Source organism: Pristiophorus japonicus, chromosome 10, assembly GCF_044704955.1.
Source record: "Pristiophorus japonicus isolate sPriJap1 chromosome 10, sPriJap1.hap1, whole genome shotgun sequence".
In the NCBI taxonomy this organism is placed as follows: domain Eukaryota; kingdom Metazoa; phylum Chordata; class Chondrichthyes; family Pristiophoridae; genus Pristiophorus; species Pristiophorus japonicus.
In genome coordinates, this window is record NC_091986.1 from 65444439 (window position 1) to 65732796 (window position 288358).

The window sequence follows — 288358 nt, forward strand, 5'->3', positions numbered from 1 at the left end:
GCTTGCCATCCCACTCACATCAGTGCTATGTCCCTGGCCTTGGCTCACACTCTGCCTCTCATCTGCAAGCATAAATGGCACAAGGGCTGCTATGAAGAGGAGGTAGGACATTGATGCATGCAGGCTGCAAGTTGCGCACTATTATAAGCAAACACACGGTAAGCACCAGCACTTTCAGGGAGAGATAACATTAAAGGAAGGCCTTCACTTACCCATGCTGCCCACAGCGGGATCGGCATGACCGGCGCCTACAGGGAAGGCAACATGTGGGCCCACTAGCATCTGGACCCTTTCTTCCAGTGGAGTGAGCTGCTGTATGTCAGCCTTACCACCACCTGTCCTCTGTCGCTCCACTTGGTTGTGAGCAACCTTCGCCTTCAAAACAAAGAAGGCTTGCTGAGTAGCAGTGTCATGAGACCTCAGCAATGAGTGCACAACTGTGTGTCCCTGACATGCAGCTGTAACTGTGACATGAAAGGGAACCTCCATGGTGAGAATGCACACACATATATATACGGACCTCAACAATCAAATGCTGTTTCAGTGACTATATATGAAGGTGGGAAATAAGAGAAGGATAAAGGAGAGGCTCGCAGATGGAAGTTCAGGAGTTGGGGGAACATGATATAGTTCAGCCATTTGCGGCATTGGTGGCGGTCATGAATGGAGGTCCCCGAGACTTCCTCAGCAATCTCTTTCCAGGCATCCGTGAAAGTCTTGCGAGTCAGTCTGCCTGTATCGGGGTACAGGGCATGCTTCCTTCCCTCCACAGCCTCCATGAGAGTCTCCAGTTCAGTGTCAGAAAACCTGGTTGCCCTCCTTGCTACTGGTGCATTAGCCAAGGACTCCACTCAAATGGCATCCCTGCTCAGGGCCTAACTGCAAACTCTGCCTTTTAAGAAGGCCAGGAGCAGCTGGTTCATTCGCAGCAAATCAGCAGTAGGTGAATTTTGCAGTTCAAACGCCACTCCGCACACACACCACTGCAAACTGCCAATTCCCGCCAGCCAATACCGCTGGGCACCATTTTTTCAGCAAAAATGCTGAATTTTGATCCAATGGCCGCCTCAACCATTGCAGCGGCAATGACCGGCAAAAAGCGATAGGTGTGCCACGTTTCGGGCGGAGGTGAATTTCTATCCCATGGTGTCACCAATCAGGGTCCATGGCTTTGCAGTGACTCAGACGTTTCAATGTATCATCTAATGTTTAGTATTGGTGTTGGTTATTACTGAATCCTATGCACTGAATGTATCTTTAACAGTGAAACTGGAGGCAGAAAGATTTATCTCCTTCTTTTCAGCTTATAATGACTTGGTATTACCAAAGCACCCCTTATAAATCTGACTGTCCTAAAACTATGGGATCAGTGCAGGTCAGACAAGAAATGGAGACTCTCTCCTTAACACTGGAGCTTGACAAGTCCACTATCACAAAATAATGATATCTCTTTGACCTCTGTAACACTCATATGACACAACAGGGGTTGGTGCGAAGAGAGTGCAGCATAAAAACATAGAAAATAGGAGCAGTAGTAGGCCATTAGGCCTTCGAGTCTGCACCGCCATTCAATATGATCATGGCTGATCCTCTATATCAACACCATATTCCAGCTTTTTCCCCATACCCCTTGATGCCTTTTGTTTCTAGAAATCTATCTCCCTCTTAAATGTATTCAGTGACTTGGCCTCCACAGCCTTCTGTGGGAGAGAATTCCATAGGTTCACCACCTGCTGAGTGAAAAAATTTCTCCTCATCTCGGTCCTAAATTTCCTACCCCGTATCCTGAGACTGTGACCCATTGTTCTAGACTTCCCAGCCAGGGGAAACATCCTCCTTGCATCCAGTCTATCCAACCTAGTCAGAAATGTATATGTTTCAATGAGATCCCCTCTCATTCTTCTAAACTCTAGTGAATACAGGCCTAGTCGACCCAATCTCTCCTCATACGACAGTCCTGCCATCCCAGGAATCAGTCTGGTGAACCTTAGCTGCACTCCCTCTATGGCAAGTATATCCTTTCTTAGGTAAGGAGATCAAAACTGCACACAATACTCCAGGTGTGGTCTCGCCAAGGCTCTGTATAACTGTAGTAAGACATCCTTGCTCTTGTACTCAAATCCTCTTGCAATGAAGGCCAACATACCATTTGCCTTCACAACTGCTTGCTGCACCTGCATGTTTGCTTTCAATGACTGGTGTACAAGGACACCCAGGTCCCTCTGTACATCGACACTTCCCAAGCTATCACCATTTAAATAATACTTTGTCCTTATGTTTTTCTTGCCAAAATGGATAACTTCGCATTTATCCACGTTATACTGCATCTGCCATGTGTTTGCCCACTCACTCAACCTATCTAAATCGCCTTGCAGTGTCTTTGCATCCTCCTCACAACTCACAATCCCACCTAGTTTTGTGTCGAGAGCAAACTTGGAGATATTACATTTGGTTCCCTCCAAATCATTTATATATATTGTGAATAGCTGGGGCCCAAACACTGATCCATGTGGTACTCCACTAGTCACTGCCCGCCACCCCGAAAAAGACCCGTTTATTCCTACTCTCTGTTTCCTGTCAGTTAACCAGTTTTCAATCCATGCCAGTACATTACTCCCAATCCTATGTGCTTTAATTTTGCAAAGTAGAGAGGAGGGAGAGATTGCGGAGACGGGAAGAAATCCTGTGGGGTCGGGGGGTGAGGCAGGGTGGCGTTCTGCCAATCACGGGGAGGGAGGCAGATCATAGCAGCTTTGCTTGAGGAGCTGGGAGGAAGCACTGCTGCTCCTCCTGGCCCACAAGCAATGCCGAAAAAGCACTTACTTGCCGGGTTTGGCACCTGGTATCCGAAACTCGTGCTGGAAGTGTTAAATCCAAATCACTGACAAGATCTGAGTCACGAAGTTTCATTTAAATATTAGAATTATTCACCCACCTCTCAAGAGCTGGTATTGGCCAATGCCAAACCAGAAGTAGGCGTGTTTGCAGCAGGTTGGGGGTCAGGTATCGTATTTTTAACAATTTAACATTCCACCCCCTCACTGTCCCACCTATCCTATGAGGATAAAATGAACTCCAATGTTAGTTTCCATTGGTAGCTCATCCCTTGCAAAAGCAAAACATTCATCCACTTGCTGGGTTAGCTGTACATTGTTTTTGACGGTACCTCTTTTCAACCTTTACCATGTAGAATGTCCTTCAGTGTGCTCCCTGTAACGTAAAAGGGTTATTCATCTCTCCCAGGCCCCCTTTCTCAAACAGGTGTCTGCACAAGCACTTGACTACCGACAGCATCTTTCTCACAAACTTGGCTCATTTTCTTCCTTCAATAAAAGCCTTATAACCCGAAACATTTCGAGCACTGCGGTACAGATATCTTCTCATCCACTTTCTAAACTGGCAGCATCGTCAGGGATTACCATGTATTCCGACATAAATAGTAAAAGGAGATCTTCTAGTGGAGGTGAGCATACTAACTCATGTATTAATGAGTACTTTGCATCTGTCTTCACTAAAGTAGATGCTGCCAATATAGCAGTAAAGGACGACGCAGTAGTGATATTAGATAGGATACAAAGAGCTAAGAAGGATGTAATAAAAAGATTGATAATCCTCAAAGCAGAAAAGTCACCCGGTTTCGCTGGGATGCATCCTAGGTTACTGAGGGAAGTCAGGGTGGAATTTGCAGAGACTCTGGCCACAATCATAAGAACATATTAAGAACATAAGAATTAGGAACAGGAGAAGGCCATCTAGCCCCTCGAGCCTGCTCCGCCATTCAACAAGATCATGGCTGATCTGGCCGTGGACTCAGCTCCACTTACCCTCCCGCTCCTCATAACCCTTAATTCCCTTGTTGGTTAAAAATCTATCTATCTGTGACTTGAAAACATTCAATGAGCTAGCCTCAAATGCTTCCTTGGGCAGAGAATTCCACAGATTCACAATCCTCGGGAGAAGAAATTCCTTCCCAACTGGTTTTAAATTGGCTCCCCCGTATTTTGAGGCTGTGCCCCCTAGTTCTAGTCTCCCCGACCAGTGTAAACAACCTCTCTGCCTCTATCTTGTCTATCCCTTTCATTATTTTAAATGTTTTTATAAGATCACCCCTCATCCTTCTGAACTCCAAGGAGTAAAGACCCAGTCTACTCAATCTATCATCATAAAGTAACCCCCTCATCTCCGGAATCTGCCTAGTGAATCGTCTCTGTACCCCCTTGAAAGCTAGTATATCCTTCCTTCAGTAAGGTGACCAAAACTGCACGCAGTACTCCAGGTGCGGCCTCATCAATACCCTATACAGTTGCAGCAGGACCTCCCTGCTTTTGTACTCCATCCCTCTCGCAATGAAGGCCAACATTCCACTCACCTTCCTGATTACCTGCTGCACCTGCAAACTAACTTTTTGGGATTCATGCACAAGGTGGTACGCCATGGCGTGTCCGGACGGCCGGCGAGGATGGCAAAGTTGAGAGTGTGCAGGAGCAGCCCGTACAGGAAACCCCTCCGCGCGGCATCGGGAACTTGGCCTGGAGGGTGGTGCACGGAGCAGTGCCGTGCAACAAATTTTTAAGCCGGTTCACGGACTCCCAGGCCGCCTGCAATTTCTGCGGTCTGGAAGAGTCCGTGTTCCATGTTTTTATGGAATGCACAAGGTTGCAGCCCCTGTTTTATTATTTGAAGGGGCTGCTCCTGAAATTCTGGCTGCACTTCAGTCCCACTCTCCTGATCTTTGGGCACCCTGTGCGGAGGGGAGCGGGTAGGTCCGAAGGCCTCCTCGTAGGACTGCTCCTGGGCACAGCCAAGGGTGCCATCAGCCGGTCCAGGCAGCGGGCGGTCAGGGGGTCGTTCAACCTGACTGCCTGCCTCTCTTCCGCTCTTACATCCGGTCCAGGGTGTCCTTGGAGATGGAGCACGCGGTGTCCACCGGTACGCTCGCGGCCTTCCGCGAGAGGTGGGCACTGGAGGGACTGGAGTGCATCATCACGCCCGGCAACCAAATTTTAATTTGATTTTACATTTTAAAGTTTAATTTGTTTTAATTGCCGGTGTTTTTAGTGTCCCCTTCCCTTTTATAGGGGGCACCGGAAAAATTGTGATTTTAGTGCCCAAAAAAAAAAAAGAAAGAAAAACACAAAAAAAACCCAAAAAAAGTAAAAAAGGGCCTTGTAAATGTCTGGTCACCCAGGTCGGGTCGCACAGTTTAATGTTTATGTTTTGCAGGTAGACTCTAAAAGAGTTTCATGCACAAGGACCCCCAGGTCACTCTGCACCACAGCCTGTTGTAATTTCTCCCCATTCAAATAATATTCCCTTTTACTGTTTTTTTTCCTAAGGCGGATGACCTCACACTTTCCGACATTGTATTCCATCTGCCAAACCTTAGCCCATTCGCTTAACCTATCTAAATCTCTTTGCAGCCTCTCTGTGTCTGCTACACAACCCGCTTTCCCACTAATCTTTGTGTCATCTGCAAATTTTGTTACACTATACTCTGTCCCCTCTTCCAGGTCATCGATGTATATTGTAAACAGTTATGGTCCCAGCACCGATCCCTGTGGCACACCACTAACCACCGATTTCCAACCCGAAAAGGACCCATTTATCCCGACTCTCTGCTTTCTGTTAGCCAGCCAATTCTCGATCCATGCTAATACATTTCCTCTGACTCCGCGTACCTTTACCTTCTGCAGTAACCTTTTGTGTGGCACCTTATCGAATACCTTTTGGAAATCTAAATACACCACATCCATCGGTACACCTCTATCCACCATGCTCGTTATATCCTCAAAGAATTCCAGTAAGTTAGTTAAACATGATTTCCCCTTCATGAATCCATGTTGCGTCTGCTTGGTTGCACTATTCCTATCTAGATGTCCCGCTATTTCTTCCTTAAAGATAGCTTCAAGCATTTTCCCCACTACAGATGTTAAACTAACCGGCCTATAGTTACCTGCCTTTCTTCTGCCCCCTTTTTTAAACAGAGGCGTTACATTAGCTGCTTTCCAATCCGCTGATACCTCCACAGAGTCCAGAGAATTTTGGTAGTTTCTTTCGAAAATAAACAACAAGTTTAATCTTATCTGTGAAACAAAGTAGTGATTATTCTTCATAAGGACAATTTAACAGCAGCATAAACTGCAAATTATTTGAAAGAACAAGCACTCCATGCTCCATTACAAGTTATATATTTGATTTTAAAGGCACCGTGTGTAGTGGGAATAAATCATTAAAACATAAAGGAGTAATGTCATCACTGTACGCAGCGACCTATTTTTGCCCCGGAATGAAAATTGGGTCGCTCCCTGTGAAGCTATCGCGATAGTGTCCTGTGAGGCAGTAGGCCGCTCGTGGGGCAAAAATTAAAGGGGTGGTGCAGTGGTGAAAAATGTTTAAAATGGGCAACTTAGCGGTCACAGCCTTCTTCAATGCAGATCGCAGGGTCCGTGCCGTGATGTTGCTGTCACGGCACCCTGCTCTCTGATAGTGTAGCGATGGCCCCTTTAATGGAAGGGGAGGGTCCCGTCTTCTCGCACGCACCACGTGTCCTTACGCGTAGTGCTGAAAAATCCGGGTCCCGGTGCGCCCCAGTGCTGCCCCCGACAGAAACTGCAGCGCGAGATTTTGCATTGCAGTTCCTGTCGGGGGCGGTATGCCCAATATATATCGCGGGGCGGGACTTCTGCGCCTGCCGCAGGAATTCCTGTCTTGCGGCTGTTACCGCCCCAACTGAATTGTCAGCAAAATGAGTTTACTATTATTCAGAGGCTGCAAGGTTGGCCAATGTTTCAAGCACAGTGATATTGTTCAAATTCTGCAAAAATTTAGGACAAGAACTAATTCACTAGTCAGTCACCAGATCCAGTGTTTTGTCCCCCATAGTCAGCTGCATCAGTCACTGACTCTGGGTTGATGAGGTATTTTCATGTTGTAATCTGTGATAACACTGTCTAGGCAATGTCCACAATCCAATATCTGTGATATCACTGTCTGGGTAATGTCAAGAATCCAATATAAAGAACTAAGCTTTAAAACAGTCTGCTTGTATAGGCATTTCATCTTTGCGCCGCTGGGACAACTTTATCGCTTCCTGCATTTCCACTGGGACACTGGACCAGCTCCCGTGAAGCACACAGCTTTTGACTAGAGATAATAAGGGGTCCTGGCTTGTCCAGGTTTTGATCTGCCGGGCAGTGATGGGTGATTGCTCACTCTCAAATGCTTCCATAACCATGGTTAGATCAATGGCAGCCTACTGAGGGCATCGGCGCAGTTTTCTGTGCCTGGCCTGTTGGCAGATGGCGTAGTTGTATGCGGACAACATGAGCGCCCATCTCTGGATGCGGGCCGATGCGTTGGTATTTATCCCTTTACTCTCGCAAATCAGGGATATAAGTGGCTTATGGTCAGTTTCCAATTCGAATTTTAGCCCAAACAGATATTGATGCATTTTTTTTACCCCATAGACACACGCTAACGCTTCTTTCTCAATCATGCTGTCGGCTCTCTCAGCCTTAGACCGACTCCTGGATGCATAAGCAACCGGTTTGTTGCAATACACAACCAACGCCATATGACAATGCATCACATGCTAGTACCAAATGCTTACATGGATCATACAACACAAGCAATTTTTTTGAGCATAACAATTTTCTCACTTTTACAAAGACATTTTCTTGGCTTTTGCCCGAAACCTATTCATCCCCTTTTCGTAGTAAGATATGCAGTGGTTCTAACAGTGTGCTGAGACCCGGTAAGAAGTTACCAAAGAAGTTCAGGAGTCCCAGAAATTATCGCAGCTCCGTCACGTTCTATGGCATCCGTGTGTTCTCAATTTCCTCCGTCTTCGCGTTGGTGGGCCTGATGTCTTCCGCCACAATCCTCCTTCCCAAGAACTCCACTTCAGGCACCAGGAAAATGCACTTCGAGCGTTTCAACCTGAGCCCCACGCGGTTGAGTCGACTAAGAACCTCCTCCAGATGCTGCAGATGCTCGACTGTGTTCTGACCTGTGACCAAGATGTCGTCCTGGAAGACCACGATGTGTGGGATCAACTTTAGTAAGCTTTCCATGTTTCTCTGGAATTTCACCACCACTGATCAGATTCCAAACGGGCATCTGTTATAAACAAAAAGACCTTTGTATGTGTTGATCCAGGTGAGGCCCTTTGATGATTCCTCCAGTTCCTGCGTCATGTAGGCTGAAGTCAGATCCAGCTTCGTGAATGTCTTTCCTCCTGCCAGCATTGCAAAGAGGTCATCGGTCTTTGGTAGTGGGTATTGGTCCTGCAGGGAGAAATGATTGATAGTTACTTTGTAATTGCCACAGATTCTGACGGTGCCATCTCCCTTGAGGACTGGGACGATAGGACTGGCCCACTCGTTGAACTCGATCGGTGAAATGATGCCCTCTCGTTGCAGCCGGTCTAGCTCGATCTCTACCCTTTCTCTCACCATGTATGGTACTGCTCTCGCCTTGTGATAGATGGGTCACGCCCCCGGAATTAGGTGGATCTGCACTTTTGCTCCTTGGAATTTCCCGATACCTGGTTCGAATAGCGAAGGAAATTTGTTTAAGACCTGAGCACACGACATGTTGTCACCGGGCGATAGTGCTTGGATGTCGTCCCAGTTCCAGCATATTTTTTCCAGCCAGCTCCTGCCGAGCAGCGTGGGACCATCGCCCAGTATCACCCAGAGTGGTAGCTTGTGCACCGCTACACCACTTGTGTAGCGCTACCAATTACAGGAATCAGTTCATTTGCGTAAGTTCTTAGTTTCATGTGAACTGGAGTTAAGACTGGCCTTGAGGCACTGTTGTACCACAATCTTTCGAAAGTCTTTTTGCCCGTGATGGACTGGCTCACGCCTGTGTCCAGCTCCATTGACACCGGGAGTCCATTTAGTTCAACATTCAGCATTATCGGGGGACAATCCGTGATGAATCGGTCTGAGGCTCTGGTTCATCATGATCCTCCGTGGATCTGTTCTCCTCTGCAACATGGTGGTTTGCAAGTTTAACAAGCTTTGCAGCTCGCCTGCACACTCATTGCAGGTGTCTCTTTGTTCCATAGCCCTTGCAAACGTACCCTTTGAATCGGCATGAATGGAAACGATGATCACCCCCGCAGCGCCAACAAGGTGTTAATGGCATTGCTATCATCACCCTTGATGGTGGACTCTGAGACATCTGCGGACGTGCAGCTGCAGGTATGTGTGACCTGCCCTGTACGTTACAATTGGAAAACAACATCACTTTATTCACAGTATTTGTAGCAGCACTCGTGTGCTGAGAGATTTGCTTTGTATTGTCACTGGTGAGAATGAATGCCTGGGCTATCGCTATGGCCTTACTCAAGGTTGGGATCTCTACAGTCAAAAGTTTGCGAAGTATAGTTTCGTGGCCAATGCCAAGTACGAAAAAGTCTCTGAGCATGTGCTCCAAATGTCCTTCAAATTCGCAATGTCCTGCAAGGCATCTTAGCTCAGCGACATAACTCGCCACTTCCTGGCCTTCAGACCTTTTGTAGGTGTAGAATCGGTACCTTGCCATCAGAACGCTTTCCTTCGGGTTCAAATGCTCTCGGACCAGTGTGCACAAATTATTGTACAATTTCTCCGTGGTTTCGCTGGAGTGAGCAGATTCTTCATGAGGCCATACGTTGGTGCCCCACAGACGGTGAGGAGGATCGCCCTTCGTTTGGCAGTGCTCTCTTCCCCATCTAGCTCATTAGCCACGAAGTATTGGTCGAGTCGCTCCACAAAAATTTCCCAATCATCTCACTCCAAGAATTTGTCCAGGATGCCCACTGTTCTCTGCATCTTTGGGTTCAGCTATCTGTATCTCATTGCCAGTTGTTATGTATGGAGAAAGAGCCAGACTGAACACTGTGAGCTCAAAGTAACGTGTGACCTTATGCTTTTATTGCAGGTCTCCAGAGTGCTTCGCCAACCTTAAATGCCTGTGCTCCCAAGGGATTATAGGATCCCTTGGGACTCCAGGGGATGAGCCCTCTGGTGACTGTACAGAGTAATTACAAGTCCACATATATAATATCTACTGTATATAGTCCACGTCTCTGAGCCATACAGGAGGGCGGGTATCAAAACAGCCCTGTAGACCATGAGCTTGTTGGCAGATTTGAGGGCCTGATCTTTGAACGCTCTTTTCCTCAGGCGACCGAAGGCTGCGCTGGCACACTGGAGGCAATGTTGTATCTCATCGTCGATGTCTGCCCTTGCTGATTATAGGCTCCCGAGGTATGGAAAGTGATCCATGTTGTCCAGAGCCGCGCCGTGGATCTTGATGACTGCGGGGTAGTGCTGTGTGGCGGAGTCAGGTTTGTGGAGGACTTTGTCTTACGGATGTTTAGTGTAAGGCCCATGCTTTCGTATGCCTCGGTGAAGATGTTGACTATGACTTGGAGTTCAGACTCTAAATGTGCGCAGACGCAGGCGTTGTCCGAGTACTGCATTTCAACAACAGAGATTGGGACGGTCTTGGATCTGGCCTGGAGATGCCGAAGGTTGAACAGGTTCCCACTGGTTCTGTAGTTTAGTTCCACTCTAGCAGGAAGCTTGTTGAGTGTGAGATAGAGCATTGCAGCGAGGAAAATTGAGAAGAGGGTTGGCACGATGACAGCCCTGCTTGACCCTGGTCTGGACATGGATTGGGTCTGTAATGGATCCATTGACCTGAATCACGGCTGGCATGTCGTCGTGGAGCAAGCGGAGAATGTTGACGAACTGTCGAGGGCAGCCGAAACAGAGGAGGACGCTCCATAGTCCATCACGGTTTACAGAGTCAATGGCCTTTGTAAGGTCAAAGAAGGCCATGTACCAGGGTTAGTGCTGTTCCCTGCATTTATCTTGCAGCTATCACGCTGTAAAAAACATGTCCGTTGTGCCCCATAGAGGACGAAATCCGCACTGCGACTCCGGTAGGAGCTCTTCAGCCATGGGGAGAAGGCGGTTGAGGAGGATTCGAGCAACAACTTTCCCAGTGGCTGATAACGGGAAATTTCTCTGTATTTGCCGCAGTCGGACTTGTCCACTTTTTTAAAGATGGACACGATTACTGCTATTCTGAGATCTCCTAGCATGCTCTCCTCCTTCCAGATGAGAGAGATGTGGTGCCTCTCCTTCATACTTTAGTGCCTTAGTGGGTATTTCATATGTTCCCATTGCCTTGTTGTTCTTAAGCTGGTGGATGGTCTTTTCTACCTCGTGCAGGTTTGGTGTTTTGCTGAGATGGTGGTGGGTAGCATGCTGCGGGATGGATTCAAGGACACTCGAGTCAAAGGCAGAGTCTCAGTTAAGGAGATCTTCAAAGTGCTCCTTCCAGCAGGTCCTGACTGCCTCATTGTCCTTGATGTATGTCTCCCCATTCTTGTCCAGCAGTGGGATAGGGCCTTGAGTATTTGGGCCGTAGGTGGCCTTGACTGCGGTGAAGAATCCTCGCATATCATGGCTGTCGGCCAGTTGCTAAATCTCCTGTGCTTTCTCCACCCACCACCTGTTCTTTAGGTCGCGGGTTTGTTTTTGGACCTCAGCCTTAAGCCGTCTGTAATGCTGTTTTGCTGCTCCCAATTTGGGTTGTTGTTTTAGGCTCGGAAATGCCCAGCGCTTGCAATTTATTAGCTCTTGGATCTCCTGGTCGTTCTCATCAAACCAGTCCTCGTGTTTCCTGGTTGAATGACTGAGCGTCTCTTTGCAGGCACTGATTATAGAGGCCTGGAGGGCAGACCAAGCACTGTGGGCATTCTGTTTCTCAGGGTGATCAAGGGACACCAGGTTAGCAGTGAGCGCTGGCTGTATAGGGCTCTCTTCGCTGGGTCTTTGAGTGCCCCAGCATTTGACTTTTTTGTGGCGCTGCTTCTGCTGCCATCGCCGCTTTGGGGCTATGTTGATGTTAATGATGGAATGGATTAGGCGGTGGTCCGTCCACCAGTCGTCAGTTCCTGTCATGGTGTGGGTGATGCGCACATCCTTGTGATCCCTGGCTCGGACGATGACATAGTCGAGCAGCTGCCAGTGTTTGGAGTGAGGGTGTTGCCACGATGTCTTGTACTTGTCCCTCTGGCAGAACAAGGTGTTGGTGATGACAAGGTTGTGCTCTCGGCATTTTGTCAGGAGCAGGATACCACTGGAATTGGTTTTCCCTATCCCCTCTCTGCTGATCACGTCTCCCCAGAGAGCTGCGTCCTTGCCAACCCTGGCGTTGAAGTCGCTGAGGGGGATCAGTTTGTCGTAGTAAAAGCCCTCTTTGGTCTCATCTGTTGCATCGAGTGTTGGGGCATACGCACTGGTGACTATGGTGCATTGGTTCCAGGATAGGGTGAGTTGGAGAGTCATGAGACGTTTGTTAATCCCGCAGGGGGAGTCTCCGAAGCAGTCAACCAGCTCGTTCTTGATAGCGAAACCGACTCTGTGGAGGTGGAGTTCTTCCTCTGGTTTGCCTTTCCAGAAGAAGGTGTAACCTCCACCTTGTTCCTTGAGCTGGCCTTCCCTTGCCCACCGGGTCTCGCTTCGGACGGTGATGTCAACATCGAAGCATCTAAGTTCTTGGGTAACTACGGCGGTGCGGCATTTTGGCCTGTCGCTGTTAGAGTTGTCCATGAGGGTCCTGATGTTCCAGGTCCCAAACTTCATATTGAAGGGTGGAAGATGCCTGTGCTTCAGTTCTTTTACTGTAGGGTGGCTGTGGCACACTGGCTACCACATGGGCTTAGCTGAGCAGGTCTTGGTCCAATGGCAAGGGGGTCCAAGACGACTGGAGACTAGGCACTGCTGTATGAGCCGAATTGCCTATGGCGAGATGTTGGCCGTAAGCTCGGTGCTGAGTAGCGCCCTTCGGTGAGATGGTAGGTGATCCGAGGCTTGGCTGGGGGCAGGAATTGGGAAGGTCAGCGGTCCATTTTGTGGGGTGGAGGTCAGGGTGTTCAGAATGGAAGGAGGCGAGGTCAGCGCGGTCACAGCCATTGTGCTCACTGTGTGTTGGAGAAGAGGCCAGGTCGTCAGTGGAGGAGGAGAGGCCCAGCCTGGAGGAGGAGTGGCCCAGGCTGGAGGAGGAGAGGCCCAGGCTGGAGGAGGAGAAGCCCAGGCTGGAGGAGGAGAGGCCCAGGCGCTGCTGGAGGAGGAGAGGCCCAGGTTGGAGGAGGAGAGGCCCACTCACTGCTGGAGGGGAAGAGGCCTAGTTGCTGCTGGAGGAGGAGAGGCCCAGGCTGGAGGGGGAGAGGCCCAGGCTGGAGGGGGAGAGGCCCAGCCTGGAGGAGAAGAGGCCCACTCACTGCTGGAGGGGAAGAGGCCCAGTTGCTGCTGGAGGAGTAGAGGCCCAGGCTGGAGGAGGAGAGACCCAGTCACTGCTGGAGGAGGAGAGGCCCAGGCTGGAGTAGGAGAGGCCCAGGCTGGAGGAGGAGAGGCCCAGGTGCTGCTGGAGGAGGAGAGGCCCAGGCTGGAGGAGGAGAGGCCCAGTCACTGTTGGAGGGGAAGAGGCCCAGGCTGGAGGAGGAGAGGCCCAGTCTGGAGGAGGAGAGGCCCAGTCTGGAGGAGGAGAGGCCCAGTCACTGCTGGAGGAGGAGAGGCCCAGTGTGGAGGGGAAGAGGCCCAGGCTGGAGGAGGAGAGGCCCAGGCTGGAGCAGGAGAGGCCCAGGCTGGAGGAGGAGAGGCTCAGTCACAGCTGGAGGGGAAGAGGCCCAGGCTGGAGGAGGAGAGGCCCAGGCTGGAGGAGGAGAGGCCCAGTCACTGCTGGAGGGGAAGAGGCCCAGTCGCTGCTGGAGGAGGAGAGGCCCAGGCTGAAGGAGGAGAGGCCCAGGCTGGAGGAGGAGAGACCCAGGCTGGAGGAGGAGAGGCCCACTCACTGCTGGAGGGGAAGAGGCCTAGTTGCTGCTGGAGGAGGAGAGGCCCAGGCTGGAGGAGGAGAGGCCCAGTCACTGCTGGAGTGGAAGAGGCCCAGGCTGGAGGGGGAGAGGCCCAGGCTGGAGGGGGAGATGCCCAGCCTGGAGGAGAAGAGGCCCACTCACTGCTGGAGGGGAAGAGGCCCAGTTGCTGCTGGAGGAGTAGAGGCCCAGGCTGGAGGAGGAGAGACCCAGTCACTGCTGGAGGAGGAGAGGCCCAGGCTGAAGGAGGAGAGACCCAGTCACTGCTGGAGGAGGAGAGACCCAGGCTGGAGGAGGAGAGACCCAGTCACTGCTGGAGGAGGAGAGGCCCAGGCTGGAGGAGGAGAGACCCAGTCAATGCTGGAGGAGGAGAGACCCAGGCTGGAGGAGGAGAGGCCCAGTCACTGCTGGAGGAGAGGCCCAGGCTGGAGGGGAAGGGATTTGGCTGTAATGTAAAAACTAACTCTTTCTTGCCCAACTCTTTTTGCAGGCTGCAATGCAGTTCTGAGGTTTTATATTCAATAGTCCAATGTTTACCTTTGGGCAGAGGAGACGGATCCTACAATATCGACAGGCTAAGTGAGTGGGCAAAAATTTGGCAGTTGGAGTATAATGAGGCAAAATGTGAGGTTATCCACTTTGGTAGGAATTATAGAAAAGCAAATTATTATTTAAATGGGGAGAGATTACAAAATGCTGAGGTACAGAGGGATCTGGGAGGTCCTTGTACATGAAACACAAAAAGTTAGCGTGCAGGGAAAGCAAGTGATCAGGAAGGCAAATGGAATGTTGGCCTTTATTTCAAGGTGGATGGAGTATAAAAGCAGGGAAGTCCTGCTACAATTGTACAGGGTATTGGTGAGACCACATCTGGAGTATTGCGTGCGGCTTGGGTCTCCTTATTTAAGGAAGGATATACTTGCATTGGAGGCAGTTCAGAGAAGGTTCACGAGGTTGATTCCTGAGATGAAGGGGTGTCTTATGAAGAAAGGTTGAGCAGGTTGGGTCATTGGAGTTTGTAAGAATGAGAGGTGATACGATTGAAACATATAAGCTACTGAGGTGGCTTGACTGGGTAGATGCAGAGGATGTTTCGCCTCGTGGGGAATCTAGAACTAGGGCGCATAGTTTCAGAATAAGGGATCGCCCATTAAAAACGGAGATGAGGAGAAATTTCTTCTCTCAGAGTGTAGTGTATGTAGCAACAAATCACTGACTCCACACGGTCTGGTATTGATCTAACTGCTGTGACCTTGGTCCTTTATTGAACAACTCCAGAGTGACTCTCAGGTGTGGTGGTCAGCCTCTAACACTGCCTCTTGCAGGTACTTTCAGGTCTCCCACCACAGCGCCCTCTGTGGTGTACCATTGTGCTTATTATACATTTAAGGTACCAGGACAATACACACATCGATACATAACATCTCACTTCCCCCCCCCAGGACGCAGGACGATACACACATCGATACATAACATCTCACTTCCCCCCCCAGGACGCAGGACGATACACACATCGATACATAACATCTCACTTCCCCCCGCAGTCCCGAAGCTGTTGCCGAGGATCTCGACCTTGTTTGTCCAACGGAAGGCAGGTATGCATAGACAGTGCGTTTTTATGGTACATGTTATCTGGTACGGATTGCGGGTACACTGAGCAGTTACATTAAATAGTTATTAACTGGTAACGGATCCCTGATTTCCTTATTAGCTCTTATCATTAATTGTACTTCATATCCATTATTTTACACAAACACAGTGACCATTCAGCATTAAAATATTAATTCTTATTATAAATCTGTCATCTTACATTAACATAGCTCATTTTAGGCTCGCTCTTGCCTTACAGAAGTCACTTTGTGAGGACCACCACGTGGTAAGGCCCTTTTAAGACTCCCAGGTGCATTTCCTTTTTAAGGCGCCATCTTTGATGCAGCAGGATTCCACGAGGCTTCTCCTTGGGCGCCGCCATCTTTGATGCTCTGCTGCTCTGGACACGAGGCCGCCGCCATCTTGCTCTCCGCCGCTCCGGATGCCCTCCGCCGCCGCAGCCTCCGCTCCCCTCCGCTGCCACCTGACTTGCCGGCTCTCCTGCGGCCGTCGTCATTGCTTCTCCGGCGGCCACCATAGCCGCCTCTCCTGCGGCCGTCGTGGCCTTTCCAGCCGCCGCACTTGCCGCCTCCCCTGCGGCCTCCGTAGCGGCATTCTCTGCGGCCATCATGGCCGCCGACCTCCAGCTGCTGCCGCCGTCCGACTCTTGCTCTGCGTGGGCCCTTATGATCCGCCAGCCATCCTGGATCCCTCGCACACCGCCCGCAGCGCCCTGCCGGCTCACCCCGCTCCCCCACTAGGCCCACCTCTGCAGGGCTGCTTGCCTGTGGGGGACTAAGGCTGCAGGATCTCTGTGGCTTGAGGTCCGGGGCTGGGGCTTGCTCTGCTTGCCTGTGGGTGGATTGAGGCAGCAGCTCCAGCTCGGTCGGTGCTGCTCTCTGGGAACCCGGGGCATGGCAGCACCCGGGGAGCAGCAGCCTGTGGAGTGGTGAAGTCTTCCCAGCTCCCACGGACCGTCCCCAACTACCTCCGGCCGAGGAGCATCGGCCCATCGCCTGCAACAACCCACAAAGTTAAACCATGCGTCTCGTCCCCGTGGGATACCTGCACCTCCGCTCTGCCAAGAACAGGTATCAGTTCCATGGTGCAGGTACGCAGCATCGCCGTGACCGGGACCAGCTTGGGTCGTGCAGCTGGGTTAAATCACAGTTTATCAAAAGTTCTCTGACTCATCAACGACGGACCCGAACCTGTATCCACTTCCATACTCACAGGGACTCCGTTGATTTTTACTTCCATTATCATTGGGGGCGAATCGTCGGAGCACGTATACAGTCCCAACACCTCATCTTCTTCTACCTGCTCCTCGCTGAACAGTGGATCATCCCCCATCTCCTCAGCCACATGTTGAGTCCGATTTCTTTTACATATACGCTGAAGGTGGCCTTTCAGGTGGCAGGTATTACACGTTTACTCCGCAAACCTGCACCGGTGCGCCCCATGGCTTCCTCCGCAGCACCAGCATGGTGCTGCTTGATTGGCCCCCCTCAGCAGACTCTGAGTTCCAGGGCCCCAAGGTCCATGCCCTCTGCCCTGGGTAGAGCCACGTTCAGAAGCTTTGTCCATGGTGGGCGCTATCCTGTGGACAGTGCCTGCTGGGTTCGAGACTTTGTGGATCATTTGTTTGGTGCTGCAAGTCGAGGTCATATATGCCCAGCTGATGGTGATGGCCTTTGTCAGGGTGACTGTGGGTTCCGTAGCTAGCAGCTTGTGAACGAGACCCTCATGGCCGATCCCCATAACGAAAACGTCCCGCAGCGCCTCGTCAAGGAGTGTCCCAAAATCACACAGCGCCGCGAGTCATAAAAACATAGAAACATAGAAAATAGGTGCAGGAGTAGGCCATTCAGCCCTTCTAGCCTGCACCGCCATTCAATGAGTTCATGGCTGAACATTCAAGTTCAGTACCCCATTCCTGCTTTCTCGCCATACCCCTTGATCCCCCTAGTAGTAAGGACTTCATCGAACTCCCTTTTGAATATATTTAGTGAATTGGCCTCAACTATTTTCTGTGGTAGAGAATTCCACAGGTTCACCACTCTCTGGGTGAAGAAGTTTCTCCTCATCTCGGTCCTAAATGGCTTACCCCTTATCCTTAGACTGTGACCCCTGGTTCTGGACTTCCCCAACATTGGGAACATTCTTCCTGCATCTAACCTGTCTAAACCCATCAGAATTTTAAATGTTTCTATGAGGTCCCCTCTCATTCTTCTGAACTCCAGTGAATAAAGCCCAGTTGATCCAGTCTTTCTTGATAGGTCAGTCCCATCATCCCGGGAATCAGTCTGGTGAATCTTCGCTGCACTCCCTCAATAGCAAGAATGTCCTTCCTCAAGTTAGGAGACCAAAACTGTACACAATACTCCAGGTGTGGCCTCACTAAGGCCCTGTACAACTGTAGCAACACCTCCCTGCCCCTGTACTCAAATCCCATCGCTATGAAGGCCAACATGCCATTTGCTTTCTTAACCGTCTGCTGTACCTGCATGCCAACCTTCAATGACTGATGTACCATGACACCCAGGTCTCGTTGCACCTTCCCTTTTCATAATCTGTCACCATTCAGATAATAGTCTGTCTCTCTGTTTTTACCACCAAAGTGGATAACCTCACATTTATCCACATTATACTTCATCTGCAATGATTTGCCCACTCACCTAACCTATCCAAGTCATTCTGCAGCCTCATAGCATCCTCCTCCCAGCTCACACTGCCACCCAACTTAGTGTCATCCGCAAATTTGGAGATACTACATTTAATCCCCTCGTCTAAACCATTAATGTACAATGTAAACAGCTGGGGCCCCAGCACAGAACCCTGCGGTACCCCACTAGTCACTGCCTGCCATTCCGAAAAGTACCCATTTACTCCTACTCTTTGCTTCCTGTCTGACAACCAGTTCTCAATCCATGTCAGCACACTACCCCCAATCCCATGTGCTTTAACTTTGCACATTAATCTCTTGTGTGGGACCTTGTCGAAAGCCTTCTGAAAGTTCAAATATACCACATCAACTGGTTCTCCCTTGACCACTTTACTGGAAACATCCTCAAAAAATTCCAGAATATTTGTCAAGCATGATTTCCCTTTCACAAATCCATGCTGACTTGGACCTATCATGTCACCTCTTTCCAAATGCGCTGCTATGACATCCTTAATAATTGATTCCATCATTTTACCCACTACTGAGGTCAGGCTGACCGGTCTATAATTCCCTGTTTTCTCTCTGCCTCCTTTTTTAAAAAGTGGGGTTACATTGGCTACCCTCCACTCCATAGGAACTGATCCAGAGTCAATGGAATGTTGGAAAATGACTGTCAATGCATCCGCTATTTCCAAGGCCACCTCCTTAAGTACTCTGGGATGCAGTCCATCAGGCCTTGGGGATTTATCGGCCTTCAATCCCATCAATTTCCCCAGCACAATTTCCCGACTAATAAAGATTTCCCTCAGTTCCTCCTCCTCACTAGACTCTCTGACCCCTTTTATATCCGGAAGGTTGTTTGTGTCCTCCTTAGTGAATACCGAACCAAAGTACTTGTTCAATTGGTCTGCCATTTCTTTGTTCCCCGTTATGACTTCCCCTCATTCTGACTGCAGGGGACCTATGGTTGTCTTCACTAACCTTTCTCTCTTTACATATCTATAGAAACTTTTGCAATCCGCCTTAATGTTCCCTGCAAGCTTCTTCTCGTACTCCATTTTCCCTGCCCTAATCAAACCCTTTGTTCTCCTCTGCTGAGTTCCAATTTTCCCCCAGTCCCTGGGTTCGCTGCTATTTCTGGCCAATTTGTATGCCACTTCCTTAGCTTTAATACTATTCCTGATTTCCCTTGATAGCCACGGTTGAGCCACCTTCCCTTTTTTATTTTTACGCCAGACAGGAATGTACAATTGTTGTAATTCATCCATGCGGTCTCTAAATGTCTGCCATTGCCCATCCACAGTCAACCCCTTAAGTATCATTCGCCAATCTATCCTCGCCAATTCACGCCTCATACCTGCAAAGTTACCCTTCTTTAAGTTCTGGACCATGGTCTCTGAATTAACTGTTTCATTCTCCATCCTAATGCAGAATTCCACCATATTATGGTCACTCTTCCCCAAGGAGCCTCGCACAATGAGATTGCTAATTAATCCTCTCTCATTACACAACACCCAGTCTAAGATGGCCTCCCCCCTAGTTGGTTCCTCGACATATTGGTCGAGAAAACCATCCCTTATGCATTCCAGGAAATCCTCCTCCACCGTATTGCTTCCAGTTTGGCTAGCCCAATCTATGTGCATATTAAAGTCACCCATTATAACTGCTGCACCTTTATTGCATGCACCCCTAATTTCCTGTTTGATGCCCTCCCCAACATCATCACTACTGTTTGGAGGTCTGTACACAACTCCCACTAACGTTTTTTGCCCTTTGGTGTTCTGCAGCTCTACCCATATAGATTCCACATCATCCAAGCTAATGTTTTTCCTAACTATTGCATTAATCTTCTCTTTAACCAGCAATGCTACTCCACCTCCTTTTCCTTTTATTCTATCCTTCCTGAATGTTGAATACCCCTGGATGTTGAGTTCCCAGCCCTGATCATCCTGGAGCCACGTCTCCGTAATCCCAATCACATCATATTTGTTAACATCTATTTGCACAGTTAATTCATCCACCTTATTGCGGATACTCCTTACATTAAGACACAAAGCCTTCAGGCTTGTTTTTTTAACACCCTTTGTCCTTTTAGAATTTTGCTGTACAGTGGCCCTTTTTGTTCTTTGCCTTGGGTTTCTCTGCCCTCCACTTTTACTCCTGAGGTCCGCAGTATATTTCATGACATCCTGGCCCTCGGGTCTGCAGTGATGGTAAAGTTTGTATCTGGCCGTGAGGATGCTCTCCTTCGGTTTCAACTGGTCACGAATGAGTTCAGTCAGCTCCTCATATGACTTGTCCCTGGCTCTCCTGGGTGTCATCAAATCCCTGACGAGACAGTAAACCTCATCGCCACAACTGGAGAGCAATATCGCCTTACGCTTCTCTCTCAGTGCGTTCGTGTGCTCCGTCAGATCTTTTGCTGTGAAATAGTACTCGAGCCTTTCCGTAAAGGCCTCCCAATCATTGCCCACGGTAAAATCCTTTAGCGAGCCCAGAGTAGCCATGGTTACGTGGAATTCGTCCGCTTCCTTGTCACCAATGTAGTGTATGTAGCACACAAATCGCTGACTCCACACGGTCTGGTGTTCATCTAACTGCTGTGACCTTGGTCCTTTATTGAACAGCTCCAGAGTGACTCTCAGGTGTGGTGATCAGCCTTTTATACTGCCTCTTGCAGGTACTTTCAGGTCTCCCACCACAGCACCCTCTGTGGTGTACCATTGTGCTTAATATACATTTAAGGTACCAGGACGATACACACATCAATACAAAACATCTCACTTACCCTCCAGGACGCAGGACGATACACACATCGATACATAACATCTCACTTCCCCTCCAGGACGCAGGACGATACACACATCGATACATAACATCTCACTTCCCCTCCAAGACGCAGGATGATACACACATCGATACATAACATCTCACTTCCCCTCCAAGACGCAGGATGATACACACATCGATACATAACACAGAGGGTTATGAAACTTTGGAATTCTCTGCCCCAGAGAGCTGTGGAGGCTGGGTCATTGAATATATTTAAGGTGGAGATGGACAGATTTTTGAATGATAATGGAGTCAAGGGTTATGGGGAGAGGGAAGGGAAGTGAAGTTGAAGCCAAGATCAGGTCAGCCATGATCGTATTGAATAGTGGAGCAGGCTCGAGGGGCCAAATGGCCTACTCCTGCTCCTATTTCTTATTTTATCTTCAAATCCACTTTCAATATGGGGGTTGTGCCAGAAGACTGGAGGATTGTAAGTGTCACACCTCTGTTTAAAAAAGGAGAGAGGGATAAACCCGGCAACTACAGGCCAATCAGCCTAACGCTGGTGGTGGAGAAACTTTTAGTGACATTAATCCGGGACAAAATTAATTATCATTTGCAAAAGCATGGATTAATAAATGAAAGTCAGCATGGATTTGTTAAAGGTAAATCATGTTTGACTAACTTGATCGAGTTTTTTGATTAAGTACCGGAGAAGATTGATGAGGGTACGACAGTTGATGTTATGTATATGGACTTTCAAAAGGCAGTTGACAAAGTAGCACATAATAGACTTGTTCGCAAAATTAAAACCCAGGGGCCAGACTTTCGGCTTCATTGTCGGCGATTTTCTCGGCATTACAGCTGGTTTTTCACCTGGCGAGAGTTTCCAGGTAAGTTTTTGAATGTTAACGCCCACATCTGAAGTCGCCCGGCGGGACTAGCCCACCCACGTACAACGCCGATAACAACCGCCAGGGCGTAAGTTTGGGCTCAACCACCAACATCCAGATCGCCGAGAGACCCACCCTGTACAGGGCGGTAAGGGGGGAACCCTCAAAGAGAGGTAAGTTAAAGGTTATTTAATTATTTAAAACAATGTTTTACCACAGCAATTAGGGTTAAAACTGTCTTGGGAAGGATTTGTATGTGTTTATTTTTTTTAATGAACATTTTTTCTTTAAGTTTTCCCTCCTCCGTGGGTCCAACCGCTGCCTGGGCCTAAATTTTTCTACTTACTGTCCATTCTGGTAACCACCGCCCATTTGGCTAACTTTGCACTTACCTGCTGAGAAAACCGCCGAGAATAAGTGTGCAACGCCCATTTTCTCACTGGGTGATCAGTTCTACGTACTTTTACCTTTGTCATGTATCTTACATTATTATATATAACTGTATCATAACATGCTATACATGACTGTAAGATATGACCTGTAACCACCAGCATACTTTACCACCAGGGGTGCACTTGCAAGAGACAGGCATATAAGGACAGGTCTCAGGCAAGTCCAGCATTCCAGAGCTGTGAAATAAAGGTGCAGGTCCAGAGTGACCTTGACTTCACTACATGCCTCGTGTAAATCTGTACTGAGGGGACAGGACTTTACAGTGGCGACGAGTTACGGGATTACAGAATCCACAGAATGGCGAACAACGGATCAGATGAAAAGTACAATGCGGGAGACAATTGGGAGGACTTTATAGAAAGGCTCCAGTGAAGCTTTGTAACCAAAGACTGGTTAGGCGACAATAAGGCAGACAAGAGAAGAGACCATCTCTTGACCAGCTGTGGCTCGAAAACATACGCTTTAATGAAGGATCTGTTGGCACCCGAGAAACCAGCAAGCAAGTCGTTTGAAGAATTGAGCACACTGGTAAGAGACCACCTGAAGCCAGCGAGCAGCCGACACATGGCCAGACACAGGTTCGACAACTACAGACGCTGTGTGGGCCAGAGCATACCCAACTTCGTGGCGGAACTTCGGAGGTTGGCTAGTTTATGTGAGTTCTCCTATGAACTGAGGAGAGAAATGTGAAGAGACTTTTTCATTGAAGGAATAGGCCACACAGGCATATTCCAAAAGCTCATAGAGACCAAGAACCTGACCTTAGAGGCAGCAGCACTGGTTGCACAGACATTCTTGGTAGGGGAAGAAGAAGCAAGGTTGATTTACAATGCAGGTACGACAACTAACAAAATATCGGAACAAGAAGTTCACAGCACCAAACAAGCTGCTACCCCCACACACAGACAAAACCGGAAGAACAGGTTCTTGATAGCAGGCAGAAGCCATCAAGGGCCACAGGAACGTCCGTTCACACCTCATCAACCAACAATGTGAGCAATCAACTACAAACTGAGAGAAGCTCAAGAGAGATCAGCCAGACGCAGTTCATTCCTTGAGAACACTTTGAACAATGGAACAGGTCTGTGCTGGAGGTGTGGGGGTGGGCACTCGTCAAGGGGATGTCGATTTCACCAGGCTGTTTGCAGAAATTGTGAATATACAGGGCATTTGGCCCGCATGTGCAAAAAAACGGCAGCTCGGCTGATATACGAATCGGCTGGGTCGGAAAGCGGACCAGAAGATGGTGGGGACAGTACTCGTGACAACGATGTACAGCGGGTCAACACGATCAATGGCCGCTGCTCCTACAACAGGACGCCTCCGAAAATGATGAGGGTCCTACTCAACGGGATATCTGTCAACATGGAACTGGATATGGGAGCGAGTCAATCTTTCATGGGCGTTCAACAATTTTAACAACTGTGGCTGCATAAAAAGACAGACCAAAACTAACAAGGGTCGACACCAAACTAAGGACCTATTCTAAAGAAATCGTACCAGTCCTCGGCAGCGCCATGCTCTCTGTCACACACAAAGGGACAGTAAAGCGACTTCCCCTGTGGATTGTCCCCGGAGACCCCCCAGCACTGCTGGGGAGAAGCTGGCTGGCAAAACTAAACTGGAAATGGGATGATGTCCATGCCTTGTCATTAGAGGAACGGACTTCCTGCTCAACAGTTATAAAGTGATTTGAACATCTCTTTCAGCCAGGTGTGGGCACTTTCAAAGGGGCCAAAGTCAAAATCAACATCACACAGGATGCTAGACCGGTCCATCACAAGGCCAGAGCTGTACCCTATGTGATGAGGGAAAAGATTGAACACGAACTAGATAGGCTTCTGCGGGAAGGCATTACATCACCTGTGGAATTTAGCGAATGGGCAAGTCCCATTGTCCCAGTCATGAAGCCTGATGGATCCGTACGAATCTGTGGGGACTACAAATCTACTATAAACAGAGTCTCCCTACATAACCAGTACCCGCTACCCAGAGCGGAGGACTTATTTTCCACATTGGCTGGAGGTAAACTTTTCTCAAAATTAGATTTCACATCTGCGTATATGACGCAAGAATTGACCGAGGAATCCAAGCTACTCACCACCATCAACACACATCGAGGCCTTTTCATGTACAATCGATGCCCATTCGGCATCAGGTCGGCAGCTGCCATATTCCAGAGCAATATTAAGAGTCTGCTGAAGTCCATCCCGGGGACGGTTGTATTTCAAGATGATATACTTATCACGGGCAGGGACACCAACTCCCATCTTCGTAATTTGGAAGAAGTACGAAAGCGGTTGGATCGGGTAGGCCTCCGAGTCAAGAAATCCAAGTGCCTGTTTCTCGCAACCAAGGTTGAATTTTTGGGCAGAAGGATTGCCGCTGATGGAATCCACCCAACTGAGTCCAAAACAGAAGCAATTCACCTGGCACCCAGGCCCCGCAATGTCTCAGAACTGTGCGCCTTTCTCAGGCTACTCAATTACTTTGGGAACTTTATGCAGAACTTAAGCACGCTGCTGGAGCCTCTCCACATGCTACTCAGGAAGGGGTGCGATTGGTTTTGGGGGGACGCCCAGGAACGCGCCTTCAATAAGGCATGCAACCTTCTGTGTTCCATAGGGTACAGCTCTGGCCTTGTGATGGACCGGTCTAGCATCCTGTATGATGTAGATTTTGACTTTGGCCCCTTTGAAAGTGCCCACACCTAGCTGAAAGAGATGTTCAAATCGCTTTATAACTGTTGAGCAGGAAGTCCGTTCCTCTAATGACATGGCATGGACATCATCCCATTTCCAGTTTAGTTTTGACCCAGGTAAAAAGCTAGTTCTCACATGCGATGCGTCAGCGTATGGGGTTGGGTGCCTTTTGCAACATGTCAATAGTGCGGGCAAATTACAACCCATGGCTTATGCCTCCAGGTCACTTTCGCGGCCGGAGTGCGGGTACGGAATGGTAGAGAAGGAGGCGCTCGCGTGCGTGTACGGTGTCAAAAAGATGCACCAATAACTTTTCGGGGCTAAGTTCACGTTAGAAACCAACCAGAAGCCCCTCACGTCCCTCCTATTCGAGAGCAAGGCAATAAACGCCAACGCCTCGCCGCGAATTCAACAGTGGGCACTCATGTTGGTGTCCTACGACTATACCATAAGTCACAGACCAGGCACAGACAACTGTGCCAACTCACTCAGCAGGCTACCCCTGGCGACCACAGAAGGGTCTGACGAACAGGACTGTGAAATAGTCATGGCAATTAATGCATTTGAGTCCACAGGTTCGCCCATGACGGCTCGCCAAATCAGAGCCTGGACGGCCAGCGACCACACGTTATCCTAAGTAAAAAGATGTGTCCTAACTGGTGACTGGGCAGAGGCTCGTGATGCCTGCCCCAAGGAATTAAAACCCTTTCACAGGCACATGCATAAACTCGAGCACAACCTCTGTAGAGAGCCTCGCAACCATGTTTGCAATGCACGGAATCCCTGACATATTGGTCAGTGACAATGGTCCGTGCTTCACCTGCGCAGAATTCCAAGACTTTATAATTGACCACGGCATAAATCACATCAAGACGGCACTGTTCAAGCTGGCCTCCAACGGCCAGGTGGAGAGAGCAGTGCAAATCATTAAACAAGGCATGCTTAAAATCAAAGGTCCCACGCCGCAGGGTCGCCTGTCGCGACTGCTGCTGGCATACAGATCTCGTCCGCACTCACTGACTGGGATCCCCCCCCGCGCAACTGTTGATGAAAAGGACTTTAAAAACAAGGTTCTCATTAATCCTCCCAAACATGCACGAAATCGTTGAGGCAAAGCGCCGTAAGCTGACTGAGTACCATGACAGAAATTCGAGGGGGCGATGGAATGAGATAGGGGACAAAGTGTTTGTACTAAACTATGGCAGGGGTCCCAAATGGCTTGCAGGGACAGTAACGGGCAAGGAAGGAAACAAGCTACTGGTAGTACAAATGGACAATGGCAAAACCTGTCGGAGGCATGTAGACCAAGTCAAAAGCAGATTTACCAACAACACTGTGGAACCAGAGACAGACCACAATGTGGAACTCGCACCACACCTGGTGGACAGACAGAGGAAACAACCTGAGGAAAGAGCAATCCCAACAGACAGCCCGCGCGAGTCAACAACCATCACACCAATCGAAACAGACAGCCCAGGCGAGGTACCAGCAACCACACCCAAAGAAAAACAGACACCAAGGTAAACAAATGAACCACAACTCAGATGCTCCACGCGAGAGCGTAGACCACCTGAGAGACTGAACCTATAAAGAGAATAAGACCTTGGGGGAGGGTGATGTCATGTATCTTACATTATTATATATAACTGTATCCTAACATGCTATACATGACTGTAATAAGATATGACCTGTAACCAACAGCATACCTTACCACCAGGGGTGCACTTGCAAGAGACAGGTATTTCAGGACAGGTCTCAGGCAAGTGCAGCATTCCAGAGCTGTGAAATAAAGGTGCAGGTCCAGAGTGACCTTGACTTCACAACATGCCTCGTGTGAATCTGTACTGAGGGGACAGGACTTTACAACCTTCAAAATGGAAATTCTCGCCCGCTTCTTTCTCCGAGCGTCAGCAATCCTTCTCAGCGGGCAATCGAGCGTTGAGGGCCTTTATGGAAAGTCTGGCCCCAGGAGTTTAAAGGGGCACTGGCAGCAGAGATACAAAATTCGTTACGGAACAGAAATCACAGAGTAGTGGTGAAGGGTTGTTTTTCAAACTGGAGGGACGTATACAGTGGTGTCCCCCAGGACTCGGTATTAGGATCACTGTTCTTTTTGATATATCATCATCAGCATCATTGGCACGTTCTCGGAGTCGAGCATGACTTGCTTCCACACTGGAAATGAGTTCTCAGGTGATTGAAGAGTCCAATGCAGGACCTATAGTCTCAGTCATAGATGGGGCAAATGATAGTTAAAGGAACAGGTGGGTGGGGTGCTTGGGTTGCCACACGTTCCTTCCGCTCTCGATGCTTGGCTTCAGATTGCTCTCGAGGTGCTCAGCGCCCTCCGGGATGCATTTCCTCCACTTAGGGTGGTCTTGGGACAGGGATTCCCAGGTGTCGGTGGGGATGTTACATCTTTACAAGGAGGCTTTGAGAGTGTCCTTGAAGCATTTCCTCTGCCCACGGGGCTCACTTGCCGTGTCAAAGCTCCGAGTAGAGCAATTGTTTTCGGAGTCTTGTGTCAGGCATGCGGGCGATGTGGCCCATCCAGCAGAGCTGGTCGAGTGTGGTCAGTGCTTCAATGCTGGGGATATTGGCCTGAGTAAGGACATTGATGTTGCTGTGCCTATCCTGCCAATGAATTTGCAGGATCTTGTGGAGGCAGCGTTGGTGGTACTTCTCCAGTGTTTTGAAGTGCCTGCTGTACATAGTCCATGGGCTAGATTTTACACTTTTGTGCGGATCGCCTAAAATGGGCGATAAAAATGGGTTTTCAGATCGCTGGCTTGTTGCCCATTCTCAAAGCTCCTCGTCTCCATTTTTGAAATAGGGTGTTGCCATGAGCGATAAGAAATGGGCGTTAGTATTGAATCTCTCTGACCATCTACTGTAAAGTGTCGCCATCCTTCGCAACGGCATGGCAACGCTCAATTCCCGCGATTCAGGAGGCCAAGGGTCATTATGAAATGCGCATAAGAGGAGACAGAGAGAGAGAGAGCTGAGAGGGAGTGAAGGCATGTGTGGGTGTGGTGTTGCTGCTTTGGGAGGAAGGAGGGAGAGGTTAGAGCTTTATAGCAAATTGGGAAAAAAAATTAGCTGTTACCAGCCAGATATTTGCCCAAATTTTGTGCCTATAATGGAGGGAGAGGAGGAGGCGACACAGCATGCTGTGGAGACTGACGCTGGTGAGTGCAGTGAGCTCGGAGAGGAGCACATTGGAGGGCGCAAAAGAGCGAGGAGGTTCTCGGACGAGGCAAATGCCTCCTTTCTGCAGGAGGTCGAGTTACGCTGGGGTGATTTGACACAGGTAGGGCGAGGGAAGCCCATCCCAAAGGCCGACCGGAAGATATGGGCCGAGATAGCAGAGGTGGTCTCCTCGGCGACCAACGAGGTGCCTGAGGGCAACCAATGACGTGCGTGATGGAACAACCTTATTGGATCCGCAAGTGTAAGTATTACCTTTATTTACATGTACTTATATATTTATATAATTTGATTTGTAAGAGTCATGAGTGACTATCATCAGATGTGATGTCTTTCACTTTTACCGGGAATGTTGTACTCAAAGCCTGCGGTCACGGTGCACGTCTTTCGGTAAAGAATGATAATTATCATAATAATCATGATTATATCTGTCGGTTATGTGTTGTATCAGTCTCTGTGACAGTACCTAGCAATGATATCACGCATTGATCTCATGCCATGTCATCCTGTTACCTTTTACAGAAGAAGCTTTTGATGATTAGCTCCGTGCAGAGGCGAACGGGTGGGGGGCCACCAGTCATCAGCGACATCACTGACATTGAGGAGCGGGTGCTCACACTCGTGGGGAAGCACCCCCGGACGGCCACGCAAGCAGCTGCAGACCCTGAAGTGATGCCATGTGAGTACAGTATACACCACTGCATGATGTAAGGTCAATTGATGCCACACCCACTCATATCCGAACAATAATATATGATAGATTGGTTCTAAAATTGTTCTCGAAACAATGCTGGCCGAATGAAAATCATTGCAAGTCAGAATGTGTTTATGGTCATGAAATGTGATGTCTGTGATGATTTTGATAGCGGTGGTGCTTTTGTCGTGCATCTGCTGTGTGTAGCGCTGGACTCACCTTGTGACCGTAGCACCCAATTCTCCTCTAATAACCTCATTTGTGTTTTGCAGCTCAGCCAGCAGCGCGGCCCCAGGCAAGACCACAGAATCCAGAAGGTGGGGGCACAGGGCTGGACTCTCCGGACGATCCTACATCTGCTGCTGAGGAGCTCCGATTCTCGCCCGTCAATCTGCTGGGTCTGTTCTCTATGGATGAGAGCGCCGACTTCAAGGAACCTGCATCGCCAGGCTCCACAAGGCATTCCACAAGGCATTCCACCCCAAGGCCATCTAGTGCCCCTACGGCCATTCCTGCCTCCACTCTGGAGGTACCGGGCCCAAGCACCTCGCCACAGGGCACCTGCATTTGTCCCCAGGACGGCACCGACCTCGGGGAGGTTTCGTGGACGCAGCAGGTCTGGTCCACAAGCGCCAGATGAAAGTGGAGAGATGGTTAAGTTGTCCAGGAGGACTGTAGACATAGGTGACTAGATCCTCAATGCATTGGGGACATATCCCGACAGCTGGCCACCATCTCCGGCACCATGACTGAGTACATTCCACAGATGGCATTGGCCCTGGAGGCCATAGCCAGGAGCACTGCTGGCACAGGCTTCCCAGTGATACCAGAGCAAGGCACTCCACCCATAGGTTCCGCACCACCAGTGCGAACGACACATGAGAGGCAGGACCATGATCTGGATACGAGAATATTCCCACCTCAGCACCCCCACTCCCATACCCGTGCAACCACCGCCTCTGCCTTCATCCCCCCCAATGAGGCACCGCCTGAGGAGCTCTTCGGCCAGGCGGCATGGAGTGAGGAGGGAAAGGGGTAGACATGGGGAGAAGAAGGGGAGGGGGGAAGGAAAGTGAGGTGCATGTCTGCAGGTGATGGCTGTGTTATATCTCCATCTCACTGTGTGCAATTTGTTGTAATGTATGGGGGGAGGGGCCACCCTCCTGCTTTGCATTTGTATTCTGTTGCTGGACATGTTGACCATTTAGTTGATGTCAATGGTCAAAAAAGTAGGGTGGGGGTGTTTTTTTTCCTGTGATACTTATGATTTCAGACCAATGGTCTTATTAAATGTTTTTTATTCAACATAACCTTGTTGCGCAATGTCTCAGATAGCTGACCGTTGCACACTGGTGATTCCTTAACATGAAAGGGTAAATAAAACTTAACTGGAATCAATTTACACTTTAACTGGCACCAAGGTGATGCCCACCATTGATGTCTAAGCTGCACAGCAGTGTGTCAGCTTTGTCAATTATAGTGACGTCCTTTCAGGCAAATCACTCATTTATGAGCTCCTGACGTCATCATCATCGGCATTCCCTCGAAATCGAGGAAGACTTGCTTCTACTCCTTAAGTGAGTTATTTGGTGGCTGAAAAGTCCAACACGAGAGCCACAGACCCTGTCACAGGTGGGATAGATATTCGTCGGGGGAAGGGGGGATGGCACTGATTTACCTCACGTTCCTTCCGCTGCCTGCATTTGACCTCTTCACGCTCGCAGCGTTGAGATTCGAGGAGCTCAACGCCATCCCGAATGGACTTTCTCGACCTCGGGCGGTCTTTGGCCAGGGTCTCCCAGGTGTCAGTGGTGATGTCGCACTTCACCAGGGAGACTTTGAGGGTGTCCTTGTAACGTTTCCGCTGCCCACCTTTGGCTCGTTTGCCATGAAGGAGCTCCGCGTAGAGCAATTGCTTTGGGAGTCTCGTGCCTGGCATGTGAATTAAGTGGCCTGCCCAGCGAAGCTGATCGAGAGTGGTTAGTGCTTCAATGCTGGGAATGTTAACGTGGGAGAGGACACTGATGTTGGTGCGTCTGTCCTCCCAGGGGATTTGCAGGATCTTTTGGAGACATCGTTGGTGATATATCTCCAGCGACTTGATGTGTCTTCTATACATCGTCCATGCCTCTGATCCATACAGAAGGGCAGGTATTACTACAGCCCTGTAGACCATGAGCTTGGTGGTAGGTTTGAGGGCCTGGTCTTTGAACACTCTTTTCCTCAGGCGGCCAAAGGCTGCACTGGCACACTGGAGGCGATGTTGAATCTCCGCATCAATGTCTGCCTTTGTTGACAAGAGGCTCCTGAGGTATGGGAAGTGGTCCACGTTGTCGAGGGCCACGTTGTGATTCTTGATGACTGGGGGGCAGTGCTGTGCGGCGAGGACAGGCTGGTGGAGGACCGTTGACTTACGGGTGTTAAGCGTGAGGCCTATGCTTTTATATGCCTTGGTGAATACATCGACTATATCCTGCAGTTCAACGACAGAGGTTTGGGTGATCTTGGACCTGGCCTGGAGGCGGCGGAGCTTCCCACTGGTTCTGTAGTTTAGTTCCACTAAGAGTCTTGCAGCTATGTAGCCACCATGGGCCCTTTCCTGCGGTCTGGAGGGGGGCGTGGGCATGGTTGCATAGTCAGCCTGAATGTATGGCCCTAGGTCAGTGTCCAGCCCCTCGTCGTCCTCTTCCTCTCTCTCCTGAGGTGGACCATCAGTCCCTTCTGGCAATTCTTGTCCCCTCCTGATAGCCAGGTTGTGCAGCATGGAGCACACCACCACGAATTTAGCTACTCGCTCACGGTTGTATTGTAGCTCCCCTCCTGAGTGCTCCAGGCATCTAAAGCGCTGCTTAAGCACAGTTATTGTTTTCTGGACCACATTGCGTGTGTCTCTGCGGCTCTCATTGTATCGCTTCTCGGCTTCGGTCTGGGTGTCACGCAGGAGGGTCATCAGCCAAGTGACTAGGCCATGTCGATTGTCACCAAGCATCCAGCATTGTCCTTATGGTTGACTCTTAAATATGTCAGAGACAGCGCTCTCACGCAGGATGTGAGCCTAATCGAAGCTGCCCGGACATTTGGCATTCACTGCCATTATTATCTGGTTGTGGTTGACAACTAATTGGACCTTCAGGGAGTGAAATCTTTTTCTGTTACGTAAAAGCTCTGGGTCCTGAGAAGGTGCCCGCATGGCGATGTGAGTACACTGTATTGCTCCCTGCACCTTGGGGAACTTAGCAATGCGGTAGAATGCTTTAGTCCTGTCAGTCTGAGCCTCCCGTGTTCATGGGGAAGCTGATAAAGCCTATCCTACACGCTTACAGGGCCTCCGTGACCTGTCTAATGCAGCAATGTGTGGCATGGTGAGACAGAGTGGAAATCTCGACCGCGGAGGCCCTAAAGGAACTGGATGCATAGAACAACAGTGCCGTGATGACCTTGACCTCAATGAACAGTGATGTCCTGATGGCAGGCTGCAGATCTGCCTTAATGAACTCGCATAACCACCTTGTGGAAGCGTAGTCTCCGAAGGCAGGTGTTCTCGGATACGTTGAGGTAAGACCTCTTCTCCCTGTGAGTGCGGGGTGTGTATGGTATGGACCTCCTCCTGATTCTGGCACGTCTTAGATTGGGCACATAATGATGTGTATTAGACGTTGTGCCATTTGCACTCTGCAGCATCTGCGTATTAATCGATGCAGGCTGAGAAATGGCTGGCCCCATTCCAATGAAAGTATAATACCGATTGATCAGAAGCAATAATTTCAACACTAAAAGACACCTATAGTGAAACCCGATCATCCACAGTTGAAAAGCTGTCTGTTGAGATGGTCACTTCACCCGAGAAGAACTCCAGAGTCAATCCAAACTCCCCCGAAGTTGAAGCAGCATTTTCAATGAAGCGACCTGCGATTTGAAAAATGGTGCTCACACCACTGTAATTAGTTCAGAACAGTTCCACTTTTTCAGAGCGGTGTTTTGGGCGAGCGATATTGTGGCGTGGTGTGTGCAAGGTAGTGAAAGTGACGCTGGGCGATATACCGGGTGTTAGTTTTGGTAAATTTGATCTTTACGACAGAAAAAGGTGGGCTGTCGGTATTATTGAATCTTGGCGTTAATTACGTGCTGAAAGTAACGCTGGGTGATATTATGGGTGTTGGTTTTGCCAATTCTAATGATTCTGCCCAAAAAAAGTGGGCGGGCGATATTATTTTTTCCTGGCATTACGTACATGCTGAAAGTAACGCTCGGTGATAAGTCTGCAAAAAATGGGTGTCAGTTTCTATTTTGTGGCTGAATGGGTGATATCTGAGCATTACACCTCAGTTCAGCGGTAAAATGGATGTTAAGTGGCCGTAATGCATGCAAAAATAATGGAAAATCTCGTCCCATGTCTTTGAGCCATATTGGACGGTGGGTATCACCCACTGCACTGTAGACCATGAGCTTGGTGTCATGTTTGAGGTCCTAGTCTTTAAAAGCTCTCTTCCTCAGGCGACCGAAGGCTGCACTGGCACACTGAAGGTGATGTTGGACCTCATCGTCGATGTCTGCTCTTGTTGACAGTAGGCTCCCGAAATATGGAAAATGGTTCACGTAGTCCAAGGCCTCGTCGAGGATTTTGATAACCAGGGTGCAATGATGTGTGGTGGGGGCAGGTTGGTAGAGGCCCTGTGTCTTATGTTTGTTTAGTGTAAGGCCCATGCTCTCGTACACTTCGGTGAAGGTGTTGATGATGGCTTGGAGTTCAGCCTCCGAGGGTGCGATGACGGAGGATGGGATGACCTTGGATCTGACTTGGAGGCGGCGGAGGTTGAACAGATTCCCGTTTGATATATAATGACCTGAATTTGGGTATACAGGGAATAATTTCAAAGTTTGCAGATGAGAAGCAAAATAAGGCAAAAAGGGAAACATGTTTGATACCGAGAGCTAAATATTGTAGAAAGCCAAGTATAGAAAGTGCAAGGATGAAATTAAAAAGGAAATTAGGAAAGCAAAGAGGGCATGAAAAAATATTGGCAAGTAACATCAAGGAAAACCACAAATCTTATATAAATACATAAAGAGCAAGAGGATAACTAAAGAAAGAGTAGGGCCTATTAGAGACCAATATGGTAACATGTGAGTGGTGCCGGAAGACATGGGTATGGTTCTTAATGAATACTTTGTGCTTGTTTTCACAAAAGAGAGGGCCGATGCAGAAATTGTAGTAAAGAAGGAGTGTCAAATATTAGATGAGATAAACATAGTGAGAGAGGAAGCATTAAGGGATTTAGCATCTTTGAAAGTAGATAAATCACCAGGCCCGGATGAAATTTATTTAAGCTATTAAGAGAAGAGAGAGAATAGAGGAGGCTCTGACGTTGTACCGTTGTTTAAGCAGGGAGAAAGGGACAGGCCAGTCAGCCTAATATTGGTGGTGGACAAATTATTGGCAAAAATTCTGAGGGACAGTATTAATCAGGGGAGGGCAGCAGCAGCCAAGTTCATGGCACCATGGCTGGCTCTGCTGCACAGGAGGGCAGGAAAAAGAGTGGGAGAGCAATAGTGATTGGGGATTCAATGGTGAGGGGAATAGATAGGCGTTTCTGCGGCCGCAACCGAGACTCCAGGATGGTATGTTGCCTCCCTGGTGCAAGGGTCAAGGATGTCTCGGAGCGGGTGCAGGACATTCTAAAAAGGGAGGGAGAACAGCCAGTTGTCGTGGTGCACATTGGTACCAACGACATAGGTAAAAAGAAGGATGAGGTCCTACGAAACGAATTTAAGGAGCTAGGAGCTAAATTAAAAAGTAGGACCTCAAAAGTAGTAATCTCGGGATTGCTACCAGTGCCACGTGATAGTCAGAGTAGGAATCGCAGGATAGCGCAGATGAATACGTGGCTTGAGCAGTGGTGCAACAGGGAGGGATTCAAATTCCTGGGGCATTGGGACCGGTTTTGGGGGAGGTGGGACCAGTACAAACCGGACGGTCTGCACCTGGGCAGGACCGGAACCAATGTCCTAGGGGGAGTGTTTGCTAGTGCTGTTGGGGAGGATTTAAACTGATATGGCAGGGGGATGGGAACCAATGCAGGGAGACAGAGGGAAACAAAAAGGAGGCAAAAGCAAAAGACAGAAAGGAGATGAGAAAAAGTGGTGGGCAGAGAAACCCAAGGCAAAGAACAAAAAGGGCCACTGTACAGCAAAATTCTAAAAGGACAAAGGGTGTTAAAAGAACAAGCCTGAAGGCTTTGTGTCTTAATGCAAGGAGTATCCGCAATAAAGTGGATGAATTAACTGTGCAAATAGATGTTAACAAATATGATGTGATTGGGATTACGGAGACGTGGCTCCAGGATGATCAGGGCTGGGAACTCAACATTTTCCAACATTCCATTGACTCTGGATCAGTTCCTATGGAGTGGAGGGTAGCCAATGTAACCCCACTTTTTAAAAAAGGAGGGAGAGAGAAAACAGGGAATTACAGACCGGTCAGCCTGACATCGGTAGTGGGTAAAATGATGGAATCAATTATTAAGGATGTCATAGCAGTGCATTTGGAAAGAGGTAATATGTTAGGTCCAAGTCAGCATGGATTTGTGAAAGGGAAATCATGCTTGACAAATCTTCTGGAATTTTTTGAGGATGTTTCCAGTAGAGTGGACAAGGGAGAACCAGTTGATGTGGTATATTTGGACTTTCAGAAGGCTTTCGACAAGGTCCCACACAAGAGATTAATGTGCAAAGTTAAAGCACATGGGATTGGGGGTAGTGTGCTGACATGGATAGAGAACTGGTTGTCAGACAGGAAGCAAAGAGTAGGAGTAAATGGGGACTTTTCAGAATGGCAGGCAGTGACTAGTGGGGTACCGCAAGGTTCTGTGCTGGGGCCCCAGCTGTTTACACTGTACATTAATGATTTAGACGAGGGGATTAAATGTAGTATCTCCAAATTTGCGGATGACACTAAGTTAGGTGGCAGTGTGAGCTGCGAGGAGGATTCTATGAGGCTGCAGAGCGACTTGGATAGGTTAGGTGAGTGGGCAAATGCATGGCAGATGAAGTATAATGTGGATAAATGTGAGGTTATCCACTTTGGTGGTAAAAACAGAGAGACAGACTATTATCTGAATGGTGACAGATTAGGAAAAGGGGAGGTGCAAAGAGACCTGGGTGTCATGGTACATCAGTCATTGAAGGTTGGCATGCAGGTACAGCAGGCGGTTAAGAAAGCAAATGGCATGTTGGCCTTCATAGCGAGCGAATTTGAGTACAAGGGCAGGGAGGTGTTGCTACAATTGTACAGGGCCTTGGTGAGGCCACACCTGGAGTATTGTGCACAGTTTTGATCTCCTAACCTGAGGAAGGACATTTTTGCTATTGAGGGAGTGCAGCGAAGGTTCACCAGACTGATTCCCGGGATGGCGGGACTGACCTATCAAGAAAGACTGGATCAACTGGGCTTGTATTCAGTGGAGTTCAGAAGAAACGTTTAAAATTCTGACGGGGTTAGACAGGTTAGATGCAGGAAGAATGTTCCCAATGTTGGGGAAGTCCAGAACCAGGGGACACAGTCTAAGGATAAGGGGGAAGCCATTTAGGACCGAGATGAGGAGGAATTTCTTCACCCAGAGAGTGGTGAACCTGTGGAATTCTCTACCACAGAAAGTTGTTGAGGCCAATTCACTAAATATATTCAACAAGGAGTTAGATGAAGTCCTTACTACTAGGGGAATCAAGGGGTATGGTGAGAAAGCAGGAATGGGGTACTGAAGTTGCATGTTCAGCCATGAACTCATTGAATGGCGGTGCAGGCTAGAAGGGCTGAATGGCCTACTCCTGCACCTATTTTCTATGTTTCTATGTTTCTATGTTTCTATGTTTCTAATCCTCACATCGAAATGCACAGATTAATCAAGGACAGTCAACATGGAGTTGATAAGGGAAGGTCGTGTCTGTTGTGTATCTGTAAAGCATGTACTCCCATGTTCCGTCAGCAGGGAGCTCATCCCCTGAAGCCCCAAGGGATCCCAGCATCCCTTGGGAACACTGTATATAAGCCGGCCCCTAAGGCCTATTCCTCACTCTGGAGTATCTTATTAAAGATTGAGGTCACTGTTACTTTAACCTCCCTATGTGCAGTCTCACCTGTGTTAGGAAGACAATAACTGGCGACGAGGATACAAATCCAACGCAAAGATGCAGCAAACTGTGGGCATCCTGGAGAAGTTCTCGGAGGGTGAGGACTGAGAAGCCTATGTCGAACAGCTAGACCAGTACTTTGTAGCCAATGAGCTGGACGGAGAAGGAAGCGGCACAAAAAGGAGAGCGGTCTTCCTCACAGTCTGCGGGGCACCGACGTATAGCCTCATGAAGAATCTTCTGGCTCCGGTGAAACCCACAGATAAGTCATATGAGGAGCTATGTACGCTGGTTCAGGAGCATCTTAACCCGAGGGAGAGCGTGCTGATGGCGAGGTATCGGTTCTACACGTGTCAGTGATCTGAAGGTCAGGAAGTGCCGAGCTATGTCGCCAGGCTAAGACACTTGCAGGACAATGTGAGTTTTATGGCTACCTGGAGCAAATGCTCAGAGACATTTTTGCATTTGGCATTGACCACGAGACCATCCTACGAAAACTTTTGACTGTAGAGACACCGACCCTCAGTAAGGCCATTGAGATAGCACAGGCGTTTATGTCCACCAGTGATAACACCAAACAAATCTCTCAGCACACAAGTGCTAGCAATGTTCATAAATTAACTGGAACTGTGTTTGCGATGTTATAGGGCACTTTCAAAGGCACATGCACCTGCTGAATATATGTATGCATGTATGTATGTGTAAAATGGTAGCCAGATATAAAACGACTGCCAGGGATTCCGCAAAGCACGAGGGGGATTCAGCTAACAGTTAGCTTGACTACATTTTTGGGTAGCTGATGACACTGCAGTTCCGTGTACAGGAACACTGGAAAGGGTGAGCTCAGCAGAACGTCCTTAATCAACAAACTATAGACAAGATGTCCTAGCAGAATACTGAACAAAGAAATTCCTGTGACTGTGCAAGGATAAGGAGGTTAGGTGCAAGCAGAACCCAAGGACAGTAACGGAGATAAGGAGGTCTGGAGAACATCACACGGACGTGAATCGGCCCCAACTGTCACGAACTGATCATGCAGCCTCTTGATGTATCGGGGTTAATTCTATTGGCCCAAAGAAACCTATATGTAATCTATAATCATTATGATTGGATTGTGTCCAGCCGATGTAGGCTGAGTCACTGGAATGAACTGTTGTAAAACATATAAATATTGATGGATTTCTTTGTTCGCGGAGTGGAGTGCCTGGAGTTGGACCAGAGGCTCTCTCCCCGCCGGCGTATTAAAGGCCGTTTTGGCATTGGGACCGACCCAGAGTGTCGAGTGATTCTTCTGGGAAAACATTTGCGCTAATTGTGCATAGTCGGCATGATTTCCCGGAGTCGCTGGACGCCCTTGGAAAAACCCGGATAAGTATAAAAACATTTTTTAATTAGAAAGGGTGTGGAAGGTGGAAGCCGGTTGATCGACACGAGCAGATGGTCTAATATCTCAAACGCCTAGCCTGAGTCTGAATTAAGAGGACTTTTGTCCCACGTGACGGCCAGGAACTAAGTAGGTGTAGGGAACACACTTAGAAACATAGAAACATAGAAAATAGGTGCAGGAGTAGGCCATTCGGCCCTTCTAGCCTGCACCGCCATTCAATGAGTTCATGGCTGAACATTCAACTTCAGTACCCCATTCCTGCTTTCTCGCCATACCCCTTGATCCCCCTAGCAGTAAGGACCTCATCTAACTCCTTTTTGAATATATTTAGTGAATTGGCCTCAACAACTTTCTGTGGTAGAGAATTCCACAGGTTCACCACTCTCTGGGTGAAGAAGTTCCTCCGCATCTCGGTCCTAAATGGCTTACCCCTTATCCTTAGACTGTGACCCCTGGTTCTGGACTTCCCCAACATTGGGAACATTCTTCCTGCATCTAACCTGTCTAACCCCGTCAGAATTTTATATGTTTCTATGAGGTCCCCTCTCATTCTTCTGAACTCCAGTGAATACAAGCCCAGTTGATCCAGTCTTTCTTGATAGGTCAGTCCCGCCATCCCGGGAATCAGTCTGGTGAACCTTCGCTGCACTCCCTCAATAGCAAGAATGTCCTTCCTCAGGTTAGGAGACCAAAACTGTACACAATACTCCAGGTGTGGCCTCACCAATGCCCTGTACAACTGTAGCAACACCTCCCTGCCCCTGTACTCAAATCCCCTTGCTATGAAGGCCAACATGCCATTTGCTTTCTTAACCGCCTGCTGCACCTGCATGCCAACCTTCAATGACTGATGTACCATGACACCCAGGTCTCTTTGCACCTCCCCTTTTCCTAATCTGTCACCATTCAGATAATAGTCTGTCTCTCTGTTTTTACCACCAAAGTGGATAACCTCACATTTATCCACATTATACTTCATCTGCCATGCATTTGCCCATTCACCTAACCTATCCAAGTCGCTCTGCAGCCTCACAGCATCCTCCTCGCAGCTCACACCGCCACCCAACTTAGTGTCATCCGCAAACTTGGAGATACTACACTCAATCCCCTCATCTAAATCATTAATGTACAGTGTAAACAGCTGGGGCCCCAGCACAGAACCCTGTGGTACCCCACTAGTCACTGCCTGCCATTCTGAAAAGTACCCATTTACTCCTACTCTTTGCTTCCTGTCTGACAACCAGTTCTCAATCCATGTCAGTACACTACCCCCAATCCCATGTGCTCTAACTTTGCACATCAATCTCTTGTGTGGGACCTTGTCGAACGCCTTCTGAAAGTCCAAATATACCACATCAACTGGTTCTCCCTTATCCACTCTACTGGAAACATCCTCAAAAAATTCCAGAAGATTTGTCAAGCATGATTTCCCTTTCACAAATCCATGCTGACTTGGACCTATCATGTCACCTCTTTCCAAATGCACTGCTATGACATCCTTAATAATTGATTCCATCATTTTACCCACTACCGATGTCAGGCTGACCGGTCTATAATTCCCTGTTTTCTCTCTCCCTCCTTTTTTAAAAAGTGGGGTTACATTGGCTACCCTCCACTCCATAGGAACTGATCCAGAGTCAATGGAATGTTGGAAAATGACTGTCAACGCATCCACTATTTCCAAGGCCACCTCCTTAAGTACTCTGGGATGCAGTCCATCAGGCCCTGGGGATTTATCGGCCTTCAATCCCATCAATTTCCCCAACACAATTTCCCGGCTAATAAGGATTTCCCTCAGTTCCTCCTCCTTACTAGACCCCCCGACCCCTTTTATAACCGGAAGGTTGTTCGTGTCCTCCTTCGTGAATACCGAACCAAAGTACTTGTTCAATTGGTCCGCCATTTCTTTGTTCCCCGTTATGACTTCCCCTGATTCTGACTGCAGGGGACCTACGTTTGTCTTTACTAACCTTTTTCTCTTTACATATCTATAGAAACTTTTGCAATCCGTCTTAATGTTCCCTGCAAGCTTCTTCTCATACTCCATTTTCCCTGCCCTAATCAAACCCTTTGTCCTCCTCTGCCGAGTTCTAAATTTCTCCCAGTCCCCAGGTTCGCTGCTATTTCTGGCCAATTTGTATGCCACTTCCTTGGCTTTAATACTATCCCTGATTTCCCTTGATAGCCACGGTTGAGCCACCTTCCCTTTTTTATTTCTATGCCAGACAGGAATGTACAATTGTTGTAGTTCATCCATGCGGTCTCTAAATGTCTGCCATTGCCCATCCACAGTCAACCCCTTAAGTATCATTCGCCAATCCATCTCAGCCAATTCACGCCTCATACCTTCAAAGTTAGCCTTCTTTAAGTTCTGGACCATGGTCTCTGAATTAACTGTTTCATTCTCCATCCTAATGCAGAATTCCACCATATTATGGTCACTCTTCCCCAAGGGGCCTCGCACAACGAGATTGCTAATTAATCCTTTCTCATTACATAACACCCAGTCTAAGATGGCCTCCCCCCTAGTTGGTTCCTCGACATATTGGTCTAAAAAACGATACCGAGCGACACTTCCCAGACCCAGTAGTGTGATTTGAAAATATACCCCGGGGCCCAGGCGGTGCACAGCAACCAACGGAAACCAAACCTGTGAACAGGGTCAGACCAACAGACAAAACGGTAGTAGGTAGTCGTTAAGGAGGCGTAGGGCACTGCGGGAATTGCTTAAACATGTTTTAAGAATGGTATAAGTTTGTATAATAGCAGAACTTGTGACCTGACAGTAGCCAGGAAACGGTCTACTACAAGTTACTCTAGGTAGAAAGCTGATCTCTGAGAGTAGATTCCTAACGGTTCTAGTCCTACCCAGGAATGGCCAATAAAGCAAGTAACCTCGAGTGGGGACCAGAAGGGTCCCTTACCCGCCACCTGGCAGAAAAACAAAAGAAACTAATTAAGAAGATGATTAAGTCAGGATGGGATGCCCAGGACCCACCAGCAAATCAACGGGAATGGTGGGAGAAGGAAAAGAAAGATAAAGATGAGAAAGCCGTGGTCTTGATTCTTCGAGCCCACATCAAATTAACAGAGGAAGTTAATCAATATATAAGAAATTTTAAAAAACCTGACAGTGATTATCTTAAGTGAAGTGTGGATCAAGAATAGAGCCAGCTAAACAATAAACTTTGTTGAATGAAAGGAGACTTCTGTGAATGTCTGTCTAGGAATGAGATAAAGAATGGAGAAGGGAAGCTGTAATGCCTTTTAAAAAAAGAAGCCTGTGTGGGTCTCTCGAGGCTGCAGGCTGGGGGAATACGCTCCCATTTTTCCTTTGTGTAAAACCTTGACGCGAAAGCTTCTAGCTCAGTAAAGAGATTTTTAAATAACAGATTGGCAGTACAATATTTGAATTGCGATTTTGAGATATTTCAGGTGACTCTCACCTGATAAACGTTTTGGTTGTATTGGAAAATCTTGGGTTTGGAACCCTTTTTAATAAAAATACACATATTGTGTCAGAAGCTGAAGCTTAAAAAAGATGTAATTTATGAGATATAGTACCACAAAATTGAAGTTACAGAGCAAAAGATTAGAGTTTTTGTTCAGCTTCTAAAACAGAAGTTAGGCACAAAAAAACCCAGTATTACCATATTTGACATTTTGTAATTCAACAATAAATACAAATTCTACGAAAGGGGAGCAGAAATTAGGATGGGAACAGTGAAGAGTTAATTTTGTTGTGAAGGTTTCAAATACCACTGGTTAAGAAAAGGCAAAACAAAATGCAATACATTTAAAACAGAAAGTTAAATCTGATCTCTTAAAAAAAAAGGTGTTTGTGATGGAAAAAGACATAACTTACTAAATACTAGTTGATATTAGCTGTGAAAAAGATATTGGTTTAATTGGGGAAAAAAAAGATTTCCAGAATAGACATGTTTATCAAGAAAAGTCCCGAACAGTCTAAACAAGCAGCAGGGTTTTGAAAATAACGAAGAGAAAAGATCTAAGCTATGCGAACTCAGCACAGAAAGAAAAAACTGGGAATTAGAAAATCTTACTGAATTTTAAAATTCTTATAGAAAATGGAACTGGCACGGAAGTTTAGATTTTGTGCCAAGAGAGAAATAAAACACAAGATTTACCCAGTGAACGGGACAGTAAAAAAACCCGAAATGTTGGCATGTACACAGCTTGTGTGAAAATTGTATTTCAGTAAACAAAATAGCTATTAAAAATGTGTGGTCTCGTTTTAAATCAATTAAAAAAAATATTTGGCAAGTACTTGAATTAGAAGTTTAGAAAATGTGGAGTTTAATCTAAAATGCTGTCTTTCCCAATGAGAAGAGTGGAGTGCCTGGAGTTGGACCAGTGGCACTCTCCCCGCTGGCGTAATAAAGGCCGTTTTGGTGTTGGAACCGACCCAGAGTGTCGAGTGATTCTTCCGGGAATACATTCACGCTAACAGTGAGCAGAAATGTACAGGGCAGAACCCACGAGTCTGCAACTGCCAGCAGGCCTCAGGTGACCCAAATGACTCAGTCCCCAACAAGGCAAGGCAATTCACACCTTGTTGGCGTTGTGGAGGCTTCCATTCAGCCTATTCACGCTGCTTCAAAGGGTATGTTTGCAAGAGTTGTGGAACAATGGGGCACCTCCAATGAGCTTGCAAACGAGCTGCAAGCTCTGTAAAACCTGCTAACCACCACGTGGCAGAGGAAGATCGGTCCATTATGGATCAAAGTAATTTTGAGCCTCAGAAAGAGGAGGCAGATGCTGAAATACACAGGGTGCATACATTTTCGACGAAATGTCCACCTATAATGCTAAACGTAAAATTGAATGGCTTACCCGTAGCCATGGAACTGGACATTGGCGCTAGCCAATCCATCATGAGTAAAAAGATGTTTGAGAGACTGTGGTGCAATAAGGCATTCAGACCAGCCCTGAGCCCCATCCACACGAAGCTGAGAACGTACACCAAAGAGCTTATCACTGTCCTGGGCAGTGCCATGGTCAAGGTCACCTCGAGGGCACGGTGCACGAACTGCCACTCTGGATTGTCCCGGGCGATGGCCCCGCATTGCTTGGAAGGAGCTGGCTGGGCAAAATCCGCTGGAACTGGGATGACATCCGAGCGCTATCACATGTCGATGAGACCTCATGTACCCAGGTTCTTCACAAATTTCCTTCCCTTTTTGAGCCAGGCATTGGAAACTTTTCTGGGGCGAAGGTGCGGATCCACTTGGTCCAAGAGGCATGACCTATTCACCACAAGGCGCGAGCGATACCTCACATGATGAGGGAGAGAGTGGAAATCGAGTTGGACAGACTGCAACGCAAGGGCATCATCTCCCCAATGGAATTCAGCGAGTGGGCCAGCCCGATTGTTCCAGTACTCAAAAGTGATGGCACGGTCAGGATTTGCGACGATTATAAAGTAACTATTAATCGTTTCTCGTTACAGGACCAATACTCGCTACCGAAGGCAGACGACCTATTTGCTATGCTGGCAGGAGGCAAGACATTCACCAAGCTCGACCTGACTTCGGCCTACATGACGCAGGATTTGAAGGAGTCTTCAAAGGGCCTCACCTGCATCAACATGCACAAAGCACTGTTCATCTACAACAGATGCCCATTTGGAATTTTTGGGGAGAAAGATCGCGACTGACGGCATTCGGCCCACAGGTGCCAAGACAGAGACTATCAGGAACGTGCCCAGGCCACAAAACGTCACAGAGCTGCGGTCGTTCCTGGGACTCCTCAAATATTTTGGTAACTCCTACCGGGGTTATGCACCCTTTGAGAGCCCCGACATGTGTTATTGCGTTAAGGTGAAAACTGGGTATGGGGAAAAACCAAGTAATTGCTTTTGAGAAAGCCAGAAACATTTTATGCTCCAACAAGCCGCTTGTATTGTATAACCCGTGTAAAAGACTTGGGCTAGCATGTGACGCGTTGTCGTATGGAGTTGGGTGTGTATTACAACAAGCTAACGTTGTGGGGAAGTTGCAACCTGTCGCCTATGCTTCCAGGAGCTTGTCTAAGGCCGAGAGGGCCTACAGCATGATTGAGAACGAGGCATTAGCGCGTGTATTCGGGGTAAAGAAAATGCACCAGTACCTGTTTGGCCTCAAATTTATTGTGGAAACCGATCACAAGATGCTCACATCCCTGTTCGCTGAAAACAAGGGGATAACTACTAATGCCTCAGCCCGCATACAAAGGTGAGCACTCGTGCTACCATCCGCCACAGGCCAGGCATCGAGAACTGTGCAAATGCTCTCAGTCAGCTACCATTGCCCACCACGGGTGTGGAAATGGTGCAGCCTGCAAACTTGTTGATGGTGGTGCAGCCCGCAGACTTATTGATGGTCATGGAAGCATTTGAAAATTATAAATCACCTGTCACGGCCCACCAGATTAGGATTTGGACCAGGCAAGATCCTCTGCTCCCCCAGGTAAAAAACTGTGTATGACATGGGAGCTGGACCAGCATCTCTGTTGAAATGCAAGCGCCAATCAAGCCGTTCCAGCGGCGAAAGGACGAGCTGTCCATTCAGGCAGACTGCCTGTTGTGGAGTAACCGCATAGTGCTACCAAAAAAGGGTAGGGAGACATTCATCTCGGATCTCAACAGCACACACCCAGGTATAGTAATGATGAAAGCGATAGCCAGATTCCACGTGTGGCGGCTCGGTATCAACTCTGACTTAGAGTCCTGTGTATGGCAATGCAGCGTGTGTGTTAAGTTGAGCAACGCGCCCAGAGAGACACCACTAAGTTTGTGGTCCTGGCCCTCCAGACCATGGTCAAGGATCTATGCGGGCCCATTTCTTGGTAAAATGTTCCTGGTGGTGGTGGATGCTTTTTCAAAATGGATTGAATGTGACATAATGTCAGGAAGCACCGCCACTGCCACCATTGAAAGCCTAAGGGCCATGTTTGCCACCCACGGCCTGCCTGATATACTGGTCAGTGATAATGGGCCATGTTTCACCAGTGCCGAATTTAAAGAATTCATGACCCGCAATGGGATCAAACATGTCACCTCAGTCCCGTTTAAATCAGCCTCCAATGGGCAGGCAGAGCAGGCAGTACAACCCATCAAACAGAGCCTTCAACAAGTCACAGACTCCAAAGCCGCCTGTCCCGAGTACTGCTCAGCTACCGCACGAGACCCCACTCGCTCACAGGGGTGCCCCCGGCTGAGCTACTCATGAAAAAGACACTTAAAACCAGACTCTCGCTGGTTCACACCAACCTGCATGATCAGGTAGAGAGCAGGTGGCAGCAACAAAATGTAAATGATGGTCGCGCCACTGTGTCACAGGAAATTGATCTGAATGACCCTGTGTATGTGCTAAACTATGGACATGGTCCCAAGTGGATCATGAGCACAGTGATAGCTAAAGAAGGGAATAGGGTGTTTGTAGTCAAACAAGACAATGGACAAATTTGCAGAAAGCACCTGGACCAAACGAGTCTGCGGTTCACAGACTGCCCTGAACAACGCACAGCAGACACCACCTTTTTTGAGCCCACAACACACACCCAAAGGATCAACGACACCACACCGGACCAGGAAATCGAACCCATCACGCCCAGCAGCCCAGCAAGGCCAGGCTCACCTAGCAGCACTGCAGGGCCAACAACATGACAACCCAGCGAGGGTACAGCCAACACACCAGAACAGACATTTGTATCGAGGCGGTCCACCAGGGAAAGAAAGGCCCCCGACCGCCTCATCTTGTAAATAGTTTTCACTTTGACTTTGGGGGGAGTGATGTTGTGTATCTGTAAAGCATGCACTCCCATGTTCCGCCACCAGGGTGCTCATCCCCTGAAGTCTCAGGGATCCCAGCATCCCTTGGGAGCACTGTATATAAGCCTGTTCCTCACTCTGGAATGTCTTATTAAAGACTGAGGTCACTGTTACTTTAACCTCCCTGTGTGCAGCCTCATCTGTGTTAGGAACACAATAGTATCTGCCTAACTTGATTGACTTTTTAGGAGGTAACAAGTGGGGTCAATGAGGCTAGTGCATTTGACATAGTCTACATGAATTTTAGCAAGGCTTTTCACAAGGTCCCACATGGCAGGTTGGTCAGAAAAGTAAAAGCCCATGGGATCGAAGGGAAAGTGGTAAGCTGGATCCAAAATTGGCTCAGTGGCAGGAAGCAAAGGGCAATGGTCGATGGGTGATTCTGTGACAGCAGGGTTCAGTACTAGATCCCTTGCTATTTGTGGTATATATCAATGATTTAGACTTCAATGTAGAGGGCATGATTAAGAAGATTGCAGATAAAAATTGGTCGCATGGTTGATAGTGAGGAAGAAAGCTGTAGACTGCACGATATCAATGGACTGGTTAGGTGGGCAGCAAAGTGGTAAATGGAATTCAATCTGGTGAACTGTGAGGTAATGGATTTGGGTAGAGTTAACAAGGCAAGGAAATACACAATAAATGGTTGGATACAAAGAAGTGTAGCGGAACAGAGACCTTGAAGTGCACATTCACAGATTCCTGAAGGTAGCACGACAGATAGATAAGGTGGTTAAGAAGGTGGCGTAATACTTGCCTTTATTAGCCTAAGCTTAGAATATAAGAGCAGGGATGTTATGCTTGAACTTTATAAAACACTAGCTCGAACACTGCATACAGTTCTGGTCATATTACAGGAAAGATCCCTGGGGAGCGGGCAGGGAAGTGGACCTGAGTCCATCATCGGATGAGCCATGATAGTATTAAATGGCGGAGCAGACTCGAGAGGCCGTATGGCCTACTCCTGCTCCTATTTCTTATGTTCTTAAGATGTGATTGCAATAAAGAGGGTATACAGGAGATTTTCAAGGAGAATTTTAGCTATGAGAAAAGAACATAAGAAATAGGAGCAAGAGTAGGTCATTTGGCCCCTCGAGCTTGCTCCGCCATTTAATAAGATCATGGCTGATCTTATCTTGGGCTCAGCTCGACTTCCCTGCCCGCTCCCTATAACCCTTCACCCCCTTATCATTCAAAAATCTATCTATCTCCACCTTAAATATATTTAATGAACCAGCCTCCACAACTCTCTGGGGCAGAGAATTCCACAGATTTACAACCCTCTGAGAGAAGAAATTTCTCATCTCAGTTCTAAATGGGCGACCCCTTATTCTTAAGCTATGCCCCCAGTTCTAGATTCCCCCATGAGTGGAAACATCCTCTTTGCATCTACCTTGTCGAGCCTCCACAGTATCTTATATGTTTCAATAAGATCACCTCACATTCTTCTAAACAATGAGTTTAGGTCCAACCTGCTCAACCTTTCTTCATAAGTCAACTCCTTCATCTCAGGAATCAACCTCGTGAACCTTCACAGAACTGCCTCCAATGCAAGTATATCCCTCCTCATCCAGGCAGGTAAGTGATTGGCTGTTTGATTGGTGAGTATCTCTTTTTCTCTTTTATAATCAGTAATTAGAGGGATGGCAGGGCAGCTCAGTCCTGTGGAGTGCATGTCCTGCGGCATGTGGGAAGTCCTGGATGCTTCGCGCAGCCAATACAACCATGTGAGCAGGAGTTTCTCCAGCTTCAACCACTTGAGCTCCGCGTTTTGGAGCTTGAGCAGCGGCTGGAGTCACTACGGTGCATCCATGAGGTTGAGAGCTATATGGATAGCATGTTTCAGGAGGTGGTTACCCCGCAGCTTAAAAGCGTGCAGGCAGAGGGGCAGTGGATGACTACCAGATGGAGGAAGAATACTAGGAAGGTAGTGCAGGAGTCCCCTCCTGAGTCCATCTCGCTTTCCAACCGATATTCTCTTTTGAGCACCATTGAGGGCGATGGTGACTCTGGGGAGTGCAGCCAGAGCCAAGTCCAAGGTACCACGGGTGGCTCAGCTGCACAGTGGGGAGGGACAAAGAATAAAAGAGCTATAATGGTAAGGGATTCAATAATTAGGGGAATAGAGAGGTGTTTCTGCAGCCGTAGATGTGACTCCAGGATGGTATGGTGCCTCCCTGGTGCCAGGGTCAAGGCTGTCACAGAGCGGAATGCAGGGTATTCTGGGGGGAAGGTGAACAGCTAGAGGTTGTGGTCCATATTGTGACCAATGACATAAGTAGAAAGAGGGATGAGGTCCTGCAGGCAGAATTCAGGGAGCAAGGAGAAAAATTAAAGGGTTCAACCTCAAAGGTAGTAATCCTTGGGTTACTACCGGTGCCACGTGCTAATGATTACAAGAATAGAAGGATAGAGAGGATGATTGCGTGGCTGGAGAGTTGGTGCAGGAGGGAGGGCTTTAAATTCCGCAACAGCGCTGGGACCAAGATCCTTGCGGGGGGTTTTGCTCGTGCTGTTGGGGAGAGTTTAAACTAGCTTGGCAAGGGGATGGGAACTTGAGAACAAATTCAATAGGGAAGTAAAGCTGAAATTGCAAAGCAAGAATGTAGAAAGTGAATTTGTCAGACAGAGGAAACAAGGGTCAGTAAGTAGTAATCAAGGACATCTTCCTGTGCTAAATTGTATACACTTCAATGCAAGGAGTATAGCAAATAAGGCGGATGAGCTGAGAGCACAGGTAGACACTTTGGAGTATGACATGGCTGAAAGAGGGGCAGGTTTGGCAGCTCAATATTCCTAACTATGGGTTTTTAGACAGGAAAGACGGGGGAAAAGTGAGGGGCAGGGTGTCAAGCTATTGATTAAATAAACTATACAGCTGTGAGGAGGGATGATATGTTAGAGGGATCATCAAATGAGGTCATATGGGTCAAAATGAAAAATAAAAAAGGGGTAATCACACTGCTGGGCGTGTATTATAGACCCCCAAACAGTGGGAGGGAGATAGAAGAGCAAATATGTAGGCAAGTTTCTGTGAAGTTTAAAAACTATAGGGCTGTAATAGTAGGGAGCTATGGGAAAAATTAAAGGGTTCAACTATCCTAATATTGATTGGGACAAATAGAATGTGAAGGATATCATCATATCATCATAGGCAGTCCCTGGAAACGAGGATGACTTGCTTCCACGCTGAAAAGGGATGAATTCACAGATGTTTCAATGAAGGACCTAAGATTCCGGATCCCAAACTACATCTTGAAGGGTGGAAGATGCCTGTGTGTGGATTTTTTAATGTGTGGTGGCCGTTGCACCCCACGGGCTTGACAGATCTAGGTCTTGGTCCAGTGGCAAGGATTAACCAAGACGACTGGAGACCAGCTCTGCTGCACGGACCAAGTGCTCACACATATCGCATTGTCGGCTGGCCCGTGCTGTGCCTGGGCCCTCGCCTCTTCTAAGTCCCAAACTCACGCCTCTCCTGGGCCCCGATCTGCAGAATTCCTAAAATGCATTCAAGAAAACTTTCTTAGTCAGTATGTAACAAGCCCAACATGGGAGGGGGCATTTCTGGATTTAGTTTTGGGGAATGAAGCTGGGCAGGTGGAAGGAGTATCAGTGGGAGAACACTTGGATGCCAGTGACCATAATTCAGTCAGATTCAAGGTAGTTATGGATAAGGACAAGGATAGACCAGGAATAAAAGTCCCAAATTGGGGAAGAGCTAACTTTGCTGAGTTGAGCAATGATTTGGCCACAGTAGACTGGAAACAGCTACTTGAAGGTAAATCGGTGTCAGAACAGTGAGAGGCATTCAAGGAGAAGATCCTGAGGGCTCAGGCCAAACATGTGCCCTTAAACAAAAAGGGTGGGAATAACAATTCTAGAGCCCCCTGGATGTGTAGGGACTTACAGGGGAGGATAAAGAAAAAAAATGGAAGCTTGTGTCATATAATGATGGCTAAATACTGTAGAATCTCTGGAGGAATATAGGAATTTCAGAGGTGAAATAAAAAAAGATATTAGGAATGTGAAGAGAGCATGAAAAATTCTTGGCAAGTAAAATCAAGGAAAACCCAAAGATATTTTATCAATATATTAAGAGCAAGAGGATAACTAAAGAAAGAGTATGACCTATTGGAGACCATGAGGGTAATCTGTGTGTGCAGGCGGAAGATGTAGGTATGCTTCTTAATGAATACTTTGCTTCTGTTTTCACAAAGGAAAGGGGCAATGTAGATACTGCTATCGAGGAGGAGTGTAAAATTCTGGACGAAATAGACATAGTGAGAGAAGAGGTATTGAAGGGTTTGGCAGCTTTGAAAGTGGATGTCTCCAGGCCCGGATGAAATGTATCCCATGCTGTTGAGTGAAGCAAGAGAGGAAATAGCAGAGGTTTTGACCATCATTTTCCAGTCCTCTTTGGATTCAGGCATGCTGCTGAAGGACTGCTAATGTGGTACCCTTGTTTAAGAAGAGAGAAAGGGATAGGCTGAGTAATTACAGGCCTGTCAGCCCAACCTCAGTGGTGGGAACATAATTGGAAAAAATCCTGATGGACAGGATAAGTCTACATTTAGAAAGGCAAGAAATAATCAGGGACAGTCAGCACTGATTTGATAAGGCATGTCCCATAACTTGGGAGCCTCTTATCAACAAGGGCAGACATTGACGACAAGATTCAACACCGCCTCCAGTGCCTTCAGCTGCCTGAGGAAAAGAGTGTTCGAAGATCAGGCCCTCAAATCTGCCACCAAGCTCATGGTCTACAGGGCTGTAGTAATATCTGCCCTCCAGTATGGCTCAGAGACATGGACCATGTACAGTAGACCCCTCAAGTCTCTGGAGAAATATCACCAACGATGTCTCCGCAAGATCCTGCGAATCCCCTGGGAGAAATATCACCAACGTTAGCGTCCTCAACCAGGCCAACATCCCCAGCATTGAAGCACTGACCACACTTGATCAGCTCTGCTGGGCAGGCCACACTGCTTGCATGCCTGACTCGAGACTCCCAAAGCAAGCGCTCTACTCGGAACACCATCACGGCAAATGAGCCAAAGGTGGGCAGAGGAAATGGTTCAAGGACACCATCAAAGCCTCCTTGATAAAGTGCAACATCCCCACCGACAACTGGGAGTCCCTGGCCAAAGACCACCTAAGTAGAGGAACTGCATCCGGGAGGGCACTGAGTAGCTCGAGTCTCATCGTCAATAGCATGCAGAAACCAAGCGTAGGCAGTGGAAAGAGCGTGCGGCAAACCAGTCCCACCCACCCTTTCTCTCAATGACTGTCTGTCCCACCTGTGACAGGGAATGTGGTTCTCGTATTGGACTGTTCAGTCAGCTACAAACTAATTTTTCGAGTGGGAGCAAATTGTAAGGGGGTATAGTATTGTAAGAAGAAAAAATACTGTCACCAAAGTGGTAGTAGACATTCGCTTATATGCATATATAGCTCGCTTATAAAACTCACTTACAAGTGGGTTTTAAAATGGAGAACAGCTAAAAAGCAAAGCTTGCTGATAAATGCGTTGAACCCTAGCACAGACTGATGGAAAACTCAGCACAGGACAACACTTGCCAAGGACAGTAGAATAAACTATTTGGGAACATAGATTATAGTATTGACTGTAGTTTTGACTCGAGTTCTTGGGAGAGGGGTAAGGAGGCAGCATACTGGGAAACAAGGTTAATCAAAACGTCATGAGGAACTGAGTCAAAGTTGACACCACTGAACAAACACATCCCAGAAGACTGACAGGTGATGAAAGATATAAAGGATGGGGGAACCACTCAGAGCCAGTCTGATAAGGGTCAACAAATCAATGTAACTTTGCTGATAAGCAGTCGGCCAATCAGTGGTTTTGTAGGAGGGTCGCACATCTCAGAAAATGTATAATGGTCGATGTAGAAACCTCTATTCTTAGAAGGTTAATTCGGGAACGCTTCCCCTGCATGCTTGAATAAAGACCGGTTGAACTGAGGTTTCAGCTGAGTGATTCTGTGGTTGCATTAACAGGCGGGTGTCGATTCCTTATATCAGGATATCCACCTTAAATCAGAGCAGTCTTCTTTTTACCCCAACATTTGGCGCTGTGAGCAGGGTGCAGACACTCCGTCCCGGGTGATGTGGCAGCTATTGCAGTGACTATTCTTTTTTGTACCACCTGCAGAGCTGAATCACCTGAAGGAGGTAATCGGTATAAACAACTAAGTTATAGCGAACCACGGAAGGGCGAAGACCGAGGTAGGATAACATGACGGGTGACATAATAAAACAAGGAGAAGCCAGTATTGATCGTGTGCGGTGCAAACAAGAAGGAATACAACCTAAAGAGGCAGTGGGTGTTGACCCCAGCATCTTTAGGAAAAACTGGCCAGTGGGATGGAATGAAGACCAGGGGAGTCTCTGATATATGGACCAGAAGGGTCTCGGGTATAAATGCTAGCAGGAAAGATTGTGAAAATAATCAAATAAAAAACTTACAAGTTAAAACCGACACTTAAGTTGCCAAGGTACCAGATTAGGGAGGCAATCAGTATTGTTAGTCCAGCCAGACGTTAGAGGAGTTCAAGGACTTGGAAACAGTACATGGAATCTGGTAGAGGGGTAGATGTACCCAGATGAGAAATGGCATGCAAGGATAAGTTGCTGAAAAATAAAACTGACACAGAAGCTTCAGCTTTTGTGCTGAGGAAGAGAAAGATAAGCTGTGTTGAATGAAAAGTTAATGTGAATATCGGTTTTTAAATGAAAGTGGTTGTGTGGAAGTTTTCTTGACTGTGGAATATTTGAGATGGGAGTTAATGAATTTTTCATTTGTCTGAAAGCCGGTCTTTGAAAAGAGAAATAATTGTCTGTATGTCTGTTTTAGCTCCTCAACTTTTCCAACATGAAATGCACAAAGGATGGGTGTGTTTAACAAAAGATAAAACTTCAACCTTGAAATTACAGTTGCCAGAAGAAAAACAAATTGAACGGATTAATTAGAGTACAAAAAATGGCGATTGTCTTATGTAGTTTAAATTAACAATTTCTCAGAGCTACAAGCCTTCTGTGTAAAATGTTTGTTAAATACAAAAACTAATTCAGTATTTTTACAGTTCATTGGAAAGGCATCTGAAGAAAGGAGAAAATGAAAAAGATATTGGTTTAATTGGATTATTGAGGGTAATTAACCAATGAAAACCGGACTTTCATTGTGGCCACGGTGAAATTTCGGTTTCTTTTCAAAGTGTGAATATGAAACTTTCAACACGTTGGAAAAGAGATAAAAGATACTCTATGTTGATAATGATTTTTGCCAGGAAAAATAAAGGTGCCATTTGATTGTTTGGAAAATGATATTTTAAATTACAGGAAAGTTTCTACTTCTGTAAAGTAAATGTCCAGTTTGAAAACCTTTATAAAACCGAGGTGAATTGTCTCTCATATAGAAAAGGTTTTAAAAAAAGAATTATGCTTTCTTACAAGCCTGCAAAGGAGTTAACCCTTTCCACTGACAGCTGTTTTATTTAGTGCACCAAACAACTTTAGCATCGCTGCATGAAATTTAAAAATAATACTGGACATTATTAATTTGGGTTTCTTAATTGGAAGTGAATGTTTTCCCACGTGCCAGAAGGAAAATAAATAAATTATAACGGTTATAAAGACTATGGAAAGAGCGAAGTAAATATCTAGGATACATCGTAACACAAGGAAAAAGACAAATGCCCAACAACAGAAAGAAGGCTATTAAATCAATGCCAAGGACAGGGACCATGAAAGGGGTCAGGCAGGTTCAAGGGCTATTAAACTATTGCCACAATTTTATCACCGAATATGCCGAGATGGCCCAACCTATACAGGACCTGGTCAAAGGGGGAGAAACCCTCCCAAGAGTCAGTGGACTGGGGCCCTGATCAGGAAACGGCGTTTGTAAAGTTAAAACGAGCTCCCACCAAGTGTTCCAGCCCTGAGATTACCCGACCAGAATAGGCCTTTCCACATTGATACATACCACTGTAAAGATCATTTTAACGCTGTGGTGACTCAATTACATACCGAGCATACCTTAGTAGAATTGCTGAACACAGGAAGGCTAAAACCGATATCCGACACGCGAGGGGCTAGGTGGGAAGCAATGCTCTTACCACCCCCCACAACGGGACGGTAACAATAATAAAAGACAACTGTAACAACTCTGCAGGGTGGATCATTATGGAGGGAGATAGGAGAAGACGAGGGAAGTAGTCAGGCTAGTGAAACCCCGCTTGAGGAGGCAGACATGGACCTATACATAGATAGGTCCCGGCGCTATATCAACAGGATGTCACGAACGGGATGGGCAATGGTAGGTAGCATCAGACAGGTTGGAAGGGAAGGACGGCTAGAAGTGGGTCTATCGGCTCAAGTGGCTGAATTGGTGGCTCTCACCAAGGCTCTGAGGATGGCTGAGGGTAAAAGAGTAAACATCTATACAGACAGTCGGTATGCTTTTCGAGTAGTGCATGATTATATGATAGTCTGGCGTAGACGGGGATACATGACTTCAGGAGGAGGGCCAATACTTCAGGTACAGGGAGAAGCCACTCCATAGGAAAAGGAGAGGTGGAAGCTGGGAGGAACCCAACAAGGGACCGATGGGGTATGGAGGAAAGACGGGAATGTGGCGGTCCCAGAATGCATCCAGGGGAGCCTACTAAATTTACACACGGGCAAGTCCATACAGGTAGAACCAACGATAAACTCGATGTCCAGATGCTGGTGGTGAAAGGGAATGGGTAAAGATATAGAGAACCACCTTAGAAGGGGCGTGACATGCGCAAAATACAATCCAAGAGGGAAAGTAAAGGTCAGACGGGGACATCAGCTCCGATCGAAAGGACCCTGAGAAAACTTACAGATAGATTTTACTGGACCATTACCCAGTAACAAGGGGAAGACATACTGCTTAGTTATAATAGACCAGCTTACGAAGTGGGTAGAAGCTTTCGCCACTAGAAATGAAACAGGCCTGCGCTCTACTACCATCTGGAAACTTCCTTAAAAGAGGCACTAGCCAAGGCAATCGAAGAGACTGGAAAGGGATGGGTAGACATGTTACCCCGAGTACTGATGAAACTCAGGGCAACTCCGAGTTGGATGACAGGACTGACACCCTTTGAACTAATGACCGAAAGGGCTATGAGACTGCCAGAAGTCTTGTTACAGGCAGTGAGGACGTAGAACCTTATATAGACAGGATACGGAGGTTTGTGATGGAACTCTGGAAGCAGTTACATGACTTAAAAGCGCAAACTAGAGATCAACAAGTAATCAAGGACTTAGAGAATGACACTAAAGAACAGAAGGTCCAAATACCCCAAGTAGGCAGTCAGGTGATGGTGAGAACGGTAAGTGACATGTCCGCCTGCGTAGTTATAAGGGGTATTAGCAAGTGGAAACACTGGACCCAGTTGAAAAACATAGTCACGAACTAACTGGGAAATATTGTTTTTGCAGGTTTCTGGTGTTCGTGGGAACAACGTGGGGGAACTCACTTTCATATCAAGGACAATAGGCTGAGGGACAGCGAGGCCTGTATTACAGGGACTCAGCCGACATTAGTTGTGATAAAGAATCAAAAACGCTGACGGTGACGGACGGAGCAACAGTGGACTTAAATTGCAGCGTCGGAATAACGGGCATAAAACAACGAAATGAGGAAACGAAGTGACATTGGGGATGGGCCAGTAATACGGGACTAATAATTAGTGTGACTAAGACTGCGGTGTATTTAATAACCAGGAGGGGGGTACAAAGATACTGCACCTGCGGGAAGGGGTGCAGATAAGGTGCACGCCAAATTTCACGCAATTCTCCGGAGTACCCCAACAAGGGAAGGAATAGTAGAAGATATGCCCGCCCTCCCAATGTACAGACATCTATGAATGGTGTTGGAAACATAGAAACATAGAAAATAGGTGCAGGAATAGGCCATTCGGCCCTTCGAGCCTGCACCACCATTCAATATGATCATAGCTGATCACGCAACTTCAGTACCCCATTCCTGCTGCCTCTCCGTACTCCTTGATCCCTTTGGCTGCAAGGGCAACATCTAACTCCCTTTTGAATATATCTAATGAACTGGCCTCAACAACTTCCTGTGGTAGAGAATTCCACAGGTTCACAATTCTCTGAGTGAAGAAGTTTCTCCTCATCTCAGTCCTAAATGGCCTACCCCTTATCCTGAGGCTGTGATTCCTGGTTCTGGACTTCCCCAATATTGGGAACATTCTTCCTGCATCTAACCTGTCTAATCCCGTCAAAATTTTATATGTTTCAAAGAGATCCCCTCTTATTCTTCCAAATTCCAATGAGTATAAGCCTAGTCGACCAGTCTTTCTTCATATGTTAGTCCTGCCATCCCGGGAATCAGTCTGGTGAACCTTCGCTGCACTCCCTCAATAGCAAGAATGTCCTTCCTCAGATTAGGAGACAAAAACTGCACACAATACTCAATGTGTGATCTCACCAAGGCTCTGTGCAACTGCAGTAAGACCTCCCTGCTCCTATACTCAAATCCCTTTGCTATGAAGGCCAGCATGCCATTTGCTTTCTTTACTGCCTGCTGTACCTGCATGCCTACCTTCAATGACTGATGTATCATGACACCCAGGTCGTGTAGCGCCTCCCCTTTTACTTACTGTCACCATTCAGATAATAATCTGCCTTCCTGTTTTTGCCACCAAAGTGGATAACCTCACACTTATCCACATTATACTGCATCTGCCATGCATTTATCCATTCACCTAACCTGTCCAAGTCCCCCTGCAGCCTCCTAGCATCCTCTTCGCAGCTCGCACTGTCACCCAGCTTAGTGTCATCTGCAAACTTGGAGATATTACATTCAATTCCTGCGTCTAATTCATTAATGTATATTGTAAATAGCTGGGGTCCCAGCATTGAACCCTGCAGCACCCGACTAGTCACTGCCTGCCATTCTGAAAAGGACCCGTTTATTCCTACTTTTTGCTTCCTGTCTGCCAACCAGTACTCTATCCACGTCAATACATTACCCCCAATACCATGTGCCTTTAATTTTGCACACTAATCTCCTGTGTGGGACCTTGTCAAAAGCTTTTGAAAGTCCAAATACACCACATCCACTGGTTCTCCCTTATCCCCTCTACCAGTTACATCCTCAAAAAACTCTAGAAGATTTGTCAAGCATGATTTCCCTTTCATAAAGCCATGCTGACTTTGACCAATCCTGTCACTGCTTTCCAAATGCGCTGCTATTACATAATTGATTCCAGCATTTTCCCCACCATCGATGTCAGGCTAACCGGTCTATATTTCCCCGTTTTCTCTTTCCCTCCTTTTTTTAAAAGTGGGGTTACATGAGCTACCCTCCAATCTATAGGAACTGAACCAGAGTCCATGGAATGTTGGAAAGTGACCACCAATGCATCAACTATTTCTTGGGCCACTTCCTTAAGTACTCTGGGATGAAGACAATCAGGCCCTGGGGATTTATCGGCCTTCAGTCCCTTCAATTTCCCTAACACCATTTCCTGACTAATAAGGATTTCCCTCAGTTCACCTTTCTCGCTAAATTCTTGGTCCCCTAGTAATTTCGGGAGGTTATTCGTGTCTTCCTTAGTGAAGACAGAACCAAAGTATTTGCTCAATTGGTCTGCCATTTCCTTGTTCCCTATTATGAATTCACCTAATTCTGACTGCAAGACCTACATTAGTCTTCACTAATCTTTTTCTCTTCACATATATATAGCTTTTGCAGTCAATTTTTATGTTCCCTGCAAGCTTACTCTCATATTCTATTTTCCCCCTCCTAATTAAACCCTTTGTCCTCCTCTGCTGAATTCTAAATTTCTCCCAGTCCTCAGGTTTGCTGCTTTTTCTGGTTAATTTATATGCCTCTTCCTTGGACTTAACACTTTCCCTAATTTCCCTTGTTAGCCACGGTTGAGCCACCTTCCCTTTTTTATTCTTACGCCACACAGGGATGTACAATTGTTGTAGTTCATCCATGTGATATTTAAATGTCTGCCATTGCCCATCCACCGTTAACCCTTTAAGTATCATTCTCCAGTCTATCCTCGCCAATTCACGTCTCATACCGTCTAAGTTTCCTTTCTTTAAGTTCAGGACCCTAGTCTCTGAATTAAGTGTGTCACTCTCCATCTTAATGAAGAATTCTACCATATTATGGTCACTTTTCCCCAAGGGACCCCGTACGACCAGATTGCTAATTAATCCTCTCTCGTTACACAAGACCCAGTCTAGGATGGCCTGCTCTCTAGTTGGCTCCTCGACATATTGGTCTAGAAAACCATTCCTTATACACTCCAGGAAATCCTCCTCCACAATATTGCTACCAGTTTGTTAAGCCCATTCAATATGTAGATTAAACTCACCCATGATAACTGCTGTACCCTTATTGCATGTGTCCCTAATTTCCTGTTTGGTGGTCTGTACACAACTCCCACTAATGTTTTCTGCCCTTTGGTGTTTCGCAGCTCTACCCATATAGATGCCACATCATCCACGCTAATGTCCTTCTAACTATTGCATTAATCTCCTCTCTAACCAGTAATGCTATCCTCAATCCTTTTCCTTCCTGTCTGTCCTTCCTGAATATTGAATACCCCTAGATATTGAGTTCCCAGCCTTGGTTACCTTGGAGCCATGTCCCCGTAATCCCAATCACCTTATTATGAATGCTCCTCGCATTAAGACTCAGAGCCTTCAGGCTTGTTCTTTTAACACTCTTTGTCCTCTTAGAATTATGTAGTAATGTGGCCCTTTTTGATTTTTGCCCTTGATTTCTCTGCCCTCCACTCTTGCTTTTCTCCTTCCTACCTTTTGCTTCTGCCACCTTTTTACTTCCCTCTGCCTCCCTGCATAGATTCCCATTCCCCTGCCATTTTAGTTTAAACCCTCCCCAACAGCACTCCGCCTAGGACATCGGTTCCGGTCCTGCCCAGGCGCAGACCATCCGGTTTGTACTGGTCCCACCTTCCCCAGAACCAGTTCCAATGTCCCAGGAATTTGAATCCTTCCCCCTTGCACCATTTCTCAAGCCACATATTCATCTGAGCTATCCTACAATTCCTACTCTGAATGGCACTGGAGGGTTATTTCCTGAGATAGACCCACCACCACGGCCCCACCAACTACTTTAGTAACAGTGAGCACTACCAGGCCCCCGACCACCACACCCCCAATGCCACCAACGTGTTCAACTATGAACGCTGGGGCAAAAGGGGGATAAAAACCTGACCCTGCGAGCACTTGAAGGCCCTGAATCAAAAACCATGAGGTTTAAAGTGGAACGAGGGTCAGGTAAAAAGCGGGACCAGGGAAAAAGAGGGATACTAGAAATGGTAGGCGTGGGATACGCGGCGGGAGTTGCGACGGTAAACACTATAGACCTGCACACGATAGATGATCGGGATGAAGATAATGAAAGGGTACAAGCACAACTGGGTAGTGGTGTGGAGAGGGAATTGTTACAAGTAGCCCACGCATTGCGAGACCGTGCCAGAACTATTCGATGGGCAGAGCAGAAAGAAACTTGAGTAGAACCATACAGACAGAAATAGTTTGCGCAGGGTACGGAGCATCGTTACTCAGTGGTATACAACATAACCGAGAGCAACTTTAAAATGGAAAGATGCCAGATTGGATAACACTTGATGTATTTACCAACTGGACCTTGGACAAAAACATGACTCATGCATGTGAGGTGCGGAGAAACAGTCATGCTTGAGTCCCAAAGGTCAGATGTGTAACCGGACATTTATCTATAATCGGTTTTGTATTATCAATATCACAGTATTATGTGACAAAGAGAGATCCCCTATACAAAACAGACAATATAGGGGAAATAAGAAATCAAACTTGCGTGCGTTACCATGACCTACCTATCCAGATATGTAATTAAAGAGAACAACAGTACTAAGAGTCTCAGCATAGATGGTTGTTATAAAAATAACCAAGTTATTTTATGTCGAGATCCACTACGAATGACGACTGTGGATATGGCCAAATTGACGGATGCACCTTGACACTGGTACTGGTTGTAGTGCAAGGGATCATATTGGTCACCCCAACATGAGACTACCAAACTACCGCTGTTCCACGAGGAAATGGGGAATGATGTGTGAGCACCACGACAACTGAAATGACGGTCACAAATAAGGGAGATATCATGAATATTGACTTCTGCTTTACCCCGCTTGACAAGACATATTTAAATTATAAACTATATGAACTAAAGGAAGAAACCATCAATGGGGCAATGATAGACATTATCCGAGAAGGGTATGTGGAGGCCATCGGGCTGCAAGGAGAACCGATACCGAACTGAATGAGGAACAAACTCGACTGGAGCAGGATATTCAGAGGCAAAGACTGAAGTATATAGTCCTGATAGAAGACATAGACAAACTATGAAAGAACACTGAGGAAATGCTAGGTTCAATGTGCAAGTGCATCCATGGATATGGATAGTGTCACATGTACTGGTTGTAGTGCAAGGGATCATATTGGTCATCTTGCTATTGTTAGCCTGTAAAAAGTGTAACCGACGTAAGAGGCAGGCCATAGCATGAACTATAGTAAAAACACTGAATAAAGGGAAATTAGGCAGTCCTGCCAAAAGGACTTATCTTGTATTACCTTGATGGGAAAGCTGACAGATGGGTCCTGCAGTTCCGGAGGTAGCGCTACCCAAGCGAAAGGACAACCCTAGAGGCTCACCCATGAGGAATAGATTGGGAAATGGCCTATCTTGGGCATTTGTCAAGGGCCATAAGGGGGGATTGTAAGAGGGTAGAGTATTGTAAGGGGATAAAATACTGTCACAAAGTGGAAGTAGACATTCGCTTATATGCATGTATAGCTCGCTTATAAAACTCACTTACAAATGGGTTTTAAAATGGAGAACAGCTAAAAAGCAACGCTTGCTGGTAAATGCGTTGAACCCTAGCACAGGCTGATGGAAGATTCAGTACAAACAACACTTGCCAAGGACAGTAGAATAAGCTGTTTGGGAACATAGATTATAGTATTGACTGGTAGTTTTGACTCGAGTTCTTAGGAGAGGGATAAGGAGGCACCACACTGGGAAACAAGGTTAATCAAAACATCATGAGGAACTGAGGCAAAGTTGACACCACTGAACAAACATATCCCATAAGACTGACAGGTGATGGAAGATGGAAAGCATGAGGGAACCACTCACAGCCAGTCTGATAAGGGTCAACGAATCAATGTAACTTCGCTGATAAGCAGTAGGCCAATCGATGGTTTGGTAGGAGTGTCGTATACCTCATAAAATGTATAACTGTCCATGTAGAAACCTCTGTTGTTAGAAGGGTTCATCAGAACTCTTCCCCTGCATGCTTGAATAAAAACTGGTTGAACTGAGGTTTAGTCTGCGTGATTCCGTGGTCGCTTTACGGGTGGGTGTTGATTCCTTATATCAGGGAGTCCACCTTGAAGAAGATAAGTCTTCTTTTTACCCCAACACAAGTCTTCCTCAATTCGAGGTACTACCTATGATGGTTAAGGGAAAATCGTGTTTCGTGATCGTGACTAACCTGATTGAATTTTTCGAGGAGGTAAGCAGGAGGGTCGATGAGGGTAGTGCGTATGATGTAGTGTGTATGGACTTTAGCAAAGCTTTTGATAAGTTCCCACATGGTAGACTGGTCACGAAGGTTAAAGCCCATGGGATGCTGGGTAAAATGGCTAGTTGGATCCAAAATTGGCTGATAGGTAAGAAACAAAGGGTAATGATTGATGGATGTTTTTGTGACATGAAGGATGTTTCCAGTGGGGTTCCACAGTGCTCAGTATTGGGTCCCTTGCTTTTTGTGGTATACATCAATGATCTAGATTTGAATATAGGGTGTATGATTAAAAAGTTTGCAGATGACACTAAAATTAGCTGTGTGGTTAATAATGAAGAGGAAAGTCATGGACTGCAGAAGGATATCAATCTACTGATCAGGTGGGCAGAATAGTGGCAAATGGAATTTAATTCGGAGAAGTGTATGCTAATGCACTTGGGGAGGGCTAATAAGGAAATGGTATACACATTTAATGGTAGGCCATTTAGAAATGCAGATTAACAAAGGGACCTTGGGAGTGTTTGTGCACAGACCCCTGAAAGTAGCAGGCCAGGTGAATAAGGTGGTTAAGAAGGCATATGGAATGTTTGCCTTTATTGGCCGAAGCATAGAATACAAGAGCAGGAAAGTTATGCTTAAATTGTATAATATACTGGTTCGGCCACAGCTGGAATACTGCGTGCAGTTCTGGTCACCGTATTATAGGAAGGAAGTGATTGCACTGGAAAGGGTGCATAGATTTACAAGGATGCTGCCTGGAATGGAGAATCTTAGTTATGAGGACAGATTAGGTAGGCTGGGTTTGTTCTCCTTGGAACAGAGGAGGCTGAGGGGAGACTTCATTGAGGTGTAAAAAATGTTGAGGAGCCTGGATATAGTGGATAGCAAAGGCCTATTTCCTTGGTGGAGGGGTCAATTACGAGGGGCCATAGGTTTAAGCTGGTTGGTGGAAGGTTTAGAGGGGATTTGAGGGGAAGCTTCTTCATGCAGAGGGTTGTGGGGGTCTGGAACTCGCTCCCTTGAAGGGTAGTGGAGGCATAAACTCCCACCACATTTAAAAGGTGCTTGGATGTGCACTTGAAGTAACCTGCAGGGTTACGGACCTAGAGCTAGTAAGTGGGATTAGATTGGATAACCTCTTGTTGGCTGGTGCAGACATGATGGTAAGTACATCATGGAATCTAATATGGCCAGAGTGATCTCCTGGACTATTTTCGATCGGCAGGATGGGTCGGAGAGGAATTTTCCCAGATTTTTTCTACAATTGGTCTGGGTTTTTACTGCTTTGTTGTCTCTCCCAGGAGATCGCATGGCTCCGGGTGGGGTGGAGTGTAAAATGTTGTGATACATGGGGTATCACAGTTGTGTGGGGCAGACTGGTTGGGCCGGATGCTCTTTATCTATCCGTCATTATTCATTGGTTTAAATGTAACCTTAAGGACAGATGATCGAGGACCGTGTGTCTCTTTGTCGGCTGCGCGGACATGATGGCCGAAATGTCCTCCTTCTGCGCTGTAAATTTCTGTTTCTAAATAAGGAGACCAAAACTGTACACAGTACTCTAGGTGTGGTCACACCAATACCCTGTACAGTTGTAGCAGGACTTTCCTGCTTTTATACTCCATCCCCCTTGCAATAAAGGGCAACATTCCATTTGCATTCCTGATTACTTGTTGTACCTGTATACTAACATTTTGTGTTTCATGCACAAGGAACCCCAGGTTCATCTGTACTGCAGCATTTTGTAATCTCTCTCCATTTAAATAATAATTTTCTTTATTTTTCCTGCTAAAGTGGATAACCTCACACTTTCCCACATTATAGTCCATCTGCCAAATGTTTGCCGACTCACTTAGCCTGTCTATATCCCTTTGTAGATTCTTTGTGTCCTCCTCTCAACTTGCTTTCCCACCCATCTTTGTATCATCAGCAAACTTGGCTACATTACACTTGGTCCCTTCATCCAAGCCATAAATATAGATTGTAAATAGTTGAAGACCCAGCACTGATCCCTGTGGCACTTCACTAGTTACTGTTTGCCAGCCAGAAAATGACCCATTTATTCCGACTCTCTGTTTTCTGTTAGTTAGCCAATCCTCAATCCATGCTCATATATTACCCCCAACCCAGTGAGCTTTTACCTTGTGCAGTAACCTTTTATGTGGCACCTTTTTGAATGCCTTCTGGAAATCCAAATACATGACATCCACTGGTTTCCCCTTATCCACCCTGCTCATTACATCCTCAAAGAACTCCAGCAAACTTGTCAAACATGATTTCCCTTTCATAACACCGTGCTTACTCTGCTTGACTGTGCATTTCCAAATGTATTATGTTTTTCCAAATGTCCTGCTATTGTTTGCTTAATAATGGACTCCAGCATTTTGCCAAAGACAGATGTTAGGCTAACTGGTCTATAGTTTCCTGCTTTTTGTCTCACTTCTTTTTTAAACAGGGGCATTACATTTGAGGTTTTCCAATCCGCTGGGACCTCTGCAGAATCCAGGGAATTTTGTTAGATTGCAACCAATGCATCCACTATCTCTGCAGCCACTTCTTTTAATACCCTAAGATGCAGGCCATCAGCTGCAGGGGACTTGTCCATCTTTAGTCCCATTATTTTACCGAGTACTTTTTCTTTAGTGATAGTGATTGTTTTATGTTTCCACCTGCCTATAGCCCCTTGATTATGTATTATTGGGATGCTTTTAGTGTCTTGTACTGTGACGACTGATACAAAATATTTGTTCAGTCTCTGCCATTTCCCTGTTCCCCATTATTAATTCCCCAGTCTTATCCTCTAAGGGACCAAATGTTTACTTTAGCTAATCTCTTCCTTTTTATATACCTGTAGAAGCTCTTAATATGTTTTTATATTTCTTGCTAGTATACTCTCATAATCCATCTTCTCTCTCATCCTCTCTCTCATTATCTTTTTAGTTGTCCTTTGCTGGTTTTAAACATTTGCCAATCCTCTGGCATCCCACTAATCTTGGCAACATTGTATGCCATTGTTTACAATTTGGTATCATCCTTTACTTCCTTATTTAGCCACGGATGGTTATCCCTTCTCTTAAAGTCTTTCCTTCTCTCTGGAATATATTTTATTGAGAGTTATAAAATATCTCCTTAAATGTCTGCCACTGCTTATTAACCGTTGTACACTTTAATCTATTTTCCCAGTCCCCTTTATCTAACTGTCCCTTCATACCTTTGTAATCGTCATCATTTAAGATCAGGACAGAGTTTAGAGACCAAACTTTCTCACCAACTGAATTTGAAATTCAACCATGCTATAATCACTCTTTCCTCGAGGTTCCTTTGCTATGAGATCATTTATTAATCCTGTCTCATTACACAGTACCAGATCTAATATAGCCTGCTCCCTGGTTTCCACTCCGTACTGTTGAAGGAAACCATGCTGGATACACTATATGACCTCTTCCTCAAGGCTACCTTTGCCAATTTGATTTATCCCATCAATATGAAGATTAAAATCGCCCATGATTATTGCTGTGCCTTTCTTGCAAGCCTCCATTATTTCTTGATTTATACTCTGTCCAACAGCATGGCTACTGTTAGGGAGTTTATAGATTACACCCAGTAGTGACTTCTTCACATTATTTATTTCCACCCAAACTGATTCTACATCTTGAACTGCTGAGCCAATATCATTTCTCACTACTGCACTGATCTCATCCTTTATTAACAGAACTATCGCATCTCCTTTTCCTTTGACTATCCTTCTGAATTGTCAAATATCCCTGAATATTTAGTTCCCAGCCTTGGTCACCTTGCAACCATGTCCCTGTAATGGCTATAAGATCATACCCATTTATATCTATTTGTGCCATCAAATCATCTATCTTGTTACAAGTGCTGCTTGCATTCAGATAAAGAGCTTGTAATTGTCTTTTTACCATGTTTGCCTGCTTTGACCCCACTTTCTGATACACTCTTATTTTTATACATTCTGTCCCTTCCTGTCACTCTGGTTATCAACTCCCCGATCAGCGAAGGTTCACCAGACTGATTCCCGGGATGGCAGGACTGACATATAAGGAGAGACTGGATTGGCTGGGCCTGTATTCACTGGCGTTTAGAAGGATGAGAGGTAATCTTATAGAAACATATAAAATTCTGACGGGACTGGACAGGTTAGATGCAGGAAGAATGTTCCTGATGTTGGGGAAGTCCAGAACCAGGGGACATAATCTAAGGATAAGGGGTAAGCCTTTTAGGGCTGAGATGAGGAGAAACTTCTTCACTCAGAGAGTTGTTAACCTGTGGAATTCCCTGCCGCAGAGAGTTGTTGATGCCAGTTCATTGGATATATTCAAGAGGGAGTTAGATATGGCCCTTACGGCTAAAGGAATCAAGGGGTATGGAGAGAAAGCAGGAAAGGGGTACTGAGGAAATGATCAGCCATGATCTTATTGAATGGCGGTGCAGGCTCAAAGGGTTGAATGGACGACTCCCGCACCTAATGTCTATGTTTCTATGATCACCACCCTGCTCTATTGCCTTCGCCTTTCTCTTTGACCTTTTACATGTTCGCTCACCTGAACCCCCCCACCCACTAATTGGTTTAAAGCCCTCTCTACAGTCCTGGTTATTCAATTCGATATAAGATTCGATTCATTATAAGATACTAGGACCAGCATGGTTCAAGTGAAGACTGTCCCAACAGAACAGCTCCCTCTTAGCCCAGTACTGTTGCCAGTGCACCAGGAATCGAAACCCATTTCTCCCACACCAGTTTTCGAGCCATGCGTTCATCTCTCTGATCTTATTTACCCTATGCAAATTTGCTCGTGGCTCACATAGTAATCCAGATATTATTACCTTTGTGGTTCTGCTTTTTAATTTAGAAAGATTGGATAGGCTGGGTGGTTAAAATATGCAACCGAAAAGGCTGAGGAGAGACTTAATCGTGGTGTATAAAACTATGAGGGGCATGGGGCCCAAGTTTCGGGTGGAGTTGCTCCTATTTTTTTTGAGCAACTAGTTTAGTTTGGAGTATGTTAGAAATTGCAATTCTCGGCACTTAGTCTGCTCCAGTTCTAGTGAGTTAGTTTAGGTTGGTTTTAGTTCAGGTATTTCTTTTTCAAAAGGGGGTGTGTCCAGCCACTCAGGCCTGTTTTGCAAATTTCGGCAGCGAAAGCTTACTCCAAACTAACTTAGAATGGAGTAAGTGCCCACTTTTGTAAGTTCTGAACAACCTTACCTAGAGTTCAGCTCAGTGCAGGCACAGCCAGAGACGGAGGGTGGGAATTAAACACAAAAAGGACTGAAGCATTAAACACATCACTTAACATGGCCTAAACCTCTTTCGATGATATTTTGCCTGATATCTGCTGAATGAAGATAGTTGGTTCTCTTTTTATAAATAAACAAGTGTAGGCTTCCGGCTGAGGCAGGCACATTAACACCTAATTATGACTAATTTGATCCTTTGGAAATCATCATACCCCATTAAACCCATTACTTGAATGATTCACCTCATTTGTAAAACTAACTGTTTGGCATTGTGCCTCTGTCAGGGACTGGCTGTTAGAGTAACGTGTTGTAAACCACCCTAAAACCCACCATTGTCTCCCACACCCCCAGCAGCACTCTTCCCCCCCGCACCCGCCCCCACCCACCCACCTCCCAACCCTTCGCTCCATGTGTCCCTCCTCACTCCTGCACTCCCAACAGCACTCTTCCCCTCCCCGCCCCCAGCTCCCAACCCAACCCCTCGCAGCCAGCAGCAGGACCGACCTGTGTGTCTCAGATACTGTAGGGTAATTAGTCGCTGGCTTCCTCGGTCCACGGACACCATCCCACTGCAGCAGGAGAGATCTCCAAGCCACGACACGCCACACCAGCACGCCCCTCGGTCATGGCTAGATGCGGGAGGCAGGCATGACTGAAGGGGTGAGGGATGTTTATCTTTTGCAGGTGTTCCTAAATGTTGTGTTTGGTATGATAATGGACCATGAATCAGTTGTAATGTTAAATAATAAACTTTATTGAAACATTTACAATGTACTTTACTTTAGTGCAATAATAATAAAAGCATTCTTGTCATGATTCAGTTTCAATGTACAATATATTTCATTGAAATCTTTACAATGTACTTGACTTTAGTGCAATAAAATCATTCTTCTATCAAATTTGATATCACTCTTTCCAATCACTTCACAACCCCAAAAACTTATACAGTTTTAAAGTTAGAAAACTTAGTAAACAATTATAATTTGTGAACAAAATCACTGAAAAACCCTAAGATAACTTTTAACGCAGTAAATTTAAACAACTTATTAAGATCACTTAAAAACTCTAAGATCACTTATATACTTGTAAAGTTACAAAACTTAGTACACAATTTCAAATTGAAAACAGTTACAACAGTGGCATCAAATCTACTACATCAACACCAACAGCAAAGAAAGGCTGCACCCAGCTCTCATCCACATCTCGGTGCATGTGCACTGCCTCATGGGGGTGGGGGGTGTACGGGAAGAGAAGGGATGGTGGGGGAAGAGAAGGGGTGGTGGGGGGAGAGAGGAGGGTAGGGGAAGAGACAGGGTAGGGTGGGAGAGAGTGGGGGCCCCAGCTTGGATCTCGACAGAGGCTGATACTGGGATTGCAGTGGGAGGGGCATTTGATTGGCCGGGAGGTGTGCGGTTATTGCAGCAGCTAACTGCCTGATGGCCTCTTCCAGCATTTGCGCTGCCCCAGCAAATCCCACACTCAGTTCACGTGGCATAACTGCTATTGCCCACACAGCGCTGTCAACTCATCACCAACCCCTCTGATGGTGCCCTCCAGTGAACGGGTAAGGTCATTGCCCTCCACACCCAATGCAATAACGTCAAGCGCATTTGTTGAACGCTGCATCTCAGGAGAGTCTACTCGGGTTCTCCTTCCTCTCCCCCTGGCTCTGCCTCGTGGCACAACTCCAGTGCGAGGCTCAGGGTGGGACGGTGGGGCCCTGGGTGTTCCACACTGCATTCCACCACCACCACCACCACCACCACCGGGACCCGCTTCCTCTGACAGTGAGGCCCTGGGTGTTCCATACTACATTCTACCACCACCACCATGACTCTCTACCTCTGATAATGGGGCCTTGGGTGCTACAAGCTGCATTCTACAACCACCACTGTGCCCCTCTACCTCTGATAATGGGGCCCTGGGTGCTACAAGCTGCATTCTACCACCACCACTGTGCCGCTCTACCTCTGATAATGGAGCCCTGGGTGCTACAAGCTGCATTCTACCAACACTACTGTGACTCTCTACCTCTGATAATGGAGCCCTGCGTGCTGCAAGCTGCATTCTACCACCACCATTAGGACTCTCTACCTCTGATAATGGGGAACCGGATGTTCCAAGCTGCATTCCATCACCACCACTGTGACCCTCTACCTCGAAGAATGTGAAACCATGGAACGTCTTACCAGAATTTACATCACTAAGCGTGGATGGGTACGTGAGGAGAGGATGACATGCCGCATCAGAAGTTAAAGCACCACGCAAGGAGGGGGGGTGGATGAAGGAGTGGAATGTTGGAGGAGAATTCATGGTATTCTCTGGGATAGTGAGGCCCTGCACTATGGACTGATCCATACTATGATCGACATTCTTCCCTGATCCATTCCCCCCTCCTCCCCACCCCCAATGCTTTGCTCTTGATCGCATGCATCCGACTCTTCCTCTGAATCTTCGGATTGACATCATGTTCTGCAAAATATAACCGAACAGTCAAATGGTTAGCACCACAGGAGTGGGCAGGATGGGTGACATAGATAGTCTCGCACATAGCAGGCTAGGCAGCAGGATGATTTGAAGGGTCACGATGCATTTTCAGGACTTACCCTCTCCCAAGCGTGTGGGCCCAGCTTGTGCATCACTGATTGCCTTTCTCCAGGCATGACTCATCATGGCAGCGACCCTCTGTTCCAAGGGTATCAGTGGGTGCAGATTTGGCGGGCCTCCTCCTGATTGTGTTCTTTCCCTTGTGTTGTGAGCCAATTTCTTCTGCAATGTTGAAAATATAACTATTTAGAGAGGGTGCCTTTCTGCTGGGTGGGACATATACAGCTGGTCACATTTACAATTGCAATTCCATTGAGAAAAGGAAGATATTACTTGCACTAACGACTTGACCAAGGTCCTGCCAATTCTTTTTACACTGGGCTCCAGATCTCCTGGTATTCAGCACTGCGCAGTATTCATCTGCAACTAGGTCCCAGCGTTTCTTGATTTCTTTGTGTGCCACCTTTGTGCGGCCTCTGTTGCTGGTGTCCAGCTCCTGCCATCTCCCCTCAATGACATTAACTCGTTTCTCGACTTTGTCATGCAAGACGTTTTCGTTCTCGCTGCACGTTCTTGCATTGCTGTACAGGTACTGGATTTCCACTCTCTGATTTTTAAAAACACAGTCCTTTCCTTGCATGCACGTGTGCAGCACCCCTTTGCACTCCAAGAATCACTTAAGACTTTTCATTCCTTCCCTTCCTGCACCCAAAAATCACACAGCTCGCTGTAACAGAGTGCCACGTTTTCCCTTTAAATGTCCTTGCTTGCAACTATGCAGCACTTTTGCAGCACTCCTTTGCACAACAAGAATCAATAAAATCATTTTTACTCCTTTTCCTACCTTCAACCAAAGATCCAAGCGAGCTTTAAATGTGTGTCTGCCACATTCTTCCTTTAAATATCCTTGCTTGCACCTATGCAGCACCGTTGCAGCACTCCTTTGCACAAGAATCAGTAAAATAATGTTTACTCCTTTTCCTACCTGCAACCAAAAATCCCAGCTAGCTTTAAATGAGTGCTCCGGTCTCCCTTTAAATGGCCGATTGCCAAGGTCGAGGCCCCATTGCGCATGCGTGCATGTTGTTCCGCGCACGTGCAAGGGAGCCGGCTGAGAAAGACACGCAGGGGCTTAGCCCTGCCCCCCTGCAGACTGCGATAGGTTTGCTCCACCCCAGGGAGACACCATTGCACCACGCCACGCCACGCCAAGCTCCAGGAGGACTGGAGAATTGTTCGGGAAGATTCCGGCACGCTTTCGAGCCCAGGCAGGTCACGTAAGTCTCGGAGGTGCACCGTTTTCGCCAGAACCGGAAACTTGGGCCCTGAGAGTGGACAGGAAGGACCTATTTCCATTAGCAGAGAGATCAATAACCAGAGGACATAGATTTATAGTAATTGGTAGAAGGATTACAGGGGAGTTGAGGTGAACATTTTTCACCCAGAAGGTGGTCTGGAACCACTGCCTGAAAGGATGGTAGAGGCAGAAACCCTCAGCACATTTAAAAAGCACTTGGGTATACACTTGAACTGCCGTCACCTACAAGGCAATGGACCAAGAGTAGGAAAATGAGATTAGGCTGTGATTTATCCTTACTATACAGTATAAATGCACACGAGACCCATAGTTGAGAGAAGATCACTCTGTGACCAGTTACCTTTATTACCAAGACCTCAAGTGATGAAGGTGGGTGGAGCTTCCCCTTTTATACCTGAAAGTCCAGGTTAGGAGTGTCTCTCACAAGTTCACCCCCTTGTGGTCAATGTTCTCAAGGTGTACAACTTAGGTCAGCTTATACATGGGTTACAATGATAGTTGAATACATGACATCACCTCCCCCCTCAAAGTTTTATTGGGATCACATGTTAAGTCTCTCTGGTGGTTTATGCTCCCTTGTAGAGCGCCTGAGTTGGGGCTCCGGTTGTTGGGCACTGGCCTGAGTGTCTGCTGTTTACGGTGCCTCAGGCCTGTCTGGACTGCCCACAGTGATTGGGCTCGCCTCCACTTGGTTCTGGTGTTCGGTCAACTGTGGTGGAGTAAACTCTACATCATGTTCTTCCTCTGCTTCTTCTATGGGGTTGCTGAACCTCCTTTTAGTTTGATCCATGTGTTTGCGACAGATTTGTCCATTGGTAAGTTTAACTTCCAAAACCCTATTCCCCTCTTTGGCAATCACAGTGCCTGCAAGCCAGTTGGGCCCTGCAGCATAATTAAGGACAAAAACAGGGTCATTGACATCAATACATCGCGCATTCGCATTTCTGTCATGGTAGTCACATTGTGACTGACGCCTGCTCTCAACAATTTCTTTCATAGTAGGGTGTATAAGGGATAACCTGGTTTTGAGCGTCCTTTTCATTAGCATCTCTGCGGATGGAACCCCTGTAAGCAAGTGTGGTCGGGATCTATTGGCCAACATGAGACATGATAAGCGACTTTGTAGGGAATCCCCTTGGATTCTGAGCATCCCCTGTTTGATTATCTGCACTGCTTGTTCCACCTGGCCGTTTGAGGCCGGCTTGAAAGGTGCGTTCTGACATGGTTGATTCCATTGCCTGCCATGAAGTCCTGGAATTCAGTGCTTGTGAAGCACGGGCCATTGTCACTGACCAAGACATCCGGTAGACCATGGGTGGCGAACATTGCCCGTAGACTTTCTACCGTGGCAGAGGATGTGCTTGAATTTAAAATGGCATAGTCAATCCATTTGGAGTAGGCGTCTACTGCAACCAAAAACATTTTTCCCATGAAAAGACCTGCGTAGTCCACATGGATGCGTGACCATGGCTTGGCGGGCCAGGACCAGAGGCAAAGGGGGGCTTCCCTGGGTGCATTGCCCAGCTGAGCACATGTGTTGCACCTGCAAACACAAAGTTCCAGGTCTGCGTCTGTCCCTGGCCACCAAACGTGTGACCTGGCAATTGCTTTCATCATGACAATGTCCGGGTGCTCATTGTGAAGTTCTCTGATGAACACCTCTCTGCCCATCTGGGGCATGACTACTCGGTTTCCCCACACTAGGCAATCGGCCTGAATCGAGAGTTCATCCTTGCGCCTATGAAACGGTTTAAATTCCTCAGGGCATCCCCCGTACGTGGCTGCCCAGTTTCCATTCAGGACACATTTCTTAATTAAAGAGAGTAGCGGATCTTTATTTGTTCAGACTTTAATCTGACGGGCTGTCACAGATGAGCCTTCGCTTTCGAAAGCTTCAACAGCCATGATCATCTGTTGTAGGCATTAGGCACCTGCTGAATATATCAAAACTCATATAGGTTTAAAGTGGCCACATATAAAATGGCTGCCCAAGCATTTAGGGAACTCAGCTAGTCAAGTAATGAACTGGGGCTGACCGAGCAATGACCCTGTGAGGCCCACTACCAGGAATGCCTTGGCTCACTCACTTGAGACAAGATAACTATAACGAACCATTATAGTACCTGATGTGGAATGTCCTTTGATTAAGGACTTCACACAGCAGAGCCCGAGGAACAGAGATAAAGGGGGGGGGGGGTGGGCCCACCTCACATAACGAGCTCATTAATCAGCCCGAGCTGATAAAAACCGAACATACAGCCCCTGAGGTATCAGGGGAATTCTATTGGGTTAAAGAAACCTATATGTAATCTATAATCATTATGATTGGATTGTGTCCAGCCAAAGTGGGCTGAGTAACTGTAAAGAACTATTGTAAAACATATAAATATCGATGAATTTCTTTGTTCGTTGGAGAGAAGTGCCTGGATCCAGACCTGAGGCTTCCTCCCCGCTGGGGAAAATAAAGGCCGCTTTGGCGTTGGAACCGACTCTGAGTGTTGAGTGATTCTTCCAAGAAAACATTCACGCTAACATCATCTCAGCATCATTCTCAGTTGCCCCCTCAGTGGTGGCTAGTGGGAGCCTGCTGAGTGCATCGGCGCAGTTTTCAGTGCCCGGTATGTGCCGAATTGTGTAGTAATAGGCGGCTAACGTAAGTGCCCACCTCTGTATGCGGGAAGATGCATTCGCATTTATGGCCTTGTTGTCGGCCAAAAGGGACATTAGGGGTTTGTGACCTGTCTCCAGCTCAAACTTCCTGCCAAACAGGTACTGGTGCATTTTTTTTTACTGCATATACACATGCTAGCACTTCCTTTTCTACCATCCTGTTGCCCCTTTCTGCCTGGGACAGACTTCTGGAGGCAGAAGCTACCGGCTATAACTGACCAGTGGCATTCACATGCTGCAACACACACCCGATCACATAGGACGATGCATCGTACGCTAAAATAAGTTTCTTACATGGGTCATATTACGTTAACAGTTTGTTGGAGCATAACAAATTGCGTGCTCTATCAAAAGCCCTTTCCTGGCTGTCCCCCCAGACCCAATCGCGACCTTTGCCGAGGAGCACGTGCAGCGGCTCTAACAGCGTGCTCAATTTGGGAAGAGAGTTACCAAAATAGTTCGGGAGCCCCAGGAACAAACGCAGCTCCGTCGTGTTATAGGGTCTGGGTGCTCTCTGGATCGCTTCCGTTATGGACACAATAGGTCTGATCCCGTCTGCTGCTACCCTCCTCCCCAGGAATTCTACCTCGGAGCTAAGAAGACACACTTCGCCTTTTTCAATCGCAGCCCTACTCGGTCCAGTCTGCATAGCACCTCTTCCAGTTGTGGAGCTGTTCTTCAGTATCACGACCCGTGATGAGGATGTCGTCTTGAAAAACCACCATCCTTGGAATCAACTTGAGGAGGCTTTCCATATTTCGCTGAAAGATCGCGGCGGCCGAACGAATCCCGAACGGATATCTGTTAAACTCAAACAACCCCTTGTGTGTCGTGATGGTGGTCAGCTTCTTCGACTCACTCGCCAGCTCCTGCATCATGTAAGCTGAGGTCAGGTCCAATTTTGAAAAAAGTTTGCCACCGGATAGCGTCGCAAAGAGATCTTCCGCTCTTGGTCGTGGATACTGGTCTTGGAGTGACACCCGATTGATGGTGGCCTTGTAATCGGCACATATCCTGACCGACGCATCCGCCTTGAGCACCGGCACGATTGGGCTCGCCCAGTCACTGAATTCGACTGGCAAGATGATGTCTTCCCTCAGCAGGCGGTCCAATTCACATTCTATCTTTTCCCACATCATGTACGGCACTGCTCTGGTCTTGTGGTGTACTGGCCTGGCGTCCGGGTTTATGTGAATCACTACCTTGGCCCCCATGAAAGTGCCGATGCCGGGTTGCAATAAGGAGTCAACTTTGTCCAGGACCTGCGAGCATGATACATGCTCCACAGAAGAAATTGCATTGACATTGACTCTGGATCAGTTCCTATGGAGTGGAGGGTAGCCAATGTAACCCCACTTTTTAAAAAAGGAGGGAGAGAGAAAACAGGGAATTATAGACCGGTCAGCCTGACATCGGTAGTGGGTAAAATGATGGAATCAATTATTAAGGAAGTCATAGCAGTGCATTTGGAAAGAGGTAATATGATAGGTCCAAGTCAGCATGGATTTGTGAAAGGGAAATCATGCTTCACAAATCTTCTGGAATTTTTTGAGGATGTTTCCAGTAGAGTGGACAAGGGAGAACCAGTTGATGTGGTATATTTGGACTTTCAGAAGGCTTTCGACAAGGTCCCACACAAGAGATTAATGTGCAAAGTTAAAGCACATGGGATTGGGGGTAGTGTGCTGACATGGATTGAGAACTGGTTGTCAGACAGGAAGCAAAGAGTAGGAGTAAATGGAGACTTTTCAGAATGGCAGGCAGTGACTAGTGGGGTACCGCAAGGTTCTGTGCTGGGGCCCCAGCTGTTTACATTGTACATTAATGATTTAGACGAGGGGATTAAATGTAGTATCTCCAAATTTGCGGATGACACTAAGTTGGGTGGCAGTGTGAGCTGCGAGGAGGATGCTATGAGGCTGCAGAGTGACTTGGATAGGTTAGGTGAGTGGGCAAATGCATGGCAGATGAAGTATAATGTAGATAAATGTGAGGTTATCCACTTTGGTGGTAAAAACAGAGAGACAGACTATTATCTGAATGGTGACAGATTAGGAAAAGGGGAGGTGCAAAGAGACCTGGGTGTCATGGTACATCAGTCATTGAAGGTTGGCATGTAGGTACAGCAGGCGGTTAAGAAAGCAAATGGCATGTTGGCCTTCATAGCGAGGGGATTTGAGTACAGGGGCAGGGAGGTGTTGCTACAATTGTACAGGGCCTTGGTGAGGCCACACCTGGAGTATTGTGTACAGTTTTGGTCTCCTAACCTGAGGAAGGACATTCTTGCTATTGAGGGAGTGCAGCGAAGGTTCACCAGACTGATTCCCGGGATGGCGGGACTGACCTATCAAGAAAGACTGGATTAACTGGGCTTGTATTCACTGGAGTTCAGAAGAATGAGAGGGCACCTCATAGAAACGTTTAAAATTCTGACGGGGTTAGACAGGTTAGATGCAGGAAGAATGTTCCCAATGTTGGGGAAGTCCAGAACCAGGGGACACAGTCTAAGGATAAGGGGGAAGCCATTTAGGACCGAGATGAGGAGGAATTTCTTCACCCAGAGAGTGGTGAACCTGTGGAATTCTCTACCACAGAAAGTTGTTGAGGTTAATTCACTAAATATATTCAAAAAGGAGTTAGATGAAGTCCTTACTACTAGGGGAATCAAGGGGTATGGTGAGAAAGCAGGAATGGGGTACTGAAGTTGCATGTTCAGCCATGAACTCATTGAATGGCGGTGCAGGCTAGAAGGGCCGAATGGCCGAATGGCCTACTCCTGCACCTATTATCTATGTTTCTATGTTTCTATTGCCCCATTTCCAGTTCATGGCAGCACGCCAACTCCTTCCAAAGTAGTGCGGGACCGTCCTCCGGGCAATCCAGGGAGACAACCTGTTCTCCGAATCTTTGTGGGTCACGACTACCATGGTGCTGCCGAGCACCGGAATTATCTCCTTTGTATATGTCCGTAGCTGTGCGTCAATCGGAAATTATTTTGGCCTCCTGGCCTTGGACACTCACAACCTTTCGAACTGTTTGATACTCATCAGGGACTGGCTGGCCCCTGTATCTAGCTCCATTAATACTGGGATGCCATTGAGGAGCACTTGCATCGTTATCGGTGGCGTCCTAGTATATGAACTGTATATGTGCTCCACATGATCTCGCTGAACTTCAGCTTCCAGCGATTTCCCCCAGTATTCATTTGGCCTCGTAGGACTTACTTCGGGCCCGTCTTCCTCGTACATCAACCTGGCTGCAAGCTTCCTGCACATACGCGCCAAGTGACCGCTGACGTTGCAGTTTCTGCAGGTATAGTGCTGATACCTGCAAGCTCTGGCTGGGTGTTTGCCTCCACACCGCCAGAAAGAGCTGGAGGCCCCGTTGTTGGAAACAAAAGGTCCATTAGCAGTCAATCGTCTCTGACTGTCTCTGTAACTGTCCTTAAGCGCACCATTAACAGGTGTTGAAGGCCCCATTACTGGTCGCACTGTCCATTGCAATGGCATGAATCGTTCAGCTAGCCATTGTCTCTGTTGAATTCCCCCTTTGGGTTCGACTACATGCTGGGGAATGTCTAATTGCCCTTGTCTGCCTAGAGAACTGTGTGTCACATTAACAATGTTGACTCCCTGGTCGTTTGCCGCATTTGATCCAAGATTTTTGTTATATATCATTCTGGTCTCTTCCTCCCGAGATAAATGTCTGGGCTATCAGAACCTCCGCTTCCAAAATCAAGTCTTTGGTCTCAATCAGTTTCCTGAAATCCCCAGCGTGCCCGATGCCCTCAATAAAAAATTCTCGCAGCATCTCCACTCTGCATGCATCTGGGAACTTACATAGGCTCGCCAGTTGCCGGAGATCTGCCATGAAGTCTGGAACGCTCTGCCTTTCTCGCCGCCGGTGGGTGTAAATCCGGTGTCTCGCCATGTGCATGCTGCTCGCTGGTTTAAGGTGTTCCCTGATAAACTTACTGAGCTCTTTGAACGTCTTGTCCGCTGGCTTCTCTGGCGCTAGAAGGTCCTTCATCAGGGAGTACGTTCTGGATCCACAAACCATCAGGAGATGAGCCCTGCGTTTGTCGACCGAATCCTGTCCCAACCATTCCTTATTGACAAAACTTTGCTGTAGTCTCTCAATAAAGTCATCCCAATCATCACCAACACAGTACCTCTCTTCTGTGCTGCTAATGGCCATGCTCGCGTGGTTTAAATCCCAGTTTCTCGTCGCCAATGATATGTCCTTACGATACAGTATAAATGCACACGAGGCCCATACTTGAGAGAAGGTCACTCTGTGACCAGTCACCTTTATTACCAAGACCTCAAGTGATGAAGGTGGGTGGAGCTTCCCCTTTTATACCTGAAAGTCCAGGTTAGGAGTGTCTCCCACAAGTTCACCCCCTTGTGGTCAATGTTCTCAAGGTGTATAACTTAGGTCAGCTTATACATGATAGTTACAATGATAGATGAATGTATGACAGGCTGAATAGTTCTATTTTGGCCGGCACAGACACGATGGGCCAAACAGCCTCCTTCTGTGCTGTAAACTTCTATTATTCTATGAAACTCAGAAATATAATAAACAATGAGGTTAGCAACAAACTATAGGAGGACACAGAGAATCTGGCAAAATGGGCAGACACATGGCAGATGAAATTTCACACAAAGAAGTGTGAAGTGATATATTTTGGTGGGAAGAATGAAGAAAGACAATATGAATTAAATTGCAGAATTTTTAAGGAGGTACAGGAAGAGAGACCAGGGGATGCATGTACACAAACTTTGAAGGTGTCAGGTCAAGTTGAGAAGGCTGTTAAAAAAGCATATGGGATCCTTGGTTTTATTAACAGAGGAATAGATTACAAAAGCAAGGAAGTAATGCTAAACCTTTATAAAACACTGGTTAGGCCTTGGCTGCAGTACTGTGTTCGGTTCAGGGCACCACACTTCTCGAAGTATGTCAGGCCTTGGAAAGGGTGCAGAAGACATTTACTAGAATGGTACCAGAGATGAAAGACTTCAGTTATGTGGAAAGACTGGGGTTATTTTCTTTAGAGCAGAGAAGGTTAAGAGAAAATTTGGCAGAGGTGTTGAAAATCATGAATGTTTTTGATAAAGTAAATAAAGAGAAACTGTTTCCAATGACAGATAGATCGGTAACCGGAAGACACATATTTAAGGTAATTGGCAAAAGAATCAGAAGCAACATGAGGAAATGTTTTTTTTAAACACAGTGAGTTGTTGTGATCTGGAATGCACTGCCTGTAAGGGTGGTGGAAGCAGATTCAATGGTAACATTCAAAGGAGAATTGGATAAATACTTGAAGGAGAAAATTTACATGGCAATGTGGAAAGAGCAGGGGAGTGGGATTAATTGGCTAGATCTACCAAAGAGCTGCACAGGCACAATGGGCCAAATGGCCTCCTTCTCTGCTGTATCATTCTATGATTTGTTTGCTTTTCCACATTGGTTCAACACCAAAGGTCGACCATAACTTCTCGGTCATTTTCAAAGGTTTAGGCCCAGATTTTCTCCTCCCCCGCTCCCCCCCCCCCACTCCACCCTACCTATTTTGACATATTATGGTGAATGAAAGTTTGTGATGAGCTGTTCCACTGCTTTCCTAATGTTACCATTACTGAGATTTTCTGCACACAGCAATGGTAGATCTTGACTATGCCCACCCATGTCAGCTGATGTATTTCCAATCATTAACATCTTAGCAATGCTGCCAGGAGTGCAGCAGTGTTAAGGAGGCAAAAGCAAGGGTTTGCAAATAAAAGGATTATCTGCGACAATCCATTAGAGAGATGATTTGCACTAGGCAATGTGGGAGATTTAAAATAATGTAAAAAAATAAATTCCTTTGCCCATGCAAGGTGATCTAGTGGCCTCTAATACATCACCAAATTCAAATTCGCAATAAGCTTGATATTGGAAGAACCGCTGAGGTCAGGTGGGTGCACACCAATGCACAGATATCCTACACTAACGAACTCCCACCTGGAATCCCACTGCAAGGGAAAATCTAGGTCTATTCATTTCACAAAGTGGGATGTTTCCTCCTTTCTAAAAAATCCAGTTTCATATCCAGCTGCACGTCACCCTTGGGCGATGGAGTTTAGTTCTTTTGTTGTCTCTCGTGACAGAACTTGTCAGAATTTTCAGGATGCTCAAACAAACCATACTATAAGGAGTTCCACTTCAAAGAAGTTTAGAGTTTGTCTCTAAATCCTGCACCTTCCCTTTGGACCACCGCCAAGGCAAGTAACATTCAAGGAGCTACTTACTTGTGCAAAATAAACTGTATTTATCTATTATATATATTTTTTTAAGGCAGCCGGCCCCCTCCCCTTTAAATTTTGCCCCAGTAGCTACTAGCCGCCCGGCGCGCGACCCTGAAGCAGTCGCTGTTATTGCCCCTCGCTGCTTCAGGGGCCAAACCCAATTTAGGGATCAGGGCACGAATGGGGCAATGTGCACGGTGATGATGGCATGATCTCTGGGTGCAGGAGATCGGGGCGCAATGCTGTATCGCCGTTAAACTCCCGCTGAATTTAGCAGGATTCGTTAGTGACGCCGTACCCAGTCGCAGTCATTTGTGCCCTGTTAGCGCCCCCCCCTCCCCGGATGGCTGGCGCAAATGCACCCAATTTCTCCCCCTAAAATATAAAACACAAAAACAGGCCACTTGGCCCAATTGATCCATGCTGATGTTTATGCTCTGCAGGAACATCCTCCCACTCTACTTCATCTAACCCTATCAGCATATCCTTCTATTCGTGTTGTGTCCTGGCCAATATCTATCCCTCAACCAATACCACCAGATTATTTTATTTTTCTAATTTCTGTTTATGTGACCTTCCTTGTTGCTTGCAAAGTGGCTGCCATGTTGGCCAACATTGCAGCATTGATTACATTTCAGTTGTACTTTATTGGCTGTGAAGTGTTTTCGGATGCCCAGAGGATGTTAAAGGTACTTTATAAATGCAAGTTATTTATTTCAATCAAATTGACACTGGTCATTTTCCGCATCAAGCCGCACTAGTAAAATTGAAGTCAATGGGAATCAGGGGACTAACTGTCCACTGGCTTGAGTCATACCTAGCACAAAGGTTGTGGTCATTGCAGGCCAATCATCTCAGCCCCAGGACATCGCTGCAGGAGTTCCTCAGGTAAGTATCCTAGGCCCAACCATCATCAGCTGCTTCATCTCCATCATAATGTCAGAAGTGGGGATGTTCGCTGATTACAGTATTCAGTTCCACTTGCAGCTCCTCAGATAATGAAGCAGTCTGGTCAACATGCAGGAAGAGCTGGGCGACATTCAGGCATGGACTGATAAGTGGCAAGTAACATTTACATCACATAAGTGCCCGCTTATTACATAGGATATACAGCACAAACAGGCCATTTGGCCCAACCAGTCCATGCCAGCTCTTATTGACATTCAATGGAATTACCATCGCCAAATCTCCCACTATAAATATTCTGGGGGAGAGGGTCATTATTGACCAAAAAATTAACTGGACCAGACACATAAATACTGTGGCTACAAGAGCAGGTCAGAGACCATGTATTCTGCGGCGAGTGTCTCAACTCCTGAGTTCCCAAAGCCTTTCCACCATCTACAAGGCACAAGTCAGGATTGTGATGGAATACTCTCCACATGCCTGGATGAGTATAGCTCCAGCAACACTCAAGAAGCTCAATACCATCCAAGACAAAGCAGCTTGCTTGATTGCCACCTCATCGACCACCTTCAACATTCACTCCCTCCACCACCGCGCACCGTGGCTGCAATGTGTACCATCTACAAGATGTACTGCAGCAACTCACCAAAGCTTCTTCGGCAGCACCTTCCAAACCTGTGACCTCTACCACCTAGAAGGCTAAGGACAGCAGGCACATGGGAACACTATCACATCCAAGTTCCCCTCCAAGTCACACAAATTCCTGACTTGGAATATCGTTCCTTCATCGTTGCTGGGTCAAAATCCTGGAATTTCCTCCCTAACATCACTGTGGGAGTACCTTCAACACACGGAGTGCAGCGGTTCAAGAAAGTAGTTCACCGCCACCTTCTCAAGGGCAGTTAGGGATGGGCAATAAATGCTGACCTTGCCATTGATGTCCACATCCCATGAACGTATTAAAAAAATGTTCATAACACCATGTCTTATCTCAGGAATAACCCCAGAGAAAATGGTGCCTGTTCAAAAAAGAAGAAACTGTTGATCCTCAGATAAGAGACTTATCATTGAAAAACTCATTGATGGTAGCAATAAAACTGGGTGCAACTTTTTTAAACAACTGGCTCAAAGCATGCTGAAGACCTGGGTATCAGTAGAAAACAAACATGAAAATGAAGAAAAAGTCAAGAAATTACTGAAATACACTTACCATTACATAATTGATCCTTTAAATGAACTTCACTATGGTTATTATTGCTTCGTTAAAATGAACTTAATGAACAGATATTCTGCATTCCACAATGTTTGGAAACAGCGTGTAGAAAGTTCCCACTCTGAAATTAATACCTCCAATTTTAACCCCTCGAACCCAGGAGCATGGTATATGCAAATGGTAAACATTTTTGCAGCGACCTATTCACCCGATCTTTACTGACCTCATACGGAATGCCATTTTAACAGGCTCAGTCAGGCTATTGCACCAGGTAAGCCTAATTGAAATTCAAGTCATTTAGACCTTGACAATATTTTAACACTAAAAGGAGCCTGCTGTAGAAGAGAGCCAAAGTTTGTTAATCAATACCTAAGCTATACAAAAGCTCAATATTTGATTTGTGCAGATTCTGATATTACGCAGGAGCCCGTTACCCAGTTTCTGTATATTCAGGCATTATACAGAAGCCCATTACTCTGTCTGAATATATTTCGCATTATTCGGGAGATGCCAGCGGGAGGTCGATGAGGCGTCGAGGAGGCGGAGCAGCAGAGTTGGGGCCTACAGGAGACCCGTCAGTCGGATGGCACCAGCGGGAGGTGGAGGAGGTGGAGCAGCAGAGTTGGGGCCTACAGGAGACCCGTCAGTCGGATGGCACCAGCGGGAGGTGGAGGAGGTGGAGCAGCAGAGTTGGGGCCTACAGGAGACCCGTCAGTCGGGAGGCACCAGTGGGAGGTGGAGGAGGTGGCGCAGCAGAGTTGGGACCTACAGGAGACCCGTCAGTCGGGAGGCACCAGCGGGAGGTGGAGGAGGTGGAGCAGCAGAGTTGGGGCCTACAGGAGACCAGTCGGTGCAGCTGCAGCAGGGAGGCAAAAAAGAAGTAGAAAGAACTCGAAAAGTGATTTCACAGCCAAGGGAGTAAGTGATTGGTGAGTAGCTTTTCTTTTTTCTTTTCTTTATCAGTAAGTCACCTTTAGCATTGTTGTTGCCAAATTAAGTTAATCTAAGGGGTTAAGACATGGCAGGAGAGCTTGGACATGTGCTATGCTCCCCCTGTAATATGTGGGAAGTCAGGGACGCTTCCAGTGTCCCTGACAACCACGTATGCGGGAAGTGTATCTGCCTCCAGCTCCTGACGGACCGCATTGCGGCACTGGAGCTGCGGGTGGATTCACTCTGGAGCATCCACGATGCTGAGAATGATGTGAATAGCACGTTTAGCGAGTTGGTCTTACCGCAGACAAAGGGTACACAGCCAGATAGGGAATGGGTGAACAACAGGAACAGCAGTGCAAGGAAGGTAGTGCAGGGGTCCCCTGCGGTCATCCCCCTGCAAAACAGATATACCGCTTTGGGTAATGTTGAGGGAGATGACTCATCAGCAGAGAGCAGCAGCAGCCAAGTTCATGGCACTGTGGGTGGCTCTGCTGCACAGGAGGGCAGGAAAAAGAGTGGGAGAGCTATAATGATAGGGGATTCTATTGTAAGGGGAATAGATATGCGTTTCTGCGGCCGCAACCGAGACTACAGGATGGTATGTTGCCTCCCTGGTGCAAGGGTTAAGGATCTCTCGGAGCGGGTGCAGGACATTTTGAAAATGGAGTGTGAACAGCCAGTTATCATGGTGCATATAGGTACCGACGATATAGGTAAAAAAAATGGGATGAGGTCCTAAGAGATGAATTTAGGGAGCTAGGAGCTAAATTAAAAAGTAGGACCTCAAAAGTAGTAATCTCAGGATTGCTACCAGGGGCACGTGCTAGTCAGAGTAGGAATCGCAGGATAGCTCAGATGAATACGTGGCTTGAGGAGTGGTGTGGAAGGGAGGGATTCAAATTCCTGGGACATTGAAACTGGTTCTGGGAGAGGTGGGTCCAGTACAAACCCCGGACAGTCTGCACCTGGGCAGGACCGGAACCAATGTCCTCAAGGGAGTGTTTGCAAGTGCTGTTGTGAAGGAGTTAAACTAACATAGCAGGGGGATGGGAACCTATGCAGGGAGTCAGAGGGAAATAAAATGGAGGCAGAAGCAAAAGATAGAAAGGAAAATAGTAAAAGTGGAGGGCAGAGAAACCCAAGGCAAAAAACAAAAAGGGCCACATTACAGCAAAATTCTAAAGGGGCAAAGTGTGTTAAAAAGACAAGCCTGAAGGCCCTGTGCCTCAATGCGAGGAGTATTCGGAATAAGGAGGACGAATTAACTGCACAGATAGCAGTTAACGGATATGATGTAATTTGCATCACGGAGACATGGCTCCAGGGTGACCAAGGCTGGGAACTCAACATCCAGGGGTATTCAACATTTAGGAAGGATAGACAAGAGAGGAAAAGGAGGCAGGGTGGTGTTGCTGGTTAAAGAGGAAATTAATGCAATAGTAAGGAGGGACATTAGCCTGGATGATGTGGAATCGGTATGGGTGGAGCTGCGGAATACCAAAGGGCAGAAAACGCTAGTGGGAGTTGTGTACAGACCACCAAACAGTAGTAGTGAGGTTGGGGACAGCATCAAACAAGAAATAAGGGATGTGTGCAATAAAGGTACACCAGTTATCATGGGCGACTTTAATCTACATATTGATTGAGCTAACCGAACTGGTAGCAATGTGGTGGAGGAGGATTTCCAGGAGTGTATTAGGGATGGTTTTCTGGACCAATATGTCGAACCAACCAGAGAGCTGGCCATCCTTGACTTTGTGATGTGTAATGAGAAGGGACTAATTAGCAATCTTGTTGTGCGAGGCCCTTTGGCGAAGAGTGACCATAATATGGTAGAATTCTTTATTAAGATGGAGAGTGACACAGTTAATTCGGAAACTAGGGTCCTGAACTTAAGGAAAGGTAACTTCGACGGTATGAGGCATGAATCGGCTAGAATAGACTGGCAAAGGATACATAAAGAGTTGACGGTGGATAAGCAAAGGCAAATATTTAAAGGTCACATGGATGAACTTCAGCAATTGTACATCCCTGTCTGGAGTAAAAATAAAACGGGCAAGGTAGCTCAACCATGGCTAACAAGGGAAAATAAGGATAGTGTTAAAACCAAGGAAGAGGCATATAAATTGGCTAGAAAAAGCAACAAACCTGAGGACTGGGAGAAATTTAGAATTCAACAGAGGAGGACTAAGTGTTTAATTAAGAGGGGAAAATTAGAGTATGAGAGGAAGCTTGCAGGGAGTTTAAAAACTAATTGCAAAAGCTTCTGTAGATATGGGAAGAGAAAAAGATTAGTGAAGACAAACGTAGGTCCCTTGCAGTCGAATTCAGGTGAATTTATAATGGGGAACAAAGAAATGGCAGATCAATTGAACAAATACTTCGGTTCTGTCTTCACGAAGGAAGACACAAATAACCTTTCGGATGTACTAGGGGACAGTGGGCCGAGTGAGAAGGAGGAACTGAAGGATATCCTTATTAGGCGGGAAATTGTGTTAGGGAAATTGATGGGATTGAAGGCTGATAAATCCCAGGGCCTGATCGTCTGCATCCCAGAGTACTTAAGGAAGTGGCCCTAGAAATAGTAGATGCATTGGTGATCATTTTCCAACAGTCTATCGACTCTGGATCAGCTCCTACTGGAGGGTAGCTAATGTAACACCACTTTTTAAAAAAGGAGGGAGAGAGAAAACGGGGAATTATAGACCGGTTAGCCTGACATCAGTAGTGGGGAAAATGTTGTAATCAATCATTAAGGATGAAATAGCAGCGCATTTGGAAAGCAGTGACAGGATGGGACCACGTCTGCATGGATTTATGAAAGGGAAATCATGCTTGACGAATCTTCTGGAATTTTTTGATGCTGTAACTAGCAGAGTGGATAAGGGAGAAACAGGGGATATGGTGTATTTGGACTTTTAAAAGGCTTTTGACAAGGTCCCGCACAAGAGATTGGTGTACAAAATCAAAGCACATGGTATTGGGGTAATGTACTGACGTGGATAGAGAACTGGTTGGCAGACAGGAAGCAGAGAGTCGGGATAAACAGGTCCTTTTCAGAATGGCAGGCAGTGACTAGTGGATTGCCGCAGGTCTCAGTGCTGGGACCCCAGCTCTTTACAATATACATTAACGATTTAGCTGAAGGAATTGAGTGTAATATCTCCAAATTTGCAGATGACACTAAACTGGATGGCGGTGTGAGCTGTGAGGAGGATGCTAAGAGGCTGCAGGGTGACTTGGACAGGTTAGGTGAATGGATAAATGCATGGCAGATGCAGTATAATGTGGATAAGTGTGAGGTTATCCATTTTGGGGGCAAAAACGCAAAGGCAGAATATTATCTGAATGGCAGCAGATTAGGAAAAGGAAAGGTGCAACGAGACCTGGGTGTCATGGTACATCAGTCATTGAAAGTTGGCATGCAGGTATAGCAGGCGGTGAAGAAGGCAAATGGTATATTGGCCTTCAGAGCTAGGGGGTTTGAGTATAGGAGTAGGGAGGTCTTACTACAGTTGTACAGGGCCTTGGTGAGGCCTCACCTGGAATACTGTGTTCAGTTTTGGTCTCTTAATCTGAGGAAGGACGTTCTTGCGATTGAGGGAGTGCAGTGAAGGTTCACCAGACTGATTCCAGGGATGGCTGGACTGAAATATGAGGAGCGACTGGATCAACTGGGCCTTTATTCACTGGAGCTTAGAAGGATGAGAGAGGATCTCATAGAAACGTATAAGATTCTGACAGGACTGGACAGGTTAGATGCGGGACGTAGTCTTAGGATTACGGGTAGGCCATTTAGGACTGAGATGAGGAGAAACTTCTTCACTCAGAGAGTTGTTAACCTGTGGAATTCCCTGCCGCAGAGAGTTGTTGATGCCAGTTCATTGGATATATTCAAGAGGGAGTTAGATATGGCCCTTACGGCGAAAGAGATCAAGGTTATGGAGAGAAAGCAGGAAAGGGATACTGAGGGAATGATCAGCCATGATCTGATTGAATGCGATGCAGGCTCGAAGGGCCGAATGGCCTACTCCTGCACCTATTTTCTATGTTTCTATACAGGATCCCGTTATTCTATCTATATATTCTGGCATTACACAGAAGTCCGTTCACCTGTGTATATTCTGTTGTTATACAACAGTCCGTTACCCGGCCTGTGCATTTTCTGGTATTACACAGGAGCTCATTACATGGTTTGAGTATATTCTACCATTTAGTACCCGGTGCCAGTCTTGTTAGGCGATTTGGGTGTGAGGGAGCATAGGACGTATAAGAGGGCCAAAAAGGTGTGATTTATTTTAAAGGGTTTCTTATGGGCTAGGAAAAACAGGAGTGCTCCTCCTGAATACACAAGGAATCCTGGGCTTCCCTCCCCCCACCGCCTACCCCTCCCACCACCTGACTGCTGGGGACCGTTTCCAAGGGTCCCCAGCCATGACCTCCTTCCCCGCTCGCTGAACTCCCACACGTCCATCATCACTGATGCTCGATTCAGGTGGGAGTTGAGCTTGGTGATTTAAATGAGGCCGAGAAGTTAAAATGGTCTGTACCTCACGCCAGCAAGCCTAACACTCACCCTGTTGGCCCCATGCTTGCCCTTCACCCCCAGTTAAAATGGGAGCTAATATCTAAATCAAGCTATCACATGTTTCAGATGGGCACATCTAATTCCCTATCCCTGGAATTGCATGCAATGCGCAAAGTAAGTGGAAATCCGCCACAATGGATTTCTGCACACTTTTTTCAATCGAGAAACAAGTGCAAGGCTAACCAAGAATGTATTGAGCAGATTACATGTCATTTTCTGTGGTCAGGTCATTTGCAGAAAGATTCATATGTGTGCAGCTTTGGCCTTGTATAGGGAGCTAGCATAATGGGGAAACCAGAAAATTGCATTTTAGGTAAAATCTTAAAGAGATGTGAGCAGTTAAAAGTAAGTGACTCCATGTGGGCCAAAAATTCTTAGAACCTATGGAAAAGCTCAAAATGTAGTTACATCTATTGGCAGCGTTTACCAAGGCTGAAGGAAGAAAGGGGAAAGAAGTGGCCGGCAAAAAAAAAGTGAAAGGAAATCCAATATGGAGGCATAAAATGGAGCCTACTGGCAAGAAAGAGATGGAACAGCCCAGCACCTGACTCCTGGTCTGATGGCTGGTGGAACACAAGTTGTGCAGCATGAGATAGTTCTGAGGAGGGTGGCTTGTGAGCAACTTCCCCATACGACAGCTTGAAATGAGATGGAGGCAGATTTAAGGCCACAGCTGACCTTACTGCTGTTAACAATGTCTGCCCCACAGTGAATGTTAACTAGAGGTTATCTACGAGCATGCTTGGAGCACATCATTGTCAAGGCCTCTCTTGCAAATCAGAGTTACTGCCTAAATAATCGGCCATGCAGCACCCATTTTTCTGGCGCTTAACAATCTCCTAAGCAATATTCCCATATAGCTGTGCAGCCGCGTGGTTGTCTGGAGGTCCCGCGCAGACTGATCACTGGCTTTTCAATGGGACATTTCATGCATGCGCAGAATTTTGAATGGGTCACACAATCCGTTAAAAGGGACCGCACACCCAAAAATAATTTGGGGGAACATTGCTCCAAAGCCTCCAATATGGTTGGCAGGAAGTGCACGCACATTTCCAGCTGGAAGTGTGCCACCCACCATATTATTTAAGGTAGATGGGCTCGTGGCAGGAGGACATGTCAAGAACATTTTAACGGCAGAATCATTTACACACATTAGGTTCCAGCGGGTCCTAAAGACCAGTTTCAGATTTTTGAATGCCCCAGACCTTCACTCGCCACATGCTGACCTCACAGTGCTAAGAGGCAGGAAGGCCCCATACTTTCCTCAATATGGAGCCAGGAGTAGAAGAGCTCCTCCCGAACTCACATTAAAAGATGCGGGTTGCTTCACTTCACACTTCTCTGTGTTAAATTTCATCTGCCATGTGTTGTCCCATCTCAGCAGTCTGTCTGTCCTCCTGAAGTGTGTTATGATCCTCCTCATTGTTTACTAAATTTCCAAGTTTCATGTCATCTGCGACCTTTGAAACTATGTCCTGTATACCAAAGTCTGGGTCATTATTATTAAAGGAGCAGTGGTCTGAATACTGAGCCCTGGGGGACACCACTGTATACTTCCCTCCAGTCTGAAAAACAACCATTCACCAATACACTCTGCTTTCTGTCCCTTAGCTAATTTTGTATCTCAGCTGCCCCTTTTAAACTCATGGGCCGTGATTTCGCCTACCTCGACGGGACCGGGTTGGTGACATCGGTGGGTGGGTCCCGATCCCGCTGCTGTCTCCATCCCGGCCTCCCACACGACTTTCCTCTGATGGGGCTGGTTAAGCCCACTCAGCGAGGTTCTGTCAATTAAAAGGAAGCAGGTCTGATGACATCAACTGATGACACATCATCAGCCGTTTCCTTAAAGGGACCATGCACAAATTAATTTTGACAGCTGTGCTGTCAGTGTGCAACAACACTGAGGTGCTGCAAACACTGCACAGAGGTATAGAGTTGCACGCAGGCTCTCCCACGTCACCCTCCATATGCTTATGGAGGGAGTCAGAGCACGCAGGGAGGTTCTCTTCCCTTCCAATGGACGGAAGAGTCCTCCCCAGGAGACCAACGCAGCCTGGTTGCATATTGCAGAGAAGGGCACAAGTAGGGATGCCGACAGGAGGACCAGGCTGCAGTGGCGTAAACCTTTCAATGATCTTAGTAGATCACGAAACGTTACTGCAAAGCCACACTCAACCTCATTCTCATCCCCATCACTCTGCCATCCCTACCCTACGCCTGCACATCCTTACTCACACCAACTTAACTTGGACCTCCACCCATCCCTCTCTATCTACATTATCACATCCCCATCTCACTAGTCACCCCTCACCCTCACACAAAGAGACAAACTAACACACAAGGGTAGGCACTTGGGTCTTTTTGCCAATGTTCATGTAAAGTTTCTGTTAATGTGCAGTCAAACATTGAAATCTGTATTGTTAACACTTTGCCTTCTTGGACAGATTTGTGTGCACCTTTGGCTTAGTGAGTTGCAGTGAATGGTGAGATATAACAGTAACCCCCGCAATGGTGATGAGTGTGAAAGGAATGGCTTGGACATTGTAGGAATGCTTCATGGTGTTGGTGTGGTGCCAACCTGGCGCTTCATGTTGCAAGCCAGGGTGTGCAGCATCAAGTGAAGTAAATGTGGTCATGGTTAGGCCATCCCGGGCAGCAATGTGGTCGGGTACTGATGCCCTCTGTCCTGTGCAGCATCAAGTGATTGCAGCGAAGGTTGGTGTTGTTGTTGGTGCTGCTGGTGATGCTGGTGGTGGGGTTCATCGTGGTCAGATTTTGAGAGCCAAGGTGACAGGGTGGAATTGGTTTCTGTTGTGGAGTATTAAAAATATAACATTCACAGGAAAGGTCTTTTATAGAGAAAAGAGTTGTTTATTAAAACCTGATTAATCAAGGGAGATCCGGCCTCATCAGTACCGTTACTGAGTGCTCTCAACACCTCTCTCATGGGACAAGCTACGCAGTTACATTCTTATACAGTTCAGATACAGTCAAAATAGTGGAACTACGCAGGGTAGTGTTCCATTGGTTAATACAGATTACAGCAATTTCATTGGGTGGTACAGTTACATAAATGTTATTAGTTACAGTAATTTCTAATGATTCTATTGGTACATTCAGTTCTGGCGACTGTTGCTAGGGAAAAGCCCCCTACAGATTATGTGTTACATTTCTGGAAACGTCTTCCCAGGCTAATTCTCAGACTCATGTCCTTGGCAGACATATGGCTACCCTCTGCTGAAAAGAGGCATTGTCCCTGTTATCTCATGTGGCTGGAACATCGTGGCCTCTTCTCATTATTTCTGTGAGCTGTCTACGTAAATCTTGTGGGTGTTCTTATTTCCTAAGAGAATTTCTCTGACCTTCGTGTTTCTGTCTAATTCAGCTATTCTACCATAAATGCATTTTAAACCTTTCTCTGCCTTTCTTACTTTGTATTTTAATTACACCGAATTATTTTACCCCTAATTAAGGTTTTTCACTCTTACAGTTTCCATCCTGATGGAGTAGATACCAGTTGAAGGTGGGATGACAGAAGCGATCCGTCAATGGTGACAGGTTGTTCCAATGAGGTGACACTGGATACAGAGTTTGCTACAAAGACTTACAACCTGCATTAAGTACAATCTGTCTTCCAAAGGGAGAAACCAAAGCGTCTCTGGGTTTGGAAAGTGTACATGTGTAAATTGTGAGGTTTTATACAAGTTTTAATGCTGTCACCAACATGTGCTTCAATGGCCACTCAACCTCTGCCTCAGATGAACAAACGGGGTCCAGGAGCAACGTGAAATCTGTGTGCGAGCTGTTAACGTCAAAAGGTGAGTAAAGTACCACTGTTAAGGGCTTCTAAATATGGCAATAATTGTCTCAAGCACCTTGCCAAAGGGCGCTACTCAGCGTCAAGTGTCTCAAGTGCATCAGCGCAGGCAGACCCGACATGTGGGACAGGCACAGGGTCCCGACCTGCTGTCAAATGTTGTCAATTTCCCGGTCGACCCGCCCCCAGAGCACTGCCGAAGTCACAGACATGGTCTTTAATTTTGCTAGCAAGTCCATTATGTATACCTTTTGAAAGTCCATATACACATCAACCGCACTGCACTTATCAACCCTCTCTGTTACTTCATCAAAGAACTCGATCAAGTTAGTCAAACACGATTTGCCTTTAATAAATCCGTGCTGACTTTCATTTATTAGTCTATACTTTTCCAAATGTCAATTAATTTGGTCCTAGATTATTGTCACTAAAATTTTCCCCACCACCTACGTTGGGCTGACTGATCTATAGTTGCCGGGTTAATCCCAATCCCATTTTTTAAAACAGGGGTGTAACAGTTACAATTCTTCAGTTTTCTGGCACCACCCCATATCCAAGGAGGATTTGAAGATTGCGGCCGGAGTCTCTGCAATTTCCACCCTTACTTCCCTCAGTAAACTAGGATGCATCCCATCCAGATCTGGTGACTTTTCTACTTTGAGGTCTGAAAATCTTTTTAGTACCTCCTCTTTGTCTATCGTGGTCATTGTTATCTCCTGGAAGTTGCTTTCCACTACCTCTTTGGCGGCGGGGGGCGGTGGAGAGATCGAAGAGAAATATCCCAGAATATATTTTCACTGAAATGGCCTATGATTTTTTTGCCTTACCCAGGAGACTACATCTTGGGGGACATTGGGTCTCGTGTTCCCTTAGTTGTATTCAATGAAACAGTTGAGGCTGGATTTTTGGTCTTTTGCTGACGGAATGCACTTGCACCCGGGCGGGCAGCTTCCAGTGCACCGCCGGTACATTCGGGTGCCAGGTTTGCGGGGCTGCGGAGCAGTACTGCCTGGGAGAGGCGAGCCGGTGTGCAGCATCTCTGGTTACGACACCGGCTTGAAATTTGGATCGTGCCCGCTCCGTAGCACCCCATAGCACGTCCTAGTGGGAACACCAATGAAAGCTGCTGTTCCAAGCTGTACCGGCTGAAGTGACTGAAGAAGTGTCTACTTCAGGTAAGAGTGAGTTTTTAATTTTGCGATTTATGTTGGGGTCCCATCAGTAATGAATTCAGAATGTTTTTGGTGTTTTTTTTCAGGTTTTCTTTTCTCTACGGAAGCCTCTGTAGGGTGCTCCCAGGACGGCTGTTTAACTCGGGATTTTCAGTGGCTCAGCCGGCCTAACACCCTAAAAGAGGTGTGAAATGCCTCACGTAGCGCTGTGTTCCAAACCCTGGGCCCAGCTAATGAATTTTGTGCTGGCAGACGCAAACCATTTTCCAGTGCCCGGGACAATGCCGCAACAGAGGCGTGACTTAGTTTCACCCCCTGCTCTTTTACAAAAAGGAGAAAGATTTTGTGTACGTGTGCAGAGCATCTCGAATTCTACTAGACATCCCTCTATTAGATCGCCTTTTCTTGATCCAACAAGGATAAATCGAGGGAGTTACCCAAGGGGAACATCGTTGTCATCAATTATATATTAAAATTGATGAGTTGTTTCAACATTCCAACAGTATTTGCATCCATATGTGGTGCTATGGACTTAACATTATGTCATCTTTCACCTGAAACAAAAATATAGAAACCTATCTTGAGAACCATGCAGGTGGAAGAATCAGCTTTAGAAAAAGTCGTAAGGATAATGTACAACTCAGCCTGAAAATGGAAAAAGAATCATCAAACTGCACAAACTGAAACTCCAAATGAAGCCATGCTCTAAGAAAACCAGCAAAACCTGCTCATCGGAGACTGACTGAAAAAAAGCGGACCAAAAGTGTAATGTATATAATGATTCGCAAGACTTGTTACTGTAAACTCACTCAGGTGCAAACCTGGTTCAACTTTATTTGCGCCCAAGGTGCCCACGTGACATGGTGCTCGCTCTTATATACCAGGGCCCACGCACACGCGCGTACAGCACAATGACCTCCGACAGTGGTGCCCCCTGGTGTCTAGTGTCCCCAAGCATCAATACATAACATCCCCCTTCAAGATCTTAGAATCAGTCTCTTTACAATTTAAGATGGTCTGGGGCTTTTCACTCATGAGTTGATCGTCTCAGTTCAACTCCAGTTCTGGAGGCTGAGTAACTGATCTGATGGGAGTGGTAATGACCCTATCAGAGACTGAAAGTCCAGATTCAGTAATGATAGCAGAGTCTTCTGATGAATGAATATCGGTTGGTTGGTCACTGACTGCATCTTCCTCAACCGGTTCCGGTTCATCTGTGTGCTGCAGTTTTATCTGATCAACATGTTCCCTGCATTTTTGCGCATTCTTGAGCACGACAATAAACACTCTGCTACCCTCCTTGGCCGTAACAATACCGACGATCCACTTTGGACCTTGACCATAATTCAGCACATAAACTGGATAGTTGACAGATGTCACGTGACAAAGCAGCACGATCATGATACCATTGCTGATTTTGACGCCTGTTTTCAACATGATCATTCAAATCAGGATGTACAAGAGAAAACTTGGTCTTGAGACTTCTCTTCATCAGTAGTTCAGCAGGGGAGACCCCGGTAAGCGTGAGGTCTTGTCCTGTAACTAAGCAATATACATGACAAACAAGTCTGCAGTGAACCCTGAGTCACATGTTTCATGCTTTGCTTGATCGTTTGAACTGCACGCTCTGCTTGACCATTAGACACAGGTTTGAATGGAGCAGACCTTACATGTCTGATACCATTGAGTTTCATGAATTCTTGAAACTCAAGACTTGTGAAGCAAGATCCGTTATCGTTCACAACAATGTCAGGCAAACCACGAGTAGCAAACATGATACAAAGACTCTCAATGGTAGCTGTAGACGTGCTGGATGACATAATGACACACTCTATCCACTTTGAATATGCATCCACCACAACAAAAAACATCTTTCCCTGGAAAGGGCCCGCAAAATCGATGTGTATCCTCGACCATGGTTTAGATGGCCATGACCAAAGACTCAGTGGAGATTCCGCTGGTACTTTACTTAGCTGCATGCAAGTATTGCACTGATGCACACATGATTCCAGATCAGAGTCAATTCCAGGTCACAAAACATGAGCCCTGGCAATGGCTTTCATCATGACGATACCAGGATGAGTGCTATGTAGGTCACGTACAAATTTTTCTCTGCCTTTGTTAGGCATAATGATTGCTCCACAGTAGACAATCTGACTGAATAGTTCATCTTTGCGACGGTTGTAAGGTTTGGTCTCATCACACATTTCCATAGGTATTGCAGACCAATCACCCCTGAGGACACACGTTTCACAACCAATAAAATAGGGTCATGGCTGGTCCAGATCCTCACTTGTTGAGCAGTGACAGGAGTTCCTTCACTCTCAAAAGCATCCATTACTAACAGTAGATCTGCAGGTTGAGGCGTCTCCACTTCAGGGGTGGGCAACAGCAGACGACTCAGTGCATCGGCTCAATTCTCAGTGCCAGGTCTATGACAAATAACATAATCATAGGTAGACAATATCAACGCCCATCTCTGGATACGGGACAATGCATTGGTATTGATACCTTTGTTTTCCGAAAACAATGAAATGACTGGCTTGTGATCCTTTTCGAGTTCAAAACAAAGACTAAACAGGTACTAATGCATTTTTTTGACCCCATACACACAGGCCAAAGCTTCTTTTTCTACCATGCTGTAAGCTCTTTCCGCCTTTGTCAAACTTTTCGAAGCATACGCAACAGGTTGTAGCTTACCCGACTCATTTGCTTGTTGGAGCACACAGCCAACCCCATATGATGAAGCATCACAGGCCAATACAAGACGCTTACACGGATTATAGTAAACAAGCAGCTTGTTCGAACAGAGCAGATTCTTGGCTTTCTCAAAAGCTCTATCTTGAGATAAGCCCCAGACCCAGTTGTCGCTTTTTCTGAGCAGCATGTGCAGTGGCTCTAATAAAGTGCTCAATCTGGGTAAGAAATGACCAAAGTAGTTGAGTAGCCCAAGGAATTAACGCAATTCAGTCACATTTTGAGGTCTGGGTGCATTTTTGATAGCCTTGGTTTTCAAATCAGTCGGCCTGATGCCATCAGCAGCAATTTTCCTCCCTAGCAATTCAACTTCCGGTGCCATGAAGACACACTTCGAACGTTTCAGACTGAGTCCCACTTTGTCCAGATGATGTAGGACTTCTTCAAGATTGTTCAGATGTTCAGCAGTGTCACGACCTGTGACCAGAATGTCATCTTGAAACATGACGGCTCAAGGAACGGACTTCAGTAGACTCTCCATGTTCCTCTGAAATATGGCTGCAGCTGAACGGATTCCAAAAAGACACCTGTTGCAGACAAACAGTCCTTTATAGGTGTTGATGCAGGTGAGTTTCTTTGAAGTGTCAACAAGCTCCTGTGTCATATAGGCCGACATCAGATCCAGTTCAGTGAACAACTTTCCACCAGCTAGCATGGTGAACAGGTCATCAGCCTTCGGTAGCGGATACTGATCCTGTTTCAAAAATCGGTTAATCGTAACCTTGTAGTCTCCACACATCCTGACAGTGCCATCATTCTTTAACACTGGAACGATAGGACTGGCTCATTCGTTAAATTTGACCGGTGATATGACCTCTTCACGTTGGAGTCTGTCAAGCTCAATTTCGACCTACTCCCTCATCATGTACAGAACAGACCGAGCTTTATGTGAGACAGGTGTTGCCTCAGACTCCAGGTGAATCTGCACCTTGGCTCCAGTAAAATTGCCAATGCCCAGTTCAAAGAAAGAAAGAAACTTCTTCAGCACTTGAGCATATGAAGTGTCATCCACCGAGGACAATGCTTTGATAACATTCCAGTTCGACTTGATTTTCTCGAGCCAATTCCTGCCGAACAGTGGTGGACCATTGCCCGGGACGACGGTAAATCGTGAACCACGCCATCATATGACACCTTGATTACTGCACTGCCAATCACCGGTATGAGTTCCTTAGTGTAAGTACACAACTTGGCATTGACTGGACTCAGCTTAGGCTTCACAGCCTCAATGTCCTACAGCTTGTCGAATGTCCTTTGGCTCATTATCAACTGACTCACAACCGTGTCCAGCTCCATTGATACAGGCACACCATTCAGCTTCACATTGACCATTATTGGTTGGCTCTTTGTCAGGAACGAATACACTTCCTCCTCGGGTATGTTGGGTTGCATATCCGGGCCAGCACTGGACTGGTCATCATCATCAATGTGATGAGCAACAGTACGCTTTCTCAGTTGTGGGCACAATTGCTGAAGATGTCCCACTTTTGAACAGTCTTTACAGATGTACTGTTTAAACCAACACTGATGAGGCCGATGATAGCCCCCACAATGCCAACAGGTGAAATCAGATTCGTACCAGTTGGCAGACTTTGAGCAGCTACAGGTTTCACATAAGCAGTCGAGTAGGCCCTGCCATAAGCAGCTCTGCCAGATGACGACACAATCTTGTTTACAGTACTTGCCGTGAAGCTCTGACTCTTCGATGATATCTGCCTTAAATTATCATCAGTCACCATGCATGCCTGGGCAGTCGCGATGGCCTTGCTCAAATCCAGCGTATCTGCAGCCAATGATTTCTGAAGGATCACATCATGGTTGATGACTATCATGAAAAAATCTCGCAGCATGTCTTCCAATGCGTTTCCAAACTTACACGGCTCAACCAGACGTGTTAGGTTGGCGATGAATCCTAACACATCCTGGCCCTCCGCACGAACATGTGTGTAGAAGCGATAGTCTGAGATGATCCCCTTTTGGCTTGAGATGTTCACGCACCAAAGTGCACATATCCCCATACTCTTTGTCCATTGGACGTGCAGGTGAGAGAAGATTCTTTTTGGACCACAAACGGTGAGCTGTCCTGCGCCTAACTGCATCACCAGCTTCCTCCATTTTGTTGGCCACGAAATACTGATCCAGGCGGTCAATAAAATCCGCCCAATCCTTGCCATCCCCGAATCTCTCCAGAATTCCAATGGTGCCCATTGTGCAAATGAAGGTTCTTGAGTTACGTCGTCACCAAATGTAATGTATATAATGACTCGCAAGACTTGTTACTGTAAACTCATTCAGGTGCAAACCTGGTTCAACTTTATTCGTGCCCGAAGTGCCCACATGACATGGTGCTCACTCTTATATACCAGGACCCACACACACGTGTACAGCCCGAGGACCTCCGACAGTGGCGCCCGCCCCCCCCCCCCCCCCCACCCTGCTGGTGTCGTGACCCCAAGCATCAATACATACCAAAAATAATTAATAAAACTCCTTTCAAACAAGTCATATAATGACCAACCTTCTTGGCAAAGGCAGAAATCTTTTGCTACAAGCCCCTACTATAGCAGAACTCTGTGATCACTGCGCCTGCTTTTCTGAAGCAGAACTTTGTTGCTGATATTCCTCCCGGAAAAAATCTAGAGCCAAAATTACCCTCTGCCCCAAATGGGGTGTACATTCCGATTTAATTGATGATTTACCTCTCCATTTGATGGGGCAGTGATTAAAAGTGATTTTGCCCTCTTTTTGTGTTGGGGCAGTGTTTCGGGCAGCAGCAGGGCTGGAAGTAGGTTGGGAGCGGGGTGGAAGGCGAGCAGTGTCATCAGTTAAAGGGCGGGGGGGGGCACTGCAAGTTCTGCAACCTCTTTAGTGGCACCACTGGGCCACCAGGGAGGGCTTTGGCAAGGCCAGCGGTCTGGCACCCAAGAGCGAGTGACGGGCTGCATGTTGGCGGCCTGGCCGAACCTGTGGTCGCCATTATCAGGCCGACTTCAGAGTCGGCCGACAATTAAAATTAAATGGCGGCCGTGGCAGAATGCCCTCCCCTTTAAGCGTGTACGTGCTGCCCAGCAACTTCCTGATGGGGAAATCTGTTGGGGGCACCGACTGGTGTCTGCTCTGCTCCCGTAGGGCAATTTCCCTCACAGAGTGATAAGGGGTCACCGCCGGGCGGTAAGGGGTTGCCGACAAGAACACGGGCAGGGTGGTCACCTTCTCCGCCTGAAAAAATGACGAGGGCAATGTCCCAATTGTCGGCCACTCCCCCCTGACTGAGCAGTAACTCCTTTCCACCACGTTGGCTCTTAAAAAAGGGGTCATCTTGGCCCCCTATGCTCCTATTCTTCATGCCGCACAAACTACACCACCGATACACCGTGAATGAAAGTTAAGCTCCATGAAACTGAATTAAACTCCCACTTGCCCCTTCCACTCTCTCCTCACCTTACATCTTTACCCCTCCCTCTCCCAACTCGTCCCCACCCCCTTACCCTCTCCTCTACCTAATTCTTCTCCTCCTTTCTTTCCCATTTCTCTCCTCTTTGCATAACCCTGTAGCAGCTAGCTGCACTGTCGTCACTCTACCTTCCTTTCCTTCTCGTTACCCTCCCCATCCCCTACCATCCTCAGTGTCTATTCTCCTCTCCTCTTATCCTCTTTCCCCTCCCTTCTCTTCTTCGCTCCCCTCTTGCCAACCCCTTCCTTTCCTCGTCTCCTGACCCACTCCTCTCCTTTTCCCTTCCCTGTCTTCGCCATCATTTCCTCTCACTCTCTCCTCAACCCCATCCAACTTTTTCTTCACTCCCTCCTCTCTCCATCTCCCTACTGCTCACCTCACCTTCTATGCTCTCCTCTCATTCTTCCCCCCCTCTTCACTCCTCTTTACCTGACTTGCTTTTTTCCTCCCCGCTCACTCTCCTCCCTCACCTCTGTCTCTCCTTAGTCACCTTCCATCTGCCTCTATTCTACTCATCTGCCTTCAATATCTACCCATCCGCTAACTCTGCTTAGTCTGAAGTGGTCTCAACTCCCCATGTGCAACACCACGGGAGATTCATCAGTTGCAGAAAAAAATGGCTGTGTCATTTAAATGATGACATTAAAAAAAATGTTTTTTAATTGCTTCTAACAATGTCCAAGTATGGCTCTTTATATACTTTGGCCCTGAATTTGAAACTGACCACAAATTTTGGATTTGGTGCACATGCAGAAACCCGAAGCTGGGGTCTGTCAATGACAGCTCCACAACTGGCTGTGCCGTGCCCACCTCCACTTGACCCCCACAGAAATCAGTGAAATCGCATAAATCACTGAAACAGATGGAAACTTCGGCTCTACCGCAGTAAGTACACTGTTAAATTAAAAGTTCCATCCAAAGAGATTAGATATAATTGGGGCTTTAACAGCGTATTGACTGCTAAACAAAAGTTAAGAGCCTGGAAAAATAATTTTAATTTTGTGCAGTGTGAGATTTGTTCATTTTAAGAAATGTTTTAAAAACATTTTTAAGTTTATGCATCTTTATTTTAGGCTTGCTTTTTCCCCATGTGAGAGCTCCAACCTTTGTTTTGCTCTCTCTAACTATTTAAAAAAGTTGGGGGTCAAAATTGCCCTTTTTGCACCGCCCGCCACTGGGGAGCAGCTGTGTAGAGCTGACCAACTCGCCCCAGTAGCGCCCTGGAACCCGCCCCTACAGGAAGTGGAGCGCATCCTTCCTGTGATGGGTGGTAACCGCAATTTTGCGGTCGGAGCAGAACTTCTGCGCCGGGTGAAGGTAGTCCAGCCCCGAGTCGGTTACTGCCCCCAATCGAGGCGCTGGGGAATTTCTCCCCTTTAGAATATTAAGGGCTTACCCACTTCCTTGTTTGCTGTCTGTGAGAATTCTGCCTTTTGATTAGCTGCTTAGACAGCCTGTTGATGTCACAACAATTCACAAAATGGAATCCCTATTAACTTCCGTTGAATTGAATTCAAGGTCAGAAAACTCAAAGCTCTCGACACGGATTGCGAGATCCCTGTGTGGAGTGTCTTCGCTTTGCTGCTGGCTGCAAATTCCGGGCCAATATTCAGCTGTGCATCTGGCAAGCCTGGAAACTTTGTAATATGAATATGAATCGGTGATATGCAGGCAGGAATATCAGGAAATTATACACAAGTTTAAATTACCTCTTGGGTTCTCCTTAACGTATTAAAATACACCGGTTGAATGCACAGCTGGAAATCCGTGTCATATATTAAATGAGTGAAGGCCTACTTTCTGATTGCATTTATCCTATTTAGTGTCTCAACTTGTGATCAACACCATGTGAAATTTGTTAGTATGTAGGCCTCCAAGATTCCTACTCATAACCTCTTTCCAAATTATGTTTGCATTTAACTAAAAGGCTATCCATGTATTATTCACTTTGCCATAATGATGTTTATTTAAGCAAGTGAAATGCTACATGTGATGTAACTGAATCAGATCAGCAGGCAACAATGATTCATTTGCTTCATCGATGTCATGTCTTGTGGCTGTAAGTTTTAAGAAATCCTGATGATGAAACTGCAATTCAAGAAAACAATTTTTTCATGTTATTAGTTTTTCAGTGTGGCAAGTAATAAATGGTTGTTAAAGCTGAATACTTAACATACATTGCTCATAGTACCTTCTCTTGTTTAATTTGTCCTAGTGTACTGGATGTGATAATAATGGACTCTCAGATTGGTAACAGTCTAAAAAATAGAAAAATATATCATTAAGTTTTTGTCATGCAATTAGTATATGTTACCAAATTCTGTACAATTCAAAATAATGCACAATATGCTTGACTTAGATAAAATATACTAACAGCTTTTTTCCAAAAAATGCCACAGTTTTCATTAATATTATTAATGCTATTAGAATTCTATTCTACATTACATGAAATTGTTCAAAGAAAGGTTACGACACTTGTGCTGCATGATATGGTACAAGTAATTACTAAACCGTCTTTTGGATTAGACGTAAAACTGAGATGTTCCCAGGGATTTTATCTGAGATCTTTCTTATCTGTAATGCTCAAAAATACGTTATTGGTTCATACTGGGGGTATTCTTATCGTGAAAGTACCCTACAGGATAAGAAAGAAATTTAGAGCGGATGCTTTAGAAACTGAGAAAAAATATATAGAATTGATGTACGAATGAAACATCAAGTCGATAGTTTAGATTGTGCAGCGCCCCGTTCGGGGCGATAACTTTCACAGGAGTTCAAAAATATCGCCGGGCGCTGTGCAAGTGAAGCCGATGCGAACTTTGGGTTTAATGCTCCGGGAAGGAAGTGGAGCGCTAAATCAAGCGCTACCACTTCCCTTGGAGCGCTAAACCAGGCAAGAGGGGTGGTCGCGGCAGAGCGTTGCACAATGTCCAGTGCAGCGCTGCCGGGATCCGAGGTTCCTTCCCTCCCTTAAAGGGAAGGACCATTGCTGGAGGCTCGACAATAAATCAACACCCCTGCTCACCGACAGCAGCCGCCATCCACGACGATCAGCCACAAACACTCGAACAGAGTGCAGGGCTGAGCAATCGCGGTCGAAGAAAAGGGAAATAAAATGCACAGAGGGTTCTGCAAGATTTTTCATGTACCTCACTGGCGCTCCCTTTAAATGCTGCTCCCCAGCGGCCGGCCTACCATACAACGCCTCCTGCAGCTGCTGGTGTTGACATCCAGCGATGCTGCAGGAGGCGGAACCGAATTATGCATCTGGTGCGGTACCGGAGCACTGTGCACCGGATGACGTCACGATCTCCAGAGCACAGGGGATCGTGGCATTAGGGTTTACCACCATCGCTAAATGCAAGGCAAGTTCGTGGGCATCAGTACTCTCGCCGTGCCTGGTCGCAGAGCCGGTAGTACCATGTTATCCCTCCCCGGAGGTGCTAACGGGAGGCAAAGGAAGCCAATTTCATCCCCATGGAGTTAGTGTACTGATAAAGAATAGAGTTAATACCTTAGAATGTGAAAACTAGCCCTGGAACATAGAACTGTTGTGCTAAAAAGGTAATAATACTGGAGACTATGGGCTCAATTTTCCCCAATGCCATTTTTTTTGTGTATTGTGAGAGTTACACTCATTTTTTTGGCCCCAGCTACGCCAAAAAAAAAAGTAGCAACTTTACCCGTTCTATTTTTTTAAATTGGCGCCACGCAGCCTATCCTTTAGCTTTGGGGGTGTGGAGCCTATCGTATGCGTCGAAAAAACGATGCCCCCCGTGTTTCCTTGGATGCTCTAATAATGAATTCACGAGGCAATGTGTTGCACTTGAACTGTAGTGACCTTAGTCCTTTATTTGTTAACTCCAGAGTGAGGATCACACCTGGTGGCCTGCCTTTTATACTCGGTCAGGCACACCTGTACAGGTAACCTACAAGCCTCCCACTGCTGTGCCCTCAGGTGGTACACCTTGTGATAGTACAAACAGTAGCCATGTAGGATACATGACATCACTCTCCCCCAAGCCTTTAGTGCAAATCGCCTCTGCATTGACTGTGCTCTGGGCTTAACTCTATCTGGTTGACCCTTGGCGGGTCATTTCAATCTTGGGTGAGTGGTTGGTGCGGTAGAGTGCTGGTGGTTGCTGTCTGTGTGTGTCCCTGACCACTCCATTCTCCCCCTCCCACATATAGGTTATGCCGGCGTTCATATACATTCAAGCTCAGGAAAACCGTTTGCATTCATTTGTGCTTCAGTTGTGAGACCAGTACGTTAAGACTGGTGAGATACATTATCGATGCGTACTGAGGGTCGGTGACCGGTGTGTAAGGACAAACTAGTTCAGAACTGCTGGATGGAGTCCAGGCAGTCTGGTGGCGGCGCGGTGCCCAGTGCTGGCAGTGGGAACCCAGTTGGCTCAAGTTGCCTGCTCTTGGGGCTGTTGCCGTAGTTCCTAGCATCAGGCAGGTTCACAGATGCCTGTGACCTCCCTGTCCCTTCTTGCGCCCTGGGTCACTGCTGCTCCTTGAGGGGCTGTCGTCTAGCAGTGCACAGGGAACAGCTGACTCGCTAGCCTGGGTGTTGTTTGGTTTGGGATCCTGGCTGGTCTCGGTCCCCTTTGGGAGGACTGTCGTGAATGACACTTCGTTTCCAGGTATGGCCTTGGTGGCGATGGGGTCTGGGGGCTGTGCCTTAGCACAGTTTGCTCTTCCGGGCTCGTGGCGGTTGGTGCCATCGGGTGCCTGAAAGGTGGAGCTGATCAGGGGCAGGGTATCGATACGAGTGCCGTTTCCCTCCTGAGATCACTTGCTCTGCAGCTAGTGTGCATTGGCTGCTTGTGGCCACACTCCATGGTGCATAACTCTAGTCCCGGGGACAAAGACTACAGCATTGCGTAGCTCGCTGGACCTGTGTGCTCCCAATGGGTGTCTGCCCACTGCATGGGCTGCGTACAGTTGAAATCCTACATCACACAACTTTTCATTACTTATGGTGGATACTCTGTAGCTCCGATCGCGATCGTGCGACTTTTCCTCGCTGGTTGCATGTACACAATTCTGATCATCAGTTACACATTTTGTCTCTAACTTATAGTTGCTATTACTTTACTTCAGTGTGTGGAACTGTCCCTTTAATTGTAGTGGGTTGCAGGCCTCCATTAAGAGAGCCTTACTTTCTTTATCCCAATCCTCTTCTCCGTTTGGTGCTACGTGTTGCTCCATCAGCGCTGCACCTCGTGGTCTGGCCGCGGCCATCTTTTTCTTCAGCGCATCACCTCATTGTTTGGGCGCCATCTTTCCTCGATCCACGATGTCGACTGCGGTGATCCTCTTTGTCATGTATTCAACCAGCATTTTAACCCATGTATAATCTGATCTAAGTTGTACACTGTGAGAACAATGACCACTAGGTGGGAGACACTCCTAACCTGGACCATCAGGTACAAAAGGGGAAGCTCCACCCACCTTCATCACTTGAGTGCTAAGGAATAAAGGATAGGTCACAGACTGACCTTCTCTCAAGCATGGGCCTCGTGTGCATTTATACTGTATAGTAAGGACCTATCAATGGCAATGAGAAACTGGGATTTAAACCACGCGAGCATGGCCACTAGCAGAACAGACGAGAGGTACTGTGTTAAGGGATGGTTGGGACAGAGATTCAACATTGTTAAAGCAGCACACAGTTCTCCAGGCAGACAAGGGCAATCGGGCATGCCCCAACATGTAGTCGAACCCAGAGGGGGAGTTCGACAAAGACAATGGCAAGTTGAACGGCGATTCACACCATTGCAAGAGACAATGCGGCCAGTAATGGGGCCATCAACACCTAATAATGGCGCATTCAAGTACAGTCACAGGGGCAGACAGCGACGATCGACTGGCAAAGGACCTTTTGTTTCCAACAGCAGCTCATGTTGGAGGCGTGGAGGCACACACTCAGCCGGAGTTTGCAGAGATGAGCAAAATACCTGCAGAAATTGCAGAAATGAACGCTGGGGGAAATCGCTGGTAGCTGAAGTTCAGTGAGTTCATGTGGAGCACGTATACAGTTCATACACCAAGACGCCACCGATAATGATGAAAGTGCTCCTCAATGGCATCCCAGTATCAATGGAGCTAGACACAGGCGCCAGGCAGTCCCTGATGGGTATCAAACAGTTCAAAAAATTGTGGCCGTCCAAGGCCAGGAGGCCAAAATTATTGCCGATTGACGCACAGCTACGGACTTACACAAAGCAGATCATTCCGGTGCTAGGCAGCGCCACGGTAGTCGTGACCCACAAAGATTCGGAGAACAGGTTGCCACTCTGGGTTGTCCCGGGGGACGGTCCCGCACTACTGGGGAGGAGTTGGCTTGCTGTCATGGACTGGAAATGGGGCGATGTCAATGCAATTTCCTCTGTGGACCGCGTATCATGCTCACAGATCCTGGACAAATTTGACTCATTATTTCAACATGGCATTGGCACTTTCATGGGGGCCAAGGTAGTGATTCACATAAACCACGACGCCAGGCCAGTACACCACAAGGCCAGAGCGGTGCCGTACGTGATGCGGGAAAAGATAGAAGGCGAATTGGACCGCCTGCTGAGGGAAGGCATCATCTCGCCAGTTGAATTCAGTGACTGGGCGAGCCCGATCGTGCCGGTGCTCAAGGCGGATGGGTCGGTCAGGATATGTGGTGATTACAAGGCCACCATCAATCGGGTGTCACTCCAAGACCAGTACCCGCTACCGAGAGCGGAGGACCTCTTTGCGACGCTATCCTGTGGCAATCTTTTTTCAAAATTGGACCTGACCTCAGCTTACATGACGCAGGAGCTGGTGAGTGAGTCGAAGAAGCTGACCACCATCACAACACACAAGGTGTTGTTTGAGTACAACAGATGTCCGTTTAGGATTCGCTCGGTCGCCGCGATCTTCCAACGAAAGATGGAAAGCCTCCTCAAGTCGATTCCAGGGACGGTGGTTTTTCAGGATGACATCCTCATCACAAGTTACGATACTGAAGAACACCTCCACAACCTGGAGGAGTTGCTACGCAGACTGGACTGGGTAGGGCTGCGACTGAAAAAGGCAAAGTGCGTCTTCCTAGCTCCAGAGGTACAATTCCTGGGGATGAAGGTAGCAGTGGACAGGATCAGCCCTACTGCGTCCAAGACGGAAGCGATCCAGAGAGCACGCAGACCCCGTAACACGACGGAGCTGCGTTCGTTTCTGGGACTCCTGAACTATTTTGGAAACTTCCCAAATTGAGCACACTGCTAGAGCCGCTACACGTGCTCCTACGCAAAGGTCGCGAATGGATCTGGGGGGACAGCCAGGAAAGGGCTTTTAATAGAGCACGTAATTTGTTCTGTTCCAACACTCTGTTAACACTATACGACCCATGTATGCAACTTGTGTTAACGTGTGATGCGTCATCCTATGGTGGCGGGTGCATGTGTATATGCGGTAAAGAAAGCGGACCAGTACCTGTTTGGCAGGAAATTTGAGCTGGAGACAGATCACAAGACCCTAACGTCCATTTTGGCCGACAACAAGGCCATAAATGCAAACGCATCGGCCCGCATACAAAGGTGGGCACTCACGTTATCAGCCTATGACTGTACAATTCGGCACAGACCGGGCACCGAAAACTGCGGCGATGCACTCAGCAGGCTCCCACTAGCCACCACTGAGGGGGCTACCGAGCATGCTGCTGAGATGGTCATGGCTGTTGAAGCTTTTGGAAGTGAAGGCTCACCAGTGACAGCCTGGACAAATAGAGACTGGCTATTGTCTCTAGTCAAGAAATGTGTCCTGAATGGGGACTGGGCAGCCATGTACAGGGCATGCCCTGAGGAATTTAAACCATTTCACAGGTGCAGAGATGAACTCTCGATTCAAGCCGATTGCCTACTGTGGGGAAACTGAGTAGTCATGCCCCAGATGGGCAGAGAGATGTTCATCAGAGAACTCCACAATGAGCACCCGGGCATTGTCATGATGAAGGCAATTGCCAGGTCACACGTTTGGTGGCCAGGGATAGACGCAGATCTGGAACTTTGTGTTCGCAGGTGCAATATGTGTGCTCAGCTGGGCAATGCGCCCAGAGAAGCTCCCCTTAGCCCCTAGCCATGGCCTGCCAAGCCATATCGATTGGTCAAATCAAATCGCAGGGGGTAGCCTGGAGGAGGAATTCATAGAATGCATACAGGATTGTTTCTTAGAAGGGAGCAAGCCATTTTGGATCTGGTCCTGTGTAACGAGACAGGAAAAATAAACGATCTCCTCGTAAAAGATCCTCTTGGAATGAGTGATCACAATATGGTTGAATTTGTAATACAGATTGAGGGTGAGGAAGTAGTGTCTCAAATGAGCATACTATGCTTAAACGAAGGGGACTACAGTGGGATGAGGGCAGAGTTGGCTAAAGTAGACTGGAAACAAGGACTAAACGGTGGCACAATTGAGGAACAGTGGAGGACTTTTAAGGAGCTCTTTCATAATGCGCAACAAAAATATATTCCAGTGAAAAAGAAGGGCGGCAAGAGAAGAGATAACTAGCCGTGGATAACCAAGGAAATAAAGGAAAGTATCAAATCAAAGACCAATGCGTATAAGGTGGCCAAGGTTAGTGGGGAAACGAGAGGATTGGGAAGATTTTAAGCAACAGCAAAGAATGACTAAAAAAGCAATAAAGAAAGGGAAGATAGATTACGAAGGTAAACTTGCGCAAAACATAAAAACAGATAGTAAAAGCTTTTACAGATATATAAAACGGAAAAGAGTGACTAAAGTAAATGTTGGTCCCTTAGAAGATGAAAAGGGGGATTTAATAATGGGAAATGTGGAAATGGCTGAGACCTTAAACAATTACTTTGCTTCCGTCTTCACAGTGGAAGACACAAAAACCAGCCAAAAATTGCTGGTCATAGGAATGTGGGAAGGGAGGACCTTGAGATGATCACTATCACTAGGGAGGTAGTGCTGGACAGACTAATGGGATTGAAGGTAGACAAGTCCCCTGGTCCTGATGAAATGCATCCCAGGGTATTAAAAGAGATGGCGGAAGTTATAGCAGATGCATTTGTTATAATCTACCAAAATTCTCTGGACTCTGGGGAGGTACCAGCGGATTGGAGAGCAGCTAATGTAACGCCTCTGTTTAAAAAAGGAGGCAGGCAAAAGGCAGGTAACTATACACCGGTTAGTTTAACATCTGTAGTGGGGAAAATGCTTGAAACTATCATTAAGGAAGAAATAGCGGGACATCTGGATAGGAATAGTGCAATCAAGCAGACGCAGCATGGATTCATGAAAGGGAAATCATGTTTAACTAACTTACTGGAATTCTTTGAGGATATAACGAGCATGGTGGATAGAGGTGTACCGATGGATGTGGTGTATTTAGATTTCCAAAAGGCATTCGGTAAGGTGCCACACAAAAGGTTACTGCAGAAGATAAAGGTACGCGGAGTCAGAGGAAATGTATTAGCATGATGAGAATTGGCTGGCGAACAGAAAGCAGAGAGTCGGGATAAATGGGTCCTTTTCCGGTTGGAAATCAGTGGTTAGTGGTGTGCCACAGGGATCAGTGCTGGGACCACAACTGTTTACAATATACATAGATGACCTAGAGGAGGGGACAGAGTGTAGTGCAACAAAATTTGCAGATGACACTAAGATTAGTGGGAAAGCGGGTTGTGCAGAGGACTCAGAGAGGTTACAAGGAGATTTGGATAGGTTAAGCGAATGGGCTAAGGTTTGGCAGATGGAATACAATGTCGGAAAGTGTGAGGTCATCCACCTTGGGAAAAAAAACAGTAAAAGGGAATATTATTTGAATGGGGAGAAATTACAACATGCTGTGGTGCAGAGGGACCTGGGGGTCCTTGTGCATGAATCCCAAAAGGTTAGTTTGCAGGTGCAGCAGGTAATCAGGAAGGCAAATGGAATGTTGGCCTTCATTGCGAGAGGGATGGAGAGCAAAAGCAGGGAGGTCTTGCTGCAACTGTATAAGGTATTGGTAAGGCCGCACCTGGAGTACTGCGTGCAGTTTTGGTCACCTTACTTAAGGAAGGATATACTAGCTTTGGAAGGGGTACAGAGACGATTCACTAGGCTGATTCGAGAAATGAGGGGGTTACCTTATGATGATAGATTGAGTAGACTGGGTCTTTACTCCTTGGAGTTCAGAAGGATGAGGGGTGATCTTATAGAAACATTTAAAATCATGAAAGGGATAGACAAGATAGAGGCAGAGAGGTTGTTTCCATTGGTGGGGGAGACTAGAACTAGGGGGCACAGCCTCAAAATGCGGAGGAGCCAATTTAAAACCGAGTTGAGAAAGAATTTCTTCTCCCAGAGGGTTGTGAATCTGTGGAATTCTCTGCCCAAGGAAGCAGTTGAGGCTGGCTCATTGAAAGTTTTCAAGTCAAAGATAGATAGATTTTTAAGCAATAAGGGAATTAAGGGTTATGGGGAGAGGGCGGGTAAGTGGAGCTGAGTCCACGACCAGATCAGCCATGATCTTATTGAATGGCGGAGCAGGCTCGAGGGGCTAGATGGCCTACTCCTGTTCCTAATTCTTATGTTCTTATGTTCTTATGGTCACGCATCCATGTGGACTACGCAGGTCCTTTCATGGGAAAAATGTTTTTGGTTGTCGTAGACGCCTACTCCAAATGGACCGAGTGTGACACTTTAAATTCAAGCATATCCTCTGCCACGGTAGAAAGTCTACGGGCAATGTTCGCCGCCCACGGTCTACCGGACGTCTTGGTCGGCGACAATGACCCGTGCTTCACAAGCACTGAATTCCAGGACTTCATGGCAGGCAATGGAATTAAATACATGTCAGAATGGCACCGTTCAAGCCGGCCTCAAACGGCCAGGCAGAACGAGCAGCGCAGATAATCAAACAGGGGATGCTCAGAATCCAAGGGGGTTCCCTACAAAGACGCTTATCACGCCTCCTGTTGGCATATAGATCCCGACAACACTTGCTCACAGGAGTTCCACCCGCAGAGCTGCTAATGAAAAGGACGCTCAAAACCTGGTTATTCCTTATACACCCCACCATGAAAGAAATTGTCGAGAGCAGGCGCCAGCCACAATATGACTACCATGACAGGAATGCGAGGGCGCGATGTATTGATGAAAATGATCCTGTTTTTGTCCTCAATTATACTGCAGGGCCCAAATGGCTCGCAGGCACTGTGATTGCCAAAGAGGGAAATAGGATTCTGGTAGTTAAACTTACCAATGGAAAATCTGCCGCAAACACGTGGATCAAACAAAAAGGAGGTTCAGCAATCCTATCGAAGAAGCAGAGGAAGAACACGACGTAGAGTTCACTCCACCACAGGTGACCGAACACCGGAACCAAAGGGCGGAGAGCACAATCACGGTGGGCAGTCCGGACAGGCCTGAGGCACCGCAAACAGCATATACTCAGGCCAGCGCCCAACAACCGGAGCCCCAACTCAGGTGCTCTACAAGAGAACGTAAACCACTAGAGAGACTTAACCTGTGATCCCAATAAGACTTTGTGGGGGAGGTGATGTCATGTATTCAACCAGCATTGTAACCCATGTATAATCTGACCTAAGTTGTACACTTTAAGAACAATGATTACTAGGTGGGAGACACTCCTAACCTGGACCTTCAGATACAAAAGGGGAAGCTCCACCCACCTTCATCACTTGAGTGCTAAGGAATAAAGGATAGGTCACAGACTGACTTTCTCTCAAGCATGGGCCTCGTGTGCATTTATACTGTATCGTAAGGACCTATCACTCTTCTCCCCGGGTTCTGCCACTGAAGCTGGGAAGTCGCCTTTGGATCCGATTTTCTTCCTCTGGAGTCCTGCCACCGGAGCCTGGAAGTTGCGTTCGGGTCGTCCCAGCTGGATTTCCACGCAGTAGTGCCTCGGGTGCTGTGCTGGTCTGCTTTCTGGTGTCGGGTCCCCCCTCAAGTGAGGGCTTGCTGTGCCTCCGAATGCGGAGGACGTCGATCGCTGGAGGGGTGAAGTCTTCCCACTTCCAATGGATCTTCTCCATCCACCTTCTTCGGAGTAGCGTTGGTCCATCACCTGCAACAATCCACAGAGGTAAGCTGTGCACCGCGCCATCATGGAGTACCTTTACATTCGAACTACAAAAGACTGGGATAAGTTCATCAGTGTAGGTGCGCAGCTTTACCTGAACCGGGGCCAACTTGGTCGTTCAGCTTGATTGTCCCATAGTCTCTCAAAGGCTTCTTGATTCATTACTGACTGGCTCGCCCCGTGTCCACTTCCATGAAAATTGGAACACCATCTATCTCGACTTTCATCCTCAACGGGGAACACTCGGTGGGCAGGTAAACATGCTATATACCTCATCGTGGGGCTGAGCTGCCTCTCTGCTTATCGTTTCATAATCCGCGCTGGATTCATGGCCATTTGCAGACTCTTCATCGACAGTGAGTCATATTTTTCTTACACATTTACTGGAGGTGGCCCTTTGTACAGCAGCCCTTGCATACATAATCTTTAAAGCGGCACTGGTGAGCCCTGTGATTCCCTCCACAATGCCAGCATGGAGCTACTCGATTAGCCCCCCCATCAGCAGACTCTGAGTTAAGGGACTGGGAGGCTGAGATGGTTCACGTTCTACAGTCCACACTGTGCACAAAACCTGCCGGGTTTGAGTCCTGAGAGTGAGTCATTTGCCTAGAACCGCAGGTCGAGGTCATGAATGCCTGGCTCAGAGAGATGGCCTTCTGCAGTGCGACTCTGGTGTCCGCCGACAGTAGCTTATGAAGAAGGCCCTCATGGCCGATTCCAATGACAAAAATGTCCCGCAGCGCTTCGTTGAGGTGGTCGCCGAAATCACACGGTGCCGCCAGCCTCCTGAGGTCTGCAGCCTATTTCGCGATTTCCTGGCCTTCAGGCCGTTGGTGGGTGTAGAACCGGTGTCCGGCTGTGAGGATGCTCTCCTTGGGCTTGGGTTGCTCATGGATCAGTGTTACGAGCTCCTCGTACGTCTTGGTTGTTGTCTTCGCTGGTGCCAGAAAGTCCCTGATGAGGCGATAGATAGTGGGCCCACAACTGGTTAGCAGGATAGCTCTGCGCTTATCTACCAGTGTGGCCGGATCGTCTCCTGCCAGGTCGTTTGCTGTGAAGAAATGTTCGAGCCTCTCCACGAAGGCGTCCCAATCATCACCATCGGCGAACTGCTACAACGTACTAAAGGTTGTCATTTTCACGTGAAAGTCTGTAATCTTGTCGCCAATTTTGTTGTGTCTTGGATGGTCTAATAATGACTCCATGAGGCAATGTGCTGCACTTGAACTATAGTGACCGTAGTCCTTTATTTGTAAACTCCAGAGTGAGGATCACACCTGGTGGCCTGCTTCTTATACTAGGCCAGGCACACCTGTACAGGTAACCTACAAGTCTCCCACTACTGTGCCCTCAAGGGGCACACCTTGTGATAGTACAAACAGTAGGCATGTAGAGTAAATGACAGCCTCCTTCTGCACATGCGCAAAAAAAAGGGACGTTTTTGACATGACCGCTATGGGCACGCATGCCCAGTACAGCTCCCGGTCTGCATTTATCCACTTTTAAAGAGCCAGTTGTGTGTGAGAACTTTAATTCTTAGTGGAAAAATCGGAGCTGCAATACAATATGCAATGTGGCTCGAGAACCAAGAATTCCTTACAGGGTGAAGTGGAGGCACTGATTACTGTAATTGAGGCCAGATGGCACGAGCTGGACACCAGCAGAGGTCACATAAAGAAATTATTAAATTGAAGAGAGTGAAACAAAGGGTCAGAGAGAAACACACGGATTGTTAAAAAAAAGATCAGGTAACTATTACAGGATATCCTTGTGCATCTTAGAGGAGCATACATGAAAGGTGGCTGTAATACTATCACAGGCAAGCCAAGAAGACCTATGTCTACTTGTATGGAAGATGATGGGTAACAAATAAATGTTGTTCAAGGCACTGGGAGAATTTGCTGCTGTTATTACCAATTTAAGGGTATCTAAGGTTAAGACATGGCAGGAGAGTTCGGTCACGTGATATGCTCCTCCTGTACCATGTGGGAACTCGGGGACACTTCCGGTGTCCCTGGGCGCTACGTGTGTGGGAAGTGTATCCGCCTCGAGCTCTTGACGGTCCGCGTTGCGGAATTGGAGCTGAGGGTGGATTCACTCTGGAGCATCCACGATGCTGAGAATGACGTGAGTATCACGTGTAGTGAGTTGGTCTTACCGCAGGAGAAGGGTCCACAGCCAGATAGGGAATGGAAGACCAGCAGGAAGAGCAGTGCAAGAAAGATAGTGCAAGGGTCCCCTGTGGTCATCCCCCTGCAAAACAGATACACTGCTTTGAGTACTGTTGGGGAGGATGACTCATCAGGGGAGGGCAGCAGCAGCCAAGTTCATGGCACCGTAGGTGGCTCTGCTGCAAAGGAGGGCAAGAAAAAGATTGGGAGCGCGATAGTGATAGGGGATTCGATGGTGAGGGGAATAGATAGGCGTTTCTGCGGACGCAACCGAGACTCCAGGATGGTATGTTGCCTCCCTGGTGCAAGGGTCAAGGATGTCTCGGAGTGGGTGCAGGACATTCTGAAATGGGAGGGAGAACAGCCAGTTGTCGTGGTGCACATTGGTACCAACGACATAGGTTAAAAAAGGGATGAGGTCCTCCGAAAAGAATTTAAGGAGCTAGGAGCTAAATTAAAAAGTAGGACCTCAAAAGTAGCAATCTCGGGATTGCTACCAGTGCCACGTGCTAGTCAGAGTAGGAATCGCAGGATAGCGCAGATGAATACATGGCTTGAGCAGTGGTGCAGCAGGGAGGGATTCAAATTCTTGGGGCATTGGAACCGGTTCTGGGGGAGGTGGGACCAGTACAAACCGGACGGTCTGCACCTGGGCAGGACCGGAACCAATGTCCTAGGGGGAGTGTTTGCTAGTGCTGTTGGGGAGGAGTTAAACTAATATTGCAGGGGGATGGGAACCTATGCAGGGAGACAGAGGGAGACAAAAATGAGGCAAAAGCAAAAGACAGAAAGGAGATGAGGAAAAGTGGAGGGCAGAGAAACCCAAGGCAAAGAACAAAAAGGGCCACTGTACAGCAAAATTCTAGAAGGACAAAGGGTGTTAAAAAAGCAAGCCTGAAGGCTTTGTGTCTTAATGCAAGGAGTATCCGCAATAAGGTGGATGAATTAACTGTGCAAATAGATGTTAACAAATATGATGTGATTGGGATTACGGAGACGTGGCTCCAGGATGATCAGGGCTGGGAACTCAACATCCAGGGGTATTCAACATTCAGGAAGGATAGAATAAAAGGAAAAGGAGGTGGGGTAGCATTGCTGGTTAAAGAGGAGATTAATGCAATAGTTAGGAAAGACATTAGCTTGGATGATGTGGAATCTATATCGGTAGAGCTGCAGAACACTAAAGGGCAAAAATCGTTAGTGGGAGTTGTGTACAGACCTCCAAACAGTAGTAGTGATGTTGGGGAGGGCATCAAACAGGAAATTAGGAGTGCATGCAATAAAGGTGCAGCAGTTATAATGGGTGACTTTAATATGCACATAGATTGGGCTAGCCAAACTGGAAGCAATACGGTGGAGGAGGATTTCCTGGAGTGCATAAGGGATGGTTTTTAGACCAATATGTCGAGGAACCAACTAGGGGGGAGGCCATCTTAGACTGGGTGTTGTGTAATGAGAGAGGATTAATTAGCAATCTCATTGTGCGAGGCCCCTTGGGAAAGAGTGACCATAATATGGTGGAATTCTGCATTAGGATGGAGAATGAAACAGTTAATTCAGAGACCATGGTCCAGAACTTAAAGAAGGGTAACTTTGAAGGTATGAGGCATGAATTGGTTAGATAGATTGGCTAATGATACTTAAGGGGTTGACTGTGGATGGGCAATGGCAGACATTTAGAGACCGCATGGATGAATTACAACAATTGTACATTCTTGTCTGGCGTAAAAATAAAAAAGGGAAGATGGCTCAACCGTGGCTATCTAGGGAAATCAGGGATAGTATTAAAGCCAAGGAAATGGCATACAAATTGGCCAGAAATAGCAGCGAACCTGGGGACTGGGAGAAATTTAGAACTCAGCAGAGGAGGACAAAGGGTTTGATTAGGGCAGGGAAAATGGAGTACGAGAAGAAGCTTGCAGGGAACATTAAGGCGGATTGCAAAAGTTTCTATAGGTATGTGAAGAGAAAAAGGTTAGTAAAGACAAATGTAGGTCCCCTGCAGTCAGAATCAGGGGACGTCATAACGGGGAACAAAGAAATGGCAGACCAATTGAACAAGTACTTTAGTTCAGTATTCACTGAGGAGGACACAAACAACCTTCCGGATATAAAAGTGGTCAGAGGGTCTAGTAAGGAGGAGGAGCTGAGGGAAATCTTTATTAGTCGGGAAATTGTGTTGGGGAAATTGATGGGATTGAAAGCCGATAAATCCTCAGGGCCTGATGGACTGCATCCCAGAGTACTTAAGGAGGTGGCCTTGGAAATAGTGGATGCATTGACAGTCATTTTCCAACATTCCATTGACTCTGGATCAGTTCCTATCGAGTGGAGGGTAGCCAATGTAACCCCACTTTTTAAAAAAGGAGGGAGAGAGAAAACAGGGAATTATAGACCGGTCAGCCTGACCTCAGTAGTGGGTAAAATGATGGAATCAATTATTAAGGATGTCATAGCAGCGCATTTGGAAAATGGTGACATGATAGGTCCAAGTCAGCATGGATTTGTGAAAGGGAGATCATGCTTGACAAATCTTCTGGAATTTTTTGAGGATGTTTCCAATAAAGTGGACAAAGGAGTACCAGTTGATGTGGTATATTTGGACTTTCAGAAGGCTTTCGACAAGGTCCCACACAGGAGATTAATGTGCAAAGTTAAAGCACATGGGATTGGGGGTAGTGTGCTGATGTGGATTGAGAACTGGTTGTCAGACAGGAAGCAAAGAGTAGGAGTAAATGGGTACTTTTCGGAATGGCAGGCAGTGACTAGTGGGGTACCGCAGGGTTCTGTGCTGGGGCCCCAGCTGTTTACATTGTACATTAATGGTTTAGACGAGGGGATTAAATGTAGTATCTCCAAATTTGCGGATGACACTAAGTTGGGTGGCAGTGTGAGCTGCGAGGAGGATGCTATGAGGCTGCAGAGTGACTTGGATAGGTTAGGTGAGTGGGCAAATGCGTGGCAGATGAAGTATAATGTGGATAAATGTGAGGTTATCCACTTTGGTGGTAAAAACAGAGAGACAGACTATTATCTGAATGGTGACAGATTAGGAAAAGGGAAGGTGCAACGAGACCTGGGTGTCATGGTACATCAGTCATTGAAGGTTGGCATGCAGGTACAGCAGGCGGTTAAGAAAGCAAATGGCATGTTGGCCTTCATAGCGAGGGGATTTGAGTACAGGGGCAGGGAGGTGTTGCTCCAGTTGTACAGGGCCTTGGTGAGGCCACACCTGGAGTATTGTGTACAGTTTTGGTCTCCTAACTTGAGGAAGGACATTCTTGCTATTGAGGGAGTGCAGCGAAGATTCACCAGACTGATTCCCGGGATGGTGGGACTGACCTATCAAGAAAGACTGGATCAACTGGGCTTGTATTCACTGGAGTTCAGAAGAGTGAGAGGGGACCTCATAGAAACGTTTAAAATTCTGACGGGTTTGGATAGGTTGGATGCAGGAAGAATGTTCCCAATGTTGGGGAAGTCCAGAACCAGGGGTCACAGTCTAAGGATAAGGGGTAAGCCATTTAGGACCGAGATAAGGAGAAACTTCTTCACCCAGAGAGTGGTGAACCTGTGGAATTCTCTACCACAGAAAGAAGTTGAGGCCAATTCACTAAATATATTCAAAAGGGAGTTCGATGAAGTCCTTACTACTCGGGGGATCAAGGGGTATGGCGTGAAAGCAGGAAGGGGGTACTGAAGTTTCATGTTCAGCCATGAACTCATTGAATGGCGGTGCAGGCTAGAAGGGCTGAATGGCCTGCTCCTGCACCTATTTTCTATGTTTCTATGTTTCTTCAAATAAGAATCTTTTCGTTCGCCTCAGAGAAAAGATCAGATCTCGGTTTAACATCTCATTTGAATGACAGCACCTCCAACAGTGCAGCACTCGTTCAGTACATCAAATGGATGAACTTCAACAATTGTACATCCCTGTCTGGAGTAAAAATAAAACGGGGATGATGGCTCAACCGTGGCTAACAAGGGAAATTAGGGATAGTGTTAAATCCAAGGAAGAGGCATATAAATTGGGCAGAAATAGCAGCAAACCTGAGGACTGGGAGAAATTTAGAATCCAGCAGAGGAGGACAAAGGGTTTAATTAGGAGGGGGAAAATAGAGTATGATAGGAAGCTTGCTGGGAACATAAAAACTGACTGCAAAAGCTTCTATAGATTTGTGAAAAGAAAAAGATTAGTGAAGACAAATGTAGGTCCTTTGCAGTCAGATTCAGGTGAATTTATAATGGGGAACAAAGATATGGCAGACCAGTTGAACAAATACTTTGGTTCTGTCTTCACGAAGGAAGACACAAATAAGCTTCCGGAAATACTAGGGGACCGAGGGTCTAGTGAGAAGGAGGAACTGAAGGAAATCCTTATTAGGCAGGAAATTGTGTTGGGGAAATTTATGGGACTGAAGGCCGATAAATCCCCGGGGCCTGATCGTCTGCATCCCACAGTACTTAAGGAAGTGGCCCGAGAAATAGTGGATGCATTGGTTATCAGTTTCCAACAGTCTATCGACTCCTATGGACAGTTCCTATGGACTGGAGGGTAGCTAATGTAACATCACTTTTTAAAAAAGGAGAGAGAAAAGGGGTAATTATACATCGGTTAGCCTGACATCAGTAGTGGGGAAAATATTGGAATCCATTATTAAAGATGAAATAGCAGCGCATTTGGAAAGCAGTGACATGATCGGATCGGTCCAAGTCTGCATGGATTTATGAAAGGGAAATCATGCTTGACAAATCTTTTAGAATTTTTTGAGGATGTAACTAGTAGAGTGGACAAGGGAGAACCAGTGGATGTGGTATATTTGGACTTTGAAAAGGCTTTTGACAAGGTCCCACACAAGAGATTGGTGTGCAAAATCAAAGCACATGGTATTGGGGGTAATGTACTGACGTGGATAGAGAACTGGTTGGCAGTCAGGAAGCAGAGAGTCGGGATTAACAGGTCCTTTTCAGAATGGCAGGCAGTGACTAGTGGGGTGCCGTAGGGCTCAGTGCTGGGAACCCAGCTATTTACAATATGCATCAATGATTTGGATGAAGGAATTGGGTGTAATATCTCCAAGTTTGCAGATGACACTAAGCTGGGTGGCGGTGTGAGCTGTAAGGAGGATGCTAAGAGGCTGCAGGGTGACTTGGACAGGTTAGATGAGTGAGCAAATGCATGGTAGATGCAGTATAATATAGATAAATGTGAGGTTATCCACTTTGGTGGCAAAAACACGAAGGCAGAATATTATCTGAATGGCAGCAGATTAGGAAAAGGGGAGGTGCAACAAGACCTGGGTGTCATGGTACATCAGTCATTGAAAGTTGGCATGCAGGTACTGCAGGCGGTGAAGACGGCAAATGGCATGTTGACCTTCATAGCTAGGGGATTTGAGTATAAGAGCAGGGAGGTCTTACTGCAGTTGTACAGGGCCTTGGTGAAGCCTCGCCTGAAATATTGTGTTCAGTTTTGGTCTCCTAATCTGAGGAAGGACATTCTTGTAGCAAAGGTTCACCAGACTGATTCCCGGGATGGCAGGACTGACATATGAGGAGAGACTGGATCGACTGGGCCTGTATTCACTGGAGTTTAGAAGGATGAGAGGGGATCCCATAGACACATATAAAATTCTGGACTGGACAGTTTAGATGCAGGAAGAATGTTCCCGATGTTGGGGAAGTCCAGAACCAGGGGACACAGTCTTAGGATAAGGGGTAGGCCATTTAGGACTGAGATGAGGAAAAACTTCTTCACTCAGAGAGTTGTTAACCTGTGGAATTCTCTACCGCAGAGAGTTGTTGATGCCAGTTCATTGGATATATTCAGGAGGGAGTTAGATATGGCCCTTACGGCTAAAGGGATCAAGAGGTATGGAGAGAAAGCAGGAAAGGGGTACTGAGGTGAATGATTAGCCGTGATCTTATTGAATGGTGGTGCAGGCTCGAAGGCCGAATGGACTACTCCTGCACCTATTTTCTATGTTTCTACTCTGCTAAACTGTCAGCATTGATTATGTGCTCAAGACCTGATGTGGCACTTAAATATGTGACATTCTGAATCAGTCGGGAGTGCTATCACTGACTGAAGCCTAACACCTTCGCCTCAGTACTTCTGGTCAGACTCTGCGTATGTAACAAATGCAGAATTATAAAGAAAGTAAGCCGAACTATTGTGGCATTAATTTTATTCTTAAAATGAAGCACTCCTTAAATGACTACCTGTCCATCCAGCTGTTTGGGGGTCCGGGCAGCATTCCTGATCTGGAGCCTCTGATGGGGCCCCATTGTGGAGGTTGGGAGTTCTCATCTTAATGGGCATACTGTATGGCCTCCAAATTTATATGGGGTCCAATTGAGATTGGAAGAGTTGGAATTCCCAATGCAGAGTCCCTACCACGCACTCTCATTTGGGGCAGTTGAAGGTTCCGTCGCAGAAAAGGCCTCCCAGAAATTCCCAGCAAAGATCTAGCTACAGAGTTACCGTAGAAATGAACCAGAAGGTTGTGCAAATTTGGGACCAGTTGTCAACTATTAGTAATAAAATGATTTTATTTAAATTAGAATTTACTATACTCTTTTTGAGAGGATATGCATCTGACATTTTTCTGCTGACAGGTTGTGGCCACTGGTTGGATGGTTTATGCTTACAATGTGAAACAGACTATCCACATCATACATCCAAATTAACACAGCAAATAGAAGATATACCAATTTTGGTTAATTAATTATGCTTATCACTAAGTATCTTTAATTACATTTTTACATATCGAAACTTTTAAGGCAAAATAAATATGGTTTTGGTGGCAATTATACTTATTTACAAAATGTTACCATCTGACAAAAACATCAGCCTATACAGTACCTTCATAGTCTTCATTTGTTGTAAACGGAGAATCCTCTTGTGAAAAATCTTGCTGACATCCAGGACTATGGGGCGTGGAGCTTCGTGAGGATCTTTCACCATGTCTACGACTGTGAGAAGTTTCTCTTGTTGACCTTGGGCTTTCTGGTCTGTCACAATGTGAGTAAGGGTAAGATTTCTCTTTTTGGTCTGTATCTGAACCGCAGATCATTATAACTGTGTTTTGCAGCTCTTCAGTTGGGCTAACAAAAAGAATGCTTTGGCTGCATAACTCAGAATTTTCATCTTCTTCTTTATGTTTAAATGTTCTTGGTCTCTGACAATCTTGCTTGGAAAATTTAGCCTTTGACTTTCGCAAAGTATTATCTGGTTTTGTTTGATTTGAATACTGACTTTGAAAAGTGTTCCTGCATTCTTTCTTCACAACATGAGTTCTGGAAGTATATGATTCATTGAGGGTTTCATAATAAGCACAATGGAGTTCCTCAGCAGAAACGCTCAAGTCATTTCCATCATAAGGATCTTGAGATGCAATAATTATTCTTTCTTGCAAGGCATCACAAAGTTCTGTAGGTGATGGCTGTGCACAAATTATTTCTGATAGATCAACTTGCACTTGTTCTTCCTCATTCTGGGTTTTAACAATAGCACCTGCAATTATTTTAACATATCCATGTTCTTCATCTTGCTGAATATGATTGTTTGTTTCCTCAGTCAATTGTTCTGAACAGGATACATTATTCCCAAAGTCTCTTGCATTTTTTGATAAGATTTCTTCACAATCTGCATAACGAACAGGACGTGGCATCAAAACAGAACCCGTATTTTGTTTCAGATAAATGTTGAACTCTTGCACAGTCATGGGGGATGAAGGCAGGTTTGCTCCTATTATTGCTGGACCGAAAGACAGTCCCACAATAGTCACTGGTTTATCTGCCAAATCAGCCAATTTCTGATCTGATGTCCAAGTTGAAGAACCCTCGATTTTCATAGATTTTGGCCGATAACTGGGTGATGCTATGGAACAATCTACCTCAAGACAATCGTCACTCCATTTGCTCTTTAAGTTTTGTTTTTTATAAGGGGTATTCAGTTTCAGCAAACTTTTACTTGTGGCTGAATAGGAGCATTTATCCACTGATTGCATTTGTATAGATTGCTTTGCCACATCTACTTCAACTTTATCTTTAAATTCCAGTTTTGGACTGACAGAAAGTTCTTCCATACTATTTACACTGTTGCTTTCCTTACCATCTTTACCGTTTGTTGTGCTTGCCAATAACTTCTGTTCAGCAGGAAAAACTGTATTAATTTTGCTCAGTTCAGATCTATTCAATCCTGTTGTACTTCCTTCTCCAGTCTCTAACAGTTGCATGCATACTGGTGGAGCAGGAGGTATAAAACTACTCAAAGAGTTCTGAATAATATTGGGAAGACCCTGTCTGTGATTTATGATCCGGTTGTTTGTATTTATTTCCAATGCTTCTTTATATTCCTCACTTAGCAATATTAGCTCATTTACAGAAACAGCAATATCAACATCGGGACACCGGCTAAAATGGGATAGAACCAGTTTTGGAGGAGATGGAATGAATGTGTCCACTGATCTTCGGATATGCAATGATATGCCCCACTGATGCTGAAATCTTTTCATTGTAATGTGCCATTCTAGAATGTCAATTGTTTCATTATACTGGAAGGCTAATTCCATACCGATATGCTCTATTTTAGCTTCACTTGCTTTAATTGCTGGAAGTAAAGATGGTGCTTTAGGAATCATTTCTATTGACTTGGCAAATGTAGTTGCAATACCCCAAAGATTATTAATCTGTTTGTGCTTTAAATTCATAGCCAAGCGATCAATACTATTTTGTTCAGCAAACAGAATATATGGTAATCTTGGTCTCTTAAATCCTTTGCCAGGTGTTATGAGTTTTGGTAATGGTCTCTTCAATACTGGAGGATAAGTTTGTTTGTACAACTGTGTTACCATTTCAGGTAGACAATCAAGTTTACTAGATAAACTTTGTTTCATTAAACACATATCTAACCTAATGTTACATTCTGGTTTAAATTTGTCAACAGTAGACGTCCTCCTTTCTCTCTTTTTCATTTTGACACTTTTCTTAAAACTTCCAAAATCCGAAGTATTTTTCTGTCCTTTGTTCAGAAGAGATGTGCACTGGGAATAAACCATTTTATAATACTTTGTTATGTCTTTGGTTCTGGACGTTACTCTTTTCTTTTTCTTAATTTTAAATTGTTTTATGAAATCCTTTATTGGTGGAGGAGGTACCATAAATTCATTTAAAGATGACTCAATAAGCCTGGGGAGGCCCCATATATGATTTACAGTCCTTTTCTTTGTATTCATTTCTAGTGCCTTTTTGTGCTCATCATTTATGAATGCTAACTCAACTGGAGCAATAACTATTTCAAAATCAGGCTGTGGACTTAGCTGGCTTATAATCAGTTTCGGAGCAAGTGGGATAAATGCTTCTGCTGACTTCTGAAAATGTGATGGTAAGCCCCAAGTAAGTTGAAGTTTTTTCTGCAAAATATGCCATTCTAGAAGCTTCTTGACTTCTTCACAAAAATATGTTGTTGGCCCACCTACAGGCTTTATTTGAACTTCACTAGTCTTAATTGGTGGAGGTACAGGTGGTCCTTTGGGAATCATCATTACCAATGACTTTTCATACAGCGTTTCAAGTCCCCAGAGATATAAAAGTTGTCTGTGTTTCAAGTTCATCTCTGTCCGATCAATATCATCTTGTTCAGTAAAAGGAATATATCGTATTCTTGGTATTTTAAATCCTTTACCAAGTACAATAAGCTTTGGCAAAGGTTTCTTTGATATTGGAAGATAAGTATTTTTGTAGAATTCTTTTACCATTTCAGGTAAGCATCCTGTCTTAATTTCTAGACACAGCTTTGTTAAACAGATCTCTAGTTTGTATTTCCATTCTGGTTTGAAGCTAGCAAGAAAAAAATCCTCATCAATTTTCTTTGTTTTCTTGCTTCTGCCACCCTTTTCATATTGTAACATGGATAATTTCCCCCTTTTGATTGTTGGGACTGTGTGTTGAGGAACCATTTTATTTTCTTTATTGCCCACATTAGTATTGCTGGAAACATCTGGAGAAGTACTCATAAACTTATTCAAAGATGATTGGATAAGCTTGGGAAGACCCCACTTGCAATTTATAAACTTTTTCTTTGTTTTCATCTCCAATATTTTCTTATGCTCATCACGAAGAAATGCTAGCTCAGTTGGAACAATGACTACTGAAAAAGCAGGCTGTGGTTTTAGCTGGGATGGAATTAGTTTTGGAGCAAATGGAATAAATGCTGCTTCTGATCTCTGAATATGTATTGGTAAGCCCCAATTGTACTGAAGTTTTTTCTGGGTTATGTGCCATTCTAGCCTGTCTCTTGTATTATTTTTAATGAAAGCTGTTTCCATATCCACAAGCTCTATTTGAGCTCCACCAGCTTTTATTACTGGAGGCACAGGTGGCCCTTTAGGAATCATCATTTCCAATGATTTTTCATAGAGAGTTGGAAATCCCCAGAGATGGGTAATCTCTTTGTGCTTTAAGTTCAACTCCAAACAATCAACTGCTTCTTGTTCAGTAAAACACATATATGATGATCTTTGCTTTTTAAATCCTTTGCCAGGTAAAATAACCTTTGGTAAAATTATCTTTGGCGCTTGAGCATAGATAGCACTATAGGCATCCATTACCAGTTTAGGTAGATACTCCATTTTAATTTCTAAACATTGCTTTATTAAGCAGAAATCTACAACAGCTCCACATGTAACTCTGAGGTTATCATATACCTCACTATTCTTTTTTGCTTTTATGCTTTTTTGATACTTTAGTGCAGGCAACTTTCCTCTTTTCATCTGGAGAATATTGCTTGCAGGAGGCACTGCTCGTTTTTGTGGCTGTAGTAGGAAATCGTTCATTTGTGGGGCAACAGGTATAAAACTCCTTAGAGATAACTGAATTAACTTTGGAAGACCCCATTTGTTATTTATAATTCTCTTTTTCATATTCAGTTCCAGTATTTTCCAGTGTCCATCACTAAGGAAGGTCAGCTCAACGGGCGCAACAACTATCACAAAACTAAGCTGTGGTTTTAGCTGGGATGGAATTAGTTTTGGAGCAAGTGGAATAAATGTTTCTTGTGATCTTTGAATACATAGTGGAAAGCCCCAGTTGTGCTGAAGTTTCTTCTGTACAATATGCCATTCTAGTCTGTCTTTAGTTTCATTGTCAATGAAAGTTGTTTCCATACCCACAGGCTCTATTCGAGCTCCACTTGCTCTGATCCCTGGAGGCACAGGTGGTTCTTTCGGAATCATTTGTGCTGTTGATTCGTCATATAGGGTTGCAAGTCCCCAGAGATGGGAAATCTGTTTGTGCTTTAAGTTCAGCTCTAAGCGATCAACAGCATCCTGTTCAATAAAAGGTATGTACAACAATCTTGGTTTTTTAAATCCTTTACCAGGTTCAATTGGCTTTGGAAATGGCTTTTTTGGCATTGGAGGATAGGCAGCTTTATACATCTCATTCACTATTTGTGGGAAACAACAGATTTTAATTTCAAGACACAGTTTTATCAAACATATATCTAGCCTGTCCTTACATTCTGGCTTGAGTTTAGCAGAAAGACACATCTCTCCGACATTGTTAAGTTTCAGGTTTCTGCTACCTTTTCGATTTTGTTTAGAAGACATTTTTTTTTTAGTCTGTAAAAATGTATTCATTGGAGTATCTATTTTTCTTTTTCTCACTTGAATATTACTAGAAGATATCTTGTTTCTTTCCATCACATCAGATTGCAGCACAAGAGAAGCCATAAAATTATTTAAAGAATACTGAACAGCCTTGGGGAGGCCCCATTTGTAATTTATGATTCTCTTCCTTGTATTCAGTTCAAGTCTTTTTCTATGTTCTGAGCTTAGGAAGGTCAGTTCAGGTGAAACAAAAAACAAAACAAAATCAGGCTGTGGTTTTAGCTGTGATGAAATTAGCTTTGGAGCAGGCGGAATAAATGCTTCTTGTGATCTCTGAATAAGTAATGGTAATCCCCAGTTATGTTGAAGTTTTTTCTGTGTGATGTGCCACTCTAGTCTGCCATCTTTAATGAAAGTTGTTTCCATACCAACAGGCTCTATTTTAGCTACACTTGACTTGATTGCTGGAGGCACAGGTGGCCCTTTAGGAATCATAATTTCCACTGATTTTTCATAAAGAGTTGGAAGCCCCCAGAGACAGAAAATCATTTTATGCTTTAGGTTCAGCTCCAAGCGCTCAACTGAATCCTGTTCAGTAAAAGCTATACATAATGAACGTGGCTTTTTGCATCCTTCACTAGGTGCGATAATCTTTCCTAATGGCTTCTTTGACTTGGAAGGATAATTTTCTTTATAAAATTCTTTTACCATTTCTGGCAAACAATGCATTTTAATTTCTAGATGCAATTTTCTTAAGCACACATCTAGCTTATCGGTATATTCTTGTTTGAAGTTGGCAAGAACAGCCACTTCTGCTGTTTTGCTTGGCTTTGTGTTTTTGCTACCTTTTTTATGTTGTAAAGACAATTTCTCTCTTTTGTTCATCTGTAAAGGAATTCTAATCTTATTTCTTATATCAATATTGCTGGGCCCCATCTTATTGGTTCTCTTTACTTCTGGCTGTAGCACAAGATCTTTCCTTGATAGAGAAAGAGCCATGAAGTTTCTTAACGAAGACCGAATAAGTGTTGGGAGACCCCATTTGTGATTTATTATCTTCTTCTTCGTATTGAGTTCCAATAATTTCCTATGCTCTTTACTTGGAAATGCTAGTTCAGTAGGAGCAACAAGTACCCCAAAGCTCGGCTGTGGATTTAGTTGGGATGGAATCAGTTTTGGAGCAGGCGGAATAAATGTTTCTGCTGATATTTGAATCTGCAGTGGTAAACCCCAGTTCTGTTGCAGTTTTTTCTGTGTAATGTGCCATTCTAGTCTGTCCCTAATATCACATTCAATGAATGTTCTTTCCATACCCACAGGCTCTATTTTAGCTCCACTTGCTTTGATTGCTGGAGGCACAGGTGGTCCTATAGCAATCATCATTTCCACAGATTCATCATACAGAGTTTCAAGTCCCCAAAGATGGATAATGCGTCTGTGCTTTAAGTTCAGCTCTAAGTGATCAATGGCATCTTGTTCAACAAATAGTAAGCACCATGGTCTTTGTTTTTTATATCCTTCACTAGCAACAGTAAGTTTTGGTAATGCTTTTCTTGATGCTGCAGGGTAAGCATTTTTATAATATTCCTGCACAACATCAGGTAAGTAATGTACTTTAATATCGAGAGCTAGCTTTAACAAGCACATATTTAGTTTATCTTTACATTCTGGTTTGAGGTTGGCAAAATCTGGAAATGCACTTATCTTAAAGTTTGCTTTTTTATAAACTTTCTGGCAATGTAGTGAAGGTAACTTTCTTTTTTTGTGTTTCATAATCATTTTGGAATTAAGATCGATGTCAATGTTGGTAAATGTTTTGCTATCTTTCATGATTTCTGACTGGAGCAAGTGATCTTGCAGCAATGGAGGTGGAGCCATGAAGTCCCTCAGGGATGACTGAATAAGATTTGGGAGCTCCCATTTCTGATTTATGATCTTTTTCTTTGTATTCACTTCCAATCTTTTTCTACGTTCAGCACTTATGAAAGCTAGATCGGCTGACGTAACAACTATAACATAAATACAATGTGGTTTTAGCTGGGAGAGAACCAGTTTTGGAGCAGATGGAATGAATGTATCAATTGATTTCTGAATATGTAATGGTAAGCCCCAGTTGTTCTCGAGTTTTTTCTGTGTAATGTGCCAATCCAATTTGTCTCTAGCTTCACCTTCAATGAAAGCTGTTTCCATACCCACAGGTTCTATTTGAACTCCACTTGATTTAATTACTGGGGACATATTTGGTCCTTTAGGAATCATCATTTCGACTGACATTTCATACAGTGTGTCAAGTATCCAGAGATGCATAATCTGTTTGTGCTTTAAGTTCAACTCTAAACGATCAACAGCATTCTGTTCAATAAAAGGTATATACAACAATCTTGGCTTTTTGAATCCTTCACCAGGTGTAATTAGCCTTGGAAGAAGTTTCTTTAATGGTGATGGATAGGTATTTTTGTATAACAATGTTACCAGTTCCGGCAAATGGTGCATTTTAATTTCTAGATTTTGCTTTATTAAACACACTTCTAATTTATTCTTCTGTTCTGGTTTGAGACCAGCAAAGACAGCTACTTTGTTTGATATTTTGCTGTTGCTACCTCTTCCATATTGTGGCAACAAAAAATCGCCTTGAATGTGCAGTGGAAATGTGCCTTCAGGAAACACATTACTGTTTTCTTTTTCACTGTGAGTGTTGCTCAATATGTTTGTTTCTTTAATTATTTCAGTTTGTAGCACGAGATCCTTCATTGATGGAGCAGGAGCCATAAAATTATTCAAAGATGACAGAATAAGCTTAGGAAGGCCCCATTTACGATTGATAGTTCTCTTTAGATTGAACTCCAGTATATTTTTATGTTCTTCGTGAAGGAATGTCAGCTCAGTCGGGGCAAAGACAATCACAAAATTAGGCTGGGGATTTAACTTGGATAGTATTAGTTTTGGAGCAGCTGGAATGAATGCTTTTTGTGATCTTTGAATATCTGGTAAGCCCCACTTTTGCTGAAGTTTCTTCCGTGTAATGTGTCTTTCAAGATCTTTTCGAACTTCATTATCAGATAAATTAATTTCCATACCTACAGGCTCTATTTGAGCTCCAATCACCTTGATTGCTGGGGGCACAGGTGGTCCTTTCAGAATCATCATTTCCATGGATTCATCATGCAGAGTTTCAAGTCCCCAGAGATAGTTAATCTGTTTGTGCTTTAAATTAAGCTCTAAGTGAGCAACAATATCCTGTTCAATAAAAGGTATATACAGTGCTCTTGGCTTTTTGAATCCATTTCTAGGTACAGTAAGCTTTGGTACTGATTTCTTTGACTCTGGAAGATAACTGGTTTTATAGAACTCCTTCACCATGTCTGGAAAATAGTCCATGCGAATTTCTAGACATTGCTTTATCAAACATACATCTACTTTATTTTTATCTTCTGGTTTGAGAGGAGCAAAAACAAATATTTCATCTAATTTGGCTGTTTTTGATTTCCTTCTACCTCTTTCATATTTTGCTGAGGACAACTTTTCTCTTTTTGGTTGTTCAAATGTTTTCTGTGGATAACTAGTTTTATAATTCTCTCCTATTTCAATGTTATTTGCCTTTGATTTCCTTCTTGCCATGATTTCTGACTGCATTATATCATTCATTGATGGTGCAGGAGCCATAAAATCTCTTAAAGGTGACTGAATAGAGTTCGGAAGACCCCATCTATGATTGATGATCTTTTTCCTTGTATTCAACTCCAATGTTTTATTAATTTCAACATCTACAAATGGCAGCTCACACGGAGTAATGACCACAATGAAATCAGCTTGTGTGTTGAGCTGTGATGGAACCAACTTTGGAGGAACTGGAATGAATTCTTCTGCTGACTTCTGATAAAACAATGGTAAACCCCAATTGTGCTGAAGTTTTTTTTGAGTAATATGCCATTCTAATTTACCTCTGGCTTTCTTACCAATGAAAGCAGTTTCCATGGGTACAGGCTCTATTTGACCTCTATTTGCTTTGATTGCTGGAAGCACAGGTGGAGCTTTGGAAGTCATTATTTCCATTGATTCTTCATGCAGAGTTTGAAATCCCCAGAGATGGGAAATGTGTTTGTTCTTCAAGTTCATTTCCAAGTAATCAATAGCAGCCTGTTCAAAAAATTGTATATATCCTGGCCTTGTTTTTTTAAAACCTTCACCAGGTGCAAAAAGTTTTGCTAAAGTTTTTTTTGGTGCTGGGGGATATATATTTTGGTAGAATTCTTGTACAATTGCTGACAAATTATCCAGTTTTATTTCTAGACTTTGTTTTGTTAAACACATATTTAACTGATCTTTATGTTCTGATTTTAGGCGAGCAATCACAGGCAACATTCCTTTTCTGTTTTCTTTCTTGATTTTGATAGCTTCTTCACACTGTGGTGCAGAAAATGTTCCTGCCTTGAGTTGTACAAACATGTTTTGTAAACAAACTGTTTTAAACTTACTATTTAGCAATGCCTCATTTTCTGCTGATATTTCTAATTGTGGCTTGATACTTTTTACTGATGGAGCATGAGGCATAAAACTCTCTAATGACAAATAAACAACCTTAGGGAGACCCCACCGATGATTTATGATCCGTTTCTTTACAATCAGCTCTAATTTTTTTTTACTCTCAGCAGCTAGAAATGCAGGCTCAATTGGAACAATATTTGTATCAAAATCAGGCTGCGGGTTGAGCTGTGAGGCAACTAGCTTTGGAGCAAAAGGAATGAATGTCTCTTGTGATCTTTGAATATGTAATGGTAAACTCCAGTAGTGTTGAAGTTTTTTCTCTGTAATGTGCCATTCTAAAATCATCCTGGCTTCATTAGAAATGAAATATGTTTTTACAGCTATAGGCACTATTTTAGCATCAGTTGCCTTGATTGCTGGAGGAACAGGTAGTCCCTTAGAAATCATCATCTCTAATGACTTGTCATGTAGAGTTTTAAGTCCCCAGAATTGGGAAATCTGTGTGTGTTTTAAATTCAGCTCCAAACGATCTACTGCATCCTGTTCAATAAAAGGCATATAACATGGTCGCAACTTCTTATAACGTCTACCAAGTGCAATTAATTTTGGTAAGCTTTTCTTTGATTCTAAAGGATATGTGACTTTGTACATCTCCTTTACTATATCAGGGAGATAATCCATTTTAATTTCCAAGCATTGTTTTGTTATGCATATGTCTAGTTTATCTTGAGATTCTATCTTGTTCAGTTCAGTGTTTTCCCCACTATTATGTTTTCGTAATAGCAATTTTTGGGTGTGTTGTAATATATCCTTATGAGAATCAGTGTTACTGGACAATGTTTTGCTTCCTTTTCGAATGTCTGAATGTGCAATCGGATCTTTTATTAAACTAGAATCGATAAAATTAATTAAAGATTTCTGAACAACACTGGGAAGGAGACCCCTTTTATGATTGATGATTTTCTTCTTCATATTGATCTCCAACATTTTCTTATGTTTATCGCTTCTGAATGCCAGTTCAGTTAGAACAACTACTACGTGCAAATAAGGCTGTGGATTTAGCTGGGAATAAATCAATGTTGGAGCAGGTGGAATGAATGCATCTCTTGATCTCTGAATTTCTGTTGGTATGCCCCAGTTAAGCTGAAGTTTTTTCTGTGTAATGTGTCGTTCCAGATTGATCCTGACATTATCTTCAAGGAAAACTGTTTCTATACCAATAGGCTCTATTTCAGCTGTACATGTCTTGATTGGTGGAGGTACTGGTGGTGCTTTAGGAATCATTTCCAATGACTTTTCATATGAAGTTGGAAATCCCCACAAAGTTGAAATAAGCTTTTGTTTTAAGTTTAACTCCAAACGATCAACAGCATCATGTTCCATAAAAGGTATATACAATGGTCTTGGTTTTTTATATCCTTTCCCAACTCTAATTGACTTTGGTAAATGTTTATTTGATGCTAGAGAATAGGAATGTTTATACGATTCCATTACGAGATTTGGTAAACAATCTACGTTAATTTCAACATATTGTTTCGTTAAGCACATAATTAATTTATTTTTGTCTTCTGGCTTGAAGTTGGTAACAACAGATACCTCTCTTAAATTGTTTGCTTTTCCCTTCCTACTACCTCTTTCAGGTTGTGATGGAAACATGTTTTCTCTTCCATTCTGAGGCAATTCTTTCTGACGGGGAATGATTTTAAAAGGATATGGCGTATTAGTTTTATTGGACACTGAATAATTTCGATCAATGTTTTCTGACTGCAGTCGTGCCGCAACCATGAAATCAGCTAAAGATTGCTGGACAAGCCTGGGGAGGCCCCACTTATTGTTTATTATTCTACTCTTTTCATTTCTTTCTATAATGTTTTTATGTTCTACAGTTATAAATGGCAATTCGGTGGTGACAACATATGTATCAATTAGATTTAGCTGTGAAGGAATCAATTTAGGCGATGATGAAGTGAATACTTCTGTTGATCTCTGAAAATTTGAGGATAAATCCCTGTTGTGTTGGAGGTTTTTCTGTGTAATGTGCAATTCAAGACGGTCTCTCATTTTGTTATCAATGATGAAAGTTGAGTCCACGCTGACTGGCGTATCAATTTCTTTAATAATAACTTCAAAGGATTTTACTTTGACTTCAGTTGCAGTAGTTGTTGGTCTCATTTCAAGGTGAGCTACCTGATCATAATACAGCAGTGGTGTTTCAACCTCTTCAGTTTTAATTTCAACTGAATCTTCCTTGAGGGCATAGACTGGCGATTTCTGTATTCCAACAGATTGTTGAACGAGAGGGGTACTTCTGCAGCCTTGAGTTATCTTTCTTTCCAAATTTAATTTTAGGCGAGTGGCCTGCCTTTCATTGAATGTTGAGACTTCCAACTTCATTATGGTTGCATTAGCAGAATCTGCGGAGTTAACTGCCTTGACTGATATTGGTCTCCACTGTTGCATTCCAATCCTCCTTTGCAGATTGAATTCCAAGTCATAAACTTCATTTTCAGTGAGGCTGAATGTTTTTATTTCCTTCATTTTAAGTTCAATAGATGAATTTTGAGGTAAAGGTGATACTGGAGGCATCATCATTGAAAGTGACTTCCTTTGAATGTATGGCAATCCCCACAGACTTTCTAATGCCATCTGAGCAGCATTCAGCTCAAGGGTTCTAACCTGATTCTCAGGTAATTTTGGAACAACAGTAGGTATCATTTGATAAAGCACATTTTCCATTTGCCGAACTTTTCCAATCATTCCCCGATTTCTTTTAACAATTTCCAACTCTTCAGTAACTGGTGGTAAAACAAAATGAAGATTTTTTCTGAGCTGAAGTAACTCAAATTTTTCAACATTTTCTTTTGTCAAAAAAGCAACTTTCTGAATGTATGGGTAAACGTGAAAATTGGTATTGTTCACCATTGCATACTTTTCATGTTCTTCCAAATGATAGATATCAGACAAAGGAAGCTGGTTTGAATCTGGCAAGACTGTTCCTTGAAGACCATTGCAGTACCTGTTGTTTATAAAATCATTCTGTACTGGCACTCTTTTGATTTTGTCAATTATCGCTCTTGAGGCAAGCAAGGTCTGGCCTGTTGGAGATGATGGACAAGTGGATGACATACAACCTGATGTTTCTATTTCAGCAATGGTCTCAAATAGAGAGAAATGTGTGTTTCCCGTTAAAGTATTCAAGCTAGTACTTGTAGACCAAGATGTTTCAGATGACCATTGAGTGTCTGAATAATGAGCAAAAGAGGAACAACCATTGCTACTGCAGGATGAAATGGTTTCAAAACCAGGTGTAGACACTGGAGTAAGTGGATTACAAACCTGGGTTTTTAATGTGGAGTAAGGCGCCAGTTTCACTACATTAACATATGGTATTTTTCTCAATGTTTCAGTACTGTATGAACTTTTTGTGGTTTGTGTACTGTAACTGAGAGATGACTCAGGAATTGATAATCGTGGGCCTGCCATTTTGGCATTCTCGCCAAGTGTTACCTTTGACATAATTATTTCATCCTTTCTAAATCCTGATGGTGATGTAGAATATCTTTCATATTCATAGCTACTGTATTCAGTTTCTTTCAGTGCGGTGTATCTTCGTGATGATCCTGAAATTTGCTTGTCCAATGATTTACTAGTAACAGTACACTGTCCATCAGTACTTGTCCATGTAACACTAGGAGTTATTATCCATATTTCTTCTGAAGAAAACTGGTCAGATGTGTTTGTTCCAACCGAAGTGTGCTTTCTGAACAAATTTTGTTTCAAGCATTTTTCCTTAGAGTCTGATAAGGCTAGACAGTCTTTTCCCCCACCTTTTAAAGCACTGTACTGAGAAGAGTTATTGGAAACTGATCTGGACTTTTTGTAACTTAATTTTTCATTTGCAATTGAATCAAATGAATGAATAAATGTGTTCTTGAAGCAATCACAACCGTGACGATCACAAAAAGGTTTCTCAAAGGAGTTTTCATTTACTGCTTTTTCATTCAGACCTTTGGATTCTTCAAACTCTGACTTGACAAACTCTTTTGTTACATTACGTTGTTTTCTGTTTATTTATAACACATAGAGTACAATTAATTTTTGTGTATTGACTTGTATCAATATATTTTAAGAACAAAACATTGTCATACAGGCAATTCTTTTTCATAAATATACATTTTAAAAGTACAATGATACCATTTAGCATTTTGTCAATCATGATTCACTGTCTAGGAGTTACATTTTCAGATCTGTATTTGATAACCGAAAAGACAGAAAATACAGGGGATGATTTTCATATTTGGCAGACTTTGGGTGGTGTGGAAATGTATTTTTATCTAAGCTGATACCATACGGTATTTGTGTGCCTTTTGATTAAAATGGAGTCCTGGCCCTTCCAGAACTTTCTGCATTTTAGCAGTCAGCTTGCATAAACAGCGAAACCTGGTTTGAGATGGCTGATGGCCATCAGACAGCTAGGAGACAAGTCATGCTGAGACAAGTAACCCCCCATGGTGCTCTCCTATTGTCTACACTACAGGAGTTCCATGTCACCCCACCCTTATCTTCTAGCCATTATCTCTTTCCGAGACCTCATCCATTTGATGCAAACAGATAAACTGACCAGGAAATTGGAACAATCCTGACACAATACAAGACAGGTGATAGCCCATTACCTATGACTCATGGAGTAATGGCCGTTTGGCTTTCTGATAACCCTAACAAAAGGAAATATCTGGATACCATGTCAGGACCAGGATATAGTAATTAACTCTTTATCTGTATTCACTGACTGTGAGACAGAGCAATACACAGGGAGAGGCCAGAACTTTGGTTTTACTGTATAAATATCTTGTTAAACTGAACCATTTTGGAGGTGTTCACTTAGCCCTTGACTGAGTGTGACCTACCCCTTGCGAGCAAGTAAATTAAAGAAACTTCTACTGGAGCTGTAAGTGTCGGAGTCATTCTTTTCGGAGGTCGAGATTTCGACAGTGGGTGAAGTGATCAGGATGCCTGCTTGATGTCTCCAGAGACGACTTAACCATTTTCATGGTTGAGATTCATTTGAATTGGCAAGCTGCCCATGGGTTTCCAGTGTTGATGAGCAGCTCACTGATTGGGAGGGCAGGATAGCTGGTGCTCTAACATATATTTAAAGCGTGCTTGCACCTTTTAAAGCAAGTATATTTTTTTCTTTGGTGTTGATTCTGAGATGATATTTTTCAATTTTTTTTCATAAGGTTGACTACCAGGGCACCCAATGGCCGCGATTTTACAAAACTTGGCTTATGGAGGGAGTCACAGTACACAGGGAGATCCTCTTCCCTTCTCATGAGTGGAAGAGACCTTCCCAGGAGATCAACACAGCCTGGTTGCACATTGCAGAGGAGGCACAAGCAGGGATGTGATCAGGAGAACCTGGGTGCAGCACCACAAATGTTTCAATGATCTCAGTAGATCACAAAATGTTTGAACAAAGCCGCACTCAATCTCATCCTGCTGTGCGCGACTCATCACATCCCCATCACTCTAGCTTCCTTACCCTATTCTTTCACATCCTTGCTCACCTCCACCCATCCCTCTCTCATTATCATAGGCAGTCCCTTGGAATCGAGGAAAACTTGCTTCCACTTTTAGCATGAGTTATTAGGTGGCTGTACAGTCCAATACGAGAACCACAGTCTCTGTCACAGGTGGGACAAGGTTGAGGCAAGGGGTGGGTGGGACAGATTTGCCGCACGCTCTTTCTGCTGCCTGCGCTTGATTTATGCATGCTCTCAACAATGAGACTCGAGGTGCTCAGCGCTCTCCGGATGCACTTCTTTCACTTCGGGCAGTCTTTGGCCAGGTGTCAGTGGGGATGTTGCACTTTATCAGGGAGGCTTTGAGGGTTTCCTTGTTACGTTTCCGCTGCCCTCCTTTGGCTCGTTTGCCATGAAGGAATTCAGAGTGGAGCGCTTGCTTTGGGAGTCTCATGTCTGGCATGCGAACTATGTGGGCGGCCCAGTGGAGCTGATCAAGTGTGGTCAGTGCTTCAATGCTGGGGATGTTGGCCTGGACGAGGATGCTAACGTTGGTGCATCTGTCCTCCCAGGGGATTTGTAGGATCTTGCGGAGACATCGTTGGTGGTATTTCTCCAGTGACTTGAGGTGTCTACTGTACATGGTCCATGTTTCTGAGCCATACAGGAGGGTGGGTATTACTACAACCCTGTAGACCATGAGCTTGGTGGCAGTTTTGAGGGCCTGGTCTCGTCGTCAATGCCTGCTCTTGTTGATAGGAGGCTTCCGAGATAGGGGAAGTTGTCCAGGGCCACGCCGTAGATCTTGTTGACTGGGGGGGTAGTGCTGTGCGGCGAGGACAGGCTGGTGGCCGACCTTTGTCTTACTGATGTTTAGCGTAAGTCCCATGCTTTCGTACGCCTCAGTAAATACGACCCTCTCTATCTATATTATCACATCCACATCTCACTAGCTACCCCTCACACTCGCCCTCATTCTAGTGTAATCATACCAATTAACAAAACACAAGCGTAGGCACTTGGACATTTTATGCAATAGTCATGTAAAGTTTCTATTACTGTGGGTGTCAAACATTGAAATCTTTAGTTTCAATACTTGCCTTCTTGGAAAGATTTGTGTGCAGCTTTGAAAGTGGCTTAATGTGTTGCAGTGAATGGTGAGACATAACGGTACCCCCCGCAATGTTTGAGTGCTAAAGGAATGGCTTGGGTATTGTAGGGATGCTTTATGGTGTTAGTGTGGGGTGGTGCAAACCTGGCATATCATGTGGCAGCCAGGGTGTACAGCGTCAAGTGAAGTAAATCTGGCCAGGGTGAGACCAGCCCTGGCTTCCCGAGCAGCAATGTGCTTTGGTGTTGATGCCCTTGTATCAGTTGATTGCGGAGAAGGTTGGTGTTGTTGTTCTTGCTGCTGGTGTGTCTGGTGCTGTTGGTGTTGGAGCTGATCATGGTGGGATTATGAGGATCAAGGTGAGACAGTTTCAAGGGCACCCATGCTGATGGAATAGAAACATAGAAAATAGGTGCAGGAATAGGCTATTCAGCCCTTCGAGCCTGCACCACCATTCACTAGGATCATGGCTGATCATTCACCTCCGTACCCCTTTCCTGCTTTCTCTACATACCCCTTGATCCCTTTAGCTGTAAGGGCCATATCTAACTCCCTCTTCAATATTTCTAATGAACTTGCATCAACAACTCTCTGCAGTAGAGAATGCCACAGGTTAACAACTCTCTGAGTGAAGAAGTTTCTCTTCAGGTCGGTCGTAAATGGCTTACCCCTTATCCTTAGACTGTGACCCCCGGTTTTGGACTCCCCCAACATCGGGAACATTCTTCCTGCATCTAACCTGTCCAGTCCCGTCAGAATTTTATATGTTTCTATGAGATCCCCTCTCATTCTTCTAAACTCCAGTGAATACAGGCCCAGTCGATCCAGTCTCTTCTCATATGTCAGTCCTGCCATCCCGGGAATCAGTCTGGTGAACCTTCGCTGCACTCCCTCAATAACAAGAACATCCTTCCTCAGATTAGGAGACCAAAACTGAACACAATATTCCAGGTAAGGCCTCACCAAGGCCCTGTACAACTGCAGTAAGACCTCCCTGCTCCTATACTCAAATCCCCTAGCTATGAAGGCCAGCATGCCATTTGCCTTCTTCACCGCCTGCTGCACCTGCATGCCAACCTTCAATGACTGATGTACCATAACACCCAGGTCTCGTTGCATCTTCCCTTTTCCTAATCTGCCGCCATTCACATAATATTTTGCCTTCATGTTTTTCCACCAAGGTGAATAACCTCACATTTATCCACATTATACTGCATCTGCCATGCATTTGCCCACTAACCTAACCTGTCCAAGTCACCCTGCAGCCTTTTAGCATCCGCTTCACAGCTCACACTACCACCCAGCTTAGTGTCATCTGCAAACTTGGAGATATTACTCTCAATTCCTTCCTCTAAATCATTGATGTATATTGTAAATAGCTGGGGTCCCAGCACTGAGCCCGGCGGCACCCCACTAGTCACTGCCTGCCATTCTGAAAAGGATGGTTAGTAAAGTAGAGATGACAGAAGCAATCTGTAAATGGTGGGAGAGGTAATGAGGTCAGACTGGATGGAGACTTGTGTAAATCTGAATCTGTAGTGGATATGCAGTTTGGAGAAGGTAGTGGTTATTTCGATCAGCTGGGAGCTTTGACTTGACATTTGAATCGGTCAACCCATCAGCTAATTTAATGACCATTGAACTTCCGCCTCAGCTTCACAGACGAGATCTAGGCACAGAGGGAAATTGGTGGGCGACCTGCCAAATCCAAAAAACTGGGAAAAAAACCATTGATAAGTGGCTGTAAACAAGCCACTGATAATTTTAATTGGCTTCCCCCGCCGCTGAGTGTTGAGTCTGCTCAGCGCCGACAGACCTGAAATTTGATAAAGGCACGTGGCGACGGGTTCATAGTGGGGTCCGGACCCACTGGGGGAAAAAATACTTTCCCAACTGACTCCGCCACCAATTGCGCCCGCTGACTCCCTGCAAAATCCAGCACCTTGATACGGCAACTAAAGATGTTAGTGGAGCATATCAGGTCCAGGAAAAAGGGCCTTGATCCTTTGGATGGCAGGCACACGTCCCGACAACTCAGCCAACAGGCCTGCAAAGAGGAGGCTGATCATGTGAATGCCGACAGAATAATTCCAAGACCCTGACTGCACAGGCTGATGGAGAGAACCCTCCCAAAGAGGCACTGTTACTCTATGTACCAGCATAGAAATTGACATTCCACATGGTATGGATAGTGAGTTAGAGGATTTTGCACTGGATAATTCACTGAGCACAAGTGAGTAGCACCTGGAGCATCTACATAGGACAGCACGAGAGTGAAAAAACACAGCCCAGCTCTGCTGAAGAGGACAAAAATGCAGACTTAAAGAACCCAGCGCAGGGTGGGGTTGGGGTGGGATGCATGTGGTTGGGGGGGGGGGGGGGGGAAATGAGTATTGGGAAGGGGGGGGGGATGAGTGTGGGGGAGGGGGAAGGCAAATTAGTGTGTGGGAGGGAGGGAGGAAGGGATGTGTGCGTGGGAGGCGCGTGCGGCGGGGGAGAAGAAAGAGGTGAGGTGGGGTGGAGGAGGAGAGAGAGGTGAGGTGGGGGAGGAGGAGAGAGAGAGGTGAGGTGTGAGAGGGGAGGAGGAGAGAGAGGTAGGGTGGGGGAGGGGGGAGGAGAGAGAGGTAGGGAGGGGGGAGGAGAAGGGAGGAGGCGGGAGGAGGAGGAGGGAGGAGGAGGGAGGAGGCGGGAGGAGGAGGGAGGAGGAGGGATGAGGAGGCGGGAGGAGGAGGGATGAGGAGGCGGGAGGAGGAGGGATGAGGAGGAGGGAGGAGGAGGGAGAGGAGGGAGAGGAGGGAGAGGAGGGAGAGGAGGGAGAGGAGGGAGAGGAAGGAGAGGAAGGAGAGGAAGGAGAGGAAGGAGAGGAAGGAGAGGAGGGGTGGGGTAGGGGAGGAAAGAGGAGGGGTGGGGTGGGGGAGGAAAGAGGAGGGGTGGGGTGGGTGAGGAAAGAGGAGGGGTGGGGTGGGTGAGGAAAGAGGAGGGGTGGGGTGCGTGAGGAAAGAGGAGGGGTGGGGTGCGTGAGGAAAGAGGAGGGGTGGGGTGGGGGAGGGAGGAGGGGTGGGGTGGGTGAGGGAGGAGGGGTGGGGTGGGTGAGGGAGGAGGGGTGGGGTGGGTGAGGGAGGAGGGGTGGGGTGGGTGAGGGAGGAGGGGTGGGGTGGGTGAGGGAGGAGGGGTGGGGTGGGTGAGGGAGGAGGGGTGGGGTAGGTGAGGTGTGAGAGGGGAGGCGGAGGGGTGGGAGAGGGGAGGAGGAGGAGGGGGGTGGGAGAGGGGAGGAGGAGGGGGAAGGGGGGTGGGAGAGGGGAAGAGGAGAGGGGAGGAGGAGGGGTGGCGGCGGGAAAGGGAGGGAGGAGCAGGGGTGGCGGCGGGGGTGGGAGGAGGAGGAGGGGTGGGGTGGGTGAGGGAGGAGGAGGGGTGGGGTGGGTGAGGTGTGAGAGGGGAGGAGGAGGGGTGGCGGCGGGGGGTGGGGGGAGAGAGAGAGAGAGAGAGAGGAGTTAGCTCGCCGTTATTACACAGCAAATTCCGGATATCACATTCTTCATGTGACCCAATCATTGAGACAATTTAAAATCAGCGATATGATAATGCTGCTCATTGAAACCCTTTGCTACAAATTCCATATAACACATAAATCCCTTAATCCTTCCTATACTCATCAACTCATTTCGTAGAAGAAAGAAACTCACACATGCTGTATTCAAGAATAATGTTAACAAAAATGTTGTCCAAACATATGTATCCAAAAGGGATAGAATGAGGCCAAATAACATGGATGTGGCTGGTGAAAAAGGCTTCCATTCAAATACTAAAGACTCTTCAATAAGCAGTATTAAATTACCTGCCTACGGAACATGTTCCTCATTTTTTCAATGTTGTTCAACTTCCATATATGACTAAATAGGTCATATCCAAAATGAGGGAATCCACAAAGATACTGGAATAAATTAGCATCTTCATGGTATGAGCAGTGTGAAATCAAAGGAATGAAAATTGGGTGCGTTCAATCTCGTCAACTAGATTACAGCTCATGGTGAATGTGAAAATTTACCACATCTTTTTAAAGTGTTTGGCGACATATTGATATTAGTCATGTGTTTTCCCTACCCCTACCATATTATGCTGAGAGCTTATTTATTTCTCTAACTAACCACAAGATTTCATTCTGTCGTCAGTATTATAATGCAGGCCTTCTTTCAATGTATTTATGTTCACAATAGACTAGTTTCTGTAGGTGAAAAACAATCCACATTAGCCAAAGCATCCAATTTAAAGTGTGCAGTGAACAGTAGTAGTGTTTCAGGCATCCCTTGTGCCCAGAGTTGCTCGGACAGCAAGAGTGGGAAATGTGTCATATGATGTCACATTTGCATGGCATTATAATAAACCGACCTACACTATCGCAACAATTTCTCATGGATGGAAAAAGGGGCAGGGACTTGGTGTAACTAAGTTACGCTCCAAATTCCATCCCTGCTTGCCCACCTTTTGTGTTTCCATGGCCATAGAATTTCAGACCTGCAGTACTTAATTTGCACCAATACTTTAATTTACTTCTGAAACCAATACAATAAAGTTTTCAATTTTTTAGATTTGTAACAGAGTTGTATTTTATATTCATTCTTGGGTAATGGGCATTGTTGGAAGGCCAGCATCTATGTCCCATCCCTAGTTGCCCCAGAGAAGGTGGTAGTTAGCCTTCTTCTTGAACTGCTGTTTGTTTTGCTTGTTTGACATATCTTATATGGAACACTCCTTGATCTCCAGAGATCCATCTCATTACAGTTGAGCTGTAACTCTTCTCCCTTTTCTCTTCCTTCTTAATAGTAAGAGGCTTCTGCAGAAGAACAGTTGGATCTCGGAGGATGATCTCTCGGAGGATGTAGCATCAAACACTTCACCCCTCCCAAGCTACTCTATCTACTCTGTCCAGACTCCTCATGATTTTGAACACCTCTATCAAATCTCCTTTCACTATTTTCTGGTCTAAGGAGAACAGCCCCAGCTTCTCAAAGATATAAGGATTTAGCCTGATTCTTAGATGACAACTGTCATACGCGCTCTTTTTCTGCTTCATCTTATTATCTATCTCTTTCATCATTCAGGGAACTCTGACTTTAGTAGCTCTATCTTTCCCCCTAATGGGAATGTACCTGAACTATTCCCTCTTTAAAGACCTGTTCGCCTGAATGACCTGTTTCTGTGCTGCAAGTACTATCTACCAAGTTTTGCTCTGGTCAGCATAGATACAATGGGCCAAATGGTCAGTACCCTTCCGTGTTGTAAAATTCAATGATTTTATAATTATGATGTGTTCAGAGTCAAGGTGCAGCTACTTGAGGTGAAAGACCTGGACAGAGGTGGCTGATACGATCAGTGCCACCAGCATCACCCCAGGACTTGGATTCAAAGATTCTAAATATAGAAAGTTCAGAGAAGTGAAAAAGAAAGTAAGGGGGCAAAGAGAGGGTATGAGAATAGAATGGCAGCCAACATAAAAGGTAATCTAAAAGTCTTCTGTAGGCATATAAATAGTAAACGGTCAGTAAGATGGGGGATGGGGTCAATTAGGGACCAAAAAGAAGACCTTTGCATGGGGACAGAGGTATGGCTGAGGTGCAAAATGAGTATCTGTCTTTATCAAGGAAGAAGATGCTACTATAGACATAATGGAAGAGGAGGTAGAGGAGATACTGGATGGGATAAAAATTGATAAAATGGTATGAGAAACGCTGGCTGTACTTAAAGTAGGTAAGTCACCAGGAACAGATGGGATGCATCCTAGGACACTGAGGGATGTGAAGGAAGAAATTGCAGAGGTATTGGAATAATCTTCCAATCCTCCTTAGAAATGGGGGTGGTGCCGGAGGACTGGAGAATTGCAAATGTTACACCCTTGTTCAAAAAAGATGTCAAGACAAACCCAGCAATTACAAGCGAGTCAGTTTAACCTTGGTAGTGGGGAAGCTTTTAGAAACAATAATCAGAGACAAAATTAACAGTCACTTGGACAAGCGTGGATTAATTAAGGAAAGCCAGCACGGATTTGTTAATGCCAAATCACGTTTAACCAAATTGATCAAGTTTTTTGATGAGGTAATAGAGGGGGTTGATGAGGGCAATTCGGTTGAGTGGTGCACACGGATTTCCAAAAGGACAAAGTGCAACATAATAGGCTTGCCAGCAAAGTTGAAGCCCATGGAATAAAAGTAACAGTGGCAGGAAGGAATACAAAATTGGCAGTGACAGGAAAGAGAGAGTAGTGGTGAACGGTTGTTTTTCAGACTGGAGGAAGGTACACATTGCTGTTTCCCAGGGGTCGGTTCTACGAGCACTACTTTTCTTGATATATATTAGTGACTTGGATGTGGGTGTACAGGGCACAATCTCAAAATTTGTAGATGACACAAAAGTTCAAAGCATAGTGAACAGTGAGGAGGATCGTGATAGATTTCAAGAGGACATAAACAGGCAGATTAAATTCAACTCAGAAAAATGTGAAGTAATATATTTTGGTAGAATGAGGAGGAAATATAAACTAAAGAGTAGAAACATAGAAAATAGGTGCAGGAGTAGGTCATTCGGCCTTTCGAGCCTGCACCGCCATTCAATGAGTTCATGGCTGAACATGCAACCTCAGTACCCCATTCCTGCTTTCTCGCCATACCCCTTGATCCCCCGAGTCGTAAGGACTATATCTAACTCCTTTTTGAATATATTTAGTGAATTGGCCTCACCAACTTTCTATGGTAGAGAATTTCACAGGTTCACCACTCTCTGAGTGAAGAAGTTTCTCCTCAGGTCAGTCGTAAATGGCTTACGCCTTATCCTTAGACTGTGACCCCCGGTTTTGGACTACCCCAACATCGGGAACATTCTTCCTACATCTAACCTGTCCAGTCCCGTCAGAATTTTATATGTTTCTATGAGATCCCCTCTCATCTTCTAAACTTCAGTGAATACAGGCCCAGTCGATCCAGTCTCTTCTCATATGTCAGTCCTGCCATCCCAGGAATCAGTCTGGTGAACCTTCGCTGCACTCCCTCAATAACAAGAACGTCCTTCCTCAGATTAGGAGACCAAAACTCAACACAATATTCCAGGTGAGGCCTCACCAAGGCCCTGTACAACTGCAGTAAGACCTCCCTGCTCCTATACTCAAATCCCCTAGCTATGAAGGCCAGCATGCCATTTGCCTTCTTCACCACCTGCTGTACCTGCATGCCAACCTTCAATGACTGATGTACCATAACACCCAGGTCTCGTTGCATCTTCCCTTTTCCTAATCTGCCGCCATTCACATTTATCCACATTATACTTCATCTGCCATGCATTTGCCCACTCACCTAACCTATCCAAGTCACTCCGCAGCCTCATGGCATCCTCCTCGCAGCTCACACTGCCACCCAACTTAGTGTCATCCGCAAATTTGGAGATACGACATTTAATCCCCTCGTCCAAATCATTAATGTACAATGTAAACAGTTGGGGCCCCAGCACAGAACCTTGCGGTACCCCACTAGTCACTGCCTGCCATTCTGAAAAGTACCCATTTACTCCTACTCTTTGCTTCCTGTCTGACAACCAGTTCTCAATCCACGTCAGCACACTACCCCAATCACATGTGCTTTAACTTTGCACATTAATCTCTTGTGTGGGACCTTGTTGAAAGCCTTCTGAAAGTCCAAATACACCACATCAACTGGCTCTCCCCGTCCACTCTACTGGAAACATCCTCAAAAAATTCCAGAAGATTTGTCAAGCATGATTTCCCTTTCACAAATCCATGCTGACTTGGACCTATCATGTCACCTCTTTCCAAATGCGCTGCTATGACATCCTTAATAATTGATTCCATCATTTTACCCACAACCGATATCAGGCGAACTGGTCTATAATTCCCTGTTTTCTCTCTCCCTCCTTTTTTAAAAAGTGGGGTTACATTGGCTACCCTCCACTCGATAGGAACTGATCCAGAGTCTATAGAATGTTGGAAAATGACTGTCAATGCATCTGCTATTTCCAAGGCCACCTCCTTAAGTACTCTGGGATGCAGTCCATCAGGCCCTGGGGATTTATCAATTTCCCCAACACAATTTCCTGACTAATAAGGATTTCCCTCAGTTCCTCCTTCTTACTAGACACTCTGACCCCTTTTATATCCGGAAGGTTGTTTGTGTCCTCCTTAGTGAATACCGAACCAAAGTACTTGTTCAATTGGTCTGCCATTTCTTTGTTTTCCGTTATGACTTCCCCTGATTCTGACTGCAGGGGACCTATGTTTGTCTTTACTAACCTTTTTCTCTTTACATATCTATAGAAACTTTTGCAGTCCGTCTTAATGTTCCCTGCAAGCTTCCTCTCGTACTCTATTTTCCCTGCCCTAATCAAACCCTTTGTCCTCATCTGCTGAGTTCTAAATTTCTCCCAGTCCCCAGGTTCACTGCTATTTCTGGCCAATTTGTATGCCACTTCCTTGGCTTTAATACTATCCCTGATTTCCCTTGATAGCCACGGTTGAGCCACCTTCCCTTTTTTATTTTTACGCCAGACAGGGATGTACAATTGTTGTAGTTCATCCATGCGGTCTCTAAATGTCTGCCATTGCCCATCCACAGTCAACCCCTTAAGTATCATTCGCCAATCTATCCGAGCCAATTCACGCCTCATACCTGCAAAGTTTGCCTTCTTTAAGTTCTGGACCATGGTCTCTGAATTAACTGTTTCATTCTCCCTCCAATGTAGAATTCCACCATATTATGGTCACTCTTCCCCAAGAAGCCTCACACAACGAGATTGCTCATTAATCCTCTCTCATTACACAACACCCAGTCTAAAATGGCCTCCCCCCTAGTTGGTTACTCGACATATTGGTCTAGAAAACCATACCTTATGCACTCCAGGAAATCCTCCTCCACCGTGTTGCTTCCAGTTTGGTTAGCCCAATCTATATGCATATTAAAGTCACCCATGATAACTGCTGCACCTTTATTGCATGCACCCCTAATTTCCTGTTTGATGCCCTCCCCAACATCACTACTGCTGTTTGGAGGTCTGTACACAACTCCCACTAACGTTTTTTGCCCTTTGGTGTTCTGCAGCTCTACCCATATAGATTCCACATCATCCAAGCTAATGTCCTTCCTAACTACTGCATTAATCTCCTCTTTAACCAGCAATGCTACCCCACCACCTTTTCCTTTTATTCTATCCTTCCTGAATGTTGAATTCCCAGCCCTGATCATCCTGGAGCCACGTCTCCGTAATCCCAATCACATCATATCCGTTAACATCTATTTGCACAGTTAATTCATCCACCTTATTACGGATACTCCTTGCATTAAGACACAAAGCCTTCAGGCTTGTTTTTTTAACACCCTTTGTCCTTTTAGAATTATGATGTAGTGTGGCCCTTTTTGTTTCTTGCCTTTGTTTACTCGGTCTTCCACTATTGCTTTTTACCTTTCTACCATCTGTATCTGACTCCATATTACTTCGCCCTGTCTTGCTGCATAGGTTCCCATCCCCCTGCCATATTAGTTTAAACACTCCCGAACTGCATGAGCAAATGTTACCTCTCGGACATCAGTTCCAGTCCTGCCCAAGTGCAGACCGTCCCTTTTGTACAGGTCCCACTTCCCCCAGAACTGGTTCCAATGTCCCAGGAATTTGAATCCCTCCCTCTTGCACCACTGCTCAAGCCACGTATTTATTCTAACTATCCTGCTCCCTCTACTCTGATTAGGACGTGGCACTGGTAGCAATCCAGAGATTACTACCTTTGAGGTCCTACTTTTTAATTTAACTCCTAGCTCCCTAAATTCAGCTTGTAGGATCTCTTCCCACTTCTTACCTATATCGTTGGTACCTACATGTACCACGACAACTGGCTGTTCACCCTCCCTCTCCAGAATGCTTTGCAGCCGCTCCGAGACATCCTTCATCCCTGCACCAGGGAGGCAACATACCATCCTGGAGTCTCGGTTGCGGTCGCAGAAACTCCTATCTATTCCCCTTACAATAGAGTCCCCTATCACTATAGCTCTCCCACTCTTTTTCCCACCCTTCTGTGCAGCAGAGCCAGCCACGGTACCATGAACTTGGCTGCTGCTGCCCTCCCCTGATGAGTCATCCTCCTCAACAGTACCCAAAGTGGTGTATCTGTTTTGCAGGGGGATGACCGCGGGGGACCCCTGCACTACCTTCCTTGCACTGCTCTTCCTGCTGGTCTTCCATTCCCTAGCTGGCTGTGGACCCTTCACCTGCGGTAAGACCAACTCGCGACATGTGCTACTCACGTCATTCTCAGCATCTTGGATGCTCCAGAGTGAATCCACCCTCAGCTCCAACTCCGCAACGCGGTCTGTCAGGAGCTGGAGGCGGATACACTTCCCGCACACGTAGTCGTCAGGGACACCGGAATCTTAAAAGGGGTGCTTGAACAGAGAGACCTAGGGGTATAGGTACTCAAATCGTTGAAGGTGGCAGGGCAGGTTGAGAAAGCAGTTAAAAATGCTTACGAGATCCTGGGGTTCATGAAGAGGTATAGAGTACAAAATGTGGAAATTATGATGAATCTGAACAAAACACTGGTTTGACCTCAACTGGAGTAGTGTGTCTAATTCTGGGCACCGCATTTTAGGATGCATGTGAAGGCTTTAGAGTGGGTGCAGAAAAGATTTGACGAAAATGATTCCAGGGATGAGGGACTTCAGTTACGTGGATAATCTGGAGAAGCTGGGGTTGTTCTCCTTAGACCAGAAAATAGTGAAAGGAGATTTGATAGAGGTGTTCAAAATCATGAGGAGTCTGGACAGAGTAGATAGAGAAACTGTTCCCAATGGCAGAAGGGCCGAAAATCAAAGGACACAGATTTAAAGTGACTGGCAAAAGAACCAAATGCTACATAAGAAAAAGCTTATTAACGCAGCGAGTAGTTAAGATCTAGAGTGCACTGCCTGAAAGGTGGTGGAGGCAGACTCAATCACGGCTTTCAACTATGGCTTGTGGAACGAGTTCCACATTCTAACCACTCTCTGGATAAAGAAGTTTCTCCTGAGTTCCCTATTGGATTTATTAGTGACCATCTTATATTTATGGTCTCTCAAATCCATGCCCACCTTTCCCGGAACTTCATGTTTGATTCCCTTCAATCTGGTTTCCGCCCCTGCCACAGCATCGAAACGGCTCTCATCAAAGTTACAAATCCTTTGTGATTATGACAAAAGTAAACTATTCCTCCTTGTCCTTCTCGACATGTCAGCAGCCTTTGACACAGTTGACTACTCCATCCTCCTCCAACGCCTCTTCACCATATCCAGCTGGGTGAGACTGCACTTGCCTGGTTCCATTCTTATCTATGTAATGGTAGCTAGAAAATCACCTGCAATTGCTTCTCTTCCCACTCCCGCATCGTTACCTATGGTGTCCCCCAAGGATTTATCCTTGGCCCCCTTCTATTTCTCATCTCTATGTTGCCGGTTGGCGACATCATCCGAAAACACGGCATCAGTTTCCACATGTACTATGACACTCAGCTCTACTTGAAGGCACCTCAATCAGTGGCATTTTAGCTATTAGAGAAGATTGGATGAGCTGTTTTCTTTGGTACAGAGGAGGCTGAGGGGAGACTTGATTGAGGTATCTAAAATTATGAGCGGTCTAGATAGAGTAGATAGGATGAACCTATTTCCCCTAGCAGAGAGGTCAATAACCAAGGGGCATAGATTTAAAAGTAATTGGTAGAAGGATTAGAGAAGAGCTGAGGAGAACATTTTTCACCCAGAGGGTGGTGAGGGTCTGGAATTCACTGCCTGAAAGGGTGGTAGAGGCAGAAACACTCTTCACAATTAAAAAGTACTTGGGTATGCACTTACAGTGCTGTAAACTGCAAGGCTACAGACCAAGAGCTGGAAAGTGGGATTAGGCTGGATTGCTCTTTTTTGGCCGGCAGACACAATGGGTCAAATGGCCTCCTCCTGTGCCATAAATTTTTATGATTCTATACTTCAACACCATTTCTATCGACCCCTCCATGGTCTCTAAATTGTCAGACAGCTTGTCCGACATCCAGTACGAGATGAGCAGAAATTTTCTTCAATTAAATATTGGGAAGACCGAAGCCATTTTCTTTGGTCCCCGCCACAATCTGCGTTCCCTAGTCACCGACTCCACCCCTCCCCCTAGCATCTGTCTGAGGCTGAACTAGACTGTTCGCAATCTAGGTGTCATATTTAACCCTGAAATAAGCTTCCGGCCACATATCCGCAGCATAACTAAACCACCTATTTCCATCTCTGTAACATTGCCCGTCTCCGCCCCTGCTTCAGCTCATCTGCTGCTGAAACCCTGAGCTATGTCTTTTTTACCTCTAGACTTGACAACTCCAACACACTCCTGGGCTGGTCTCCCACAATGTACCCTACGTAAGCTTGAGGTCATCCAAAACTCGGCAGCCCGGGTCCTAACTCACACCAAGTCCCGCTCACCCATCACCCCTGTGCTCGCTGACCTACATTGGGTCCCGGTTAAGCAATGCCTCGATTTCAAAATTCTCATCCTGGTTTACAAATCCCTCCATGGCTCTTGCTCCTCCGTATCTCTGCAATCTCCTCTGCCGGCCCCCCTCCCCACCACACCCCGCCCTCTCTCCCCCCACCACCCCCCTCCGCCCCCCCACCTCTTCCCCTTCACCCCTTCTCTCTTCCCCCCTTCTCTCTCTCTCTCTCTCTCTTTCCCCCTTCTCTTTTTCTTTTTCTCTCTCTCGCTCTCCTCCCGCCAGCAGGAGGCACGATAGGCGGTACTGCAGAGAGGGTCCTTGGATGGGGAGCATGCCTTGCTTTATGACGTGGACCGCACATTCCAGCTGGCCATTGGAAGCCGGCTTGAACGGCGCCGTCCGGACATGTTTGATGCCATTACCCGACATAAATTCCAGGAATTCATGGCTGGTGAAACACGAGCCATTGTCGCTGACCAGAATGCCCGGTAAGCCGTGGGTCGTGAAAACCGTGCGCAGGCTCCCCACGGTGATGGATGTCATGCACGAGTTTAATATGATCCACTCGATCCATTTCGAGTATGCATCGACAATTATCAAGAACATTTTTCCCATGACAGGCCCGCATAGTCCACGTGAATGCATGACCAAGGTTTGGTGGGTCAGGGCCACAGGCTGAACGGGGCCTCCCTGGGGGCGTTGCCCAGCGGGGCACACGTCGTGCACCTGCAAACCCAGTGTTCCAGGTCTGAGTGAATCCCTGGCCACCATACATGTGACCGGGCAATGGCCTTCATTAACACGATGCCAGGGTGCTCGCTGTGGACTTCCCTGATGAATGCTTCCCTCCCCTTCTGGGGCATGACCACTCGGCTGCCCCATAGCAGGCAGTCAGCTTGGATGGAGAGCTCAACCATCCGTCTCTGAAACGGTCTGACCTCCTCGGGGCACGCCCCGTGCATGGGCGCCCAATCCCCCATCAGAACACACTTTTTATCATGGATAGGAGGGGGTCCCTGTTGATCCAGAGTTTGATCTGGTGAGCTGTGATGGGGGAGCCTGCGGTGTCAAAAGCCTCAATGGCCATGACCATCTCAGCGCTTTGCTCTGCCGCCCCCTCGGTGGTAGCCAGGGGAAGCCTGCTGAGCGCGTCAGCGCAGTTTTCGGTGCCTGGCCAGTGCCGTATGGTGTAGTCATACACAGCCAGCGTGAGAGCCCATTGCTGTATGCGACCTGACGCATTTGCATTGACCGCCTTGCTGTCGGACAACAGAGAAGTTAATGGCTTGTGGTCCGTTTCTAACTCGAACAATCTGCCGAAAAAGGTATTGGTGCATTTTTTTCATACCATAAACGCAAGCGAGTGCTTCCTTTTCAACCATGCCGTACCCACGCTCTGCCTGGGAGAGCAACCTGGAGGCATAAGCCACCAGTTGGAGTTGGCCGTCTCCATTACCCTGCTGTAACACACATCCAACCCCGGATGATGATGCATCGCATGTTAAAACTAGTTTTTTTTTTTCAGGGGTCATATAACGTTAACAGTTTGTGAGAAGAAAGCAGGCTCCGCGCCCTGTTGAAAACCCGTTCTTGACAGTCCCCCCAAAACCATTCGCAACCCTTACGCAGGAGCACATGTAACGGCTCCAACAATGTGCTTAAGTTCGGCAGGAAGTTCCCGAAATAGTTCAAAAGTCCCAGTAATGATCGCAACTCCAATGTGTTGCCGGGCCGGGCGCACGACGGATCGCCTCAGTTTTGGATTCGGTAGGCCGGATCCCGTCTGCGACAACCCTCCTGCCCAAAAACTCGACCTCTGCGGCCAAAAACACACACTTGGCCGCCTTCAGCCGCAGGCCTACCCGGTCCAGTTGGTGTTGCACCTCCTCCAGGTTGTGGAGGTGGTCCTTGGTTATTAGGATGTCGTCCTGGAATACGATTGTGCCGGGAATGGATTTCAGCAAGCTTTCCATGTTTCTCTGAAAGATGGCAACTGCCGAACAGCTGCCAAAAGAACAACTGTTGCGGATGAATAAACCCTTGTGCGTCGTGATGGTGGTCAGAAGCATGGATTCTTCAGCCAGTTCCTGAGTCATGTAGGCCGAAGGGAGGTCCAATTTAGTGAACAGCTTGCCACCTGCCAACGTGGCAAAAAAATCCTCCGCCCTCGGGAGCGGGTATTAGTCCTGCAGGGACACCCGGTTGATGGTGGCTTTGTAGTCACCGCAGATCCTAACCGAGCCGTCTGCTTTAAGGACAGGAACAATGGGACTTGCCCAGTCGCTGAATTCAACGGGCAAAATGATGCCCTCTTTGAGCAGCCTGTCCAGTTCACTCTCTATTTTCTCACGCACCGCTCTAGCTTTGTGGTGCACTGGTCTGGCGTCCGGGGTGATGCGTATACTTACTTTTGTGCCCTTCAACGTTCCGACACTGGGTTGAAACAGTGACCCGAATTTTTGTAGTACCTGTGAGCATGAGCTTCGCTCCACAGATGAAATGGTGTGCACATCCCGCCATTTCCAGTTCATCTCAGCTAGCCAGTTCCTTCCCAAAAGTGCGGGGCCATTTCCCGGAACAATCCAGAGTGGCAGTTGGTTCTGTGACCCATTGTGTGTTACCACCACGTTTGCACTGCCTATCACTGGAATGATCTCTTGGGTGTATGTCCGTAGCTGCGTATTAATTCGTTCCAGTTTGGGCCTGCTAGCTCTGTGTGGCCAGAGTTTCTCAAATTGTTGTGCACTCATGAGGGACTGGCTAGCTCCAGTGTCCAACTCCATGCGCACCGGGATGCCATTCAATAAAACTTTCATCATCATGGGTAACGTTTTGGTGTATGAGCTGCGGACGTCAGCTACATGAACCTGCTGAACTTCAGCATCCACGGCTTTACCCCAGGCAGTGTCCTGCACTGCAAGCCCCTCGCCTGATTCCTCTGTTTCATAGATTAGCCTCGCTACCGGCTGTTTGCAAACCCTAGCCAAATGTCCTCTGACATTACAATTCCTACAGATGAACTGCTGGAATTTGCCGCTTTTCGCTTAATGTCTGCCCCCGCATCTCCAGCATTGGCTGAGATCGTTGTTCACAAAAGGACTGTTAGCAGGCATTCCTCTCTGATTGTTCCCTTGGTTGTTTCTAAACACTCTGATGGTGGGTGTTAATGGTCCCCTTGATGGCGTGAATTGCCGCTCCCCTCTCCATTGTCCCTGTCGGGGGCCTACCTTACAGTCGGTTTTAGCTTGGGCAGTTACAAAATGCCTTTGTCTGACTGCTGCAGTTTCAAAATGCCTTTGCCTGACTGCGAGATCTTGAGCCTCGTTTATCAAGTTAATTTCTTAGTCCGTCGCCACGTTGGACCCAGGACTACTCGCGTAAATTAGCTTGGTCTCTTCTCCCCCTGCTGTGAAAGTTTGAGCTATCAATGCTGCCCCTTCTAGAGTTCTATGAGCTTCCTGAAGATCCCGGCATGGCAAATGCCCTCAATGAAAAAATCTCTTAACATCTCTCCGCTGCAGGCGTCTGAGAACTTAGAGGCTGGCCAAGCGCCGCAAGTCTGCCACGAAGTCCAAGATGTTTTGCCCTTCCCGACGTCGGTGTAGAACCGGTGCTGGGCCGTGTGTATGCTGCTCGCCGGTTTTAAGTGTTCGCTGATCAGCTGGCTGAGCTCTTCAAAAGACTTGTCGGCCACTTTGTGGGGTGCGAGCAGGTCCTTCATCAGCGCATAAGTTTTTGTCTCGCAGCTTGTTAGTAGATGCGCCCTCCGCTTGTCAGCCACATCCTCTCCCAGCCAATCCTTCGTGACAAAGGTCCGCTGGAGTCTCTCCACAAAATCGTCCCAGTCTTCACCCACAAAGTAACGTTCCTCTGGGAGACCGGTGGCCATCCTCTGGGTTCAGTGATTCCCGTTTCCCGTCGCCAGGTGTTGAGTCCTTAACTCTTAAACATAATCATACATGGCACATACAGCAGACACAGTCACTCTGTGACCTTCACCTTTATTACTGGGACCAAGGAGTGCTGGCCCCTTAGATACTTGAATCTCCAGGTAAGGAGTGTCTCCCACAAGTACACCCCCTGTGGTCAAGGTGTGCATTTCTAGTAAGTATGTAGTGGTTGCATGAGGGTTATAATTGTATGAGAGTTACAGTAGTATGCTGGTTACATACATGACACTCTCTCTCTCTCTCTCTCTCTCTTCCGCCCCCCCCCCCCCTTCTCCCCCCTCCCCCTCTGGAGCGAGTTCTGCACGCGCTTCTCCAGCTGGTCTTCTGAGCAGTCACAGACTGCTCGGGAGACATTGGAGGCGATTAGGGAGCAGACAGCCGCAACAAATGCCCTTCGGCATGCGTTGCTGGCTGGACACGGCGCTGTACCCCAAGGTGTTGTGTCCACTCGCAGCGAGACCCCAAGCATGCAAGCAAGCACGGAGGACACAGTTCCTCCCGACTCCGAAGCGGAGCCCGAGGCTTCTGCTTCCGCTCCGTCACCTCCACCACGGCAGGAAGTCTTGCCGTCACAAACTGCACAACACGTTCTTGTCGGTCTGCGTAGACCAAAACGGGCGGGTGGTGTGCGAACACGGGGTGGGACAGGATCTGGAGGGAAACGTGGCCGTAGGTGGGGAAGGGGGAGTGTTTTTCAATAGTTCCATAAATGTTATTGTTACTTAAATGTTCACTTATTGTTATTACTTAAATGTTCAATTTCTTCATATTATAACATTTTGGGGATTTGAGGGAAGGGTGGGTTGGTGCGGGGTGCAGGGGGTTGGAGGGAGGGTGTTGGTCATTAGTTATTTTTTAAAAAATTCTATTTTTGTTAATAAAAAAAAATTTATTCAACAACTTTTGTGCCTTCTCTCTTAGTTACATTAGTTTTCAAACATAGAGTTTTTCATGCATATTTGTTTGTTTATTATGTCATTCTACCAATACTTTTACTTTGCCAGCACTTTAAACTTTACTTAAACTAATTCAAATGATAGGCCAGTGCAGGAAAGACAACAAGGAAATCCCACGCAAATGAAACTTTTGATTAACCCTAACCGTAATTGAACATTTGAATATCCACAATTAATAGCTCATGCAAAGTGTTCATTAATGAGCTGCTGACGCAAAAGCTTAGCGGCCGTGGCTACTGGTCTTCGGGAAAGGTGTGGTGGTACCGGTGCTAGATTGTCATGCTGATTAAGCTCCCCTATGTCCTCGCCCACGTCCTCTCCCGCCTGTTCCTCCTCTTCATCCTCGCCAGCTGCCTCTTCTGTCTCATCTTCTGGAGGTGGACCTGCAGCATGATCTGGCATTATTTGTCCTCTCTTTATAGCTAGGTTATGCAGCATGCAACACACCACAATAAACTCTGCTACCTGATCAGGGTGGTACTGCAGGTTGCCTCCAGAATGATCCAGGCATCTGAAACGCTGCTTTAGGACCCCAATTGTCTTTTCAATGATGTTGCGAGTCGCTATGTGACTTTCATTGTTCCGTTTCTGTGCTTCAGTGACAGGATTACACAGAGGGGTCATCAGCCAACTGGCAAGGCCATATCCTTTATCCCCCAGCATCCAACCGTGACCTGCTGGCTGATTAACAAACAGGTTAGGAATAACACTTTCACGTAAGATGTGCGCATCATGGGTGCTGCCAGGAAATGTAGCATTCACTGTTAAAATTGTTTGATTGTAGTCGACAACAAGCTGTCACGAAACACCTCTGCGTTCTTTAAAGGTGCTTTCAGGGCAATGTGCGTGCAGTCTATTGCTCCCTGCACCTTGGGGAAGTCTGCTATTCTCGAGAAACCCAAAGCCCTCTCGGTCTGTGCCTCCCTGGTTATTGGAAAGCTTATGAAGTCCATCCTGCGAGCGTGAAAGGTTTCAGTCACCTGTCAAATGCAGCAGTGTGTAGCGTGCTGATATAGCAGATGTCGCCAGCTGAAGCCTGAAAAGATCCTGATGCGTAAAAGACTAGGGCAGCAGTAACCTTCACCTCAACGGACAGTGCAGTTTTGATGGTGCTGCAAGGCTGCAGATCATCCTTGACGAGTTGAAATATCTCATCGATGACCTCCTTCCGGAATCGCAGCCTCCAAAGACAAGCATTTTCAGACAAGTTCAGGTAAGATTGCTTTTCCAAGTACCTTCGTTGGCTGTCCGGTCTCCTCCTCTGTCTTCGTCTCAGTCTACGCATTTCTCTGCCACCTCTTCGATTGATCCTGTCATGTATGTAACCTTTGTGTAACAACACTGCAATACTGTATATACGTAAGAAATGCACACCTTGCCCACAGGGAGTGAACTTGTGGGAGACACTCCTCACCTGGTCACCCAGGTATATAAAAAGGGAGGTCCCATGCAGGGTCATCACTTCTTGGTCCTGTGAATAAAGGTTCAGGTCATAGAGTGACCTTGTCCACAGAATGTGCCTCGTGTGGATTTGTGGTATTGTGGTATTGTGCAAGGACTTTACATTGGTGACGAGAAACGGGAATCATCGATCCACAAGAATGGCCACCGGCAGCACAGATGAACAGTACTGTGTTGGTGAGAACGGAGACGATTTCATTGAAAGGCTCCAGCAGAGTTTTGTCACAAAGGACTGGCTGGGAGACGAAGCGAAGGACTCATCTGCTGACCAGCTGTGGACCTAAGACTTACGCGTTCATGAAAGACCTGCTCGCACCCGAGAAGCCGGCGGACAAAACCTTCGAAGAGCTCAGCAAACTAATCGGTGAGCACCTCAAACCGGCGAGCAGCGAACACATGGCCCGACACAGATTCTATTCACACCGACGTCGGGAAAGACAGAGCATACCGGATGTCGTTGCGGACCTCCGGCACTTGGCCAGCCTCTAAGTTCCCAGATGCCTGCAATGGGGAGATGCTAAGGGATTTCTTTATTGAGGGCATCGGTTATGCTGGAATTTTCAGAAAGCTAATTAAGACCAAGGACTTGACCTTGGAAGCAACGGCATTGATGGCTCAGACTTTTATGGCGGGGGAGGAGGAAACCAAGATAATATAGGCGCGCAATTCTACCTCCAATGGATCAGGGAGTCAATATCATAAACGCGACAGAGCCCCGCAGGCAGGCAAGGGCAGTTCGAGACACCCCAGGCAGCAATTGACCCAAGAGTAAGTCTCCAACAGAGACAATGGCAGGCTGAATGGACATTTACGCGCCGCCCCCCCCAGTGGGCAATGCGGCCTGGGATGGGGCCATTGACACCTACTAACAGGGTGCTCAAGAGCAGTCAAAGGGACAATCAGCGAGGAATGCCTGGCAACAGCTCTTTTGTTCACAACAATGGGAATCTCAGTTCATGTTGGAGGTGTGGGGGCAGACATGCTGCCAGGACTTGCAGGTTTCAACAGTTCGTCTGCAGAAATTGTAACCTCAGTGGTCATTTAGCCAGAATGTGCAGAAAGCCTGAAACCAGGCTAATATACGAGGCGGATGAACCAGATGAGGGGTCTGCAAGGCAGGATGACACTTGGGACAAATCAATGGACGCTGAAGTTCAGCAGGTTCATGTGGCAAACATTCACAGCTCATATACCAAAACGCCACCCATGATGATGAAAGTCCTATTAAACGACATCCCTGTACGCATGGAGCTGGACACGGGGTCCAGCCAGTCACTCATGAGTGTTCAACAATTTGAAAAGCTGTGGCCATTCAAAGCCAGCAGACCCAAACTAGAACGCATTGAGACGCAATTACGGATGTACACCAAAGAAATAATTTCAGAGCAATGTTGGTGGTCACACACAATGGATCGGTGAACTGCCTGCCGCTCTGGATTGTCCCGGGCAATGGTCCCGCACTGTTGGGGAGGAGCTGGTTAGCTGAAATGAACTGGAAATGGGGGGGATGGGCACGCCATGTCATCTGTGGAGCGAAGTTCATGCTCACAGGTCCTACAGCAATTTGAGTCACTATTTCAGCCTGGCGTCGGGACGTTCAAAGGTACCAAAGTGGTGATACGCATCACCCCGGATGCCAGACCAGTGCACCACAAAGCCAGAGCTGTGCCATATGTGATGCGGGAGAAAATTGAGAGCGAGTTGGACCGGTTGCTGAGAGAGGGCATCATCTCGCCTGTTGAATTCAGCGACTGGGCAAGCCCCATCGTTCCCGTCCTAAAAGCAGATGGCTCGGTCAGGATCTGTGACGACTACAAGGCCACTATCAACCGGGTGTACTACAAGACCAATACCCGCTCCCGGGAGCGGAGGACCTTTTTGTCACGCTGGCTGGCGGCCAGCCGTTCACCAAATTGGACCTCGCCTCAGCCTACATGACCCAAGAACTGGCTGACAAATCGAAACTACTGACCACCAACACCACACACAAGGGACTGTTTGTTTACAACAGGTGTCCGTTTGGCATTCGATCAGCGGCCGCAATTTTTCAAAGAAACATGGAAAGCCTGCTCAAATCCATCCCTGGAACAATCGTATTTCAGGACGACACCCTCATCACCGGTCATAACACCGAGGAATACCTCCACAACCTGGAGGAGGTGCTATGCCGACTGGACCGGGTAGGCCTGCGACTCAAGAAGTCTAAGTGTGTGTTTTTGGCTCCCGAAGTCAAGTTTCTGGACAGGAGGGTTGCTGCAGATGGGATTCGGCCGACCGAATCCAAAACGGAGGCGATTCAACGAGCACCCAGGCCCTGCAACACATCGGAGTTGCGTTCATTTCTGGGACTCTTGAACTATTTCGGGAACTTTCTGTCGAACTTAAGCACATTGTTGGAGGTGCTACACGTGCTCCTGCGTAAGGGTTGTGATTGGTTTTGGGGGGACTGTGAGGAACGGGCTTTTAAAGTCGGCGGAACCTACTTTGTTCAAATAAGTTGTTGACCCTGTACGACCCCCGTAAGAAATTGGTTCTGACATGTGATGCATCGTCCTATGGGGTTGGATGCATGTTGCAGCAGGGTAACACTGAGGGCCAACTACAACCTGTGGCTTATGCCTCCAGGTCGCTGTCTCAAGCTGAACGGGGTTATGGGTTGGTTGAGAAGGAAAGCACTCGCATGTGTCGATGGAGTGAGAAAGATGCATCAGTACCTTTTTGGCAGGAGGTTCGAATTAGAAACGGACCACATGCCGTTAACATCCCTGCCGTCAGACAGCAAGGCTATCAATGCCAACGCATCAGCTCGCATACAGCGATGGACTCTCACGCTCGCTGCGTATGACTACATTATCCGACACCAGCCTGGCACTGAAAATTGCGCTGACGCACTCAGCAGGCTTCCACTGGCCACCACCGAGGGGGCAGCGGAACAAAGCGCTGAGATGGTCATGGCTGTCGATGCCTTTGACAACGAAGGCTCCCCCATCACAGCCCGCCAGATCAAAATCTGGACCAACAGAGAGCCCCTCTTATCCTTGATTAAGAAATGTGTCCTGACCGGGGATTAGGCACCCGCACACTGAGCATGCCCTGAGGAAGTCAGGCCGTTTCACAGACGGATGGATGAGCTCTCCATTCAAGCCGATTGCCTATTATGGGGCAGCCGGGTAGTCATGCCCCAGAGGGGCAGGGAAGCATTCGTCAGGGAACTCCACAGCAAGCACCCGGGCATCGTGCTGATGAAGGCCATTGCCCGGTCACATGTATGGTGGTCGTGAATTGATTCAGACCTAGAACACTGTATTCGCAGGTGCACGATGTGTGCCCAGCTAGGTAATGCCCCCAGGGAGGCCCCGCTCTGCCCGTGGCCCTGGCCCACCAGGCCATGGTCACGTATTCACGTAGACTACGCGGGCCCGTTCATGGGAAAAATATTTTTCATTGTGGTTGATGTGTACTCGAAATGAATCGAGTGCATCATTTTGAATTCGTGCACGACATCCACCACCGTGGAGAGTCTGCGCGCGGTCTTTGCAACCCACGGCTTGCCAGACATCCTTGTTAGCGATAATGGCCCATGTTTCACAAGCTACGAATTCCAGGAGTTCATGTCGGGTAATGGCATTAAAAATGTCAGGACAGCACCATTCAAGCCGGCCTCCAATGGCCAGGCGGAACGTGCGGTCCAAATCATAAAGCCAGGCATGCTCCGGATTCAAGGACCCTCCCTTCAATGCCGCCTATCACGCTTCCTGCTGGCCTATAGGTCTCCACCGCACTCACTCGCGGGGGTCCCGCCAACGGAGCTACTCATGAAACGAACACTCAAAACTCGGTTGTCCCTCATTCATCTGGTCCTGTCCGACATTGTTGAGGGCAAGCGCCTGTCCCAAAACGAGTACCATGACCGAAATTCAAGGGGGAGATGTATAGAAATTGATGACCCCGTATTTGTTCTCAATCACGCTTTGGGGCCCAAATGGCTCGAGGCTACTATAATAGACAAAGAGGGGAATAGGGTCATAGTGGTTAAACTTAACAATGGGCAGATATGCCGCAAGCATCTGGACCAAGTGATAAAAAGGTTCAGCATGGACACTGAGGAACCTGAGGAAGATCATGAGATGGTATTCACACCACCGCCAGTGAACGAGCAACAAGAACATTCAGCAGCATGCACGGACAGGCCGGAACCACCACAGGTGACAGACACCCTTCCAAGGCTCAACAACCAGGGCCCCAACTGCAGCGCTCCACGCGAGAGTGCAGACCACCCGAGAGACTTAACCTATGATCCCAATAAGATGTTGAGGGGGAGGTGATGTCATATATGTAATCTTTATGTAACAACACTGTATATACGTAAGAAATGCACACCTTGACCACAGGGGGTGAACTTGTGGGAGACACTACTCACCTGGTCACCCAGGTATATAAAAAGGGAGGTCCCACGCAGGGTCATCACTTCCTGGTCCTGTGAATAAAGGTTCAGGTCATGGAGTGACCTTGTCCACAGAACGTATCTCGTGTGGATTTGTGTAAGGACTTTGCACATCCTTTCAGTAATCAATGTGTGAGCAGTTGCAATTAAAGGCAGGGAAAGCATGGGCCCCATCATTATCGATAATTACTTTTACTAATTTTAATAATCTCTCTACTCTATACTCTCATCACTGTACTCTGCATTCTCTGTACTCTCTACACTGTATACCAGTCAGTTTGATAGGCCCCAACAACATCAGTAAATAACTTCACTTTGTAAAGACGATTTACAAAATAATTTCAATATAAAAACTATTTACCAAAAATAACTTGATAATACTTATTTATATTCCCTGTCCCAACATTCTGAGTACAATTATCTTCAATTTAACTCTCTAAGGGCCCAAGTTTCGGCCCCGACCTGGACGACTGTTTTTCGCGCTCGAAAGTGTACCGAAAAAATACTTGCATATTCTCCGGCTCCCTGCAGGTCTCCAGCAGCTTGGCGCGGTGCGCGCAGAACAGCGGGGGGGCAGAGCAAGAGATTCACGCCGATTCTACAAGTAGTGGGGGGCGGGGCTAATATAAATAAGGCAACGTCGTGCCGGCGTTGGAGCGCGCGCGCACGCGCAGTGGCACATAAACATTGGCACTCGGCCATTTTTAACGGGACTAGAGGAAATGTGAAGATTGGACCCCTGGCCGAACGGCCTAAGTCTTCACAGCTCGGAGCCTACTGCTGCCGGATTCTACTGCCATCCGCTGTGGCCTGATGCCGCCCCTATCCCCTGGCCAAACGGCCAAAGTCTTCGCACCTCGGAGGCAGTTGCTGCTGCCATCACTGTGGCCTGACGCCTACACTATCCCCTGGCCGAATGGCCTCAGTCCCCTTCACAGCTGTTTCTTCGGCTGCCGTCCAGACACTGATGGAAGGAAGGCCTGCCTGAAGCACCGCAGCTCGAAGGCTGCTGCTGTTTCACACAGGTAGGAACATGGAATATTTAATCTTTGCTTTGTTTATAAATTTTTATTCAGGTTGGATCTTTATTTGTTTAAGTATGACTGTTGAATGATTGTAGAATTTAATTACTTCTCTTCACCCCCGCCCCCCTGCCCCGTTCCCTACGCCTAATTTTTAACCTACGCCTGATCTGTAAAGTGTATGCAAGATTTTTCTGAGCGTACAAAAATCGTCACTTACTCCATTCGGTTAGTTTGGAATAAGTTTTCACTGCCTAAACTTTCAAAACAGGCGCAAGTGGCCGGACACAACCCCTTTTGAAAAAAAAATTCTGTTGCAAAGTGAAACTGTTCCAACTGACGAGAACTGGAGCAAACTAAATGCCGAGAATTGCAATTTCTAAGATACTCCATTCCAAACCAGTTTCTCCAAAAAAAACAGGAGCAACTCAGGCCGAAACTTGGGCCCTAAATAACTCTCAACTAATTCTCCACCCTTCCTCCGAAGCTCAAAATGGCGTCCGTAGTGCCCATTTCCTTCTCTTAGGCCCAGAAAAAGCAACTATTTCTCAGCACTCTTTGTTGTGTTGTTGGCTCTCGTCTTGGTTTCGCCCACAAGTGGAAACATCTTCACTATTTCTACCCAATCAAACTTTTTCATATTCTTAAAGAAAAGAACCACAGTCTGTTCATTTCCCACCCCCGCCCCCACCCTCCCCCGATAGGTATAACCTCTCAGTTCTGATACCATTCTTGTGAATCTTTTTTGCACCTTCGCCAGTCCCTCTATATCCTTTTTATAATATGGAGACCAGAATTGTGTACAGTACTCCGAGTCTGATCAAACCAAGGTTCTATACAAGTTTAACATGATTTCTCTGCTTTTCAACTCTATCCCTCTAGAATTGAACCCCAGTGCTTTATTTTAATAGCCTTATTAACCTCCGTTGTTACTTAGTGATTTGTGTAACTGTATGCCCAGATCCCTCTGCTTCTCTACCCCATTTAGATACATGTTTTCCAAGGACTATATGATCTCCTTATTCTTCCTACTAAAATGTACCATCACACACTTGTTTATATTGAAATTAATTTGCCAATTACATGCCCATTCTGCAAATTTATTATTGTCTCCCTGTATTTTGTTGAAGTCCTCCTCTGTATTAACTATACCCCCCAATTTGGTGCCTGCAAATTTTGAAATTATATTTCTAATTCCCAAGTCCAAATCGTTTACATAAATGGTGAACAGTGGTACCAGCACCTCATTGTAGAACACCACTTACCACCTATTAGCAATCTGAGTAACTACCTTTAACCCCTACTCGGTTTTCTATTTTGTAGCCAGCTTGCTCTCCATTCTACTACTTGTTCCCTGACTCCACATGCTCCAACTTTAGTCATGAATCTATTATGTAATACCTTATTGAAGGCCTGTTGGAAATCCAAATATATCCCATCTACTGCATTCGCCTTATCTACCTTATCCCTCAATCAACATCAAAAAAAAAACATTTAAAAAACCATAATCACATTGCTGTTTGTGGGAGCTTGCAGTGATATCAGGGCAGTTGTGAGAGATGATATTGGCAAGCTATCTTAGATCTGGTCCTCTGTAATGAGACAGGAATAATAAACGATCTCCTAGTAAAAGATCCTCTCGGAATGAGTGATCACAGTATGGTTAAATTTGTAATACAGATTGAGGGTGAGGAAGTAGTGTCTTAAACGAGCGTACTATGCTTAAAGAAAGGGGACGACAGTGGGATGAGGGCAGAATTAGCTAATGTAGGCTGGGAACACAGATGAAACGGTGGCACAATTGAGGAACAGTGGAGGACTTTTAAGGAGCTCTTTCATAGTGCTCAACAAAAATATATTCCAGTGAAAAAGAAGGGCGGTAAGAGAAGGGATAACCAGCCGTGGATAACCAAGGAAATAAAGGAGAGTATCAAATTAAAAACCAATGCATTTTAGGTGGCCAAGGTTAGTGGGGAAACTAGAAGATTGGGAAAATTTTAAATGACAGCAAAGAATGACTAAGAAAGCAATAAAGAAAGGAAAGATAGATTACGAAAGTAAACTTGCGCAAAACATAAAAACAGATAGTAAAAGCTTTTACCGATATATAAAACGGAAGAGAGTGACTAAAGTAAATGTTGCTCCCTTAGAAGATGAGAAGGGGGATTTAATAATGGCAAATGTGGAAATGGCTGAGACCTTAAACAATTATTTTGCTTCAGTCTTCACAGTGGAAGATACAAAAACCATGCCAAAAATTGCTGGTCACGGGAATGTGGGAAGGGAGAACCTTGAGACAATCATTATCACTAGGGAGGTAGCGCTGGACAGGCTAATGGGATTCAAGGTAGACAAGTCCCCTGGTCCTGATGAAATGCATCCCAGGGTATTAAAAGAGATGGCAGAGGTTATAGCAGATGCATTTGTTATAATCTACCAAAATTCTCTGGACTCTGGAGAGGTACCAGCGGATTGGAACGCAGCTAATGTAACGCCTCTGTTTAGAAAAGGGAGCAGACAAAAGGCAGGTAACTATAGGCCAGTTAGTTTAACATCTGTAGTGGGGAAAATGCTTGAAGCTATTATTAAGGAAGAAATAGCGGGACATCTAGATAGGAATAGTGCAACCAAGCAGACGCAACATGGATTCATGAAGGGGAAATCATGTTTAACTAATTTACTGGAATTCTTTGAGTATATTACGAGCATGGTGGATAGAGGTGTACCGATGGATGTGGTGTATTTAGATTTCCAAAAGGCATTCGATAAGGTGCCACACAAAAGGTTACTGCAGAAGATAAAGGTACGCGGAGTCAGAGTAAATGTATTAGCATGGATCGAGAATTGGCTGGCTAACAGAAAGCAGAGGGTCGGGATAAATGGGTCCTTTTCGGGTTGGAAATCGGTGATTAGTGGTGTGCCACAGGGATCGGTGCTGGGACCACAACTGTTTACAATATACATAGATGACCTGGAAGAGGGGACAGAGTGTAGTGTAACAAAATTTGCAGATGACACAAAGATTAGTGGGAAAGCAGTTTGTGTAGAGGACAGAGAGAGGCTGCAAAGAGATTTAGATAGGTTAAGCGAATGGGCTAAGGTTTGGCAGATGGAATACAATGTCGGAAAATGTGAGGTCATCCACCTTGAAAAAAAAACAGTAAAAGGGAATATTATTTGAATGGGGAGAAATTACAACATGCTGCGGTGCAGAGGGACCTGGGGGTCCTTGTGCATGAATCCCAAAAAGTTAGTTTGCAGGTGCAGCAGGTAATCAGGAAGGTGAATGGAATGTTGGCCTTCATTGCGAGAGGGATGGAGTACAAAAGCAGGGAGGTCCTGCTGCAACTGTTCAGGGTATTGGTGAGGCCGCACCTGGAATACTGCATGCAGTTTTGGTCACCTTACTTAAGGAAGAATATACGAGCCTTGGAGTGGGTACAGAGACGATTCACTAGGCTGATTCCAGAGATGAGGGGATTACCTTATGATGATAGATTGAGTAGACTGGGTCTTTACTCCTTGGAGTTCAGAAGGATGAGGGGTGATCTTATAGAAACATTTAAAATAATGAAAGGGATCGACAAGATAGAGGCAGAGAGGTAGTTTCCACTGGTCGGTGAGACTAGAACTAGGGGGCACAGCCACAAAATACGGGGGAGACAATTTAAACCCGAGTTGAGAAGGAATTTCTTCTCCAAGAGGGTTGTGAATCTGTGGAATTCTCTGCCCAAGGAAGCAGCTGAGGCTAGCTCATTGAATGTATTCAAATCACAGATAGATAGATTTTTAACCAATAAGGGAATTAAGGGTTACGGGGAGCGGGCGGGTAAGTGGAGCCGAGTCCACGGCCAGATCAGCCATGATCTTTTTGAATGGCGGAGCAGGCTCAAGGGGCTAGATGGTCTACTCCTGTTACTAATTCTTATGTTCTTATGTGTGCAAATTGGTTGCCGCATTTCCTACATTACAACAGTGACTACACTTCAAAAGTTGGTTGCAAAGCATTTTGGGACTTCCTGAGGTTATGAAAGGCGCTATATAAATGCAAGTCTTCTTTGTCCTATTTCTTAGGATTCAATACAGTTGGTCAAGCATTATCTTCCCTTTTGGAATCTGTGCTGAGTACTCGATTATATTTTCAGTTTATGGATATTTTTCTACTACATCTTTAAGGATTGCATTATTTTTCCTAATTGATTTATAGTTCCCTGGACTTGTTACTCCTATATTTAAAAAGGGAGATAGAACATTAGCTGTCCACCAGTTCTCTGGCATTATTCCCTTTTCTAATGAATATATGTAATATTGCCTCTGCTATCTCTTCCCTAACCTCTTTTAATTTGCGTGGATGCAATCCAGCAGTTTTATCCTCTCTCAAGTTTGATTAGTTTATTATCTCTCCAATTTCGATCCTAAATGTTTTTATATCTTTTTTGATATCTTCTTCTAATGGCATGTCTACCGTGTTTGACTTCTTGGTAAATACGGAGACAAAGTAATTATTTAATATTTCTGCCATTTCGCTGTCATTACTCATGAGTTTATTATCCCTTAGTGGCCCTATCCCTATCCTGATTTTTCATTTTTTATTTATGTGTCTGTATTTTTTAAATTCCTTGATAATTTAATTCCACAGTTTATCTTTGCCTTCTGAATTGTTTTTTGACTTTTTTCCTTACCTTTTCATATTCTCTTACCTTTTTTAACTGATAACCCACCTGTTTTCTGCCAGGTGGTGAGAGTTATAAATCACACCTAGTTCTCTTTATATGATGGTACAAGAATGTTTATCCAGACATCTTTGTTCCATTTATAGTGGTATGCTAATAACCAGAATCAGCATCATCATCTTTAAAGTTTAGAATTAAATTAGATTTAACAAAAATATCAGCAAAGTTTTGCATTGTCACCTACTGGACTCCCTGGGCTGGAAATTGCCCTTCATTCTGAATGGGGACGGTAACCTTCCAAATCCGGGACTTCCTGCACCCAGCCCGGAAGTCCTGCCCCCGTCTCGAAACAGGGCTGTGCGCTCTTCAAAGGAAGCGGATCACTGTCTTCAGTGCTCTGCTTGCTTGGAGGGGCACGTCAATTAAAGGGGGGGCGGGAGGGCGGGGGCTACGCACTCTGCTGGCCACCACTGGCCCACCAGGCACACGATCGACAGGGCCAGCAGCTAAATGGAGTGCCAGGCTGCACGATAGCGGCCCGGTCGATGTGAGGGCTGCACGATAGCAGCCCGGTCGATGTGAGGGCTGCACGATAGCAGCCCGGTAGACGTGAGGGTCGCCATTGTCGGCCCGACCCAAGAGTTGGCCGACAAATAAAAATGGCAGCCCAGAGTGCCCAAAGGCCTCCACTTTAAGGGTCGCCCCCCCGATGGCAGATGTCTGCCAGCTTCGCGACCCGTGAAGCTGGCGCGGTGGGAGCAATTTCCCCCGTGGGGCACAAAGGGGTCGGCGTGCACTCTGATGAATTCCTCATCGGTTGCGCGCTGGACAAGGCTGCTAATCGTGGGACAGCGCCCCCCCAAGCCTCCAGGTAATTTCCCTGGAGGCGATCGCCTCCCCTCCATGCGAAAACGCCATTGCGCCCCATTAGCACCCCCTAGAGGTGCTAGCAGAGCTTTCAAAAAAGGGGCAATTTCAGCTCCCCTGTTCATGTGCATTTCTCTGCCAGTTCAAGAATGTGATGATATTCTGACTCCTTCTCATTCGCCTCAAATTTGTGTTGTTCTGTCCCATTTATATTGCTATTTTTCCTGTCTACATTATTTTTATTCTGTTTATTTACATTGTTCTTCTTCGTTTCCATTTTAGTTGTCTCTCTCCTTCCTGTTTACGCAGCTGAAACTTCAAGTGAAGGTCTCACTTTTTTAGTTGAAATATTCACACTTAGATGAAATCTTGCTCTTTTGCTTTTTCTTCTGTATCTGAAGGTACTCGATCAAATTCCTTGTCTAAATCATTCGGGCCTCTTGTCTATATTTTGGACTATCACTGTTCAATACACCTTAAATTTTAAGCATTTAAATCAATATTTGGCCAATGAGTGTTATTTGCTTTTCCAACCAAAGCTGCCACAACTGTCACAGTTTTTGGATTTTTATGCTAGGTATTTTCATGGGCTCAGTGTTAGCAGTCATTTCTGTAATGGACCTCACATTCCCTACAACCTGTAGTGTACCTTTTCCTGTCCACTATCTAGCTAAATGATCGCTTGACCCAGGATCATAAAAGGGAACCCTTACTCCATACACTGGTAACAAGAATATAATACGTGTTTCTTTACAGGAGGTGGACTGAATAAACAATACCAAGAAAAGACAAGTTTAAAAACAAGTGGTACATCTGTCTAAGAGATGTGAACGGAATGTAGTTTCACACTGAAAATATGTATTTGCCTATACCTACAGGCTCAAGAAAAGAATAAAAGCTGCAACATACTTTTCCTCGAAACATAGGCCCTAAAATAGAAAATTTATACAAGCTTAACCCTTCAAGGCTAAGCTGGCTCAGGATTTAAATTACACACAGCCTTTGAATATTTTTTGTAAATGCCACACAAGCTCTGGGACTGGACCTGCCTCTACAGACCGACAGAAGTTTATACCACAAAAGGCCATTCGGTCCATGTCTGCCAGTTCTTGGCTAGGTAATTCCACAAACCCATTGTCCTACTTTCCCCTATAACAATGCATCATCCTCTGCTTCAAATTTCTATAATCTGATTTTCACTTAAAAGATACAACAGTCTCTGCCATTCACCAGGGCAAAACGTTCCATGCACTGGCAACTTCCCACATGAAAAGATTTCTCCAAACCTCTATCCTCAGTCTCGGTGACAAATTTAAACTGATGAGCTCTGGTCAGTCACCCACCAATCAGAGAAAAGTCTTTCCAATATCACTAATTATTGGGTTACAGTAGAGTAGTTGTTACGCCACTAGACTAGTATTCCAGAGGCCTGGACTAATATTTAATAAACCGCAAGTTTAATTCTCAGCATGGCCATTTGACTATTTGAAGTCAGTTTAAAAATCTGGAAATAAAAAGCGGTTATCAGTAAGAGTGACCATGAATTTGTCAGATTGTCAGCAAAACCCAACTGCCTCACTGATATCCTTCAGGGAAGGAAATCTGTCGTCTTATACAGTCTGGCCTTTATAGGACACATCATTGTGTTTGACTCAACTGGCCTTTGAAGTATCCTACCAAGCCACTTAGTTATATCCAACCCAGAAGGCAGCCCACCATCACTTTCTCAGGTCAGTTAGGGATCGGCAAAAATTGCAGGCCTTGTCAGCGATGCCCACATCCAAAGAAATAATTTTAAAAATCTCTCTTAAATCCACTCATAATTTTAAAAAACTCATTAAATCTCCTTAGCTTTCTCTTCTCTAGCAGATATAGTTTTAAGTATCTTAGGTTTGTCCTCTAACTATATTGGCTCGGATTTTTCAGTAAAAATAACAGTGAGGCTATCAGTTATATCAGAGGCCAGCATTACTGTGGAGTAAATCGGGCAGCAACTTCCAGCATCTGCACCTGCAGTTAAAATGCGGAAATCAGGAAGTTGCTGTCAGAGCTGCCCTGCTCCTCCACAAGCTTCCCTGTCGGTGTATCTCGCCAAGAGATTCAGCATTGAAATACATGGAATGGCATGAAGTTGCTGTACTTCAGCAATATATACACACTGAACTCGCCAGAAAAGTTATGGCTAGTCCATTCAAGTTTTAGTAAATATTTAACGACATGCAAGTCTTGATTATGACCAGACAACCTCTCTGACACTGAAAATGAACTTTTATAGGTGTGGTAACTCATTCCTTCAGATTTTAATTATCGGAGTGATTACTTGCACTAGTTTTTTTTGAGCATCCTACTGTGCCTGCGCGCCCTGGACTCCGCTCCCGACGCTTATGCGCCACCGCCCACTGGACACCACCCCATCCTCCCGCGCATGTGCAGACACCTCGAACCCGACATTGGAAGTCAGGCACATATACTGGAGCTGTGCCATGTGGAGCTGCGCCGCGTGTGTCTCGCTATGGATTATCTCCAGGACTTTTGTCGAGAACATCACTGCAATTATCAACACGAACATCTTCGCGGCCTTCTGTGGTAGAAGGTGCGACGGGGGAAGAGAGGGGGGAAGAGAGGGGGGGAAGAGAGGGGGGAAGAGAGGGGGGGAAGAGAGGGGGGGAAGAGAGGGGGGAAGAGAGGGGGGAAGAGAGGGGGGAAGAGAGGGGGGAAGAGAGGGGGGAAGAGAGGGGGGAAGAGAGGGGGGAAGAGAGGGGGGAAGAGAGGGGGGAAGAGAGGGGGGAAGAGAGGGGGGAAGAGAGGGGGGAAGAGAGGGGGGAAGAGAGGGGGGAAGAGAGGGGGGAAGAGAGGGGGGAAGAGAGGGGGGAAGAGAGGGGGGAAGAGAGGGGGGAAGAGAGGGGGGAAGAGAGGGGGGAAGAGAGGGGGGAAGAGAGGGGGGAAGAGAGGGGGGAAGAGAGGGGGGAAGAGAGGGGGGAAGAGAGGGGGGAAGAGAGGGGGGGAAGAGAGGGGGGGAAGAGAGGGGGGGAAGAGAGGGGGGGAAGAGAGGGGGGAAGAGAGGGGGAGAGAGGGGGGGAGAGGGGGAGGGAGGGAGAGAGAGGGAGAGGGAGACTAAGGGGAGGGAGAGGGGAAAGAGAGCGAGACTGGGGGGGGGAGGGAGAGAGGAGGGCGAGAGACTGGGTGCGGGGGCCAAGGCGAGGGCAAGAGACCGGGGGACTCAGGGAAGATGCATCACGTTCTTCCAACCCCACCCCTTTACAGCCACAACCGATTTCTCAGAAAGCTCGGTGCATGTGTCACTATTCACTTCACACCCAATCAACCTATTAACAATCTGTAACCCACACCCAATTCCCATCGATGGGGCGGAGGGTGGGGGCAGGATGAGGTCAGGAGCTTGGGCTGGGATGGGGCAGGAGCTTGGGCTGCTCTATCTTGTCGAGAGATGACAGTCGGAATGGCTCAAATTACGCTGCAAAGCCACTGAGAACTTGGGTGGGGTGGTTCTAATTAGACATTCCAGAGAAACTGCTCGGTGTGTCTTATCCTCCAAGGGGACCAATCAACAATCAGGTCATGTGATCATGGAGAGCCAATCAGGGCATGTTGTATTGCAAATATGCGCATCCTTTAATTATTATTAGAGATTTGGAAAACAATTTTAATGGCGCAGAAATTCTGCTTTCTCCTTCCCGCGGGCATTCGACTAGATTTTAGAGAAAAAATGTGCACCTAACTGAAGCTGCTGCGCCCGCTCGAGTTCCCGATCCGCGGGCCTCCTCTCCCTGCGCGCGCAAGTCTACAACTCCTATTATTATAAATGAGAAACCCCCAAAATACTAATAAAAAATAGAAAATGTACACTACATATTTAATATTCATTTAAATTAAAATTATTGTCTTATAAAAAAAATATTTTCCCAATTTTTAAAAAAGTTTTTTTAATTATGCCTTAAAATAAACTTACCGTAGTGGGAAGGGTTTTAAACAAAAAAAAACTGTTTTCATGAATGTATTTTAATATGTTTTTGTGTATTTTAAAACACTTGCTCCAGTAAATGTCAGCTATGCACCTGCTTTTTCAGGCGCAAGATTTGTGAGGACATTTGCTGGACAAGATATGCGTAAATATCGCAATCTTGCACGTACAAATGTCCTCGCTCCAGCTTGACAGATCAGAAAAGCCGGTTTACAGCGCATGCGCATTGCGTGCTAAAAACCGGTTTTTCCAATGCCTTCCTGGATCCGTAGAAACTTCATGCGGGCCCAGGGATGTCTGAATTTCTACTCCAATTTTTCTTTTTCTTTCTTTTTTCTTAATCCCATCTTTCTTTCCCTGTCTTAATTTTGCTTTCTGTACATGAATTGACATTGAATTAAATATTCTAACTTACACTTCCTGGTTTAGACTCTGCATGGCTAAGTATCTGACTGGTTGAAGACACATGCTGTTGCTTGTCCTCTTCAGATCCCATGTAGAGTGCGCCCCTCTGAAATTGTTCTCTAATTACCATAAGTCATCGCGCAGAAGCCCACTAAAAGTCTGTGGGCAGCTGTGAGAGTAACGGACAGTGAGTGTCATTTGTTCACCACTGACCATAAAATCTGGGCCACAGAATATATACTCCCATTCCCTGTATTTGCTTTCAAAAGATATTACCTCACACTTAACCACATTAAGTTGCATCTGTCACCTGTGTGACTTTCTGAAATCTATATAATTCTTGTTATTTGTCATACCCCCTTACTTTTAGATCAACAAATTTCAAGATTATGCTCTCTTTGCCAAAGTCGAAATCATCTATCCATACAAAAAACGAAAGTGGATCCAGCACTGGCCCCTGGAATACACCACTTACAAATCTGCTCTAATCCAAGGAACACAAATTTACCTGAAAGTTTTGTTTCTTGTTTCAACTAACTTTCTTTCCATATGACTACTTTTCCTTCTATGCAAAATGTTTTTATTGTTCTAACAATCCTCTTGTGAGACACGCTATTAAAAGCCTCTGGAAATCCATGTACACTTCATCCACTTTACTTTAAAAAAAATTGTCAAATCTGAATAACTTAATAAATCCATGCTGACTTCTTAATTAGTCAATGCGATTCTAAGCACTCACTAATTTTATCTTGAATTATGGATTCTGGAAGGATGAATTATCAAAGTCCTTGCTCTGTCTCATTTGCATATTGCTAGTTTGGACAAAAAGCTGCCTCCTGCCAGCAACAGGAAAATTACCCATAATATTCATTTTATGATCATTTGTCAAGACAGTATTCCTTCGAGAATCTGCAATATGGGAAATAATTTTAATGATGCCCACACACTACTTTCACAACTTGACTGTTACTTATACTTCACGGTGTTATTCATGATTGCATTGTGAAGCTCCATTATTACTTGAACTACTTGAAAGTGATTGTTGGTTGATTGAAGTTACCAACAATATTATAAAATGGCTCCAGTGGGATGGCTGATTTTAGCATGTGAATAGAAATTTATAACATATACTTTGGCCAATTTTTTTTCAAGAATATCTTTTGAAATTTAAAACTTACTTTTTCATGCAATAAAAACCATGTCTCCATTTCTGTATGGGCATATGGTTGTCCTTATCCACCTCTTGCTCGGTGTCAGTTGACTCTTAAACAAAGAGTGAAATAAGAGAAATGTCAGAATTATCAATAATTGCATCAAAAATGCTTTTTAATCACTGAAATTGGTTATAAAAATTGCTTGTCAAATTTTCGTTCATTCTAAAATTACCAGGAATTGCATGTTTCCAATTGGTTTGAGCCATCTTCGGATTCTTCAGCTCTTTACAAAAATGGCACTAAAAATAAACAAACATTTCATTTTTATTCAGACAGACTAGAAAATCAACTAATAATTCAGTAGCAGTATGTGCCAATTAAGTGTTTGTAGGGGGGGGGGTGGGGGGGGGCACCTTTAATTTTGGAAAAACACTTATGAAAATGGGATAATCTGGTATAGGTACACAATTCACACCTACTGTTGCTATATACATCTATTTATATAGCCACAAAATTCCATTTCAAAATACACTGAAAACCTCTGTGGCAGTTTGTCTGAGGCAAAACCTGTTGTATAGATATTATTTACCTACAGTATCAGTTACACCTGAAGGTGGTGCTATGATAGGGCTCTGTTATGTTAAAGGAGATACAGCAGCTGGCCGACAGCCATGATGTGCGAGGATTCTTCATCGCAGTCAAGATCAGCTATAGTCCAAACACCCAAGGCCCCACCCCACTGCTGGCCAAGAACGGGGAAACACTCATCAAGGACACCGAGGCAGTCAGGGCCCTCTGGAAGGAGCACTTCGAAGATCTCCTCAATCGAGACTCTGCCTTGGACCCGAGCGATCACGACTCCATCCCGCAGCATGCTACCCGCCACCACCTTGGCAAAACCCCAACACTGCACGAGGTAGAAAAAGCCATAAGACAGCTTAAAATCAAGGCTACTGGAGTGGTTGGAATCCCTGCTGAGGCACTGAAATATGGCAGAGAGGCACTACTGGCGTAAATGCATGACCTCATCTCTCTCATCTGGAGGGAGGAGAGTATGCCGGGAGATCTCAGAGATGCAGTGATCATGACCATCTTTAAAAAAGGGGACAAGTCCGACTGCTGCAACTACAGAGGAATCTCCCCGCTATCAGCCACTGGGAAAGTCATCGCTAGAGTCCTTCTCAACCACCTTCTCCCTGTGGCCAAGGAGCTCCTCCCGGAGTTGCACTGCGGATTTCATCCCCTACGGGCCATAACGGACATGATTTTTGCAGCACGGCAGCTGCAGGAAAAATGCAGGTTTCAGCGCCAGGCCTTGTACATGGTCTTCTTCGACCTTATAAAGGCCTTTGACACGGTCAACCGCGAGGGTCTATGAAGCGTCCTCCTCCGCTTCGGATGCCCCCAAAAGTTGGTCACCATCCTCCGCATGCTCCACGACGACATGCAGGCCGTGATCTGTATCAACGGGTCCATTACAGACCCAATCCACATCCGGACTGGGGTCAAACAGAGCTGTGTCATCGCCCCAACTCTCTTCTCAATCTTCTTCGCGGCCATGCTCCACTTCACAGTCAACAAGACTAGAGTGGAACTAAACTACAAAACCAGCGGGAACCTGTTCAACCTTCGCCATCTCCAGGACAAGTCCAAGACCACCCTAACCCTCTGTCCTCGAGCTACAGTACGCAGACGACGCCTGCATTTGTGCACATAGAGGCGCTGAACTCCAGGACATAGTCGATGTATTTACTGAGGCATACAAAAGCATGGGCCTTACGCTAAACATCCGTAAGACAAAGGTCCTTCACCAGCCTGTCCTCGCCACACAGCACTGCCCCCGTCATCAAGATCCACAGCGCGGCCCTGGACCACGGGGACCATTTCCCATATCTCGGGAGCCTCTCATCAACAAGAACAGGTAGTGACGAGATTCAACACCACCTCCAGTGTGCCAGTGCAGCCTTCGGCCGCCTGAGGAAAAGAGTGCTTGAAGACCAGGCCCTCAAAACTGTAACCAAGCTCGGTCTACAGGGCTGTAGTAATACCCGCCCTCCTGTGTGGCTCAGAGTCATGGACCATGTACAGTAGACACCTCAAGTCGCTGGAGAAATACCACCAATGATGGCTTCGCAAGATCCTACAAATCCCCTGGGAGTACAGATGCACTATCAGCGTCCTCGTCCAGGCCAACATCCCCAGCATTGAAGCACTGACCATACTTGATCAGCTCTGCTGGGCAGGCCACACTGTTCGCATGCCTGACACAAGACTCCCAAAACAAGCGCTTGACTCGAAACTCCTTCACGGCAAACATGCCAAAGATGGGCAGAGGAAATGTTACAAGGACACCGTCAAAGCCTCCCTGATAAAGTGCAACATCCCCACTGACACCTGGGAGTCCCTGGCCAAAGACTGCCCTAAGCGGAGGAAGTGCATCCGAGAGGACATTGAGCTCCTCGAGTCTCATCGCCGAGAGCTTGCAGAAAACAAGCGCAAACAGCGGAAAGAGCGTGCGGCAAACCAGTCCCACCCAACCCTTCCCTCAACGACTATCTGTCCCACCTGTGACAGATTCTGTGGTTCTCATATTGGACTGTTCAGCCACCCAAGAACTCATTTTAAGAGTGGAAGCAAGTCTTAAATAAAATAAAATGGGGAAGGTGGCTCAACCGAGGCTAACAAGGGAAATTAGGGATAGTGTTAAATCCAAGGAAGAGGCATATTAATTGGACAAAAAAAGCAGCAAACCTGAGAACTGGGAGAAATTTAGAATTCAGCAGAGGAGGACAAATGGTTTAATTAGGAGGGGTAAAATAGAGTATGAGAGGAAGCTTGCAGCGAACATAAAAACTGACTGCAAAAGCTTCTATAGATATGTGAAGAGAAAAAGATTAGTGAAGACAAATGTAGGTCCCTTGCAGTCAGAATGAGGTGAATTTATAATGGGGAAACAAAGAAATGGCAGACCAATTGAACAAATACTTTGGTTCTGTCTTTACTAAGGAAGACACTAATAGCCTTCCGGAAATACTAGGGGACCGAGGGTCTAGTGAGAAAGAGGAACTGAAGGAAATCCTTATGTCAGGAAATTGTGTTAAGGAAATTGATGGGATTGACGGCCGATAAATCCCCAGGGCCTGATAGGTTGCATCCCAGAGTACTTAAGGAAGTGGCCCTAGAAATAGTAGATGCATTGGTGGTCATTTTCCAACATTCCATGGACTCTGGATCAGTTCCTATGGATTGGAGGGTAGCTAATGTAATACCACTTTTAAAAAAAGGAGGGAGAGAAAAACAGGGAATTATAGACCTGTTAGCCTGACATCGGTAGTGGGAAAAATGTTGGAATCAATTATTAAAGATGTAATAGCAGCGCATTTGGAAAGAGTGACAGGATCGGTCCAAGTCAGCATGGATTTATGAAAAGGAAAGCATGCTTGACAAATCTTCTAGAATTTTTTGAGGATGTAACTAGTAGAGTGGACAAGGGAGACCCAGTGGATGTGGTGTATTTGGACTTTCAAAAGGCTTTTGACAAGGTCCCACACAAGAGATTAGTGTGCAAAATTAAAGCACATGGTATTGGGGGTAATGTATTGACGTGGATGGAGAACTGGTTGGCAGACAAGAAGCAAAGAATAGGAATAAACGGGTCCTTTTCAGAATGGCAGGCAGTGACTAGTGGGGTACCGCAAGGTTCAGTGCTGGGATCCCAGCTATTTACAATATACATTAATGATTTAGACGAAGGAATTGAATGTAATATCTCCAAGTTTTCAGATGACACTAAGCTGGGTGGCAGTGTGAGCTGTGAGGAGGATGCCAAGAGGCTGCAGGGTGACTTGGACAGGTTAGGTGAGTGGGCAAATGCATGGCAGATGCAGTCTCATGTAGATAAATGTGAGGTTATCCACTTTGGTGGCAAAAACAGGAAGGCAGAATATTATCTGAATGGTGACAGATTAGGAAAAGGGGAGATGTAACGAGACCTGGGTGTCATGGTACATCAGTCATTGAAAGTTGGCATGCAGGTACAGCAGGCGGTGAAGAAGGCAAAGGGCATGTTGGCCTTCATAGTGAGAGGATTTGAGTATAGGAGCAGGGAGTTGTATAGGGCTTTGGTGAGGTCACACACCTTGAATATTGTGTACAGTTTTGGTCTCCTAATCTGAGGAAGGACATTCTTGCTATTGAGGAAATGCAGCGAAGGTTCACCAGACTGATTCCCGGGATGGCAGGACCGACATATGAAGAAAAACTGGATCGACTAGGCTTATATTCACTGGAATTTAGAAGAATGAGAGGGGATTTCATAGAAACATATAAAATTCTGACAGGATTGAACAGGTTAGATGCAGGAAGAATGTTCCCGATGTTGGGGAAGTCCAGAACCAGAGGTCGCAGTCTAAGGATAATGGGTAAGCTATTTAGGACTGAGATGAGGAGAAACTTCTTCACTCAGAGAATTGTCAACCTCTGGAATTCTCCACCACAGAAATTTGTTGAGGCCAGTTCATCAGATATATTCAGGAGGGAGTTAGATGTGGCTCTTATGGCTAAAGGGATCAAGGGGTATGGAGAGAAAGCAGGAATGGGGTACTGAAGTCGCATGATCAGCCATGATCATATTGAATGGTGATGCAGACTCGAATGTGGTGTATTTGGACTGTGTGTATTTGGACTTCCTGAAGGCATTTGACAAGGTGCCATGTAAAAGGTTACTGTACAAGATAAAAGTTCACGGGGTTGCAGGGAATATATTAGCATGGATAGAGGATTGTCTAATTAACAGAGAACAGGGAGTCGGGATAAATGGTTCATTCTCAGGTTGGCAATCAGTAACTAGTTGGGTGCCACAGGGATCAATGCTGGGACTCCAACTATTTATGATCTATATTAACGACTTGGAAGAAGGGACTGAGTGTAACATAGCCAAGTTTGCTGACAATACAAAGATGGGAGGAAAAGCAATGTGTGAGGAGGACACAAAAAAATCTGCAAAAGGACAGAGTGGGCAAAAATTTGGCAGATGCGAATGATGTCGGAAACTGTGAAGTCATGCACTTTGGCAGGAAAAATCAAAGAGCAAGCTATTATTTAAATGGAGAAAGATTGCAAAGTGCCGCAGAACAGCGGAACCTGGGGGTACTTGTGCATGAAATACAAACGAATAGTATGCAGGTACAGCAAGTGATCAGGAAGGCCAATGGTATCTTGGCCTTGATTGCAAAAGGGATGGAGTATAAATGCAGGGAAGTCTTGCTGCAGATATATAATGTATTGGTGAGGCCACACATTGGAATCCTGCGTGCAGTTTTGGTTTCCATATTTACAAAAGGATATACTTGCTTTGGAGGCAGTTCAGAGAAGGTTCACTAGGTTGATTCCGGGGATGAGGGGCTTGAGTTGTGAGGAAAGTTTGAGTAGGTTGGGCCTTTACTCATTGGAATTCAGAAGAATGAGAGGTGATCTTATCGAAACGTATAAGATTATGAGGGGGCTTGACAAAGTAGATGCAGAGAGGATGTTTCCACTGATGGGGGAGACTAGAACTAGAGGGCATAATCTTAGAATAAGGGCCGCCCATTTAAAACAGAGATGAGGAGAAATTTCTTCTGAGGGTTGTAAATCTGTGGAATGTGCTGCCTTACAGAGTTGTAGAAGCTGGGACATTGAATAAATTTAAGACAGAAATAGACAGTTTCTTAAACGATAAGGGGATAAGAGGTTATGGGGAGTGGGCGGGGAAGTGGAGCTGAGTCCATGATCAGATCAGCCATGATCTTACTGAATGTTGGAGCAGGCTCGAGGGGCCGTATGGTCTACTCCTGTTCCTATTCTTATGTTATGTTCCTCGATTCCGAGGGACTGCCTATGATGATAAGGCTCTGTTATGTTTAAAAAACCATATAACATTAGCTCAGAAAAGAGCTGTTGTGGCTGCTGTATGGTGCCTCAGTAATTCATCTATCATTACTATTCCCAAAGCCACTATATGGTTACACATCAGCATTATTCCAATAGTTCAAGCATGACCTAAATCGGAGATAGATCTTGAAGGCCTTGATCAGATACAAGAAGCCAATTTGGGACATTTCCAAATAAATTTGCATGGCTTTTTTAAAAAAGCACATGCGTATTCCTGCTTCCATAGGGCAGATCAGCATCCAACTGTCTCTCAGGTCCGAGTACATGTACCTGAATTTCTAAGTGCTCATCTGTTGAAAGAACTTTCAGTGCATGCTTGCCCTGCACTGAAGAGTCATCCTAATTCTCCGATGTCCTGTTCCTTTCTTTTTTGTTTTCTAATCCCACCTGACTCAAAGTCTGGAATTTTACCGGCGCTGAGAGGACGGGATCGGAGGCGGGTCAGCAGTTAAAATTGAAATGATCGACAACGGGAGCCCATTGTCAACTCGCCTCCACGATAGTTTCCCAGGTGGCGGGTCCGTCAGCGCTGAACAGACCAAGCAGTGGGGCAGACAATTTAGAATATTAAGAGGTTGGTAAAAGGCAATTAAACACCAATTTAAGCTCACCGTTAGATTTTTAGAGCTTACCAACAGCTTTCCCACTGCTCGGGGATCGTGCCAGGTTAGGTCGTCGGGTGTTGCGTCAGCATGGGATGATTTACTAACTTGACAGCTGCAAATTGTCTATCAAAGCTCCCATTTCATCGGTGTTCACTTTCCAAGGTTAGTTGTTGTTGCTTAGTGCATATGGAAGACAGACTGAGCTTGACGCAGCTAGCAACTGTTTGGAGCAAACTCTCTAACCTCACTGGAACAACCTCTCACGGATCGCTTCTGTCATCTCAGTCTCACCTCCCATCTATTCCAACAGCATTGGTGCACTTAAAAAAAAAAAAAAAAAAAATCGCACCTTGGTCCTCAGAATGCCACCATGATCAACCACAACACCAGCATCACCAACAACACCAACCTTCTCCGCAATCAGTTGATGCTGCACAGGACATCAGCACCTAACCATATTGTCTCCCGGGATGGACTCATCATGGCCAGATTTACTTCACTCGACACTGTACACCCTGGCTGCCACATGATGCGCCAGATTGGCACCATCCCACACTAGCACCATAAAGCATCCCTACAATGTCCAAGCCACTCCTTTCACACTCATCACCATTACAAGGAAACCGTTATATCTCACCATTCACTAAGCCACTTCCAAACATGTACCCAAATCTGTCCAAGAATGCAAATGTTGAAAATAAAGGTTTCAATGTTTGACAACACATTAACAGAAACTTTACACGAACATTGGATATAACACCCAAGTGCCTACCCTTGTGTGTTGTTAGTTGGTATGATTGTACTAGGATGAGGGTGAGTGTGAGAGGTGGCTAGTGAGATGGGAAATTGATAATGTAGATAGAGAGAGGGGGATGGGTGGAGGTACAAGGTAAGTTGGTGTGAGTAAGGATGTGCAGGAGTAGGATAGGGAAGGCAGAGTGATGGGGATATGATGAATGGCACAGCAGAATGAGGTTGAATGTGGTAAAGTTTCGTGATCTACTGAGGTCATTGAAAGGTTTGAGCCACTGCAGCCTGTTCCTCCTGACGACATCCCTGCTTGGTACCCCCCTGTGAAATGTGCAATTGGGCTGCGTTGGTCTCCTGGGGAGGTCTCCACTGCCCATTGGAGTGCTGTGTACTGTGACCTCCTCCATAAGCATCTAGAGGAAGCCACGGGAGAGCCAGGGTGCAGCCATGCACCTCTGCAGTGTTTGTCAGTGTTTGCAGTACCTCAATGCTGTAGAACACTGACACAACAACTGTCAAAATCAATGTGGACATGGTCCCTTTAAGGAAACCGGCTAATGAGGCATTATCAAATGAAGTCATCAGACCTGCTTCCTTTTAATTGGCCAGAAACCTCGCCGAGTGGGCTTAACAAGCCCTATCAAGGTAAAATCACTTGTAGAGAGCGGGATGGAACCGGCAGCAGGCTGGCACCTTGCTCCAGACCCCGGTCGTCTCGCTCCCGACCGGGTAGACAAATTTGTAATCAGTGGGTGGGAATTTGCAGTGTGTAATAACGGCGAATTAACAGCGTTCGCCGTTATTACCTCTTTGAAACAGACCGCAGCTTCAGGAAGTAGCGCATGCACATCTAAACGTGGAAATCCTGAAGTTGCGGTCAGTCATTCACTGCTCCGACTCTGGCTGCGCTGTACCCCTCCCCCATAACCAGCAATCAGTGTAATCAGTGAAATCAGTGAAACTGACAAAAACTTGGGCTTTTCCACATTACCTCAAGTTGGATTCGGTGTAACTGGGGTTTTAACAGCGTATTGACTGCTAAACAAATGTTATGGCCCTGAAAAACAAATTAGTTTCTTGGAGTGTCAAATTTCTCCATTATGAGAAAAATTACAATTTTTAAGAAACTTTAAAAAAATTACACTTTTTATAAGTTTGAGCATGATTATTTCAGGTTCTGCCTTATCCCTATGTGAGAGCCCCAATCTTTGTTTTACTCTCCAACATTTTTTTTAAATCGGAGAAAAGCAGGTTCCCATTGCCTGCTTCTCTATCTGCAATGTTGGCTACTTAGACAGCTTGTTGACTTCATAGCAGATCGCATTAAGGATTCCCCCATTAAACTGCATTATACTTGTATGCTGAAAAAGGCAAACTTTTTGCAATCTCGAGATCTCTGGATCGCTTTCATTAGGGCCAGTGGCGAATGCCTTTGCTTCGCCGCTGCCCACAAATTCCAGCCACTGGAGCGAGTTCTTATCGTCACCCCAGATTGTCACTTGCAGTTATGTAAGGCAACACATTTCCATCTGCCACAGTTTTGTTTCTGTCAAAAGGAAATTGATTGCAACCATCCTCCATTGACTCAGAAATCGAGGCATGAAGGAAGTAAACGTGTAGCTCATCACGCCCACTGACATAAAAAGGCCTGCAAAACAGAAATGGGAACCTCAAACCCCTTTCACTAAAATGAAAATTAGGATTTTTAAGAGGAAAGAGGAACACACTGAAACCACCCTTCCAATTCCCCTTCCTGCTAAGAGTTTCACTGGCTTTACTGCCACCCGCCTCCCCTCGCCACATCCTCATTTTTCTTGCATCCCTTTTCCCCCATCCTATTCTCCCCCCACGTCCTTTTCCACCCTCCCCTTTGCCCCTCTGCCTTAGCCCCTCCCCATCTCCATGTCTCTCTTCCTTCCTCCCTCCCTCTCTCCTTGCCTCCTTCCCCTTCTCCCTCCTCTGTCGGGGTCCAATCAATTCCCTATTCTCTAACCCCATTTGATCTAAATACTGCACTTGGTCTTGACATCCCGTTTGTAATGCCATAGGAGATCAACGAGTATATTAAAAGTCTTGCGGTCTACAAATCCTACTTCCTATACTGGACGCCCGTTTTCGCACCACAAAGTGCGCCTAAAGAAAACTTCCAGATTCTCCAGCTCTCTGCATGTCGTTTCCAGCTCGGCACAGTGCAGCAGGAGCAGTAGGGGGCGGAACTAGGTCCCTGCGCTGAAAACAGTGCCGGGAACTCTGCACATGCGCGCTACAGTGGGCGCGCATGTGCAGTAGCTCCAGGCGCCCAAAACTGTGTGGGAGGGGGCGAAGCATGCAGCCCCTAGCCCTGGCCGAATGGCCTCACTGGGGCTGCGTGAATAAGGCTCCTCCCACGGCCAGCTCCTGCTTCCTCCTGACCAGACTCGACTCTCGCTTCCCACCTCCGGACCGGACCAGACACCGACCCGACTCCTGCTTCCCCCGCCTCCCGCCCCTGGACCGGACCAGACACCGACTTCCACCCCCAGACTGGATCCGACCTGACCTCCCTCCCCCCCGACCCGACCCAAACCTCCCTCCCTCCCTCCCTCCCTCCCTCCCTCCCACCAGCCCCCCCCCCCCCCCCCCCGACCCGCGCTCCCCCCGACCCGACCCAACGCCACCTACCTATAAATCTGGTGCTGGGGACGGGCCCTGCCCAAAGTCTCGGGCCAGGCCTGTTCAGCCTCCCTCCCCGATCTCCTTTCCCCCCACCCACCCACCATCTCCTTTACCCCCCCCTCACCCACCATCTCCTTTACCCCCCCTCACCCACCATCTCCTTTACCCCCCCTCACCCACCATCTCCTTTACCCCCCCTCACCCACCATCTCCTTTCCCGCCCCCCCCCACCATCTCCTTTCCCCCCCCCCACCACCATCTCCTTTCCCCCCCCCCACCATCTCCTTTCCCAACTCCCCACCCCCCTTCTCTCCCTCTGCTCCCCCCTCACTCCCTCTACCCCCCTCCCCTCGCTGTCAGAAACACAGACACTGACAGACAGAGAATGAGAGACACACACAGACAGACAGACAGAGAGATAGAGACACATTGGGGGGGGGGGGGGGGGGCGGGGTCATCCCAGCACGCTGTTGGAGGGCTCCCGGTACTGCAGTTGGTAAGTCGAAAATGTTTTATTTATTGATTTAAAAATATATATATATTTCTTATTAATTTTTTTTGATTGATTTATTGATGTATTTATCATTTATTATTGATAATGGCTCTTTATTTGTAAAACTGAAGTGTTTAATCTTTGTAAACTTCCCTTTAAACCGCACCCCCCACCCCCATTCCCTACGCCTGATTTGTAACCTACACCTGATTTTCTAAAGTGTAGACAAGGTTTTTTCGAGCATACAAAAATCCTCACTTACTCCATTCTAAGTTAGTTTGGAGTAAGTTTTCACTGACAAAACTTTGAAAACAGGCGTAAGTGGCCGGACACGCCCCCTTTTGAAAAAAAATCTGTTCCAAAGTGAAACTGTTTTAACTGACTAGAACTGGAGCAAACTAAATGGCGAGAATTCCGATTTCTAAGATACTCCGTTCTACACCAGTTGCTCCTAAAAATCAAGAGAAAATCATGTCGAAACTTGGGACCAGTGTAACTAATTTCACAACTATAACTTTCTGATGGCAATCTCCTGTGGCAATACACATGGGCGTTGGGTTGGATTTTCACTTTGTGCCAACATTGAGCAGTGCCCAATATCCTTGCCTTCTAGAACCCTAAGCCAATTTGAGGGTCTCATTTCCATTTGATCAGTGATCTGCAAGCGCTAAACCAGCGCTAACAGGCAACCAAGGTGGATGGCAACTTCCACGGAATTAAGCCAGAGGTAATAGAGTGAATGGAGTGAGGAGGATGTGGATGGCCAGTAGTGAGTGGCAAGATTTTTGTGGTGCCAGGAACAGCATTCATGAGCAAGACCCCTATAAAGGACCACTGGTTATGCTGCTTAACACCTGGTACCAATGACGGGGCATGCACGTTACACACTTTACTCATTGATATCCGAAACTTACACTGAACATTTGAACTGTATGGGACCCCAATTAGCATGTGAAAAGTAGCCTCCCCTCTTATGCAAGGATGTAGTGGTGCTGCATGGTATAAGGAATATAAATCTGCCAAAAGACTTTGAAAAACTGGGGCAGGTTTTGTTAGAGCAGAAGAGATTAAGGGGTGATTTTATGGAGATGTTTAAAATTTTGAAGGGATGGGACAAAGTATAGTGAAACAGACCGTTTCCAGTGGTTGAGTGGGACTGGAACAGGACACAGATACAAGATTAAAGTGTGTCATTCAAAGAGGAGGATGTAGGAAGAGGAGGTTTGTTACTGTTGCACCCATCCAGCAAGTAGAGTGTTCCATCACACTCCTGACTTGTGCTTTGTCGGTGGCAGAGAGGCTTTGGGGAGTCGGGAGGTAATTAAGTCACCACAGAATGCCAAGCCTCTGACCTAGTCTAGTAGCTACAGCATTAATGTGGCTGAACCAGTGAGTTTCTGGTCAATGACCACCCTCCCACCACCCCCAAGGATGTAAATGGTTGACGATTCGATGGTGATGCTGTTGAATGTCAAGAGAGGATGGTTGGACTACAGTAGCTTCCAGTTTGTTATCAGGAGTCACTGCGTTTATTTTTAGTTTTTTTTTTAAACTGAATTCGGATTCATAAATTGGACTGCAGCATTCAATAAAAAGGTTCACCACCGCCTTCTCAAGGGAAACGAGGGTGAGTAATAAATATTGGCCTTGCCACTGATGCCCACATGCATGGAACGAATTTAAAAAAATATTGCAGCTACCCAACTTCATCTGCCAGCACTTATACTTACAAGCAATTATATATTTAAACTGACAGTTCTGTTCATACACAACATTCAGTATTTCCATAAAGTTCCTTGCTTTTTCTCCCAAAATGTATTACCCCACCCATCCACATTAAATTGCATCTGCCACTTATCTCTTCCCCTTACTCCGATGCCACTTTCTCCCCCTTCAAGCATGTCTCTTTGTTCCACCACTCATCTCTCTTTTAAAATCCTTGTACACTCAAATCCCATCACAAGTTTCTCCTCAAAATATCCACCCTCCTTTCGAACCCCGACCTCTGCACAGAGTAACTCCACATCCCTTGTGATCTTAATCTCCATCTCAAAGGTTATTTTATCTCTCCCCTCGGATTTCAGTTCCTTCCTGCCCAAATGTGAGGAGCCCACAGACTTCGTCACCAAGATTGAGATCATCCTTTTTGCTGCTTCTGCTGCTTCCCGATGCTCACCAAACCAAGCTTCCCCATAGACTATCCCTGAACCTGTGTCAGAGAAAGTTATTGAGGCCAGTTCTTCAGATATATTCAAAAGGGAGTTAGATGTGGCCCTTATGGCTAAAGGGATCAAGACTTATGGAGAGAAAGCAGGAATGGGATACTGAAGTGCATTGTCAGCCATGATAATATTGAATGATTTCTCCTCCATCTCCCCTCATGCCCCTTCCAAGCTTATCTTGTCCATGACACCTACCTCCTGCTCCCTGGACCCCATTACCACTAAACTGGACGGCCATTCTTCCTGGTCCCCATGCCAGCTGATACTGTAAATGGTCCCTATCCTCAGGTACTGTTCTCCTCCCTTTTCAAAACACACATCCTCATCCTTCAAAAAAAAACTAATCTTGGCCGATCTGTCCTTGTAAACTACGGCTCTATCTTTGAATATGCAAAGGTATTGAATGTGATGTCACCTCCCAAATGCATACCCATCTTTCTTGCAGCTCTGTTTCAATCTCTCCAATCACATTTCCACCCTTGTCAGAGCAACAAAACGACCCTAATCAAAGCTACAAATTACATCTTATGTGATTGTAATTGTGGTTCATTTTCCCTCTTTGACATCTCTGCAGTTTTTGACACGGTCAACCACGCCATTCTCCTCCAATGCCCCCATCCATTGTCTAGCTCAGTGGAACTGCCCTCACTTGGTACCACTTACCTGTGGATGGTAGCTAGAATATCTCGAGCAGTGGCCTTTCTTCATGATACTGCAGCTGTTACCTCCAGAATCCAGCAGGGATTCAACCGTTGCACTCTCCCCTTTCTCATCTACATGCTGCCACTTGATGTAATATTCAGACATGGAGTCAGCTTCCACATTTACAGTGCAGCTCCACCTCTCATTATCCCTCTATCGATCCTAACATTGTCTCATTAGATTGCTAGTCCAACATCTAGTCTTGGAAGAGTCATAATATCCTCCAGTTACACGTTAGAAGGCTGATGCCATCGTCGGTTGGATCGCGTGGGGCTCAGGTTGAAACACTCGAAGTGTGTTTTCCTGGTGCAGGACGTCGAGTTCTTGGGAAGAAGAATCGCAGCAGACGGCTTCAGACCCACTGACTCCAAGACGGAGGCCACCAAGAACGCGCTGCGACTACAGAAGGTGACAGAGCTGCAGTCATTCCTGGACTCCTTAACTATTTCGGTAATTTCCTACCTGGGTTAAGCACCCTGCTAGAACCCCTACATGTGCTACTGCGCAAGGGAGACGACAGGGTATGGGGAAATTCACGAGAGGCTGCCTTTAAGAAAGCCAGAAATCTGTTGTGTTCAAACAAACTGCTTGTCCTGTATAATCCTTGTAAACGATTAGTGCTGGCTTGCGATGCGTCATCATACGGGGTTGGGTGTGTGTTACAACAGGCTAACAAATCGGGAATTTTGCAACCGGTCGCTTATGCGTCCAGGAGTTTGTCCAAGGCTAAAAGGACCTACAGCACGATTGAAAGAGGCTCTGGCGTGCGTTTACAGGGTAAAAGAAATGCACCAGTACTTATTTGGCCTCAAGTTTGAGCTTGAAACGGACCACAAGCCACTCATATCGCTGTTCTCTGAGAGCAAAGGGATTAACACTAATGCCTCTGCCCGCATCCAAAGATGGGCACTCACGCTGTCGGCATACAACTATGTAATCCACCACAGACCGGGCACAAAGAACTCGCAGATACTCAGTCGGCTGCCATTGCCCACCACCGGGGTGGAAATGGCACAGTCAGTGGACTTGCTCATGGTATTGGATGCATTTGAGAACGAGAAGTCCCCCGTCACGGCCTGCCAGATCAGGACCTGGACCAGCCAGGATCCTTTATGTCCTTGGTAAAAAAACTGTGTCCTCCATGGGAGCTGGTCCAGAGTCCCAGCGGAGATGCAGGAGGCGATTAAGCCGTTCCACAGGCGCAAAGAAAAAATGTCCCTGCAAGCGGACTGTCTGTTGTGGGGCAATCGCGTGGTCTTGCCCAAGAAAGGCAGAGATACGTTCATTTGTGAGCTGCACAGCACCCACCCAGGCATTGTAATGATGAAAGCCACAACCAGATCCCATGTATGGTGGCCCAGCATTGACTCAGATTTAGAGTCATACGTGCGCCAGTGCAACACTTGCTCTCAGCTGACTAATGCACCCAGAGACGCACCGCTAAGTTTGTGGTCTTGGCCCTCCAAACCGTGGTCGAGGATCCACGTGGACTATGCAGGCCAATTTCTAGTCAAAATGTTTTTGGTTGTCGTCGACGCTTATTCAAAATGGATTGAATGTGCGATAATGTCTGTAAGCATGTACACGGACACAAATTGAAAGCCTACGAGCCATGTTGCCACACACGGCCTGCCTGATGTCCTGGTCAGCGACAATGGGCCATGTTTCACCAGTGCTGAATTCAAGGAATTCATGACCCGCAATGGGATCAAGCACATCACATCTGCCCTGTTCAAGCCCGCATCCAACGGCAGGCAGAAGGGGCAGTTCAGACCATCAAGCAAAGCTTGAAACGTGTGTCAGAAGGCTCCCTGCAGACCCGGCTATCCCGGGTGCTGCTCAGCTACCGCACCAGACCCGACTCGACTCACTCACCGGAGTTCCCCCAGCCGAGCTGCTCATGAAAAGGGCGCTCAAAACAAGGCTCTCTCTTGTCCATCCTGATCTCCATAATCACGTGGAGGGCAGGCTCTATCAACAAAGTTTGTACCATGACTGCGCAAATTTGTCACGTGATATTGAGATCAATGATCCTGTGTTTGTATTCAATTATGGAAATGGTCCCAAATAGCTTGCTGGCACGGTCACAGCCAAAGAGGGGAATCGGGTGTTTCAGGTCAAATTGGCCAGTGGACTAACGTACAGAAAACATTTGGACCAAATCAAATTGCGGTTCACCAACTGCTATGAACAAACCGAAGAAGACACCACCAACTTTGACCATCCAACACATACACACACACACACACACAAAGTGGCAACTGACATCATGGTTGACCACGAAACTCACCATTCCCAGCAGCCTAGCAAGCTCGGCTGCCCAGCAGCTCAATGAAGAACTAACCAACTCACCCAAACCCGCATTTGTACCGAGACAATCGACAATGGAGCGAGGAGCCCCAGCTGGTGTCACCTTATAAATAAGTGTACTATTGACTTCGCGGGGAGTGATGTTATTTATTTAACCCCTTGCAACCTGTATTACACTACCACCAGAGGGCCTACCTGTTGGAGTCCCAAGGAATCCCAGCATTTCTTGGGAGCACGGTATATAAGCAGGCCACCCACGAGGCTCCTGCATTCTGAAGTCTCATTAAAGGAGCTAAGGTCACACTTGCTCATTGTACACAGTACTCAGTTTCATCCTTTATTGTGAGCTTATCAGAAAGAAGGACAAGTAAATCACTGTTTCACCTAGGCCCTGTTTGGGGAGTGGGAAGGGAGGAGGTAAAAGGGCTGGCGTTGTGTCGCCGGCACTTGCATCGGAAGGTGCAGTGGGAAGGGGGGGGCTGCTGGGGCTGACTGCGGAATGGACAAGGGTGTCGCAGAGGGAGCGGTCCCTTTGGAATGCTGAGAGGGGAGGGGAGGGGAAGATGTGATTGGTGGTGGGATCAAGCTGGAGGTGATGGAAATGATGGAGGATGATCCGTTGAACCTGGAGATTGGTGGGGTGAAAGGTGAGGACAAGGGGAACCCTGTCGTGGTTCTGTGAGGGAGGTGAAGAGGTAAGAGCAAAAGTGCAGGAAGTCGAACGGACACGGTCGAGGGTCATGTTAACCACGGCGGAGGGGATTCCTTGGTTGAGGAAAACGGAAGACATATCAGAGGCAATAGTGTGCGAAGGTGGCATCGTCAGAACAGATGCGACGGAGACAGAGAACCTGGGAGAATGGAATGGAGTCCTTACAGGATGCAGGGTGGGAGGAATTGTAGTCCAGGTAGCTTGTGGGAGTCAGTGAGCTTATAGTGAATGTTTGTCAATAGTCTACCCCTAGAAATGGGAGACAGAGAAGTTGAGGAAGGGAAGGGAAGAGTCGAAGATAGTCCATGTGAAAGTGAGGGAAGGGTGGAAATTGGGTGCAAAGTGAATTAAATTTTCTAGTTCAGGGCGAGAGCAGGAGACGGCCCCAATAGTCATCGATGTACTGGAAAAGAGAGGTGAGGGAGAGGACCTAAGTACGACTGGAACAAAGAATGTTCCACATATCCCACAAAAAGGCAGGCATAGCTAGGACCCATGCAAGTTCCCATAGCAACACCTTTAATTTGGAGGAAGTGAGTGGAGTCAAAGGAGAAGTTGTTCAATTTGACAAGACGTTCAGCCAGGCGGGTGAGGGTGTTTGTGGATGGGGACTGGTTGGGCGCCAGCTCGAGTAAGAAGCGGAATGCCCTCAGGCCATCCTGGTGGGGGATGGAAGTGTAGAGGGATTGTACATCCAGTGAAAAGGAGATGGTTGGGGCCAGGAAATTGGAAACTGTTAAAAGTGGCGGAGGGCATCGGACGAGTCGCTGATATAGGTGGGAAGAGACTGGACAAGGGCAGAATAAAATAGAGTTGAGATAGGAAGAACTGAACAGGCTGAAACGATGGGTCTAACGGTGCAGTCCTGTTGGTGGATCTTGGGAAGGAGGTAGAAATGGGCTGTGCAGGGCTGGGGAACTACGAGGTTGGTGGCTGTGGAGGGAAGATCTCCAGAGGAGATGAGGTCAGTGATGGTATAGGAAATGATGGCTTGATGTTTGGTTGTGGGATCATGGTCCAAGGAGAGGTAGGAGGAGCTGTCAGAGATTTGGCAATTAGCCTCTGCAAGGTAGAGGTCGGTTCATCAAACAACAGAACTACCCTTGTCGGCAGGTTTAATGACAAAGTTGGTGTTGGATCTGAGAACGCGGAGTGCTGCAAGTTCAGAGGAAGGTAGGTAGGTTGGAGTGAGTGAGGGGAGCAGAGAAATTGAGTCTCATCGGCGGTTTGCAATGAAGAGATCTAGAGGACAAGAGGCCAGAAGGAGGGGTCCAAGTAGAGCGAGAATTCTGAAAATGGGAAAGGTCAGCTGTGCAGAGGAAAGACTCCTGGCCGAAGAAGTGGGCGGAAAAAGAGCTGAGCGTCGTGCTGAGCTCGAAATTCATTAAGGTGGAGGCATAAGCGGATGAAGCTCAGGCCTTTGCTGAGGACTGATCGTTCGGGGTCAGAGGGGGGAAGATCAGAGGGGACAGTGAAAACATGGCAGGGATGAGATTGGAAGGGATGGGATCAGAGGGAAGTGAAGGAGGTGGTGGTTTCGGAGGGGTGTTGGCATCCAAGAGTTGTTGAAGCTTATGATCCTTGACACCTGAAAGGAAGAGAAAAAGTTTTTTGTTAAAGTGCTGGATGTGACGAAGGATGAAATGGAACTGCGGACCAGGACAGCTTAGTCGGTGCTGCTGAAGAGAGAGGTCGAGAGTGCACTTGTGACGGCGCATAGCATTGAGTGTGGATCTCGGGATGCGGCGAGAACAGTGGTTCGAGGAACGTTGAATATCTCACAGATATCTGTAATCCTGAGTGCATCCAAAACATGAAGGGTGGAATTTCAGTTGGAATCCACGTGGATTAAGTCAGATATGGAAACAGTTACTGAGGAAAGAGATGTGGCTGTGAAAACGAGTTTTGGCAGATACTTGATCGAACACAAGAAGGGAAACAGAAAGCAATGAAGATGAACAAGGTAAAAGAGACAAACAGGAATCCCGTCTGAGGGAAGAGCAGAACTTCAAGGTATTTCAGATTCCAGTATCCACAGTATCCTAATTAAGCAATGTTTGTTTCTTTCTCTGTTGGACTAAGAACATAGGGAGTGAATTTCCTTGCCGTATTTGTACTACATAATTGGAGTAAGTACATTTATGTGGAAAAAAAATCAGGCAGAAACTGTTTTTGGTAGTATTCCACCATTAAATCGCTCTGTCCTTTTATGGCCTTTCCCACTTTTGGGCCACTAAGTCCCGAGTGCTCAATTAAATTTATGATATGAAGGTCAACGGCACTGCAGCGCAGATGTCTACAGCAGATTCCAATGAAGCTCCCACACACTCCATTGGTGCCTGCAACAAAGATAAAGCTTCCCTGATGTTGCCACAAGACAGCTGTAGGCTTAAAAGTCAAAATTGCCAGTTGCTACATATTCTCTGAGCCAGCACATAGATATGGTACTCCTCAAACATCCTGCTGTTCAGATGAATATCGAAGAGTTCTTGGTCCCACGCCTCTGGAACCACAGGGAGCCTGCGCTGGGAAGGTGGCACATCCTCACCCACTTCCTTCTGCTCTGTGAATCACCAGGTATCACATCCTCACTGACAATATCTAGCTGCCCCAACAGGAAAATTTATATGAGCTGGTGCCTGGGAGTGAAGAAACAAGTGACACAAGAGCGTCCGAAAACAGCGCGAGACCAGATCGGAACGGGAGATTCCGGAGCAGCACCAACCGACCTGGGAGGGTAAGAAGTAAAAAGAAATCAAAGCATGATGTCACAGGAAAGCGGGGAATTGATTGGTTGGTCAGTATTTCTCTCTTTTTCTTGGTCATTGCTTTAAATTGAGAGCCGGGATTAAAAACTAAACATTCAAAACTTGAAAACTTAATTAATTAAATAAAAGACATTAGAAATGGCAGGGGCATGTGGTATGTTGCAGCTGAAACATGTGGGAGCTGGTGGACACCAGCGTGATCCACGGCGACCACATCTGCAGTAAGTGTTGGCTGCTCAAGGAACTTCGGCTTCAAGTTGATGAACTGGGGTTCGAGCTTCAAAGTCTGCGACATATCTGGGAGGGGGAAGAGTTACCTGGACGCGGTGTTTCACCAGGCAGTCACACCCCTTAGGTTAAATAATTCAAATTTGGTCCATGGTCATGGACAGGAGGGTGTGATTACGAGTGAGGCAGGTATGGTGACCCAGAATGTAGTGATGGAGGAGCCTCAGCCCTTGCAATTATCTAACACGGATGAGGTTCTTACTCCATGTGTGGACGAGAGCAGGGACTGCAGGGAGGGAGAGCAGGGACTGCAGGAAGGATGAGCAAACTGACCACAGCACCGTGGTACAGGGGCCATTCAAGTTTGGGCAGTAAAAAGGAATGTGATAGTGGTAGGGGACAGTATAGTTAGGGGGATAGATACTGTTCTCTGCAGCCGAGAGCACGAGTCCCGAAGATAGAGTTGCCTGCCCGGTGCCAGGATTAAGGACATCTCCTCTGGGCTGGAGAGAGACTTGGACTGGGAGGGAAAAGATCCAGTTGTCGTGGTCCACGTAGGTACCAACGACGTAGGTAGGACAAAGATAGAGGTTCTGCTGAGGGAGTATAAGCAGCTAGGGGCTAAATTAAAAAGTAGAAGCACAAAGGTAATAATCTCTGGATTACTACCTGAGCCACGAGTAAATATGCATAGCGTAAATAAGATCAGAGAGTTGAACGCGCGGCTCAAAGATTGGTGTGGGAGAAATGGGTTTCAATTCATGGGGCACTAGTACTGGGATACGAGGGAGCTGTTCCATCGAGACAGGCTTTACTTGAACCAGGCTGGGACCAGTCTCGAGGTGAATTGAATAACTAGGGTTGTAGATAGGGCTTTAAACTAAATACAGGTGCAGCGCCTAAAATCCGGAACCCTCGGGACTGAAGCCGTTCCAGATTCCGGGTTTTTCCAGACTTTCGACCCGTTTCTGACGTCACGAATCCAGGTTCGGGTATTTCTGGATTTCGGAACGTCAGAAAGTGGGGAGGATTCCCGCCGAGGAGCTGTTGGGGTGGTCTGGCCTCACCGAGGATGTCGTCGGGCGGGCCCCACCGAGGAGATTGTTGTCGAGCAGGGGTCTCGCCGAGGAGGTGGTCGAGCAGGGGCGGCCCCGCCCCGCCGAGGAGGTTGTCATCGGGCGGGCCGGCCCTGCCGAGGTGGTGTTCGGGCAGGCCCCGCTGAGGAGGCCCCGAGGTCGGCAGGGTCGTCGGGTCCGGATTCCGGAACATTTTCGGATTCCGAACGACCCTGCCACCGATCATCACAAGTCCGAAACTCCGGATTCTCGACTCTGCACCTGTAGTGGGGGTGGGGGGTGGGGTAGCGGGGAGGGATCCAGTGAGCAGAAATGTAAAAAGTCAAAGAGAAAGGAGAAGGCAAATGTGCAGGGTAGCGATAGGGGTAATGATAACCAGAGTGTGACAGGAAGGGACAGAGCGTATACACATAAGAAAGCATCAGAAAGAGTCAGAGTCAGGAAAGTTAAAAGCTCTTTATCTGAATGCACACAGCATTCCTAACAAGATGAGTTGACGGCACAAATAGAAATAAATGGGTATGATCTGTTTGCCGTTAGAGATGTGGTTGCAAGGTGACCAAGGCTGAGAACTGAATATTCAGGGTTATTTGCCTTTTTGGAAGGATAAGCAGAAAGGAAAAGTGAGGTGGTGTCGCTCTGTTAATAAAAGATAAGATCAGTGCAGTAGTGAAAAATGACATTGGCTCAGAGGATCATGATGTAGAATCAGTTTGGGTAGAGATAAGAAATAATAAGGGAAGTAAGTCACTGGTGAGATTGGTCTATAGGCCCCCTAACAGTAGCCACACTGTGGGACAGGGTATAAATCAAGAAATAATGGAAGCTTGTAAGAAAGGTACGGCAATAATCATGTGCAATTTTAATCTTCATAATAATTGGACAAATCAAGTTGGCAAAGGTAGCCTGGAAGAAGAGTTCATAGTGTCTGTGGAATGGTTTCTTCAAAAAATACATTGTGGAACCAACCAGGGAGCAGGCTATTTTCAATCTGGTAATGTATAATGAGTTTGGATTAATTAATGATCTCTTAGTGAAAGATCCTCTTGGGAAGAGTGATCATAGCATGGTGGAATTTCAAATTCAGTTTGAGGGTGGAGAAGCTAGGTCTCAAACTCAAGTCCTGAACTTAAATACCGGCAAATACAAAAGGTATGAAGGCAGAGTTGGCTAATAGGATAATAGATTAAAGGGTAAGACGGTAGAAAAGCAATGACAAACATTTAAGGAGATATTTCAGAATTCTCAGCAAAGATATATTCCAGTGAGAAAGAAAGACTCCAAGATAACGATAAACCTAGCTAAAGTAAAGTTGGTCGCTTAGAGGATGAGACTGGGGAAATTAATAATGGGAAATGGGGAAATGGCAGAGATTTTGAACAAATATTTTGTATCTGTCTTCACGGCAGAAGACTCTAAAAGCCTCCCAATAATGGATCAGCAAGGGCTATTGGGGGAGAGGAACTTAAAACAAACACTATCACTTGAGCAAAAAGTACTAGGCAAACTAATGGGACTAAGGGTGGACAAGTCCCCTGGACCTGATGGCCTGCATCCTAGGGTCTTAAAAGAGATAGTGGATACAATCTACCAAAATTCCATGGATTCTGGAGAGGTCCCAGCGGGTTGGAAAACCGCAAATGGAATGCCCTCATGTAAAGAAGGAGGGAGACAGAAAGTAGGAAACCATGAACCAGTTAGCCTAACATCTGCCATTTGGAAAATGCTGGAGTCCATTATTAAGGAAGTAGTAGACATTTAGAAAATTATAATGCAGTCAAGCAGAGTCAACATGGTTTTATGAAAGGGAAATCATGTTTGACAAATTTGCTGGAGTTCTTTGAGGATGTCACGAGCAGGGTGGATAAAGGGGAAACAGTAGATGTCATGTATTTGGATTTCCAGAAGGCATTTGATAAGGTGCCACATAAAAGGTTACTGCACAAGAGCTCACGGGATTGGAGGTAATATATTAGCATGGATAGAGGATTGGCTAACAGAAAACAGAGAGTTGAGGATAAATGGGTCATTTTCAGGTTGGCAAACTGTAACTAGTGGGGTGCCACAGGGATCAGTGCTGGGGCCTCAACTATTTACAATCAATATTAATGACTTGGATGAAGGAACCGAGTGTAATGTAGTCTAATTTGCTCATGACACAAAGATAGGTGGGAAAGCAAGTTGTGAGGAGGATGCAAAGAATCTGAAAAGGGATATAGATAGGCTAAGTGAGTGGGCAAAAATTTGGCAAATGGAGTATAATGTGGGAAAATGTGAGATTATCGACTTTGGTAGGAAAAATAAAAAAGCAAATTATTTAAATGGGGAGATTACAAAATGCTGCAGTACAGAGGGATCTGGGGGTCCTTGTACATGAAACACAAAGAGTTAGCATGCAGGCACAGCAACTAATTAGGAAGGCAAATGCAATGTTGGCTTTATTGCAAGTGGGATGGAGTGTAAAAGTAGGGAAGTCCTCCTACAACTGTACAGGATGTTGGTGAGATCACACCTGGAGTACTGTGTACAGTTTTGGTCTCTTTATTTAAGGAGGGACATACTTGCATTGGAAGCAGTTCAGAGAAGGTTCATGAGGTTGAGTCCTGAGATGAAGGTGTTGTCATATGAAGTTAAGCAGTTTGGGCCGATACTCATTGGAGTTTAGAAAACTGAGAAGTGATCTTATTGAAACATATATGATACTGAAGGGGCTCGACAAGGTAGATGCAGAGAGGATGTTTCCACTCATGGGGGAATCTAGAACTAGGGGGCATAGTTAAGAATAAGGGGTTGCCCATTTAAAATGAGGAGGAGGAATTTCTTCTCAGAGGGTCGTAAATCTTTGGAATTCTGTTCCCCAGAGTGCTGTGGAGGCTGGATCATTGAACATATTTGCAGTGTAGATAGACAGGTTTCTGAATGATAAGGGAGTCAAGGGTTATGGAGAGAGGGCAGGGAAGTGGAGTTGAGGCCAAGATCAGATCAGCCATGATTTTATTGAATGGAGGAGCAGGCTCGAGGGGTCAAATGGCCTACTCCTGCTCCTATTTCTTACGTTCTTATGAATTGGAGGGGGTTGAGGTAGAGGAACAGGTCTGTGTGGGAATTCATAGAAAGGGTCAGAGTCCAACTTCACTTTCCTATTCATTATCATCCTCCTGATGATCAAAATAGTTGACAAGGAGATAGTGATCTCATTGCAGTTGTTCCTCCTAATCATCATCAGCACCACCACCACTTTCCTCCACCTCTGCCCTACCCTATGACCAACCCCTCCCCCCTCTCCCTCCCAGTTACTGTGGTGGATCTGCAGGTAGAAGTCACAAATGGTTGAGCTGAAACTCTTGGGTTTAAAAACACGAGGAGGGGGTGGAAAATTCTGTCTGTGTAGTGCTGCACGTGTAGTGCAGGGCGGCAGTGCACGTATTCCGTCACAAACCTGGAGAGGGCAATGCGCCATCGCCATTTTCCACACGAAGAGAGTAGTGCTTCCACAGTACTAACTTAATTGATACTTTTTGATGAGTTAACAGAGAGGGCTGATGAGGGCAATGCAGTTAATGTGGTGTACATGGACTTCCAAAAGGCGCATGGAATAAAAGGGACAGCATGGATACAAAATTGGCTAAGTGAAGGAAGCAGAGAGATGAGGTGAACGGTTGTTTCTCGGACTGGAGGAAGGTATGCAGTGGTGTTCCCCAGAGGTCAGTACTAGGACCACTGATTTTCTTGATATATATTAATGACTTGGACTAGGGTGTACAGGGCACAATTTCAAAATTTGTAGATGACACAAAATTTGGAAGTATAGTGAACAGTGAGGAGGATAGTGAGAGACTTCAAGAAGGCAGACAGGCTGGTGCAATGGGTTCACATTACCTGAAAGGATGGTAGAGGCAGAAACCCTCATCACATTTAAACATTACTCAAATGTGCACATATAGGGCTCAATTTTCCCCAGTATTTGCTCCCTTTTTTTTGGAGTAGGCTGCTTTTTCTGGCCTAACTTAAAAATCCCCAGTTTTCCCAATCAATTTGCACCAGCATAACTCACTTAAGTTAAGTTTTTTTGGGTAAGTTCTTTTTTCTCAAAAGGGGGCGTTACCAGCCGCCTACTCACATTCTGGCCATTAAGGAAACTTTGGCCAGCTAATAGTTACTCTATTTCTGCTTAAGCCAGCGTATGTGGCCACTCGAGAAAACCCTTGCGGAGAGTTAAAGAAATCGGCGCAAGTAAGTACATCGGAGACCATTCGGCCTGGGATAGGGGCGGGAAGCGGAGAGGACGTGAGCCCGAACCAACCAAGTCTTAGGGAACAGACTTGCAAAACCATCCTGCCTTCGCACGATTAAAATAAGAAGAAATAAAAAATTAAAGTCCTACCTTCCGGATCGAACTCCAATTCACCTTTCTGCACTCGGCACGGGAAGACAGCGGGTTGGTGCAGGAGGCCACTCAGCCTGGTCTAGGGTCGGGAGAACGCACTGGGAGGCCACTCGGCCTGGGCTAGGGGCGGGAGAACGCACTGGGCGGCAACTCGGCCTGGGCTAGGGGCGGGAGAATGCACTGGGAGGCCACTCGGCCTGGGCTAGGGGCGGGAGAATGCACTGGGAGGCCACTCGGCCTGGGCTAGGGGCGGGAGGGAGCAATTCAACAGAGAGGCTGGTTTGGAAGAAGAGGAACTTTGTGGTCTGCAGCCTGTGTGTGCGTCGTTGAGGTGTGAGTCCAGGGTCGGTGGGAGGCCTATAAAGGCCACGAGATCAGCAGTCGGGAGGTGCGACGCTGAGGCGTGAGTCTGGGGTCGGTGGGAGGCCTATAATGGCCAGGAGATCAGCAGTCGGGAGGTGCGACGCTGAGGCGTGAGTCCGGGGTCGGCGCGAGGCCTATAAAGGCCGCGAGATCAGCAGTCGGGATGTGCGTCGCTGAGGCGTGCTTGTGCAGCTACAGGGAGAAGGGAAAAAAGTAGAAAGAAACAGAAAGGTGATGTCACTGCCAAGGGGGTAAGTGATTGGCTGGTGATTGGTGAGTAGTTTTTCTTTTTTCTCTTCTATAACAGTGAGTAAACTTTCGCATTGTTGTTGCCAATTTAAGTGTATCTAAGGGTTAAGTCATGGCAGGAGAGCTCGGTCACGTGATATGCTCCTCCTGTACCATGTGGGAACTCAGGGACACTTCTGTGTCCCTGACGACTACATGTCTGGGAAGTGTATCCGCCTCCAGCTCCTGACGGTCCGCGTTGCGGAATTGTAGCTGAGGGTGGATTCACTCTGGAGCATCCACAATGCTGAGAATGACGTGAGTAGCACGTGTAGCGAGTTGGTCTTACCGCAGGTGAAGGGTCCACAGCCAGATAGGGGATGGAAGACCAGCAGGAAGAGCAGTGCAAGGAAGGTAGTGCAGGCGTCCCCTGCAGCCATCCCCCTTCAAAACAGATACACCACTTTGAGTACTGTTGAGGGGGATGACTCATCAGGGGAGGGCAGCAGCAGCCACGTTCATGGCACCGTGGCTGGCTCTGCTGCACAGGAGGGCAGGAAAAAGAGTGGGAGAGCGATGGTGATAGGGGATTCAATTGTAAGGGGAATAGATAGGGGTTTCTGCGGCCGCAACCGAGACTCCAGGATGGTATGTTGCCTCCCTGGTGCAAGGGTTAAGGATGTCTCTGAGCGGGTACAGGACATTCTGAAAAGGGAGGGTAAACAGCCAGTTGTCGTGGTGCACATTGGTACCAACGACATTGGTAAAAAAAGGGATGAGGTCCTTCAAAACGAATTTAAGGAGCTAGGAGCTAAATTAAAACGTAGGACCTCAACAGTAGTAATCTCGGGATTGCTACCAGTGCCACGTGCTAGTCAGAGTAGGAATCGCAGGATAGCTCAGATGAATACGTGGCTTGAGCAGTGGTGCAGCAGGGAGGGATTCAAATTCCTGGGGCATTGGAACCGGTTCTGGGGGAGGTGGGACCAGTACAAACTGGACGGCCTGCACCTGGGCAGGACCGGAACCAATGTCCTGGGGGGAGTGTTTGCTAGTGCTGTTGAGGAGGAGTTAAACTAATATGGCAGGGGGAGAGGAACCAATGCAGGGAGACAGAGGGAAACAAAATGGAGACAGAAGCAAAAGACAGAAAGGAGATGAGTAAAAGTGGAGGACAGAGAAACCTAAGGCAAAAAACAAAAAGGGCCACTGTACAGCAAAATTCTAAAGGGTCAAAGTGTAATAAAAAGGCAAGCATGAAAGCTCGGTGCCTCAATGCGAGGAGTATTCGGAACCCAGGAGAGGGCTCTGAGCTAGTTAGAGTGGGTGAGAGCTCAGATCAACAGGACCCCAAGAAAGAATGCAAAAGGCAGGAGGCAACAGAGCAGAGTCGCACTGGGGTAAGTGTAAACCACAAGGTGATAGGAAGGGACAATATGTATGAATATAAAGGGGCTGCAGGAGGGGTCAAAACTAAAAATCATGGTTTAAAAACTAGTATTAAAACACTCTACCTAAACGCACGCAGCATTCGAAATAAAGTAAATGAGTTGACGGCACAAATCATTACAAATGGGTATGATTTGGTGGCCATTACAGAAACGTGGTTGCAGTGTGGCCAACACTGGGAATTAAACATACAGGGGTACCTGACAATTCGGAAAGATAGACAAGAAGGGAAAGGAGGTGGGGTAGCTATGTTAATAAAGGATGATATCAGGGCAGTTGAGAGAGACGATATTGGCTCTAACGAACAAAATTTTGAATCATTGTGGGTGGAGATTAGAGATAGTAAGGGGAAAAAGTCACTGGTGGGGGCAGTTTATAGGCCCCCAAATAATAACTTCACGGTGGGGCAGGCAATAATCAAGGGAACAATGGAGGCATGTGAAAAAGGAACGGCAGTAATCATGGGGGATTTTAACCTACATATCGATTGGTCAAATCAAATCGCACAGGGTAGCCTGGAGGAGGAATTAATAGAATGCACACGGGATTCTTTCTTAGAACAGTATGTTACAGAACCTACAAGGGAAAAAGCTATCTTAGATCTGGTCCTGTGTAATGAAACAGGAATAATAAAACGATCTCCTAGTAAAAGATCCTCTCGGAATGAGTGATCACAGTATGGTTGAATTTGTAATACAGATTGAGGGTGAGGAAGTAGTGTCTCAATCGAGCGTACTATGCTTAAACAACGGGGACTACAATGGGATGAGGGCAGAGTTGGCTAAAGTAGACTGGGAACACAGACTAAACGGTGGCACAATTGAGGAACAGTGGAGGACTTTTAAGGAGCTCTTTCATAGTGCTCAACAAAAATATATTCCAGTGAAAAAGAAGGGCAGTAAGAGAAGGGATAACCAGCCGTGGATAACCAAGGAAATAAAGGAGAGTATCAAATTAAAAACCAATGCGTATAAGGTGGCCAAGGTTCGTGGGAAACTTTTAAATGACAGCAAAGAATGACTAAGAAAGCAATAAAGAAAGGAAAGATAGATTACGAAAGTAAACTTGCGCAAAACATAAAAACAGATAGTAAAAGCTTTTACCGATATATAAAACGGAAAAGAGTGACTAAAGTAAATGTTGGTCCCTTAGAAGATGACAAGGGGGGTTTAATAATGGGAAATGTGGAAATGGCTGAGACCTTAAGCAATTATTTTGCTTTGGTCTTCACAGTGGAAAACACAAAAACCATGCCAAAAATTGCTGGTCACGGGAATGTGGGAAGGGAGGACCTTGAGATAATCAATATCACTCGGGGGATAGTGCTGGACAGGCTAATGGGACTCAAGGTAGACAAGTCCCCTGGTCCTGATGAAGTGCATCCCAGGGTATTAAAAGAGATGGCGGAAGTTATAGCAGATGCATTCGTTATAATCTACCAAAATTCTCTGGACTCTGGGGAGGTACCAGCAGATTGGAAAGCAGTTAATGTAACGCCTCTGTTTAAAAAAGGGGGCAGACAAAAGGCAGGTAACTATAGGCCAGTTAGTTTAACATCTGTAGTGGGGAAAATGCTTGAAACTATCATTAAGGAAGAAATAGCGGGACATCTAGATAGGAATAGTGCAATCAAGCAGACGCAACATGGATTCATGAAGGGGAAATCATATTTAACTAATTTACTGGAATTCTTTGATATAACGAGCATGGTGGATAGAGGTGTACCGATGGATGTGGTGTATTTAGATTTCAAAAAGGCATTCGATAAGGCGCCACACTAAAGGTTACTGCAGAAGACAAAGGTACGCGGAGTCAGAGGAAATGTATTAGCACGGATCGAGAATTGGCTGGGTAACAGAAAGCAGAGAGCCGGGATAAATGGGTCTTTTTCAGGTTGGAAATCGGTGGTTAGTGGTGTGCCACAGGGATCAGTGCTGGGACCACAACTGTTTACAATATACATAGATGACCTGGAAGAGGGGACAGAGTGTAGTGTAACAAAATTTGCAGATGACACAAAGATTAGTGGGAAAGCGGGTTGTGTAGAGGACACAGAGAGGCTGCAAGGAGATTTGGATAGGTTAAGCGAATGGGCTAAGGTTTGGCAGATGGAATACAATGTCGGAAAGTGTGAGGTCATCCACCTTGGGAAAAAAAACAGTAAAAGGGAATATTATTTGAATGGGGAGAAATTACAACATGCTGTGGTGCAGAGGGACCTGGGGGTCCTTGTGCATGAAACTCTTAGTTTGCAGGTGCAGCAGGTAATCAGGAAGGCAAATGGAATGTTGGCCTTCATTGCAAAAGGGATGGAGTACAAAAGCAGGGAGGTCTTGCTGCAACTGTATAAGGTATTGGTAAGGCCGCACCTGGAGTACTGCGTGCAGTTTTGGTCACCTTACTTAAGGAAGGATATACTAGCTTTGGAAGGGGTACAGAGATGATTCACTAGGCTGATTCAAGAAATGAGGGGGTTACCTTATGATGATAGATTGAGTAGACTGGGTCTTTACTCCTTGGAGTTCAGAAGGATGAGGGGTGATCTTATAGAAACATTTAAAATCATGAAAGGGATAGACAAGATAGAGGCAGAGAGGTTGTTTCCATTGGTGGGGGAGACTAGAACTAAGGGGCACAGTCTCAAAATACGGAGGAGCCAATTTAAAACCGAGTTGAGAAGGAATTTCTTCTCCCAGAGGGTTGTGAATCTGTGGAATTCTCTGCCCAAGGAAGCAGTTGAGGCTGGCTCATTGAATGTTTTCAAGTCAAAGATAGATTTTTAAGCAATAAGGGAATTAAGGGTTACGGGGAGAGGGCGGGTAAGTGGAGCTGAGTCCACGACCAGATCAGCCATGATCTTATTGAATGGCGGAGCAGGCTCGAGGGGCTAGATGGCCTTCTCCTGTTCCTAATTCTTATGTTCTTATGAGTCCTCAGCATGGTCAGCAAGACCAATCGGAAAAACTGCTACAGGTCAATAGAAGAAAGCAAGTCCAGCCCATAATGAGGTCAGCTCCACCAGGACATGCCATAACAAAGTGCAAGCAGCATAAAAATGCGATGAGGGACATGTATAATTTATAGAATAGAAAAATTACGACACAGCAGGCCATTCAGCCCATTGTGTCCAGTTGAAAAAGAACTACCCAGCCTAATCCTACCTTCCAGCACTAGGTCCGTAGCCCTGTAGCTCACAGCTCTTTGTGCACATCCAAGTAATTTTTAAATGCTCTGAGGGTTTCTGCCTCCACTATCCATTCAGACAGTGAGTTCCAGACCCCCACCATGCTCTGGGTGATCTTTTTTCTCATCTTCCCTCTAATCCTTCTGCAAAGGGAATTAGATCCTTCCTAGCCACTCTATCTAGGCCCCTCATAATTTTAGACACCTCAATTAAATCTCCCCTCACCCTCCTTTGTTCCAGAGAAAACAACCCCAGCCTATTCAATCTTTCCTCAGTTAAAATTTTCCAGCCCTGGCAACATCCTCATAAATCTCCTCTGTACTCTCTAATCTTTCCTGTAATGTGGTGACCAGAACTGTACACAGTACTCAAGCTGTGGCCTAACTAATGTTGTATACAGGTCTGTGGTTAACTTATTCTTCTGCTCGAACTGTGGGTTGCTTGTGTGAATGCACGAACTATGAAGAACTTTATAGTGCTGCTTCAGCATTTAAAAGGCTGCAGCGGTATTTAAATGGCTGTATTCTGAGTTGAACAGGAAGCATATGTGACTGTACATGAAGATTGCAGTGAAATAGAGTCAACGTATGTCAGCGAGCACAGGGACGATGGATGAACGGGACATGGTACGGCTTCGGATACGGACAGCAGAATTCTGCATGAACTTAAGTTTATGGAGGGTGGAAAATAGGAACTCAGTCAGGAGCGCGTTGGAATAGTCAAGTCTGGAGGCATCAAAAGCATGGTGAGGGTTTCAGCAGATGAGCAGAAGCAGGGCGGAGTTACGCAAGTGGAAATAGACGGTCTTAGTGATGGCATGGATATGTAGCCAGAAGCTCATCTCAGGGTCAAAAACAACATCAAGTTTGCGAACAGACTGGTGCAGCCTCAGACAGTTGCCAGGGAGAGGAATGGAGTCAGTGGCTAAGGAACGCAGTTGTGGTAGGGATTGAAGATATTGGCCTGAATTTTAAATATTTGGCAGGTTGGGAGCCAGGTACTCGAAAGCGGTCAGGAAACATGGGAGAACAGGAATCCCGCAGGTCTTTCCGAATTTAACAGATTATGAGGCTGGCTGGCTGTGGGCGGGTAGACCCATGGCACTAGGCCGCAGAGAGGAGGGAGGGATCACTGGGGGCCTGGAGGAGGAGTGGGGGAAGAAATCAGCATTGATTGGGGCTGAAGTGCCAATTCAGGGTCCAAAGAAGCAAGGGTGGGGTCAGGCACAATCGTGGGTCAGAGTAGCAAGGGAATGGAGGGATTCAGGAATGATCGGGGGCCAGAGGAGCATGGGGGTGGTGGGATAGGGGACAGGTGAGCATCGGAGGGCCAGGTGAGCATCAGAGGGAGATGAGTAACATGGGGGTGGGGTTTGGTGAGTGGCCTTGTGGCAGATCGGAGGCCTCGTTGTGGGGGTGGGGTGGAGCCTCCTATCGCAGAGGATGGGTTCAGCAGAGATGCTAGATCCAGAAGGCAAATGTAACGGGGTCCAGTGCTTCCTAGCAAAATAAAGCCCAACCCCAGACACGCACCTGGTGACACGTGGAGTGAGGCGAATCGGATATAGCCGGCTTCAGCGACGCCATTGAATGTTTTTGCTTCCACTCCTTCCACCAGTAAATCAGGTACATGCAGACCACCATGATCTGCATGAGGAAGCTCACAAATAACAGACACAGCATCACCAAGGTGATGATGCCCATGTACGTGCTGCGCAGGAACGTCACAGTCTCAAAGAATCCGATGCCGAATAGATAGTGGAAGAATGATTCTGGCGGCGGCGGAGGGCTGGCCCACCATGTCGAGTAGAAGTCGCTGGTCATTTCCATAAAGTCGTCGAACATGTCCTCAAACATGGTCGGCAGACCGACCGCGCGCCTGAGCGCGCCTGCTCAAGGAAGACGACCGAGATAAAACAAGAGAGAATAGAGAATAATATACAAGAAACAAAGAAGAACACAAAACTTGATAAATTTTACAAATTTGCTCCAATAAAAAGCACGTCCGCAGTCAGTGCAATACTGTCAGCGATAAAAGCCGCTGGCGGCGCGGCCCGGCTGCCGCCGGCCTCACTGACTATTGTTGGGTCACAGCAGGCAGCCTGTCCGGGTTATCCCATCAGCGGCGGGGGGGGGGGGGTGCGGGGGGCTGGGCTGTCTAGAAAATACATTTTATAACAATGTTCAAAAATAGAGGGGGAAATAATGGAAGGTATTAAAAAGAATAACCATCTATTCACTTTGGTACTTCAGATGTAGTGTTTTTTTTAATTTTAAAAAAGTAACGGCGCAATTTCTGCCCTTTGCTATCCGATAGGCAAGGCCATTGTGTGACGCTCTGTAAACGCGTTGCTTGGTGATATTTGACGCAGTGAGAAACACTTGCCGGAGCGTGGCTCGCGAGCTTGGTGGGTTGGCGGGTAAACTTCGCCAGGAAGCTGCTGGGTACATGCAGAAACTGCAGATAAAACACTTATCGTCAAAGCTGTTGGCATTGCACTAATGTTTACAACAGATAGTAATGGCAGATTAAAATGGTGAAACAATGTTTCTTAACGAATTATTTTTAAGATTGGCATATAGGTAACAGAAGTTCAAAGCTGAAATGAGTATTTGTCATTACCAATAACTTCGGTGCAGGGGCATTGTAATATATTCTTTAGAACATCACTAACAAACACACTACACAAAATGGCTCCAATACATATAATGTGACTACATCATATGACCCTTTTCTTATCTACTCGCAGTAGTTGCATTACTACAGTAGTCCACTAGGTAGAGCTATATTACACTTTGCCCTCCTTAATGAAGAAGTAATCATAAAATAATCATCCTACATAACTTGCATGGTTATACACAACAAAAGATATGGACTTATTTTGCCATATTTACCAATCAAACTGAACCACTGGTTTTCTGTTTCGAAGAGGATACATACCTTCGCTCTCGAACAGAATTTTCTGAACTTGATTTTGAAATTAGACTCATTCTCGGCTAAGCCCAAGGAGAGTTTTTCTCCAAGGGCAACCCTTGATTGACATTTTGACTCTTTACAACTTCAGACTGTTTGTCTACCTAACTCGGACTCAGACTTAAATTCTGACTTTGTCTTGAATTTGTATCTCGTACATCTGTAGGATTTTCTACTGGTACTCTACTCGTAACAAGACTATCTGACTCATCAGAAATAATCAAATCATTCCAACTTTCAACTCCTTCCACATCTGTAGGTAAAATACGATCAATGTGAACAACCCTAACCCATCCATGATCAAACATCTTGACCAAATATGTGCGAGAGCCACACATCTTCACTACTTCCAAGAGGCGGGAGTTCCTGGCGTTGGTGAGGCCTATAAAAGGCCCAGCGGCAGCGAGAGGTGGCAGCAGTCCGGGAGGCTGGAGTTCCTGCCGTTGGTGAGGCCTATAAAAGGCACGGCGGCAGTCCAAGAGGCGGGAGTTCCTGCCGTTGGTGAGGCCCATAAAAGGCCCAGCGGCAGCGAGAGACGGCGGCAGTCCGAGATGCGGGAGTTCCTGGCGTTGGTGAGGCCTATAAAGGCCCAGCGGCAGCGTGAGGCGGCGGCAGTCCGAGAGGCGGGAGTTCCTGGCATTGGTGAGGCCTATAAAAGGCCCAGCGGCAGCGTGAGGCGGGAGTTCCTGGCGTTGGTGAGGCCTATAAAAGGCCCAGTGGCAGCGTGAGGCGGCGGCAGTCCGAGAGGCGGGAGTTCCTGGCGTTGGTGAGGCCTATAAAAGGCCCAGCGGCAGCGTGAGGCGTACCTGTGCAGCTGCAGCAGGGAGAGAGGGCAAAAAGGAAGTAGAAAGAAATCGAGGGGTGACGTCACAGCCAAGAGGGTAAGTGATTGGCTGGTGATTGGTGAGTAGTTTTTCTTTTTTCTCTTCTATGTCAGTGAGTGACTTTTAGCATTGTTGTTGCCAATTTGGGTGTATCTAGGGGTTGAGTCATGGCAGGAGAGCTCGGTCAGGTGTTATGCTCCTCCTGTACCATGTGGGAACTCAGGGATGACTCCAGTGTCCCTGACGACTATGTGTGCAGGAAGTGTATCCACCTCCAGCTCCTGACGGTCCGCGTGGATTCACTCTGGAGCATCCACGATGCTGAGAATGACGTGAGTATCATGTGTAGCGAGTTAGTCGTACCGCAGGGAAAGGGTCCACAGCCAGATAGGGAATGGAAGACCAACAGGAAGAGCAGTGCAAGGAAGGTAGTGCAGGAGTCCCCTGTGGTCATCCCCCTGCAAAACACATACACTGCTTTGGGTACTGTTGAGGGGCATGACTCATCAGGGGAGAGCAGCAGCAGCCAAGTTCATGGCACCGTGGCTGGCTCTGTTGCACAGGAGGGCAGGAAAAAGAGTGGGAGAGCGATAGTGATAGGGGATTCAATTGTAAGGGGAATAGATAGGCGTTTCTGCGGCCACAACCGAGACTCCAGGATGGTATGTTGCCTCCCTGGTGCAAGGGTCAAGGATGTCTCGGAGCGGGTGCAGGACATTCTAAAAAGGGAGGGAGATCAGCCAGTTGTCGTGGTGCACATTGGTACTAACGACATAGGTAAAAAAAGGGATGAGGTTCTACGAAATGAATTTAAGGAGCTAGGAGCTAAATTAAAAAGTAGGACCTTAAAAGTAGTAATCTCGGGATTGCTACCAGTGCCACGTGATAGTCAGAGTAGGAATCGCAGGATAGCGCAGATGAATACGTGGCTTGAGCAGTGGTGCAGCAGAGAGGGATTCAAATTCCTGGGGCATTGGAACCGGTTCTGGGGGAGGTGGGACCAGTACAAACCGGACGGTCTGCACCTGGGCAGGACCGGAACCAATGTCCTAGGGGGAGTGTTTGCTAGTGCTGTTGGGGAGGATTTAAACTAATATGGCAGGGGGATGGGAACCAATGCAGGGAGACAGAGGGAAACAAAAAGGAGGCAGAAGCAAAAGACAGAAAGGAGATGAGGAAAAGTGGAGGGCAGAGAAACCCAAGGCAAAGAACAAAAAGGGCCATTGCACAGCAAAATTCTAAAAGGACAAAGGGTGTTAAAAAAAACAAGCCTGAAGGCTTTGTGTCTTAATGCAAGGAGTATCCGCAATAAGGTGGATGAATTAACTGTGCAAATAGATGTTGACAAATATGATGTGATTGGAATTATGGTGACGTGGCTCCAGGATGATCAGGGCTGGGAACTCAACATCCAGGGGTATTCAACATTCAGGAAAGATAGAATAAAAGGAAAAGGAGGTGGGGTAGCATTGCTGGTTAAGGAGGAAATTAAGGCAATAGTTCGGAAGGACATTAGCTTGGATGATGTGGAATCTATATGGGGAGAGCTGCAGAATACCAAAGGACAAAAAACGTTCATGGGAGTTGTGTACAGACCTCCAAACAGTAGTAGTGATGTTGGAGAGGGCATCAAACATGAAATTAGGGGTGCGTGCAATAAAGGTGCAGCAGTTATAATAGGTGACTTTAATATGCACATAGATTGGGTTAACCAAACTGGAAGCAATACGGTGGAGGAGGATTTCCTGGAGTGCATAAGGGATGGTTTTTAGACCAATATGTCGAGGAACCAACTAGGGGGGAGGCTATCTTCGACTGGGTGTTGTGTAATGAGAGAGGATTAATTAGCAATCTCGTTGTGCGAGGCCCCTTGGGGAAGAGTGACCATAATATAGTGGAATTTTGCATTAGGATGGAGAATGAAACAGTTAATTCAGAGACCATAGTCCAGAACTTAAAGAAGGGGTAACTTTGAAGATATGAGGCGTGAATTGGCTAGGATAGATTGGCGAATGATACTGAAGGGGTTGACTGTGGATGGGCAATGGCAGACATTTAGAGACCGCATGGATGAACTACAACAATTGTACATTCCTGTCTGGCGTAAAAATAAAAAAGGGAAGGTGGCTCAACCGTGGCTATCAAGGGAAATCAGGGATATTATTAAAGCCAAGGAAGTGGCATACAAATTGGCCAGAAATAGCAGCGAACCCGGGGACTGGGAGAAATTTAGAACTCAGCAGAGGAGGACAAAGGGTTTGATTAGGGCAGGGAAAATGGAGTACGAGAAGAAGCTTGCAGGGAACATTAAGACAGATTGCAAAAGTTTCTATAGATATGTAAAGAGAAAAAGATTAATAAAGACAAACGTAGGTTCCCTGCAGTCAGAATCAGGGGAAGTCATAACGGGGAACAAAGAAATGGCGGACCAATTGAACAAGTATTTTGGTTCGGTATTCACTGAGGAGGACACAAACAACCTTCCGGATATAAAAGGGGTCGGAGGGTCTAGTAAGGAGGAGGAACTGAGGGAAATCCTTATTAGTCGGGAAATTGTGTTGGGGAAACTGATGGGATTGAAGGCCGATAAATCCCCAGGGCCTGATGGACTGCATCCCAAAGTACTTAAGGAAGTGGCCTTGGAAATAGTGGATGCATTGACAGTCATTTTCCAACATTCCATTGACTCTGGATCAGTTCCTATCGAGTGGAGGGTAGCCAATGTAACCCCACTTTTTAAAAAAGGAGGGAGAGAGAAAACAGGGAATTATAGACCGGTCAGCCTGACATCGGTAGTGGGTAAAATGATGGAATCAATTATTAAGGATGTCATAGCAGTGCATTTGGAAAGAGGTGATATGATAGGTCCAAGTCAGCATGGATTTGTGAAAGGGAAATCATGCTTGACAAATCTTCTGGAATTTTTTGAGGATGTTTCCAGTAGAGTGGACAAGGGAGAACCAGTTGATGTGGTATATTTGGACTTTCAGAAGGCTTTCGACAAGGTCCCACACAAGAGATTAATGTGGAAAGTTAAAGCACATGGGATTGGGGGTAGTGTGCTGACATTGATTGAGAACTGGTTGTCAGACAGGAAGCAAAGAGTAGGAGTAAATGGGGACTTTTCAGAATGGCAGGCAGTGACTAGTGGGGTACCGCAAGGTTCTGTGCTGGGGCCCCAGCTGTTTACACTGTACATTAATGATTTAGACGAGGGGATTAAATGTAGTATCTCCAAATTTGCGGATGACACTAAGTTGGGTGGCAGTGTGAGCTGCAAGGAGGATTCTATGAGGCTGCAGAGCGACTTGGATAGGTTAGGTGAGTGGGCAAATGCATGGCAGATGAAGTATAATGTGGATAAATATGAGGTTATCCACTTTGGTGGTAAAAACAGAGAGACAGACTATTATCTGAATGGTGACAGATTAGGAAAAGGGGAGGTGCAAAGAGACCTGGGTGTCATGGTACATCAGTCATTGAAGGTTGGCATGCAGGTACAGCAGGCGGTTAAAAAAGCAAATGGCATGTTGGCCTTCATAGCGAGGGGATTTGAGTACAGGGGCAGGGAGGTGTTGCTACAGTTGTGCAGGGCCTTGGTGAGGCCACACCTGGAGTATTGTGTACAGTTTTGGTCTCCTAACCTGAGGAAGGACATTCTTGCTATTGAGGGAGTACAGCGAAGGTTCACCAGACTGATTTCCGGGATGGCGGGACTGACCTATCAAGAAAGATTGGATCAACTGGGATTGTATTCACTGGAGTTCAGAAGAATGAGAGGGGACCTCATAGAAACATTTAAAATTCTGATGGGTTTAGACAGTTTAGATGCAGGAAGAATGTTCCCAATGTTGGGGAAGTCCAGAACCAGGGGACACAGTCTGAGGATAAGGGGTAAGCTATTTAGGACCGAGATGAGGAGGAATTTCTTCACCCAGAGAGTGGTGAACCTGTGGAATTCTCTACCACAGAAAGTTGTTGAGGCTAGTTAACTGAATATAGTCAAAAAAGACTTAGATGAAGTCCTTACTACTCAGGGAATCAAGGGGTATGGTGAGAAAGCAGGAATGGGGCACTGAAGTTGCATGTTCAGCCATGAACTCATTGAATGGCGGTGCAGGCTAGAAGGGTTGAATGGCCTACTCCTACATCTATTTTCTATGTTTTTATGTTACCAACAACACTGCGGAACCAGAGGCAGACTACAATGTGGAACTCGCAGCACACCTGGTGGACAAACAGAGGGAACAGCCTGAGGAAAGGGCAATCCCAACAGACAGCTCAGGCGAGTCAACAATCACACCAATCAAAACTGACAGCCCAGGCGAGATACCAGCAACCACACCCAAAGAAAAACAGACACCAAGGCAAACCACTGAACCACAACTCAGATGCTCCACGCGAGTGCGTAGACTACCTGAGAGACTGAACCTATAAAGACAATAAGACCTTGGGGAAGGGTGATGTCATGTATATTACATTATTGTATATAACTGTATCCTAACATGCTATACATGACTGTAATAAGATAGGACCTGTAACCACCAGCATATCTTACCACCAGGGGTGCACTTGCAAGAGACAGGTATATGAGGACAAGTCTCAGGCAAGTGCAGCATTCCAGAACTGTGAAATAAAGGTGCAGGTCCAGAGTGACCTTGACTTCACGACATGCCTCGTGTGAATCTGTACTGAGGGGACAGGACTTTACACGACCAATAGGTAATGTCGTAAACATGTGTGCCCACGACAACCAGTTTTACGACGCAAGCATCTACCTCAAAGTTAAAATTGTTGTGGAGTCTTCTTTAACTCCCTTCATGGCCTTGCTGCTCCCTATCTCTGTAGGCTCCTCTGCTCCTAGAACCCCTCCCCTACAACATTCCATTCCTCGGACTCGAGCCTCTTGTGTATCCCACCTCCCTCTACTATCGGAAGCCATGGCTGCAGCCTCCTAGGTCCCACTCTCTCCCTAAACCTCTCGACATCTCTCTCTTCTTTTAGACTCTCCTTAAAATCCACCTCACTGACCAAGCAATACGTCAATTCTCTAATCTGTGTCTTCGGCATGTCATCAGTTTTCATCACATGTCTGAAGTGACTTGAGACGTTAGATGTTCAAGGCACGATATATAATAACTTGCATTTATATAGCACCTTTAATGTACTAAAACATACGAAAAATACGAATCTGACATCAGATCTTATAGTTGATGGCTGCTGACAAACCCTGAGCAAGGCAGGCCCGACAAATTGCCCCACTCATCACTGCTCAATTTCTGTGATGGGGCATCAGCTCATTTACATATTTAAGGAACGTCGGGTTTAGGTCTCTGCCATGGATGCTTGAAAAATGGCATGGTGCAATATTAGGTCAGTAATTGTTCAGGCATCTTTGGGACGTGGGCCGTTGATGCACAAAATTGGGCCTTGTGCTTGTTTTACAGACGTAAAACAAATGCAACGATGTGCAATTTCTACCCCACTACATTGACATCAAGATTGATCGCGCCATCTCCTACTTTAACCTATTCTTGCTCTGGACCGGAAGAGTGTGGTTTCCTTAACTCCCTCAGTCTTCCCATTCTCTTACATTCTACACAATTAAAAACCAAGGTTGGTACAACCTTGGCACTGTTGCCTTGATTTACCTATCTTGGTTTCTTGCACTAACAATCTTGGCCCTTCACCTGAGTTGCTTAATAAAAGAAAACCGATGCACCAGCTCTGGGAAACATTTCTGGACCTGTGCCAACTTCTGATCAGCCTTCATTTTTTTAAACTGGCAAAAGCCATGACCAGTTCAGTGTGGCTATTTCTTGTACAATCGTGAGATCCATACTGACAAGTTATATACTGACAAATAAGCAAATTTAGAACATTTGAAGAAAAGTCTCGAAAAACTTACACATATACCCAGAAACTTGAATAGATATGTAGAAAATTTCCTCAGAGAATTCTTCCGATCTGTAAGGGGAGCTTGGGGTGTGGGTTCGAATCCACACTCCCCTTGGGTTCTGTACGTGCTATTTATGAGGATGGGTGAGTAATGAGGCACCAGGCACAGTGGATAAGAGTACAAAATGGCTAATGTTGTTTATTTAGAATAGCAAACACAAAGATAGAGGGCATAGGAAGAGGTCATAAAATAGCAGTAATGGCAAAATCTCATTCAACAACCCGAAAAACCTCGCAACAGGGAAGGGGAATACAAGAGGTTAAAACATTCCATTCGCACACAACCACATCTCCCACTCCCACAATCTGGGGTTCAGGGGGCACTTATTTCAGCTCGGGGTCCCTCTGGGTTTTTCGTTGTTATTCTGTTTTCCTCCTCGATGTTGAGTTGGTTTCTTCTATCTGCCTCTCGGTTATCGTCCGACTACAGCTGTGAATCCAGGTTATTGAACCAGGTGTCCAGGTCTGCACAGCTCTGCGTGCCCCAGCCTGATGCTTCGACTATTCTCACCCTGTCCAGTGTGTTCAGGGCTAACAGCAGTACCTGCTGCCACTTACTAACCAGGTGGTTAGCTCGTGGGTTTTTAGTCTCAATCAAAATCAAAGTTTGCAAAACTCTCTCAGCTCCTTTCCCCCCAGCAGCCAGCAGCCCTTTCAAGAACTGACCCCAAACTGTTTTTCCTACTGCTCCAGCTGCATTCCCCCTCCAGCAGCCAGCAGCCTTTTCTCCACACACTTTTTCCAACCTCTGTTCTCCCAGTTCTTCTCCACCCACTTCTGCAAGTCTTTTCACACAACTGTTTTTCTCCACCTTTCTGCAAGTTTTTCTCTCCACACCTTTCCTCCCCTGTGAACTCTGCCCACTTCCTGGTGGTTCTGTGTGCTATATTTGTATTCAGTTCAGTTCTGGCCTTTTCGCGCTCAAACCCAGTGGGTGGTCCATTGTGTAAGTTTGGGCGGGGAGATAGCTTTGAATATTTAATCAGAAAATGTCACAGGTGCACACAGGTGTCAGTACAGGTGTATTGTTACGGGGCACATTGGTGCCTGAAAATCTGTAGATCCTTTGTTATAGTCCTGGGAGTCAGTGGGCCATTCCTGCAATGATCCCAGGGCCATTGTCCATTGACCATATTAATTAGGTAGATGATGGCCCACATTCATAGTTTGATTTGGGGGGGGAAGTCATTTTCAAACTGGGCCGGGGAGTCCTTATTGGTTGAAGATTGCCCCGCTTCAAGCCCGACTCGACCCCTGATTGGCCTGCCAGAATGCACTTTTCCCCCACTGGCCAGTGCCTCTGTCTCGCTTGTGAGCCAGACTCCACAATGTCTGTATCCGCCCACACGTTTTCCCAGCCTGCTTTTGCTTGGCTAAAAATGTTCATTTAGTGTATGGAATGATCCCATGTTAGTTTTCTTGTCCTTAGGGTGTTTCAAATGCGGCCGTGGATTTTCGACCCTTACACTCCCCCATAAAAATACTCTGTCTCAGAATGTGGAGCAAAACCTTTTCCCTCTCACAGAGCCAATCTTCCCCAAATCTTACCGAAACCCACGATAAACATTAAAATACACCAATGGTATTCATACATTTGGAACCAATACAATACTGGAAATATAAAATCTCAATCAATACTCTTCACCAAAATCAGAATAGCACATAATATCACACATCATAGTATTACACTGTTTTTATTGTTGTTGTCGGGTGAAGTAATGTTTCTGGGATTTTGTACTGCTTTGAACAGATCTGTCAGGTGCTCTTGTAAAAAAAATGGAATGTGGTATCCGAATTGTGCTGCCAAATTGTCCATGCTATTAATCATTGATGCCCCGGTGTTGAAACTGGTAAAAACATCATTCCAGATCCCTCTTCTGTGTCTTTTCGGTTTCATGTTGTCTTTGGGTTGTAGACTGTACAGCAAAGTCTTATTCAAATAGTCAAAAATCGAGCTCGTAGAATGTCCTGAACATTTCTCGAAGGACAACCTGGTAGAGGCGTTCTGTCTCTTTTGGGCTCCACTCAGGTAGAAGCCCAAAAACAAAACAAAACCATTCTCTGGTCCCTGGGTGGTGGTAGGGCATCTGTCCGTGTCAATTGGTTCGGTCGGGGCTGTGGGCAAGGGCTGTCTGGGATGTGCCCTTAACTCGGTGGCGTGGATGGAGCTGGAGTGGCTTACTATGCATGCGACCATGCTCCGGTCCCATCCCATCCCCTCCCCTTCATCCCGCCACTGTCAGGAGAATGCTATGGAGATGCCTGCTGGGCATATCTTCTCTGATCCCCACATGCACACATACTCCCAACTCACCCTCCCACCATTTATCCCAACATACACTCACTCGCCCCCCCGAGTGCCCATGATGGTCCGGTAGGTGCTGTTCTCCAGTCTCTCCCAATCTGCTGTCAGGTTTCCCTTGTCCTTGCTCAGCTTCCTGAGCCACCAGCACCTTCCCACCAGGATGTGCCCCTTACAGGTCAGGAGAACCCTCTTCCCAACCACTACCCGAACCCAGGATGCGGTCACCTCAATGCTGGGGCAGGAGACTGATGCTTCCCCATACGTGAACCCGGGGTGGCTGGAGTATCTAGTGGAATTGGACCCTACCCAACCTGGCCACCTTCCCCTATTGTGATGGTCTGTGCCTGCCCCCCTGAGCATCCAAAAATAATGGCTTCTTCTGTCTCTCTCCGGCAGCCGATGCACATTCTGATGTAGGTGCACATGAGCAGGATTTTCCTCATCTACGGTTCCTCTTCTGAAAGACAAAATCTCATTTTGTTTAAAGACCCTGAAACCCCTGCTCATCCTTTCCCCATTTCCCCCTCTGTCTGCACCTCACATTTCCCTGCACGGTTTAAACTGTGTGTGCCTATATTTGCTGTGGAATTCAAAGCATTTCAACTAATTGGTCTAACCGCAAACTGCAACAAACCCTTAAAAAAACAAACAACCTTACACAAAAGAGGAAGTGAGAAAAAATTCAAGGGGTTTTCACCTAATAAACCTTTGAGAAAGACAAACAACCTTACACAATCGAGGAAGTGAGAAAGAAGTCAAGGGGTTTCAGGCTCCCCCATCCTATTGGCTCAAAAGCCTCACTGTTATACTCCCTATACACACATCTGTACACACTTGCTGCTCTCCCTTTTAACCTGCTTGCCACCCTTCTCAGGTGGCTGTGCTAATCTCTGGGACGCTCCTCGGTTTTCCTTTTATGCGGGGAATGTAGGGGGGAGACCACCTCTCCTTGGGCCGGACCGACCTCCGCGGCCCCTCTGTCTCCCCTTTCAAGGTGTCCCCCGAGCATCGGGTGGTGCTTACTGGGCTGGTACAGCCCCTTACCTCCTCTAGGGATGGCTCACTGCCCTCGGGAGCAACGAAAATTCCCTCGGCAGGCTCCTCACTGCCGGGGTGTCCCGTATCCTCTGGGGGATTTGGGTTGTACAAGGGTTCCACCTGAAACCACTCGCAGCTGATACTCTCAGAGTTTCCTCTGTTCTTCCAGGGACCACTCACTGCTGGGACCCGCTGCCACTATCTCGCTTGCAGGCTCTGGGCTGTCCGCAGCGAAGGCTAGGCTAGCCCCGACAGGCTCCTCACTGTCGGCGGCCCCTTCCTCCGGTACAACCCCTTCCCTGTCAGGAGACCTTGGCTGCGGGGTCCCATCCAGTGACTGGCTGCCTGCCCTGTGCGGCCCTTTTCCCCTAGTACCTCTCGGGAAAGTAAAACAGGCTGCTAGGGACAGTGGCAACCTTGGCTGCTGAGTCCGAGCGGATCCCCTGACGGGTGGAGGTGAGTCCTTGTTCCATATGTAAGGTGGGGATCCCCCTTCCTGTGGGTCCCAAATCTGTGGGTAGTTTGTACCTGTGAAGCAACTCACTGCTCCTTGTGGTGGGATCAGAGGGGCAGCAGTAGTGGGCTGGGGGCCTGGGCTTTCCATCGGGATTATCCCTACGGGCTGCCCTTTCCCATGAGGTTTTGCCTTGTTGGGGTTAAACAGTTTACATTGGTTAATGTGAAACCATTTAACCCGGCGGGGCATCTTGACCGCGTATACCATGGGGCTCGCCTTGTTGACAATGCTGTAAGGCCCCATGTATAGTGGCTCAAAGACTCCCACCTGGAAAAGTTGCGGACCATGACCTGGTTCCCCACCTGCCACTCGTGGTGTTTGCTCAGTTCCAGCAGCAATCGGTTGGTCTGATGCTGCTTCCCCATGTTGGTGGCCGCCTGCCAGTGAATCTGCTTGAGGTGCTCCAACAGACTATTGGTGAAGCAGTCCCTATTCACCTCGATTACCTGAGCTTCTGTCAGGACCGGGGCAAGTACATGGGTGGGGGTTCGCATGGCTCTTCCAGTCATGAGCTCGTATGGGGAATACCCCGTGCTTTTCGACTGGTTGGCCCGGATCCCCATCAAAACAAGGGGCAACCTCTCCACCCACCTCTGCGGGAAATCCCCAGTCTCCTTCCTGAATTTTTCTTTCAAGGTCCTATTCATACGCTCCACTAGCCCCGAGGACTGGGGGTTGTAGGTGACGTGCCACTTCCCCTCAATCCCCAGCACCTTAAGTGTTGCCTGCATGACCTGTCCCGTGAAGTGGCTCCCTCGGTCAGACTCCACGTACTGTGGAAGTCCCCACCTGGAGAACACCTCCCTAACCAATATCCTGGCAGTCACCGCTGCTGTGGCTGTTCGGCAAGGGAAGGCTTCAACCCACTTTGTGAAAGTGTCCACCAAAACCAGGCAGTACCGGTACCCTCCCTTAGCCACAGGTAGGGGCCCAATGTAATCGATTTGTATCGATTGCCAAGGTCCCTCTACCCTCCTTGCGTGTCCTCGAGACACCTTTCTTTTCTGGGGATCTGAATTATTGGTTGCACAGACAAGACAGTTGACGCAAAATTCACGAGTGTCTTCCCGGAGCTGGGGCCACCACCTGACCGGTTCCACCCGTTGCCAGGTGACCTCCGGTCCAGGGTGTCCAGCTCCAGGGCCTGCGTGGGCCAGCTGAAGGAACTCCCTCTGGTGCTGCTGGGGCACTATCCACTGCTCTCCTTTAAACAACATCTTCTCTCTAACATGGATGCCTGTGCCTCTGTACGGTCCTTCGACCTTTTCTCCTGCAGTCAGCTTATCCATGACGGACTTGAGGACGGGATCTCGTGCCTGTACCTGCTGGAGCTCCGGGGCCAAAGCCATCCCTTGTGTCCCCTGTCCGCCCTGGATAGCTGCTATGGGGCCTGCCTCGAGCGGGTTCCACTTGGTTCCTGTTCGGGCTCCCTCTTTGGCCAGTTGATCTGCCTTTTGGTTCCCTGTAGGCTGGGCTCATGTTTGTTATGGGCCTTTACTTTATGAATGCAAATGTATGCCCCGGTCCCTACTGCCTGCATGATGTGCTGCAGTAGGGGTTTTATGGCCAGGGGCTTACCGTCTGCAGATGTATACCTGCCAGCCGGGGCTCACACATCCCTTTTACTCTCAAATCCATCTGTGAGGGCAGGAGGGTCCAGCGAGCAATGCGTACGCTGCTCACTGTCCCATCCTTAATTCTCCCATCCAGCAGCATCTGAGTGGAGGTGTGATGAGTGAGGAGGGTGATTGGGGACACTCCTTTAAACACCTATCCAAGTCACTCTGCAGCCTCATAGCATCCTCCTCGCAGCTCACACTGCCACCCAACTTAGTGTCATCCGCAAATTTGGAGATACTACATTTAATCCCCTCGTCTAAATCATTAATGTACAATGTGAACAGCTGGAGCCCCAGCACAGAACCTTGTGGTACCCCACTAGTTCACTGCCTGCCATTCTGAAAAGTATCCATTTATTCCTACTCTTTGCTTCCTGTCAGCCAACCAGTTCTCAATCCAAGTCAGCACACTACCCCCAATCCCATGTGCTTTAACTTTGCACATTAATCTCTTGTGTGGGACCTTGTCGAAAGTCTTCTGAAAGTCCAAATACACCACATCAACTGGTTCTCCCTTGTCCACTCTACTGGAAACATCCTCAAAAAATTCCAGAAGGTTTGTCAGGCATGATTTCCTTTTCACAAATCCATGCTGACTTGGACCTATCATGTCACCTCTTTCCAAATGCGCTCCTATAACATCCTTAATAATTGATTCCATCATTTTACCCACTACCGATGTCAGGCTGACCGGTCTATATTTCCCTGTTTTCTCTCTCCCTCCTTTTTTAACAAGTGTGGTTACATTGGCTACCCTCCACTCCATAGGAACTGATCCAGAGTCTATGGAATGTTGGAAAATGACTGTCAATGCATCCGCTATTTCCAAGGTCACCTCCTTAAGTACTCTGGGATGCAGACCATCAGGCCCTGGGGATTTATCGGCCTTCAATTCCATCAATTTCCCCAACACAATTTCCCGACTAATAAGGATTTCCCTCAGTTCCTCTTTCTTACTCGACCCTCTGATCCCTTTTATATCCGGAAGGTTGTTTGTTGTCCTCCTTAGTGAATACAGAACCAAAGTACTTGTTCAATTGGTCTGCCATTTCTTTGTTCCCCGATATGACTTCCCCTGATTCGGAATGCAGGGGACCAACATTTGTCTTTACTGACCTTTTTCTCTTTACATATCTATAGAAGCTTTTGCAGTCCGTCCTAATGTTCCCTGCAAGCTTCCTCTCGTACTCTATTTTCCCTGTCCTAATCAAACCCTTTGTCCTCCTCTGCTGAGTTCTAAATTTCTCCCAATCCCCAGGTTCACTGCTATTTCTGGCCAATGTGTATGCCACTTCCTTGGCTTTCATACTATCCCTTATTTCCCTTGATAGCCACGGTTGAGCCACCTTCCCTTTTTTTATTTTTACGCCAGACAGGGATGTACAATTGTTGTAGTTCATCCATGCGGTCTCTAAATGTCTGCCATTGCCCATCCACTGTCAATCCCTCAAGTAACATTCGCCAATCTATCCTCACCAAGTCACGCCTCATACCTTCAAAGTTACCCTTCTTTAAGTTCTGGACCATGGTCTCTGAATTAACTGTTTCATTCTCCATCCTAATGTAGAATTCCACCATATTATGGTCACTCTTCCCCAAAGGGCCTCGCACAACGAGATTGCTAATTAGTCCTCTCTCATTACACAACACTCAGTCTAAGATGGCCTCCCCCCTAGTTGGTTCCTCGACATATTGGTATGGAACACCATCCCTTATGCACTCCAGGAAATCCTCCTCCACCGTATTGCTTCCAGTTTGGTTAGCCCAATCTATATGCATATTAAAGTCACCCATGATATCTATGAGGAAAGGTTAAGTAGTTTGGGCCTCTACTCATTGGAATTCAGAAGAATGAGAGGTGATCTTATCGAAACGTATATGAGTAGGCTGGACAAGATGGATGCAGAGAGGATGTTTCCACTGATCGGGGAGTCTAGAACTAGAGTCTTAGAATAAGGGGCCACCCATTTAAAACAGAGATGGGGAGAAATTTCTTCTCTTGGGGTTGTAAATCTGGGGAATTTACTGCCTCAGAGAGCTGTGGAAGCTGGGACATTGAATTTAAGACAGAAATAGACAGTTTCTTAACCGATAAGGGGATAAGGGGTTATGGGGAGCGGGTGGGGAAGTGGAGCTGAGTCCATGATCAGATCAGCCATGATTTTATTTAATGGCGGAGCAGGCTTGAGGGGTCGTATGGCCTCCTCCTGTTCCTATTTCTTATGTTTTTATGTTCTTATGAATGTCCTTCAAACTCTTGCGCCTGGTAAAAGTAGGCACATAGCCTACTTTTACCAGCGTAAGAGTTTTAAAACATATAAAAATAACATTTAAAAACACATTTTTACGTTAAAAACTCTGTCCACTAAGGTAAGTTTATGTTAAACTTATAAAACACTTCAAAAAAAAATCCCCAAAATATATATTTTTTCTAAAACATTTAATTAACTTTCATTTCAAATAATGTTAAATATGTGAGGCGTTTGTTTTAGTTTTAATGTTGTGTTTGGGTGTTTTAGGGATATTCTCATTGATAGTACAGGAAACTCTCGTTTATCCGGATCGCTCGGGTAAAGGAATTCTCCGATAGGGCGAGTTTACATTTTAAAGCTAATATTTGATGGTGATAGAACCACCCACGAAGATTTAGTTCATGTCATTTGAACGTGAATGTAATAAAATAAATGAAAATTGATTCATAACATTTTGAAATTAAAAATTATTTTATTCTGTTAAAATTGAGATTGATTTTTAAAATAGCGATCTTATTTCTGCTTGTTTAAATGAATTCATTTTCTTCCTAATTAAAATGTTGTGGATGATATGAGTTTGCAGAATCTCATGAGAAGTAAAATGAGAATTATCTTCAAAAAAAACCAACGACACATTTCATTGCTTCTTCAGCGCGCGTCCAAGTCTTTTTTTGTTTTTCTTCAATTTCATTGTCTGAATCGCTCATCCTTTCATCAGATTTGTCTTTATTGGTGACTATGCCGATAAATTCCTCGTCAGTATAAGTTTGTGTTACATCTGTTTCGATGGCTACATCTATCCATTTAGCAATGTCATCTGCGCGGGATTTAAGTGCGTTTGTTTCGCGTGCACTGCTGACAACCTCCACAATTTCTTTTACAGCCTATTTTTTATTAGCCCATACATAAAAACCTTCGAATTCTCCGTCATCAGAAGCACTCTCTTCAAACATGACATTGGGCCACAACTTGCGCCAACACCTCTTCAATGTAGCGTTTTTTACTTCTCACCATACCAGAGAGCATGCATCGATGTCATCTTTAATATTGTATGCTCTCTGGAAATCAGAGATTGATTGATCGCTATTAATCAATTATTCCTATAGTGGCACTTGAAGTTTTGTATGACACCTTGATCCATAGGTTGAATGAGCAAGGTCACATTGGGAGGCAAATAGCATGCAAAGATGTTGCCAGAACTAGACACTAATTTTGACTCATGCGGGTGTGGTCTGCAATTGTCCAGAAGCAGCACACACTTTCCATTAGGTTTGCCTATTTTCTTCATGTTTTCTCGAGCTTGGGGGACAAATTCTGTTGAAAACCATTTTATGAATATGTCTATGTCCATCCATTCACTTTTCTGAGCCTTATAACTATCTGGTAAATGAGCAATTCCTTTTAAAGCACGTGGTTTCCTTGATTTGCCAATCACTAAAAGTGGAAGTCTATATTCTCCAGAGGCACTGGCACAATTCAAGATTGTTAACCTCTCCTTAATAATTTTAAAGCCTACAGCTTCCTTTTCCCCTGCTGCAGCCAACATAGCAGTTGGAAAACACCTCCAAAGTAAACCAGTCTCACCTGCGTTGTATATTTGATCTGCAGTCAATTTCATTTCCTGCACCCTTTCAGCAAATGTTCTTGAATAATTCTGTCTGATCTCATTGTCTGCTGATTTTTTTTCACCCGACACTGTCATGTAGTCAACTATCATTGTAACCTATGTATAAGCTGACCTAAGTTGTTCACCTTGAGAACATTGACCACAAGGGGTACACGTGTGAGAGACACTCCTAACCTGGACTTTCAGGTATAAAAGGGGAAGCTCCACCCACCTTCATCACTTGAGGTGTTGGTAATAAACGGTAACTGGTCACAGAGTGACCTTCTCTCAAGTATGGGCCTCATGTCCATTTACACTCTATAGTAAGGACATATCATTGGCGACGAGAAACTGGGATTTAAACCACGTGAGCATGGCCACTAGCAGCACAGAAGAGAGGTACTGCATTGGTGATGATTGGGATGACTTTATTGAGAGACTACAGCAAAATCTTGTCACTAAGGAATGGTTGGGACAGGATTCGGCCGACAAACGCAGGGCTCATCTCCTGATGGTTTGTGGATCCAGAACGCACTCCCTGATGAAGGACCTTCTAGCGCCCGAGGAGCCGGCGGACAAGACATTCGAAGAGCTCAGTAAGTTGATCGGGGAACACCTTAAACCGGCGAGCAGCATGCACATGGCGAGACATCGGTTTTACACGCACCGGCGGCGAAAAGGGCAAAGCGTTCCAGACTTCGTGGCAGATGTCCGGCGACTGGTGAGCCTATGTAAGTTCCCAGATGCATGCAGAGCGGAGATGCTGCGAGACTTTTTTACTGATGGCATCGGGCACGCTGGGGTTTTCAGGAAACTGATTGAGACCAAAGACTTGACCTTGGAAGCGGCGATTCTGATAGCCCAGACATTTATCTTGGGAGGAAGAGACCAGAAAGATGTATGACAAAAATCTTGGTTCAAATGCGGCAAACGACCAGGGAGTCAACATTATTAATGCGGCACACAGTTCTCTCGGCAGGCAAGGGCAATCGGACATGCCCCAGCATGTAGTCAAACCCAGAGGGAGAATTCAACAGAGACAATGGCTAGCTGAACGGCGATTCATGCCATCGCAATGGACAATGCGGCCAGTAATGGGGCCATCAACACTTGTTAATGGTGCGCTTAAGGACAGTTACAGAGACAATCGACTAGTAATGGACCTTTTGTTTCCAACAACGGGGCCTCCAGCTTATGCTGGAGGTGTGGAGGCAAACACCCAGCCAGAGCTTGCAAGTATTTGTAATATACCTGCAGAAACTGCAACATCACCGGTCACTTGGCACGTATGTGCAGGAAGCCTGCAGCCAGGTTGATGTACGTTGAGGACGGGCCCGATGTAAGCCCTGCGAGGCCAAATGAATACTGGGGGAATCACTGGAAGTTGAAGTTTAGCAAGTTCATGTGGAGCACATATACAGTTCATAAACCAGGACACCACCGATAATGATGAAAGTGCTCCTCAATGGCATCCCAGTATTAATGGAGCTAGACACGAGGGCCAGCCAGTCCCTGATGAGTATCAAACAGTTCGAAAGGTTGTGGGTGTCCAAGGCCAGGAGGCCAACATTATTGCCGATTGACACACAGCTACGGACATATACAAAGGAGATCATTCCGGTGCTAGGCAGCGCCACGGTAGTCGTGACCCACAAAGATTCAGGGAACAGGTTGCCACTTTGGATTTTCCCGGGGGACGGTCCCGCGCTACTGGAAATGGGGCGATGTCAATGCAATTTCTTCTGTGGAGCGAGTATCATGCTCACAGGTCCTGGACAAATTTGACTCACTATTTCAACCTGGCATCAGCACTTTCATGGGGGCCAAGGTAGTGATTCACATAAACCTGGACACCAGGCCAGTACACCACAAGGCCAGAGCGGTGCCGTACGTGATGTGGAAAAAGATAGAATGCGAATTGGACCGCCTGCTGAGGGAAGGCATCATCTCACCAGTTGAATTCAGTGACTGGGTGAGCCCAATTGTGCCGGTGCTCCAGGCGGATGGGTCGGTCAGGATATGTGGCGATTACAAGGCCACCATCAATCAGGTGTCACTCCAAGACCAGTACCCGCTACCGAGAGCAGAGGACCTCTTTGCGACGCTATCCACTGACAAATTATTTTCAAATTTGGACCTGACCTCAGCTTACATGACCCAGGAGCTGGTGAGTGAGTCGAAGGAGCTGACCACCATCACGACACACAAAGGGTTGTTTGAGTATAACAGATGTCCGTTCGGGATTCGTTCGGCCGCCGCGATCTTTCAGCGAAATATGGAAAGCCTCCTCAAGTCGATTCCAAGGACGGTGGTTTTTCAAGACGACATCCTCATCACGCATTGCGATACTGAAGAACACCTCCGCAACCTGGAGGAGGCGCTACACAGACTGGACCGGGTAGGGCTGCGACTGAAAAAGGCGAAGTGCATCTTCCTAGCTCTAGAGGTAGAATTCCTGGGGATGAGGGTAGCAGCAGACGGGATCAGACCTACTGTGTCCAAGATGGAAGTGTTCCAGAGAGCACCCAAACCCCGTAACACGACGGAGCTGCGTTCATTCCTGGGGCTCCTGAACTATTTTGGTAACTTTCTTCCCAAATTGAGCACGCCATTAGAGCTGCTACATGTGCTTCTACGCAAAGGTTGCGATTGGGTCTGTGTGGATAGCCAGGAAAGGGCTTTTGATAGAGCACACAATTTGTCATGCTCCAACAAACTGTTAACGTTATATGACCTGTGTAAGAAACTTGTTTAAACGTGCGATGCGTCGTCCTATGGGGTCGGGTGTGTGTTGCAGCATGTCAATGCCAATGGTCAGTTACAGCTGACAGCTTATGCCTCCAGAAGTCTGTCCCAGGCAGAAAGGGGCTACGGGATGGTAGAAAAGGAAGCACTAGCATGTGTATATGCAATTAAAAAACTGCACCATTACCTGTTTGGCAGGAAATTTGAGCTGGAGACAGATCACAAACCCCTAACGTCCCTTTTGGTCAACAACAAGGCCATAAATGTGAATGCATCGGCCCGCATACAGAGGTGGGCTCTTACGTTAGCCACCTATGACTACACAATTCGGCACAGACCGGGCACTGAAAACTGCGCCGATGCATTCAGCAGGCTCCCACTAGCCACCACTGAGGGTGCAACTGAGCATGATGCTGAGATGGTCATGGCTGTTGAAGCTTTCGAAAGCGAAGGCTCACCTGTGACAGCCCGTCAGATTAAAGTCTGGACAAATAAAGACCCGCTACTGTCTTTAGTTAAGAAATGTGTCCTGAATGGGGACTGGGCAGCCACGTACAGGGCATGTCCTGAGGAATTTAAACCGTTTCATAGGTGCAAGGATGAACTCTTGATTCAGGCCGATTGCCTAATGTGAGGAAACCGAGTCGTCATGCCCCAGTTGGGCAGAGAGATGTTTATCAGAGAACTTCACAATGAGCACCCGGACATTGTCATGATGAAGGCAATTGCCAGGTCACACATTGGGTGGCCAGGGATAGATGCAGGCCTGGAACTTTGTGTTCACAGGTGCAACACGTGTGCTCAGCTGGGCAATGCACCCAGGGAAGTCCCCCTTAGCCCCTGGTCCTGGCCCACCAAGCCATGGTTACACATCCATGTGGACTACGCAGGTCCTTTCATGGGAAAAATGTATTTGGTTGTAGTAGACGCCTACTCCAAATGGATTGAGTGTGCCATTTTAAATTCAAACACATCCTCTGCCACGGTAGAAAGTCTATGGACAATATTCGCCGCCCATGGTCTACCGGATGTCTTGGTCAGCGACAACGGCCCGTACTTCACAAGCACTGAATTCCAGTACTTCATGGCAGGCAATGGAATCAACCATGTCAGAACGGCACCGTTCAAGCCGGCCTAAAATGGCCAGGTGGAACGAGCAGTGCAGATAATCAAACAGGGAATGCTCAGAATCCAAGGGGGTTCCCTACAACGCCGTTTGTCACTCCTCCTGTTGGCCAATAGATCCCGACCACACTCGCTCACAGGGGTTCCACCCGCAGAGCTGCGAATGAAAAGGACGCTCAAAACCAGGTTATCCGTTATACACTCTACTATGAAAGAAATTGTTGAGAGCAGGCGTCAGTCACAATGTAACTACCATGACAGGAATGCGAGGGCGCGATGTATTGATGTCAATGACCCTGTTTTTGTCCTTAATTATGTTGCAGGGCCAAAATGGCTTGCAGGCATTGTGTTTGCCAAAGAGTGGAATCGGGTTTTGGTAGTTAAACTTACTAATGGACAAATCTGCCGCAAACACGTGGATTAAACTAAAATGAGGATCAGCAAATCCATAGAAGAAGTAGACGAAGAACACGATGTCGAGTTTACTCCACCACAGGTGACCAAACACCGGAACCAAGTGGCGGACAGCCCAGTCACTTTGGGCAGTCTGGACAGGCCGGAGGCACCGCAAACAGCAGACATTCAGGCCAGTGCCCAACAACCGGAGTCCCAACTCAGGCACTCTACAAGGGAGCGTAAACCACCAGAGAGACTTAACCTGTGATCCCACTAAGACTTTGAGGGGGAGGTGATGTCATGTATTCAACAGTCATTGTAACCCATGTATAAGCTGACCTAAGTTGTACACCTTGAGAACATTGACCACAAGGGATGCAATTGTGGGAGACACTCCCAACCTGGACTTTCAGGTATAAAAGGGGAAGCTCCACCCACCTTTATCACTTGAGGTCTTGGTAATAAAGGTAACTGGTCAAAGAGTGACTGTCATGTATCTTACATTATTATATATAACTGTATCCTAACATGCTATACATGACTGTAATAAGATATGACCTGTAACCACTAGCATACCTTACCACCAGGGGTACACTTGCAAGAGACAGGTATATAAGGACAGGTATATAAGGCAAGTGCAGCATTCCAGAGCTGTGAAATAAAGGTGCAGGTCCAGAGTGACCTTGACTTCACTACATGCCTCGTGTGAATCTGTACTGAGGGGACAGGACTTTACAGTGGCGACGAGTTACGGGATTACAGAATCCACAGAATGGCAAACAACGGATCAGATGAAAAGTACAATGCGGGAGACTATTGGGAGGACTTTATAGAAAGGCTCGAACAAAGCTTTGTAACCAAAGACTGGTTAGACGATGATAAGGCTGACAAGAGAAGAGCTCATCTCTTGACTAGCTGTGACTCGAAAACATACGCTTTAATGAAGGATCTGTTGGCACCCGAGAAACCAGCAAGCAAGTCGTTTGAAGAATTGAGCACACTGGTAAGAGACCACCTGAAGCCAGCGAGCAACCTATACATGGCACATGGCCAGACACAGGTTCTACAACGACAGACGCTGTGTGGGCTAGAGCATACCCGACTTCGTGGCGGAACTTCGGAGATTGGCTAGTTTATGTGAGTTCTCCGATGAACTGAGGAGAGAAATGCTGAGAGACATTTTCATTGAAGGAATAGGCCACGCAGGCATATTCCGAAAGCTCATAGAGACCAAGAACCTGACCTTAGAGGCAGCAGCACTGGCTGCACAGACATTCTTGGTAGGGGAAGAAGAAACGAGGCTGATTTACAATGCAGGTACGACAACTAACGAAATATCGGAACAAGAGGTTCACAGCACTAAACAAGCTGCTACCCCCACAACAGACAAAACCGGGAGAACAGGCTCTCGACAGCAGGCAGAAGCCATCAAGGGCCACAGGAACGGCCGTTCACACCTCATCAACCCACAATGCAAGCAATCAACTACAAACTGAGAGAAGCTCAAGAGAGATCAGCCAGACGCAGCTCATTCTTTGGGAACACTTTGAACAATGGAACAGGTCTGTGCTGGAGGTGTGGGGGTGGGCACTCATCAAGGGGATGTCGATTTCAGCAGGCTGTTTGCAGAAATTGTGAATATACAGGGCATTTGGCCGGCATGTGCAAAAAAATGGCAGCTCGGCTGATATACGAATCGGATGGGTCGGAAAGCGGACCAGAAGATGGTGGGGACAGAACCCGTGACACCGATGTACAGCGGGTCAACACGATCAGTAGCCGCTGCTCCTACAACAGGGCGCCTCCTATAATGATAAGGGTCCTACTCAACGGGATATCTGCCAACATGGAGCTGGATACGGGAGCGAGTCAATCTCTCATGGGCGCTCAACAATTTGAACAACTGTGGCCGCATAAAAGAGACAGACCAAAACTCACAAGAGTCAACACCAAACTAAGGACCTGTACCAAAGAAATCGTACCAGTCCTCGGCAACGCTGTCACACACAAAGGGACAGTGAACCGACTTCTCCTGTGGATTGTCCCCGGAGACCCCCCAGCACTGCTGGGGAGAAGCTGGCTGTTAAAACAAAACTGGAAATGGGATGATGTCCATGCCATGTCATTAGAGGAACAGACCTCCTGCTCAACAGTTATAAAGCGATTTGAACATCTCTTTCAGCCAGGTGTGGGCACTTTCAAAGGGGCCAAAGTCAAAATCTACATCGCACAGGATGCTAGACCGGTCCATCACAAGGCCAGAGCTGTACCCTATGTGATGAGGGAAAAGATTGAACACGAACTAGACAGGCTTCTGCGGGAAGGCATTATATCACCTGTGGAATTTAGCGACTGGGCAAGTCCCATCGTCACAGTCATGAAGCCTGATGGATCTGTACGAATCTGTGGGGACTACAAATCTACCATAAACAGAGTCCCCCGACAGGACCAGTACCCGCTACCCAGAGCGGAGAACTTATTTGCCACATTGGCTGGAGGAAAACTTTTCTCAAAATTAGACCTCACATCTGCGTATATGACGTAAGAATTGACCGAGGAATCCAAGCTACTCACCACCATCAACACACATCGAGGCCTTTTCATGTACAATCAATGCCCATTTGGCATCAGGTCGGCAGCTGCCATATTCCAGTGCAACATGGAGAGTTTGCTCAAGTCCATCCCGGGGACGGTTGTATTTCAAGACGACATACTTAACACGGGCAGGGACACCGACTCCCATCTTCGTAATTTGGAAGAAGTACTAAAGCGGTTGTATCGGGTAGGCCTACGAGTCAAGAAATCCAAGTGCCTGTTTCTCGCACCCAAGGTTGAATTTTTGGGCAGAAGGATTGCCGCTGATGGAATCCGCCCAACAGAGTCCAAAACAGAAGCAATTCGCCTGGCACCAACCCCTTGGAATGTCTCAGAACTGCGCGCCTTTCTCGGGCTACTCAAGTACTTTTGGAACTTTATGCAGAACTTAAGCATGCTGCTGGAGCCTCTCCACGTGCTACTCAGGAAGGGGTGCGATTGGTTTTGGGGGACGCCCAGGAACACGCATTTAATAAGGCACACAACCTTCTGTGTTCCAACAGTGTTTTGACTTTCTTTGACCCAGATAAAAAGCTAGTTCTCACATGCGATGCGCCAGCGTATGGGGTCGGATGTGTTTTGCAACATGTCAATAGTGCGGGCAAATTACAACCCACACCTTATGCCTCCTGGTCACTTTCGCGGGCGGAGCGTGGCTACGGAATGGTCGAGAAGGAGGAGCTCGCGTGCGTGTACGGTGTCAAAAAGATGTACCAATATCTTTGAGGCCAAGTTCACATTGGAAACCGACCACAAGCCCCTCACGTCCCTCCTATCTGAGAGCAAGGCAATAAACGCCAAGGCCTCGGCGCGAATTCAACAGTGGGCACTCATGCTGGCGTCCTACAACTGTACCATAAGGCACAGACCAGGCACAGACAACTGTGCCGACGCGCTCAGCAGGCTACCTCTGGTGACCACGGAAGGGTCTGACAAACAGGACTGTGAGATAGTCATGGCAATCAATGCCTTTGAGTCCACAGGTTAACCCATGATGGCTCGCTAAATCAGAGCCTGGACGGCCAGCGACCCCACGTTATCCTTGGTAAAAAGATGTGTCCTAACTGGTGACTGGGCAGAGGCTCGCGATGCCTGCCCCAAGGAATTAAAACTCTTTCACAGGCGCATGCATTGAGCTATCACGACAAGCAGACTGCCTGATGTGGGGCAGCCGAATAGTCATGCCTCTGTGAGGCAGAGAGGCATTTGTCCGGGAGTTCCACCGCGAGCACCCGGGGATCGTTCTCCTGAAGGCCATAGCCAGATCCCACGTCTAGTGGCCTGGTACTGACGCGGACTTGGAGCTCTGCGTCCGAAGGTGCACCATTTGTGCCCAACTGAGCAATGCCCCCAGGGAGGCTCCACTGAGCCCCTGGCTCTGGCCTACCAAAGCATGGTCGCGGGTGCACGGAGACTATGCGGGCCCATTCATGGGCAAAATGTTCCTCGTAGTTGTAGATGCATTTTCAAAGTGGATCGAATGTACCATTTTAAAATCGAGCACAACCTCCACCACTGTGGAGAGCCTCACAACCATGTTTGCAACACACGGAATCCCTGACATATTGGTCAGTGACAATGGTCTGTGCTTCACCTGCGCAGAATTCCAAGACTTTATAATTGACCACGGCATAAATCACTTCAAAACGGCACTGTTCAAGCCGGCCTCCAACAGCCAGGCTGAGAGAGCAGTGCAAATCATTAAACTAGGCATGCTTAATATCCAAGGTCCCACGCTGCAGGGTCGCCTGTCGCGACTGCTGCTGGCATACAGATCTCGTCCGCACTCACTGACTGGGATCCCCCCCGCGCAATTGTTGATTAAAAGGACTTTAAAAACAAGGCTCTCATTAATCCTCCCAGACATGCACAAAATCATTGAAGCAAAGTGCCATAAGCTGACTGAGTACCATGACAGAAATTCGAGGGGAAGATGCAATGAGATAGGGGACAAAGTGTTTGTCCTAAACTATGGCAGGGTCCCAAATGGCTTACAGGGACAGTAACGGGCAAGGAAGGAAACAGGCTACTGGTAGTACAAATGGACAATGGCAAAACCTGCCGGAGGCATGTAGACCAAGTCAAAAGTAGATTTACCAACAACACTGCGGAACCAGAGGCAGACTATAATGTGGAACTCGCACCACATCTGGTGGACAGACAGAGGGAACAACCTGAGGAAAGGGCAATCCCAACAGACAGCCCAGGCGAGTCAACAACAATCATACCAATCAAAACAGACAGCCCAGGCGAGATACCAGCAACCACACCCAAAGAAAAACAGACACCAAGGCAAACAACTGAACCACAACTCAGACGCTCCACGCGAGAGCGTAGACCACCTGAGAGACTGAACCTATAAAGACAATAAGACCTTGGGGAAGGGTGATGTCATATATCTTATATTATTATATATAACCGTATCCTCACATGATATACATGACTGTAATAAGATATGACCTGTAACCACCAGCATACCTTACCACCAGGGGTGCACTTGCAAGAGACAGATATATAAGGGCAGGTCTCAGGCAAGTGCAGCATTCTAGAGCTGTGAAATAAAGGTGCAGGTCCAGAGTGACCTTGACTTCACTACATGCCTCGTGTGAATCTGTACTGAGGGGACAGGACTTTACAGTGAACTTCTCTCAAGTATGGGCCTCATGTACATTTATACTCTATAGTCGGGACATATCAGACACATCCAGCTAGCGATTGCCATGGCGATGCTGAAAACATGTGAGCCAGCCTTCTGAAAAAATGCACTCTTCAGTTAGATTCATTCTCATCTTGAAGTCCTTGGCCTTTGCTGTAATCATTGGCCCTGAAGTTGCCACACCTTCAGACCGTTTAAAAGAAAACCATTCATAAAGCGCTTGGTCGAGTTTGTCAAGCTTCGACCTTCGCATATTCTTGCGGGACATTCCCTTTGACGGAAGATTCGGAAGCATCGGTGAAACTTTCTAAATCTTTCTTTTGCTTCTTGATATCGTAAATTGGTGATGATCCAACTTCATATTTGTCCATCAAAGTATACACTTCTGCCAGCTTCAGACTTCTTTATAATTTCTAATTTCTGCTGAATGTTCAATGCTTTTCGTTTCCTTTTAGTGCTGTCACAAGACATTTTAAATTGTACACCCGACTGCTTGAACTACTTTCAATGCGTGTGACAGTTGAAAAGTGAGAAAGAAGTCCACGCCTGCGTCAATTTATGTGCAATTGAGCAACCTGTTCACGTTCGCGATAGTTGAAGTGAGCGAGATATTCACGTGTGTGACAGTTATTTTAAATTTTACGGCGGGTTTTCCGTTACATTCGTAACCGGATAAACGAGTTTCCTGTAATAGGAACTCAGAGATACAGAGTTCCCATTACTATCAATGAGAATACTGTACCATGATTGGTTGTCCAGGCCCACATGACTCCAGCTTCTCTGTCCGTACCTTGAAGATGTAGACGTGCTGCGAAGAACGGGAAGAGAAGGCCTCCGACCGGAATCCAAGGAGCCTTCGCGACCACCAGGTACTTTTGCAAAAAATGTTTTGGTCGGAGGCATTCGTCTGAAGGAAGCCTCCAACCAAAATTTTAGCCCCATTGTTCTCGATGGGGCCTGACCAAGGTTCTGTACAAGTGAAGCACAACTTCCTGCCTGTTGAATTAGGGTTGCTAACTCTGGTTTAACGTATTCCTAGAGAGATGATCATGTGACATCCAATCACCTGACATACGCCCGCAGTTTGCCAATGTTATTGCATTATTGCCCCACAGTTTTGAATGCAACCTTGACAAGTAGATGATGTATACAGTTTGTCAATTTAATCTTTGTTTCTGATTTCAAAACTCAGATGCTAATTATATATGAGAGTTAATAAACATGAGAAAAAATACTCACCCAGCAGAAATTGAAGTTAGCATTTGTATTATCATTTAAATTAAAGTGGCAAGATTAACTTCCCAATTTCTAAAAATCTAAAATTTCAGCGGAATGGCGCTTTCAAAGATTTTAGGGATTTTCTCTCCCACACCGACCTCTCACGAAGTCAGTCACTGTGGTAGCAGAAGAGGGTTCAGGAAAAAGACTCTCAATTTACCATTGAGATATCATAGCACTAAGTACAACAATCTGACCTTTCCTAAATGCCTGCTGATTTGCCCAAGCCATCAGCGGGAAGAGAAGGCCTCCGACCGGAATCCAAGGAGCCTCTGGGACCACCAGGTACTTCTGCAAAAAATTTTGGGTCGGAGGCATTGAAGAAAACCTTGACCTTTTTTCTAAGAATAAATTTAAATGCCTCTCTACATTTTTGAAATTCTCTTTCTTGAAATATAACATTTTCCTATTACATTATTTTAGAAGTATATTCAGTGGACCTTTTGATAGGCAATGTTTTAACTAACGACTTATTCTCTGTCAACAGAGAAGCTGCTCAATTATGAAAAATAACTACATTTAACAGTCATACTTATTTGTGCAGCATGAAGTCTGTGATAAGAAAGAATAAATATGCTTTATCCATCATAATTATAACAGATTACCAGAATAATGTTGCATTTTAGTCAATACTGGTTAGGAACATAGGGCCATTCAGCCCCTTGAGCCTGTGTCTCCATTCACATAGATTATTGTGTTCCTAACACAGATGAGGCTGCACACAGGGAGGTTAAAGTAACAGTGACCTCAGTCTTTAATAAGACACTCCAGAGTGAGGAATGGGCCTTAGGGGCCGGCTTATATACAGTGCTTCCAAGGGATGCTGGGATCCCTTGGGACTTCAGGGGACGAGCTCCCTGGTGGCGGAACATGGGAGTGCATGCTTTACAGACACACAACATCACTCCCCCGCACAAAGTCAAAGTGAAAACTATTTACAAGGTGAGACGGTCGGGAGCCTTTCTTTTTCTGGTGGACCGCCTCGGTACAAATGTCTGTTCTGGTGTGTTGGCTGTGCTCTCGCTGGGCTGGTGTGTTGTTGGCCCTGCAGGGCTGCTAGGTGAGCCTGGCCTTGCTGGGCTGTTGGGCGTGATGGCTTCGATTTCCTGGTCCGTCGTGGTGTCGTTGATCCTTTGGGTGTGTGTTGTGGGCTTGAAAAAGGTGATGTCTGCTGTGGGTTGTTCAGGGCAGTCTGTGAACCGCAGCCTTGTTTGGTCCAGGTGCTTTTTGCAAATTTGTCCATTGTCTAGTTTGACGACAAACACCCTATTCCCTTCTTTAGTTATCACCGTGCCCGCGATCCACTGGTGACCATGTCCATAGTTTAGCACATACACAGGATCATTCAGATCAATTTTCTATGACACAGTGGCGTGACCATCGTTTACATTTTGTTGCTGCCGCCTGCTCTCTACCTGATCATGCAGGTTGGGGTGAACCAGCGAGAGTCTGGTTTTAAGTGTCCTTTTCATGAGTAGCTCAGCCGGGGGAACCCCTGTGAGCGAGTGGGGTCTCATGCGTTAGCTAAGCAGTACTCAGGACAGCGGGTTTGGAGTGAGCCTTCTGTGACTCGTTTAAGGCTCTGTTTAATGGTTTGTACTGCCCGCTCTGCCTGCCCATTGGAGGCTGGTTTAAACGGGGCCGAGGTGACATGTTTGATCCCATTGCGGGTCATGAATTCTTTAAATTCCGCACTGGTGAAACATGGCCCGTTGTCACTGACCAGTATATCAGGCAGGCCGTGGGTGGCAAACATGGCCCTCAGGCTTTCAATGGTGGTGGTGGCGGTGCTTCCCGACATTATTTCACATTCAATCCATTTTGAAAAAGCATCCACCACCACCAGGAGCATTTTACCGAGAAACGGGCCAGGATAGTCGACATGGATCCTTGACCATGGTCTGGAGGGCCAGGACCACAAATTTAGTGGTGCCTCTCTGGGCGCGTTGCTCAACTGAGCACATATGCTGCATTGCCGTACACAGGACTCTAAGTCAGAGTCGATACCGGGCCACCACACGTGGGATCTGGCTATCGCTTTCATCATTACTATACCCGGGTGTGTGCTGTGGAGATCCGAGATGAACGTCTCACTGCCCTTTTTTGGTAGCACTACGCGGTTACCCCACAACAGGCAGTCTGCCTGAATGGACAGCTTGTCCTTTCGCCGCTAGAACGGCTTGATTGGCTCTTGCATTTCAACGGGGATGCTGGCCCAGCTCCCATGCAGTACACAGTTTTTTTACCAGGGACAGCAGAGGATCTTGGCTGGTCCAAGTCCAAATCTGGCAGGCCGTGATGCGCCACCATCAACAAGTTTGCAGGCTGTGCCATTTCCACCCCCGTGGTGGGCAATGATAGCCGACTGAGAGCATCCGCATAGTTCTCGGTGCCTGGCCTGTGGCGGATGGTATAGTTATATGCTGATAGCGCGAGTGCCCACCTTTGTGTGCGGGCTGAGGCATTGGTATTTATCCCCTTTGTTTCTACGAACAGGGATGTGAGGGGCTTGTGATCGGTTTCCAGCTCACATTTGAGGCCAAACAGGTACTGATGCATTTTCTTTACCCCGAACACACACGCTAATGCCACTTTCTCAATCATGCTGTAGGCTCTCTCGGCCTTAGACAAGCTCCTGGAAGCATAGGCGACAAATTGCAACTTCCCCGCAACATTCGCTTGTTGAAATACACACACGACTCCGTACGACAACGCATCACATGCAAGCAAGTCTTTTACACGGGTTATACAATACAAGCAGCTTGTTGGCGCATAAAATGTTTCTGGCTTTCTCAAAAACAATTACTTGTTTTTTTTCCCATAGCTAGTTCTCACCTTTGCGCAATAACACATGTAGGGGCTCTAAAAGGGTGCTTAACCCCGGTAGGAAGTTACCAAAATAATTCAGGTGTCCCAGGAATGACTGCAGCTCCGTGACATTCTGTGGCCTGTTCCTGATAGCCGCTGTCTTGGCGTCTGTGGGCCGAATGCCATCTGCCGCGATCTTTCTCCCCAAAAACTCCACTTCTGTTGCCATGAAGATGCATTTTGACCTCTTCAGCCACAGCCCTACGCGATCCAGTCGCTGGAGGACCTCCTCCAGGTTTTGTAGGTGCTCGGCGGTGTCCCGACCAATATGTCATCCTGAAAGACCACCGTGTATGGTACCGAATTGAATAGGCTCTCCATGTTTCTCTGGAAGATCGTTAAAGCCGACCAAATTCCAAACGGGCATCTGTTGTAGATGAACAGTCCCTTGTGCATGTTGATGCAGGTGAGGCCCTTCGAAGACTCCTCCAGCTCCTGTGTCATGTAGTCCGAAGTCAGGTCGATCTTGCCTCCTGCCAGCATTGCAAATAGGTCATCTGCCTTAGATAGCGGGTATTGGCCCTGTAGCGAGAAACGATTAATAGTTACTTTATAATTGCTGCAAATCCTGACCGTGCCATCACTTTTGAGTACTGGAACAATCAGGCTGGCCCACTCGCTGAATTCCACTGGGGAGATGATGCCCTCGCGTTTCAGCCTGTCCAGCTCGATTTCCACTCTATCCCTCATCATGTGAGTACCTTGTGGGGAATGGGTCGTGCCTCTCGGACCAAGTAGATCAGCACTTTCGCCCTGGAAAATTTTCCAATGCCTGGCTCAAAAAGGGAAGGAAATTTGTTTAGAACCTGGGTACATGAAGCCTCATCGACATCTGATAGCACTTGGATGTCATCCCAGTTCCAGCGGATTTTGCCCAGCCAGCTCCTTCCCAGCAGTGTGGGGCCATCGCCCGGGACAATCCAGAGTGGCAGTTCGTGCACCGTGCACTCGTAGGTGACCTTGACCATGGCGCTGCCTAGGACAGTCATAAGCTCTTTGGTGTACGTTCTCAGTTTCATGTGGATGGGGCTCAGGGCTGGTCTGAATGCCTTGTTGCACCAGAGTCTCTCAAACATCTTTTTACTCATGATGAATTGGCTACCGCCAGTGTCCAGTTCCATGGCTATGGGTAAGCTATTCAATTTTACATTTAGCATTTTCGGTGGACGTTTCATCGAAAATGTGTGCACCCCGTGTACTTCAGCATCTGTCTCCTCTCTCCGATGCTCAAAATTGCTTTGATCCACCATGGACCAATCTTCTTCTGCCACGTGGTGGTTAGCAGGTTTTGCAGAGCTTGCAGCTCATTTGCAAACTCGTTTGAGGTGCCCCATTGTTCCACAGCTCTTGCAAACATACCCTTTGAAGCGGCATGAATAGGCTGAATGGAAGCCTCCACAATGCCAACAAGGTGTGAATTGCCTTGCATTCATCCTTTGTTGGGGACTCTGAGTCAACTGGGTCACCTGAGGCCTGCTGGCAGTTGCAGACTCGTGGGTTCTGCCCTGTACATTTCTGCTCGCAAACACAGTTCCAGTTAATTTAAGAACATTGCTAGCACTTGTGTGCTGAGAGATTTGTTTGGTGTTATCACTGGTGGACATAAACGCCTGTGCTATCGCAATGACCTTACTGAGGGTCGGTATCTCTACAGTCAAAAGTTTTCATAGGATGGTCTCGTGGCCAATGCCCAGTATAAAAAAGTCTTTGAGCATTTGCTCCAGGTAGCCATCAAACTCATATTGTCCTGCAAGTCGCCTTAGCTCGGCAACGTAGCTCGCCACTTCCTGACCTTTAGATAGCTGCCAAATGTAGAACCGATACCTCGCCATAAGCACACTCTCCCTCGGGTTAAGATGCTCCCGAACCAGTGTACACAGCTCCTCATATGACTTATCTGTGGGTTTCTCCAGAGCCAGAAGATTCTTCATGAGGCTGTAGGTCAGTGCCCCGCAGACTGTGAGGAGGACCGTTCTCCTTTTTGCAGCGCTTCCTTCTCCGTCCAGCTCGTTGGCTACAAAGTACTGGTCTAGCCGTTCGACATAGGCTTCCCAGTCCTCACCCTCCGAGAACGTCTCCAGGATGCCCACAGTTTGCTGCATCTTTGCGTTGGATTCGTATTCTCGTTGCCAGTTATTGTGTTCCCAACACAGATGAGGCTGCACGCAGGGAGGTTAAAGTAACAGTGACCTCAGTCTTTAATAAGACAGTCCAGAGTGAGGAACAAGCCTTACGGGCCAGCTTATATACAGTGCTTCCAAGGGATGCTGGGATCCCTTGGGACTTCAGGGGATGAGCTCCCTGGTGGCGGAACGTAGGAGTGCATGCTTTACAGATACACAACATAGATCACAGCTGATTTGTATCTTAAACTATTTACCCGCCTTGTTTCCATATCCTTTAATACCCTTGTGTAACAGAAATCTACCAATCTCTGTTTTGAAACTTTCAACGGACCTAGCCTCAACAGCTATTTGGGAAGAGAGTTCCAGATTGCCACATTCCTTTGTGTGAAGAAGTGTTTCCAAATGTCACCGCTGAACAACCTAGTTGGTGAGACCACACCTTGAGTATTGTGTGCAGTTTTGATCTCCTAATCTGAGAAAGGACATTCTTGCTATTGAGGGAGTGCAGTGAAGGTTCACCAGACTGATTCCCAGGATGGCAGGACTGACATATGAAGAAAGACTGGATCGACTAGGCTTATATTCACTGGAACTTAGAAGAATGAGAGGGGATCTCACAGAAACATATAAAATTCCGACGGGATTGGACAGGTTGGATGCAGGAAAAATGTTCCCAATCTTGGGGAAGTGCAGAACCAGGGGTCACAGACTAAGGATAAGGGGTAAGCCCCCCAGAGAATTGTAAACCTCTGGAATTCTCTACCATAGAAAGTTGTTGAGTCCAGTTTGTTGGATATATTCAAAAAGGAGTTAGATGTTAGATGTGGCCCTTATGGCTAAAGGGATCAAGGGGTATGGAGAGAAGGCAGGAGTGGGGTACTGAAGTTGCATGATCAGCCATGATCATATTGAATGGTGGTGCAGGCTCGAAGGGCTGAATGGCCTGTTCCTACACCTATTTTCTATGTTTCTATGTTTCTAATTTTAAGGTTATGCCCCCTTGGTCTAGACTCTCCCACCAGAGGAAATAGTTTCTATCTATCTACTCTGTCAAATCCTTTAATCATCTTCAACCCCTCAATTAGATCTCAATCTTCTATACTCGAGGAAATACAAGGCTAATCTATGCAACCAGCCCTCATGACTTAACCCTTTTAGCACTGCTGTCATTCTCGGGAATTTGCGCTGTGCACCCTCCAAGGCCCATATATCCCTCCTGAGGTGCGGTGCCCAGAACTGAACGCACTACTCCAGATGCAGACTAACCAGACCTTTTACAACTGCAGCATAACTTCCACCTCTTTGTATCCCAGACCCCCTTGAGATAAAAGCTAACATTCCAATAGATTTTTAAATCATTTTTTGTACATGTCCACTAGATTTTAGTAATTTCTATACACGGACCCCGTAATCTCTCTGCTCCTCCACAGTTCCTAGCTTCTTACCATTAAGAAAAATGTGCGAGCAGCAGGAGTCCGGGGACAGCGGAGCAGCCTATAAAGGCCCAGCATTGTCCAGGAGGCAGAAGTGTGAGCAGCAGGAGTCCGGGGACAGCGGAGCGACCATAAAGGCCCAGCAGACATCCAGGAGATGGGAGTGTGAGCAGCAGGAGTCCGGGGACAGCGGAGCGACCATAAAGGCCCAGCAGACATCCAGGAGATGGGAGTGTGAGCAGCAGGAGTTCGGGGACAGCGGAGCGACCATAAAGGCCCAGCAGATGTCCAGGAGATGGGAGTGTGAGCAGCAGGAGTTCGGGGACAGCGGAGCGACCATAAAGGCCCAGCAGATGTCCAGGAGATGGGAGTGTGAGCAGCAGGAGTTCGGGGACAGCGGAGCGACCATAAAGGCCCAGCAGACGTCCAGGAGATGGGAGTGTGAGCAGCAGGAGTCCGGGGACAGCGGAGTGACCATAAAGACCCAGCAGACGTCGTCCGAGGACAGCGGAGCGACCATAAAGGCCCAGCAGACGTCCAGGAGACGGGAGTGTGAACAGCAGGAGTCCGAGGACAGCGGAGCGACCATAAAGGCCCAGCAGACGTCCAGGAGACCAGCCGGTGCAGCTGCAGCAGGGAGGCAAAAAAGAAATAGAAAGAAATCGAAAGGTGAGGTCATAGCCAAGGGGGTAAGTGATTGGCTGGTGATTCGTTAGTCACTTTTCTTTTTTCTTTTCTATATCAGTAAGTAACATTTAGCATTGTTGTTGCCAATTTAAGTTTATCCAAGGGTTAAGTCATGGCAGGAGAGCTCGGACATGTGTTATGCTCCTCCTGTACTATGTGGGAAGTCAGGGACGCTTCCGGTGTCCCTGCCGACTACATGTGCGGGAAGTGTATCCGCCTCCAGCTCCTGACGGACCACGTTGCGGAACTGCAGCTGCGGGTGGATTCACTCTGGAGCATGCACGATGCTGAGAATGATGTGAATAGCACATTTAGTGAGTTGGTCTTACCGCAGGGTCTAAAGCCAGATAGGGAATGGAAGACCAACAGGAAGAGCAGTGTAAGGGAGGTAGTGCAGAGATCCCCTGCGGTCATCCCCCTGCAAAACAGATTCACCGCTTTGAGTACTGTTGAGGGGGATGACTCATCAGGGGAGAGCAGCAGCAGCCAAGTTCATGGCACCGTGGCTGGCTCTGCTGCACAGGAGGGCAGGAAAAAGAATGGGAGAGTGATAGTGATAGGGGATTCAATTGTAAGGGGAATAGATAGGCGTTTCTGCGGCTGCAACCGAGACTCCAGGATAGTATGTTGCCTCCCTGGTGCAAGGGTCAAGAATGTCTCTGAGCGAGTGCAGGACATTCTGAAAAGGGAGGATGAACAGCCAGTTGTCATCGCACATATAGGAACCAACGATATAGATAAAAAACGGGATGAGGTCCTACGAGATGAATTTAGGGAGCTAGGAGTTAAATTAAAAAGTAGGACCTCAAAAGTAGTAATCTCAGGATTGCCAGTGCCACGTGCTAGTCAGAGTAGGAATACCAGGATAGCTCAGATGAATATGTGGCTTGAGCAGTGGTGCAGAAGAGAGGGATTCAAATTCCTGGGGCATTGGAACCGGTTTTGGGGGAGGTGGGACCAGTACAAACTGGACGGTCTGCACCTGGGTGCTGTTGGGGAGGAGTCAAACTAATATGGCAATGGAATGGGAACCTATGCAGGGAGATGGAGGGAAATAAAATGGAGTCAGATGCAAAAGATAGAAAGGAGAATAGTAAAAGTGCAGGGCAGAGAAACCCAAGGCAAAAAACAAAAAGGGCCACATTACGGCAAAATTCTAAAGGGGTAAAGTGTGTTAAAAAGACAAGCCTGAAGGCTTTGTGCCTCAAAGCGAGGAGTATTCGTAATAAGGTGGATAAATTAATTGCGCAGATAGCAGTTAACAGGTATGATGTAATTGGCATCACAGAGACATGGCTCCAGGGTGACCAAGGCTGGGAACTCAACATCCAAAGGTATTCAGCATTTAGGAAGGATAGACAGAAAGGAAAAGGAGGCAGTGTGGCATTGCTGGTTAAAGAGGAAATTAATGGAATAGTAAGGAGGGATATTAGCCTGGATGATGTGGAATTGGTATGGGTGGAGCTGCGGAATTCTAAAGGGCAGAAAACACGAGTGGGAGTTGAGTACAGACCACCAAACAGTCGTAGTGAGGTTGGGGACAGCATCAAACAAGAAATAAGGGATGTGTGCAATAAAGGTACAGCAGTAACCATGGGTGACTTTAATCTACATATTGATTAGGCTAACCAAACTGGTAGCAATGCAGTGGAGGAGGATTTCCTGGAGTGTATTAGGGATGGTTTTCTCGACCAATATGTCGAGGAACCAACTAGAGAGCTGGCCATCCTAGACTGGGTGATGTGTAATGAGAAGGGACTAATTAGCAATCTTGTTGTGCGAGGCCCCTTGGGGAAGAGTGACCATAATATGGTAGAATTCTTTCTTATGATGGAGAGTGACACAGTTAATTCGGAAACTAGGGTCCTGAATTTAAGGAAAGGTAACTTTGATGGTATGAGGCATGAATTGGCTAGAATAGACTGGCAAAGGATACTTAAAGGGTTGATGGTGGATAAGCAATGGCAAACATTTAAAGATCACATGGATGAACTTCAGCAATTGTACATCCCTGTCTGGAGTAAAAATAAAATGGGGAAGGTGGCTCAACCATGGCTAACAAGGGAAATTAAGGATAGTGTTAAATCCAAAGAAGAGACATATAATTTTGCTAGAAAAAGCAGCAAAGCTGAGGACTGGGAGAAATTTAGAATTCAACAGAGGAAGGCTAAGGGTTTAATTAAGAGGGGAAAAATAGAGTATGAGAGGAAGCTTGCAGTGAACATAAAAACTGACTGCAAAAGCTTCTATAGATATGAAGAGAAAAAGATTAGTGAAGACAAACGTAGGTCCCTTGCAGTCGGATTCAGGTGAATTTATATTGGGGAACAAAGAAATGGCAGACCAATTGAACAAATATTTTGGTTCTGTCTTCACGAAGGAAGACACAAATAACCTTCTTATTGTACTAGGGAACAGTAGGTCTAGTGAGAAGGAGGAACTGAAGGATATCCTTATTAGGCGGGAAATTGTGTTCGGGAAATTGATGGGATTGAAGACTGTTAACTCCCTGGGGCCTGATAGTCTGCATCCCAGAGTACTTAAAGAAGTGGCCCTAGAAATAGTGGATGCATTGGTGATCATTTTCCAACAGTCTATTGACTCTGGATCAGTTCCTATGGACTGGAGGGTAGCTAATGTAACACCACTTTTTAAAAAAGGAGGGAGAGAGAAAACGGGGCATTATATACTGGTTAGCCTGATATCAGTAGTGGGGAAAATGTTGGAATCAATCATTAAGGATGGAAAGCAGTGATAGGATCGGACCAAATCAGCATGTATTTATGAAAGGGAAATCATGCTTGACGAATCTTCCTAAATTTTTTGAGGATGTAACTAGAAGAGTGGACAAAGGTGAACCAGTGGATATGGTGTATTTGGACTTTCAAAAGGCTTTTGACAAGGTCCCGCACAAGAGATTGGTGTGCAAAATCAAAGCGCATAGTATTGGGGGTAATGTACTGACGTGGATAGAGAACTGGTTGGCAGACAGGAAGCAGAGAGTCGGGATAAACGGGTCCTTTTCAGAATGCCAGGCAGTGACTAGTGGAATGCCGCAGGGCTCAGTGCTGGAACACCAGCTCTTGACAATATACATTAACAATTTAGATGGAGGAATTGAGTGTAATATCTCCAAGTTTGTGGATGACACTAAACTGGGTGGTGGTGTGAGCTGTGAGGAGGACACTAAGAGGCTGCAGGGTGACTTGGACAGGTTAGGCGAGTGAGCAAATGCATGGCAGATGCAGTATAATGTGGATAAATGTGAGGTTATCCATTTTGGGGGCAAAAACACGAAGGTAGAATATTATCTAGATGGCGGCAGCTTAGGAAAAGGGGAGGTGCAACGAGACCTGGGTGTCATGGTTCATCAGTCACTGAAAGTGGGCATGCAGGTACAGCAGGCGCTGAAGAAGGCAAATGGTATGTTGGCCTTCATAGCTAGGGGATTTGAGTATAGGAGCAGGGAGGTCTTACTGCAGTTGTACAGGGCCTTAGTGAGGCCTCACCTGGAATATTGTGTACAGTTTTGGTCTCCTAATCTGAGGAAGGACATTCTTGCTATTGAGGGAGTGCAGCGAATGTTCACCAGACTGATTCCAGGGATGGCTGGACTGTCATATCAGGAGAGACTGGATCAACTGGGCCTTTATTCATTGGAGTTTAGAAGGATGAGAGGGATCTCATAGAAACATATAAGATTCTGACGGGACTGAACAGGTTAGATGCGGGAAGAATGTTCCCAATGTTGGGGAAGCCCTTATCCTAAGACATAGTCTTAGGGTAAGAGATAGGCCATTTAGGACTGAGATGAGGAGAAACTTCTTCACTCAGAGTTGTTAACTTATGGAATTTCCTGCCGCAGAGAGTTGTTGATACCAGTTCATTGGATATATTCAAGAGGGAGTTCGATATGGCCCTTACGACTAAAGGGATCAAGGGGTATGGAGAGAAAGCAGGAAAGGGGTACTGAGGGAATGATCAACCACGATCTTATTGAATGGCGGTGCAGGCTCAAAGGGCCAAATGGCCTACTCCTGCACCTATTTTCTATGTTTCTATGTTACTCTGATTTATCTTCCTTACCTCATACTTCCCCACACTGAACTCCATCTGCCAAAGTTTTGCCCACTTACTGAATCCAACTTTCTACTCCCAACCACATCGCTTACAGTGCCATCAAATATGGTTGTTGCATATTTGGTGTTATTGTCAGTATAATCAGTAAATTGATATATACTTGCTGCACTGGTGAGGTGCTTGGGTCTGAAATTGTCCCCAACCCAAAACGTGGCGTTCCCACCCCGTTTTTTGTGTTCTTACTGCCGCGGTGGTTAAGGTCGCCTCCTGAGTCACATTCCGCTTTTTGTTTGTTTTTTTCGCTTGGATCTGGAAGTCGCTCCTTAATGGAGGCAGTGACTACACTAGAGGGGCAGATACGTGGCGGTGGCAACACCTGAGGGACTGAAGTTGGGTGGGGTGCTTAGTGGCCGTTGCGATGACATCATCACAGTGCCGCATCACCATGGCACCACATCACCGCAGCTCTCCCCTTCACTTAAAGGGGAGAGCCTTTGTGATTTCAAAACTTCAACCCACTGGGCCACTAGGAAGGGTTTCGGCCGTGTCAGTGGCCTTGCACCCAAGTGGAGGTGCCAGGCTGCCTGTTGGTGGCCCGGCCGAACCCGAGGGCATATTTGTCGGGCCAACATGGCAGTCACCCGAAAAAAAAACATGGTGGCAGCAGCAGTAGGTCCTCCCCTTTAAGGGGAGCCACACCACCATTGCAGAAGGCGTCAGCCTCACTGGACCACCGGGAAAATAAAGGTTTTGGCACTGCCGGGTGGGTGGAAGATTTTCAGAGCGGAATTTCACCGTCGGGGTGGGGGTTAGATCAGCGGTGCGCACTATGATGAAGCACTTAACACGGATCGTCAGCAGCGGAGTGGTGGCGGGGGGGGGATCGGGGCACTGCCGGGTTAACACGGGAGCAGAATTTTGCTAATTGCAGCCATTACACGAAAAGTCGGCGGCCATTGCACTCTGCAGCATGGCTTCCGCTTTCTGGTGTTAACAGGCCTTAATGGAAGGGATAATTTCGGCCCCTTTGTTTCTTCCATATACAAAGGGTCTCTTCTGCGCCTGCGTGCCAATTTCAACTAAAATGGAAAGGGAAGATTCTGGTTTGCAGTGCATTCTAGGTAGGAACTTCTGATGTTAGTGCCCAAAATCACAGACAGAATGAATCCAATTAAGATCGGGCCAGGGAGAATCGCGTTTGAAGCAATACCAACGCAACTTCACCAGAAGTGCAGCAAGTGGTGGGGGCACGAACAGCTGATTGGGCAATTTGCCATTTGCAGTCATACAACAAACTTTTCTCCCGGCTTGCCAGCTAAGCGCCTGGGAAATGAATAGACAATTCACGGAGACTGCTGAGCAAAACAGGAGGGTTGGCAACTCCAGCTCCCTTGAGATAAAAGCCAACATTCTATTAGGCTCAATCTATTAAACTTTCCATTGGCTCAGTAAAATGCCATCGGGGTCCTATGGACGTCATAAGACTCAAATTAGATTGCATTAATAAGGCCCCTTACAATGCACTTCATAATGCTCGGCCCATTACAAGGCCCCTTAAAAGGCTCTGGGGCTGAATTTGGTGAAGGCCCCCACCCGCCCAAGTACCGCCCAGAGAACCACCGATGGTCGACGAGATACCTGACGGTACTTTGGGCAGGGTTTTCAGCAAAAATGTCCTTGAAAAACCATCGGAACACCTTCAGGGGACCCCATCCAGATAAGCTGCTGTCAAGAAAAATTGTAAAATGTTTACTAACCTTTTTTTTCTGCTCTTCATACTCACCGTTTTTTTTTTTTTTTTATTCGTAGCCAATCGTTCCAATTCTTTGTCAAATCACAAACGCCAGAGGTCACCTTGCACACATCAAGGATCACTCTGCGCCAATGCTCTTAGCCAAAAGGCCTAGAGCCACTGCACCGTTCCTGGAAGTACTGCAATACCAGGTTCGTGCCATGGAGGTGGATGGGTCAGGCCCCCCCACACACCTCCGTGGAGGTGGATGGGTCAAGCCACCCCACCCACCTCCTATTTCCAAAAAAGCAAGCATATACCTTCCTGATCCAGGAAGGTATATGCTTCATACTCACCGTTGGGGATAAAACAGCCTCCAGCCAACAGTCCTTCCCCGTTCTGGCACCGACTCCTGCCCGCATTTATATGCAATCTCAGTGGGCGGGGGGTCAGTTGTGCCACTCATCCGTCTGCTGACATCGGCAGGCGGTTCCCAGCAGTTCTCCCCTCCCGCTCGCTCCACACCAAATGGAAAGTGGCACTGGGCGCAACTTCAAGAGGAATGTTGGCGGCAGTGGGAGGCAGTCGGCTGCAGTAAGGCCATCAATTTCGGGCCTTCTATCCTTTATAAGGCTCGGGGGAAATCTGAGATTCAGTATATGCAGGTCCTGACCGAATTCACAGCACTTCCAACCATACTCCTGCCAGAACTATTGTGGATATTCAGCTCCACAGTCGTTTGGAAGGAGCAGTCTTAGCAGGTTGAATTTTTAAAAATTCATTCATGGGATGTGGGCATCACTATTATTGCTCATCGCTAATTGCCCTTGAGAAGGTGGTGCTTATCCCCCAGAGTCCCAAGGGATCCCTCAAATCCTTGGGAGCACCTGTATATAAGGAGGCCTCACAGGCTGGAGAGGCACTCTGAGATCTGCAATAAAGGACGACGGTCACACCTTATCTTGTGCTCACAGTATCTGGTCTGACTCTTTATTCAAGACATAACAACTGACGACGAAATACAAATGATGAACACCACCGCAACAATGCAGAGAACCATGGGCATCCTGGAGAAATTATCAGAGGGAGATGATTGGGAAACCTTCGTGGAGCGACTCGACCAATACCTCGTGGCCACCGAACTGGAAGGAGAAGCAAACGGCGCCAAACGAAGGGCGATCCTCCTCACCGTTTGCAGAGCACAAATGTATGGCCTCATGAAAAATCTGCTCGCTCCAGCGAAACCCACAGACAAGTCATACAATGAGTTGTGCACACTGGCCCGAGAGCATCTAAACACAAAGGAAAGTGTTCTGATGGCGAGGTATCGGTTCTACACGTACAAGAGGTCTAAAGGCCAGGAAGTGGTGAGCTACGTTGCTGAGCTAAGGCACTTTGCAGGACATTGCGAATTTGAAGGTCACTTGGAGCACATGCTCAGGGACTTCTTTGTACTTGGCATTGGCCGTGAAGTAATTCTTCACTAACGTTTGACTGTAGAGACCCCACCCTTGAGTAAAGCCATAGCGATAGCCCAGGCATTTATCGCCACCAGTGACAAGACCAAACAAATTTCTCAGCACACAAATGCTGTTGCAAGTACTGTGAACAAAGTAACATTGTTTTAGAATTGAAATGTACAGGGCAAGACTTGCATGCCTGCAGCTGCACGTCCGCAGATAACTCAGAGTCCACATCAAGAGTGGTGAATACAAGGCCATTAACACCTTGTTGGTGCTGCAGGGGTGATCATTATTTCCATTCATGCCGCTTCAAAGGATACATTTGCAAGGGCTGTAGAACAATGGGACACCTCCAACGTATGTGCAGGTGAGCTGCAAACCCTGCTAATCCTGCAAACCAGTCCATAATGAGCAAAGTCTTTCGATAAATTGTGGTGCAGCAAGGCCTCAAGGCTAGTCCTGACTCCCATTCATACTAAATTGAGAACGTACACAAAGGAACTGATTCCCATAGTCGGCAGTGCAACTGTAAAGGTCTCCTTCAATGGAGCGGTGCATGAGTTATCACTCTGGGTGATACCAGGCAATGGCCCCACGCTGTTCGGCAGGAGCTGGCTGGGAAAGATACGCTGGCACTGGGACGACGTCCGAGCGCTTTCGTCCGTCGACAGCACCTCATGTGCCCAGGTCCTAAACAAGTTCCCCTTGCTGTTTGAACCAGGCATCGGGAAGTTCCAAGGAGAAAAAGTGCAATCCACTTGATTCCGGGGGGGTGACCCATCCATCACAAGGCGAGAGCAGTACCTTACATGATGAGAGAGAGGGTGGAGATCGAACTGGACAGGTTGCAACGAGAAGGCATAATTTTGCTGATGAAATTCAATGAGTGCACCAATCCGATTGTTCCAGTCCTCAAGGGAGATGGCACTGTCAGAATCTGTGGTGATTACAAAGTAACTATCAATCGTTTCTCACTGCAGGATCAATACCCGCAACCGAAGGCAGACGACCTATTTGTGACACTGGCGGGAGGGAAAACGTTCATGAAGCTGGACTCAACCTCGGCCTACATGACACAGGAGCTGGAGGAATCATCGAAAGACCTCACCTGCATCAATATGCACAAAGGTCTCTTCCTTTACATCAGATGCCCGTTTGGGATTCAATCAGCCGCGGTGATATTTCAGAGGAACTTCTACGACGACATCTTGGTTACAGGTCGGGACGCTGTCGAGCACCTACAGGACCTGGAGGAGGTTCTTAGTCGGCTTAATCGTGCGGGCTCAGGCTAAAACGCTCGAAGTGCATTTTCCTGGCACCTAAAGTAGAGTTCCTGGGGAGAAGGATCACGGCGGACAGCATCAGGCCCACCGATTCGAACACGGAGGCAATCAAGAATGCACCGAGACCACAGAACGTGGTGGAGCTGCAGTCATATCTCGGACTCCTGAACTATTTTGGTAACTTCTTACCAGGCCTTAGCACATTGTTAGAAGCCCTGCACTCTTTACTGCGTAAAGGAGCTGAATGGATATGGGGTAAAAGCCAAGAAAATGCCTTTGAGAAAGCTAGGAAGCTGTTATGTTCAAACAAATTGCTTGTGTTGTACGATCCATGTAAACGTTTGGTACTAGCATGTGATGCGTTGTCGTACAGGATCGGGTGTATATTGCAACAAGCTAATGAATTTGGGAAATTGCAACCGGTTGCTTATGCATCCAGAAGTCTGTCTAAGACCAAGAGGGCCTACAATATGATCGAAAAGAAGCATTAGCGTGTGTTTAAGGGGTAAAGAAAATGCATCAATATCTGTTCGGGCTCAAATTTGAATTGGAAACCAACCATAAGCCGCTTATATCCCTCTTTACTGAAAGCAAGGGGATAAATGCGAATGCATCGGCCCACATCCAGAGATGGGCGCTCGCGTTGTCCACATACAACTATGCCATCCGCCATAGGCCAGGCACAGAAAACTGTGCCGATGCTCTCAGTAGGCTGCCATTGCCCACCACGGGTGAAGATGGCACAGCCCGCAGATTTAGTCATGGTAATGGTAGCATTCGAGAGCGAGCAATCAACTGTTACCGCCCGACAGATTAGATCCAGGACACCTTACTGTCCTTAGTAAAAAAACTGTGTGCTCCACGGGAGTTAGTCTAGTGTCCCGTTAGAGATGCAGGACGAAATAAAGCTGTACCAGCGGCGCAAAGATGAAATGTCTATACAGGCAGACTGCCTCCTATGGGATAATTGGGTAGTGGTGCCAAAAAAGGGCAGAACACTTTCTTCAGTGATTTCCACAGCACCCACCCAGCCATCGTAATGACAAAAGTGATAGCCAGATCCCATGTGTGGTGGCCCAGTATCGATGCGGACTTAGAGTCCTGCGTGCACAAATGTAATACATGTTCACAGTTAAGCAATGCATCCAGGGAGGCACCACTAAGTTTATGATCCTAGCCCTCCAAACTGTGGTCCAGGGTCCATGTCGACTATGCAGGCCCATTGTTGGGAAAAATGTTTTTAGTGGTTGTAGATGCGTACTCCAAATGGATTGAATGTGTGATAATGTCTGCACCGTTGAAAGTCTACGGGCCATGTTTGCTGCGCACGGCCTGCCTGATGTCCTTGTAAGTGACAATGGGCTGAGCTTTATCAGTGCCGAGTTCAAGGAGTTCATGATCCGCAATGGGATCAAACGTGTCACATCTGCCCCCGTTTAAACCAGCGTCCAACGGTCAGGTAGAACAAGCAGTTCAAACAATCAAGCAGAGCTTGAAAAGGGTAACTGAAGGCTCACTGCAGACTCGCTTATCCCGAGTCCTGCTTAGTTACCGCACAAGACCCCACTCGCTCACTGGCGTCCCTCCCGCTGAACTGCTCATGAAAAGGGCACTTAGGCAAGGCTCTCATTAGTACACCCTGATCTACAGGAAAGGCTTCAACAGAATACATATCATGATTGTGAAATTGAGATAAATAATCCTGTATTTGTGTTGAACTATGGACAAGGTCCCAAGTGGCTTCCTGGCATTGTTTTGGCCAAAGAAGGGAGTAGGATGTTTATGGTCAAACTCTCAAATGGATTCACCTGCAGGAAAGACTTGGACCAAACCAAACTCAGATTTACAGACTATCCAGAACAACTCACAATAGACTCCATCTTTTTCGACACACACACAAGTGGCAACCGACCCAGCAGTTGACTACGAAGCAGAACCCGTCACCCGCAGCAGCCAGCAGGGCTCACCATTCCCAGCAGCCCAGCAAGGCCAGCTGCACAGCAGCCCAGCAAGGGACCAACAAACGACTCACCAAGACCAGCATTTGCACCGAGACGATCAAACAGGGAAATGAAGGCCCCAGATCGACTCACATTGTAAATAGTTACACTATTGACTTTGGGGGGAGTGTTGTTATTTATGTAAACCTGTAAATACCATGTCTAACTCCTAGAGTCCCAAGGGATCACACAATTCCTTGGGAGCACCTGTATATAAGGAGGCCTCACAGGCTGGAGAGGCACTCTGAGATCTGCAATAAAGGACTACAGTCACACCCTACTTTGAGCTTGCAGTATCTGGTCTGAATCTTTATTCAAGACATAACAGTGGTGAGCAGCCTTCTTGAACCGCTGCAATCTGTCTGCTGAAGGTAATTCCTTTTTTGGCCTTTCTTTTTCTACCTCGTCATTCTATGTTGGGATAACTACCAAAGCAGTATGACACTTTCCACTTTTTTCTCGATTCATGCTGTCAATTACTTTATTTCTTAAAGTAAACATTCTACCATCGGAAAATTCTTTGAGATTCATCGGCCGCCATAACTTTGGATAGACACATGAATGGGGTTTCTGCCAATCTTCCGCCAAAGTTCCGATGGCTGATCTGTAAGGGTCGAAAATCCATGGCCGCATTTGAAACACCCTAAGGACAAGAAAACTAACATGGGATCGTTCCATACACTAAATGAACATTTTTGGCCAAGTAAAAGCAGGCTGGGTAAACGTGTGGGCGGATACAGACATTGTGGAGTCTGGCTCACAAGCGAGACAGAGGCACTGGCCAATGGGGAAAAAGTGCATTCTGGCAGGCCAATCAGGGGTCGAGTCTGGCCTGAAGCGGGGAAATCTTCAACCAATAAGGAATCCCCGGCCCAATTTGAAAATGATTTCCCCCCCAAATCAAACTATGAATGTGGGCCATCATCTACCGAGTTAATATGGACAATGGACAATGGCCCTGGGATCATTGCTGGAATGGCCCACTGACTCCCAGGACTATAACAAAGGACCTACAGACTTTCAGGCACCAATGTGCCCCATAACAATACCCTTGTCCTGACACCTGCGTGTACCTGTGACATCTTCTGATTAAATATTGGAGGGGGAATGCAGCTGGAGCAGTAGGAAAAACAGTTTGGGGTCAGTTCTTGAAAGGGCTGCTGTCTGCTGGGGGGAAAGGAGCTGAGAGAGTTTTGCAAACTTTGATTTTGGTTGAGACTAAAAACCCACGAGCTAACCTCCTGGTTAGTAAGTGGCAGCAGGTACTGCTGTTAGCCCTGAACACACTGGACAGGGTGAGAATAGCCGAAGCATCAGGCTGGGGCACGCAGAGCTGTGCAGACCCGGACACCTGGTTCAATAACCTGGATTCACAGCTGCAGTTGGACGATAACCAAGAGGCAGATAGAAGAAACCAACTCAACATCGAGGAGGAAAACCGAACATCAACGTAAAACCCACATCAAAGGGACCCCGAGCTGAAATAAGTGCCCCCAGAACCCCAGAGTTGATAGGATTGTGAGTATCGACCAAAACCCCTCACAGACTCAATTTAGGATAGGAGTTGGTAGGAAGGGTGGGAGTGGGAGATGTGGTTGTGTGTGAGTGGGATGTTTTAACCTCTTGTTTTCCCCTTCCATGTTGCGAGATTTTTCGGGTTGTTGAATGAGATTTTGCCATTACTGCTATTTTATGACCTCTTCCTATGCCCTCTATCTTTGTGTTTGCTATTCTAAATAAACAACATTAGCCATTTTGTACTCTTATCCACTGTGTCTGGTGCCTCATTAATCACCCATCCTCATAAATTGCACGTACAGAATCCAGAGGGAGTGTGGATTCGAACCCACACCCCAAGCTCCCTTTACATAATGGCGACCATGAAGGGACGTGCGTTGAGTAAGGGTGAAGAGGCAGTCAGTCTTGGTGGAGAGGAGTATAAAATGGAGGGTAGGATTGCTAGGTATGTAACAGCAAGGATAAACTGCTCAAGGAAGTGGGTGCAGGCGCTGCTGAAGGCTGAACGGCCTGAGGACGCAGCCGCCAGGTGGACCCAGAGTAAAGATCATAAACAATCAGTGGAAAAGGCAGTGTGGCTGATTTGCTTTCAGAAGCAAATACAGGTTTTGGACAGGCAGGTAGATGTCTTACAGACAGAGTTAGCTGAGCAGAGAGAGGAGCTAGTAAAGACCAGCAAAGAAAGGGAAAAGCTGGATCAGGATTTAAAGTGGGAGAGGCAGGAACAAGAGAGAGATGGAGAAAGCTATCGCAACCATAGGGAGTACCTTCAGTCCCAGGAACTGAGGGAAAAGGTCACATCAGGGGACTGCAGGAGGAACTTACCCAGGCTCAGAACCAGGGAAAGTTGGGAGAGGGTAAGAATCTCCAGCTACAGGCTGAGCTTCAGGCATGCCCCAGCAGGGCAGAGGCGGATCATCATTCCTTTCAGGAACAAATTGATCGGCTCACCCTGGCTCTGGCTGAAGCCAAAGCAGCCCTTGTTCTAACTGGAGCAAAAGCTCTGGAAGTGCCTGAGACTCGAGTCCCCACCCGGCCCGACACCAAAGCTCTGGCCCTAGCTGAGGCAAAAGTCCTTGGCTGGGCTGAAAGCAAGGCACCCAGTAAAGGAGTGGTGTGCCTTATCAGCCCAGCCGAGGTACGGAGGGGGGAGCATAGTGAAAGGCTGTGGGGAGAAGGATAGGGAGGAAGAATCCTACAGGCCCTCTCCCACAGTCCCAGTGGGGATCCCGGAGGAGAGGGAGGGCGAAATACTGGAATCTAAACCTCCGGGACCAGCCCCAATGTGCCCCATCAGGCAGAGTAGATTCGGACCACCCGCAGTGGGTCAGGCTGAGGGCCCCCTACAGAACCAGTACGTGGTACCCCACAGTGCGATCCAGCTGCGGCAGATGGTGGCCCATGTGAATAAACTTACCCGAAAAGGAGACCCTCTGTCCACTTTATGGAAGTAGAGCAGGAAGGAGACATAAATGACTGGAAACTGCTCCTGTTCTCACTGGACCCAGCCCTGTGTCAGGCTGTCCCTGCTGAGAGCAAGAGGGGTCAGCGAACAGTGGCCGCTCTCCAGGAGGATATCCTGGAGGCCATGGGGTTGAACAATGGCTGTCCGTTTGACCGGGTACAGACCACTGTCCAGAGACCGGGGGAGACCCCCCAGGCGTTCACTGATCGACTGTGGCCAGTGCATGAGGAAGCCAGTGGGGGGAATTTGTACCGAACCCAGCTGCATGCACACCGATGTGGTCGCTGGCTGCGAGCACTGGTGGCAAGCAGCCTACCTGAGTTGCACGCCCAGGCCAACCAGTGGTTTGATTTCAGAGACCCCCAAGCCACAGAGGAGATGGTGCTGAGGCAGCTGACCCTCTCTTTTCGCAATGGCAGAATCAGGGGGGAGAAACCCACCAAGGGGAAGGTGTGTGAGATCCGCCCCGGCTCTGATTAGAGAGAGTGGAGGCAAGAAGGGAATTGGCAGGCAGGCAGAGAGGTGGTTTGCTACGGGTGCGGGAAGACAGAGCACATGAGGAGGGAATGCCAGAATCCGAGGCAGGAAAAGAGAGGTCCACAGGTCCCAACATCAGCCCCAGTCCCTGCGGCTGCAAGTCCTCCCAGACCAGCTGTGCCCAGCCCTGCCGCCTCACTCGAGGGTCTCCTCGCGGCTCTGCAGGCACTCTTTACCCAGACTGGGAAGGTCGCGGCCGTGACCGGGGGAGAAGTCCCTCAGGCCCAGACCAACACTCCCAATGACTAGACCCCGAGGAACCCGTGTACCTCTGCCCGGTCACCTATGTTGCGTGGAACAGACCACGTGTCATGATGGGGATTGAGGGGGTCCGGGGGGAGTATCTGCTGGACACAGGGCCCTTGTGCACCCTGGTTCATGTAGACGACCCGACCACCTCACCCCTATCCAGTGGGATCCCCTACTGCCGAACCAGCTTCACTGGAGAAGAATGCAAAGGCTTCTTCTCCAAACCACTGCAGATAAAATTAGGCACCCTCCACACCATGTGGAAGTGTGTCCTTCTGCCGTGGGAGGGAGTGAGTGAAGGCATCCAAGGGGCAGATTTCCTCAGCGGCCAGAAAATTCTGGTCAACCTGAGGAACCACTGTCTGTGGGGCACAGCTGACACCGGGGAGGGGGAAGGTACAGCAGTCATCCAGGGGAAGCAGGGGAAGGGTTCCCTCTGCACTGTAAAGACGAAGGAGGGATATGACCTCGACGCTCTGGTAGACGGCACCCCGATGATCTATCAGGCTTTTGTGCGGGCCAACCTGGCGGCATTTGCCAGGCATAAGCACGACTGTGGACGGGTAAATGGGGTCGAAGTCAGAGTAGATGGGGACCCCATGTCTCAGGCCCAGAAGCAGTATAATTTTCCCAGAGAGGCTGAGGCAGACCTAGAGGTCGCATTGGGATCTCTAGTCAGACAGGGAGTGTTGAGGCCAATAGCCACACATGTGAACTCTCCACTTTGGCCGGTTAGGAAACCGGACAATTCTTGGAGGGCCATAGTGGACTACCGAGTCCTCAATAAAAATATCCCTGCATGTGCACCCACGGTGGCAGCCGTAGCTGACCTAGTCACAGCCATCCCCGCGTCCGCAGCCGTCTTTACGGTGCTGGACATCTCGAATGGGGTCTGGTCCATCCTGCTGCGGCGGGAGGACCAGTACAAATTCGCCTTTACATTTAAAGGACAGCAGTATACCTGGAACTGTCTTCCCCAGGGCTTCCACAACAGTCCGAGCATTTTTCATCAGTGTATGGCCAACTGCCTGAAAGCGTTGAGCAGACCCAGACAGCTAGTCCAGTACGTGGACGACCTGCTGCTATTCTCCGATTCGGAGGAAGAGCACGGTCCCCTGCTGGCAGAGCTGTTGGGACTGCTGCACGAGGAGGGATTTAAAGTAAACCCTTAGAAAGCACAGACTGGCCAGAGAGAGGTACAATTCCCGTGGCTGACTGTGCGGGCAGGGGAGAGAGCCATTGATGAGGCTAAGAGGAGGGCAGTTCAGGAGTTACTGGCTCCGACTAGTTACAGGGGTGAGATCGTTCCTGGGTCTGACCGGTAACTGCAGGGACTTCATTGAGGATTACGCAGCCATTGCAGCCTCCCTACTCCGGCTCCTGCGCAAAGGCGTGGAGTGGGAGTGGGATGAGGACTGTGTTGCAGCGTTTACCCGCCTCAAGGGAGACCTGCAGAAAGCTCTGGCCCTGGGAGCGGTAGATGGGGGCAAGGAACTTTTCCTGGAGATAGCAGCTAGCGGGGATAGCTTAAGTGCTGTGCTGATGCAACAGCGGCATGACCAGCTGAGACCGGTGGTCTACTCCTCCAGGGTCCTCACTGAGGTTGAGAGGGGTTACTCAAACTGTGAAAGGCATCTGCTGGCCACCCACTGGGCTGTGAAGCGGTTGCAGGTGTTTACAGGAGTGTCCCCAATCACCCTCCTCACTCATCACACCCCCACTCAGATGCTGCTGGATGGGAGAATTAAAGATGGGACAGTGAGCAGCGTACGCATTGCTCGCTGGACCCTCCTGCTCTCACAGATGGATTTGAGAGTAAAAGGGATGTGTGAGCCCCGACTGGCAGCCAACATGCTGTACCCCGGGAAAGCCCACCGTTGCTCCATTGAGGGGGTCTGGGACGTGAACATAGGGCTCTGGGTGGGGATCCATCCCCACGGCCAGGAGATCTATGTTGATGGGTCCAGCACGGTGCTGGCGGGGGAAAGGCTCACAGGGTGCGGGATTTATGATCCCTGGGCAGGCATTGCCAGGGCCATAAAGCTCCCAAACACCATGTGCGCCCAGCATGCTGAACTGTCGGCAGTCATGTATGTAGTGATAGAGAATTCAAGCTCTGCAGCCTGGCTGCCGTTTTGAAAAAACACAGACCACATTGCCTCAATCAGCTTGACATTTTAGGACTTTTGGTAGCGAGCCAATTAAAGGGTAACAGTATATCAATTGAGCCAATAAGGTCAAAGAAGGCGCGTTCTTTTCTGTAAATTGAGCCAGGTATAAGAACAGCCATTTTGGCCATGTGGTATCAGAAGGACAAAGGCCTGGCTTAAAGCCAAGAGCTTGTTGCAGCTGCCAGAATAAAAGTTACGTTAAAACTATCACTGGAGTTCGTATTTCATTGAAAATTAAGAGATCTAACAATTTTGGCGTCACGAACACGATCGCTGAGGGAAGAAACTGAATTTTGGACATTGGACCTATATACTGAGGTAAGGACTCCTCTTTATAAAAGTCTTCGGTCAAAAGTCTAAATTCGCCTCTCCTTCTACGCGATTCCGAAAGCCTCCAGTTTGTGAATCCTTCGGTTGGTAGTTGGCTCGAAGTCCCATTGATGTCTAACTTCGGCGGTGTGTTAATTAATTAATCATCGACCCATTGATCGGCTGGAAAGCCTACGACTCGGAACCTCCAAAGGACAATGGTCCTTGGCTGAGATCAAAAGGGTCTGGGGAAAAACGACCCATATGAAAAATAAAGAGTGAACTAGATGGTTCCTAGCGGTTATGGGACAGATTCGAATGCGGAATGAAATTATAATGCGTTCCCAACATGATCGAGAACTGACCAGTACAAAGGACCAATTGCAAGCAGTTTGTGCACAGCTGTGACAGAAAAGACTTGACCTTGAAAAGCTGGAAGCGAAAGTTAAAGATCTTAAAGGTGAAATAAAAAAATGGAAAAAATCATTAGGTCAAGAGACAGTAATAGGAAAAGGAAAATGTATTGATCAATTCCCAGGGTACCCATGTTTGGATTAATTAAAAGCACAAACCCGAAGACACGACCAAGGAATAGATACGGATTCTGAATCCTCTGACGATGCAGGGTCAGAGGATGAAGAATTAGGGGTGCGCTTTGCCCCGTTTAAAAAAAGACGAGTTGTAGTCAAATCAGAAGAGACTGCGGATGAGGGCGGAAGCAAAAAAACGCGGAAAAAGGTGTATGCAGAATACTTGTTTCATGATCCGGCAGATCCAGAGAAAATTGATAAATGGTCCAAGGAATTGCCCAATCCAAAGAAAGGGGAAGTGAAAACGTGCGACCAATTGGACCGCTGAAGAAATATATATCAACTTCATCCCTGGGACGGAGTGCAAAATTTGACCATAATGGTGCCAGAAACACAAGGAAGAAAATTGCACAACAAAGTAGAAGAAGCTTTGGGGCAGGATGAGCAAGAATTAAACGCAGGATGGGAGGCGATTAAACACTGGCTACAAGCCTTCAGTCCAGCTAAGACAGACTGGGGAAAAATTGCAGCCTGCCAACAGAAAGGAACAGAGGAGGTCCTGGAGTATGACGAGCGGTTTAGATGCACGTGGTTAGAACATTCGGGTCTGAATAATACGGATGAGGAAATGGATGAACAAGTTTTTGGACCCCTGAAAGCAGCTTTCGTGGCAGGTCTAAAGCCAGAACTGTCCAAAATGCTTAAGGTAGTGTTACCAGACTGGGAAGGTAGAGGAACTACCTTTGCAGCATTAGTGGATCGATGTAACCAATTAGATTGGGATATGGGAGCTAAAGTCTGACCCTGCAGCTGTGGGATGGAAATCCCAGGATTCCGATAAACAGTCATTAGGAAAATTACCCGGAAAATGTCATTATTGTGGGAAAGAAGGTCACTGGGCCAAGACGTGCAGGGCAAAACAGCAAGGTCGCGGCCGGGGAAGAGGACACAGCCAGGGATACAATTCAGCCAACAAACCAGGCTTGTCACAAGATAATGACCTCATAGAAGCATTTAAGTGACTGACAATACAACAACAGAAAGAGCTACTTGGGATAGCAAAAAACGATTAGAACCCACCCTGGCCCCCCTCCTTGCACTAATATAACAGAGGGGAGATGGGCTATATATAACTATGAGGGTGGGTGATAAGGATGTGGACTGTCTTTTAGACATGGGGTGGAATTAACATGCTTACCCCTACAATATGGAGACTTTTTGCCGTTGGATGGTAGGGCACGTACAGCCTATGGAGTTGGGAGCCATAAAATGGAAATTAAAACGACAACACCGGTCCTTATAGGGCTGGGTCCACATGAACTAACCACGCCGGTCTGGATAGGCCCAGTAGATCAACCCCTCCAAGTAGATTCATCATTGCATTTCGAGGATGGTCGGGTGACATGGTCAATTAGAACTTTGAAGAAAAAAGAATTGAAGGAACACCCGATATGGGCTAAAGATAAGAACGATTGTGGCCTACTCCAAATGGAGCCTACATCATTTATCGGGACCAAGCCTCCATGCACTAAACAGTATCCCAGCAGTCCAACTGCCATCGCGGGAATCTTACCGGTTATTCAGCAATTGGAGAAACAAGGGGTGCTTATTAAAACGCATAGCTCCTCCACTAGACCCGTGTGGCCGGTACAGAAATCTAATGAGACTTGCCGTTTGACTGTCGATTATAGGAAAGCTAACCAGTGTATTGATCAAAAAGCTCCTTTGGTCGCAGATCCCTCCACCATTTTTAATGCCCTCAAACCGGAACATAAATATTTCTCAGTTATAGATATGGCCAATGGATTTTGGTTGGTGCCTCTGGCACCGGAGGTTCGACAGTGGTTTGCTTTCACGCTCCAAGGACAACAGTATACTTGGACCCGGTTACCACAAGGTTTCCACAACAGCCCTACGGTATTCCACATGGCTTTACAAAGCCATTTGCGAGAATTACCTCCCCTGTCATCCACAGTCATCCAATATGTAGACGATATCCTGCTAGCTTCAAACACGGAAGAACAGCATGAACAAGATTTACGAGCTTTGCTGGACCACCTTTGGCTGAAAGGACATAAAGCCAGCATCGACAAAGCACAAATATCCCAAGAAGAGGTTGTATACCTGGGAAAAAGATTTCACAAGGAAAGAGAGAACTTACCCAGGATAGAACTGCAGCCATTCGGGTTGCTAAAAAAACGACCACTATTCAGGAACTAAGGTCTTTTTTGGGATTGTGTAACTTTAACAGTAATTGGATTGACTTCTTCACACAGCTTGCTCAGCCATTGAATGATATTTTAAAGGGGAAACGTGCCTCTAAAGAAGCCATCACCCTCACTAAGGAACAGCAAGAGGCCTTCCTGAGTTTGAAAAAGGCTTTGTGTTCGGCACCGGCTCTGGGAATCCCCGACAGTGGTAAGCCATTTACCCTGTTTGTCCATGAGAAAGAAGGATATATGACAGCTATACTGACACAAGAACATGGGGATCGGCAAAGACCGATTGGCTATTATCCGGCAAAACTGGATGCGGTAACCCTCGGATGGGGAAGTTGCCAAAGAGCCATGGAAGCTACATGTCGAGCGGTAATGACCACTGCGGGTCTAGTCCTCGACCAAAAGCTGATTGTCAAGTGTCCCCACACCATACATGCTTTGCTGTCTATGAATAGAATGTCTCAGGTGACGGCAGCTAGATGGACCCGCTGAACAGCAGTTTTGGAAGCTCCTAATCTCCATATCGTCCGGGCCAACCCGGTTAATCCCGCAACTATGCTCCCGATGTCAGAATCGAGGGAGCAAGAAGGGGAAGAATGTGAAGAGCATGACAGTAGCAGTGATGTTGGGGAGGGCATCAAACAGGAAATTGGGGGGCATGCAATAAAGGTGCAGCAGTTATAATGGGTGACTTTAATATGCACATAGATTGGGCTAACCAAACTGGAAGCAATACGATGGAGGAGGATTTCCTGGAGTGCATAAGGGATGGTTTTCTAGACCAATATGTCAATGAACCAACTAGGGGGGAGGCCATCTTAGACTGGGTGTTGTGTAATGAGAGATTATTAATTAGCAATTTCGTTGTGCGAGGCCCCCTGGGGAAGAGTGACCATAATATGGTGGAATTCTACATTAGGAGGGAGAATGAAACAGTTAATTCAGAGACCATGGTCCAGAACTTAAAGAAGGCAAACTTTGCAGGTATGAGGCGTGAATTGGCTCGGATAGATTGGCGAATGATACTTAAGGGGTTGACTGTGGATGGGCAATGGCAGACATTTAGAGACCGCATGGATGAACTACAACAATTGCACATCCCTGTCTGGCGTAAAAATAAAAAAGGGAAGGTGGCTCAACCGTGCCTATCAAGGGAAATCAGGGATAGTATTAAAGCCAAGGAAGTGGCATACAAATTGGCCAGAAATTGCAGTGAACCTGGGGACTGGGAGAAATTTAGAACTCAGCAGAGGAGGACAAAGGGTTTGATTAGGGCAGGGAAAATGGAGTACGAGAAGAAGCTTGCAGGGAACATTAAGACAGATTGCAAAAGTTTCTATAGATATGTAAAGAGAAAAAGGTTAGTAAAGACAAACGTAGGTTCCCCGCAGTCAAAATCAGGGGAAGTCATAACGGGGAACAAAGAAATGGCGGACCAATTGAACAAGTACTTTGGTTCGGTATTCACTAAGGAGGACACAAACAACCTTCTGGATATAAAAGGGGTCGGAGGGTCTAGTAAGGAGGAGGAACTGAGGGAAATCCTTATTAGTAGGGAAATTGTGTTGGGGAAATTGATGGGATTGAAGGTCGATAAATCCCCAGGGCTTGATGGACTGCATCCCAGAGTACTTAAGGAGGTGGCCTTGGAAATAGCGGATGCATTGACAGTCATTTTCCAACATTCCATTGACTCTGGATCAGTTCCTATGGAGTGGAGAATAGCCAATGTAACCCCACTTTTTAAAAAAGGAGGAAGAGAGAAAACAGGGAATTATAGACCGGTCAGCCTGACATTGTTAGTGGGTAAAATGATGGAATCAATTATTAAGGATGTCATAGCAACGCATTTGGAAAGAGGTGACATGATAGGTCCAAGTCAGCATGGATTTGTGAAAGGGAAATCATGCTTGACAAATCTTCTGGAATTTTTTGAGGATGTTTCCAGTAAAGTGGATAAAGGAGAACCAGTTGATGTGGTATATTTGGACTTTCAGAAGACGTTCGACAAGGTCCCACACAAGAGATTAATGTGCAAAGTTAAAGCACATGGGATTGGGGGTAGTGTGCTGACATGGATTGAGAACTGGTTGTCAGACAGGAAGCAAAGAGTAGGAGTAAATGGGGACTTTTCAGAATGGCAGGCAGTGACTAGTGGGGTACCGCAAGGTTCTGTGCTGGGGCCCCAGCTGTTTACACTGTACATTAATGATTTAGACGAGGGGATTAAATGTAGTATCTCCAAATTTGCGGATGACACTAAGTTGGGTGGCAGTGTGAGCTGCGAGGAGGATGCTATTAGTCTGCATGGTGACTTGGATAGGTTAGGTGAGTGGGCAAATGCATGGCAGATGAAGTATAATGTGGATAAATGTGAGGTTATCCATTTTGGTGGTAATAACAGAGAGACAGACTATTATCTGAATGGTGACAGATTAGGAAAAGGGGAGGTGCAACGAGACCTGGGTGTCATGGTACATCAGTCATTGAAGGTTGGCATGCAGGTACAGCAGGCGGTTAAGAAAGCAAATGGCATGTTGGCCTTCATAGCGAGGGGATTTGAGTACAGGGGCAGGGAGATGTTGCTCCAGTTGTACAGGGCCTTGGTGAGCCCACACCTGGAGTATTGTGTACAGTTTTGGTCTCCTAACCTGAGGAAGGACATTCTTGCTATTGAGGGAGTACAGCGAAGGTTCACCAGACTGATTCCCGGGATGGCGGGACTGACCTATCAAGAAAGACTGGATCAACTGGGCTTGTGTTCACTGGAGTTCAGAAGAATGAGAGGGGACCTCATAGAAACATTTAAAATTCTGATGGGTTTCGACAGGTTAGATGCAGGAAGAATGTTCCCAATGTTGGGGAAGTCCAGAACCAGGGGTAACAGTCTAAGGATAAGGGGTAAGCCATTTAGGACCGAGATGAGGAGAAACTTCTTCACCCAGAGAGTGGTGAACCTGTGGAATTCTCTACCACAGAAAGTTGTTGAGGCCAATTCACTAAATATATTCAAAAAGGAATTAGATGAAGTCCTTACTACTAGGGGAATCAAGGGGTATGGCGAGAAAGCAGGAATGGGGTACTGAAGTTGCATGTTCAGCCATGAACTCATTGAATGGCAGTGCAGGCTAGAAGGGCCGAATGGCCTACTCCTGCACCTTTTTTCTATGTTTCTATGTATCTATGTTTCTATGACTGCGTGGAGATTTTAAACGAAACAGAAGAAGCAGCCTTAGCAGCAGAGGAGCCTCTGCACAACCCAGACCTCATCCTGTTTACAGATGGTTCCTCCTTTGTTGACAATGGTACCAGAAACGCAGGATGGGCAGTTACAACCTAATATGAGGTCGTGGCAAAAGGATGTTTACCGTCAGCAACGTCAGCACAACAGGCCGAGTTATGGACCCTGTCAGAAGCATGTCGAATAGCAGAAGGACAGACAGCTAATGTCTACACTGATTCGCGATATGCTTTTGGAGTCGCTCACGACTTTGGTCTGTTATGGCGGAAAAGGGGATTCCTCACTGCTGCTGGTACACCTATCCGAAATGGAAAAGAAGTCCGAGACTTACTAGAGACCATACAATTACCTCAGGAAGTGTCCATCCTGAAGTGTAAGGCCCATACCAAGGAAAATACCACGGAAGCACAGGGAAATGCCCTAACCGACCAGGCAGCTAAAGATGCTGCCTCACAGGGCGTTCCCCCAGAAGAACCAACACAGATGTGCAGATTGAAAGCACTCAGGACTCTGACACAAGAACTTCAAACAATGCAAGGCGAGTGCTCCCAAGAGGAAAAATGGACATGGATTGAGGCAGGAATTAAGCTATGTGAAGATGGTGTATGGAGACAAAGAGTTACCAACAAGCCAGTCGTGCCACAAGCGCTTATGCCTTTTTTAGCCGAACAGATCCACTCGTGGGGACACTTGGCCTCACAACAGATGATGGCACGGTTCCAGAAAAGCTGGTGGGATCGGCAATTTAAAAAACATGCCCAGCTGGTAGCAGACAGCAGTGTGGTCTGCCAGAAAAATAATTCTGGACCCATCACGATAATGCCCCAACTGAGGCCCCCTGCCCCTGTCGGACCATTCCAGCATCTGCAGGTCGATTATATATCTCTTCCTTCATGCCAAGGATACACTAACATTCTTGTCATGGTCGACAGATTCTCTAGATGGGTAGAAGTTGTCCCAACTAAAAGAGCCACAGCCAATCACACTGCAAAGGTCTTGTGTAAGAATTACATTCCCCGATGGGGAGTCCCGAGTAGCATTGACTCAGATCAGGGAACACACTTCACAGGTGCTGTCTGCCAAGAAGTCTGTAGATTACTGAACATTACGTGGGATTTACACTGCCATCATCATCAGGACAAGTAGAGCGAATGAATCGAACTCTGAAACAACGGCTTGCCAAATATCACCAAGAAGGAATACCATGGCCCCAGGCAATACCATTAGTGCTATGTAGCATTAGGGCAACCCCAAACAGAACTACATGTCTAAGCCCATTTGAAATTATAACAGGAAGACCCATGTCAGGAATTATTGATTTACGGAAAACTGATGTTCACTGTTATCATACTGTCAGAACCTAACCAATGCTATTAGTTCTGTTTCCCGACAGGTATCGGTAGCTTGAGGTAATCCACCCGAAGGAGGACACAACATCATCCCAGGAGTCTGGGTGCATGTGAAAAAGTTGCATAAAAAGCCTTTGGGTGCCAAGTGGGAGGGACCTTATCAAGTTTTATTGACCACCCAGGCAGCTGTTAAAGTCCAAGGAAAGAAAGCCTGGCTCCACGCCTCACACGTTAAACGAGCATCCGTAATTGAAGCTGAAATCTAATAAGGACAATTACTTTTTGCCAAAATGCATAAATTTACTGTATTACTGACTGTAGGTATTCTAGGCATTTGCCTATTTCTTACTAGCTGACCCTCTGCACCAAAGGAAATAGTAGGGTAGCAAGGGAATTACATGTAAATACCTTTTTATATATGTCATACATTTATGCCAAACAAGGTTACATTTCTAGTTGTTGGGTATGTGCGCATATTCCTATTCACTCAAAGGGAGGGATTCCCTTGAGGCCAGTTCCCTTGAATATCTCGGAAATGGCTGAGTGGATAATTAATCAAAACAAAACAGGCAATGCATTTTAGGCATGTAAATGAACGTCAGCAGATTACGATCTGACTACCTTTGAAGGGGGATTCCAAACGTGGTACAATAATTCCAAATGGCCCCCATGTTTTTTTAGCACTAATACAACGGGAATAGGAAGACCGGGGGAATCGGTCTGTCTGATTAGAAACATCAAAGGAGGCCAAAATATGGGGTATAGCAACTACTCCCGGAATTATAATGTAATCAAGCCACGGAACCGTCCAAACTGGGCCGATGTGGGAATTTTTAATGCAACAGGAATTCTGAATAAAACAGATGGAAAAGCCTGGACAGGCCCCGGAGTGTTGCTGACAAAGAAACAGCTAACCTTCATTGCCTATAATGGCACCTATTGGGTGTGTGGCCTCAAGGCCTAACCTTGGCTGTCCCAGAATTGGACGGGGTCCTGCTATTTAACCTATATTGTGCCATATATGTATCATATAAAGTCACTGTCAGAACATTTACACCGTCCTAAGAGAGCTATCACAGAAACAGAGAGATTCTTTGCCATTCTGATCCCCAGGTATGGGACCGCCAGACTGGCAAGGGAATCCGTTAACATGGCATCCGTTATGGACTGGGTAGCCAATGATACCTCAGATGCCCTAGTTAAAATCAATGCAGAAATGGTAGCAATCCGCACAGTAGCCCTACAGAATAGACTGGCCCTTGACTACATTTGGCTGAAAAGGGAAGTACTTGCACCCTACTCGGAACTGAGTGTTGCACGTATATTCCAGATAGCTCCAAAGAAATTATCCACTTAGCGGAGCATATCTAAAAGGAGGTACAAAAACTTAAACAAGCACCATCATTTACTTTGTGGAGCGGAGCCACTGAATGGCTCGGTTCAATAGGAACTTCATTGGTGGAAGGTTTAATTGTATTCGTTGTAATTATTTTACTTTTATATTGTTTGTTTATGTTGATTAAATGTTGTTGTGACCAGGCGGCTGCAGCTGCTGTCCCTAAGGTGAGACACCTTGCAGGTCCCAGCAGACCATTTGTACGTGGCACAGGGGTATGTTATGCTTAAGGGAAGGTTGTTTACTGGTTGAATTAAGATATTGATTTGGATTAAATTGGAATAAGGTTAATTAACCTACTAAAACCAGACTTCCATTGTGACCATGATGGAATTCGGGTTAGTGTAAATTTGTGTGGAAGCTGCTAGTCCAGACATGTGGTGAAACACATCAACAAATTTTAGAAGGAAACTTGATTAACATGTGTGAAATTATTTTGTAGAATGTTTAACCAGTGATAGCTGATGTTTTATGATTCAGTTTGTGAAAGAATCAAAGGGGGGATTGATAGAGAATTCAAGCTCTGCAGCCTGGCTGCAGTTTTGAGAAAACACAGACCACATTGCATTAAGTCATCAAACCACTTGACATTTTAGGACCTTTGGTCGTGAGCCAATTAAAGGGTAACAGTATATCAATTGAGCCAATAAGGTCAAAGGAGGCGCGTTCTTTTCTGTAAACTGAGCCAGGTATAAGAACAGCCATTTTGGCCATGGGGTATCAGAAGGACAAAGGCCTGGCTTAAAGCCAAGAGCTTGTTGCAGCTGCCAGAATAAAAGTTACGTTAAAACTATCACCAGAGTTCGTTTTTCATTGAAAATTAAGAGATCTAACTTTAGTCACCCACCCCGACGAATTCCCATGGCCCGATACTATCTTTACAGATATTATGTTCACCCGCAATGCCTGCACGGAGTACCTAGCCATCTGGTCCCGTCGCGGGTATACATCTGCAGATGGTAAGCCCCTGGCCATAAAACCCCTACTGCAGCACATCATGCAGGCAGTAGGGACCGGGGCAGATATTTGAATTCACAAAAGTAAAGGCCCATAACAAACATGAGCCCAGGGCTGCAGGGAACCAAAAGGCGGATCAACTGGCCAAAGAGGGAGCCCGAACGGGAACCAAGTGGAACCCGCTCGAGGCAGGCCCCATAGCAGCTATCCGGGGCGGACAGGGGACACAAGGGAGCACAGGGGTGGCTTTGGCCCCGGAGCTCCAGCAGGTACAGGTGCAATATCCCGTCCTCAAATCCGTCATGGACAAGCTGACTGCGGGATAAAAGGTCGAAGGACTGTATGGAGGCACAGGCATCCATGTTAGAGAGAAGATATTGTTCAAAGGAGAGCAGTGGATAGTGCCCCAGCAGCACCAGAGGGAGTTCCTTCAGCTGGCTCACGTAGGCCCTGGAGCTGGACACCCCGGATGGAGGTCACCTGGCAATGGGTGGAACAGGTCAGGTGGTGGCCCCAGCTCTGGGAAGACACTCGTGAATTTTGCGCCAACTGTTTTGTCTATGCAACCAATAATCCAGATCACCAGAAAAGAAAGGTGTCTCTAGGACACACAAGGAGGGTAGAGGGACCATGGCAATCGATACAAATTGATTACAGAGGGCCCCTACCTGTGGCTAAGGGAGGGTACCGGTACTGCCTGGTTTTGGTGGACACTTTCACAAAGTGGGTTGAAGCCTTCCCTTGCCGAACAGCCACAGCAGCGGTGACTGCCAGGATATTGGTTACGGAGGTGTTCTCCAGGTGGGGACTTCCACAGTACGTGGAGTCTGACCAAGGGAGCTATTTCACGGGACAGGTCATGCAGGCAACCCTTAAGGTGCTGGGGATTGAGGGGAAGTGGCACATTGCCTACAACCCCCAGTCCTCGGGGCTAGTGGAGCGTATGAATAGGACCTTGAAAGAAAAACTCAGGAAGAAGACTAGGGATTTCCCGCAGAGGTGGGTGGAGAGGTTGCCCCTGGTTTTGATGGGGATACGGGCCAACCAGTTGAAAAGCACGGGGTAGTCCCCATACGAGCTCATGACTGGAAGAGCCATGCGAACCCCCACCCATGTACTTGCCCCAGTCCTGACGGAAGCTCAGGTAATCGAGGTGAATAGGGACTGCTTCACCAAGAGTCTGTTGGAGCACCTCAAGCAGATTCACTGGCAGGCGGCCACCAACATGGGGAAGCAGCATCAGACCAACCCATTGTTTTGGAACCGAGCAAACACCACGAGTGGCAGGTGGGGAACCAGGTCATGGTCCACAACTTTGCCAGGGTGGGAGTCTTTGAGCCACTATACATGGGGCCTTACAGCATTGTCAACAAGGCGAGCCCCATGGTATACGCGGTCAAGATGCCCCGCCGGGTTAAATGGTTTCACATTAACCAATGTAAACTGGTTAACCCCAACAAAACAAAACCTCTTGGGAAAGGGCAGCCCGGAGGGATAATCCCGATGGGAAGCCCAGGCCCCCAGCCCACCACTGCAGCCCCACTGATCCCACCACAAGGAGCAGTGAGTTGCTTCACAGGTACAAATTATCCACAGATTTGGGACCCACAGGAAGGGGGATTCCCACCTTACATATGGAACGAGGACTCACCTCCATCCGTTTGGAGATCCGCAGGGACTCCGCAGCCAAGGTTGCCACTGTCCCTAGCAGCCTGTTTTATTTTCCCGAGAGATACTAGAGGAAAAGGGCTGCACAGGGCAGGCAGCCAGTCACTGGACGGGACCCCGCAGCCAAGGTCTCCTGACAGGGAAGGGGTTATACCGGAGGGAGGGGCCGCCGACAGTGAGGAGCCTGTCGGGGCTAGCCTAGCCTTTGGTGCGGACAGCCCAGAGCCTGCAAGCGAGATAGTGGCAGCGGGTCCCAGCAGTGAGTGGTCGCTAGAAGAATAGAGGAAACTCTGTGAGAGTATCAGCTGCGAGTGGTTTCAGGTGGAACCCTTGTACAACCCAAAGCCCCCAGAGGATATGGGAGTCCCCGGCAGTGAGGAGCCTGCCGGGGGAATTTTCGTTGCTCCCGAGGGCAGTGAGCCATCCCTGGAGGAGGTAAGGGGCTGTACCAGCCCAGTAAGCACCACCCAAAGCTCGGGGGACACCTTGGCAGGGGAGACAGAGGGGCCGCGGAGGTCGGTCCGGCCCAAGAGGCCAAAGGAGAGGTGGTCCCCCCCGCCCCTTACATTCCCCGCATAAAAGGAAAACTGAGGAGCGTCCCAGAGATTAGCACAGCCACCCGGGAAGGTGGCAAGCAGGTTAAAAGGGAGAGCAGCAAGTGTGTACAGATGTGTGTATAGGGAGTATAACAGTGAGGCTTTTGAGCCAATAGGATGGGGGAGACTGAAACCCCTTGACTTCTTTCTCACTTCCTCTTTCGTGTAAGGTTGTTTGTTTTTTTCAAGGGTTTATGAGGTGAAAACCCCTTGACTTTTTTCTCACTTCCTCTTTTGTGTAAGGTTGTCTGTTTTTTTAAGGGTTTGTTGCGGTTTGCGGTTAGACCAATTAGTTGAAATGCCTTGATTTCCACAGCAAAAATCGCACTCACATTTTAAACCGTGCAGGGAACTGTGAGGTGCAGAGAGAGGGAGAAATGGGGGACGGATGAGCAGGGGGTTCAGGGCCTTTCAACCAAATGAGATTTTGTCTTTCAGAAGAGGAACCGGAGATGAGAAAAATCCTGCTCATGTGCACCTACATCAGAATGTGCATCGGCTGCCGGGGAGAGACTGAAGAAGCCATTATTTTTGGATGCTCAGCGGGGCAGGCACCGACCATCACCCATAGGGGAAGGTGGCCAGGTTGGGTGGGGTCCAATTCCACTAGATACTCCAGCCACCCCGGGTTCACGTATGGGGAAGCATCAGTCTCCTGCCCCAGCATTGAGGTGACCGCATCCCGGGTTAGGGTAGTGGTTGGGAAGAGGGTTCGCCTGACCGGTAAGGGGAACATCCTGGTGGGAAGGTGGTGGTGGCTCAGGTAGCTGAGCAAGGACAAGAGAAACCTGACAGCAGATTGGGAGAGACTGGAGAACAGCACCTACCGGACCATCACGGGCACCCGGGGGAGTGAGTGTGTGTTGGGATAAATGGTGGGAGGGGGAGTTGGGAGTATGTGTGCATGTGGGGATCAGAGAAGATATGCCCGGCAGGCATCTCCATAGCGTTCTCCCGACAGTGGCGGGATGAAGGGGAGGAGATGGGATGGGACCGGAGCATGGTCGCATGCATAGTAAGCCACCCCAGCTCCATCCACGCCACCGAGTTAAGGGCACATCCCAGACTGCCCCTGCCCACAGCCCCGACCGAACCAACTGACACGGACAGATGCCCTACCACCACCCAGGGACCAGAGAATGGTTTGGTTTTGGTTCCCACGGACAAGCTGCTCTACCAGGGGGTCCACTACGCCATGGCCCCCATCATCCTAAACCTTACCGAGGTGCACCTACCTGAGTGGTGCCCAAAAGAGACAGAACGCCTCTTCCAGGCTCTCCTTTGAGAAATGTTCAGAACATTCTACGAGCTCGATTTTTGACTATTTGAATAAGACTTTGCTGTACAGTCGACAACCCAGAGACAACATTAAACCGAAAAGACACAGAAGAGGGATCTGGAATGATGTTTTTACCGGTTGCAACACCGGGGCATCAATGATTAATAGCATGGACAATTTGGCAGCACAATTCGGATACCACATTCCATTTTTTTTACCAGTGCACCTGACAGATTTGTTCAAAGCAGTACAAAATCCCAGAAACATTACTTCACCTGACAACAACAATAAAAACAGTGTAATACTATGATGTGTGATATTATGTGCTATTCTGATTTTGGTGAAGGGTATTGGTTGAGATTTTATATTTCCAGTATTGTATTGATTCCAAATGTATGAATACCATTGGTATATTTTAATGTTTATCGTTGGTTTAGATAAGATTTGGGGAAGATTGGCTCTGTGAGAGGGAAAAGGTTTTGCTCCACATTCTGAGACAGAGTATTTTAATGGGGGAGTGTAAGGGTCGAAAATCCACGGCCGCATTTGAAACACCCTAAGGACAAGAAAACTAACATGGGATCATTCCATACACTAAATGAACATTTTTGGCCAAGTAAAAGCAGGCTGGGAAAACATGTGGGCGGATACAGACATTGTGGAGTCTGGCTCACAAGCGAGACAGAGGCACTGGGCAATGGGGGAAAAGTGCATTCTGGCAGGCCAATCAGGGGTCGAGTCTGGCCTGAAGCGGGGAAATCTTCAACCAATAAGGAATCCCCGGCCCAGTTTGAAAATGACTTCCCCCCCCAAATCAAACTATGAATGTGGGCCATCATCTACCTAATTAATATGGACAATGGACAATGGCCCTGGGATCATTGCAGGAAATGCCCACTGACTCCCAGGACTATAACAAAGGACCTACAGACTTTCAGGCACCAATGTGCCCCGTAACAATACCCTTGTACTGACACCTGCGTGTACCTGTGACATCTTCTGATTAAATATTCAAAGCTATCTCCCCGCCCAAACTTACACAATGGACCACCCACTGGGTTTGAGCGCGAAAAGGCCAGAACTGAACTGAATACAAATATAGCACACAGAACCACCAGAAAGTGGGCAGAGTTCACAGGGGAGGAAAGGTGTGGAGAGAAAAACTTGCAGAAAGGTGGAGAAAAACAGTTGTGTGAAAAGACTTGCAGAAGTGGGTGGAGAAGAACTGGGAGAACAGAGGTTGGAAAAAGTGTGTGGAGAAAAGGTTGCTGGCTGCTGGAGGGGAATGCAGCTGGAGCAGTAGGAAAAACAGTTTGGGGTCAGTTCTTGAAAGGGCTGCTGGCTGCTGGGGGGAAAGGAGCTGAGAGAGTTTTGCAAACTTTGATTTTGGTTGAGACTAAAAACCCACGAGCTCACCTCCTGGTTGGTAAGTGGCAGCAGGTACTGCTGTTAGCCCTGAACACACTGGACAGGGTGAGAATAGTCGAAGCATCAGGCTGGGGCACGCAGGGCTGTGCAGACCTGGACAACTGGTTCAATGACCTGGATTCACAGCTGGAGTCGGAAAATAACCGAGAGGCAGATAGAAGAAACCAACTCAACATCGAGGAGGAAAACCGAACAACAACGAAAAACCCAGAGGGACCCCGAGCTGAAATAAGTGCCCCCAGAACCCCAGAGTTGATAGGATTGTGGGGGTGGGAGATGTGGTTGTGTGCGAGTGGAATGTTTTAACCTCTTGTTTTCCCCTTCCCTGTTGCGAAATTGTTGAATGAGATTTTGCCATTACTGCTATTTTATGACCTCTTCCTATGCCCTCTATCTTTGTGTTTGCTATTCTAAATAAACAACATTAGCCATTTTGTACTCTTATCCACTGTGCCTGGTGCCTCATTACTCACCCATCCTCACAAATAGCACGTACAGAACCCAAGGGGAGTGTGGATTCGAACCCACACCCCAAGCTCCCCTTACAGATCGGAAGAATTCTCTGAGGAAATTTTCTACATATCTATTCAAGTTTCTGGGTATATGTGTAAGTTTTTCGAGACTTTTCTTCAAATGTTCTAAATTTGCTTATTTGTCAGTATATAACTTGTCAGTATGGATCTCACGATTGTACAAGAAATAGCCACACTGAACTGGTCATGGCTTTTGCCAGTTTAAAAAAATGAAGGCTGATCAGAAGTTGGCACAGGTCCAGAAATGTTTCCCAGAGCTGGTGCATCGGTTTTCTTTTATTAAGCAACTCAGGTGAAGGGCCAAGATTGTTAGTGCAAGAAACCAAGATAGGTAAATCAAGGCAACAGTGCCAAGGTTGTACCAACCTTGGTTTTTAATTGTGTAGAATGTAAGAGAATGGGAAGACTGAGGGAGTTAAGGAAACCACACTCTTCCGGTCCAGAGCAAGAATAGGTTAAAGTAGGAGATGGCGCGATCAATCTTGATGTCAATGTAGTGGGGTAGAAATTGCACATCGTTGCATTTGTTTTACGTCTGTAAAACAAGCACAAGGCCCAATTTTGTGCATCAACGGCCCACGTCCCAAAGATGCCTGAACAATTACTGACCTAATATTGCACCATGCCATTTTTCAAGCATCCATGGCAGAGACCTAAACCCGACGTTCCTTAAATATGTAAATGAGCTGATGCCCCATCACAGAAATTGAGCAGTGATGAGTGGAGCAATTTGTCGGGCCTGCCTTGCTCAGGGTTTGTCAGCAGCCGTCAACAATAAGATCTGATGTCAGATAGCACAGCAAGACTTGTATTCATATTTTTTGTATGTTTTACTACATTAAAGATGCTATATAAATGCAAGTTGTTGTATATCGTGCCTTGAACATCTAACGTCTCAAGTCACTTCAGACGTGATGAAAACTGATGACATGCCGAAGACACAGATTAGAGAATTGACGTATTGCTTGGTCAGAGAGGTGGATTTTAAGGAAAGTCTTAAAGAAGAGAGAGATGTAGAGAGGTTTAGGGAGAGAGTGGGACCTAGGAGGCTGCAGCCATGGCTTCCGATGGCAGGGTAGAGGGAGGTGGGATACACAAGAGGCTGGAGTCCGAGGAATGGAGTGTTGTAGGGGAGGCGTTCTAGGACCAGAGGAGCCTACAGAGATAGGGAGCAGCAAGGCCATGAAGGGAGTTAAAGAAGACTCCACAACAATTTTAACTTTGAGGCAGATGCTTGCGTCGTAAAACTGGTTGTCATGGGCACACATGCTTAGACATTACCTATTGGTAGTATATAAAACAAATAGGAGTTGAGAATGGAACGTTTTGCGTACATGAAAATGACCATCTAAGCGCAAGAGCAGATGCAGTAGCAGGAGATGTGCTGGCTATATTAGGACAGGTAGGAATGGAATCATCTCCGTGGTAGAACATGGAATAACAACAGTGAGTAATCTTCATAAATAGTTGATTGAAATGGTAAAATCCTTTCTAATATTCCACTAGTAGGAACTTTGCCATATCAAAAATTCTGTAGCTGCAGTGTTGGTCTTCTATTAATTGAAAGCCTAGAAAAAGCGCCCAATTTGAAAGTTTAATGAAGTGAGAGGTGCAACTTTTATTTGACGCACAAGTGTAGAAGACCATGTGTTGTGCACACATTTTATCTTGGCTAATTATTGCTCTTCTTTCAATCATTTATTTTTAAATCAAAAGGATCTGGTTATCTATTTACCTAAATTAACAAGATTAAAAATCAGGGCTAAGCCATTTCTGGTCACAAGCATTTTGTATGTGCTCTGAGAGTAATGCCTACCAGCGGAAGCTGTGCGGTTTGTCTGTACATGTGTCTGCCCTGCATATGTGAAATGTCTGGACCAGAAGCAATCTGGGGTGGAGGTTAAGAAAGAGAGAAACCTGTAAAGCCTTGAAAAATATGTCTCGTGATTCAATAAAATGAGGAAGCAGAAAGCTTTCAAAAAGTTAATTATAAATTTTTACTTATTTCAGATGACAAATTAAATAATGTAAAAATGTTTTGATCCAAAATAAATAATAACGTTTTTGGACATGTGTTTCTTGTTGGGATGCTTTTGAACCCGAAGGGAAATGCTTTTGATCTGTCAGCTGGATTCTGGCCAAAATGCAGTTCAAGTGAGAAACTATATTGTAGAAGTGTAAGATATCATTGTAACCCATTGAGTTGGTTTGAGGCCTAGGGACAGCTTTCACATATACACTGATGAAGCCAAGCTCTGTTACCCATCACCTCTTTTATCCCCTTGAATGCATCTATGCTCTCAGACATCCAGTCTTTGAGCCTCTCTGAGAACTTCCTTAGAAGACCAAAAGTTTCATCTTTGTCCCTGTATTCCTTTACCACTGATTGCATCTCTCTCTGTGATAATCCTGGCTTGAATTAGGCTGTTTTGCAATTTTGGTGACTGGTTCAACCCTGAGCTGAGATTTAACCACAACATCCCATGAATCATCAAGATCACTATTTCCACATCCGTAACAGTGCCCACCTCTGGATCTAGCTCCACTCCTCTGCTACTGACTTTATTATGCATCTCTTAGTCACCTGAAGACTCCAACACACTCTTGTGGTGTCCTATCCTATACCCTCCGTACACTTCAACTTCTCCAAATCTCTGCCACCCTTGGGTCCCACACCAAGGCTCCAATTTTGCCCATCATTGGGCACCATTTTTTCACCGCCCAGTGAATTTTTTGGCGCCAAAGCTCAGTCCAAAGATTCCCAGTGTCGGGGCACCGGCGTCTACTACCAGCGCCAGAATGTTTGGCGCCATACACTCTGGTGCTGGTGTACCTGTAAAACAAGGTTCCGTGCCATTTTTTCACATAAGGCAAACTTTCCCCACCTAATAAAATGTTTAAACTGGCACAGAGACCCTAGAAACACCGTAGGAAAAGCCCTTACCTGCAGTTAGAGAGTCCGCACTGACCTGCTGCTATCCCTGGCCGAAAGGACTTCCATTTAGTTTACAATTAAACTCTAAGGTAAGTTAAAGACTAAATTTAAACTATAAATAAAAAATAAATAAAAACTTACCCATACTGATGATCCTATGATGAGAAAAGAATGATGGCAAAAAAAAAAATTAAAAAATCCTTACTTTTTTCCATCGATGTCCTCACGGCCCAAAAAAATCCAAATAGTTGAAGGAAAACATTAAAAAGTTGCAAAAATGTAGAATCGGCATACCAAATCTCTTCTTCTTCTGCGATGCCGTGCAGCCTTCTCCCTACTCTCCTGGACGCCGAATGGAGCCCCTGCTAGACGCCGGCCGAAGGTCCTCTTCCCACGCGGCCCGCTGCTAGCCCAGGACAAAGGTCTGCACACAAAGGTCAATGCAAGACACTCCAGGCTCAAAGGCAAGCAGCAGTGATCTCTAGTAAAGGTGGAACTTCAAATTGAAAAAAAACATTATCCCACCACAAATATTTTAGGTTTTTATGGAGTGCTGGAGTGCTTAAGTGGAAAATATATAATTTATATTAAAAGTTACCACTACAAATTTTTTATGTTTCAAAGGATTGTCACATAATGGCTATTAAATATTCCCTCCACCAATCTTTTATGTTTTAAAGGAGTGTTGGAGTGCTTAGATGTGCATAACCTTATGTTTATTAAATATTCCTATCACAAATCTTGAATGTTTAACTGGAGTTTGGGTGTGTTGGAGTGCTTAGGTAGACAATAAGACTAAGTTGTTCATGGATCCAGACTGGATGAGGGTCACTGATATATGCACCATGGTCCTTCGTTGCATATATCAGTAACCCAGAACAAGGCAGGATCCATGAACACCTGAGGACTGGAGCCTGCCCCTGTATCATTTCAACCAATAGGTTGCAAGGGTGATGTACTTTTTACATTTTCAGTCCGGTTCTCCTGCAATCTTTATTCGTGCAGCATTAAAAAATGAAGTGCAGGAGTCAGTTTAAAAGTCCAAAATTAAAATGTTTATCAAACATTTGTACAGCACAGTTGTAATTAGCGTGACTTTACTTATGTTTAAACCTTCAAAACGTTAAAAACTTTATTCAGAGCTGTTATGTCTTGAATAAAGAGTCAGACTAAATACTGCAAGCTCAAAGTAAGGTGTGACCATAGTCCTTTTATTACAGATCTCCGAGTGCCTCTCCAGCCTGTGAGGCTTCCTTATATACAGGTGCACCCAAGGGATTGTGTGATCCCTTGGGACTCGAGAGGATAAGCTCTTTGGTGGTTAGACATGATATTTACAGGTTTACATACATAACAACACTCCCCCCCCTCCCCCCCTCCCAAAATCAATAGTGTGTGAGTCGATCTTGGGCCTTCCTTTCTCTGGTTGATCATCTCGGTGCAAATGCTGGTTTTGGTGAGTCGTTTGTTGGACCCTCGCTGGGCTGCTGCGCAGCTGGCCTTGCTGGGTTGCTGGGGGTGGTGAGTCCTGCTGGGCTGCTGCGGGTGATGGGTTCTGCTTTGTGGTCAACCGCTGGGTCAGTTGCCACTTGTGTGTGTGTTAGAGGGTCGAAAAAGGTGGAATCTATTGTGGGTTGTTCTGGATAGTCCGTAAATCTGAGTTTGGTTTGATCCAGGAGTTTCCTGCAGGTGAGTCCATTTGAGAGTTTGACCACAAACACCCTACTCCCCTCTTTGGCCAAAACAGTGCCAGGAAGCCATTTGGGACCTTGTCTATAGTTCAATACAAATACAGGATCAGTTATCTCAATTTCGCGTGACACATTTGCGTGATCATATGTATTCTGTTGAAGCCGCCTTCTCTCTACCTGTCCATGTAGATCAGAGTGTACTAACGAGAGCCTTGACTTAAGTGCCCTTTTCATGAGCAGTTCAGTGGGAGGGACCCCAGTGAGCGAGTGGGGTCTTATGCGGAAACTAAGCAGGACTCAGGATAAGTGACTCTGCAGTGAGCCTTCAGTTACCCTTTTCAAGCTCTGCTTGATTGTTTGAACTGCTTATTCTACCTGACCGTTGGACGCTGGTTTAAACGGGACAAATGTGACATGTTTGATCCCATTGCGGGTCATGAACTCCTTGAACTCGTCACCGGTAAAGCACGGTCCCTTGTCGCTTACAAGGACATCAGGCAGGCCGTGCGTGGCAAACATGGACCGTAGGTTTTCAATTGTGGCAGCGGACGTGCTTGCCGACATTATCATACATTCAATCCATTTCGAGTACGCATCTACAACCACTCAGAACATTTTTCCCAAGAATGGGCCTGCATAGTCGACATGGACCCTGGACCATGGTTTGGAGGGCTAGGACCATAAACTTAATGGTGCCTCCCTGGGTGCATTGCTTAACTGTGAACATGTATTACATTTGTGCTCGCAGGACTCTAAGTCAGCATCGATATTGGGCCAGCACATGTGGGATCTGGCTATCACTTTCATCATTACGATGCCTGGGTAGGTGCTGTGGAGATCACTGATGAAAGTATCCCTGCCCTTTTTTGGCACCACTACGCGATTGCCCCATAGGAGGCAGTCTGCTTGTATGGACATTTCATCTTTGCATCGCTGGTACGGCTTTATTTCTTCTTGTATCGCTAACGGGACACTGGACCAACTCCAGTGGAGCACACAGTGTTATACTAAGGACAGTAAGGGGTCCTGGCTCGTCTAGGTTCTAATCTGTCAGGCGGTAACAGGTGATTGCTCGCTCTCGAATGCTTCTATTACCATAATTAAATCTGCAGGCTGTGCTATTTCCACCCCTGTGGTGGGCAATGGCAGCCTGCTGAGAGCATCGGCACAGTTTTCTGTGCCTGGCCTGTGACCAGGATGCGGGCTGATGCATTAGTATTTATCCCTTTGCTTTCAGAAAAGAGGGATATAAGCGGCTTATGGTCGGTTTCCAATTCAAATTTGATCCCGAACACACATTGATTCATTTTCTTTACCCCGTAAACACATACTAATGCTTCTTTTTCGATCATACTGTAGGCCCTCTTGGCCTGAGACAGATTTCTGGATGCATAAGCAACTGGTTGCAATTTCCCAAATTCATTAGCTTGTTGCAATACACACCAACCCCGTACGACAACGCATCACATGCAAGTACCAAACGCTTACATGGATCACACAACACAAGCAATTTGTTTGAACATAACAGATTCCTCGCTTTCTCAAAGGCATTTTTTTGGCTTTTACCCCATACCCATTCACCTCCTTTATGCAGTAAAGAGTGCAGGGGTTCTAACAATGTGCTAAGACCCAGTAAGAAGTTACCAAAATAGTTCAGGAGTCCTAGAAACGACCGCAGCTCCGTCACGTTCTGTTGTCTCGGTGTGTTCTTGATTGCCTCCGTCTTTGAGTCAGTGTGCCTGATGCCGTCCGCCGTGATTTTTCTTCCCAGGAACTCCACTTCAGGTGCCCGGAAAATGCACTTTGAGCATTTTAGCCTGAGCCCCACATGTTTGAGCTGACTACAAACCTCCTCCAGGTTCTGCAGGTGCTCGACGGTGTCGCGACCTGTAAAAAAGATGTCGTCCTGGAAAACCACGGTGTGCGGGACCAACTTCACCAAGCTTGCCATGTTCCTCTGGAATATCGCCACAGCCGATCGAATCCCAAATGGGCATCTGTTGTGAATGAAGAGAACTTTGTGCGTGTTACATAGAAACATAGAAAATAGGTGCAGGAGTAGGCCATTCGGCCCTTCTAGCCTGCACCGCCATTCAATGAGTTCATGGCTGAACATTCAACTTCAGTACCCCATTCCTGCTTTCTCGCCATACCCCTTGATCCCCCTAGTAGTAAGGACCTCATCTAACTCCTTTTTGAATATATTTAGTGAATTGGCCTCAACAACTTTCTGTGGTAGAGAATTCCACAGGTTCACCACTCTCTGGGTGAAGAAGTTCCTCCACATCTCGGTCCTAAATGGCTTACCCGTTATCCTTAGACTGTGACCACTGGTTCTGGACTTCCCCAACATTGGGAACATTCTTCCTGCATCTAATCTGTCTAGCCCCGTCAGAATTTTAAATGTTTCTATGAGGTCCCCTCTCATTCTTCTGAACTCCAGTGAATACAAGCCCAGTTGATCCAGTCTTTCTTGATAGGTCAGTCCCGCCATCCCGGGAATCAGTCTGGTGAACCTTCGCTGCACTCCCTCAATAGCAAGAATGTCCTTCCTCAGGTTAGGAGACCAAAACTGTACACAATACTCCAGGTGTGGCCTCACCAATGCCCTGTACAACTGTAGCAACACCTCCCTGCCCCTGTACTCAAATCCCCTTGCTATGAAGGCCAACATGCCATTGGCTTTCTTAACCGCCTGCTGCACCTGCATGCAATGACTGATGTACCATGACACCCAGGTCTCTTTGCACCTCCCCTTTTCCTAATCTGTCACCATTCAGATAATAGTCTGTCTCTGTTTTTACCACCAAAGTGGATAACCTCACATTTATCCACATTATACTTCATCTGCCATGCATTTGCCCACTCACCTAACCTATCCAAGTCGCTCTGCAGCCTCACAGCATCCTCCTCGCAGCTCACACTGCCACCCAACTTAGTGTCATCCGCAAATTTGGAGATACTACATTTCATCCCCTCATCTAAATCATTAATGTACAGTGTAAACAGCTGGGGCCCCAGCACAGAACCTTGCGGTACCCCACTAGTCACTGCCTGCCATTCTGAAAAGTACCCATTTACTCCTACTCTTTGCTTCCTGTCTGACAACCAGTTCTCAATCCACGTCAGCACACTACCCCCAATCCCATGTGCTTTAACTTTGCACATCAATCTCTTGTGTGGGACCTTGTCGAACGCCTTCTGAAAGTCCAAATATACCACATCAACTGGTTCTCCCTTGTCCACTCTACTGGAAACATCCTCAAAAAATTCCAGAAGATTTGTCAAGCATGATTTCCCTTTCACAAATCCATGCTGACTTGGACCTATCATGTCACCTCTTTCCAAATGCACTGCTATGACATCCTTAATAATTGATTCCATCATTTTACCCACTACCGATGTCAGGCTGACCGATCTATAATTCCCTGTTTTCTCTCTCCCTCCTTTTTTGTTGATGCAGGTGAGGCCTTTCGATGATGCCTCCAGCTCTTGTATCATGTAGGCCGAGGTCAAGTCCAGCTTCGTGAAATTTTCCCTCCCACCAACGTCGCAAATAGGTCGTCTTCCTTCGGTAGCAGGTATTGATCCTGCAGTGAGAAATGATTGATAGTTACTTTGTAATCACCGTAGATTCTGATGGTGCCATCTCTCTTGAGGACTGGAACAAGTGGACTGGTCCACTCATTGAATTCGATCGGCGAAATGATGCCCTCTCATTGCAGCCTGTCCAGTTCGATCACCACCCTCTCTCTTACGATATAAGGTACCGCTCTCACCTTGTGATGGATGGGTCGCGCCCCCGGAATCAAACGGATCTGCACTTTTGCTCCTTGGAACTTCCTGATGCCTGGTTCAATCAGCGAGGGGAACTTGTTTTGGACCTGGATACATGAGATGTTGTCGACGGACGAAAGTGCTCCGACATCATTCCAGTTCCAGCGTATCTTTCCTAGCCAGCCCTGCCGAACAGCATGGGGCCATCGCCCAGTACCACCCAGAGTGGGAACTCGTGCACCGCTCCATCGTAGGAGACATTTACGGTAGCACTGCTGATTACGGGAATCAGTCCCTTTGTGTACATTCTCTGTATAGCATAAATGGGAGTCAGGACTGGTCTTCAGGCCTTCCTGCACCACAATTTAGCAAAATAATTTTTGCTCATTATGGACTGGCTTGCGCCCGTGTCCAGCTCCATGGACACTGGGAGTCCATTTAATTCAACCTTCAGCCTTATCGGGGGACACTTTGTGGTAAATGTGTGCATCCCATATACCTCTACCTCCTCAGTCTGAGGCTCTGGTTCGTCGTGATCCACCGTGGATCTGTCCTCCTCTGCAACATGGTGGTTTGCAGGATGAGCAGGGTTTGCAGCTCGCCTGCACATACATTGGAGGTGTCCCATTGTTCCACAACCCTTGCAAACGTATACCTTGAAGTAGCATGAATGGAAATGATGATCACCCCTGCAGTGCCAACAAGGTGTTAACGGCCTTGCATTCACCACTCTTGATGGTAGACTCTGAGTCATCTGCGGGCGTGCAGCTGCAGGTGTGTAAGTCCTGCCCTGTACATTTCAATTCAAAAACAACGTTACTTTGTTCACAGTACTTGCAGCAACACTTGTGTGCTGAGAAATTTGTTTGGTATTGTCACTGGTGGCGCTAATGCCTGGGCTATTGCTATGGCTTTACTCAAGGCTGGGATCTCTACAGTCAAAAGATTGTGAAGTATTACTTCATGGCCAATGCCAAGTGCAAAGAAGTCCCTGGGCATGTGCTCCAAGTGTCCTTCAAATTCGCAATGATCTGTAAGGCGCCTTAACTCGGCAATGTAGCTCGCCGCTTCCTGGCCTTCAGACCATTTGTACGTGTAGAACTGATACCCGGCCATCAGAACGCTTTCCTTCGGGTTTAAATGCTCCCGGACCAGCGTGCACAACTCATTGTACAACTTGTCTGTGGGTTTCGCTGGAGCAAGCAGATTTTTCATGAGGCCATACGTTGGTGCTCCGCAAATGGTGAGGAGGATCGCCCTTCGTTTGGCAGCGTTCGCTTCTCCTTCCAACTCGTTGGCCACGAAGTATTGGTCGAGTCACTCCACCAAGGTTTCCCAATCATCTCCCTCCAAAAATTTCTCCAGGATGCCCACGGTTCTCTGCATTGTTGCTGTGGGGTTCGTCATTTGTATCTCGTCGCCAGTTGTTATGTCTTGAATAAAGAGTCAGACTAGATACTGCAAGCTCAAAGTAAGGTGTGACCATAGTCCTTTATTACAGATCTCAGAGTGCCTCTCCAGCCTGTGAGGCCTCCTTATATACAGGTGCTCCCAAGGGATTGTGGTATCCCTTGGGACTCCAGGGGATACGTCCTCTGGTGGTTAGACATGTAATTACAGGTTTACATACATAACAAGAGCCGCGGCAAACTTTAGAAAGAAAAATCAACTAAATCAACTAAAAAACAAACAAGACATCTATCCTCTTCATTAGCGCTGTGCACCAATCCTGCCCCAGTAGATGCCGCTACCTCTGAGCATGTCCGTAGTTGCAGACTTCTGCTTCCTTGCCTCTAACCCCAGGTATCGTCTGTTCCTTTTCTGATGCGGTGTTTCTTGTTGCTGGGCTACAACAGGGACAGTGTCAAAATGTGTCATGGCAGAATGCCCGGGTACCTCTTCGTCGTCAATCTCATCCTCAGGATAAACCCTTAAATTTAGTGTAGAGTGGAAAGTGCTCCTCGCTTTGAGAACAGCCTGGGTGAACCCCCTATTGGCGATACTACCTCGTTCAACCGTCCCGAACATCTTTGAATTTTTAATGACAGACTCTCAACTCAGCCTTCACCCCACCAAAGGCTTCCAGGAGCAATCGAGATTGCTCAATATTCTCCCTGCTCATCGCCACAAGGTGTCCTAAGTTCTAAGAGCCCAGTGTTTCTGGATCAGATCTGGAGACATCTCGCAGGTGTGGCTTACTGCGACACGACACACTTGAGCCCGCAGCCTCAGACGCCACACCTAGAAAAGTCCTCTCACTTGATTCGCTCATGAAAGGACTTGGGGCTAGACTTTCCACTTCACATCGCCATCTTTGACCCATCTATGGCCCAAAACGGACCTCTATCGCCCATTTTGAGCAAAAAGTGGAAACTAGGCCCAAAACATCGCCGGAAAAATCGATGCCGAAGTTTACACTTTGATCACCGAGACGATCGCCGAAATGATCGGCCACACAAGGCCCATCCCAAGTTTCAGCATCTAGCATACACTTCGCTGGACCCATGCAAGGCTCAAAAGAATGCTGAGAAATAGTTGCTTTTTCTGGGCCTAAGAGAAGGGGTTTGTGTAGAGGACACAGAGAGGCTGCAAAGAGATTTGGATAGGTTAAGCGAATGGGCGAAGGCTTGACAGATGGAATACAATGTCGGAAAGTGTGAGGTCATCCACCTTGGGAAAAAACACAGTAAAAGGGATTATTATTTGAATGGGGAGAAATTACAACATGCTGAGATGCATGAAACTCTTTTGAGTTTACCTGCAAAAACATAAACATTAAAACCATGCCACCCGACCTGGGTGACACAGCAGACATTTTCAAGGCCCCTTTTTTTTTTGTTTTTTTTTGGGGCGCTAAAATCAAATTTTTCCAGTGCCCCCTATAAAAGGGGAGGGGGACACTAAAAGCACCGGCAATGAAAACAAATTAAACTTTAAAACGTAAAATCAAATTAAAATTTGGTTGCCGGGCGTGATGATGCACTCCAGTCCCTCCGGTGCCCACCTCTCGCGGAAGGCCGCGAGCGTACCGGTGGACACCGCGTGCTCCATCTCCAAGGACACCCTGGACCGGATGTAAGAGCAGAAGAGAGGCAGGCAGTCAGGTTGAACAACCCCCTCGACCGCCCGCTGCCTGGACCGGCTGATGGCACCCTTGGCCGTGCCCAGGAGCAGTCCTACGAGGAGGCCCTCGGACCTACCCGCTCCCCTCCGCACAGGGTGCCCAAAGATCAGGAGAGTGGGACTGAAGTGCAGCCAGAATTTCAGGAGCAGCCCCTTCAAATAATGGAACAGGGGCTGCAACCTTGTGCACTCAATAAAAACATGGAACACGGACTCCTCCAGACCGCAGAAATTGCAGGCGGCCTGGGAGTCCGTGAACCGGCTTAAAAATTTGTTGCACGGCACTGCTCCGTGCACCACCCTCCAGGCCAAGTCCCCGATGAATAGTGGGAGGACCCCTGCGTAGAGTGCCCTCCATCGGGGACCCCCGCCTCCTCCGGACGGCAAGATGGTACGCCATGGCGTGTCCGGATGGCCGGCGAGGATGGCAAAGTTGAGGGTGTGCAGGAGCAGCCCGTACAGGAAACCCCTCCGCGCGGAACTGAAAGGCACGGAGGGGATTTCCCTGAGGCGGCTCAAGTTGTGAGGCGCCGGCCCCCGAGGGAGGTTCCGGGGTTTGGCGCCGATGAGGAATTCCGTCCGGACGGGGGTCAGTTCGGACGGGATCTCCCCACGTGCTTGAGCCTCCTCGATGCACCTAACGGAGTCAGGGCCCAGAGCTGTTTTTAGCGACTCGATGGCATCGGCCGCGTGGCGGACGTTGGCAGAATTTAGGCGCCGCGCCAGCGTGTCTGGCGCCATCCAGCCCGCTCCTCCGCCATCGAGCAGGTCCCTGACCCTGGTCACCTCACCAGCCACAGCCCTCTCTTCCGACCGCCACATAAAACCTTGGCCGTGGAGGTACGGATTCCCGAGCAGCGGTTCCTGCAGGACGGCCGCCACTCCAGCCGGCGGAGAGCTGCGCTTGGTGGAGACTTTGTTCCAGACCCTGATGAGTTCCCTGTAAAAGACAGGCAGCTCCCGGAGGGCGGTCCTGGCACCCCCCAAGTTCACAAACAGGAGCTGCGTGTCATAATTGAGGTCGCGCTGCTGGCGGAAGAAATACCTCGCCAGAGCACACCACCTAGGAGGGGGCTCGACGTAAAGGTATCTCTGCAGGGTCTGAAGACGGAAAGTCGCGAGCTGGGCGCTGACGCACACCAACGACTGACCGCCCTCCTCAAGCGGGAGACTCAAGACCGCAGCAGAGACCCAGTGCTTCCTGTTGTTCCAGAAGAAGTCCACCAGCTTCTTCTGTATCTTGGCGACAAACGCAGGGGGAGGGGTCAAAGTGACCAGCCGGTACCACAGCATTGCGGCCACCAGCTGGTTTATGACTAGCGCTCGACCCCTGTAGGACAGCACTCGGAGCAGTCCTGTCCAGCGCCCTAGGCGAGCGGCGACCTTGGCCTCCAGCTCCTGCCAGTTCGCCGGCCAGGCTCCCTCGTCGGGGCTAAGGTAGACTCCCAGATAGAGGAGATGGGTCGTGCTCCAGGCAAAAGGCCTGAGCTCCTCCGGCAGGGAGTCCACCCGCCACTGACCCACCAGGAGTCCGGAACATTTCTCCCAGTTGATCCTGGCGGAGGACGCGGCCGAGTAAATCTCCTGGCACTCACGCATCCTCCGCAGGTCAGCGGGATCCTCTACCGCGAGGAGCACGTCATCGGCGTAAGCCGAGAGGACGACCTCCACGCCCAGCCCTTGCAGAGCCAGTCCCGTCAACCTCGTCCGCAAGAGGGGCAGGAAAGGCTCCACGCAAACGGCGTATAACTGGCCGGACATGGGGCATCCCTGGCGCACCCCTCTCCTAAAGCGAAGCGGCGCCGTCAAGGACCCGTTAACCTTAATCAGACACTCCGCGGCAGCGTACAAAAGTCGGATCCGGGCGACGAAATGCGTCCCGAACCCGAAAGCGCGCAGAGTTCCGAGCAGATAGTCGTGATCCACCCTGTCGAACGCCTTCTCTTGGTCGAGGGATAGGAAGGCGACCGACAGACCAGCCTCCTGGGAACAATGGATGAGGTTCCGGACCAGATGGATGTTATCGTGGATTGTCCGGCCCGGGACCGTGTAGGACTGGTCGGGGTGGATCATGTGGTCCAGCACGGCACCAAGGTGAGCAGACATCGCCCTGGCGAAGATTTTGTAGTCCGTGCTGAGGAGGGAGACCGGGCGCCAGTTTTTAAGGAGGCGGAGATCGCCCTTCTTAGGCAGCAGGACGATGACTGCCCTGCGCCAAGAGAGGGGCATCTCCCCGGTCGCCAGACTTTCCCCCAGGACCCGCGCGTAGTCGCTCCCCAGGACGTCCCAGAACGCCCTGTGGAACTCCACGGTCAGCCCGTCCAGCCCCGGGGATTTTCCCCTCGAGAGCCGGGCGAGGGCACCGGTCAGCTCCGCCAGGCTTAGCGGAGCTTCCAGATTTTCGGCGCCCTCCGGGCTGACCTTCGGCAGGTCCTCCCACAAAACTCTACGCGCTTCCTCGCTGGACGGATCCGGAGAGAACAGAGCCCCGTAATATTCACGGGCCCTGTTGTTGACGCCCTCCGGATCCGAGACGAGAGAGCCGTCGTCGGCCAGCAGCGTCAAGAGCTGCTTACGGACACTCTGCCTTTTTTCCAGCGAGTAGAAGAAGGGGGAGCCGCGGTCCAGATCCCGCAGGAACCGGATCCGCGACCTCACGAACGCGCCTCGGGACCCGATGAGCTGCAGGTCCTTCAGCGCGGCCTTCTTCGCTTCGTACACCGTCCGCAGGGCCGGGTCCTGGACGACTTGACCGAGACGGGCTTCCAGGTCGAGCACCTCTTTTTCTAGGCGCCCGACTTAGGCCGCCCGCCTCTTGGTCGACTCCCTCGCGTACTCTTGACAGAAGACGCGGACGTGAGCCTTGCCCACGTCCCACCATAGCCTCAAGAAGGGGAAGCCCCCCTGCTTCCTTCTCCAGTCGGACCAGAATCGACGGAACGAGTCCTGGAACCGCACGTCCTCCAGCAGCCGGTTGTTAAAGTGCCAGTACGCGGACCCCGTCCTCGCGCGGAGCGAAGCGAGCTCCGCCCACACCAGGTGGTGGTCCGAACACGGCACCGGCCGCATGGAGGCCGCCGGGACGCAGGAAAAGTACGCCCGAGACACGTAAAGGTGGTCGACTCTAGACCATCCAACTCCAGGCCTCACCCAAGTAAAGGCGCTGGAGTCGGGGTGGAGATTTCGCCAGACGTCCACCAAGTCGAAGGACCCGACCAGGTCCCTCAACTTCTCCATCGCCGTCATGCACTGCGGGGCACCGGAGCGGTCCCTCGCCTCGAGGGTGCAGTTAAAATCCCCCCCGAGGACAATGCAGTCGCCGACGTCGACGGAGCCAAGAAGAGCGGGCACCTCGTCAAAGAAGCGCGTTTGCTGCGGGCCGGGATGAGGGGCGTACACGTTCACGAGATGGAGCGGCACGTCCCCCAGGCGAACCGTTACGTGCAGCAAGCGGCCTGGCACGGGCTCCTCGACCCCCAAGATCTCCGGCTGAAAATGCGGGCCCAGCAAGATGGCCACCCCACTAGAAATGGCGGTGAGGTGGCTCATGCGGACCTCTCCTTGCCATTCCAGGAGCCACGTGGCTTCGTCTCCCGGAACGGTGTGGGTTTCTTGCAGGAAGCACACCGCATATTTCCCCTCCCGCAGGAGCGAAAAATTGTCAAATCTACGGCGTGCCCCTCTGCCGCCGTTGATGTTGAGGCTGGCTATGGTTATCTTCATGGCAAAAGCATAGTGCAACCTCTACCTTAACCTATTGTGGGGGAGGGAGCGGAATCTTTTGTTGAATTCCGCTCCCTCCGCAGCCCAGCGAGGAGTCTCTCGAGCTCACGCAGCTCAAGGTGTTGCGCCTTTGTCAAGGGCCCGCCCGCGGCCAAGGTTTTGACGGCGGCGCGGACGGACCCCTTGATCAGCTCTGGCTCGGACCATTTTTCCAGGGCCAGTCGGGCTTGGTTGCAGCGACCCCGGCTCTGGGCCAAAAAGTCCCGGAGTTCCTTTGCAGGAATGAGGATGGTCTCGGCGGCGGCCGCGAGCAGATCCACCGCCTCGCTGGCGGTGGTCTCTAGGTCTTCACCCGCGTCCCCCACCGAGTCCCCGTCCTCCTCCGGGAGGTGGCCGCCAGCAGCCGGCCCATCGACCGCACAAGGTACGGCAAATGAACCGGCCGCTCCAGCCGGCCCTGGCTCTGCCCCAATCCCACCCCCAGGATCGTTGGCAGAGGAGTCCCCACTGGGCTCTTTTAAAAATGGTGCTGGGTCGGGAAATGACAGCGGAAGGGGTTCCCCCTCCGTCCCAGGAACCGGGGAACAAGGAGAGACCCGGCCATAGGAAATCCCCAGGCTCCCCAAGTGCACCAGCTCCAAAGTAAGGGACGAGGGTGGGTGTTCCTCCCCCTCCCCGCTGCCACCCCCCGGCCCAGCATCTACAGTTTCATTAAAATCAATAAATTGTGTATCTGCCGGGTCGAGCGACTCCCGGGGGAAGTTGGGTATTGGCTGGGCGGGCTCAGGTTCGGCCTTTTCGGCCCCGCCCGCCTCAGTCCCCGGGACGCCCGGCCCGGCGGCAATGCATTCCTCCGCGGTCCCCACGCCCCCCACGACAGGCAGATCTTCCATGCCATCCCCGAGAGGCAACGGCTGGGCAGCCTCGACTGTCTCACCCTCCCCGGGGACAGACTCCTCCCGCCTACGGCGCTGCTTGGGGGCGCTGGTGGGGGACGCGGGACATGCGGCGGGCACCGACTCCTCCGCGGAGTGATGTTGTTCCCCCTCCGCCTCAACGGAGCGGCGCCTCCTTTTGTTGCTGGAGGTGCGCTGAGGCAGGGAGAACTCCATGTCTGCCGAGGCCTCGCGCTCCGCACCCCCCTTTTTCTTTTCTTGCCCGCGCCCGGGCCCCTCTGCGGTATTGGTCAAGGGCTCGGGCACGGGCTCAGGGCACCCCGCGCTCGCCGGTGGCTGGGTTGGGCCGAGCGCGGTGGTCAAATTATCTGGCGCACCGAGGGGACCCGCCTCTAGATGTTTTGCCTTCTTCCGCGCCTTCTTTCCGGTCGGACGCTCTCCCTCCCCCCCGCCGGAGGCCCTGAAAACAAAGGCCTCCGACAATGCCCGCGCACCTACGGCTCCCGGCACGCGGACGCAACTAGGGGGAGGGGTGGCGGCGGCGCCAGCCTTGGCCGCCTTCGGTGGTTTGGTGGCCTTGGAGGCGGGGCAGTTCTTGCGAACGTGCCCCACCTCCCTGCAGGCATGGCACCGCACGCCGTCCGACGTCCAGAAGACGCGGTAGGCAGTCCCCTCGTGCACCACATTAAAATTTCCCTCCGTCGTGTCCTCCCGCGCCAGCCGGACAAAGAGCTGGCGGCGGAAGGAGAACACGTGGCGCAGGCTGTTCTCCCTGAGGCCGAGCGGTATGGGGTTGATCCCTGACCTTACCTCCCCCAGTTGTTGTAGGTGAGGGAGGAGGAGCTCAGCGGGAACAAAGGGCGGGACGTTTGAAATGATGACCCTCTGCGCGGTGGCCTCGAGAGGGTCCACCGGCAGGAACGTCCCGCCCACCGTGAGCCCCTTTTCAAGGGCCAGGGACACCGCCCGCTCCGACCCCAGGAAGAACACGGCCTTCCCAGACATCTTGGAGGCCGCGACAATGGCCGAGGGGCCGACTACCCCAGCCATCGCCCGCACGCACTCCTCAATGCTCATTGTGGGGTGAGTGCAGCTCTTGACCCCGTGTTTTTTTGTAATGAGTCTGAATGGTGGCAGGGCAGCGGGTGGCGCAGGAGGTGCCGTGGAAGCGGTTGCCACCTGCGCATACGTCTTCGCTGGCCCTGCCACCGGCGTGGATGGGGTCGCCATCACGGGGTCCCTTTAAGGGCTACACCCACCCCAAAGTCACAGGCCTTAATGGTCTTTAATGGCCTCGTATATTAACTGAGCAGAGGAGCCCTTAACGAGGCACCTCTCCCCTCGTTGACAATTGGGGAGAGGCCTTGCTCCCTCTGCTCAGTTGTCTTAATTGGGTTTTTTTTTTAAATTAGGAAGAAAAGGGGCCTCAGAGAGAGAGGGGAGAAACAGAGGGTAACGGAGAAAGAGAGAGGGGGGTGGGAAGGGGGGGGGCTGCGAGGGCAGGTCTCCCCTCGCAGCTGTGGGTGGGTGCACTCCCCAGATGGCAAAACACACAAAAAACACAGTCTTTGGGTTGGTCTTCAGGTGGGGGGAGAAGACGTCTTCACCTGGGGTAGCTAGAGCCACCAGGCACACAATCCTAAACGATCTTTAATAGGGTAAATCTTCAGCCTGTTAGCTCCAGCTATCCCAGGCTAGGCAAATGTGGGGGGGGTTCCAATTGTGGGGGGGGCCCAGTTGTAAGCAAGGCCCCCACACACACTACCACACACACACACACCCCCCGCGATGTTCCGGCCCTCAGTGGTCTTCTTTCCTCCCCCCACCGATACAACAAAGTCTGTTTGGGGAAATGCACCCACACCCACCTGTAGAATGTTGGGTCTCCCTCCTTCCACACTGGATGTTGTTGGTCTTTTCCCCCTCTCTCCAACTCTTTGCAGAAATGATAAAGTTGTTTAATGTTTTCTGTTCTCCTCCTCTCCCTCTGG

At 47.0% G+C, this 288358-nt stretch overlaps 1 protein-coding gene across 6 annotated transcripts; it reads right to left on the bottom strand.

The window, feature by feature from the left end:
* Window positions 1–68152: 68152 nt before the first annotated feature.
* Window positions 68153–203283, bottom strand: LOC139275005 (uncharacterized). Of its 6 annotated transcripts, XR_011595650.1 has the most exons (7): window positions 202751–203283; window positions 171388–171454; window positions 171180–171264; window positions 119884–133178; window positions 100945–101011; window positions 100150–100841; window positions 90404–93096 (listed from the first exon to the last, which is right to left on the bottom strand). XR_011595650.1 is itself a non-coding variant. In XM_070891855.1 (6 exons), exons 1-5 carry the CDS (start codon window positions 203072–203074, stop codon window positions 69721–69723), a joined length of 756 nt encoding a protein of 251 aa, XP_070747956.1. In that variant the 5' UTR covers window positions 203075–203283; the 3' UTR covers window positions 68153–69554; window positions 69689–69720. The 6 variants fall into 6 exon arrangements, 5 of the variants coding, with proteins under 5 accessions (XP_070747956.1, XP_070747952.1, XP_070747955.1 ...); XM_070891855.1 differs by lacking the exons at window positions 90404–93096; window positions 100150–100841; window positions 100945–101011 and adding exons at window positions 68153–69554; window positions 69689–69851 and having other exon boundaries at window positions 119884–120032; XM_070891851.1 differs by lacking the exons at window positions 90404–93096; window positions 100150–100841; window positions 100945–101011 and adding exons at window positions 68154–69554; window positions 69689–69851.
* Window positions 203284–288358: the final 85075 nt, after the last annotated feature.

What these genes read in the sequence shown, in the direction of transcription:
- LOC139275005 (XM_070891851.1), bottom strand. Translation starts at nt 203,074, where the DNA reads ATGTTTGAGGACATGTTCGACGACTTTATGGAAATGACCAGCGACTTC. An exon ending in CTCACTCCACGTGTCACCAG is followed by an intron (nt 171,455 to 202,750) that starts GTGCGTGTCTGG and finishes GTTTATTTTTAG; the next exon opens with TGCCATTTTTGTAAAGAGCT. An exon ending in TTGGAAACATGCAATTCCTG is followed by an intron (nt 171,265 to 171,387) that starts GTAATTTTAGAA and finishes TCTTTGTTTAAG; the next exon opens with AGTCAACTGACACCGAGCAA.